The 231062-nt window shown below is 43.6% G+C and overlaps 8 protein-coding genes and 6 non-coding genes across 16 annotated transcripts; 9 read left to right on the forward strand and 5 right to left on the reverse strand.

Moving 5' to 3' along the window:
* The first annotated feature begins 7927 nt into the window (after positions 1-7927).
* Positions 7928-29601, forward strand: lrig3 (leucine-rich repeats and immunoglobulin-like domains 3). The gene is made up of 19 exons (XM_041963799.1): positions 7928-8376; positions 12664-12735; positions 12860-12934; positions 19749-19883; positions 20027-20170; positions 20671-20814; positions 20920-21063; positions 22270-22413; positions 24715-24795; positions 24879-24950; positions 25472-25543; positions 25981-26144; positions 26528-26863; positions 26971-27252; positions 27421-27897; positions 28040-28198; positions 28292-28429; positions 28610-28864; positions 28952-29601. Exons 1-19 carry the CDS (start codon positions 8195-8197, stop codon positions 29194-29196), a joined length of 3321 nt encoding a protein of 1106 aa, XP_041819733.1. The 5' UTR covers positions 7928-8194; the 3' UTR covers positions 29197-29601.
* Positions 29602-54428: 24827 nt separating this feature from the next.
* atp23 (ATP23 metallopeptidase and ATP synthase assembly factor homolog) lies at positions 54429-57064 on the reverse strand. Its single transcript, XM_041964232.1, has 6 exons — positions 56819-57064; positions 56526-56571; positions 56033-56114; positions 55790-55927; positions 55202-55285; positions 54429-55112 (listed from the first exon to the last, which is right to left on the reverse strand). The coding sequence occupies exons 1-6, from the start codon at positions 56964-56966 to the stop codon at positions 54909-54911; spliced, it is 702 nt and encodes a 233-aa protein (XP_041820166.1). The 5' UTR covers positions 56967-57064; the 3' UTR covers positions 54429-54908.
* Positions 57065-57696: 632 nt separating this feature from the next.
* On the forward strand, positions 57697-63582 carry rpap3 (RNA polymerase II associated protein 3). 2 transcript variants are annotated; one of them, XM_041964001.1, is made up of 17 exons: positions 57697-57828; positions 58040-58200; positions 58295-58453; positions 58537-58647; positions 58745-58872; positions 58988-59109; positions 59190-59260; positions 59348-59482; positions 59776-59903; positions 59993-60114; positions 60324-60394; positions 60733-60825; positions 61378-61577; positions 61686-61866; positions 62268-62365; positions 62448-62548; positions 62644-63582. In XM_041964001.1, the coding sequence occupies exons 2-17, from the start codon at positions 58048-58050 to the stop codon at positions 62727-62729; spliced, it is 1959 nt and encodes a 652-aa protein (XP_041819935.1). In that variant the 5' UTR covers positions 57697-57828; positions 58040-58047; the 3' UTR covers positions 62730-63582. The 2 variants fall into 2 exon arrangements, with proteins under 2 accessions (XP_041819935.1, XP_041819936.1); XM_041964002.1 differs by having other exon boundaries at positions 57717-58191.
* Positions 63583-85958: 22376 nt separating this feature from the next.
* On the reverse strand, positions 85959-90146 carry mapk12b (mitogen-activated protein kinase 12b). The gene is made up of 12 exons (XM_041963653.1): positions 89853-90146; positions 88884-89013; positions 88739-88797; positions 88550-88661; positions 88329-88358; positions 87727-87774; positions 87522-87636; positions 87357-87428; positions 87039-87118; positions 86835-86913; positions 86571-86744; positions 85959-86219 (listed from the first exon to the last, which is right to left on the reverse strand). Exons 1-12 carry the CDS (start codon positions 89969-89971, stop codon positions 86155-86157), a joined length of 1083 nt encoding a protein of 360 aa, XP_041819587.1. The 5' UTR covers positions 89972-90146; the 3' UTR covers positions 85959-86154.
* A 1382-nt stretch (positions 90147-91528) lies between these two features.
* Positions 91529-107711, reverse strand: mapk11 (mitogen-activated protein kinase 11). Its single transcript, XM_041963652.1, has 12 exons — positions 107478-107711; positions 101121-101250; positions 100962-101020; positions 100644-100755; positions 97753-97782; positions 96377-96424; positions 96174-96288; positions 95991-96062; positions 95485-95564; positions 95148-95226; positions 94776-94949; positions 91529-94071 (listed from the first exon to the last, which is right to left on the reverse strand). Exons 1-12 carry the CDS (start codon positions 107588-107590, stop codon positions 93998-94000), a joined length of 1086 nt encoding a protein of 361 aa, XP_041819586.1. The 5' UTR covers positions 107591-107711; the 3' UTR covers positions 91529-93997.
* Positions 107712-109817: 2106 nt separating this feature from the next.
* trnaq-uug lies at positions 109818-109889 on the forward strand. Its single transcript has one exon. It is a non-coding gene; the product is annotated as a tRNA-Gln (tRNA).
* A 6185-nt stretch (positions 109890-116074) lies between these two features.
* Positions 116075-116157, forward strand: trnal-cag. The gene has a single exon. It is a non-coding gene; the product is annotated as a tRNA-Leu (tRNA).
* Positions 116158-116611: 454 nt separating this feature from the next.
* trnaq-cug lies at positions 116612-116683 on the forward strand. The gene has a single exon. It is a non-coding gene; the product is annotated as a tRNA-Gln (tRNA).
* Positions 116684-117062: 379 nt separating this feature from the next.
* Positions 117063-117145, forward strand: trnal-cag. Its single transcript has one exon. It is a non-coding gene; the product is annotated as a tRNA-Leu (tRNA).
* A 976-nt stretch (positions 117146-118121) lies between these two features.
* trnaq-uug lies at positions 118122-118193 on the reverse strand. The gene has a single exon. It is a non-coding gene; the product is annotated as a tRNA-Gln (tRNA).
* A 13962-nt stretch (positions 118194-132155) lies between these two features.
* On the forward strand, positions 132156-132238 carry trnal-cag. The gene has a single exon. It is a non-coding gene; the product is annotated as a tRNA-Leu (tRNA).
* Positions 132239-140855: 8617 nt separating this feature from the next.
* Positions 140856-200654, forward strand: LOC121625907 (proton myo-inositol cotransporter-like). Its single transcript, XM_041964226.1, has 11 exons — positions 140856-140930; positions 140964-141435; positions 150734-150893; positions 152430-152632; positions 176926-177034; positions 193772-193935; positions 194013-194133; positions 198207-198332; positions 198500-198618; positions 199336-199488; positions 200428-200654. The coding sequence occupies exons 1-11, from the start codon at positions 140856-140858 to the stop codon at positions 200652-200654; spliced, it is 1929 nt and encodes a 642-aa protein (XP_041820160.1).
* A 2970-nt stretch (positions 200655-203624) lies between these two features.
* LOC121625939 lies at positions 203625-208611 on the reverse strand. Of its 2 annotated transcripts, XM_041964268.1 has the most exons (15): positions 208539-208611; positions 208373-208439; positions 208229-208268; positions 207975-208122; positions 207495-207627; positions 207149-207206; positions 206657-207020; positions 206272-206399; positions 206029-206192; positions 205884-205956; positions 205753-205786; positions 205464-205491; positions 205268-205362; positions 204139-204817; positions 203625-203985 (listed from the first exon to the last, which is right to left on the reverse strand). In XM_041964268.1, the coding sequence occupies exons 7-15, from the start codon at positions 206762-206764 to the stop codon at positions 203804-203806; spliced, it is 1491 nt and encodes a 496-aa protein (XP_041820202.1). In that variant the 5' UTR covers positions 206765-207020; positions 207149-207206; positions 207495-207627; positions 207975-208122; positions 208229-208268; positions 208373-208439; positions 208539-208611; the 3' UTR covers positions 203625-203803. The 2 variants fall into 2 exon arrangements, with proteins under 2 accessions (XP_041820202.1, XP_041820203.1); XM_041964269.1 differs by lacking the exons at positions 207495-207627; positions 207975-208122; positions 208229-208268; positions 208373-208439; positions 208539-208611 and adding an exon at positions 207317-207426.
* A 458-nt stretch (positions 208612-209069) lies between these two features.
* Positions 209070-222420, forward strand: LOC121625935 (ATP-binding cassette sub-family D member 2-like). Its single transcript, XM_041964262.1, has 10 exons — positions 209070-210161; positions 210600-210780; positions 211391-211512; positions 215969-216131; positions 216663-216757; positions 217348-217493; positions 219167-219312; positions 220580-220664; positions 221915-222040; positions 222216-222420. The coding sequence occupies exons 1-10, from the start codon at positions 209217-209219 to the stop codon at positions 222418-222420; spliced, it is 2214 nt and encodes a 737-aa protein (XP_041820196.1). The 5' UTR covers positions 209070-209216.
* Positions 222421-231062: the final 8642 nt, after the last annotated feature.

Here is a 231062-nt window from a genome sequence, read left to right on the forward strand (position 1 = left end):
GGTCTCTTTATGAATATCTGATACGATGGAGGCTCTTTCCCAATCACAGCTACACACAGCAGGCTAAAAAAAAACAACCCCGCTTCATGTTTGATTTATTCAACGTTTTGTTTGGTCGTGATGGATTTCTCCTTTCAAAGACAAAGTTTGAGTCCCAAGCAGAATTAGCTTCTGTCTTTTGCAACATCGATAAAAAAATAATAATTTTATCTCAGCCTCCCTTCAGTTCCTTCTTCAGTGCAGTTACGTTTCAATTAACTAGTGTAAATAAAGATCAGGTCAATATTCATGCAACCTAATGTGTGCTTTTTTAATGAAAGGTTTGGAAACTTATCTTGTCTTTGCAGTGCTGAGGTCGAACAGATTTCCACTGATTTTTAGAACATTTGGTGAATAAATAAATATGCTATCAGAGTTTGGCAGATCGCTCTATTAAAAAGTGTAATGAGGAATACATAAAGGCTCACGAGCAGCTTACACTCATAGAATTCAAATCAAAATTCACAGCAGAATTTCAGAGTTACTCTTTTAATTTCGACTGTCTTATCCCTGACATTTGGTTTGTGCTCTGCCTCTTTGGTGCTGTGTTGATGTGCATGGAGTTTGATTTCTAGAAAGTAAATATGTTGATGCATCCCTCCAACCAAACCCCACTGTGTTCCCTCCAACTGTTTGAACAGCTGGGCTTTCTTTATCACTGTTGTGAACCCACTGCTGATTCTTCCTGGTGGGAGGGGTAAGTGAGGTGAGTATGTGAAGGTGGGGGGTCCCGGGGTTGGCGGCTCTCAGCAGGGAGGACGTCTGGTGCGACTACCCCTTTGTTTGGCACAACACAGCCGGAGTGAGGAGAGAGGCACGCGCCATCGCCGGCAGACTTCCAGTCCTGCAAGAGCCTGATTAAAGAAGCGCGATGTGTCCGTCTCAAGAGATCGCGCCTGCAGGAGCTTGATAATCGTGATGCTACGACAGCAGAAATGCCTGACATATAATAGGTGAAAATAGACAAACCAAGTTTGCAGCATTTTGTTATCGACTGCACTGTGCCCGGCCCGTCCAGCACGTCTGCTCATGTGTATCAACATGTGGAACACGCATGCACGCTAATGAAGTTGAGCGCCAGAGTACGTTGCAAAGTAAATGCCAGTGAGGGAAAGCGCAAAAGGTTGATTGGGACGTTAAATTGGATATTGAACAGTCTACATTTCGGTCAGTGTGTCTGCGTGCAGCTGGGTTATTATTGGATAAAAAGCGTGGCAGTGTAATAAGCTAACAAATACATCAAAATTGGGTCACAAACGAGATGCAATTTCGCCTCGGGGTGAAAGATAATTACAATCAATTCTAACCTCAGGCGAAAGTCCTATATGCTCTAACCTTGAACCCAAGGTGAATGCGTCGATGCTGTGTTCGCTGGCGGTTTTTGCATTAAGTTAACTGATATCGACATCAGTAATGATTTCCATATTAGGAGAGACATTTCCCTTTATGCTGCTGTTGCGAGAAAAAAGTTAGGATAACGAGCCTGCTCCAAGGCAAAGCTGTTGAGATACACTATGAGTGTCTTCTGCTTAGTTTTCAGGCAGTGTGTGTGTGTCTGCGTGTGTTTTAAGGGGTGGGGGGTGGGGTGAAATTATGAGGTGAAAGGACGCATGTTGACAAATCAAACGGCCTGGGCCACCACACTCCATGCAAAAGTCGGCCATCCCATTAATTAGAAGAGGCAGGCCTCCTAGCCGAGCTCCACACACTGCCTCGTTTGTCCCCGCTGACCAGTTCACACAGCAGACATTTTGTTTCGGGCTCCGAGACTTAAAATTGGCGGCGGCCACACAACGCAGACCTTAACACAGGCCACTTGGGAGCCTCTCAGCCACCCGTCCACATCAACCCCACACAGGCTTAGCCTCGACAACACATACACTGTTCTGACGTTTAAATGCTCCTGTGTTGGGCAGCATGGCCCGACACCTGGAATGAGACTTGAATGCAGCACGGTCCAAACATCCTCTCCTCATCAGACATGCTGCACATGCACTTAAAGTAACAACCTAAAACATTTTCGTGCAAGCAAATAAACGGCTGTTGAAGTGTCACGCTGACATCCAACCTGGCAGCTTATCTTTCCTCCTGCGCATGAAGTGACGTCTTTTATGTCTCTGGTTTGCTTTAAATTAATGGCCAACTCTCTACACTCGTGGAGCATTGGAGAAATTCAAATTCAGTCAGGGGGGGAAAAAGCAGAGACAGCAGATTGTTGACAATAATGAAATGATGCAACAGAAGTTTTGCAACCAACCAAAAAACAACAACCAGTGGTGCTGGTCTCATACTTGCTGACAACAATATGGCCCCCTCAGGAGTCCCAGAGGCCTCATTGACCAAATTCCTCGACAGGATGTTCTCTCGGCCTCCTCCTCAGCTGATGCGGCGGCAGATTAGTGGAACAAATTGAAGGAGAGCTGGGCTGTTACCTGCATTCACTGATTTTTTCGCCACTTGAGTGCAGCAAAACAATCTAATATTGACAGATTATCATTTTAGAAAGGTGATGAGTTGGATGTGTTGGCACATTAGCATGGTTTTGGAGCAGCTGCAGCTGTGACATGAAGTTGATGTGGGAGCTGTGGGACTGAAGCGAAACAGTAAAGTTGAGGGCTGCAAAACCAAAACAATAAGCTAAGAGATGCTAAAACGCTCAAAGCTGAGGGGAACTGCAGAGACAGGTGAGACTTTTTTGTGGGATTATTATTATATTATTATCAATGGTTCAATTATAAATACTGATTAGAGCAGCTTTAACATGAGCAGTTATAGTTCAACCCATAAAGAAAAGAACGCCACCTGCAGAACGTTTTGCAGCGTCAAAATTGAAAAACAATATTTTTAATCTGATGCATAAAATGTGCTCTATTCTGTTCTATTCTGCCTTTTTATATAAGCTATATCCATTGCAAACACATGCACACACAGACATACCTTCCCTGCCATTCCATTCCACTGTATGTTGTTGCTGGCAGAGAGCGATACCTGGAGCTAGGCATGCTGGGTAGGCATTTTTCAGCACCGTTACTATTCTGAGTATAATGTCTGGCCGACAGCCACACGCAGCATTAGCAGCTCGACGAGCTCACTGCCAACATCTGTACGAGCTTCAGACAGACTGCAGAGGTTCTGGCACCGCTGCTCCACTGATGGACCGACCCACAGCTCCGCATACCTCCAAACTACACTCCAAACTGTCTGAGAGTTGGGGGGGTGTGCAGCGAGGGGCACGGGAGGTGCTTCACGGCCAGAAAAACATCTATCATGCAGGCGCCGCTGCGACCAAACAAATCAGCGGCGGCTAGAAAATATGATTTCACCAGGAGAGGAATGTGAGAGCTGACGCATGCTGCAAGGCTGCTGTGAGCCGTGCAGAAAGAGGGTCTAACAGGATCAGTGCTTTCGGGTGAGGGGGTGATTCTTGGGGCCCAAAGCCTGGAGGTGCTTGGGGGGGGGGGGCACATTTCAAGGAAGAAAAGTAATGAACACAATTGACACAGAAAAAAAGTGAAATAGTGAAATTATCTCAAACTACTACTGAAGAAGTGAGATTTTCTCATCGGGCTCTATACTCAACGACTTGTCAGACTGGAGGGAGGTGTCGTTGCTGTCTGGTGTTGGTTACTGGTGTGAGGCCTCAGCAGAGGAGACCATGAGGAAGCAATCAGCCCATCGATGAGGGGGCCTGTTGGGACAGTGCGATCCCGCCTCTGCTCTCCCCGAATCCTGCAGGAGTCTGCAGGGATCTAATCAATCACTTCAAGTGGGCAAAATACTCCGGCATGCCATTCCAGCCCTAGATTCCTGCTAAGTTTGTGTTTTTGTTTGATTTTTTCCCCGCTGAGAAGTCAGCACACTGAGGCGAGGAAAAAACACCAGATTCCTCGAGGAGAAGTCAGTTATTATCAGCAGCGCTGATCAACCGAGTGTGGTGGGACATTTTGTCTATGCTTAGTTATTCAGCGACAGACAAGGATTTGATTTCATTATGTTTCAGTCGGCTCAAATGAAATGAGCCAACTGTAATCACGCCACGTGGCTCTTTGTGTAAAATTGAGTCATTTGCTCAGATTGAATGAAACTGCTCCTCGCACGTGTACGTTTTTTAGTGGCGATGCAACAAACTGGAACAGCAGCAAGTGCAACTGAAGTTTTCATGAATTTTTGGGAGACTGGCCTTAAATCACCTTGCTGTGTCCAGTAAGTATAGAATCGATATCCTGCCCAGCGGTCTTTTTTTCTAGCACAATCCAATTTATTGACTATTTTTAATTAAAAATGAGTAAAGACGGGAGTAAATGGAGCAACGGGAAGAGTCGCAGTGGCTTTGGAATGGGCATAGACAACATCAAATAAAGTAAACACCTGATGAAACTATTATATCAAATATTGGAACATTTTCACCAAGAACAACTTCTCTCTGAATAAATGACCTGATGTTTGGGGGGGGTCTCCTTTTGTAGCTGACCCATTTGCCCTTTTTGAATACAAAGGGATCGGCGACCTGACCAAAGGATGAGTCTCACACCTTCGAGCAGCTGTTACAGGCGCAATAAACCATTCACGAGACAACCTTCACACAAACAATAGAGTTGCTTATCACCAATCATCAGCATTGTGAGAGCAAAACACAACCTCACGCCAAAACAATCCAGTCCACTGAAGTCTGTTTACTCAAAGTGATGCCTGGTACTGATGGATGGTGCATGACGTAGATGTTTATTTGTCAACACAACAACAAACCACGTGCACTGATTTAGTGTTGAATAAAATACTACACCCAGCTGCAAAGAAAATCTTAGATAAGTGTAGAAGTATTCATAGTAAACTGGGTGTGACAACCTATCAAACACAGTTTCTAATTAAAGTTATCATATGCAGTGGAGTAAAGGAAAAGTCATCATACTTTGAAAGCGTACGAAGAAATAACATGTGGGTCAGTATACTTTGTTGCACCATCTCAGTGACCTGCTGCAGGCTGTGCATGAATTCAGATTTAGTTTTTTGTGTTATTATGTTTTTGTCTCCTCGAGCTGTATGTCTTTTTTTCCTACGCAGGTACATTTAAACCACAGTCAAATCCCTTGCATGTGCACACATCCTTTGCCAATAAAGCCAATCCTGATTCTGATTCTGATTTGCTCAGTGGATATTTACACATGACTAAATCAAAAAGGGTTGCACAGAAAGTCATTTTTACACAGATTCGCTGTTGCTACATATTTACGCCCATTAACTGCATGGTGTAATTGTTGGGTTGCTAACAGTACAAGCTCCAACATTTGAACAAAACTCACTTTAAAAAAGTAAGTTAAGTTGAAGGTATACAGTGGACACATCTGACATGACACTAGATTAAAATGCTTTAAATCACTATGCAACCTGGCAAGTTTGGAAACAACACAATGTACCTTAAAGTACAAAACATGCTAATGTGTTAGCCTGAATGACCAAATAGCATCCAAATCACTGATTAATGTTTAACTGCTGCATCTTTTGAGGTGAATATTGAACATAGGCTAAAGCACTTTTTGTTTTTTAGCACACACTCTGTCTTATTACAGCACGCTTTGCATCTTTCAAACATGGCGTGCAGAGTGACTCACTGACGCTTATCTTTTATTCAGTAAACTTCAAGATCAGTCCGACTTTCATCTGTGTGTCAACAGACGAATGAGCTTGTGTCCTCTCTAAGCAGAAGAAGTGCCAGCGGACAGTGAAAGTATGACCTTGGTCAACAGGAAACTGTTGAACACTTTGCCTGAGGGGAACCTAACACATCTGCCTGGCCATGAATATCCCATGAAGGGCCTTTTAATGTGGAAATGAAAAAAAAAGAAAAAGACCACACACCTTTTTCAATTGCAAATGAGAAAATATCAGCCGGCTTTCAAGTGGAAAATGTTAATTACAGCCTTTGTTAGTGACTTTACCTAAGGTTGTTTTGTGTCCTACAACAAGGTGAAATTTGGCCCTCTGTCTAATTAGCACTTTCCATGAATTATGTGCACACTGATTCCTGGTGTGAGGAAAAGATCACTTAAACTATCATCCCATTAATCTATTCTGAAATGTTCACAAAAGCTGTGTTTCAGCCACTATCTGGACTTCCTCGGAAGTTTCAAACAAATATACATACAAGTGTTCCCTGTTAGGTTTTTCCTTCACACCAACAGCTGTCAGATTATTCAACTCCAGCATCACTTAACACGGGACTGTGTTGATGTTGTTTCCCATTACAACATCATCAACCTACTGTTTTACACTAATGTACTTATGCTATTCACCCTGAATCCATTACTTATTGTGCAATATTACATTTTTTTAAACTTTTTACTATATTGTTTCATCTAGTGCGCAACAGTTTGACTCTGTATGTATTACCTGTTTTTATCTGAAGGCAACATATGTTTATCTTTTTTGTGGCAGCAGTATTCTCATAATCCTGTATATTATGTACATATACAGGCTGTTTTGTTCTATTTTTTACTCTGCATACTTTTATATTGACTATTTTCATCCTCTGATGTCTATCTTTTAGTGCTTGCTGCATGTGACAATTTCCACAGTGTGAAATTAATAAAGTGTCTTATTTTATCTTTGATTAATCAGTGCACCAGGCAGTGCATTCTTTTGTCTGGAACAACAACTGAAACACTCACACAAAAACCAGACCAGATTATTTGCAATAAACTACCAAGACCAAGATGGAAAATCCAGTAAATATTGAAAGTTGAGCTGAAATGGTTACTTGAATAGTTGAGTCGATTGGACAGAAAATTAATCGGCAGCTGTTTCGGTAATTCGATAAGCCAAAATGTCGAATATGCATTAATTCTAGTTCTTAAATGTGTCTCAGCCTCTTTGATAATAGACTGAATATCTTTGGGTTTTACGGACAAACCATGTCATTAAAATATGTCAGTTTGAGCTCAGACAACCAAACGCTTATTCAAGAAACTATTGGCAGATTAATTAGTCACGAAAATAATAAAAATGCAATAATAATTAGTTGCAGTCCTAATCGCAAGTAACAGTCCTACATTCAAAATGTTCCTGAAGTATTTGCATTTAATATTAAAGGTGTTATAGATAATGTATGATGTATGAAAGCGATCCAAAATTATTATTAAACAAACAAATACTGAAAGACTGAACATATTCGTTATCAAAAAATGTTAATACTCAAGTGATGTTCTAGTTCCAAAACTGTAATTAGTCCACAGCAGGAACCTCCCACATCTGTAAAATAGCAAAAGTTGAAGAAATAAGTCACATTTGTTCTATTAATTGAATGTGCTCTGTTGGATTGCACAAATTCGAGTCGGAATCAGGATACTTGATCCCTGAGGGGAAATTGGGTCAGTTGCTCCCATTGTACAACAGTAATAAAACAGAAAAAGGAAATGAGAAATACATCAGAGAATGTAAAAACTTGGAAGAAACACATAAACATATGTACACTATACAACAGAAATATACAAACATAAATAAACAATATGTAAACTATGTGTATGATGCTACAGTAAATAGCAGCTGTCTATACAGAAATATATCTGTTGAATAACATTCTACATTAAGGAATAGGAATCATAGAGTACTACTACTGCTGATACTAATGATATAATAATACCATTATTATAATATGTTATAATATATAGTAATAATAATACATCAGTAATCATACTGTATTACATACACATACACACTTTGGAAAACACACACACAAAAAAACCCCGTCCTGACTCGTGCAAACGTGCAGGACTCGGGGTCAGCAGGGAGGACTACATGTCCCAGGCGCCCCTGTGGTCCCTCCCCCCGCATACCTCTACTGTGCGCTCACGCTGCGCTGTGGGGATCCCGCACAGCACAAGTTGCCCCAACAGCAGCAGCAGCAGCAGCGAAAAGTTTCTCCACAGGAATGGGCGAGTTTGAGAAGGACGCTTTTCTTTTCCACTCCACAGCCGCGGCCCGCAGGTCGACACGGGATCGGATGTAAGGATAGACCGCGCTGATCAACAGCACCAGTTTTGGGATTTTTTTTTGTTTTGGTTCCTTTTCTGTTGGCGATTTGTCGCTCTCTGGATCGGCTGCGCGTCTCCTGAAGATAGCTCCAGCTCCGGAGGGCAGATCTCCCGTGTGGCCAGAGAAAATGCGCTCCTCTCCGCAGCGGTTCGCCGTGTTTCTTCTCGTGTTTTTGCGGCTGCAGCGTGGATCCGCCGCCGGCGCTCGGACCTGTCCCCCTCCCTGCGCGTGTTCTGGGGAGCTCTTGGACTGCAGTCGGCTGAAAAGGGGCCAAATTCCAGACACGATCCCGGAATGGACGGTTCAACTGTGAGTCCGGTTAAAGAGCCTTTGTGTGCCTTATTACTGACATGGATGATCATTTGCTTTTCGCTCACTGGTTAATTATTTGAACATCTTTTCACACATTCGCTCTAAATAGGTTTGGGTTGGGTTTTTTTCCTCCAGCAGCTATGGGATGATCCACATTCCTGCTGGAGTGAAAACAGAAAGGGTTGTAAACCACATAAAGAATCTGGTGCTGCAGGAGAAAATCACTCGGATGACTTTGCTTTAATTGGCCTGAAACTGGATCTTATTTCACTCCACATCTGGTTCAGTCAGTAAACTTTGTGCAAACTTTTCTGTCTCCACTGAACTGCCAAGAAGTTTCACCTCAGACATGAAAACCCTGCCTGTTGTCCAACCATGTCATCGATCCATGTGAATAGGTTTTATTTAACGCACTGGTCCTCACAGCAGCACAGTGGGCTTCTGGGGGCCAGCAGGGCAGCACAAGCAGACTTTAGTGTGTTTTTACACATCAATGTGCCATTGTCAGTCTCTCCAATCCTCTTAATTGAAGTGTAAATAACTGAGAACAAGTCCTCTCAATGCCTGCAGGTGGTGTTTTAAAATCAGGCCTTCTGGTGTATCATTATAGGGTGAAAGTAGTCGTGCTATTAGTAGTTGTTAGACTCCAATCTCCCAGCAGGTCTCCCACAGCACATGCAGTCACAGTTTCAGGACGTCCACAATGCTTATCGTGGTTTGATAGCATCCACCTTTTATTCGTCGTGACTGGTGTGTGTTTTAGTGTTGTTCGGTCTCTGGGTTTTGGCTCCACGGACCTCGGGGGCCTTCAGAGCCGTAAAAGCATAAATCAGAAGCAGTGTGTGTGCAGCCTTGGACTTCTTCCTAAAGCAATACCTCCATTGCTCTCCTGTTTGTCAGCCGGCTCCAGGAGTTGGGACGAGGCTGGAGCCGAAGCACCAAAGGCAACTTCAAGTGCTACTTTACAGATAATTATTCTCACTGGATTTTTTACTGCCCCGCGTCAAGCTGCAGTGCTTGATTTTTTTACTGTCCCGTGCGAGGCCGGAGTGCCTGATTCGCTGCCTGGTCGAAGCCGTTGCCCTGCTGTTGCATTTAGTTTTTCTCTTTCTAAAATGTGCTGCTCTGGAAACTTGCCGTTGCCAGAGAAAACAGACCCAGCCTGAGCCTCATAACCAAGGCCGGCCTTCCAAAGAAAATGAAAAAAAAAAAAAAAAAGTTCCACATGGGGGGAAAAATTCTTTTCACTCTGGCATGCTAATTTACGAGTGGCTCTCCAGCACATCTTAAACCCCTTAAACCGACCGACCCTTTGTTTTCCAGCACCCCATTATTTCTGCTGAATTAGCAACTCCAGAGCCAGCGATGGTACTGATTAAGGAGGAGCGTGTAGGATTAGTTTGAAACAAGCTCGCGGAGAGAAGAGGGGGAAGGAGAAAGTAGGAGGGAGTCGAGGAGAAGAGCATGAAGAAGTGGGATTAAGCCACGAATATCTGCGAGGCTGTTGGGGGGAAACAGGCTCCAGATTTAATGCCTTAGTTTTCATCAACTTGAAACCAACATGTGCATTAAGGCCAAACTACCATTTAAAATTTGAACACACGTCTCAGAACACTCGTTTCTCTCTGGATGGGAGACTCCCGTGAGAGCGTCACAAACACTGATCAGAGGAATTTGATGGTTTTTGGAGCTAAGGAGCTTCATTTGTTTGGTCAGGTAACACGATGGCCTGGAAATACAAGAGAAGGTGGATGATAATAGGAATCCAGTTGTGGTTTATGTCATAGCTAATGCTAATTCACCGGCTGCCTACCTAACATTCCTGAATTTCAACTAGCTATTGATCCAAGAATTCCAAGTCCTATTATAAAATAAAGGCATGGAGGAGTATACGAATTCCTTCCTTCCTTCCAAACAATTATCCGATGAATTTGATGGGTTTTGGAGTCAAAGAAGCACATTTAGTTGGCCTGGTAACACTAATGGCCAGGGAAAAATGCAAGAAGCACAAGAGGTGGTGGAAAACCAGTACCATCACCAGTACCAGTGAATGCCAAGTTTTGTTAGCGACCTACCTGAACGATTTAACCAGCTATTCTAGCTAATTGCTCTAAGTTAGTTAGATGTGATACTGACCTAAATATCAGTTATACCATGATCATGAATGAAAAACCAGTAACTACCACTTACATTTAGATTTTTTAACCAAAGTTTGCACTGATCATAGGGTTGGTGGTTTGATCCCCACCTCCTCCTCCTGTCCATATGCTGAAGTGTCCCTGGGCAAGACACTGAACCCCAAATTGCTCCCCAGTCACTTAGGATGCACAGACCAGTGCCAGCCCCAAGTCCGGATAAACGGGGAGGGCCGCATCAGGAAGGGCGTCTGACACAAAAGCCAATGCCAAATCAAACACGCGGATCATAAAGATCAGAATTCCATACCGGATTGGTCGTGGACCGGTTCACCAACTAGACGGAAACAGATGATCCACAGCGGCGACCCCTAATGGGCAGCAGCAGAAAGACTTCATCCACGATGGTGTAACCCAACCAATGAGAGCTTTTCTGCCTCCTAGAAACAATTATGGAACTACGTTAGAAATCTGCTGCTATATCCAGTTCTTCTAATCTAAAACGTCACTGACAGCACTTGTAACCTAAACAGTGGCTCATTTATTCACTTCAGTCTTTGATAAGAAAGTCGTGCAGCACATTTTCAGCAGACCAGCAGATGCAGGCCGAAGCCTGTACACAGCACTGTGTGTTATCTTGCTCCGCTCAGAGGCTGCTTTGTGAGGGAAGTGGAAGTGTCAGTGCTACTTAAGGTTTATCTAGGGAGTATGATAGCACACCTTTCCCATATGGCCCCCAGCACTGGAACTACAACAACAACAACACACAACTGCATGCTTGGAAAGAAAAGGAGCATTTGGGGGGGTTAGCTTTAGCGAGGCGAGTAAAACTCCGGTTGAGTGGTTCATGAAACTTTCCACCAAAGAACAAAAACAGGCCCCAGAAAATTCAACAGGGGTGTTTCAGACATTTGAAAGGCGTCCCTCTCGCTTTTCCCGGCATTGTGAATACATTACCAGTTGATAGGTTCTTCCCCTCCTCCCCGAGCTCCTTGATGGATTCCAGATGAGGGAGGTAAGGAGGGGTGGAGGGTGAGGGGGTGTAAAAAAAAAAAAAAAGTGTCTGGCACCACGGCGTTGATCGTGCGCAGCAGCGTCAATAACTCCACCACTTTATGGCGCACGAGGCTCCGCTTGCCAGACTCCTTGAGCTGGTTTTCAGGCTCCTTTTCAAAACAGGCAGCAAAAACAAGAGTCTCACCCCCAGTGAGCTGCAGCCAAGGCTGCTTCAGTTCAGTCCAAGACCAGGCTCAGGCGGGTTTGTGTCAGGCCCGGATCCAACGGGGGTTCAGACAAACTCAAGACATAGACCAGAGCTAATCGAGCACAACCCAAGACTACAATAGGCGAGAAGCAACCAATGTACACATCCTTCTTCATGTGCAAACAACTATTAAGAACTTTCCAAAAACGTGCAGAATTCTAGTGGAGTTCTGATATAAACCCTGACTAATCAGTACACACATGGTCGAGGTTTGGGGTCCTGTCCACACTCTGGCTTCTCCAGGTGCATTTGCTCTAAAATGTGTGAGGCACAAGGCAGAAAATGAACCAAGTATCAACGAGAATAGTGTTAGATTTGGTTTGAAGGTTTCTAAACATTAAAGTCGAATAGGAATGTGGTTAATGCAAGTCCAGACACCAGAACAGAGGTCTGGATCAAGCCTCAGCCAGCACTGAAACCTAGACTCCAGCATTTTATCGACTTCTCTCGCTGGGTTTCGACCTCCTTTTCAGCACAAGCAGAATGTCTATCCTCAATAACTTATCAGCTTGTCTGTTTTGGCTCTGCCTCTCAGCAGAGGCCTGGATTTGAAGTGAGCTGTTTTGGCAGGGATGTTCTCCTCTGTTGTAAAGAAGGGATGAATAGCCAACACGAGGCCTCTAACTTGTAAGCCTTTTTTTGGAGAGCTTGAATAGGAAGCAGTACATCTTCTTCTTTTTTATTTTCCAGGCAGTCACATTTGCACCTTCTTACAGTTTAATTACAGCGACTTTTCTTTGATCCATTTCCTCTGTTCAGTGTTTAGGCACAATAACGCAGAGAATTTCTGCGTAATTATGTTTGCCATGCAGACTGCAAGCGGCTGAGAAATACAGCCCATGGTGTATACTTTTCCCTTAATTTTTTGCCTTTTTTCCTTCGCAGGGACCTGAGCCACAACAAATTGCAGGTGCTTGACAGCACTTTGTTTTCCAAGCTGCAACATCTAAGTGAAATGTAAGTACGCCTTGTGTTCTCAGCACTTTTTAAAGTAAGCACAGGATTTTCCAAACAGCCTCATCACTGTCCTGCATGTGGGAAAACTAGTGTTTTAGCTGTGTCTTTTTCTTAACATGCACAGAAAGCTGAACCACAACGAACTGGAGGCAATACCTGATTTGGGCCCTTATGCTTCAAACATCACAACACTCACTCTGTAAGTAAAACTTTTTCTGTGCTCTCACTTCACCCTGGCCTGGAGGGTAATCCTCCGCCAGAGTTGCCATTTCTGGTTAAAGAGTGAGCTGGGAAGTGGTTCCTCCCCTCTTCCTTCCCTCTAGAGAGCAGCCTTTTTGGCTGAGCCAGTTCCCAGACAGGGCAGTTGGAGACATGGCACGCAGCCCTAGACGGGTCACGTGGTGGAAGACAAATGCCATCAACAGAAATGGAAATGTTTTGTCTGGTGGCTGTTGCTCCTGTTGGTGTATTTTTAACCTGGAGGCAGTGACGTGAGGCTGGAAAGAAAGAAAATCTGTCATGTGAAAATGACAAATTTGGGGATTTTTACGCTTAAGCTTCAGTGGGCGTATTACATGTTTCTGTGTGGCCTGTTATGGCACTCAGAAATGAATGGTGGTTCATTTGGAAACAAGACAGTGTCTCTGAGTGCCTGAAAATAAGCCAATTAATCACCGTTTTGTGTATGCAGCATAAACCAACCGTGTTTTAAAGCGTTACCGTGAGACTGATACTGGGAGAGTAAGCTCACTCCTGCTGAGACATTCAATGAAAATGCTTTTGACTTGTCAGATTTAATCCCGTTCAGACTTTAACCAGAGGATCCTTTGGAATATTGTTGTGCAATACGCGCTTTCAAAAGAACACCAGATATTAGTGTGTGAAACCTCAACAATTTTATTTGCTTTCTGTGGCATGTCTCTCCAAAACCAACCGACGTGAAGTTATTGTGGAAGAATGTATCTGTCTCCAGGCCTGATGAGGCGTATTCCTCATCAAGCCCCGACATGATGCTCCCCGGCGGCCGCAGGGCGTTCAGCTGTCAGCCATCGACAATTTGTTTGCACGTTTAGTGCAGGAGCATCACCTCCAGCTATAAGTTTCAGCGTAGGAAGAGTGGCGGGGCGGGATCTTGTTTAAGGCGAGCTCTTTACATCTTGGATGTCACATTTCCCTGCATTATTTGAGGGGGATTTTTGCAAGTTTTCCTCCTGCACACTGTAACTCGGATGTAATTGGATTCGATTATAAATGTATTTGCTGTCCTGGATATTTGTTTGACATACAAACACCACCTGGTGTGACTGGCTGTACTGTTCCCTTAATGGTTAGAAAGAGGTCACAGGTTCATCAGCCACAACTGCAGTGTGTGCTGTCCAAGTACCCTTGAGCAACTCTGGATGAAAGTGCAGCGTTCCTGCACAGATTCACTTTAAAAATTCCAGACTTTCTCCAAACCATAATTTCTTTATTTGATTTGAGGATGTTGTTCAGTTTGGTTTACCCAAAGTCATGTCATCCATGTTAACCCTGCCTTAACTGATTCCAGATAATACTACAGCTTTTGATTTTTTTATTGTATTGTTTTTTTTTCTCTTAGAAAGCTAAATAGAATGAAAGAATAATATGAAACACAGACATTTGTCTTGAAATAAGACATCTTATTTTAACATAACTGAGCTGTGTTTTACAAGCATTTATCAGAGAAATGTGATGCTTTATGTAGCTAATGAACTACATTTGTATTTCCATATCTGGCCAAGTGACACTAATGCTAAGTGGAAAAGACCTGAAGTGAGCTATAAGAGGATGTAGGTCATAACCAGTGCTAATTTACACGAGTTACCTGATCATCATAATCATAATATATCATAATATCATCATAATGTGTGTCATTAGACAAGTAGTGAAGAAGAAGAAGTGACCAGAGTAGCTAAGTAATGTCACTTACACAGAAATATCTACCTTAACATTGCTAAACTTTGCTAACATTAACGACCTTTAGCTTCTTGTCATATCAGACAAAGTATGCTAGTAGCAGCAAAAACGAACTCTCTCAAGAACTTTAACATTTTACATTTTTCGGATCCATTTGATGGTTTTAGAGTCAAAACACATAGGTTTGACCAGGTAACAGATGCTTAAAGACAAAACAGGAAGTACATGAGGTAGATAATAGCAGGAATCCTGCTGGTTTGCTTAACAGCTAATGCTAATTTACATTAGCTACTTACCCGACCTTACAGAATTTTGAGTAGCTATTCCAGCTAATAGCTACAAGCTACTAAGCTACAGTATATTGTGTTAACCCAACACAATCGCTAATGCCATATATGCCATATACATTAAAAAGATCAAATGTAAATATAAGGACTACGGTTTTTAGCTGCTTTGGTTCTAATACAATGGCCTGAAAAACTCCCTAATTTGTCACCCCCCCAAAAAAGACCACATTGTGAATCCGTTCAACTGTTGCCGGCAGTCAGGACCATAAGTCATTTCACATTTGTCAAAAACAATAGAGAGAAAAGCAGCACATGCAGAAGAAGAACTTCACGCTCTCACACTCGCGCTGCCTGTGTTGGCTGTCGCCCTCCTCCTTCAGATTAGGTGGCGCAGTGTGATTTTCCACAATTTTTCTCCCTCCTTCGGTTTCTCCGAGCTGGGAGGGTAGTCAAGACCCCGGGGTATCGGATACCACTTATTCAAACAGCCAGTCAGACATAGCGGCAGCTCTCGCCGACTTCTTTGACCTCGCAGCTCCGAGTAAAAACAAACGGCAATAACCCTGCAGCTGGTAGTAATTGAGTCGTGATCATCTTAATTAATTGAACAATTTCCCAGGAATTTATGGAGGGGGTAAACCCCACCGCCGCTAAATCCCTCTGCGTGTTCAGGGGGGTTCAACAAATGACCTGGAGATTCCAGGTCTGATTAGGTGAACCTCCTGGTATGTCCATGGAAATGGGGACCTTGTTGAAGATGAGAGTTGCAAACCAAAACAGACGCGATTATAGTCATAATCCATGACATTTCCAAAATAGATATAAGTGGCCGCAACTAGTGAAAAGTTTTATAATCTGTTGGTAGTTTTTGATGAATCAATTTATCGTCAAAATGCATTTCTGAACTTATGTAACATGTTTAATTTGAGGTTTTGTAGTCTTGCAGGCAATGCAGAAAAACGTTCATACATCTAGACTTTTACAGCTCCCCTGTCATTTTATGTGAAAGTCCTTCAGTTCACATGTTAATACGATCCCTGCTTCCCTCCACTCCGACTGCGAGCCGACGTGTTAAGATGATCAGCCATCTGAGTGAGATATGTGCAAAGTTTAATGTGCCGTCTCAACAGCAAACGCAGCCCTGGTTTTCATTACAGGCGCCACTGCAGAGAGAGGGAGTCATCAGATGGCTTCTCAAAACTCTGTTCTTTTTCCAATAGGAAATACCACACACACACACACGCAAACGCACCCCCACACATATGCACACACACTACGAGAGCGAGATGGTTTTTAGAAAAAACGACTTTCCATTTAAAGAGCTCCCCCCCAATAAAAGAATTAGCTGCTGCTCAGCGGACAAAGCTTTGCTGAAGCACAAATCAACAACAACAGCAAAAAAAAAAAACCCTTCATCAAGGATCCTTAAATTTCACATAACAACATAACTTTTCAGTGTGTAAATGCGGTCGGCTTGCCGGTGGTGGAGGCCGAAAATACTGTGGGGTTTCGTCAAGCGTGCTGGCAGGTATACGCTTGTGTGAAACCCACATCATGTTGGTGTGACGAGCCTGTAATAAAACAGGCTTTGCCCACACGTATAACCCTCGCATGTCTTAGAAGGTTTGGAAAGTCTTGAAACATGTGCAGATGAAGATTTTGGGAATGTGCATATTTTTAAAGGGATCCAAAAAAAGTGTTGTACTGACTTTATATTCATAGTAAACACTTTCTGTGGCTGAAATCACGGCAGCGCTGCAGCGTTGATGTACTGTGCTTTAATCTGCTATGTGCCTCAGTTTAATAAAGGGTGCATGTTTGATCAATACTCAAGATTCCTCGGGCTCTTATCGACCCACGGTCGGCCTTCCATCGACTTCCACTAACAGCAGCAAAGCCCGACAACCGCAGTTGTAATGGCTCTATAATCATGTTATCTGATAGCAAAGTGGATGAACAAATTTGAAGGGCGTGTAATTAAAGCGTACAATGCTCGGCTTGTTTGTGTGCGGAGAAGACGGAGGAGTGCTCATTGAGTGGCGGCGCTGATGTCGAAATTGGAAAGGAAAACAGCATTGTTTGCCGTATGTTGGCACAGCCGTCTGGGTCGTGCAACCACGCAGGGTTTGTGATACAAAATAAAATGAATCTGAGAGGGCTGATGGGGTTGTGGAATAATTTCTGCTCCTTGAGGGCCAATCTCCTTGTCCTCGGGAAGTGTGCTCCAGCCCCTCGTCCAGAGAAACTGGAAAGACTGGTTCTTTCTCACCAGGCGGCCCTCCTTCTCTCAGCGACCAGTCAGGGGAACATGAAAACTGAGACACAGGTGGTGTGCGGCACTTTTGTTTGGGACCGGGGGGCTGTGGTGCGTGGAAAGCCCACTGCAAATCTCCAAACAAAAGAGCTGCCTGTGCCGCTCTTTATGGTAGACGATGATCTGTATTTCACTATAGCCTTGTATTTACTGCACATCAGAAGTCGTTTGAGTTTGTGATAGTTTATTAATTTTATTCATGTGGCCAAATATCACAAATATGTCTCAAGTGGCTTTTTCAGCAAGGAGGTTATTCCAGAGGAAGGGGGCGAGATTAGGAAGAGGCCCTGCAGCCAGCTGACTTCTTTTTAATTCTGGGGACAGACAGGAGTGAGTAGGTTCATGCACAAACCTGAGTGAAACCAAAAGAACCTTCGAGGCCAGTGATTTATTTTCAGACTGATGTGAAGAAAGTTTCACATTGGCCTTCCACTCTCCATTGTGCACAGGCATGCTTGCTGGCATGTGTTCATACACCAAACTGTATGTAAGAATATAACAATTTAAATCCAGCAATGATTTGATTTAACATCTTTCAGTAGTTTCTGTGCATCAAAAAATGTCTTTTTGTGTGTTGCTGCTTGTAGTAGCTTCTGTCCCCACCCCCAACCCGCCAGCCCCCTGCCTATAGTCTGCCCCTCCCCAGCACAGAGGCTGACTCAAGCATGAGGCTCTGTCAGGTTTTATTCCAGCAATGTCTAAAAGTTTGGGCTGCCATCCATCTTGAATCTTTGTTGACCGTTGAGTTCCTCCCCTCTGTGTATCTGAATCACAAGATATCCGAAAGGTGCTGCACTTTCCAGATGGAGAGCCCCGTCTCCATGGAAATATCAACATCAACACATATGGAAAATGGGTCAGAGCTCTCTCAGTGTTGCCACACAGTGTTTTGAATCGGTGCGATATCTCAGTTTCCCAGCGGTGTGGTGCCACGCTGTCTCTCTGTCTGAGGTGGACAAAATGAGAATAAAATCTGAGATCAAGATTAGACGAACCAGGAGAGTGGGTGCGAGCATGGTGAGAATAGACAGGTCATAATACCTGATTTGAGGCCCGAGTGTTACATGCAGCTTTTTTCTTGCACTTGTGACAACGTGCTGGAGGCATTTTCTTAATTAATCTGCCCTGCACACCTGCATGCTGGCATCACGCTGCTCATCTCTATTTTTACGCAGCTGGTCTATTTGTATCATTCTCTCTCTATGCGTGGCTCTGCACAAGCTGTTTTAAAAACTATTGAAATACATACCTAATTGTACCAGAGGCAATGTGACGCAGCAGAGCAACCTTGTGAGCTGGTTAATTCATGCAGCACCAGTTGATATTGCCTAATACTGCCTGTGCCTCCAAACTCTGCATAACCAACTGCATTATCACTTGGCAAAACTCAGCATGCACACAGTGAAGCCCTCTCGGCCACTTTAAATCTGCTCAGAAAACACAGCTGGCACGCAACCACGCGCTACAAAGACAGAGTCTGTGTAGCAGGTAAAAAACCCGCTCCTCCCCGCCTACGTAACGCATCGAGTCCGTGTCCCATGTGTTCTAGCCGTAAGGCGGCCACAGCTGAGACGCTGGAACTTGGGCATCTTTGGTCTTTTTGCTTAAGAACTCGATGAACTAGCTGACCAATCATCATCTAATCGAGTAATCAGTTCACCAACTAAACATTTCAGCTCTCTTCGCGACAGCAGCCAGTTTTGCCAAGCAGCCTGTGCTGTGGGTCAGCTAAATGACAGATTCAACAATTAAATATTAATGACACCACATCCCAAATTAAACCTGCCTTTTTTTAGGGCTGCTGGAAAAAAACAGACAAACTAACAGCTCTCTGGTCAGTAAGGTGTAGCAGGAGGGGGGACTGTAACCATCGCAATGAATACTGAAAACGAGGCCTGTAGTCTGGTACATTGGAGGGAATTCCTGCCCCCCCCCCACTCTCTCTCTAGTGCCGGGTCTCATACACAAAGAGGGCACTGTACAGGCTCTGTTTATAACTAAGCAGTCCCTGCACTGCAATTTAGGAGGCGTGCAGCTCAGGAAATTGCTGGCCTCTGCCGAGGCATGCTTTCACTGAGGGAATGGTATTCATCAGCCAAGTAATTGGCAGGTTACTTTTTTAAATACCTTGTTGGTAATTACCTTATAAACAAAATAACACATCAATAAACCCAAAGGTTGCTTCGACCTGTCATGAAGAGCAGCAACATTGATCATACAGAGCAATTTGTTGGCATGCTTCAAATACTGCAGGCATGCAACATCAGCAAAAAAAAAAAAACTATGACAGGGTTTCACGTTGGGTGGTAAGTTTTCGCTTTCCAGGCGCGTGAGAGTTCGTCATTTTTTAATACCACGGGCTAATTGAGGGACTTGACTGTTTGTATGTCAGGAAACATGAAACCGGTGTGCGCCACTAGTCAAATACACAGTATTTTTGTCATTTATTGGAGCGATGGTGTCTGTATTTTCAGAGCAAACAACAGGATCACCAGGATCTCTGTGGAGCAGCTCAGGCCCTTCCTCGCTCTGGAAACGCTCGACCTCAGCAACAACAACATTGTGGATATAAAGGCCAGCTCCTTCCCCGCTCTGCCCCTCAAGAACCTGTGAGTGTCACCACTTAATGCCTCATTGTATATTTCATGAGAGTGTGTTCAGCACCAAGCCTCTATTTCTGTTGGAATACAGTTTTTTTAATCTATGTCTTTGCATTTTAAGCAAACCTCGTTTTGAAATCTTTCTCTCTCAGGTACCTGAACAACAATCGGATCTCGTCGCTGGAGACGGGCTGCTTCACCAACCTGTCCAGCAGTCTGCAGGTTCTACGGCTGAACCGCAACCGTCTGTCCACCATCCCGGCCAAGATCTTCCAGCTGCCCAACCTCCAGCATCTGTAAGCTTTTTTCTTTTTTCTTGCTTTATCTCAGAAATATGACTATCAGGGATTTCCCGACCTTTTCCTGAACTACACACTAGTTTGGAGGCTTGTCACTTGCACAGCTGAGGATACGCAGGGTAAAAAAAAAAACTGCAGAACGCACGAAAAATGAAGGCTCATAAATTCATTTATACTGAACACTTAACAAATTTTGCAGAGTGTCCTTGCTCTGTCTCTCTCTGTCTCATGGCACAGCCTCAAACATCTCACCATTATATTTGTATGCCAGTATTTAATTTTGAGAATATAATTTGCTGATATATTGGCAAGTTATTGGCTGTTGACCAGTTAATGTCATCTGCCATCATTGTGGTGACCAGCGTGATTTTGAGATGGTCTAAATGCTTTTTTTGAGACACCCTGAACTTAGTGCAGTTCAGTGGAAAACACTGAAGAATTGAAAAAAACGATTAAACCATTTCAGGCTTGTGCTCACCACTCTGTGCGTGTTTCAGGGAGCTGAGCAGGAACCGGGTTCGCAGGGTGGAGGGCCTGACGTTCCACGGCCTGCATGCTCTTCGCTCCTTGAAGATGCAGAGAAATGGCCTCAGCCGCCTGATGGACGGAGCCTTCTGGGGCCTCAGCAACATGGAAGTCCTGTAAGCAAATCGCCAAGAGATCTGCATTAAGTTCTGCTCCTCCATCATTAGTTCAATGTAGTATGAAGTCTAATTGTGTGTGTGTGTGTGTGTGTGGGCCTGCAGGCAGCTGGACTACAACAACCTGACGGAGGTGAGCAAGGGCTGGCTGTACGGCCTGCTGACTCTGCAGCAGCTCCACCTTGGCCACAACGCCATCAGCAGGATCCGACCTGACGCCTGGGAGTTCTGCCAGAAACTCAGTGAGCTGTGAGTCCACCTTTTTTTTCTCTCTCTCTCTCTCTCTCTCTCCTTTCTTCCCTCCATTTTCCCCCCCTCCCTCTCGTTATTCCCTCCTCACTTTCCACTCACACTCTGAACTCCCAACACTTCTCTGTGTTGCCCTCTCCTCCTCTCTGGCCCTCCCGTCTGCCCTTCCTCACACTCCAGTTCCTCCCGTCGCCAAGCCCTGCATACACACACACACACACACACACACACACACACACACAGACAAAGCAGCGTCTCTTATGCTCTGCCAGCCAGTGCCAACATTAAAGCACTGCCAACATATTACACACCCCTTTGCCTCCTCTCCGTTCTGCCGTCGCCTGAGCCAAAAACACCACCCTCCGGAAGTCCCACTTACTCCTTCTTTCGAAATCCATTATTAGTCGCAGGTTCTTTGCTTGTGAAGTACTACATTACCCACAACCTTGAGCGATTTCCCACCCATCAGCACACATTCCTGGAAGCAGACTAAATGTCCTTTGTTGTGGCTGTTGTTTACAGCAGCGGTCAGTTCAGTGTTTGCCGTGTCTGGAGCCTTTTTCACAGATAGGTTGTTGTTCTTTACCCTCCCCGCTTCTCTCGCTCTTATCGTGTGAACCTGAGAGTAAACAAGCCGCCTGCTGGCTGGGAACGTGCCCAGCTATCTGATCTGTCCTCATCTCAGTTTACTTTAAAACTGGCTTCTCAGAATTATTTGTTTCAAGATTTCTGATTTGGTCTCCTGGTACTCGTGCAAAATGAAAGACGTCATGACATTGACTTGCAATATTTTTGAGTGCAGGTCACTCAAGTCTGTAAAATCTAGAAATATTAAAAAAATTTTAGTGACAGCCACACCTGCATAAATACGAATACAAATAAAGCTGTATGTTGAACATAGTTATGGATTTTACTTTTGATATTTGTTGCTGCAGTCTCCATTTGTCAAGGGACAAAGTAACAGACTATGTTGAATAGAATCTATAATATATAGAATGTGTAAATAAGCCTGGATACCAGCATTTTCTTTCTCTATAAAGCACAAAATGGCAAATCATGTGGGATGATTCTAGAAGAGGTTCAAGACAAATGAAGTGATGCGTGTCACAAACTAAAGTGATACTCTATCAAAAGATTATTGCTTATTTCTACCAGCCAGGTTTCTGGGGAACTGTTCTCATGTTGTTTTTGTTGTCTGTCCTACAGCAACCTCTCCTCCAACCATCTGTCCAGACTGGAGGAGTCCAGCTTTGTAGGCCTCAGCCTGCTGGACGAGCTCCACATCGGGAACAACCGTGTGAGCTTTATAGCGGACGGAGCTTTTCGTGGCCTCTCCAACCTGCAGATGCTGTGAGTTGAAAAAGTCTAGTACAAGACACAAAAGTTTCCTACAAAAGTGACTTCATGCAAGCTATATGATCAGAAAATCATTCCTGGGACGGGTGTCAAAATCTTGGTATCTTATCTGAGCAGCAACAGCAGACGCACTTAAAGGGTTTACTCTGGAAGAATTCATCAACAATTTATGGTAATTTGTGAGCTTTAGAGGTGCTGGTAGCCAGACTTTTTTAAATGTTTGGCAGATCTAGGCAAGCTGTTTCCAACTGCTTTCAGTTTTTGTGCTAAGCTAAGCTAATCCTCTCACTGGCAAAGGGAAGAAGTGCTATTTCCAAAGTGTCAAACCATTCCTTTAAGTAGATAGTACGTTTTGTGATTCAGTGTTTCAGCTAACGCTCATATTAAATATATGCACAGGTCCCAAAAAATACTTCATATGCTGCCCCTTCATATGCTGCCCCTCCACCCTCGTTAAAACCCACCTCCACCATCAATTCTCTGCCTGAGTGGAAACATCCTGCCTGATTTGTTTTGGGGATGTGAAATAGATTACTGTGCTGAGGTCTCTCCACACACATAAAAAAAAAAAAAAAAAAACCCTCCAAAAGGCTCAACCCGACCTCAACAACCCCCCCACCTCTTCCCTTCCTCCGCCCGGCCCCAACCCCCCTCCCACATCAACATCCACCCATCCCCCCTTTCCCACAGAGTGGGTCCGTAACATTTCCCCTGGTTGGGAGTTTTTAACTGGAACCAAATGTGAGCTGTGCTGCTGAGGTCACCATAGGGCAGGTGTGCAGCTAGGTGGACGTGGATTGCTTCAGGGCTTCAAATCTGCCACCCCCTCCCACACGCACACACACACACACCCTTCCTCAATCTCAATCAGCCATAACCAGACATGTCGAGGAGGAAAATAACTGTTTGAACGCATTAGAGGAGCCGAGGGATCAAAGGAGGCAATTTCTCTGGGAAATTCTTGGCTTTTAGCGATGTTCGTACTCTAATGCCGCGTATGTAGTTGTCTGGTGTATTTTCTTCTCTGCGGATATTTCTACAGCTGTCACAGTTCCAGTTTGATAGCAGAAAATGTTTCGGGGAACATTAACATTAATTGTCAGATTTTGGTGTCATTCCCTCAGAATCAAAGAGCATGGGCTTTTTTCTGTACAGCTTTGTATTTTGCCCTGAAGTTCAGAGATCATACAAGGAGAAATCCATTGAAGTGAAAGCAAAGAGACCAATTTCTGTACCCACAGTAGTGGGAACTAGACCAGAAGCTTGTTGCAGCAGTTATTCTTAACTTAAAACTTTGCCTCTTATCATGTAAGTATTTACAAAGTGGAGATTTACACAACTCTGGATTGAAGCAGTTTGAACCACACACACTAGTTCTCACATGGAGATTAATTTTTACTAAATATTTGCACACGCTGTCAGATGTAACCATTATGTAGCTAACTGAACTAGTTTGGCACAAATTGAGGAGTAAAAGAGTTGATGGCATTTGGTTGGCACATATGGTCTGACACTTGTACAAAACATAAAATGCTGTTTAATAATTATGTAAATTCGCAAAAAATGATGAATTAATGTTGGTTAGGCTAGAAAAATCAAATATGCATGTGTGGAGTTTGGTGTATGGTGTTTTAGAGTTTGTGTTAATGAGTGGGAAACACGTATACAGAACTTTTAATTTAGGTATATTATGTCACTGTAAATGGGTAATACATGAGCGAGCGTATGTGGTTTTATCATAGTGATCTGTAAATCTTCATGACTCATCTTATGACCAGCTGGTGCAGCAGCTCCTGAATGCAGCTAACAGACAGGTCGGCTTCTGATCGAGGAGAAATGCTCTTTACCAAACAAGAATAAAGGTCTTGGTCAGAGATGAACCCACAGAAGGTGTTAAATATCACTGTCTCATGATGTATTTAATGGTGGATGGAGATGTGGCGCCATTTCCTTTGAGGGTGATTCACATACATTTTTGCATCGCATGCAGAGTATATTTATCCCCTCGAATGAAGTTTCAAATGCAGCACACATTATATTGCAGTGCTTCCTTGTAAAACTTCTTTTTCTATACAACACGGAAAAGCCATTGCAGACTTTTAAAAGTGCCGCAAAGGCCAGGAAGGAACTTCCTGTAAGGCATGGAGCCACTTTGAATATAATTTAAAGTCTCAAACATTTTCCCCCTTCACACAAAATGTAAAGCCGCAAAAAGTTTTATTAACATCGCAACTGCAGTTGTTTTCTGGGTGTGGATTTTTTACAATGCGGTCTGTCTTTGTTTCCTCGAAAAAGGGATCTCCAAAAGAATGAAATCTCCTGGACCATTGAAGACATGAACGGGCCTTTCTCTGCACTGGACAAGCTGAAGAAACTGTGAGTTCATGATGGAACACAGGCACATCAAGGCCGACGAGTAAAAGCGAGCTGCGAAACTGATCGGTTTGTCGTTTTCCCAGATTTCTGCAGGGGAACCAGATCCGCTCGGTGACCAAGAAGTCTTTCTCGGGCCTGGACGCGCTGCAGCACCTGTGAGTCGGCCTCGCGTTTCACTGATTGTTTCCAAAAGTCCGAGCTGTAAACTAAGCAGGGTGAATCACACTGAGACACAGAGGCTGTTTGTTAGATCTGTACACCCATACTGTCCTCTCCCATTCCTCCACTTTGATGTGGAATCGAGAAAAAAACTCCGCCATTAGTATCTTTACATGTGTGCCAGACTATATCGATCACCGAGGCAAGTGGAGGGAAAGGGAACTCTGTGTGTGTGAGTGTGTGTGTATGAGTGTACAACAGCTGCATTTGATTCTAATTAGAGTTTTTTCCCAGCCGTTGCCAGAGCTCAAAGCAGCCCGGAGTTGGGCCTCTCTTGATTAACACAGCAAACTGCTGCCCAGAGTTTTATTGTTCTGGAGCCCAGACTTTTTTCTCCCCTCGATTGAAGTTTTTGTAGCTTTCACTCTGTGCGGCTGATGTTGGCAGAAAATGCTGCCGTCTTTCTGCGAGGATCTTACCAGTCTTAATTTCTTTTCTCTCTCTCCTTTCTCCGCAGAGATTTGAGTAATAACGCAATCATGTCTGTCCAAGCGAACGCCTTCTCTCAGATGAAGAACCTGCAGGAGCTGTGAGTTTGATCACGGACAGCTTTTGTTAGTGTTTCAGTGTTGATGTGGGACAGAACACCAGGTGAAACTCATTATGGTGTGCTGGGAAAGTCAGCAGCAAACAGTGCTTACTTCAATGTTAATACCAGGCCCACATTTTCCTTTGTCGCCTTCCACTGTAAGTTCCAGTAAAAAGATATGCAAGGGAATTTTTTATTTTTCTTATTGCGACTTAATGAATGTCAGACAAATTTCTCACACAGTTTTTGAAAAAGTAGTGCATTTAGTATTCTTACCAGTAAATGTTCTATTACATAGTCATGTGTGTTGTATACTTTACTTGTGTGTTGTTTCAAGCATTATTCACGAACTATGCAAGCGCAAAATCCCAGAAAACTAACCATTTACAGTCATGTTATTGCAATCTGAATGTTTCTGGTATCTTCTCCCCCGGCAGACGTCTGAACACCTCCAGCCTGCTGTGCGACTGCCAGCTGAAGTGGCTTCCCGTCTGGGTGGCAGAACAAACCTTCCTGCCCTGCGTCAACGCCAGCTGCGCCCACCCGCAGATGCTGAAGGGCAGGAGCGTGTTCGCCGTCAGCCAGGAGGAGTTTGTGTGCGGTGAGTGATGCATTCACTCGGTGTAACACCTTTACACACACACGCGCACACACTGTAATGCTTTAAAAACAGCCATTTATCCGTGGCAGGTTTTCCATTTGCGAACTGACCCAGATTGTTCAATATTTTCCTCCCTGACTCGTGGACAAGCTAATGAGTGTCATGAAAGAACCAGTATGGAAATTTACTAGGTTGTCAGCTTTCCTGGTTACCATCAGATTAAACTACTGAGGAAATATTTCAGTTCAGTTTTTCCCCTTTCAGACCCTCATCTGCCAACAAGATGCCAAAGAATCTGCCAAACATGGCTAAATATTCCAAACCTGAACACATAGAAATGTTTTAATTGCAATTTTAAACTGTCCCTTTTGTTCTCTTCCCAGATGACTTCCCAAAGCCTCAAATCACAGTGCAGCCGGAGACCCAGTCAGCCCTCAAGGGCACCAACGTGACGTTCGTCTGCTCTGCGGCCAGCTCCAGCGACTCGCCTATGACCTTCGCCTGGAAGAAAGACAACGAGGTCCTGAACGACGCGGAGATCCACAACCAGGCCCACCTGCGTGTGCAGGGCGGCGCAGGAGGCGAGACGGAGGTGACGGAGTATACGACCACCCTGCAGCTGCGTAATGTGGAGTTTTCCAGTGAGGGAAAGTACCAGTGCGTCATCTCCAACCACTTTGGATCATCCTATTCCACCAAGGCCAGGCTCACTGTCAACAGTAAGTTTGAGATGGGATTAACCAATTGTTTGGGATGTGTCTCGATCCATAAGCTGCCTGTCAAAGTCTTCAGTGACACAAATTTAAGGTCTTTTTGTCATTTCCAGTGCTGCCCTCCTTCACCAAGATGCCGATGGACCTAAGTATTCGTGCTGGAGCAACAGCCAGGCTGGAATGTGCTGCCGTGGGTCACCCTTCTCCTCAGATAGCCTGGCAGAAAGACGGAGGCACCGACTTCCCTGCTGCCCGTGAGCGGCGCATGCACGTAATGCCGGAGGATGACGTGTTTTTCATAGTGGACGTCAAGACCGAGGACATAGGAGTTTATAGTTGCACTGCTCAGAACACAGCTGGAGCTATTTCTGCAAATGCAACACTGACCGTTCTAGGTGAGAAACAGCACTGTTGGAGCAGAAAGTCACATTCTACGTTTAAAGCCCCCATTTTCAGTTCAGAGGCTTGTATGAAGGATAGATAAACTACTCACTGATGAATCTCTCTTACATTATTGCTTCCCTGTCATACTAACCTATTCTAATGCTGTAAACCTTCTACAGAAACACCCTCCTTCTTGCGGCCCCTCATGGATCGCACTGTTGCAAAGGGTGAAACCGCTGTCCTCCAGTGCATAGCGGGCGGCAGCCCTCCCCCAAGGTTAAACTGGACCAAAGATGACAGCCCACTGCTAGTGACCGAGCGCCACTTCTTCGCAGCTGCCAACCAGCTTCTCATCATCGTTGATGCCGCAGAGGCTGACGCGGGGAAGTACACTTGCGAGATGTCAAACGCGCTGGGCACCGAAAGGGGTAACGTTAGGCTGGCGGTCATACCAAACCCTAACTGCGACTCTGGAGTGCAAGGCGGTGTGGGAGTTGGCATGGTTGGTGGGGCAGGATCGGACGATGATGGATGGACCACAGTGGGAATCGTCATTATAGCTGTGGTGTGCTGCGTGGTGGGCACATCACTGGTTTGGGTGGTCATCATCTACCACACTCGGCGACGCAACGAGGACTGCAGCGTCACCAACACAGGTTGGTTAATGATGACTCCTTGCAGTTGGAATTTTTATTTATCAGGGTTCCCTGAACCAGACAAGTATTGCTGATCCTCAAAGTAGTCTGCTAGCTATAACACTGGAAGTGTACTGTATAACATGATGCCCTTGTGCTTCAGATGAGACCAACCTGCCTGCCGACATTCCCAGCTACCTGTCCTCCCAGGGCACACTTGCTGACCGACAGGACGGCTACATCCCCTCAGAGAGCGGCAGCAGCCATCAGTACATGGCTTCATCAATTAGCGGCTTCTATTTGCAGCCTAAAGACATGAACGGTAGCACACCAGCCTTTTCTTCTTTGTCCTAAAATTGAATCCTTCTGCAGCATCACGTTTTTCTGACATGATGCTGTTGCTTCACCTATACAGGTCTTTGTCAGCTGGATACAGGAAGTGAGGCAGACATGGAGGCAGCCATCGACCCTCTACTCTGCCATTATCAAGGTCCAATCAGCTCATTGCTTCGCCGGGACTTGTACGCCACTGACCCATCAGAGGTCTTCACAGGTCTGTACAACTCGTCTGTCAAATGGAAAAGATTCTTTTGCTCATTATCCTGTAAACACTGTTGTTGGTCCACAACATTACGTCCAAGTATTCCTGAAGTACATTCATTATCTCTGGAATTTGTCTTTCTGACTTTTTTTCTTATGTGGAATTAATAATTCCCATTTTTTTTACCTACAGGCTGTTCCATCGACCAAAGGCCGGTATGCATTGACTCCTATGGCGGCAGCCTGACAAACGCGAAAAGGAGGGACTACTTCCTGTCCGAGCATTACGACCTCTGCTCCTCCACTGTTCTGATGCAGCTTCCCAACGCCAGTCTCCATCATGGCCCCTCCCACCAGCAGAGTGACCGCCGACCATCCATGGAGGAGGGAGAAGCCAACGAGTACGGGCGAGCTCATGAGTGTCTTTCCCCCTGCAATACCTTCATGGGTAGGTCTTAAGTTACCCAGTTTTCTCAACTTTTCCAGATTTTCTCTGTATGTTGGTCTGACTTCTTCTTGCACCTTTCTCACTCAGGAACATTTGGGAAAGCTCCCTGGAGGCCCCATAAGGACCTGTACACAGACTTCAGCTTACCGCCAGTGACACAAAACGGAATAACTCTGCACGAGAATCCATACGCCGCTCCTGACACCGAGTCAGACCAGGAGGAGAACGGCCTCGCCAAGGACTCAGAGTCAGAGCTGAGCAACAGCGTTTATGAACAGCCATTTGACAGCAGCAGGACTGATCCTATCACACAGCGCAGAACAAGCACTTAGTGGAGTGACTCTTGTTTTTCGTGAAGAGGAAGACCAAAAAATGAACATTTCTACCTCACTGAATGGACACTTTTGCAATAAAAGACTCCTCAAATGTGCAACAAGTGAATGTAAAGGACAATTTAATGTTCCAAGAGAAAAGTAAAAAGGAGCATATTAGCAGCTGTTCTTTAAGGACGCGGCTTCAGTTAAATAATATAGATGATTATATACATTTTTATATAAAGTTTATTATATTTTGTAAATTGTATATAAACAGATTCCATTATTTTTGCTTACCTTTTGTGTATGAGAATTTTGCAGCCCTGCCAATTCAGTTATTCCAGCTTTGAATGAAGCAGTGTTTTGCACATATGTATACAATAAAAACACCTTAATGTGTGCTGCTACATTCACTAAAGTGCTGCAGGTCTTCAGTGTTGTTACTGTCTTTATCGTGCCCAACATGTATTAGAGATTTAGAGGACGTGGCTGGCCTTTTAGAGCAGAACCGCAGACCGCCAAGGACGCCTCAGGTCTGTCATCAGTCAGCCCCACCACCGAGTGAGAGACAGAGAGGTTGCTTAGCTGTTTGGTATCACAACCTGGTTCCATGCAAGGCTGGGAAATCATTACAAATAAGAGTTTATCGACTCAGTGGAAATGCCGTAATGATATGATTATTGTTCTACAAATTTACTGTTACTGTCTAAATGAATGATTTGGCAAGAGGAAGACTTCAGGTCATTTTGCATGCATTTTCCACATTGTGGTACTTGAAATTCTAAAAATATAAATACATATGTAATAACATCGTAATAATAATACCCTATCAACTATATAGCCTAGCCCTACTGTAGCTCAATGTATTTTGGTCTTGTGTGTCATGATGAGCCTCAGCTCAGGTCCAGGAATGAACCGATCTACTGCTACTATTGCTTCTACTGTGGCAACTAATATTGGTACTGTTCATTTAATATTACTATTATTGAATGAGTTTTAGAGCGAGTTAATTTAGATTTTTTTTCAAGTCTGTCTCAACACCATGTTCACATGCCCAGATGAACGTCGAAAGAGTTACTGGTCACACTTGCTTCCTAGCACAGTGTATGGACGAGATGGGCAACTTTTGACTGCATTTTTGTTCAGAACAAGGATTTTGCCCACTTTCTATTCCATTGTCACAAAGTTAAAGCCAGTATAGCAGCCATTAACACTTGCCACGACACTTAGTATTACTTTTAATTGCAACCAACAATCCTACTTGTAGAACAAGTATTACTCCTGCAGCCAACACTGCCAATATTAGTGGTGCAACCACTTTCATTAATAAAAATATATTTATGCTCATAATTAAACACTGCTTAAAATAATGATGTCATTTATGTTAAATAGGATAGTATGGCACAATGTAGCTTCACCTAAACTAGACTCTCTGTTTGCTGAATGACTCATCCCATCTGCCTCCCTCCCACCCTCATCCCCCCATCCCTTCTCGCCTGGCGGTTTGTTGTTTCAGGCCTCTCCTCTTCAACATGAGGGAAAAAGGTGTGCTTGTGCACCGGGCTAGCTGTTGAAACTTGCACTTGGAAAGCGTCTTGCGGCTCCCTGCCTGCCACAGTGGAGTTGTGTTTACGAAATGGCAGATTCACAATGGCGGTGCCAGCATTTTGGAGGGGGATTTAGTCAGTTCCCCTATTCAAGGGCAGTTGTTTCAGTCTTCCATTTAATCTGGCAGCCTGAAAAGAACTGGAGTGAAAAGCAGTAAAAAGGACTTCTTTTTGTTGAAATCATATGCACCCAAAACGCCTGTGTTTGGATTCTCGCTCCCACATGGTTTGTGTATGGAAATGCTGATGATGAGATTTGCTTTCATAGGATGTGTTATTTCGCTCCCATCCTTCTGGCCGACTAATGTTAAAGTACACCTGGCTGTTGGCTATGCTGCGCTGGTTTCTGTGCTTTACCCCACTGTAAAGGAATGAGGGAGTTTGTTGGAAGTCTTGCCAGTTCTTTAAGGAGGCTGCGATTAAGACAAGATGGTGGAGCCACACACATCCAAACACCTGGGAAGCAGCTGCTGCTGCTGAGGCAACATTCAAGGACCAGTCCACTTCTGGCTAATAACCTTATCTCAGTGCGAAGTCGTGTCAGGTTAGAGCAGAAACTGTGTCTACACCAAACCTGATCCTTCAGGACGGATAAGTGAGGCCGAGCAGTGATTAATGATAAACTCAGCGGACTCTGATTGTACTTCTAGCTGAACACAATGTGACGATGTTTATAGGACTGACATATTGTATTGTTTGGATGTAAAATTTCCAACCTTCGTGTGGGCAACATGATGTATGATGAGCCCATGATGTTTTAAGATGTGTATAAACAGATGTCAGATGAGAACAGAAAGGGCAACTTTTTTTTTTCTTGGCCTCTACTGGAGCAGTGGGGGGCATTTAAAGAAAAAGCCAACCTAAAATAGTTTAAACTCTTTGGCCATGAACTTTGCATTTAGTTTTGTGTATGTTTCTTGTTCCTGCTGATGACTGGGTAAACATATGACGTTTAAATTAATACAACGCAAGGGGCTTTGTTGGTGGGGGTGTACTGCTTCAGGTACCAGTGCAACATGAAATAGGATCCAGGAAGTCCAGTTTGAGTAATAGATGGCCAGCCGATGAATGTAGGCTCAATATACACTCCCCTTTTTGCTCTCTCTTTTCTTTTTATTGAAAAACAGCTGCCTGCTGCGGCTGAAAATGACACTGATGAGAATAAGGAGTGTGAAACATAAAGTAAAGTTGCAGACCTTTACCAGAGTCTGGTGATAATTCTCTTTTGGTTCACTATGAGCGGCATGACTCAAATTACATAGTCATGTGGCCCATTTTTAATAAAAAAATATTCAGAATAGCAGCTTTACAGGGCCACTGTGTAGTATTTAGTGGCATCTAGCAGTGAGGATGAATCACCCTCTGCTCACTCCTCCCTTTCCAAGCATGTAAGGGGAGTCGACGTGACCATGAAAGTCACAAAAATCACCAAAGGTGCTCTCTGGAGGTAATGTTTGGTTTGACCCCTCTGGGCTACTGTAAAAAACATGTCAGTGCAACATGGCAGACTCCATCGAAGAGGACCTTCTTCCTCTGTAGATATAAAGAGCTCATTCTAAAGTAATGAAAACATCAGTCATATTTTCAGGTGATTATAGACTAATGAAAATGAATTTATTTCTGCCATATTCTGCCAGTAGATCCCCCAAAATCAGACACACTGGTGCATTAAGCATTCAAAAAGTACATTAGGTTGGGATATTAGTATGGCAGAATCAAAGACCAAACTTCTTTTATTTTTTTCTACACCCACAGTAGAAAATAGATTAATTATGCTGTGTTTGAGTGTAGGCTGCAGCTCTTTATCAACCAAACATTCATTGTTACACAGTATTGCTCTTTCTACAGCCGAATACAACAATTTTACAGCAGTTGTCAATAGACATGAAGGAAATCTCTGGCTTACGAAGACGGCTAGGCAGTGAAAACAGATAAAGTGCTGTGCTCTATGACAAGATTCCTCCTGGATTGTGTTGAAAAGCTCGGATTGGTGATTGTGAACCATGTAAGTGGATCTAATGGGAAGTTTGTCTTGAACTGCCTTGCTCAAGGTCACTTAATAGCAACTCTGGGAAGAGAGTTTCCTCCCCTTTAGCAGCTGGTCTGGTTCAAACCCTGTTCGAGACAAAACGTGATCCCCTCCTTGTACGCAAGGTTTTACACTTAACTAAACTATGCATGTTGCAATTAAGCGGGTGGATGTAATTCCCCTCAGAATGGTTTATTTACTCCTAAAGGAAAGTCTCTGAAATTGCTGCAACCAAAAAACAATTTGTGGCCTAACAAGTGAGTGAGGCCTTGAAGGTTTCCCCTTTTAAAAGACGCCGTGGATCTCCCGCAGAGTCTGCAGCCAGCGACGACCTTCACATTTCCAGCCGGGGGGGAAAAGAAAACACCGGCCAGATTGCAGAATAATTTCCTCTCTTTGATTCTGCATCCAGAGAAATGAGACAGGAAGTTGACTATTCCTCCAGACCACCAATGACTGGCAGACGACTGATGGAGCCCGCTACCCCCTGGTCTCAGATCAGATCCGATCTCCGTTCTCTGGAGTGTTCGCGTTACACACTGACAACACTGATCCAGGGTCAGCTCCTCAGGCTATCTCTGCTCTCCACACCCCTGAGACTGAGCCAAGAAAATGAATTTAGCATGCCACGGCCTTATCTCATTGCCAGACACTCAGAATTTTGTAGCTAATTTGCTTTCATTACTGCCAGATGTGGTGACATGCAGACAGATGTTTATTATATTAAATAGCTAAAGGCGGCTTGCAGAAATTATTATTCCTCTGTTATGAAGCTCATGAAAACTGTTGGAGGATTTCTGTCTGACTTTTGTAACCACTGAGCTAGTTTTAACATTAGATATGCTTTGTCAGTACGAACATATAGATTTAAAAAATGAGGAGACCCCAGCTTTTGGAATGTGAGGTCACACTCTTTGGATCCGACTTTCCAACTGTTGACAGACAAATCCAGCAAGATTTGTGTTGTGCTGCTTTCACGGATGGTTTTTCGCTCTCCCTGGCTGACGGTTTGGGTTTCCCTCCTATGTGACGAAACATTTCGATCACTCGCAGATTATCTTCAAGCTTGGTGAGAATCTCTTGACCATATCGAATCACAGGAACAGCATTCGCTTGGTGCAAACACCAGCCAAAGCCAACTTCAGCTTGGAAACACTGAGCTGCAGAAATCCCACGGTCATATAATATGTTCACACAAGTTGCCATCAGTGTGAATCCCAGCACGGACGCCATAAAACCCCATCAGACCCCATCAGACCATCTCTTTTCAATCTCCAGTCCAGCCAGGGCTCTTTGTATGATTAAAAGCATATACAAGGGCTTTGCATCTTGCAGATGTTGCCATAAATCACCGGTTGGCCCTGCCTCTGCAACTGGTTGCTTGACAAATGTTCCACAATAACTGCGGCCCCCACCCCACCCTTCCAGTAAAAGAGAAAAAAAAAAGAAAAGGGGTAAAAGAGAAAGAGAAAAAAGCCTGGAATTTCTACACGGCTGCTTGTAACTCTTTCAGGACTATTGTAAAGTCTCGGCCATGTCAGCACAGGTGGAAACCTGAGGGGTCGTAAAACCAGAAAGAAAAAAAGACCGCCCACTCCAGGCTTTCTCTTTCCCAACAATGTCTTAAACTCCCCGCTGTCCCAGCCAGCCCTCCACTGTGACTAATTCCACACAAATCTAAAGAGCTAAATCAGTCAGGCTGTCTATGTGGCTGTGGACGGCAGTAACCGACACCCCCACGCCCGTAAAAGACACAACCATAATGGCTGAGAGGGAGAACTAGCTGTGAATCACAGTCTCTGAGGCATTGGAGAAAGACGCCGTCTGTAGGCGCTTTCAGAGCTCAAATATTCACCCCATCCTGCTATTTTTAAGTTTTACACTGATAGTGAGAACAGCGAAAGCCAATTAGAATTGGACGGTAGCCAGCCTGGATCGTCCGAAGTTTAAAAACAAACTTTAAATAGAAACCAGTACCTCTTAAGCTCAGTAATTAACACAAGTTGCCATTTTAAAAGGCTGTGGCTCAGGAGATAGCGATCACAGGGTTGGTGGTTTGATCTCCACATCCACCTGTTCCCATGTCAAAGTATCCTAAACCCCAAGATGCTCCTGGTGGTCAGGCCATCAGTGTTCAGTTTCCTCCTGCAGAACAAACTATCTGTGAACATAACACTGGCATCACCATTCAGGTTGATATGGCTAACAGGAATAGCTGCCTATTTACATATTCAGCAACATTAGCTTTAATGTAGAGTTGTGTTCAATATACCCCTCTCCTATTCAGCAGCTCTGTGTTTGTCTCCACCAAACCCGTGAGGGAAAAACGAGAAAATAAAGCAGGAAGACACTAATTACGGCAGCGAGAGTGAACCGGAACAGTAAAGTTGAGGGCAGTGAGACCAAAACAGTGACCCGAAAGATGCTAAAATGCTCCACAGCGCTGTTAAGACGTGCACAGTTGGGTGATAACTTCCTGAGGGTTCATCACTATGAGCAACACGTTTTACATTTGTCATCTGACCCATTGCTGGAATAGAAAAGTGCAGCGTGAATAATGTTATTGCCTAATCAAGTGGACTTTGCGCTGAGTGTACATACATATTGAGTTCATACTGATGCATCTACATTGTCTTTGTGTGTGTGTGTGTGTGTGTGTGTGTGTGTGTGTGTGGATGTTAAAGGGAATGAGTTAGGTGTGAGGGCTTGTAGTGATGACAGTAGAGATTTATGAGCACAGACAACAAACTGCCAGAGGCTAAGCTGTTTCCCTGCACCTGGGACACTTAGCCGTTCTTTGTTTTATGTTTACAGCTGCACTTATTATCCTTATTCTTATATTCAAGAATGCACGCTAATGAGACCTGGGAGCAGCACAATGTATGCAAAATACCAAACCATTAATAATACTTTTCTTAACGTGTTTTTCCCAAATGCAAACTGACTAAAATAAAGTATTTTAATTACAGATCCGGGTATATTATAGAGGAAAGAAAACACTGGCAAGGTGGTCCAGAACTGCCTAAAAATGAAAATTTTGATGAAGCAACCAATACCTGTTTTTTACAGCACAGCAGCAACATTAAGGTTAAATCTTGGAAACCTGCCTGCCGTTCCAAATACTTCAGAAATAATCCCAAACAAATTGGCAATAAGGAGGTAATTGTCGTCAAGTCAAGTCAAACACAACCTGGATGAGTCCAGGCTGGTGGAGCGCCGACCCCTGAGGATTTTTTACGAGCCACAGGGGGAGAAAAATGAGGAAAGGTGACCTTGCGAGTTTGGTTTACACTCCAGGTGGTTTCCGCTCATCCTGTCAACACTACCTGATGCTCCGGCCTCGTCGCATTCCTCCGTTGCATCCACAGGGAGCTGTGACACGGTGGCTGGTGGCTGTTGCTGCTGGCAGCCTGCAATTATCTCTTCAGTTTGTTTGAGCCTGTTGGCAGTGTCTGGAAAGCCCTGTCAGAGTGGAGATGGATAAAGACATGCACAGATCAGGGAATTATGAAAACGTAAGTGACATGCAAACCGACAGGTACGCAGAAGTATGAATGACTAAGAATTTCATTTTATTTTCACTAATACAAAGTGTTCTGTCTAAACATGTCCAAAAACCTCTACTGTGACTGAAATCTACATCTTCTCCCTGTGCTGTTTACTGATTGGTTGTCCTGGTCTCTCTTTTCTCTTATTGGCTGCAGGAAGCTTCTTTTTGATTGGTGGGTTCACCTGATCGCCGCTTTCTGCTCTAAAAAAAGTGGGTCAACCCCTGATGATTTCCTCACCCAGAAAACGTCTTGTGTAATATCACAGCAACTTCACCACTGTGTTGTTTGTTGATAGAGACCAGATCACTGATGCACCTTCAAGCATCTCAGAAATGTAGATTCTTGTTTTATATGCAATAACTTTCCAGCCACAGGTGAATTTGTGAATGGTTTGCAATAGCTTAGTGTTATCAACAAGAGAAGACACTGATGTGCTGTGTTAAGTGTGTTACGAACTGATAGTCGTGGGATAAAGGTAAAGTAAACACAGTGTAACAAAAGCATAAACGACGACTGTAAAAGTGGCACTTTAAGGTCAGTTTTACAGAAATATCAATCTAACTTACTGTTTTTTTTTTATTTTTTTTGTTTGATCCTAAGTAGATTTTACTTAATGTCTCACAGCCAGTATCAACAGATATTCCACACTCCTTGCAGCAGCTGGTGAAAGCTGAATTCAAAAATTTGCACAAAACTGCATTGATCCTTAAGTGAGCACACAGCAGCTACATGTGTGCACAGAATTTTTAAAACCAGTCCAATTAATGCTATTAGTCTCAGTCATCAGTCTCCATCTGACCTTTGACCTCTTGGAGAATCAACACTTCAGGCACTCCTGGGTCAAACACACCGGCTCTGAGTGTGTGCTTGACCCGTGACTATGGGCCAAGAGACACACACCCACAAATACACATAAACCTGTCTTTAATTGCAGCAGGGTGCAACCAAAAGCTATTTTTTTGAATAATATTGATATGATAAAAAAGAAAAGAGTGATTTATCTCTCAGATTTGACCCTTTTCATGTCACAAAACCTTTCAAAGCTTTTAGAACACAACAGGGCGCTCAGATGAAACCGGACTATCAAAAGACCTGATGCGTTATTTTGCGACTCAAAGTGAAAATGTAGCATCTGTCTGAGGATTAAAAAGGATTTTGATGCATTTTTTTGAACTTCTGGAGCACCCCCACCCCCGCCAAACCCCACCCAAATGCAGTTTCAAAAAGGTTTGAGCGATGCTGTCCCTGAGAAGGATGGGAAAAGCCTCGCGCTGACAACGAGCAAACAAACACGAAAAGGTTTTTAATTTCAGGCCAAGCCTGCTGTCGACAGCTCGAACAAATGAAAGCAAATAAAAGGAATGAGAACGGGAGGGCGGCGGCGGGGGGGACGGAGGAGAGAAAGACTAACGTGACACAGCGCTAATCGAGCCTCTTTCTTCAAAAAGACGGAATATCTTCCTCCTTTGTTGATGCTGAGAGCTCTTTGTAGAGACCTAATCTGATAACAGGGTGTGAGTGTTTTCATAAGTTAACCTCTCCACTGTTTACTGAGACGCAGAGCCGCCAAATGGTGTTTGTGAAACCTGCTGAGCTACATTTAGTCTCGCTGAGGATAGTAGCACTTCCACACAACAGTTTCATCTTAGACTGGATTTTCAATGGCTTTTTTTTTTTTTTGGGGGGGGGGGGGGCGTTTGGACTGCCGCAGTTTATATGTTGGGTGGAATGTCATAGCAATTAACTCATACTTCCATACTTTCTTCATGTGTGCCAGTCATTAATGAGTACAATATGGCCAGTCCCTCCACATGCAGTGAATTCAGTCTTGGCTTGATGGCTTGTGCTTTTTCCTCATGAGGATCCAGGATTTTTTAAACTCCAACCAAGCTAGAGACAGAAATGTACAAAAGTAAAGGCATTTTGTGTGTTTATTAGCCACGAGAAAGCCACATTTTGCATTGCTGTGAGTGAAAAGCAGGCTATAGGCTTCTGCGTTTCCAGCCTGGTGTCTGACTATCAAAACCCAACACCGTCGCACACTGTGAGCCCTGCGAGCATGTCCCGGCAGGCAGTGTTGTGCCAACAGCAGTGCTTTTCAGAACAACTGAGCTGCTGAATATTTATTGTTTGGTTAAGGTTTCAGTGAGAAATTACGACATCAGTCGGTGGTATAGGAACAGCTCAGCGAGGAGGTGGGGGGGTTTCCCACTTTCCCCTCAGACCAGCGCCGTCTGAGCCTGATCACCGCACAGATCTGTCCAGAGCGACTGCTGGAGCGTTGAAGGATACTTCATCTTTGGCTTACTCTCTTTGAAACTCAACAACCATACAGAAAATGGTTTGTATGAAACAGGCTTTTGAAAGCTAGCCACACATTTTTGACTTGTGAACAGCTCATATTTTGTGTATTTCAAGTGTCAGAGTTGTATTCTTGTCAGGCTGGTAAAGCCTCTGAAATGCCACTTAGATTATCACTGGACAGTAATGTCTCGACTGGGATCAGACTGATGAAATAATATTTGCTCATTCATGGGCTCAACTTATTCACTCTTTTTGTCTATCATTGTTCATGCATGATAGAAGACATTCAGAAATGTGGAATATTGTTCAATCCAACTTGAAATTATTTTCCAGTCATTTTCAGATGAGAGGCAACACAGCAGCAGATTTCCATCAAAGGCCCCATCACATTAGTATTTCACATGATGAAATCTAATGGCCAAATACTTTTCAGTGAAAACACAATGATCAGTGGATTTGCTTATGGGGCTGAAGTAAATCGGTGCAAGTCTTCCAACTTTGATAAACCCTGACACAAAGTCATGCTCCAAAACAGCAATTTTGACAGTGCTGACCTTTCAGGGAACAGAGAGCTGGAGAGTCCAACAGAACAAGCTATTGTCATTTATTAGCTACACCATCCGCTTTTATTTAACCTTCCAGTGCAAGATTAACCCCAAGATAAACTGTGTGCACGCATTGTCGCCGCTAGCAACCAAGCTTAGCCAGCTGCTTCAGAGAACTACTGTGCCTGACAAACACTTGCATCTTCCCAGCTGGCTAGGCTGTTAGCGGTTAGCTCATCAACACGTTCGCCAGTCCTGCGTGTAGTCACCAATTTCTGAGCACCACCTGTTGGGCAAGAGTGCACAGATGGACAAACTGCCCAGCAGTCATATTTCTGTGACCGATGCAATTCAGTTTCTGTCAGAGCACACCTCAGTCTTCACGTTCATCCAATGCAATCCATTTCTTTGTAAAATCACATTTATGTATCTACAAAACGCCATAAAGGGTTTTATTCTACGCCGAAAAATACGTGTTCCAAAAGTAATATACACAAATACAATGAATATACACTTTTCGAGCAGTTGGGATTCATCACAAGTTCACATGATTGAAAAAGGTTTAAATAATTGCACAAATAAAAGCAAACCTCATATCAAAGCAGAACATCACAGCTGATATTTATTGGCCCAATATATCAGTCTAACTCGACTGCAAAAAACTGCTGAGAAATACAAAAATAATCCCTCACAGGCTTAATATGTCATGTGCTCACGGGCCCACCCAGAAGAGCGACTGCAGCCATTTGTCTTTTTTTCATAAACTGTTTTATCATCTGCCGTGTTGTGCTGAAAACGTGCACGCGTCCTCCCACGCTGACTCAGCGAGCCCCAGTAGGAAAACGGAGCGATCTCTCCGCCAGCACGAGGACGGGCATCTTTGCGCTCTTTTCAAAACAAAGATTTTCAAATGTTTTCCAGACTGGATGGCAGCGGCCGCAGTGTGGATAACGTCTTGGCACGGTCAGTTCAGGCTGAAACATAAATAAGGCCGTTATAAGTCCTGGCTGGCAGGCGGGGGCTCCGGCAGGCCTCCTCCTCTGTCGTCTACGGTGCCCCCTCCCTTGGTCAGAACACGTTCACAAACTTGTTTGCTGAAAATAGGCAGATGCTTTGAAGGTGTGGCTTCATGTGAAGTTTTAAAGCTGAGCCTTACAGCCCGATAATATTCCCATGATATTTCTGTGCAGACTCCAGGGAGCTGTGTGTGATTTATGCCGCTATAAACTCCAATCACAGCAGCGCATTAATGGAAAGGGTCACCCAATGTGTATATGATTGCAGAGCATAAAAGAAACACTCAAAGTGAAATGAATATTGATCTGAAATGTTAATTTTACAGGAGGGCAAAAGGAGAAATTTATGTGAAAAGAAAAATGGAAAGTCAAAGTATAGGTGGGAAAGAGGGACAGAAAGAGAAGGAGGAGAGGAGGCCTGTAAAGGCTACGTCTCTCCTGGCCTGAATTACTATCATTATTGTAATGGCTCTGTAATGTTTTCTTTCCTGGACCAGTAATTGTTACCAAGCCCGCTGTTCAGAGGTGCAGGTGGACAAATTGCTGCCGAGCATTACTTTCCACAATAGCGAGGGAAACATAATCATGTCCACCATCCAGGCTTCAAACAGGATGTTTCCCTCTCGCAGTCCAACTGTTGGCATTTGTGGCCATTGTACTCACCAAACTATGATCAACAAAGCCACATTTTTCAGCACAAAAAAGGTCTGTTAAATGTTGCGGTCCTGTGAAGCTGGTTATAGGTACCCCATCACACTGTTAAACTTTGCCTTCTACAGTAACAGTCGAGTATTTTTCTAGAATCTATGACAGAATCCTTTAAGATATTTTATTTCAAGGAATATGGAAGGAATGCAGGCTTTTCCTGAAAATCTGCCATTTTCCCCTTTCCACTGCTCTCCGCATGAGCCAGAGCTGGGTTGTATCCACATGTATTGACCCTTTTAAACTTCCACGGTCCATATAACCCATATGAACCCCCGCCCACCACCACCTGCGGCAAACTGTCCATGACTCTTAAAACCGGCCAGATGTTGCTTTAAGTCTGGGATTCCATGGCAGCTTCATGACAACGGCTCGCAGGGTTGATTCAAATTAGACTGACGATGTGAGAGGATTTTCATTGTTCGATGAGAAGCAGGACTATTTAATCTACGAGCAAAAGATATTTGAGTCAGCTAATCAACTTCATGAAAAATTGGGGAATAAACAGCTAATTTTCTTAACAGAAACGGCTAATGAGCCTACTTCTCATGATTCTAATAAAGTGTTGTGTTTTTGTCCTCAACATGCCTTGTGTGCTTTGGTTCGAGTGTTCCTACATTTCCCAGAATGCCTTGAAACGATCCCCCAGAGAACATGTCCAGACTTGAAGCTTTCAGCAGTTTTAGGAGTGGGAGGAGAAAACGATGACAGCTGCACTACACACATCAGCAGAGCAAGATTTTTAAGTTAAAAAAAAAAAAAAACAGTCACGCCTCCTCTCTCAGAATTGCACCTTCACTGCATTTTGGTCTATTTTATGTAACTGTGGTGATACAAACTGGCCTCTGTGCTTCTTCTGCAATGCATTTGTCAGTGTACGATAATATCTTGAGTTTGGTGGGTTTAGAGAGAAGCCAGTTTTTCATTCCAAGGTAGTGACATTAAATTTTATGTTGAGGACTTGCTGAATCATTTTCTACAATCAACCTCAAGCTGCTGGAAATATCTGAGCATTACTTTGTTTGGCCAGTTATTATGGAAATAAGAAAGTTTTCACTGATCTGCATGAAAAAGAACTTCTGTTATTAGTGTGATATGCATGAAAGTTGCACACTGTGAGGATTCAACCAGCGTGGTTTATACAGCATACAGTTAAAAGCCCTGTGTGTTGGATTTAGGGGATCTATTGCCAGAAATGGAATATAATATTAATAATTGTGTTTTATACGTGTGTTCGCTGAGAATGAGCTCTTTACACCTACAGAGGGAGTCCGCCATCTTTCTCCAGTATGCCAGAACAGACAAACCAAACCAACACATTCTTACATACAAGACCCCTTGGCATCACTTTTTCAGGCAGTGGGTACCCCTCGGCCCCCTTTATTGTCATTTATGCAAGGCTTCAGGGTCAAGTTAGCAATAATAAATACACAATGTTCAGGTAGCAATCCCCAGTTACACTTTCACAATAAGCCTAACATTGTGAAATGCTCAGACTTTAGTTCTGTTCAGGCAACAAAACCTCTTGGTTGGGTTTAGGCAATAAAACTACTTGGTTTGGCCTAAAAAACGTATGTTAGTTAAACACATTAAGTTACATACATTACTTCACTAACAAGGATCAACTTTTAATTTCCATTGCACGTGCAAGGCAAACCCCGGTTTCTTGGATAAAAGGACTGTGCTTAACACATCCAACCACCCAACCTTCCTCAAAACGTGAACTTTTCTTGCTCTTTACACAAAGTCATTTGATGCATTGGGATTGATAACGGACTCTCCATTGAAGCCTATTGGATGGATGGATGGGTTGACCGAACACTGGCTCCAGAGAAGGCTTTTCAGTTAGTTGCAATGTGCAACCTCACTGCTAGATGCCACTAAATACACACTGGTCCAAAACCATAACAAAAAAATAACTCTAACGCACTCTAAATGCACTTTAGATGTTTACTCATAACTAAAAAAAAAAAAAAAAAAACCAATTCAGAGTGGATCAATATTAAAGCTGCCCTTAACAAAAAGATGACAGCGATTAGAGAGAATCCAAAAAAAATTGCTGAAAGATGCTAAAATGCACCGCAAAGCTGTGAGGAACTGCTGAGTCAGTTTGAGAGGCGAGCACACGTAGTCATTTGAGCCATTCTTAAGGTAAAAAACATTGATAAGTGCAGCTTCAATCAAGTTTTTACTTTCAGCAGACCAAAAAGTTAATGGCGGAATGGTTATGATGGCAATTTTGTCAACCACTGACGAATGCATTGTAGCCTAATATTGAGAAAAATCGGGCATCCACTCCTCATGGGATGTTATGAAAATGTTTGCCTTGAAAAGGTTTTCATACAAACTGCTGTGAGACTTCATTCATGAAAAGGCCATAGAAATGTTCAAGGCACATCAGAGTGGGTACTTCCTCACAGTTAGCATACAGGACTACACAGTGGACACAGAGCACAGCATCTTCCAAGGTCTTTACCCAGAAACACTTGGGCTCTTCAAGAAACTGGCTGCATGCTGCATTCCATCCTCAGACATTAGTTCCTCCTCTTTTCCCACCAGCGACTTTCTTCTCAGTCCCAGATGGTCCTTCATTGAGTTCTTTAAAGTCCTCACAGGCGAACATACATCAAAAGGCGAATTCCACGTCTTTTGAAAGTGTTGTAATTACCAGTGTGTGAGCAGCACATATGTGGCGCATACTGCATCAATCATACAGTAACACCTGATTTTAATCACCTCGCCATGGCTGCAGCGATGGCTTTGACACCCACAAAATAGCTCAGAGCTAAATGCCTGGAAGGGGAAAAGTGGGGTATTAAAGAGTAGAGTCTTCAAAGAAAAGGCCCAGTGACAGCCACCAGTTCTTCTCGTGTTATGAAATGAGGAAAGACCCTTTGCATTCTCAGACATAAATGGTTTTCAACCTCTGTTAAGCTGTAAACAGTCTGATGGTGTTTCTACGCAACACGTCTCAGAAATCACCCGTCAATCAAACAGTGGGGGAGTGGGGGGTGGGACTGTGATGTTTTCTTGAATGCTTATTGATGAGTTTTGAATTTCTGTAGATGACATTTTATTTTGTATGTTTGTTAGGCCATGGTGGCTAGAACTGCTCATGCCAACCAGACACATAAACTAGAAATGTTTTTCAGGCTTCTGCATGATGAAGCATGAACATTTTCAACAACACATTTTCTTGCTTCGCCAACTGACCTCCTTCTGGTTTCCTGCACACATTTAAAAATGATCTGCTGACACAGCTCTTCAAAACTTTTTGAAGCCTTCATTACTTGATTTTTGGACATTTGGGGGTATCACAACAACCTGTAGGCACAACATTAATACTACCTTAAGTTAACATAGCTATCATGTTTCTAAACAGTTAGTTAGTAACATTAGCATTCATATGGAGTCTTGTTTCTGGCCACCTGATGAATTGAAGTCCAATATTCACTGTACTTTTAGCTCTGTTTTGGTCTTCACCAACTCCCGAGGAAAATATCTGGCACATTGGCCACTAAATGCTCCACTAATTTTCTCTGCCATCTGGTGCTGGGCAGGTAGTGCACAGTGGGTTTTTAAGAGTCTTGAAAATGATGCTGAGACCAGTCAGAATGAATCAAACAGTAAGGTAGTGGGTCATAAAACAGAAAGTTAAAAGTCACTAAAACGCATCATACAGCCCAGGGGAACTGCAGAACCAGGTGTTCCACATGGGTTAGTCACTACAAGTGACACCTTTTACATCACACATAGTAAATTCATACATTGCTAAAATAAAAATATTGAGTAGAGCGGCTTCAAGTTATTTATTTTTTGTAACGAATGGCTCAAATTGTGATAATACACAGTCATCTTTTCTTTTGAAAAGATTGTAAAATACCTTTTTAATCCAGGTGGGCATCACGTGACCTGCAACTCCAACTGCTACGCCAAAATCTCCTTCTAATCAGTACTGTTTTTGGAAACAGAACAGAAAATGTGAAAGTAATCACTTCCCATGCAGGAAATATTTAGTGCAGTCGAGGACTGTCACGTTAACATTCACATTTTTATCCTTTTTTTAACTTCTAAAAGTTTTCCTGGTATTCACATGGATCTGACATGCATTTTTTGCTGGGCATAATTCACATATGTTATTATTCAGCCCCTGGCTTATTGTCTTTGGCCTTCACCCACCACAGTGTAAGTCACCCAGCCTCACCATGCTGTATGGGAGAGACATGTTTCTGGTCAGTGACTCATGCAGCATGTTGAACCATGTGAAACCACAGCTCTGTGCCCCTTGTGTTAGTCTGCCAGGAGGCCTACAGTACTGCCGGAGCGTGCCTTACAAGCCGTTTCCATGCTCTCTCAGCGAGCAAACTTGCAAACAGCTGCGTTTTCCATCAGAAGTGGTTTCTGGAGATGTGTTTTTTTTTCCTGCCTTCCAGAGGGGGAGAGGGGAGAGACAGAATCAGGGGGATTAGGAGGCAGGGCCGCAGATAAATGCGAGATGTGCCTCGTACTCGGCGGTACAGCGCACGCGCAAGTTTATTGGCGACAAAGTCTTGAATCACGTAGACTAAGATTTACTGCTGGTGGAGACAACTTGAAGAAGGTCACCGTGGACTGTGAGGCAAAACCCAATCAGAGTGTTTTCTTAACTAATGAGCTGTGAGATGAGTCACTTAAACTCGCATTAAAGGAATGACGTTTTTGTGAGAAATGTGTCTTGTTCTGACTTCAGGTTCAGTCTTAAACTTGTTCACTTAATGCAGGGATTTAAAAAGAAAACACATCATACATCATTAAGTCTGCTGTACTGCCACACCTCCACCATACTGTATTCACTCTATAATACACACACACGTATGTAAATGCAGGATTGAATGTATATTTACACTGTGATACTGTTGTCACTCCTCAAGGTTAATTTACAGGTTAATAAACTGAATTAAGGCCAGTGTAAAATTAAGCTTTATCCAGAGCAGCTTCTTGTGTGGAACAGGAAGCAGCACCAGAGCGACATCTAGTGGTTCCATATATACATCCAATTTGGAATTCGAGACAGGAAGTTTCTCCAATGTAAAGCACCACAGCAGGGCATTTTAAACCAAGCCAATTCACACAGGAAAAATCTGCCGTGACAGACACTGCGCTAACATGCCAAAGTTCAGTTTTGTTGGCATGCCATGAAGCATGTTGCTCAGTGAAAAAATGCAATATATTTTCCAAGCTCGTCAAATATAATCTAATTAAACTTTGACTAAGTAAATAGATCCAATGAAAAACTTTGATTCATCACTGTGACTGATTGAGCAAATATCTTTCTCATTAGATTTTGCTGAGTTGCCCTTGAGCACACACTTAACTCCAGTCACTCTCATGGACAGGCCCGCAGCTAGAAAACACACACACACACACACACACACCATACACCTACAACTTTATTTAAAGGTTTCTGTTTACTTGCTTGCTTAATTAAGACCTTTAGTCACATTTTTTTTATGAAATGTTTCTGGAAATGATAAAATTGTATAATTGTAAGTCCACTGGCTGGTCAGGCAAATAAAAATTTGCAATGAAAGATGAGTGATTATTGTCATTACTTATCCAATAAAAGACCAATATTTCTGATATATCAGGCATAAATCTCTTGATTCAAGTCAAATAATATTTACTAAACTTTGAGGCACAGCTGCAATGACCTGCAGTGACAAAATACACAACAACAGAAGTGTGTTTCATTGGTGTGCACCAAACTGATTACCATGCATGCTTGTGCATATTTATAGTGTGAGTTTGATGATTTAAAAGAAAGTCTGGCTGAGCTGGATGCTTTTGTCATCCATGCAAATGACTCACTTCACTTTGATTCCTCTCTTTAGTCAAGTTTAAGTTCACTTGAAGCTTGATGTGTTTCTCCTTCTTGTCTATGTGAGATAAGTGTGTTCAGGTTATATTCTGTGTGTGTTTACTGTTTAATTGCCTGCTGGCTCAGGCAGTGAAAAGTAGCTGTCGCTGATTAATAGTGCCGGGCACAATGTTAAAAGCTGGATAGCGGGCTGATCCTGCCTCACCCGGCGGTGACTAATGACAGTGATGTGCGGCAGGGATACGTGGGTCAGAGCCATCTTCACCCCTCTGAATAATGAACCCCATGTTGAGGTGCAGCCGGCGCAGGTTAACTCAGGCAAATGATAATTAGACAGAATGTTGCAAGAGTCCAAGATGTGTTCTCATTTAGATTTTAAGTTGCTGTGATGATCAATGGCGACACTGTGGCATTAGTTTGTTAATGTTCTTGCTTGCTTCTTGCTCTCCTCTGGACCAAAACGCTTGTTTGGTTCTAGGAATTAAATATGACTTGATCAAAATCTCTCACTAACGTGCCTTTGAGTCACGTGACTTTTGTTTATAACCCCTGGTCTGCTTGTGAGTGGACAACCTAAAAGAACTAAAAATACAGCGAAGTAAATGTTGATTGATTTTGACTGAAGAAAATCAAATGTAGGTGGGGAGTTCAAGGGGTCAAACGCTTGACCTTCCAGTTACAGGACAGCAGGTTTCCACAGAGAGTATCTCTGATCTCTAGCACACTGCGCTGCCCCAATTCTTACCTGCTATTTCAGAGACAGGCAAATGTTAACAAAAAAGGCGTCAATCCTCACTCAGGTCCACGCTGGAGACAAGGTAATCCCTCCGGTTGTGGATGTTCGGGTTCAGCTGCTCCGCCGCTGCCAGAGCTCAACCGTGACAAAGCCCCCAGATTGGGGGACAGTTATCTGGACTCTCGACACAGGAGACGATACGAGAGGTCAAACTAAATTGGCTCACCAGAGAGGGGAGTCGACCCTTCAGGCAATCTCCTGCTCCTCCCTTCAATGAATTGGAAGTCCCAGCGGCCGCCCGCGTGGCTCTGAGAGGGCCGACCACATCTCACAAATGGGGCGAACAGGAAAACGAGGTGATCTGTCAATGTCCTTGGTGTTTCGAATGACAAAGAACTCAAGGGCAGGAAGAGATTCCAGCCTTAGCTGACTTGATGTGGATGCAGAACTCTTCTCGGACTATCAAGAACAGGTTCATTCTTGTGACATTTTTTCCCAACCTCAGTCACAGTCAAAATTTGGCGCTTGTTGCTGGGTTTAGCACAGAAATGACTTGCAGACAAAACAACATCTTCATTAAACCTCAGGCTTCATCTTGAATCGAAGTTAATTAGCTTCTGGCGTTGCTTGGACTCACGCTACGACGTCTTCAAACTCAGCGCTTGACTGATTCTTATGACGAAGGTTGCGGATTGAGATCAGATCTGTGCTGATCTGTGTTAAAACCTTGGATTTAAACCTGCACTGATCAATGTTTCGGCAAAATTCACCCCAAACGCTGCACTTTCCCCTCAGCTCTACAGAGCGTTTTAGCATAATTTCTTTCAGCTTTCTTCAAGTTGTTAAAATGCTCTTTTCGCCTGTTGTGTCCTCACTTTCTTGGTCATTCCTCAACTTTCAATTCAGTCGACAGAGTTTGCTAAATTACTTTCAACACGACTCACAATACTTGTCAAGGTTAGCAGAGCTGGCTGTTAGGATTCATTAACGAGCCTGCGGCTTTGGGGAGAATTAATAAAAGGAAAAACAGCCTTGCTCTTACCCCAGGACATTGTCCAGCGGTTGTTATGTTAATCACTTAGGCCTAATTAATACCATGCATATCATTAGCAAAATGAAGATCCAAATGCCAGCATGCGTTAATTACTGTTGTAGAAGTCATCTACATTTCTGCAGTGAATGTTAACCGTCTGACAGCGCTAATGTATTTGAACCCCTCGCATCTACGCTGGAAAATAAGAAAATAACACGTTGTAGAAGTTTTCAGAAATGATGGAGAGAAGCATAAGAAAACACACATATTACAACCAAATAGAGTAGTATATTCACATGTGTATTACCTGATGGTTCTCTGTGTGTTTCAGAGATTTTATGCACATTTCTGTTTTTTTTTCTGCTTGGCTGTGCAGCAGAACCTGTACTTTTCTCTTATACAGGATGTTTAGCAGTGTCAAGATGATCTACTGTGTGTGTGTGTGTGCATGTGTGTGTATGCGTGTGGTTCAGGGGGATTTCCTGATATAATCTCCAGTCCTTTCATTCCTAATAAACCTCATTCAGTGTGCCTCAAATCCCTCGACTTATTGTTGTTTTTGAGATAACGTGGGAAAAGGCCACTTAACAAACACGCCACCTCCTTCCTTTTATATTTGACTTTAAAGACAGAAAATGTGGCAGCCACACAGGACTCTCAGACTGGCAACAAGAGCCTTGAAATCTCATAACTTCTATACTTTTTAAAGAATAATGATTTTATGAAAACACTTATCTGAACATAGCCAGACTTTATCGGTAACTCATGCATACAGTAGATTTTTCCTGTCCTGCCTATCATATTGCAGACAGTTTGTCCCTTTATACCAGGGGGGACCTTTTTCTATTCTAAAGGGCTATTCATAATATCCTTTGAGGTCCATATTGAATTACTGAACACATATATCACACTTACCTCCAATTCAATGGCTGGAGCTGCTTCTTTCTGTGGAGGCGTCTGATGACAGATGGTAGTGACGATGACGAAGATGATGATGATGATGCTACTCACAGCTGGTTTTCCAGGTTTGGGTCAGTCCATCTTGCTGCTCACAGCTGTAGATCATCTCAAACTGAGATGTAACTTCAGTGCATGTCTCCTCAGAATGGGAAAATCCTCAGGAGGTACATACAATTCACAGAGCTGGAGCAGAAGGGCTTGTCGTTGCTTGGCAGTTTAAAATTTCATGTTGTCGGCTGTCAGGCACATCAGCTGGTTCCACATTAAACTGCACAGATAATATGCTCAGTTCCATTTTTTTACTTTTCATGTCCTGAAACCTGCCACCAAAAGCCTGAAGGAGTCTGTACCATTTTACTGTTAGCAGGTAGCAGCTAGTAGCTAGCTGCTCCACAGCAGCAACAGCTCATTCACAAATTCTCCTTCTGAATGAGGTTTCAGCTTCTTAGCTATTAGCTCGCTCACCACAGAACTTGCCTGCAGAAAACCGTCTCTGTCAGAATGTGGTCTTGTGAGAGCTACTTGTTGGGCAGCGAAACTCCCCCGAAGAGAGTTAACTTTATCAAAGCGCATCCGTCCTCCTAGCTCATCCAGGTTAGCATGTTTGGAGCTGTAATGACGCTCCATATTGGCCTTTTCATCACTGCCAGCGCCTCCTCACAAACTAACTTAGACACACGAGTTTGCCTTTTACCACAATAACAAAAAAAAGTTAGCATTTGTCCATTTCTATTGGAAAATGCAACAGTCTGCACCTGCTTTTCTTCACAGTCTCCTGACATATGCACGTGGTGCGTTTAGGGACCATCCGGACATTCCTACCACTATCTATGATATTTTCTTGATCACAGTAAAAAAGTAGTTGAAGCTCAGATATACCTGCTAGTCATCACATGACATTTGTTTTTATTGCTAAATAATATTACATAGTACATGTTACCTATATTTTCATGCTTAGCATGGTAATTTTTTGGGAGTTGTCAGGACACAACTCTGGACTTCATTTTCAAGAAATTAGGCTTATGTATAACGTGCAAAAATGCTTGTAAGAAAAACTTTTAAGTTTAAGTATTTCTTTGGTAAAGAGTAGTTTCAAGGAAAAGAACTTAGATTTGTGGATGATCCAGAATGGGGTCAACCAGCCATTAATTCAGAAGATGGCCTCGCTTTGAGTTGTGTTCAAATTACATAAAACTGTAGTAATACAAAGATGATCTCTGCCAACTTTAAACATCTCCTTAATTAATCCTCAACTTGCACACATAATTAATTGATATACATGCCTGCCCCCCCACCATCACCACCACCACCACCACTGCAGGCTCAAACAGTGCTTCCCTGCTGGGGAAGTTAATTGTCAGGTTAGACGGTTCACCTCCAGAGAATTTGTGCTGTGAATTATAATGATTTCCTCTTTTTCCTCCACTGTCTGTGTTGCCTGCTAACTACCTAATGAATTATATTACATTCCAAGGTACCATATATACTGTATCAAGGCTGTTGCCAGTAATGGATAGCCACAGCCACCTTTGGTCTAAAGTATAACTTGGAAAATGCTTTCATCATGTAAATGGGGATGTAGTTTCAGATTTCAGATTTCTACACTAATAGTTGTGACTGCTACAAATGAACAATGCAGACACAACCTTGGCCACTACTGCAGTACTGCTGCAACTGTCAGCGTTATTGCTATTATGAACGCGGCTACAAGTACACCGTATATCATGTATGTAAGGACAGCCCAGTTTTGACATTTTGGAATCTACTGAATGCTTATTTGCTCTCTGGCCTTGTTAAATAAGTCACTTTACACTACTCTCATGTCTTTACAGTAAAATCTTAAGTTACCACCAGGAAAAGCAGCAAGCCTGGCTGTGGCACCTCAAGAGCTCATTCTTGATACGTCTCGTTTGCTTATACAAAAACTGAAGTGTAAAAATGACATGTTGTTTCATGAGGGGTTGTGTGCTGGACCAGGCTACCTGTTTCCCTGTGATTCCAGTCTTTGTGCTAAGCTAAGCTAACTGGCTGCTCTCTGTAGCTTCGTATTTACACGACAGACATGAAAGTGGTGTTTCCCAAAATGTCTAACTGTTCCTTTCATTAAAATTGAGATGATACTTTGTCTACTAGTACAACCTCAATTCCAAAAACGGTGTTTTATAAAAGTGTAAAACATAAATAAAACAGAATTTGCAAATCATTTTTATTGCTTTTTACCTCATCAACATCATTGATTTTTGCAAATAAATGCTTATTCTAAATTTGATACCAGCAGCATTTATCATACACGCGGACTCAGATGTGATGTCAGCGGATAACTCGAGGTTCAGGGCAGCCATCTTTAGATATGCACTCTTGTCCTCAATCAGCTGAATATGATTGTTCTCCTCAGGCTAAAGAACAGGCGACCGGACTCAATATATTTTCTTTGTTCAAGTGTTTCCCCAGAGTGCTGGAGATGGGACAGACATGTGGCCATCTTGGCCAAAGGATGCCAGGTCAACCAACAATTCTCCTCTGCTTCGTTTTTTTTTTCATTTCAAAGTCAAGAGCTACAAAGGTGTGTGCGCGTCAAACGTTATTTCCCCAAAGCTCATCACACATTTTCAAAAGATGTCATGTGCAGAAACACCTAAATAAGGCCAGAAATGCCAATATCGCAGTGCTTTTAAGATTCACAGCTAAATAATTCAGCAGTCTCTCATTATCAACTCCACCCCTATGGAGAGCAGACACCTTTGCTTCACAAAGGCACGCCGGTGTCCTCTCACTTCATCGCCTCTCCCCGCTTCAACCAAATCTGGCATTATTCTAATTAATGAGACAAGTTCATTAGTGCTCTCGGGGTTAATGTGTTGTCCTACAGCAGATCAGCGAAGGGATTCCAGTGTTGCTGGAGCATCCTAATTAGATCACAGTGGGGGCTGCCTGCTTAAATAGATGGAATAATGAAAGTCGTCACTCTTCGCAGCGGCAACTTGATTGCTGCGCCGTATCTCTGCTCAGAAAAGGCTCAGCATTCACCTGGAGCAGCACTTGGTGAAATGGTTTCAATGGATCTGTTGCCCTTTTCAAATGTGGATTTGACTTGCTCTGATGATGAGGATTACTGGGCAAAACTGCCATCTAAAGGACTGACATGGTACTGCAGTCATGACTGAGGGTTTGAGACCAGATAATTCCTGCACCTCGACACAAATTGCCACAACCACACTGTGGCTACAATTCTTTGCTTTCTCCTTAAAGTACAAGCTGTTTCATTCACAACAATGTCTGTACAAAGCATAAATAAATTTTTATTTGACTTCAAATCTTCCCTAATCAATAGATTTGTATTAAAAACTGATCAGCTGATTATATATAATGTGAAACCTGCAGAGAATTACCACCTGGCTGCTGTTCCCCTCAGCTCCATGGAGGCATTTCACACCTTTCAGCTTGTTGGTTTGGTTTTTACACCTTGATGCTCTTGGTTCATTTCTTCACGCTCTCATCAAATGTGTTTCTCAAGACAGCAAGCAGCTGTTTTCTGCAAAAATTAAACTGCTCCCCGCTCAGCACCAAACGACAGACAAAGTTTGCTACTCGCTGGTGGACAACGTGGAACATTTCGCTGCTTAAGAGCCAGATGTTTTTCTCAGGAGTTGGTGCAGACCAAAACGAAGCTAAAAGGAGAGGGAATATAAGACTGTATGCATGCAATGGCCTGAAACGCGACTCCAGTGCTAATGTTTGTACATGACTGCTGGGTGTTAAAATAACTGTTTTCTAACAAGCTTGCAGTTAAAACTTGATAAGTTGATAATGTATCTACAGTTTGTGGTGCTTAAATGTGACAAATATTTTTTTTTAAACTGTCAGGCGTGGAAATCATTAAGGACACTGAGGCTAAGTCCTAATTTAAGCAATTTCATACATTTTCTTATTAAAAACATTAACATGATAGTTATTTTATCAGCTCTGATTTGAGTATTTTTTGTGCTGCATGTCAGACTTAAATGTGGTCTGCGCTGACTCATGACCTCAGTATTTCTTAAATCCTGGCTACGATCCTGAACTCAATACTAGAGCATGAAATAAGTCAGTTTACAAATTCCCAACCTTGCTCTGCATGTCTAATTGTATCAAATGTTTTTAGTAGCTGGCATTTGATATGTGCACAATTCCAGCAGTAATTCTATTGTTTCGCATGATTTCTTTATTTAGCCTATTTGAGTGTATGACATTGCACAAATCCAAATATCATTCCCTTCTTTTGTTGCCTGCGTTTTGTCTCACATTAATCCCACTGCCTTGAAGCGGTTTTCATCATTTTCTCTGTTAAGCTTCCAAAATTAACCTAATCTTCTTTGCTCGTCCCATCCCACCCACTCGCCCTGTTGTTCCAGCCCACTCGCTCATCTCGTGTTTTTGGAGGGTTTTTTTTTTTTCTGAGAGGAGAATGTTGAGATAAGCGGCATATTACACTCCAGCGGCAGACACACCAGTGACTTTGTGATTATGATGCAGAGGGTGTTGTCTTTGAGATAGGCAGCAGTGGAGGAGGAGAAGGGGAGGGGGATTATGGGGCTAATTCCCTTATAACTTTCTCCTCATTAATCTCTGTGGAGGGATACGAGATTCTTTAAATGCTAATGTCCAATAAAGATGTCAGCAGTGACATTTTACAGTGGCGGCACAGATGTGAACAAAGTTGACCGCGTTGTTGTGGGAGAACTTTTCTCACTTTACCCACATTGCTCGTCTCACATGTTAATTTGAAGAATCCTCTCTCGGGATTTAGACATGAACGTGTTATAATCAGCAACACACTTACTTTACACTTTTCATCCAACCATTTTGTGCCAAGGTCGAGCGCGTCACCCACTCTTGTCCTCAGAAATAACTAACAGCTCTTACTTTTTCAGAGGAATCCAACTTTAATTCAAACACAAGTTGATTCTGTTTAATTTAAGCACAATCAGCTCTATTTACAAGAAATTAGTGGAGGTCAATGTGGCAACAAGATGAAGAGCAGAAAGTCAAAAGGAAATCCTGTATTTCCTCAAAAGCACCCATAATATCATCTAAAAACAACTGACAAAGAAATCACTGAGGCCTCATCTAATGTGTACTCCCACAGCAAAATCACTCCTTACAATCCCTTTATACAGAATTAGTGTCCAAAAGGAAGAGAATAAAATATACTATTGCTCCTTCCTTTGCTTCCCTGTTCCAAGGACAAATAATTCTCTCAAAATCACTTCTGAAGGGGTATGATGGTTTTCGACACACTGGCATTCTGTTGAGGCTTTTTGCGCTGACTGCGACCCTGACGCTGCCAAGCTCCTGTCAGCGTCACCGCCAGTCCCGGCACCCTTGAGTTAAATGGGAATGTGATGACACTAAAGGTTTGCATAATATCGATCTCTGTTCTCATAATCTCTGTTGGCAAACCGAGCGTCCGTCTTGCTGTGCGGGATTCGTCCGAACGGTGCGTGGTCGTTAAAACACGTGTCGAAGACCTCATCCACTATTTTCTCCGCCTCGTTGCGGCTAATGTTCCTCACAGCCAGGATGGAGCGAAGGGCGCGGCCTCTGACGCACTCCTGTCCGAGGAAAAAAAACATGATCGAAGTGTTGGTGACACAAACCTGAAACCTGCCAGTGAGAGTCAGATTTATCCCCGCGGGCATACCTGATGATGCTGCTTCAAGCCGAAGTTGAATCTGGCGGCTTCATTGCTAAAGGAGCAGTCTCCGCTGAGGTTAGCTGCCCGGATCTGAAATGAGACAGAAAAAAAGTCTGGATATTCAGCGAACAACACTTCATTTATCAGAACCAAGTCAGCCTCCCTTATCTCATATCTCAATCAAATCTTAACATCCTGTTTATGAGGAAACGTCAAACAGTGAAAGAAAACTTGGATCTCCAAGTGATTTTTAAAGGAGCTTAAAATTTAAAACATGAGTAAAACATGATAAGTATGAATGTATCAAAAAATATTGGAAATCACAACTATCAATGCTGTCTGACTGTGGGACTCAAAGGACGACCTCACTGCAATATTAGGTTGCTTACTGCAGCATGGAAATGTGACTGCTGTGAGCTTTTCCCTGCACTTTGGGTACATTTTAATGTCGAAGAATGGCTGCAAGATGCTTCTCATGCATTAGCTGCAACTTACTATTTGTTCAAAGAGAAAATTCTGGAACTTGACTCATACAATGCAAAAGCTTCAGAGAGAAGACGTAACTGAATCACACCATAACACCCCCGGACTCACCTCGGAACAAGCCAGATGTCTGTAGTTGCTGAACCAGTCCACATGGGCCCGACAGTGGTCGAAGGCATGAATGAGCTCATGTGTGACCACTCGGGTCATATGGGACTGCTGGTGGATGTTGTTCTGACACAGAACGATCTGCAAACACACGAAAAATCTCATCAACGCTGAACAGCCAAATTCTTTTAAGCCACCAGAACCTGCTGTATTGTATCTGAGTTACTGCCAAGGTCTCTTTCTTACTTGAGAAGAAGCTGCGTCAAAGCCACCGCTAACCGTCCCGTCACAGTCTTCACAGGAGAAATGTCGATCTTTAAACACTTGGCTGGATTGAGAGGAAAAAGTAAAGTGATGCTAAAGTTCGCAACTGCCTATTATTTTCATTATCGATTACTTTCTCAATTAAACAATTAGGTAACACAAAAAATAAAAGGACACATTACATTTCATGTGAGATCAAGCGATTTGCACTATTCAAAAAGCAAAATCAAGGCTGTGTTTCTAAAAACTATTTTGATTTATTGATTTCATCCCTTCTGTTACTTTTAAAAGCTGTTTATGCAGGTTTATCGACACGTATTAATAAGTAGAACTTGCAGTAGTATCATTTGAAGAATTGTCATCTGTTCATTACAAACAAATAAACAGTCCCATGTTGTTTGCAGCAATGTGAGAGTGACAGTGGAAGGTCAACAATGACAAACACATCAGTGTTTTATCTTTGAATGATACGTACCATCCTGAACTTTTCATGGCACTGAGGAGGAGTTTGGCATACGGACCTGGGAGAAGCACAGAAACCAGCTCGAGCTGAATATTCAGTCGTTAGCATTCACTGACAGGAACCGCTGCTAGCTAAGTTAGCATGCTGCTCCTGTGACAGCGAGGTTAACGCGTTGACACTGCACGGGTATTTAAATAACAAACACATCTGAGAAAAATCTTAATCAGACAAGTTATCCAATCTGCACTGTTGAGATGACATTTCCCTTAATAAGGCATCGACCGTTTGCTAGCTAGAATACTCACTAGTTTCCATTGCGAACTGTAACATGACCCGACACTTGTGGTTGAAAGTGAACAGGCTCTCCCCGATTGAGTTTTTCTTGTATTTTCCCCTGTTCCTCTCCGGGAATAAATTGTATCCATATTCATCCTCTTCTTTAGTCTGGTCCATTGTGTAAAATGTTCTCCACAATTTGGAAATGTTAGCATAAGTTCTAATGGTAAGATACCGCTAGCTAGCAAGAGAGGTCATACTGTGTTGTACGTCACGTGGTAGCCATAGGTCAAAGGTAATGAACGGAGATATTTATTTGTAATTGGATTTACATCACTCTTCTACAAAAATAGTCAACAAGCACAATTATCTTTAATATTACGTTAATGTAAAAAGGAAATGAAATACGTTTTGTCAGAGACTAGTTTATTGTATAGATCGTCTATTCAGACCATGCGGGTAAGTCGTCAACTCGGAGCGCGATGTGTGGACCGAAATCAAACCGAGAGAGACAGAGACAGTTACCAGGACAATTACACTAACAGCTAGATGTCTGCATAACACTTTAATACAATGCAAGTGAGCCCAGTGGACACCTCTTTTGTAGACATTTTTGTTTATATTTTGTATGTTTTGTTTTGTTTGCCTATTTGTTTTGTAGGAGAGAGACAGCCCATTTCATTCTAGACGCACAGGCTGTACCAGGTAGTGACATTACAGAACCCTGTGGGTCGTCTAAGAATAAAATCGACAGGTCTTGTCTAGCTTCTTTCTCGGTCTGTCGTTTGCGGACTTCTACAAAATTGCAAGTCAGTAAAAGTTTGGGTTTTTTTTGGAGGACAACATCTATTGTAGCATAGACGATCTTTGGTTACGCCAAACGCAGGCTCCGCAGCGCAAAGGCTGCTGGTACTCGGCTGTCATGGCTCCGAACATAAACAGAAAGCTGTGAATAGCGACACATTTTGTTGAAGTATTTAGCCATATTAAGTGGAGCTACATTTTAACTGTAATTATCAGCCGGAAAAAGAAGTGCCAGGTACTTTACAAGGTTCAAATAGCTACAATAGTCACTTACATTTACTTTATTTTCCTTTAATGTTTGGTATTTCTGCTAGGTAGCTAGTTAGCAGCTAGCAGCAAAAGCATGACAGCGTGATTCTCGTGTTTTCCTCTTGGCTGCAGCACCAACTTCAAGACAACAACTACCGCTGTTGAGAAATTGTCCAAAACAAATGTCTGTTTCACAGGGAATAGCATGTCCGGGGGAAACAAAGCCATTGAGTTACAGCTTCAAATGCGGCAAAATGCCGAGGATATGCATAGCTTCATGAAGGAGCTGGAGAGCTGGGAGAGGGACATAAAGAAGAAGGACGAGGAGCTGAGGACGGGAGGAGTTCAGGTGATCCAGGTTTGTCCCTGCTGTTGACATGCGTCCGTCTCAGGATCAGGTAATGTACTGTCGCATCTTCGGGCGTTAGCAGCTTGTTGCCTCTGTGTTGTAGAACACGCTCCCACCTGTGCGCAACAAAGACTACAAAACAAAGATGAGGGAAAAGAAGAAGAAGGAGACAACAGGCAATGGAGACGCAAAGAGAGCTGAGTCCTCGCAACCCTCAAGGATAAAAGCATATGACTATCGAGCGTGGGACACGTTTGACGTGGTAGCTATTGTTTTCTTATAAATTCTACTAAACATTAGTGGCATCAGTGAGTTGATTGAAGATATATGCTTCCTTGCTTGCAGGACAAAGCTCTGTCAGAGATGGATAAGGAGGAAAGTCCTGCAGAGTCAAATGAGTCAGACTCTGAGGAAGCTGCAGTTGATCAGGACAAAGCGTTAACTGAGAAGACAAAGGTAAATACTATAGGGCAAGTAATGCAAGAAAAAAAAAAACAAGAAAAGGAAAGAGGAATTTACCTTTTGCTAACAGAGATTGTACTTTTACTTTTAGGGTAACGCATTTTTCAAAGATGGGAAGTACAATGAGGCCATCGAGTGTTACACAAGAGGGATGGGTGCAGATCCTTACAACCCTGTGCTCCCCACAAACCGAGCCACCTCCTTCTTCAGACTCAAAAAGTAAAGAGCATAGATTACATCGCTGCTGTTTTAAGAATTTTTCAATAAATGTACCATCATTAAGCTGGATGTGTACGTCATCTTGCTGTGTTATTTGGTTGCTTGTTCTCTGCAGGTATGCTGTGGCAGAGTCCGACTGCAACTTGGCGATTGCTCTGGACAGCAACTACTTCAAAGCGTATGCACGAAGAGGAGCAGCACGGTTTGCATTGAAGAAATATGAATCTGCATTAGAAGGTGACAAACTCTAAAATGGCTGAGATCACCTGTTTAACTTGAGGGCACTGATCTAACAATATGAATCTGTTTCTGAATAGATTATGAGATGGTTCTCAAGCTTGACCCCGGGAATGTGGAAGCACAGAATGAAGTGAAAAAAATCAAAGAGGTACGAGTGAAATGATTATACTGGGGTTAGCCTAATTTTTCAAGTCATCTTCACTCTTACTTCCTCTCTTAACCCGGCTGGTTTCAGAGCCTTGAACATCAGGCCCCAGCCGCCCCAACTGAAGCCACGCAGCCACAGGAGGCTCCCACAGTGGACCCCGAGCGGCAGAGACTGATGGAGGAGCAGCAGAGACGACAGGAGGCGGTGATTCAGAAAGACAGAGTAAGCTTTGCTGCAGCATCCCAGTTGGAGTTTGATATTTATCAAATAGCTGCTGATTGTGTGTAATTTGAGTTGACATCAGGCCAGTTTATGTAGAGACACTTCTGAGGTGGTTTTTGCTTCAAAAAGTGAGAAGCAGCCAAATACATTTCCAAAAGGCAAGTTGCAGCACTGTTTGGCACACAGGGACATCAGATCCTGATGTTCCTTGAACAGTTTTGGGAACAAATCAAGCTGTGTTTATTTGAAAGTGGTTTTCTTCAGTGGTGACGTTTTCTGGATGTGCCTTTCAGGGGAACGCTTATTTCAAAGAGGGGAAGTATGAAGCGGCTGTTGAGTGCTACAGCAGGGGCATGGAGGCAGACAGCACGAACGTCCTGCTGCCTGCCAACAGAGCCATGGCCTTCCTTAAGCTGGAGAAGTAATCAATCACAACATTTATTTCTCCAGCACTTTTCTTTATGAGAGTGAAAAGGCTTGTGTTAAAATGTGACACAATGTTCACTGCAGGTATAAGGAGGCAGTGGAGGACTGCACCAAAGCCATTTCACTGGACAATACTTACTCCAAGGCTTTCGCTCGTCGTGCCACAGCCAGAGTGGCTTTAGGGGAACTGCAGGAGGCCAAACAAGGTGATGATTAGAGCAACACTGTAACAGACAGCAGCAACTACATTTTGTCTGTTTTGTAACACCTGGAAGACCAAATAACTGTCACATCATGAGCAGCATTCTTTTAGATAATCTCTGTTTCTATAGTTGTTATTCATGGGGTGTGTGTGTGTGTGTGTGTGTGTGTGTGTGTGTGTGTGTGTGTGTGTGTGTGTGTGTGTGTGTTACAGATTTCCAGGAGGTGCTGAAACTGGAACCGGGGAACAAGCAGGCCCTGAATGAGCTCCAGAAGCTCCAGATTGTATGTTTCAAGATTTAGTTATTAGTTCAGATAATGGATAAATAGATGGAACAATGCTAAACACATAAAGATAATTCCTCATCAGGCTTTTAAACTGTTTTCACTCTAAACTTAGCAGTCTTTGCTGCGAGTTGTTAAGAGGAATGAACCTCATTCTCACAGTCACCATGACAACATTACTGTGTTTTAAGTCCCTCTAGCAATGAGAACTGGCATAAACATTACTAATTAAATTCTATCCTAATGCACAGATGACTAATGGACATGTCAGACTTCATTAGCTTTGACCCTCCACAGATGTCACTTGTCTCTCTTAAATGTCAATGTGTTTGTGTCAGGCTGCGGGTTCCAGCGGCCTCCTTCAAACACCAGACAGCACACAGAGAAGAACCGTTCAGCCAATCGACAAACCAGCACATCTGCGCTCAACTGTAAGTTCCTCATGTTCTTTTTTGTCTTTTTGTTGAAAACACTGTCTCTGAACTTTGCTACACTGAAGACAGTCTGCTCAGTATTTTTCTCACAGTTTTAATGAAGTAGAAATACATTGCTAAACACATCATGGACTATTGCTCACATGTAATATACAGTTTGAAGACTTTGCATTACGGGAAGTTGTGATCTAACCTTTTCCAGGCTAAAAGATTAAATAAGTAATAACATAAACATATGTAACAATAAAAGTAACGTCACAGTGATTTTTGTTCTCTTTATACAATTTGTACTTGTGAAGAGCAGATAAATGAAATAACTTATAAATCATGCTTCTTCTTCATGCTTTAACATTATTTGTCCAGCAGGTGGCAGGATAGACATGATTGTAGATTAAACATCTGGATTCTGTAACTTTCATTTTGTAATATCTTTATTAGAGTTCAATTCAGTCAACATAAAAAGACTGAAGAACAAATTAATTTTGTTTTGAAAGACTTTTTTAACTGGGTCATCACATTGACTGATGCTGAACATGTAATGCTCTTCAGAAACCTCTGAGGAGGATTGAAATAGAAGAGGTGAGTGGGAAGGTGTCGGTGTCTGAGGTGGAATCAGGTGGGTCCAAGTCCTTCGTCCAGGAAGTGGTGAAGGAGGCTGAGGACGAGTCCTCTCCGCTGTCGACATCACCCAGTGCCAAAATGATTAAGATCGAAGAGATAGCAGAAGCCCCTTCACACTCATCTGACCAGTAAGTGGTGCTGCATCTTCTATTCATGCACTAAATGTTGCACTAATTTATGGAATGTGGCATGTATTATTTTGACACTGTAACGCATGTTCTGCTTCTGTTTCCCAGAGTTCCTTCTAACAGACAGAGCAAACAACCAGTGAAGGAAATCAGTCATCCTCCTGAGCCGTCAGCTCACCCCTCCTCGACAGTAACAGACCTGCCTCCTCCACCCACCAACAGCTTCCAGCTGGAGGCCGACCTCCGCAAGATCGGAAACCAGCCTGAAGTGATTTACAGATATCTGAGGGTGAGCTGACTGTCTACGCTGCAATTTACTGCCGACAAGATCATATTTGTGTGTTCAGACAGTCTAATTATATGCTGTCATCGCAGCAGTGGTATTGACAGCGCAGGCGAACGACATTTCGTGTTAATCTTTTTATGATTTTTTTAATGTGTTTTCTCATGGCCATGTCAACATCGACTGATTTCCAAAGATGTAATTTGAATCTCATTTTAAATCAGCAGCAGAGGCTTAAATCTGGAATCTGACGGAAAAGCTCAGTTGAATTACTTGATTTCTGAGAGACTTTTACAAAATGAGATATCTACAATGAATTGGAGAACCTAATCAGACTTGATGCTGGACACCTAAATATCAAGATTACGCCTTTTTTAACTGAAACCGTTTTTCTTCCCATCTTACAGAAAATCAAGCCTGAGGCGTATTCAAACATTTTCCAAAACTCCCTTGAACCTGACATCCTCAACCAGATCTTGAAGACTCTCCATGGTTTCTACATCAAGTGAGTTTTTAATGATAAAAAAAAAAATCAGCACGGCCACATGTGTAGTGTTGTACTGTACATTAACATCCACCTTGTGCAGGAACGAAGCACCGGCCGTCACACTGGAGGTCCTCGAGAGTCTCGCGAGCGTGAGGCGCTTCAACATGGCCGTCATGTTCATGTCGTCCCCGGAGAAGAAAGGTTGAGTCTTTTTTTATATGCTGAAGCGGGTGACTCCTACTTTTCAAACATGCTTTACATCATATTGATAACTGCACGACTTTTCTGTCCCCCAGTGCTGGAAGAAGTGTTTGACTTCCTGCACCAGGCCGAGCTGGAAGAATCGTCTGTCGCAGCCTTACAGAAGAAGTACGGACTGTGACGCTCGGATTGAAAGAAAAATCTGCAAGTTTTACAGACTTTAAATCTCAACACGCAGTGCTGCATTGTTGTCAAAGCCAACAAAACAATGTCGTTATATTCTAATACTGAATAAACTCTCATTCAATTGACTTTCAGTAAATTGGACTGCTGTGTTACAGCCCTTCACCTGTGGAAATACAGTGGTAGCATCTTTCTCTTTTCATCACAATGTGTTTACTGGAAGGTGGAAGTTGGAAAATCACAAATTGTAGATTGTAATTCTGACCTTGGTGCATTTTTAATGTTCGAGATGATAAAAACGGAGCCTTCCAGTGTAAAATCCTGTGTGCAACAGCTAATGCCATCGATACTTCCTGTGTAAACGTACATGTTTAACCATTCACTGCACAACTGTTTCCATAAATTTATGAACATGCAATGCTGAATTTTCATAGATATACATATATATTGAGGTTTATTCGTGGTAGAGGTAAGAGTATCCACATCTAACATGTTTGGACTTAGATGTTGCATCAAGGCGAACCACACAAAGCGGGAAAGCACCTGCTGAAGTTTGAGCATCATAAACATGTTGGTGTGTTGAAATGGAGTCAGATAATTACATTTGAGGGAGAACCTTAACCAGACGCAATGTTTTATGGGAGGGAAGTGTGAATTACCAACTTTCCAGTTGATCTTGAATGCAGCGTTAAGGTATGGATTGGTCTCTGTGAGTACTTTCCCCTGTTTGAATGTTCCTCCCATTCTTAAACCTACCAAATAAATCCTGACGCTGCGTTGGCGAAACCAGATTAGACAATAGAAAACCGTGAGCGATGTTTGGTCTTTTTTCAGATGCTGAAATACAAATAAAGGTGTATTTTGTAATTTGCATGTGTGCTGTTGCTGAGTCAGTAACAACAGAAGAATAGAGTTTCTTACTCTCAAATATGTCACATGGGTGATGAATTAACACTGTAATCAGTAAACATACAGCAGCTCATTGTTCATCAGGTATGATAGTGTATATTGTTTAGCAAAACAAATGGGAATACGTCATGGAAGGAATTCATTAGCTTTGTCTAGTTAAAGCCCAAAAGCTTATTACTCCAGCACAAAATCCACAAATCCTTCCTCTACACCTGTTTCATCTTGTTCAGGGTCACAAAGAGGTAGGGCCCTGTCCCAGAATGCACTGCACTAAAGGCAGTGAAGCACTCTATTCAGGTCGCCAGTCCATCACAGTCAGCGTACACAATGCTTTAGCAATAACAACCGTACACTTATAGTTAAGTGCCATTAAGTAAAAGGTTACCAGAGTATTTGCAGGTCAGGAGAATGTAGTTTGTGTCTCAACATCCACACCAGTGAGGATCTGCAGCACGTAAATCAGAGTTAAATCAGATAACAGCTGTGAGTTGTCTCTAAACACACTGTGACAGCAACATACCTGAGACACTCAGCGTCTCGTTGACCACCGCCGTCTTTCCGGTGAATGCGTTGTCAGCTTGGCAGCTGATGGACTCTTTGGAGACGTAGCGGCTCACAGTGATGTCAATCACGCTGCCCGTCATCGTTTTCCCATACAAGGTCCACGTGAAGCTGCAGGAAGGAGTGCAATCAGCTGAGCACGTGAAGCTTGCTGTGACCCCTATTTCAAGGGCATCTGGTCCTGAAATGATCACATTCTTTGGCCCGTCTGCAAGAAAAGCGGCACAAATACAACTAAAACTCAAACAGGTGATGACATGCAGAGAAGTTTTAAGTCCCTGACACTTGCTTACCAGGCACCACCACTGTGGTCTCAGCCGTCCTGTTTGTCTTTGTCACAGAGTTAAACGCCACGCAGGTGAGGGCGGCCTCGTATGGAGGTGCTACAGGTGTGAAGAGTATGGAGGCATTGGTAGCCAGGAGCATGCTATGGTAAAACCAGGTGATGGAGCAGACAGGGAAGCAGTCAGCCAGACATTGCAGCTCTGTTGTAGATCCAGGTAGAGCAAACGTCTGCTTGCCCACGGGCCCTTCGTTGGGTTTCACAATAAGCACCTCATCTGGACCGTCTGCAAAATGTCAGAGAACTTTTTTGAACATTCCGCTCTGATTGGTCGTCAACACTTATATCTCTACATTAGATGATTGATAGACCTCTGTTGCAAAAGAATCTGTCACTCTCCTTCCCTGATTAAATGTCTTCAAGCCATTAGTGAGCTTTGCTAAATAGCTTAGCAAATTTCTCATTCCCCAGTTCACTTCTTGAATATGTTGGACACCACTGCCCCACTGCGTAATGATATGATTTTCATGCCCCTGGCATACTCACAGTTTACTTGCATCAGGTAGCCAAGAGACATGACGGGACCACCACCTTCAACTATGAATGAGTTGTAGTAGAGTGAGCGGTTTCCACCCTGTAGTACCAAACACTGGTACAGCCCTCCATCCGTTTGCGAGAGAGGACTGAAGGTCACTGACGTGTTGTCAAGGGAGAAACGCACTCTTTCAGATGCCGGCATTTGCTGTTTGTTCCTGAGCCACGTGATGGAGGCTGGGTCCCGAGGGCCAACACACTGCAGAGAGAAAGGCTCACCTGCAACTGGCAGGGCACGAGAGGTGGGACGCACTGAGAATGGATCTGTGAGGAAAAAAATCAAGTGACTGATGACCATACAAGGCTCCTACACCACGACATATAAAAAATCTGTTTAACGTCATTTGAGAGCAACATTGCAGACTCACCAAACACCGTGAGGTTCTTAGTGGCAGTAATAGTGGCGTTAGATGCTGTGTTAGTGACCTCACAGGTCAGGGGCTCAGTTTGAGAGTAGTCAGTAAAAGTGATCTGCAGGCGGCTGGCATAGTCTGGCTCACCCCCCTGATGGATGATGGGCATCTGGGTTTGATCACTCTGGAAAGTCTTGCCCATGTACTTCCAAGTGAATGCACAGGATGGACTGCATGTGGCAGAGCATGTGTATGTGTACTGTTTTCCCATTACAACTGTACTGTTACCAGTGATGATAATGTTGGATAAACCTAAAGAGGGAGATATAAAAAGACAGTTCAGTTGTCTCAGTGCTGTCCTCTTTGCATTGATGGTGCACATAACAGAATTTTAAGTTTGGCGATTGGATGTTTCTTTCCAAAATGCAATATGCAAGCTCATTTCATTCACCCACCTGACACCTGCACGACCAGAGACTTCGAGATGTGGAGGTGTGAGACGGTGTCCTGAGCCTCACAGATCAGAGTTTCAGGACGAGCTGGTGGAAAAACTGAAATGGTGTTGCCTTGTGTGGTACTGAGCGTCTCCGCGTCCGAGACGACAGTCCAGGTGTAGTTGCAAGAGGGGTAGCAGTCAGCCGAACAGGTGAAGTTGGATGCAACTCCCGCAGTCAGAAAGGCGGGACCGCTGATTTTTATATTTGACGGTCCAGCTGCAACATTGGAAACAGATTTGGTTGAAGTTGTTTCTGTTAAAAAAATGTGCATGCTTGAATTCATTGTTTTCATTCTTACCTGTCATTTGCAGCGTCTTTCGGACGGTGACTGATGCTCCTGTGGCAGGATTGACTGCCGTGCAGATCAGGTTTTGTGTTGGCTGCAGTTCCCCAAACTGCAATCTCAGCTCCGGGCCCTGAGAGGTGACATTACCCCTGGTCCAGGTGAACTGGCATGTCGGGTAGCAACTGGCCGAGCACTGGAAGCCATACAGTATACCCACAGTCACCATGTCGACCCCACTGATCACCACTGAGGATGGCCCGTCTGCGGTTAGAGGAAGAGTCGATACATTTACAATTTATTCAACAAGGAGAAATCTTTTGATAATAAGTAGCTGAAGTTTGAATTAGCCATTACTCATGAGTCGATTGCACATAAGCCTACGTTAAGATTCAAATGAAATGCGTTGTCTACTGCCAGGCAAAGGCAGACCTGCATGGAAGAAACAGAGCCCGAGGGCTCAGGGAATCACTTGCTGATCTCTTTGTTGGAGTCAGTGAGGCAGATAAAAACTCTCCAGTGGAAAAGCACCAGATGTGGATGAGATCTGCAGCGAGGTTCAGGACATTGTTGAGCATTCCTGGTTAACCAGCCTTGCATTAAGGTCCTGGGCAGATGCCTGTGGACTGGCAGACCAGGATTGTGGTTCCCATTTTCCAAAAGAGGAGCGGACAGTGTGTCCTTGTATTGACTGGAGGTTCCAGGACTGCATTATCTTTTGCCAGTGATGTAGTTCTGCTGGCTTCATCAGGCTATGACCTCCAGGTACCTTCATGAATGAGGTCATGTGCAAGTTCATTGATGACTCAGTGTTGCTCACAGCAGGAGACCTTCCAACCTTCACCTTTGGTCATGAGCTCTGGGTAGTGACATAGAAAGTAAAACTACATATGTAAATGGCCAAAATGAATGTCCTGTATCAGGTGTCTTGGGAGCCTCAGGGAAAGGCTGAGGAGTTAAAGTCCAGATGAAACCGCATTTCAAGAGAATCTAGCTTAGACTGTCATATTTCCAAGTGCAACAGGATGAGCAGTCCAGAGATAACATCAGGACGAATTTGATTGGAACATTCAAGCTATAAGCTATAGCTAATGAATCTCAGCTCTGTGGCGCTATATAAAGCTTGATTGCTGGGTTGATGTCGTGGTACTATTGGTTGAAGCCAGTTGGTTCAAACACACGTCACTTTTTGTTTTACAGGTTTGTTTTTCTATTTTTCTGGCATTTATTGTTAAGAAGTCTTTTCATTTAATCTCGACTTGAAAAAATCTAGTAGCTGAGGTTGTTCTGGCGTCTAGTGATGATACCTCCTGAACAGTACTGCAGGTACGACCAACTCAGAAGAGGCCCTGGACAGACCAAGAAATTGCCTGAGGGACTGCATATCTTGCTGCACAATCATCCACTGTCTTGCTTCTGTTGACGACTGAGCAACCTCAGGCCTTGCTTACGGGCACTTCCAGGTTAATTTATAGGAAAGCACTTAACCATAACGACGTGACTGTGACGACCCTTCTATACTCACAGTTTACTTTCATATCGTAGCCAACAGACTGGATAGGGGCTCCCCCCTCTGCCACCACACACTGGTATAAACCGTTTTCGACCTGCAGGAGAGGACTGAAGGTCATGGTGATGTTGCCAGGGGAGAAATGCACTCTTTCGGACCCTGGCACTGGGAGATTGTTCTTCAGCCACGTGACGGACGCCGGGTTCTGAGAGCCGACACACTGCAGAGAGAAGGGCTTGCCTGACACCGGCAGGGCCTGGGAGGTGGGACGCACTGAGATGGGGTCTGAACGGGAATGGGAAAGACATAATGTGATTAGTTTCTTGATACCATTTTTCATTCAAAAGGTGGAGCAACGTCACAGACTCACCGATGACAGTGAGGTTCTTAGTGGTGGTGACAGAGGCGTGAGACAAAGTGTTTGTTGCCTCACAGGTCAGAGGCTCAATTTGAGAGTAGTTGCTGAAGGTGATCTCCAGGTGACTGGCACACTGTGGCTCGTCCCCCTGATACAAGATGGGTATCTGGACTTGGTCCCCCTGGAAAGTCTTGCCCATGTACTTCCAAGTGAACGCGCAGGATGGAATGCACGTGGCAGCGCATATGAACACGTACTGTTTCCCCATCACCACTGTGCTGTCACCACTGATGATAATGTTGGATAAACCTAAAGAGGGACATATAAAAAAGACATTTGAATGTATAATGCTCATTTTACATGACACAGAACATGAATGCAATCGAAGTACCATCTATAAATAATTTAGGAGCAAGTATGGAGGCTTATTTTTGACCTTGGGATCGGTATGTATGTCGAATGCTGAATGAACCAATGCATTTCTCACTAACTTCCATCATGTATAACCAAACTGCTTTAACAGCACACATATCTCTCATCCAGTATACCCAGTATACCCGGCTTTCTGTTAAACTCACTGATTGTTTGTTCTCGTAAGAGGTTAAGTTTGTTCACGTACTTGTCACCCACAGAAACAGAGTGGTGGAGGTGTAGAGGTGTGAGACGGTGTCCTGAGCCTCACAGAGCAGCGTTTCAGAGGCAACAGTGCTCGCAGGTGGGGTGACAGAGATCGTGTTGCCTTCTGCTGTGCTGAACGTCTCCTCATCCAGGATTACCTTCCACGAGTACGTGCAGGAGGGGTAGCAGTCCGCCGAGCAGGTGAAGACGGCCGCAGCACCGACAGTGAGCATGGGCGGACCGCTGATCTGTATGTTCGATGGCCCGGCTGAAAAGGTTGGAAATAGATTTGGTTGAAGGAAGTGCTGCTGATGGAATGATTCTGAATTCACTCTGGTCTTTCATACCCGTCACTTGCAGAGTCTTGTGGACAGCGACTGACTTCCCTGTTGCAGGGTTGACCACTGTGCAGGTCAGGGTCTGTGTTGGCATGATGTGCTGGAGCTGCAGTCTCAGCTCAGGGCCCTCAGAGGTCACATTCCCCCTGGTCCAGCTGTACTGACAGCCAGGGTAACAACTGGCTGAGCACTGAAAGCCATACGGGATTCCCACCGTCACCACGTCGACCCCACTGATCACCACAGAGGACGGCCCGTCTGCAGGAAGAGGTAGAAGAGGTTTTTTCCAATCATTCAAATCGCAGGACAGGACGTGGAGCCTATGATTGCCAGGATCAGAAACAAGCAGAGAAACTTTTGAAGGTAATCAGAATCAGAAGGATCTTACAGGTGGTTTCTCTCATGGTTCCACGCTGCTCCATTTCACCGGCAGAAAAACCTGAAAAATCAGTGGATAAAAATCATCTGATTAAAATTATGCGTCAGTATACGAAAGAATGTCTAAAATGATGCAAATAATTTGCATCCAGCAGCGCAGCCTCTTACCTGCCAGACAGGTGAGCAGCAGCAGGCAGGCTAAGTGATGAACCATGGTGCCGCAGACACTCTGAAACAACTACACACACTCGTATAACGATCCATGCTCTTATAATGAATGGGGAAGAAAGGCCTTGCCCACTGTTATCACCCACTTCTACAGAACACAGACAATAAAAGACCCAGTGTTCCCGGTAAAGGAGTGCAACATGGTTATCAGCTGGGTTCGCTCTCCGCAGAGGGCGTGCATGCAAGCAGCCGACGTGGTGCGTGGTTTTGTATTCTGTGGGTTGTGGTTGTTTCTTTTGTGCCTTGCGGTGTTAATCCAGGGCAGATAATGACGCTCTCTCTCTTTATCATGCCTGCCGGTGGTTACAGATGTAAGACTTCAAGCTCAATTTATCACAGCGTCTTGATAGAATACAACTCCAGCTGTCTGCAGGCCCTGATATGTTTTAGCGTGACCTTTGGGGTTCTGTTGATGTATTTGCCTTTCATTAACGCCACTGCTGTACGCCGTTGTTGCGGGACGTCAAAGCTACGCTAATCGTCATTTGAATGTAAATATTTATGTGTTCTCGGCTGAAACAAAAGAGCATAACAAGCACTTTTCTTTCTTCGTCTCAATGAATACATTCAGTTTGATGATGAAATGACGGATGATGAAAGTTTTCAGACCGTCACCTTGGTTTTCTTATTTAAGAATTTGAGATTTTTCATGAAACTACAGGCTGGGTGAACTTTGTCTCTATTGTTCTGTATGTTCTGTTGAAAAATGATATTTAGATGTGCTATATGGAGAAATTATGCAAAAATAATTTATTTTTTTAGAATTGGACCAAACTTATTATGGTGACATGAGTTGATCCAGATTGTCCACTGAATGCACACCTGCCCTCTATAAGTTAAAATAACAGTGATAGTTGCAGTAGCTATGACTTTATTTTCCATTAGAGACTTAAAACTTTGGCCATTTACTCCCAAACTGTGCTCCATGATCTCTCACAATTACTGTCACAGTATGAGTACACAGTCTTGAGAGTCCATTCATCTCGACTCTCATGTGCCCATCAGAAGTAGTGCCAGTGATGCAGTATAAGTTAAACCTTATACATCTCTGGTGGCCATCTTTTTTTTTATCAGAGCAGAAAGGGGCACACGCCACAGTGAAGTACCTCTCAGAAAAGATTTGTCAATACACTGATATGAGCCCTGGGTGTGTCCTTTATTTGTCAGTGCTATTTGCCGATATAAGATTACAGCAAACATGCATCTGAAGTGTGTGGAATATTGAGCTGACCTTCCTTTTAAATGGCATATGAGTAAGATATTTAAATATGCAGGATCAACATCGTGCTTTTGAAAAGAGTGTCCCTTGACAGCGTTAAGTGAGCTATATTGCGAGTCAACACAATGCATAATCATTGACATCACAGCACTTCAGTACAGATGTCGGTGGTGTACCATCACCATCCAACCTGCAGGAGGCGCCAAGGCTGAATCAAGACCAATTTCATATCCTCACAAGACTTCTGGAGTCTTTAAAGCCCCTACACACACCCATCTGATCACTCTGTGTTTACAGTGACAAACAGACAGATAGATCCAGCTCTGCTTGTCTCCTCTGTGCATCCTGTATCCTCCCCATGCTGCATTATTCTAAGCTATGATGAACCAGTCACAGGACACGTCTCCAGCCCGCTACAGGTGCTGTCTCTCCCTCTTCACCTCCCTGTAGTTCTCATGCTTAACCTCCATGTTGTTGACTGTGCAGCTGCTTTGACACACAGAGAGTTCCAGCTTACTGTCTGCTGAACTAAAAGTTTATCAAATTAGTATGACTGGATGAAAATAATTGCTGAATTTAAGAGGCCTGCAGATCGACTTATGAGCTGTAGATTTAAAGATCATCTGGCTAAAACGTCTCATATGCTATACTAGACGCACGGCTTCTGTGTTATGGCTGATATGCTGATTATTATCTGATTAATAGCCTAAGAACCACAGCTCAGCAAACACCTTGAAATGTTGACTTGATTGTGCTTTGAAATTGTTATGGCTGATAGAGGCCATGGAGGTGCAATGGGACATGTTGATGGTTTGTTTTCGTGAACGGCCGGACAGCGCGTCACTGTAAATGTTGCTGCCTCGATGAATTGTGGGGCACTAATATCGGCATTCGTTTCGTATCCTATGCTGGAGGAGATATGGAATGAAGCAGTGAAGCACCTTCCCTGAGCATTTAGACTATTCGAACAGCTGCCACTTAGATACTTCTGGGTCATTTCACTCGGTGAGGAACCTTCCTAATCCAAAAAAAAACGATTCATCCAGAGCTCTGGAGTCATTTGTTCATAATCAGCTCAAATAATTCCTCTCAAAAAATTATGTGTCAAGTCCACACCAACTTGTTTTCAGAGCTAAATAAAGTTCTGTCACTGCTACACTGCTATTACTTTTGATATTATATCTGCTACCGACAAAGGGGAATTGTGCCGCCCTATTTGGAGATTAAACAAAGGTATTTGATGGTGTTGATCATGCTGTGCTCCTGCAGAGGCTTTGCCACACTGCTTCTGACTCCAAGTCCTGTAAGCAAACTGTCTCAAAGACAGCATTGTGCCATTTTGGCTGGGAGACCATCTCGATCAGGAAGACAGGACAGGCGTTGGTTGCCACAACGAAGGTCATTACTTGACCCATTCAAATGATTGGCTAATGCTTGAAGCCCTATGTGCACACACAATTTTGGGAAACTACCTGTTGGTTTTTGTGCTGCACACACTTTTACATACACATTTTACAACACACATTCTTCACTTCACATTATTGTTTTTCTCATTTTTTTGTAATTCTTTTTACTATTAGTTTTTAACTGTTTTCTCTGAGTTTGTTTATTCCTTGGTTATTTCCCAAGGACTCCCAACATGCCCTCAGCGATTCTTTGAGATTTAAATAAAGGTTGATTGAATGAACAAATGAAAAGTATGGAAAGTGCTGCACTGACACACTGGATTTATTGAAGATTTGATTGCAACAGTGAAAAGGTGTATTTTGTACATATTTGGCAACTTAAGAAAAAGTGAGTCACGTGGTAAAGAGGCAGCAGACCACTTTATTTATGTGTAGGCATCAAAATTTTGATTATATGAACAATCTGTGACATTACATGTGAACAGTCCCTCCTGCACAGGTTGATGTATAATTGCTCCTCCACGCCTACTAAAAAGTGCAAACAGGGTTCAGCCCACTGTCAACATGTGAAACAAACACACCATGAGATCACTGGTACATGAGTCATTACTTCTCCACAACTCAGCTCCTATGTTCTTCATCATAAATTCATGTGGAAAGATCTGACAGAGACAGAGAGACAAAGGGAGAAATTATTTTTCTGATGTTAAGAACGATAAATCTGTACCTGCTATCAAAGCAAATATAATAGTACCAAATGATGAGAAGTAAGTGTTCCATGAAATGAAAAATACAATAAAAAAAGCACCCAAAAGAAGCATGTTGATGGGGTCATAACTGTGCCATGCTACAGGAAGTGAGCTCTACAGCAGGAAGCAGCAGAGATGATGAAGGCCAGCAGCAGCACAGATGAAGTCTCTTCAGGACGTGTTGACAGGTTAGGCTCTGATGCTGAACACAAGAAAGAGGAAACAAATGCAGGTCAAACAACAGCAGACAGCATTAATATGATAATAATGATAATAAACTTTATTTGTACAGCACCATCCATGCAGGAATTGCAGCTCAAAGTGCTTTACAACAAAGAAATTAGTTAGAAAAAAGAAAGTGCCATTGCCTCATGCAGAAAAGACAGAATGTACATAAATCAGGGACATAAAATGAATGTTAAATAAGATAGAGAACGAAACCCACTTATAGGTAAAAATAGAGCACATAGGATGCATAAAATCAAGCAAAATACAGCAATTTAAAAGAAGTGCAGCAGTGTGTAAGTGTGAGGCAAAGCACAAAAGTTTCAGACCTGAAAAAAAAAAAACAGAGACACCTGGGTTGCTCCCAGCCAAGAAATAGTCCAGCACAAAAAACAACAACGTTTCCTTTTTTCCTTTTCTTCACTTACATGTCACAGCTATGTCTCGAGTAGCAGAGACAAACAGGTGGGACAAAGCATTGATGGCTGTGCAGGTGAGCATGTTGGAGCCGTCCATCTCCCAAGGAGCGATGGAAACATTCGCTCCAATACTAATCAGTGAGCCTTGATTAGAGAACCACAAGTAGAAACAAAATGGCCGACAGTAGGCATGGCAACTGTAGTTGTAGATCACTCCTGCATTCATCAAGTCGGGGCCCATGATGGAAACATTGGTTGGTCCAGCTGAGGTGAGAAACACAAATATATGAGTCTTTAGAAGGGAAAGACATTCACAGAGCACAGAAATTGTGAATTATTCTACCATGAAGGCCACTGTAGTTTTTTTCATACACCCCTCAACAGCAGCGACATCTATCCCTTACCTAACACTTGCAGTTGCTTTGTTGTTGTGACATTGGCACCATCCTCTGTAGCTGTACACGTCACTGTTAAGGCCTCCACCCATTTGTTAACAGTGAAGGCCAGCTCATTGCCCTGACCCATGGCGCTCTGTCCATCCAGGGACATAGAATAGCTACATGCAGAGCAGCTGCAGTTGCACTCGATGCTGCTCGGCACGCCCACAGTCACATAGTCCGGGCCGGCAATTGTACAGCTGATGTTCAGTCCTTCTGAAACCAATGCATCTTTACAATTACACCAATAGCACCTTTAATATTGGTTTCATTTGTAATTTGAATGCAAAATCACTTACCCAGATCACTGTAATCTAGTCCAGAGGTCTGTCCAGCTGTAGACAGTACAGGCTGAAGGCCTACACAGTCAGTGAAAACAATATTTCATTGTTCTCTTAAACACAATCTGGTATTCAAATCAAGGTTCGTTCTTTGCCTGGGAAACACTGTTATAAATAATTACTTAAGCTAGGCTTTGTCGCTTTTTAAAGAAGAAAGAGCAAAAAATATATTTAAAAACAGAAGGAATCAAACACATCCTTGTTAAGTTTAATACACTCAGTCATTTTGCTGCAATACATCCTTGGTCCAGCATGACCAGTAGCATATTTTGGCTCATGCTACCTAACATTAGCAAACATTAATAAGTCAGTTGCTAACTTAAATACTCTTCTGTATTTGTGCTACCACTGAACAATGTTTTAGCATGTATCATCATCCTGTAATTGTCACTTGGTGGCTATAGTGGCTGCTGTTAAGCAAATGCTACACAGGCTTGCAATATGTTAATATTAAATACCACATTACATGTAAAAATTCAGCATTCAAAATGTTAATTGGTCAAAGTATACAGTAGTATTACCTGCACAATAAAGCATACTTTATGCATCAAAACTAATAGAACTCATTTTGCAGAAAATTATCCGCTGTGTGTAGTATTTTTTAAAGACTGAGTTATTTTTACCAGTGTGTTAATGCGGAAGTAGCATTTAAGTGTTGTAGCTGGTCGAGGTGAAGCTAACTAACTGCTTTATTTAGTGCTGCGTAGTTTAATGTATAGCAATGCTTCATATTCTAAAAGCTGATATTTGTGCCGCATAAAATCATCATCTGCAAAGAAACTAATAACTGCAGCTTTCAAATATACTTTGTGGAGTATAAAGTACTTCAGTACCTCTGAGGTGTAAAGGACCCAGCAGCCACTACAATCAGTATGGCAGCGCTTACACACTGTTCCAAAGCACCACATTACCACAACTAAACTTAAACTCTGCACTGTTTTTTTTGTTTTTCAGAGGAAAATCCATCTTTTACCTGCTAGAAACAGCAGAAAACAAAGTCTGCTGAGATTTGAGTGCAGTCCGTTCTGTTTCGATATGTAGGTATTATCCATTGTCCCGAAAGACTCCGAAGTGTACAGCCACCAGGAAATAGACAGCTGCCAGTGCACAGTCAGTCAGTCAACAGCAGCAGGGAGAGAGCTCTTATCAGAGAGCTGGAACAGAAACTTATCTGCCTTCTTAGTCACTCAAATGGAAAATCCATCACTTTTAGTTGATGGCAGATCAAACTCTATAGAATGTGACTCACATTGGACTTAGAAAGGTTTCACCCTGACTTTTTGCAGTTTGTCTTCAGCATCTAATAGATTTCAATCTATCTTTATTTGCTAGTGAATCCTGGTTTTCCAGATGGGAGTCTATGAAAAAGCTCGCTTGTACAGTTAGAGTGGAGGACTACAGTGCAGCAGTGCTCCCTACTTTGGGTGTCTGGCTTAGAGGGTGTTTTGGAGATTGTTGGATGGTGTAATGGTTTGGAGACTGGCCCAAATAAGGGAATGGCACAGGTCTGCGCACTGTAAAAGCAAATGTGTCCCAAAGAAATTAGGATTCCATATTGGAAAACAGACATATACAACAAAATGTAACGTAACATGGCATCACCATAACCCAGCAACAAAACCACGGTGGTTAATGTAATGCGTGTGACCACACTATATATATATGAGCCTCAGCCTGGAGAGAGTTCCTGCCCTTTGGAAAACTTCCTGTGTGCTTCCAGTGCCAAAGACTGTGCATCCCAGAGAGCCCAACCACTTCAGGCCTGTAGCCTTAACTTCCGCCTGATGAAGACCTTGGAGAGGATTATACTTAACCATCTTCATCACCTGGTGAGCAGTGAGCTGGACCCCTACAGTTCGCTTACCGAAGAGGCATTGGTGTGGAAGACGCGATCATCTACCTGCTCCATCGCTCTCTTTCCCACCTGGAGAGCACTAGTAACACAGTGAGGGTCATGTTTTTTTTTACTTTTCCAGTGCTTTCAACACGATCCAGCCATCACTGCTGAGGGGGAAGCTGGAAGGAGCTGGAGTAGACTGTCACCGAGCCGCATGGACCATTGACTACCTCACCAACAGACCACAGTATGTGAGGCTTCGCGACTGTGTGTCAGATGTGGCATTTTCCAGCACCGGAGCTCCGCAGGGTACTGTGCTCTCTCCTTTCCTCTTCACCCTCGACACATCGGACTTCAGACACAACACAACCAGTTGTCACATCCAGAAGTTCTCCGACGATACAGCCATCGTTGGATGTGTATCGCAGGGGAACGATTTGGAAGACAGGGAAGTCATCACTAACTTTGTCGACTGGTATGGACTAAACCACCTGCACATCAACGCCAGCAAGACCAAGGAGATGGTGACTGACTTCCGCAGGAAAGCACCACAAACTACACCAGTGTGCATCCAGGGATTTGACATTGAAATTGTGGAGGAGTACAAACACCTGGTTGTCCACCTCAACAATAAACTGGACTAGTCCACAAACACTGATGCCCTGTACAGGAAGGGCCAAAGTCCTCTCCATCTCCTGAGAAGACTGAGGTCCTTTGGAGTATGTAGGACATTACTGAGGACTTTCTATCTGTGGTTGCATCTGCAGTCTTTTACGCAGTGGTCTGCTGGGGCTATGGAAGCTCTGAGAAGGACAGAAAGAGACTCAATAAACTGGTCAGGAGAGCTGGCTCTGTCCTCGACTGCCATCTGGACACCAGGTGAGAGGAGGATGTTAGCCAAGCTGACATCGATCATGGACAACCCCTCCCACCCCGTGCATGACACTGTGGGGGCCCTTAGCAGCTCCTTTAGAAACAGACTGCTGCATCCAGCGTGTAAGAAGGAACGCTACCGCTGGTCCTTCATTCCATCAGCTGTCAGATTATTCAGCTCCAGCATCACTTAACATAAGACTGTGTTGATGTTGTTTGACAAATAATCTGTTGTTTTTTTTATCATTTATGCGAACATACGCTCACATCCTTGACATTTTGTGCAATATTACATATTTCCTTCACATTTTGTGCAATTTTACATATTTTTTAGTGTTTTGTATATTTCATTCTTCTGTGCAATAGTATTAACAATATTTATCATTATTATCAATCTGAAGGTGACAAGCCCGGAGGCACGAGGTTTCAGGACTCAAATGCAAGACTCAGACACAATCAGCGAAGTTTCAAAATAAAGAAGTAGTTTATTAACAAAAGGCGCTCAGGATAAATGATAACAGCACATACAACGTATGGCTTCAAAGTACAAACAAAGGACGCTAAGGATAATTTAGAATACAAAAATTAAAAATTAAAAAAGAGGCTCAAATTTCTATGAAACAAAGTAACAAATGAATCAAGACTAGACTAGAAAAATACACAATCAATGATGACTTACTTACAAACAAAATACAAGGCACGAACAGGAAGACAAGTATCACGAGAGCTAGATAAATCAAGGCTTGGTACGAGGACATGGCACGAGACAATCTGGCACAGGACAAAGGGAGACGCGGACTATATATACACGAGGTAACAATGAACAGGTGGAGACAATTAGGGCGGGGAAGACAATCAGACAGGCGGGAAACACACCGGGAAGTCAAGGGCCTGAAACGAGAGGAGAGTTAGGTTTCACAATAAAACAGGAAGTGTAAGACAAGACATGACGCTCTTGAACAAAAACACTTAACAGATCTGACGAGACATGACAGAAGGCAGCATCCCTTTTTTTCTCCACAGTTTTTGGGGTAGTACATATTTTTTTATGTATTTTTCTAGGTATTGTTTTCTTTTAGATTGTCAAAAATTTCCTTTTGCTTGCATAATATGTACATATATATTTATATTTTTCTAACAACTGCTATTTCATGCTGCTGTAATGCCCAAATTTCCCCAGATGGCGATAAAGAAAGCTTTTTCTTATCTTTTCTTATCTAATCTTATCATTATTTACTTTTGCATTCCCAGCATCCACCTTGGTACTGTGCAATAGGTGACATCATCCTTAGTTCATTATCAGAATAAATAATAAATGCAAACAGACAATAAAACTGCGACACAACGGATACCCCAACTTTAAGGAAGCTGGAGCAGTTAGCCTGAATTTATACATGTAGTCTGTGGATGATGGACAAAATAATGTGACACACCAACAAAATGATAAGTGAGCCTCTGAACAACTGAGCCAATCATCATTTATTGAAAGCAAACCTTTTCACAATCTAATAATATCCACTACTCCTACACAAACAAAACAAAGTCGACAAGAACAGAACGTTTTGGGTGCAGATGTGTATGCGAAAGTGTGCTGAGGTATGTGTGTACAATGTGTGTGTGTTTGTGTGTGTGCGCGCGCTCTTAAAGTGACGTCTCTCTGGAGTCCCTGGGCGGCCTGAAGGTCAGTATTTCTGTGAAAGTGTGACCTGCACAAACACAGAAGGGAGGATTATCCATCAGCCATTCCAAATCATGTCTGTGTCCTACTTTCAGATGCAGCTACAACCCCTCCACCTTTTCTCTTTTAAAACTGTTGCACCTATAGAAAATGGCACCGCCTGCGTTCAAAGTAGCATCAAGTAAGATCTTCAGTGACCTCCTCTGGCAAACAGCTGGTATAGTAACACTGAAAGAAAGACTCCGGTGCTCACTCTCTGCAGGCTTGTCACTATGAGGCACACCTTTCACATGACACATAGCCTCTTGACCTATCGTGGATCTAAAAATATGGATGAAAGCAGCTTTAAATCTCAACCGGCCTCTCTGCTCTCTGTTGTCCATGGTCTGATCGTAAGGCAGCGCTTCAGTCTCCTCCTCGGCATCTCTGAACTCACTGAAGAAGGGCAGGTCGAGCGCCTCGGATGCGCTCACCCTCTGCTCGGGGTCCAGAAGCAGCATCTTTTCCAAGACACACACTGCTGTGTTACAGACATACATATCAAGGTCAGCATGACAGGGTTCAGTGCACCAACACCTGGCTCAAGTGGATTGTACCATTTGAGCTGGCTTTGGAGAAAATCGAGTGTAAATCTTTTTTGGGCACTTTTGGTAGACTTCTGATGTAGTTTTTGGCCTGTTAAGAGAGGAAGTGGAGAGAGGGATGACGAAGGTTTGTGCAAGCAAACTGCAAACTTCACAACCAACTTTCAACTTCATATCCAGTGAGGGTTTCACACATTGAGTGTATCTTTGATACGTGGCTCGAACCCCAGGGTACAACTTACATCTTGGCAACAAAGCCAGCAGTTGGGGTTCCTGTAATCTTCATGATTTCTCTGAGCTGGTCCAGGTCTTGCAGCAGCTATGGTCAAGTATCATCATGCATGGATGCATTTAACAAAAGCATTGGATGGTGTTGATCATGCTGTGCTCCTGCAGAGGCTCTGCCACACTGCTTTTGACTCTAAGTCCTGGAAACAAACTGTCTCAAAGGCAGCAATGTGTCATTTTGGCTGGGTGACCATCTTGAACAGTAAGACAGGACAGGCTTCCTATTCATTTATAAAGCCCTTAATGGCAAAGTCTGATGTGCACACACAGAATTTGGGAAAACTACACTTTCATTTTTGTGCTGCACACACTTCTATTCTTTTTACTATTAATTTTTAACTGTTTTCTCTGAGTTTGTTTATTCCTTGATTATTTTTGTGTGTATTTATTCTGCTTGAACTGCACTCCCAACATGCCCTCAGTGATTCTTTGAGATTTAAATAAAGGTTGATTGAATGAACAAATGAAAAGTATGGAAAGTGCCACACTGACACACTGGATTTATTGAAGATTTGATTGCAACAGTGAAAGGGTGTATTTTGTACATATTTGGCAACTTAAGAGAAAAATTGAGTCACGTGGTAAAGAGTCAGCAGTGCATTTTATTTATGTGTGGCTATCAAAACTTCACCATTTCAAATGTATGATTGTGGAACAATCTGTGACATTACATGTGAACAGTCCCTCCTGCACAGGTTGATGTATAATTGCTCCTCCACGCCTACTAAAAAGTGCAAACAGGGTTCAGCCCACTGTCAACATGTGAAACAAACACACCATGAGATCACTGGTACATGAGTCATTACTTCTCCACAACTCAGCTCCTATGTTCTTCATCATAAATTCATGTGGAAAGATCTGACAGAGACAGAGAGACAAAGGGAGAAATTATTTTTCTGATGTTAAGAACGATAAATCTGTACCTGCTATCAAAGCAAATATAATAGTACCAAATGATAAGAAGTAAGTGTTCCATGAAATGAAAAATACAATTACAAAGGCACCCAAAAGAAGCATGTTGATGGGGTCATAACTGTGCCATGCTACAGGAAGTGAGCTCTACAGCAGGAAGCAGCAGAGATGATGAAGGCCAGCAGCAGCACAGATGAAGTCTCTTCAGGACGTGTTGACAGGTTAGGCTCTGATGCTGAACACAAGAAAGAGGAAACAAATGCAGGTCAAACAACAGCAGACAGCATTAATATGATAATAAACTTTATTTGTACAGCACCATCCATGCGGGAATTGCAGCTCAAAGTGCTTTACAACAAAGAAATTAGTTAGAAAAAAAGAAAGTGTCATTGCCTCACGCAGAAAAGACAGAATGTACATAAATCAGGGACATAAAATGAATTTTAAATAAGATAGAGAACGAAACCCACTTATAGGTAAAAATAGAGCACATAGGATGCATAAAATCAAGCAAAATACAGCAATTTAAAAGAAGTGCAGCAGTGTGTAAGTGTGAGGCAAAGCACAAAAGTTTCAGATCTGTATCAGGAAGTCAGAGCTGGTTAAAGGCTAAAGTGAAGAGACACGTTTTTAGCTTTCTTTTGAAAATATTCTGCTTCCCTGATATCTATATCTATATCTATATCTATCTATCTATATATCTATACATACATATAGACAGATATATAGGTAGTGTGTTCCTGAGATTTGGGGTATAATGGACAAAGGCTGCATCCACAATTTTCTTTTGACTGTTGCTGGAAACCTCCAATAGACCAGCAGCAGGTGATCACGGATGGAGAATTAGTGGTCTGTTATTTTCTTCATGGAATCTAAACCCCTTTTTAAGATTTTTACATTTTTAATGAAGATTCATTAAACCATTTCATGGCTGATCTACCTGTTATTTGGACAGTTTTTACGGCTGCCGCTGTCTTCCTTGAAGCAGTGTTTTGTGCCTCGCACTTGATAGTGACAGATTTAAGCGGATGATCCACTCTCATCTCAATCACATGGCCCATCACAGCCTGACTGTCCACAGACGACACGTAGCGACAAGAGGGCAGACATTCAGACGTGCACACAAACGTATACTTTTGGGCAATATCTATGACATCAGGGCCTTTGATCTGAATCTCTGAAGGACCGGCTGAAAGAAAGAAAGTTAGGACAGATCATTACTGAGAAAAAGCTCATCAAGTGTACTTGATTTAAAAATGAAAATATACAATGGACTGCTTTAAATTGTGTGTAGTCTGTAAATATAACGTTTGACATTAGGGTTAGGATTCAGTCACTTGGTGAGTCATCTGATTGTCTGGTGAGTGGTTGTTAGCTTATTTGCTAACTTGTAGCTGGTTGTCTAATTACTTCACCCAGTAAAGGAATAGTTAGGCATTTTGGAAAAAATGCTTATTTGCTTTCTCGCAGAGAGTTAGATGAAGACAGTGAAACCACTTTCATGTTTAGACGGGAAATATGAAGCTACAGCTAGCAGTTGGTTAGCTCTGAGGTTGGACTCTGACTGTCCAAGTGCAACAAAATCCATAGTTTGTCTAATATGTCTCATTTCAACGTGCCAGGCAACCAGCAGAGACTCCACTAATGAAGGACACAGATACTTTTTGTAATGTATGAACCAAACTGAATTTTTCTCAATAAAGTTCAGACAAAGGTTGTTTTTTTTTTAAAAAAAAAAACAAAAAAAAAAACAGAGACTCCAGGAAGTAACTGCTACCAGCCAAGAAATAGTCCAGCACATAAAAACTACAACTTTGGGTACATCCCATTTCTCTTAATTGCATCCACATTTCCCTCACTTGCGTCTTTTCCTTGCGTCTCTGTCCGTCCCACCGGGGACGCATGGAAGGACGCAAGGAAACCACGCAAGGAGAGAAGAAATTAGGAAACATGTTTTAGGAGAATTGAGACATCCTTTCCTCTGAAGCGTCACGTGAAGCGACGTCTGTTTCTGATGACGCGACACAGCTCGATCTGCTGCATTTACCATTAAATTCACACCCCCACCCCCCCACCCCGCCCTTAATACTCCATTTAGATACATTCACTTATGTTTACATTATTAGAAAAAAAGTCTCCAGCACTAGCTAATAAGTATATAACACTTTTATTAACGCACATGAGAATTAATGAGTTCATTCTTGGCCGGACGCCTCTTCCTGGTGAACAGGTGGTCATTTTCTGACCTGAACTTTATCAGCCTCGCTGTGTCTTCTTTCCCTGTGATTGAGACAGATTTCAGAGCCGTCAGTGAAGAGAAACCTACAAGCCATGAAACACATTATTTCACACATTATTTCTTGTACTATTGTTCTTTGGACAACGTAACGTTAAGTTAGGCTCGTCTGAATTACAGCCATTCATTGCAGGATACTTACACTTAAACGGTTTCTCCACCTTGTTCAAATGTGCCAGCCGTGGGGGCGGAGTCTTTATACTGTTCAGTTGAAAGACTTCTGGGAAGGATGCACTCATGTATCCTTGCTCCTCAAAGCCACAATATGCCCTTAGGGACGGACGGCAAGATGGCAGACCAGAAGTACTTCGGGCAAGGAGCAAGGACACAACAATTAAGAGAAATGAGATGCACCCTCTGTCTTTTCTCACCTTTGGACAGATGCAGGAAAGCTGTTTGTAAGCTATGCTAACTATGTCCTGGCTGCAGCTTCATAGGCATCACACAGACATGTGGGTGGCATCAATCTTCTCATCTAACTCTCAGCAAAAAAGTCAAATGCTTTTTTTTCCCCACAAAAACTCAGACTTATCTTTAATGCTTAAAACTGGAAGCTAACATCAACATGTAGTGCAGTGCAGCTCTTCACTTACATGTCACAGCTATGTCTCGAGTAGCAGAGACAAACAGGCCAGACACACTATTGGTGGCTTTGCAGGTGAGCATTTTAGAGCCATCCATCTCCTGAGGAGTGATAGAAATAACATTCCCTTGACCACTTATCCATGGGCCTTTATTAGTCCTCCAGGTGTAGACACAAGACGGCCGACAGTGGGCATGGCAACTGTAGGTGTGGCTCACTGCTGCATTCATCAAGTCAGGGCCTCCAATGGAAACATTGGCTGGTCCAGCTGAGGTGAGAAACACAAATATATGAGTCTTTAGAAGGGAAAGACATTCACAGAGCACAGAAATTGTGAATTATTCTACCATGAAGGCCACTGTAGTTTTTTTCATACACCCCTCAACAGCAGCGACATCTATCCCTTACCTAACACTTGCAGTTGCTTTGTTGTTGTGGCAGTCTGCTGTGCACCATCCTCTGTAGCTGTACACGTCACTGTTAAGGCCTCCACCCATTTGTTAACAGTGAAGGCCAGCTCATTGCCCTGACCCATGGCGCTCTGTCCATCCAGGGACATAGAATAGGTACATGCAGGACAGCTGCAGTCACACTCGATGCTGCTCGGCACGCCCACAGTCACATAGTCCGGGCCGGCAATTGTACAGCCGATCTTCGGTCCTTCTGAAACCAATGCATCTTTACGATTCCACTAATAGCACCTTCAACATGGGTTTTATTTGTAATTTGAATGCAAAATCACTTACCCAGATCACTGTAATCTAGTCCAGAGGTCTGTCCAGCTGCAGACAGTACAGGCTGAAGGCCTACACAGTCAGTGAAAACAATAGAATCAAGCTTTGTTCTTTGCCTGGGAAACACTGTTTTGATAAATTACTTAAGCTAGGCTTCGTCACTTTTTAAAGAGGAAACAGCAAAAAATATATATTAGACAAGAAAAGTTAAATACAGAAGGAATCAAACACATCCTTGTTAAGTCATTTTGCTGAAATACATCCTTGGTCCAGCATGACCAGTACCATATTTTGGGTAATGTTGGCTAATATTAGCAAACAATAATGAGTAAATTGCTAACTTCAAGACTTTTCTGTATTTGTGTATGTTTTAGCATTTATCATCATCCTGTAATTGTCACTTGGTGGCTATAGTGGCTGCTGTTAAGCAAATGCTACACAGGCTTGCAATATGTTAATATTAAATAACACATTACATGTAAAATTTCAGCAAAATGTTAATTGGTCAAAGTATACAGTAGTATTACCTGCACAATAAAGCATACTTTTACATCAAAACTAATAGAATTTTGCAGCAAATTATCCGATGTGTGTAGTATATTTTAAAGAATGGGTTATTTTTCCGAGTGTGTTAATGCGGAAGTAGCATGTAACTGTTGTAGCTGGTCAAGGTGAAGCTAACTAACTGCTTTATTTAGTGCTGCGTAGTTTAATGTATAGCAATGCATCATATTCCAAAAGCTGATATTTGTGCCGTATAAAATCGTCATCTGCAAAGAAACTAATAACTACAGCTTTCAAATATATTTTGTGGATTATTAAGTACTTTAGTACCTCTGAGGTGTAAAGGACCCAGCAGCCATTACAATCAGTATGGCAGCGCTTACACACTGTTCCAAAGCACCACATTACCACAACTAAACTTAAACTCTGTACTATTTTGTTTGTTCAGAGGAGAATTCTTGCATTACCTGTCAGAAACAGCAGAAAACAAAGTCTGCTGAGATTTGAGTGCTGTCCGTTCTGTTTCGATATGTAGGTATTATCCATTGTCCCGAAAGACTCCGAAGTGTACAGCCACCAGGAAATAGACAGCTGCCAGTGCACAGTCAGTCAGTCAACAGCAGCAGGGAGAGAGCTCTTATCAGAGAGCTGGAACAGAAACTTATCTGCCTTCTTAGTCACTCAAATGGAAAATCCATCACTTTTAGTTGATGGCAGATCAAACTCTATAGAATGTGACTCACATTGGACTTAGAAAGGTTTCACCCTGACTTTTTGCAGTTTGTCTTCAGCATCTAATAGATTTCATTCCATCTTTATTTGCTAGTGAATCCTGGTTTTCCAGATGGGAGTCTATTAAAAAGCTTGCTTGTACAGTTAGAGTGGAGGACTACAGTGCAGCAGTGCTCCCTACTTTGGGTGAGTGGATTCCATATTGGAAAACAGACATATACAACAAAATGTAACGTAACATGTCATCACCATAACTCAGCAACAAAACCACAGTGGTTAATATAACGGTGTGACCACCTTGGTACTGTACTATAGGTGTCATGGCCCTTAGTTAATTATAAGAATAAATAATAAATGCAAACAGACAATAAAACTGCGACACAATGGATACCCCAACTTTAAGGAAGCTGGAGCAGTTAGCCTGAATTTATACATGTAGTCTGTGGATGATGGACAAAATAATGTGACATACCAACAAAATGACAAGTGAGCCTCTGAACAACTGAGCCAATCATCATTTATTGAAAGCAAACCTTTTCACAATCTAATAATATCCACTACTCCTACACAAACAAAACAAAGTCGACAAGAAAAGAGTATTTTTTTGGTGCAGGTGTGTATGTTTGTGCAATTCTGTGTGTGAGAAAGTGTGCTGAGATATGTGTGCACAGTGTGTGTGTGTGTGTGTGTGCGCTCTTAAAGTGACGTCTCTCTGGAGTCCCTGGGCGGCCTGAAGGTCAGTATTTCTGTGAAAGTGTGACCTGCACAAACACAGAAGGGAGGATTATCCATCAGCCATTCCAAATCATGTCTGTGTCCTACTTTCAGATGCAGCTACAACCCCTCCACCTTGTCTCTTTCAAAACTGTTGCACCTATAGAAAATGGCACCGCCTGCGTTCAAAGTAGCATCAAGTAAGATCTTCAGTGACCTCCTCTGGCAAACAGCCGGTATGGTAACACTGAAAGAAAGACTCCGGTGCTCACTCTCTGCAGGCTTGTCACTATGAGGCACACCTTTCACATGACACAGAGCCTCTTCACCTATCGTTGATCTAAAAATATGGATGAAAGCAGCTTTAAATCTCAATCGGCCTCTCTGCTCTCTCTTACGTTTCCACTGGTCCAGCGGCAGGTCTGTGTTGTCCATGGTCTGATCGTAAGGCAGCGCTTCAGTCTCCTCCTCGGCATCTCTGAACTCACTGAAGAAGGGCAGGTCGAGCGCCTCGGAGGCGCTCACCCTCTGCTCGGGGTCCAGAAGCAGCATCTTTTCCAGGACACACACTGCTGTGTTACAGACATACATATCAAGGTCAGCATGACAGGGTTCAGTGCACCAACACCTGGCTCAAGTGGACAACAGAGATCTGTACGTACCATTTGAGCTGGCTTTGGAGAAAATCGAGTGTAAATCTTTTTTGGGCACTTTTGGTAGACTTCTGATGTAGTTTTTGGCCTGTTAAGAGAGGAAGTGGAGAGAGGGATGACAAGGTTTGTGCAAGCAAACTGCAAACTTTTCACAGCGGATTTTGCATTGAGGGTATCTTTGATATGTGGGTTGAACCCCAGGGTACAACTTACATCTTGGCTCTGTAGCTTCACAACAAAGTCAGCAGTTGGGGTTCCTGTAATCTTCATGATTTCTCTGAGCTGGTCCAGGTCTGGCAGCAGCTATGGTCAAGTATCATCATGCTCGGATTTTTATCAAATACACGCTTTCTCTTCAGGTTATAATGCCGCCAGTGGGAATAGGAAAATTCAATTATAGCTACTTGTGGAAGGATTTCATGGGTTACTTTGAAAGGACAGCTGGTCAGGACCCTGACAGTTACATCTTGCAGGGTTGGCGCAGTCTGTGCAAGATAAAACCAATCTGGTGTTCATGACAGTTAAGGATACGATCATTTCCTTTGAACAGCGGCTTTCCCAGCAGCATCTCTGCCATAATACAACCTGCCGACCAGATGTCCACTGCAACAGAGAGCAAATGTGAGCTTTCTCATTTCATCTGGATTATGGAATAGGTCTCTTTGCCTTTCTCTGCCCTCATGAATGAGAGCTTACCTGTTTGTGTGTAGTGCATCCAGTTGAGGATGACCTCGGGCGCTCGGTACCAGCGTGTCACAACGTAGCCGGTCATTTCTGCGTCGGCCTGCCTCGCCAGGCCAAAATCAAGAATCTGAAGCAGAGAAAAGCAGAAATGTACCATGAAAATGCACAGATGTACGGGATGTTTGTATTTAAATGGCTTTATGTAAAGTTTGAGTACCTTCAGCTCACAGTCCTGGTTAATGGCTAAATTCCCTGGTTTCAGGTCCTGAGGGATTCAGAAATGTGAGGCAAAGAAGATAATAGTTATACAGTGATCGGATTCAGCAGAAGACAGATGTTTTAAAGAATCGCTTACATTTTAATGCCAGGTGTCAAAGTATGCCAGTATATGGGAACAAACTACTGCAATTTAATCATGTTAATTAAGATTTTTGCTTCCTGAGACACACTTTAAAGGTATTTGGGAACTTTGGATCCCCCAGCTTCGACTGGAAGGCTGCTGCCTCTTCCAGGGCTGCCAACAATGAGTGAAATCCAGCCAGTTAGTGTAAATATTGCAAATTTATTTCATGCAATTTCCATAGTATTTGAAATACTAGAACATTTTCCTTGCATTAAGCCATTAACTGGGTGGGTAAAGTCAACGAGACATGTAAACAGATGTGGGACATTTCAATAACAAACTTTCACAGACAGCGTATCATTCGGTCTTGAGTTTAGAAGGCTCCCATTGTGGGAATCTGGATGAATGGGACTGAGTGTGAAAACCAGCAGGGGCCCCACCCCCAAAGCTAGTCTGAAAGGTCAAAGTTCACGCACCCTGTGGATGATCCCTGCAGAGTGGATATACTGAGGAGAGAGGAGACACAGACAACATCAGTAACTTCAACTCAACTCAGCTTCACTTTTCGCCCATAATTATTGACAACGGTGGGGGCACATGGTTCAGACTGTAATCACATTACTTTTGACACCGCTCTAACACGTAATGTGTGGATTCTGGTAATGAGTAACATGCATATATGCGTGTTGGTTGTCACCTTGAGTCCTTTCAGCATCTGATAGACGAGGAACTGCACTCTGTCCTCTGTTAATCTCTCCAGCTTCATCAGCTTGCCGAGGTCGGTGCCCATGAACGGCATCACCAGGTAACTGTGGACGAGAGGAGTCACTCCAGTGGAACAACAACCGGTTTTATAGTCAGCGTTCGGGAAGCGGCGGCAACTTACAAGTCCCGTAGACGGTCCAGTGAGATTTCAGCAGTGAAGACATCCATTAGCCCAATCACCTGAGCAGGAGACACAAGCAGAAATAAAATGATTTCAGTGATAATTCACAGACTGAAGATGCATTTTCTTTCTGTTTCCTTCTTACATTCTCGTGCTTCATGTGTTTGAGGAGCCGCAGCTCTCTGTAAGCCCTTTTGGCAAAAAGTTTGGACTGGAAGGGCCGATGGAGTTTCTTGATGGCCACCTGCGTCCCCGCCCGGCGATCCCATGCTGAACTGAAACAGGCAGATAGATTGGACGGTTAATTAAGCATAATTCAAAAGCCTGAACGTGCAAACGTGAGAAGGCTCTTTCTGGAGCAAAACTTCAATCCCTGCAGGCGTCTGTCACAGCAGGCATTTTAACGTGTCTATCAGGAAACCCACAGGTGTAATTAAAAGCATCTGGGACATCTAACTGGAACAGTGCCTCATTAATGATATTAATTACACCTGAGCCCGTCCTGCTATGAGGAGTCACTGTGTCTGCTGTGAAAAGAGGTCCGCTTGTGAGCGAAGACAAAGTGGTGGCGCATTCTATGCACTTAACTCGGGGTCTTTGACTTCTTCCAACAATGAGACCGGGGGGTGGGTTTCTTTGTTGACCCTCATCCACACAACACAATGCAATGAGAGGCCCTGCAGAGCCAGCTGTGCAGGGACCAGACCAAAATACCCCACACAAGCAGTACAGCTGCTGCAGGGATATTATAGCAGATACATTCGCAGAGGAAACTTTTACTTTAGTAGTATGTGGTCAAACTATTCTTATTATTGTTTTTGTCAAAAAATAGCTAGACAGGTGTTTTTTTTTTCTTTAGGTTGAGTGGATGCAAATACACAAAGAAGAGCGGCTTATTTGTTGTTTTCCAAATGCAACAGCAGCCCAGAGAATATCTAAATCCAGGCTGTGTTGTGAACTGTTTACCTGTCACAGACATGCAAAGGTGAGGTAAGATGAGTGTGCATTTCATCGAATGTGACCATTTGAACGTGTGGCTCCCGATCAGCTGATAACAAAAATAAACCAACTCTTCCCCGAGCTGTAGACCTCATGTTTTCCCCTTTTAACTCACCACACAGTCCCGTACGCTCCTGTTCCGACCTGCTTCAGGTCTCGGTACCTCTCCGGAACCTCCCACGCGGTTCTGTTGACCTCCTGCCGGTAGAATCCCGTCCTGGACCGCACAGCCATACCCTTCGGACTAGTCGGGGCTGAGGTCAGGGTGCGGGTCCGCTCCCTCCTCTCATGTAACCGGACTGAGTTGTTATTTCCCGACGCGCAGTCCGAGCCGCGCAGTTTTCTGTCGCGTAAATTCCTCCAGATGAGCCAGCGCGACTCGAGCGCTTTGGCAGGGTCGACGAGCCCACCCCCCAACACACACACACTCACACACACACATTGTTAGGCATGGCTCGTGGTCGCCCAGGGCAGTCTATGGGTGTGTCTACAATGTGGGGGGAAAAGCCGCAAAACATCTGCCCGTCCTGCGGTTGCGCCCCTTGAATACTCCCATGATATTCCTGTAGTATTCCTGTAGCCTCTAACTTTCAGTGAATGGTCACTGAAGTTTCTTCTGATGATAAAAGCCTTAAATACTTTACAATTACAATTTGAGAATATTCCCTCACTGTAATTTTTATTATTAGTTAGAGCGAGTAAATTGCAAAAGTTTTCCTTTAATGTGGTGTATTTCTGTAGTGTTCATGTTGGTTAATACACTGATCTTAATTATCATGTTTGTTTTACTGTCCTTTGGTATCATTACAATGTTGCTATACTTTATTCTGTATTATACAATTCTATTCTGTACTATAGGTTATTTGGCTATACTATGCTATATTATACTATACTATTTTGTATCATAGTATGGCATGCTGTATTATAGTACACTGTTCTATCTTTTCATACTATACTATACTATACTACAATATACTCTTATTGACCATACTATTCTATTTACTATAGTGTGTAAAACTATACTATACTCTGTACAATGCTACTTTCTGTACTGTACTATACTATACTACACTATACTGTATTATTCTACATCACAGTGTAATATGCTGTATGAAGGTACACTGTTCTATTTTTCCATACTATACTATACTATCGAATTCTATACTGTACTATACTATACAACAATATCCTATTATAGACCATACTATTCTATTGTTTACTATACTATGTAATACTATACTATACTACTGTACTTGTACTTTCCATATTATACTATTCTTTTCAACACTGTGCTGTACTATTCTACTAACTAAACCAGATTCTGTACTAATAATCTATCCTTTTCAATGTGTGGACAACCAAAACTTATGTGCCTATACTGTATGTAGCTGTTGAACATCTCATCCCACAACCATGGGTATTAATATGCTGCTACAACAACCTCCAGTGTTTTAGAAAGGCTTTTCTACAAGACCATGGAGCCCACTGCAGGGATTTGCTCCTATTCAGCCGCAATATTAATGAGTTCAGCCACCGATGTAGGGTTTTATGGCCTGACTCCGATTCATCCGAGAGTTGTTGGATGGGGTTGAGATCAGGGCTCTACGAAGGCCAGTTCCTCCACAGCCAACTTGGAGTACACCTTTATGAGGGCAACAGGAAAGGGCCTTTCCGAAACTGTTGCCACAGAGGTGGAGTACGTAGCGTAGACAGGCGTGTCCAAGGTATATATAAAACTGGCTTAATGTTGCAGAGACTACATGAGACAAGAAACATAGTGACAAACAGAAATGAGGATCTTTATTCTGCTGAAGTCGAGACTTGCCAAGTCATGTAACCCGCTGATGAATGAGAAAATCATCTGAATCATCTGAAAACTGAGAGTTGACATTCTGTTAGTGATTTGAAACTCATGGCTACTGTTGAATCACATGCCACCATGTATTCAAAAGACACTTCTAACTTGTTACATACATACATACAGTATACGTATACATTCGATTTGCAGTTTGCTATTCAAATCCACCACATATACAACATCCACATAAGCACATGACACTTTAGCATTCTGAGCTCTAACACACTTCGACTGAGACAGACAGTTTTGATTCATTTGGACTGTAAATTCAACATTTTGCATCCAGTGTTAATGGACGACTTGCACAAAGGGCTACATGTAGCACTCCAGCGTGCGCCATTACAGGAAAAACAAAAACAACAGAAGAGTCGGTTTCCTTTCTTGTGTTCCTCAAAAATGATTTGTGTTTGAGCAGGAATAATCTCACTGGTTGAGTTAAACTTGAGTGGACTGAGCAAAGGAACCACAGTTTTAACCTGCGTGACTATGAAAGAACACTATACATAAAAACACAACTGATTTAAACCCTAAAATCAGAGCTAGCTTGACGTTCTTTAGCTAACCGAAAGAGCTACTTGTGCTGCTACTTGGTAAAAGGTCATAAAGACAAACATGTATCTGCTTTCCACCTGCCATTAGTATCCAACTTGTGTCCTGAACTGACTGATCGAGTTTGATTTACAGATTTATATCCCCTTAAAATCAGATTTTATCCCATCACACAAGACGAGGTGCTAGACTCTGTTTCTTGAGTTAATATCAGAGAACGGGACTCCACAATATCAGTGTCGTCCTCTTTTCCCTCTTGACATTTTCCCTGACCTTCACTGTGAAGTTGGAAAACCTGTGGTTTGCCCACTACAGTTTAACGCAACCAGATGATTTCTACCTCAGCGAGAAGTCTGTCGAACTAAAACTCCAGTCTGCTGCAAGAAGAATGACGCAATGTCAGTGACGGATTCAGCCCTTCCATGTAATAATCTGTATATGCACTGAGCTCATGCTGCTTATACAGATTCCACCTGTGAAGGCCATTTAAGATGATTATGGGTATAATAATGTCGCAATATGCAATAAAGTTCAGCATTATTGCAATTTCAATCGAGCTGAAGAACATCCTAAGTACTTTTATATTGTGGCCGCTAATGAATGTTCTCAATCTGGTTTGTTTTCTTTACTGAAAAACTGTAAAAAGAAGCTGAGGAAACATGAAAGATCACTAATGAGCTCCCTGGTTGCCGCAAGCAGCCAAATACGGCAGCTTTACGGGAATCATCAGAGTGGAGTGTTTGACCAGTGATTGTTTGGATGGAGCTGCTCGTTGATGTATTATTATCCAGCGCACTGTCTGGTAACTGTTTCTAACAGTTTACAAAATGCCCGTAATCTTAATTAACGTAAATACAAACCGGGGCTGTAAAAGACACAGCGGAGAACTATGGAAACCTGACGATCAGAAAACAGCCATCAGCGGAAACTGTATATGAGAAGCGAGGTCACACTGTAAACACAGACCTGCAATACAGTCACTCTGTTCCAGCTTTGGCATATATCAATTACCTTGCTAATTAATAGCACAGTTGGTGTTTACTATTCTGTAAGCAGGAGAGGATGACTTCCATACGAGAAAGAGCAGTAGCTCTTGTTTGCTTTTGTGTGATTTTCTTTTACTGTGCGGAAATCATAAAGATAAAACAGGTTGAAAGTCGGTCACATTTCCTGGTAACGCTGCTCTCTGACCCTCAGGCTGGTTTTACAGCAGCGTGGCAGATGCAATAAGCAGTCTTAATGGTTATAGTACAGCACCAGTAATATTCTGCAATAATAAAATGCACATAAAATCATGCAGTAGTGTGCAGGCGAAGCTGTTCTGTGGCATGACGCGGCATTGCTGCGAGTCTTTAAATATGAACTCCATATATGAAAGCAGTGACTGCTTATGGCATTTGTCATGATGAGGGACCAGACGGCACTCTGTCGTCGCTTTGGAAATCCTAGTGTGCATTTATTTTCTTCCTTTGACAGCCCTCCATCGGTCTGTAAGCACAGTGAAGTTGCTCCCTCGTATGAATCCTGACGACCTCTGCGAGTCCTGACGTAGCCAAGTTGGTTCCTCATTTTAGCCCCACTGAGCGGAAACATAAGAGGAAGCAACTTTACGGACAGGAAAGCTCCCTCCATCAGATTCTAAAACGCTCCCTGTAATTGCAATGTGTGCATCTGATCCCGTGGAGACCGTCCTGCCCTGCTGCTCAAATAAACTCATGACAGGCAACCAAACACAGTCACACTGAGCAGAGGGAATGCAGAGTTCTCTTCAGTTGGCTTGCCACAGTCCTTCTCCCACTCACTGAGTACGTGGTCCTTCTTCAGGTAAAGGTTGAGGCGGAGCAGAAGGAGGATTACTGCTCCACCTGAAGGCTATCAGTCTTGCTACCGGACGCTTTGGCGCTGTTCACCTCTTCGAATACCAACTCTGTGCGCACACGTGAGAGAGGAATAAGTGAAAAGGAAACGCGTTAGGAGGGGTGATGAGGATATGAGCCATGTGAAGAGAACAAACGTACCGAAATGGTACACAACCCTTCCTTTATGTGTCACTGTCACAACATCATTTCATATAAAAACCAAGAGTCCTCTGGCACAAGCTTTTATTCAGTCAGTGCTATTATAGCTGTGCATGTTCAGCGTACACTCTGGTCTATCAAAGAAACCTAAATTTCAAATGCAAACCATGCACAAGATTATCCACCATGACTCACATCAGCTTTGGGGCATTTTACAAACCAAAAAGTCCCTTCTGAAATGAAACGTAATCATATCTATGATGTTAAAAATGGCATCTCTAAATATTTCAAAACCAACAGTGCTTTGGTGGCGCAGTCAGCACTCCTATGTGAAACATGCAGGCTTAAACGCACCATTGCATAATCCTCAAAGTTAAAAGCTCTGCAGCTTGAGGCTCACTTCGGATCTGGAGCATCAATTTGTGCAACTTCCTCCTCTGCAAATCAGATCTGCCCTTCTGAAAGTGTGCATAAAGGGAGGTGGGCGCATTCATTTGAGAGAAACTGGGAAGTGGACAATTCCTGGACTATAGAAGCTGCAATCATGTCATGTTTTTGCTGTTATTTTCAATCAAGGACAATTCTGCAATCCGTTTTTAGTTCAAAGCTTTACCTTTCCATTCTTCTAGAGTTCGATCTTTACTCTCCAGCGTTTGATCGTAAGGCGGGGCCTCCGGCTCGTCGTCTGGATCGTGGTACTGTGAGAAGTAGGGGTGGGACAGAGCCTCGCTGGCCGAGATCCTCCCATCGCAGTCCAGAACCAGCATACGCTTCAATAGATCGACAGCTAACGTGGGTGGAGACAGACAGAGGGGTGAGGTAGGGTTGGGATATAGTCAGAGGCTGGAAACAAGTTTAAACCAAACCTGTGGAACCGGATTTCTAATTTGCAACATGGAGGGAGCAACTTGAGCTTCAGCAGCCACTCAAAGCCTTGCAATTGAATTTAAGAAGCTGATAATCCAATCTGCGGCGCATCACCCACCGAGTGGATTTGCGCCTCTGAAGATCTTTTCTAGGTCCTGCTGGGGCATGAAGGGCAGAGACTGGATGTACTTCTGCGCCTGCAAATAGAGATCAGTGTTCAGCTCATGGCGTGTGACAATGTGGATCATTTGGTGTCTAACAGTTAGTGATCAATCACCCCAACGCTCAAACGTATTGACTGTTCAATCAACTGCCATGTCAACAGAATCAGTGAATCAATTAGAACAGGCTGCCTGTGTGAATGGCAGCAACATAATAGTGAGAGCATAACGTCTTTTCACATTCTTGTTAGACAAAAAATGGTTCGCCCCAGTCGTCCCCGTTCCCTCGCTCACATGTTCAGAGCAGATCTTCTTTAACAGATCGGATGTCGGAGTCCCGACCACCTCCATGATTCTCTTCAGCTGGTCAATGTCTTAGGAGGAGTTAAGGGCTGTTAAGATTTGTGAAAAGTCATCATCCTGCAAGATTCGACTTGTCCTAGCGTCTTGTCACTTAAGAAATCAACAAAGATAGAAACTCGACTTGCTGAGCACTGCTGAAAGGCAGCAGTTCTTTTCTAGGTAGCAAGTCCCACAACACACAAAGATCAGCAAATCAGATTCGTTTTGGCTCTGCTCTTAGATACCGAATACAACAACCTAGATAATTCAGCCTTTTGTCATCAGCCCTTTTCATTCCCCACTTCTCCCTGTTGATGCACCTCCCCGTCAGAAAGGCCTGGGATTGTAATGCAAATCCACGTCCACAGGGCACTTTAGAGAGGTAATGGAAGGCTGGTGCTAAGAGGGGAGAAAAGCTGCAAATTGCAGTGGACGCTAACCATGCTGATAAAGGATACAGTCAGTGCCAGGAAAAAGGACTTTTCCCTTCAGCAGCTCTCCCATAATGCATCCCACTGACCAAATATCAACTGGAACAGAAACACCAGAGGTTTAATCGTTCAACTGACATTTAACATGTTTGCTTCTGAAAAAAAGATATAAGAAAAGCTTATTAATGGAATAGCTTGATGGCATTTTACCGTTCTGATTGTAGTGCATCCAGTTCAGCATGATCTCCGGCGCTCGATACCACCGTGTTGCCACATACCCTGTCATCTCATCATCTGTCTGTCTGGCCAATCCAAAGTCAAGGATCTGTCGGACAGGAAGACGGTGCTTTAATTGATGGAGTCCATAGGTTGGAGTGAAGGATTTGTAGGTTTAAACTGAAGATGAGTCTTACCCTCAGTTCACAGTCCTCGTTCACTGCCACATTACTTGGCTTGAGGTCCTGGGAAAGATAGTAAAGCAGACAAAGACAGAGAGAAACATGATCAGAATGAAGATGCATCTGCAGATAGAGGGATGGATGTGAATATAAAGCAGTGTAAACCACCCATCTTGCGTTTGCAACCTTGTTTTTGTCCTTGGCCATTTTTACTGTATTCATACAGATCGTGCTCACAGAGAGTGTTCTCTAGAGCAGCGATCAAAAAATGCAGCTATTAAATGGTGATTTCAAAATAGCCATTGCATAACCTAATTCGTGTCTTGACTTTTATATTTGTAGCCAAACATTTAATATTCACTCCTTCTCGCCAGGCAACTGGATTTCACCCAATCTTCAATAACCATAAAAATGCACTTTTAAAGCTTCAACTTACACCCACTGTACATGGACCAAATCTACCCAACTTTAGCTAGTGATTTCAGGGTTTCCCTCCCAGGTCTGAAAGTAATTACTTTAGTGCAACTAAAGTGTGCCTAATTTAAAGTATGTTTGACTTTTGCTTCTAGAAAATATGCTTCTACCTAGATGTCATTTTGTCATTTCTTATATAAAGTACTTAAAAAGCGACTTTATCCTAAATGTATACGAATGCATGTAAACAAAGACTCAAAAAAAGTGTACTTATGAAAAGTATACTATTTTAAAGTCCTTGTATTCACTATTAGCATGCTTGATTAAAGTGTACTTTGATTTCACTTGATTTTAGCAATATTTATATTTCCAACACACTGGTTATACAGTACAATTATACTGATGTACTGTGTGTTCTGAATATTCGTGAATCCTGATATTCACTGGTGTACTTCAGTTCCCTTAAAATTTGTAAAAAAGTTGTACCAATTTAGCAACTACTTACACTTCAGGTATACTCAAATTTTACTCAGGTGGTACTCAGGGATTACTTGAGTACACTTAAGAATACTTGAAGGTGACAAATATAGCATAAAGTGTACTTGGTACATTCTTCAAAAAGTATAATTTAAGTAAAACATTTTTACCTGAGCTAAAAAAAAAAAAATAGCAAAATGTCTGGTTGAACTGTGTATGAAACTATATCTAATCTAATCTAATCAGACCTGTGGAATATTGCCATTTGAAGGAATGGTGCAGCCTAGTATTTAGCTCAGTTTCAACATTCAATGATACTGTCAGACAGTGCAAAATGAGATGGTTTTTCCAACCTTAAAGCTATTTTAAGGGATGTATAAGGGGAAAGTATGTTAAGAGGTTAAAAGAGGTTTGTTTTTATTTTAAACCAGGCAGGCGAGTTTGCATTTTCTCAGAGTTGATGGTCAAAATGACAAGAAGGGCAAAGAGAAGGCACTCACTCTGTGGATCAATCCTGCTGAATGGATGTACTGTTCGACAGGCGGTGGGGTGGGGCAGGAGGATGGGGGAGGAACGAGGACAGAGAGGACATAAAGGGAGACAGGGGTCAGCAGTGCGTTCACAATATCAGCCCGTGCCGAAAGGGAGACTGCTTTTGTCTGCCCCATGGTAACCGCGAAGGCCAAACAGCCGGACCTGCCGGCTGCTGGACTGATTCAACGTTAGCTTAGCTTTAGCATGCAAGCTATGGACAGAATTCACAAAGAATGGAAAACTCCATGTAAATGTAGCAAGTGTTTTTGCAACACAGACTGTGGTTGCTAACTTATGACATAATTGCTGACAGGTTGCATTCACTTCAAGCAAACTATTGGCTTCATATATTCCCAACCAGGGGTACTTGTAGTCCTACTCCTGGGGTAGACCTACAATTTTAGCTTATTTAATTTTATTTTTTACAGAAGTAAACTGTTACCTAAAAGTAAGAAAATAAATAGTTCAAATAGTCAGTAAAATTAATGGATAAACTGGTGAAGTAGTTACCATAAAGTCATACAGGGTTGATATACTTCGCTAAGAGTAATGAATGAAATAGCTGAAAGTTTGGCTAACTTTTAGCTAATACTGGCTAACTTTTTGCTAATACTAGCTAAGAGAGCTGAAAGCTTAAAGAATAGAAAGAGTTGAAGTAGTTGGCCAAAAGTAATGGATTTTTGGTTGAAATAGCTCAGTTAGCTAAAAGTAACAGATAAATGGTTGAATTGGTCAGCTGGAAGTAGCAGACAAACAGTTGCAGTAGCTTAGCTAGCTAAAAGTAATTATTACAAGGCTGGTATACTTAAGAGTAATGGATACATGTTTGAAATGCTAAGAGTAGGCCTATTGGATAAACGCTATAGACAGCTGAAATTAAAAACAGTTGAAGCAGTTAGCTAAAAATAATGAATTTATGGTTGAAATAGCCCAGTTAGCTAAGAGCAACAGATACACGGTTGAATAAGCCAGAAAGTAATGGGCAAACAGCTGAAGTTAGCTAAAAGCATTGGATAAATGGCTGAATTACATTGCTAATAGCACCAAATAGTAGCCAAACAATGGATAAATGGTCAGTTAGTAGGCTAGTAAGAAAACAGACTTAAACACTTGAGTTCATCTGACAGGGCTGTGGGGGTAAAAAATTATTGGGAACCACTGGTCTGCATGATGATGTGTACAGTGGTATGAAAAAGTATCTGAACCTTTTGGAATTTCTCACATTTCCGCATAAAATCACCATCAAATGTGATCTGATCTTTGTCAAAATCACACAGATGAAAAAACAGTGTCTGCTTTAACTAAAACCACCCAAACATTTATAGGTTTTCATATTATAATGAGGATAGCATGCAAACAATGACAGAAGGGGGAGGAATAAGTAACTGAACCATCACATATAATATTTTGTGCCCCCCCTTTGGCAGCAATAACTTCAACCAGACGCTTCCTGGAGCTGCAGATCAGTCTGGCACATCGATCAGGACTAATCTTGGCCCATTCTTCTTTACAAAACTGCTGTAGTTCAGTCAGATTCCTGGGATGTCTGGCATGAATCGCTGTCTTGAGGTCATGCCACAGCATCACAATGGGGTTCAAGTCTGGACTTCGACTTGGCCACTCCAGAACGTGTATTTTGTTCTTTTGAAACCATTCTGAAGTTGATTTACTTCTGTGTTTTCGATCATTGTCTTGTTGCAGCATCCATCCTCTTTTTAGCTTCAACTGTCTGACAGACGGCCTCAGGTTTTCCTGCAAAACATCCTGATAAACTTTTGAATTCATTTTTCCATTAATGATTGCAAGTTGTCCAGGCCCTGAGGCAGCAAAACAGCCCCAAACCATGATGCACCCTCCACCATGCTTCCAGGTGGGGATGAGGTGTTGATGTTGGTGAACTGCTCCATTTTTCCTCCATACATGACATTGTGTGTTCCTCCCAAACAATTCAACTTTGGTTTCATCAGTCCACAAATTATTTGGCCAAAACTTCTGTGGAGTGTCCAAGTGCCTTTTTGCAAACATTAAACAAGCAACAATGTTTTTGTTAGACAGCAGTGGCTTCCTCCATGGAGTCCTCCCATGAACACCGTTCTTGGCCATTGTTTTACATATAGTTGATGTGTGCACAGAGATATTGGACTGTCCCAGTGATTTCTGTAAGTCTTTAGCAGACACTCTAGGGTTATTTTTTACCTCTCTGAGTATTCTGCGCTGAACTCTGCGGCGTCATCTTTGGTGGACGGCCACTCCTAGGGAGAGAAGCAACAGTGCCAAACTCTCTCCATTTGTATACAACTTCTCTGACTGTCGATTGGTGAACATCCAGGCTATTAGAGATGGTTTTGTATCCTTTCCCAGCTTTATATAAATCAACAATTCTTGATCGCAAGTCTTCAGACAGCTCTTTTGAGTGAGCCATGGTGCACATCAGACAATGCTTCTCATCAAGACAATTCTTACCAGGTGTGTGTTTTATAGTGGGCAGGGCAGCTTTAAGCCACTCATCAGTGATTGGGCACATACCTGACTTAAATTGATTGGTAAAAATTGGTTTCTATTGCTCTTTAAGTCTCCTTAGGCAGAGGGTTCAGTTCCTCCCCCTTCTGTCATTGTTTGCATGCTATCCTCATTAAAATACAAAAACCTATAAATGTTTGGGTGGTTTTAGTTAAAGCAGACACTGTTTTTTCATCTGTGTGATTTTGACAAAGATCAGATCACATTTGATGGTGATTTTATGCGGAAATGTGAGAAATTCCAAAAGGTTCAGACACTTTTTCATACCACTGTATATTAAGTGCTACGCTGCACTCAGTATGGCATACAGCAAGTGTATCATTATGCAGATAATTACCTTGAGGCCGCGGAGGAGCTGGTAAATTAAGAACTGCACATGCTCGTCAGACAACCTCTGAAATTTAACGATGTTATTGAGGTCAGCACCCATCAGGTTAGTCACCAGGTAGCTGCAAAAGGGCAAAGTTTATGAGTGAATGGGGGGTTGGGGGAGTTTGAGCGAAGAGGAGAACATAGTGATGCTGCCATGGCAACCATCAGACATCTCTACAAGGCTCCACCTCGGAGCTCCTCCACCAACACCACCCTGCCCTCCAATAACACAATCTTTCCAGCTGTATATCTTGCAGAAAACATGGCAGGATAACATATTTACAGTTCATTGAAGTCCTCTAGTGCTGCAGCAGGTGTGAAGACATCCAGCAGCCCTATTACCTGCAGAGACAGAGACAAGCAGAGCTGATCAATAACAGAGCGGAAACATGCGGAGAGCTGCGTCTGTCTGTCTCTGGGTATTTTCATAAGCAGCACTAACATTCTCATGTTTCATGTGCTTGAGCAGCCTGAGTTCCCGGTACGAGCGGCGGCTGTGGATCAGAGACTGAAAAGGCCTGGACAGTTTCTTCACCGCAACCTTCTGCCGTAAGACAACATCATACGCCGAACTGGAAGAACAAAACAGAGAGGTGATATTAAAAACATGTGTGAATCTACTTCAGCATACCCGATTCACTGTTCACTGCAGCCAGTGTCATAAGGAAGAAGTCGTCTAATATTATGGGAAAAACCTGTATTTGATTTCTTGCCAAGACTTATAATAACATTCATACCACTGTCATGTCTGTCTTTTAAATATGAAGCTACAGCCAGGAGACCGTTAGCTTAGCATTAGCACTGTACACATACCACTGACCAGCACCCTTAATACTTCCTTACCCACATTTTATATCTTTTTTGTTGAATCTGCACAAAAACCGATGTGCCAAACAGGATTTGTGGTTATATGGGAGGTTACGTGTAGGACAGTTTCTTCTAGTCCTTGCACAATTACTTCCTCTGATTTTGTTACTTTAGGACAGAGCTAGGCTTGCTGTCCCCCCGTCTCCTGTCATTATGCAAAACTGCATGCAGTAAGTCCAGCACATTATCTCCCAGTGAAAAAAAGGGCGAAATGTAATTTTCGCCTTTTGTTTTTTAAGAAACTAAATAAACAAGATATAACACGTTAATTAGCAAGCTTTACTCGTGGTGCAAAGCAGATTTTGTCACTTTGGACAAATTAAAGCCAGTCGTTTGATACGTGTCTGCTATTTATTCCCTATAAATCCCAAAATGTCAAATCCAGCATCAGCCAGTGATACTGATATGTCTATATACTCGTGATAAATGACTAAGAGTGGAGAAAGAAAGAGGTCGACTGACAAAGACTAATGCAGAAAGAGAAGGAGAGGGTGAAAGAGGATATGGTGGAACAAGACAAGCGAGGATGTCAGATAGCGTAAAAGTGCAGAGGTTTATTTCATCGGCCTCTTTTGAAATGTAAATGTCAGTCTGCATATTGAACGCCGAGCCCCGCTTGCTGCTCATGCCGCTGCCTTTGTGGTGCCGACGTCTTCTCGGTCCCGCCAGCGTTTCAACACTCACAGCAACAATAATAATACAGCCATCAGAGAGCGGAACAGACAAACAGGAAGGAAACGTGAGAATTGAGAAATGCTGCACAGCGCTGCAGAAATAGAGCAAGAAGCAAGAAGTGAAACGCTGGAAAAAGTGGACATTTAAAGACGAGCAACAGAGGACATTTGAAGGAAGATTTACACTTTACATTGACACAGAACTGACTCATGTATATGGTAAAAAATTCAGTACAAGTACTAAAACCACACTATGAAAATACTCCAATACAAGTAAAAGTCCTGTATTTACACCTAGGGTAAAAAAAAAAAAGTATCACCAGCAAAATGTGCTTAAAGTATCAAAAGTAAAAGTACTCATTGTGCTGGAAGTGCTTTACGATGATATCTGCTGTTAATGGATTAATATCACTGCTGCATTCATGTGTATGGTGCATTTCACTGCTGTAAATGTTTAAGTTTGAGCTCATTTTAACCACTGCCACTCTACCCAACCAAACTGTTGGGTCGCGTCATATAATATAAGATCACCATATGTTTGTCGTGTAATGTGTTGTAATTTATTTATCTTAAGAAGGAGGAGAAGCTTCTCAGCCTGTAAAGGAAAACATCATCTCTCAGTTCGTCGCAAACATTCGAAATCAGCACATTCCATCAATTCTTATCTTTGGACGGCCAGGCTAGCCGTCTTTAAGCTAACCATCTCTTGATGGCATCTATTTATATTTGGCACACATGTATGAGAGCGGTATCTTCTCATCTCACACATCAGCTCACAGCAAGAGAGCGAATGAGCATATGCTGAAATATTACTTTCATTTCCAACGTCTTCAGAAATTATTGTATTTTACGGGACCCTTTTCATAGACTCAGTCTGCTCTAAAATGCACTAAAACGCTCCATGGAGGGGGCAGGGCCTGTGTAACCTTCGATTTCTCATCTTTTTCCGACAAACCTGCAAAAATTCAGCTCACAGCAGACACAGTATATCCTATATAGCCACCTTGACACCAAATGAGGCCTTCTCCTGTTTTATCCACAGCATGAAGCTCACTGTAAATATTAGTGGATCATTTCATGGTGGCCTGCAATGCCTACGTGCATGAGTAAACCGCACTCTTGCACGACTGAGCGGGTCCATGTGGCTCTCCGTCTTACGATCACCCGCTGCCGGTCCGGATGTTCCCGCCGGGCTTCAGCCAGGACAGCAGCCAGTCTCCTCCGTCTCTGACATGAACCAGGCCTCACGCATACCTCCCTTCCTGCCATCTTCCATACATGGGGCTGACCGCAGTGCTGCCAGCACACTCGGCCCGGCCGAGGCATCGATTTCTCTCCTCTTCTTCTGTCTCCGTTTTTTTTTCTTATATCCCAGCTCTTAATGTGCCTCTGGTTTCAAAAAGAAAGAGGGCCAATCCCCAATCTGAGATGAGTCAAGAACACTGTTTATCCACAAGGAAGATTGTTTTTATGTACATTTTCTGGTCTTATCGGCTGATTAAATTGGATGAAATGAGGCGGAAGTGGGGGGAGGGTATTGACTCTTGCAAATACAGAGAGGAAACTACAATATGCTCATCATGCTATAGATGATTGTTCACAGAGTTTGTTCCTTGCATCCAACACTGCATCCAATTTATGCATTGAAAGGATTAATTTGACATTTTGTGAACATTCAGCAGTTGTTTATCTTAGCTTAGCGCAAAGACTGGAAGACGGGGAACAGCTAACATAGCTCAAAGCTAGCAAAGTCCACCTATCAGCACCTCTGAAGCTCACTCATGCGATCTCATTTGTTTAATTTATATATAAAATAGAAGTGTAAAATGACACATATGTGGTTTGTGGTTTGCAAAGTTACATGGTGGACTATATCTTAGCCAGACTTCCTCAGAGTCCTCAGACCTGCCATTATGCTAAGCTATGCTAATGAGAGGTTGGCTGTAATTTCATTGTGAATGGACAAACATGAGAGTGGTATCGATTTCTGGTCTGTTTCTTGTTGCACTATAGACGCACACACCCACACTAAATCGCACTGCGGTCATGAGATATACATGTACCCAAACAAGACCTGCAACAAATCAAGACCCCAATCTGGATTTTTTTGCTCAGTTCATCCTGTTCCCAGCCAACAATCCGACAAGCGGAGACAGAACAACTCTCACAGGTGAAAATGAAGCAGTCATGTTTTATTCATAGTCATCCAAATGAGAGGCTTCATGCCAGAGTTCCGGTTTGCAGAACAGATGTTCCATATGCTGACGTGAGATGAAAGCAGCCTTGATCAGCTCAGCGCATATTCTCTCTTGATGATCCGTCCCGTCTGGTCCAAAACTGGGACGGTTTTCGTCTCAAGAAACAGAAGCAGGAAAGAGAATATTCGGTGGGATCAGAGAGATGAGAAGACAATGAGTGTGGATTAGACAGCGTTCAGTCGCCCAAACTTTTTGTCTCAGGGCTTCAAAATTCAAGAAGCGCTGCGTGTTAAATTATTCAATCAGCTTTGTATTCATGATGCTTCACTTTCTTTTGTTTGTGCTCTGCAGCTCTAAAACCTCGCCAGTCATTCCTTACAAGCTAATATACTCCCTTGCACCTACTGTACTGTTCTCTTTCTAAGCTCTGTGTCTGTGTCACTCGGTTCCCCCTCTCCCACTGGTGACGGGGGTATAAGTTCTCGGGCTATAATGGATTATATGATCTTGTCGGATCCTTGACCTCAGATCTGCAGCCTCAAGAGGGTTTACAGACAGAACGAGCTGCTATTTGAGATAAATGATGAGAGCTGTTTCACTGTGCCTCTCGAGAGCCGTGGGACTATCCGAACCCCCCATCCCGCCACACACATAGACATATCGTGCTTCCCCATCCCCCAGCTGATTGCTAGTCAAGTTCTGCCATGAGAAAGTCGCTGACAATGGCTGGATATCAACATTAACAATGCAGGGCAATGCTGGGCGGCGTGTGAAGGAATGTCCATTGTGTGTGTGTGTGTGTGTGTGTGTGTGTGTGTGTGTGTGTGTGTGTTTGTGTGTGCATGTGTATAATTTAAGAGAGAGTTGAAGCAAAGTCAAGCATTTCACCAGTGCCGTTGATATGATGCCTTGAGAAAACAGGAGGAGGAGGAACACCTGCTTAACCCTCATCTTTCCAAACAAACCACACACATCACTTCCTGTGCGGCAGGAAACAGCTTTCAGATGGCAAAGATTTAGTGCAGTGACTCCCAACCAGGGGTACTCACACCTGCATGGAAAGATTGCAGAGTGGATCAATTAAAAGTGCACGAAGCGACTCTGGGGAAAGATGGCTGATTGTGGAGTCTCACTCCCAAGTCATCAAATACCACCACAATGGGCTGGTGCCTCTGCGAATCAAATTAAGCTAAATTTAGGAACTACAAATGGATTTTAGAAAAAATCCACACACTGAGTCAGCTGTAGCACCTGAACACCATGTGTTGACATTGAGCGTGTGTGATATGTTCAGTAAGCCTTGTGCACCACTGGATAGATGCTTTGACAGCACTGCACATGCAGCATGGGTCATGGTAGTATCATGCTCCAAAAACGCATCCTGAGGGCGGATGAAAAGGCTGAAAGCAAAGTCATGATGGAGCTACATTTTGATTCTTGTGCTATTCCGCGCACAGCTCTAACGCTGCTATACCGCCAGGATGTTTATGCACAAAACGCTCCGGAGGGAGCCGGAATCATAAAGAGGAGCGCCAACAGAGAAGCACATTCACATACAGTGTCTTAATTAACATCTGACTTGACAGGAAGGCAGCTGTTGAGATGAAACGCAGGCGATGGCAGTGATGGGTGGGGCGAAACAAGCCAATACATGAGACACAATCCAGCGCACAAGTCCCAAATCCATGATGACAACCCAGGAGTGTGGGACCACAACAAAAGCCACTCTCCTCCACTTCTGAGACAAAAAAAGGTCTGACAAAGGGAGAAAAGGATGCAGTAAATTCAGCCGGGAAGCCCAAATGATCAGTGTGGGTTGCTCCTTCGCCAACACAGTGAAGACAGAACTTAACAGCCAGTCCCTCCCTGTCTCCTCAACAGCACTGAATGAGTGCTCCATCTGGACTAATGTGGATTTACCAACACTGAATCTTAGGCCACTCTCATCCTTTTTGGTCCAAAGCATCACAGGATTTGGACAGGATTTGGACTGAATGAGCCGTGCAGGTGATTGGATGAGCTTTGAACCGCTTTTCACAAAGTTGACGTTTCAACTGCAGGATTATTCCCATCACACCTACAAAGCTTCTTTTGAATAGCTTATGAGTGTCTCTCCATAGTTTAGTGCTCGGCCCACCTGCCAGGATGAATCAATTCTCTGTGGAAGATTTTCAGACAACTTCAGGCTCAACGTTCACTTCTTGCTGCCAGCATCTCATTCGAACCTTGAAAATGTGATGACCCCACTGCACAAACCATTCCATCCACACTTCCTTAGGTAAGCGCCATCCTGCTATTACAGCTTAATTAATATTGACTGTAGGAGGTGGTTATCACCAGAACACGTCGCCATGGCAACGGGATCCCACCGGCTGAGCAATCGCTGTGTTGCAAGGCTGTGAACGTCTGCATCCAGACGGAGGGGCGAGCAGAGAGGAGGGCGGCTGTGCAGGTGCACGCTCGGTGCATGCACCTGCCGTGGCCTTCAAGGTGTCAGACTGATTCGTGGGAGAGCAGCAGGACCCAGATGTGGCGTGCATTGTTCAGGATCCGCGACACCAGCCTCTGCAGAGTAGCTCCTCACATGAGAGTATAGGGACTGTGTGCGTGGGGTGGGGGGTAGAGGGGGCATTTGGGAAATTCCTGTGCTGATGCTGTCTCATTCTTTCATCCCATTCCACACACAGGGACAGCAGTGACAGTGAAAACAAGTCTTGCAGACCCGCTTTGTCTTTCCTTACGGCTGATAACAGAGCACACATAAATACACCTTCAACTCTGCCCACTGAAACAGGAAAAATACTTTCATTTGATGGTTTTTTCCCCCCTCCCTCAAAGGCTGATCCCGAAGAATAACAACAATGACGATAATACCAGCCCCAAACAATCAGCTCCCACAAGCTGCTTCCTCCTGACGGCCGACATGAACGCATCGCTGTGCTGATGCATCATGACCAATATACGGTAAATGTGGCAGCCTCGCCCCTCCATCCGCCGTGCGTCCACACACACACACACACACACACACACACACACACGCACACGCGCACAAGCACTCACCACACGGAGCCGTAGGCTCCGGAGCCCACCGGCGTCAGGTTCTGGTACCGCTCCGGCACCTCCCACACAGTCTTGTTCAACTCCTGCCGGTAAAATCCTGGTCTGGCGGACATTTCGCCGAGCCGGCGACGGAAGGCAAAGGAGTGAGCAAAAGAGGAGAGGAAGGAGGATGGAGGTGGACGGGGGGGAACGGTGGATGGGGCCGCCGTCTGCTGCCTGAGCCGAGCTGCTGCTGCTGCTGCACACACTGCACCGGCCAGTGACAGCCGAGCTCTCTCTCTCTCTCTCTCTCTCTCTCTCTCTCTCTCTCTCTCTCTCTGCTGCACCCCCACCCTCCTGCTGTAGCTTCAAAGTTGACTATTATTAATAACAACAATAACAGCAGAAATTATAGAGAGCGCATTATGGAGAGAGGCTGAGAAAGTGCACAAAGCTGCAGAGTTGGGTCATGTGACCCCTTCCTTACAGACATGACATATTTCATGAATTGTTGTACAGACGAACGGAATTTTAAAGTATTTATGACATATCACAAAAGTATAGTTTATTGAAATTGTGGCTTAATATTGCAGCCGAAATCGGCTGACGGTGTGTATCGCACAAGCAATACGATTTAGGAAATACACATCTTAAAAAAATTAAGAACATCTAAAACGACACTCAGCTCTGTCAACAGAAAGACATTCTTATGTTGGGAACTGATGAACAAACGATGAATGCAAAAATAAAGCGAAACTGTAGGTGTGATAATAATGTAAATGCATTACTTCCATCTAGTGGTTAATATCTGCTAGTGCAGGAGCTGTCAGCGGCAGCACCAGTGTAATGGAACACACTTTCCAATGAGAAATCTAGAAATTCTCATACTTTGGCTTCAGATATAGTTTTGTCCATCTGAACAAGAATTTTGGTGAATACTGTAGAGACTGACTGATCAAGGGAGATGAATTATGAGGGACAGGACTGTTAAAGTTCTTTTTGTGCATTTCAGGAGGAGGAAGAGAAGTCCATAAAAACAATGGATTGAATCCCATTTCTGGCAGGACGGAGGTTTATAATTATGCAAAGTAAACGTTTTTTGTCCATGTGAGTTTGAGTTAATTCCAGTCTGAGGCTGTTTCAGGTTTCCCAAAACACAGTTCAGTTTAGTATGTTAATTATTGTATTATTATTAATATTGCACAGGAGTGTATTTCTCAGTTTCAGTTTGTGTGGTTTCATAATCGATAATGCCACTGTAATCTACGGTGTGATCATTTAGGTAATTTAGTATATGATGATGTTTTTCATGATATTGTAAATTTTCTGAAAACACAATCTAGACATGAGTAATTGTTGTCGTGATCAAATGACCATGTCTGTTTTTTTGCAAAAAAATAAATAAATAAAATACACACAGGTAAAGGTACTACTCAAAAAAAATATACTAAATAAATAAAGTGTTTAGTTTCATGCAGAAAGATAAATGGTAAACTGACTGATTCCTGCCTCCCAGAGTGCAGAAGAACCCCAGAACAAACAGGTTGTCACACAGTTGGACTGCTTGAAGCGTGTTAAGATACAGACAGGCTGTAGGCACCAGCGCGTTATTGATCTGCTCCTTTCAAATCAGGTTCCACCGAGACTTGAATCAATGGATTCAGAGTCCAGAGTGCTCACCATTACACCATGGAACCACGATGCAGCACCTAGCCACTGGATGTACAAGTATGTTGATGCAGAGAAAAAGCAACCTTGACTGGGTCACCCACTTCGGGAAGTTAGCTAATCGTCCACAGAAAAGAGGGGATGTGGGAAATCGCAACTTGAGCCATCGTTCTGAAAGACTTCCCACAAAAAATTAGTCCAGAAACAGAAAATAAAAATAAGAAAATAATCAAGAAACAAATAATCAAGAAACAAATGAGCCCACTGTAAAGTTAAATAGGAAGCAGTGCACAAACACGTCATCATATATTCCATTTTAATATGTAAGAGCTCGGAGTGTGCAGGCAGCTGCTCAGGACTTTTTGTGACTCTGTGGCAGCCTCTGCTATCCTCTACGCTGTCGTCTGCTGGGCCCCGGGCAGCACAGAGCGGGACAGGAAGAGACTGAACGAGCTGGTCAGGAGGGCCAGCTCTGTCCTGGGCTGCCCACTGGACTCTGTGGAGGAGGTGGGTGAGAGGAGGCTGTTGTTATCGAGACAATTCGTCATGATATCGGACTTATCGGAATGACCTCATAATTTTCCTGTTCTCCCCTAATTTGTGTGCCTGTTTATACATAAGTCAGTTTAGTAAAATTGTACCAGTGATATGTAAGAAATTGTTCTCCAGCTGTCTGTATAGTCTTCTTGTGGTGGTTCCATGGTGTAATGGTGAGCACTCTGGACTTTGAATCCAGTGATCCAAGTTCAAGTCTCGGTGGAACCTGATTTGAAAGGAGCAGACAAATACAGTGCTGGTGCCTTCTGCCTGTCTGTATGTTACCATGCTTCAAGCAGAGGCTGTGTTGTTTCATAGTCTAACTGTGTGTGTGTTGACCAGTTTGTTTTGGGGTTCTTCTGCACTCAATGAGTTTATCTAGCGGTCTGCACACTCCGAGCTCTTACATATTAAAATGTAATATATGATGAGTAAATGTTGTCATGATCAAATGACCACGTCTGTTTTTTGCTCATCCAAAAAATACAACACACGACAGGTAAAGGTACATGGATGCCACAAACACAGAAAAATGTACTGGTACTCATTCATATTTTTATCAGCATGGCAGTGCTTTGAGACCCGAATGGCCTGCAGTCAATGCTGCATTCAAGTGACGTCAGGCATAATCAGAAAGACTCCTGCTCACTGGGGAAAATCCAAAATACCCCCTCATGTCAGAAAACAACTCGTTAACTCGATCAAAATTAGTTAGTTGCTGACTTGAAGTAATCTTCGCATTGTTTTTCCACACGTTACACGCAAAATATAGAAACATTAACTGAAACAGGCCGAAAGAACGACTACCAAACAGGGGAACTGGGGAATTTACGTTACACCCTGAATGCAGCATGCGGCACAGCGTGCTTCTGAAAACAGAAAACAGTGAGACTTCTTCAGAGTTTCTGAAGGAGACAGTTCGCTGGTTATTCGTCACAAATGTTCCAAGCGAGTTCCACGAGGAGGGAGAAATAGCACGAGCTGTCATACTTCAAACCTGATCATCCACCTGACTCATAACCATCGCTTTGACGGAGTTTGGAAAGCGTATGAGGACGCCCGAGCTGCTAAAGACGCTAACGTTAGCAAGCCAGCCGCAAAGAAGCCACCGGGACTAATTGATGTGTATTGATGTCATGATATTAGTCACGTGTGTGTTATTGGTTGTTTTATCGGCCTTTAGGAGCTAAAAGTTATCAGTTATCGGTATTGGTTTATAAAAAACAATTATCGTGCATCCCTAATTATCACTAATGGAAGCTTCTGGATACACCAGACTGCAAGGTGTAACAATTAATATGAATACAGAATCACCCTAATGCATGTGATTAAGAAACGTTTTTTTATATGCATATATCACTCTCACTTTCTCCCCACAAGCCGTCACCCTGATGAACAGTTAGCAGTCATACAGTGTCACTAACCGTCTGACACCAAAACATCCACTGATTGGCCATTTCTCATCCATTAATGAGCAGTTTAACATGTACATTTATCACTCACTGTCACTGTCAACAGTCAATTTCATTGTAAATATTGCGATTTGCCTCATCATTCTTTGTATATATCGTTAATTTTTATGCTTATGCACTATTAAACTTGTTGATCAGCCATTTGTATTTTTTCAAATATGAATTTTTGAAGGCGGAGTCAACTTCCATATATGGGCATGCATCGTCATAGATCAAAGCCCTTTCTGTCCTTTGATGTTCACTTTCTCTATAGATAGGTGACCCAGAGCCAAGAAGCCAGTGTTGACTAGTTGAATTAAGAGACAGTTTAGATTTTTTTGAGAACATTTGTATTCAGTCATTTCATCGTAGATCCTGTTTGACAACATTAACCGCAATGGAAAGAAGAGAGTATAGAGACAGAGAGGTAAATACCTCCAACCAGAGACAGCAGCATTATTTTGCTCATTCTGCACAGGAGTCGCATATGGAAGAGAGAAGGACCTTGCTGGAGAAACTCTCCAGCGCAGAGGAGGAGAACAAGAAGTTAAAGACCGACCTCCAGAACGCCAACGAGGAGATGGGTAACAAGGAAGAATGGGTCGGCTATTTCCAACAAGTTTTCTCTGTTATGCAGCTCAGACACGGGGAAACCGTCGATGCCTGGAACCACGAGCGCACGATGGTAAAGGAGGAGCTGGAAAAGAGAGATGAGGAGATGGTCTCTCTTAATCAGAGCCTCCTCGCTCAGAAAGAGGAATCTGAGAGGATGAGAGCCTCTTTAGATGAACTTGGAGCCTCCGATGGATTGGGCGCCCTGAAAGAGAGGCTGCAGGCAGAAGTGAGCCAGCTGAAAGAGGTCCTCGCAGAGAAAGTATCAGAGGTCAGCTCGGCCCACAAAAATAGACGAGCTGAGACCGATGCTCACGTGGACACCATGGCCCTGCTGAATGACACAGAGTCGGCTCTAAGACGGAGCAAAGCCACCTGTGAAGCTCTTAAGGAGAAACTCCGAGAGCAGCTGGCAGCGAGAGACCAAAGCCACCAGAAGGAGGTCTCTGAGAGAGAGGAGAGCTTCCAGAAGAGGCTCTCTGACAGAGAGGAGAGCTTCAAGCAGGAGCTCTCTGAGACCAAGGAGAGCTTCGAGAAGGAGCTCTCTGACAGAGAGGAGAGCTTTAGAAAGGAGCTCTCAGCTGGAAGAGACAGGTCCAAAGAGGTGCTGACCAGACTCTCAGAGAGTTGGGCCAGAAGAGCAGAGCGGTGGGAAAGAGAAAAGAAAGAGCTGGAAAAGATGCTGCTGCTCAAAGAGAAAACATGGGCGCTGAAAGAGGCAGCAATGAAAGATGACATCCAACGCCTCACGCAGGAAAACGTCCAGCTCACAACCAAGAAGAAGAAGAAGAAGAGCTTCTGGAGGTCACTTTTTAAAATTTGAAGACCCTAAATTACTTTTTGATTTCAGTTCAATTTGATTTCCAAAAACATTGATACATCTACCTGCAGACACAATTTAAAATGGGATAAACTTTTGTGTCACAGCAGCAGAGCTACAAGATTAGGTGCATAAATAAATAATTTGAAAGACTTTGAAAAAATTAGGCTAATCAGGAATATTTCTAGAAAAGTGGAGTATGAAAAACACTGAAATCAAAATGAAAAGTAACTCAAAGACTCGGTCACACAACGTGACGAGTCAAAGAACGAATAATTCCGAAAAATAAACAAACTAAACTTAAAACCAACAAACTTATACAAAACATGAGCTTAAAGTGGCCGAAAGAACGACGAGCAAACGAGGGAACAGGGGGGAATTTACGTTACACCCTGAATGCAGCATGCGGCACAGCGTGCTTCTGAAAACAGAAAACAGTGAGACTTCTTCAGAGTTTCTGAAGGAGACAGTTCGCTGGTTATTCGTCACAAATGTTCCAAGCGAGTTCCACGAGGAGGGAGAAATAGCACGAGCTGTAATACTTCAAACCTGATCAGCCACCTGACTCATAACCATCGCTTTGACGGAGTTTGGAAAGCGTATGAGGACGCCCGAGCTGCTAAAGACGCTAACGTTAGCAAGCCAGCCGCAAAGAAGCCACCGGGACTGACCCACATCAGCGAGGCTTTCAAGAACCCAAGAAATTTGCCAAATATGACCCACGGGCTAAGGTCATTGAAGATTAAATCATGGACATGATGGCGCTGGACTTACCATGGACTGCACTTTTTCACTTTGTTTACATAGAAATGTTTGAATCTAACTTGTGTCAGTGCATGAATTTTCTATGGATATTTAATTTTTTGCAAACGTGTCCAAGACTCGGTCACACAACATGACGAGTCAAAGAATGAATAATTCTGAAAAATAAACAAATTAAACTTAAACCCAACAACTGTATTTGACTTGATGGAAATAGGTGGTGGCTAAAGTGTCTTGTGTGTTTAGATAGCATTGTTTACAGCCTGAAATAAACTTTTTGGATTTGTAGCAGAAAAACAAAGTGTGTCTTATAAGACAAGAAAAAGGTTACAGATGTGACCACTTTATATTCCAGTGGTTGTTTTGGTGTGTTGAGAACAGTGGTGATTGACAGCTCGGCTGACCAAATCAGCACGAGTGCAGGTTCATGACAGCATCTGTGTGATTGGCTGTGTGGACATTTTATAGGAGAGATCACAGTCTTGAACAACCAAATCTACGTGAATGAGTTGCTCTCATTGCAACCAGATGGAGGTCAACATATACGAAGGGAAGTATATCAGGTACAGAGTCAGTAAAATCAATTTCAGCGTGCACATCATCCACACTGCGTCTGAAATGTTTTGCCTCTTGTTGTGTACATACAGCAAGAATCCAGCAGGTGACGCTGTTTGATCATTTTGTGCAACATATCCAGCTTCATCTGACAGGATAACAAAACTGAATCCAGTCATTGGGCAATGTATATGAAATGTGGCTAAAATACACAGAAAAGCTTTATGCTCTTACAGGATATGTATGTTGTGGTAGAATATGTACACAGAAGCCAGTGCCAGCGTGTCTGGCTTGTAATGCATCAGTGTTGACAGAGAATGGTGCTTTTGTCTTAAGTAATAAATACCGTCAACCAAACATGGTTGTTCACAAGCAAACGAACAACCCAAAAAAGACACACATACAGAGGTGGAAGAAGTTTTCAGATCCTTTATTGAAGTACATGTAGTAACATTGCGATATTACTACATGTACTTCAATAAAGGATCTGAAACAATGTAAAAATACTCTATTTCAAGTAAAATTACTGCATTGTGGTCAGAATGTTACGTACACCACCTCACCCAGTGGTGTTCAGCCAACAACCTGGTGCTGAACACAGGGAAGACCAAGGAGGTCATTGCATATTTTAGGAGGCCCAGAAAGACAGATCACGCCCCCCTCCTCATGGACGGAGAAGTGGTGGAGCGTGTGGACAACATCATGATCCTGGGCCTCCACATCACATCTGATCTCTCCTGGTCCATGAACACCTCTCGCCTGGTGAAGAAGGCACAACAAAGGCTCTTCTTCACACAGTACACACACACTGAACACAATCATATGCATTTTAGTGTACGGGTACATTTCATTGGTATATTTCATTGTTTACTGTTTGTATACATTTTAGTATATTTCAGCTGCTGTCAGTACATTTCACTGGTATATTTTGTTGTTTGTTGTTTAGTATATTTTTTATTGTCTTAGTATATTTTCCATTCCTGGTATATTTTTAATTGCATTTATGAATATTTTAATTGCATGTTGGTTTATTTTATTCTAGTATCTTAATTTTATTTTACAATCTTTCTTATCTTTCTTATTATCTTGCTTCTAACATGGGGGTTGCAATGCAAATTTCATTGACATGTCATGCTCAATGACAATAAAGAAATCTTGAATCTTGAATCTTATAGATGTATGAAAATGTACCTAAAGTGTCAAACCCCTATGATCAGTAATATATCGTTGATATTGGACTGGATAGGGTGAGCAAACATTGACATTATATACTGCTGGGTAGTTAAACCTATAATTTGCATCATATTTTATACAGAAATCTCATCTCTGTGTTTTTATGCTTAACTGTAGTCGAGTGGCAAGTACAAGAGTCCCTTGAAATGTAGTGGAGTTCAAATATAAAGCAACAATAAATAGAAATAATAAAAAACTATTGGTTTCATGGTGTAACGGTTAGCACTCTGGACTCTATCCAGCGATCCGAGTTCAAATCTCGGTGGGACCTGTTTTTTTACAAATGAGAGTTGTAAAAGCAATGTGATCGGACCTGCGTGACCACATCTGGAGGTAGTCTGGCTTTCATTGTGGTCTGATCTTGAGCGGGTGTGAACGCAATCCACACAGAAGATTGACAAAAATTTTTCAATTCTGGAACGTTATGACGGCAGCAACTGTTGTTGTGTTGCTGTGTTTTTCATCACGGCAGTCACCAGGTGCACAGTTGAGATGCAGCGTTGTTCAGATAAGATGAACTTTATTTAACAGCAATAGCAAAGGCAATAGAAAATAAAAAAATACAAAATTAGCGATCCAAGTTCAAACCTCAGTGGGACCTGATTTTAAAAACAAGAGTTGTCAAAGCAATGTGATCACACCTGTGTGACTGGTTTGCGTTGTACCTGATCTCGAGTAGCTGTCAATGCAATCCGTACATGACTTTGTTCTTCAGCTCAAGCTCCAGATTTCCCGCCATGTCTTCCAGGATTGTCTGTTTCATCACAGCAGTCACCAGGTCCACAGTCGAGATGCAGCGCTAATGTTCCAGAGTCACCAGTCAGGACTGTGCGCTTGCATGTTTGGCAAACACAGCTCCTCATTGAAGAAGGATGAGCTGTGATATGTAATTGCTTTTGTATTTTTTAGTCATATATGTTGACATGTTCAGTACACTGTATCCTGGTATTGGAAATGTCCACTACATATGGACTTCTATAGTCCGGATGGCTGAGCGGTCTAAGGCGCTGCGTTCAGGTCGCAGTCTCCCCTGGAGGCGTGGGTTCAAATCCCACTTCTGACAGCTGCTGTTTCTCACTGCAGCTGCTGCCTATGACATGACCCTGCGGACTGTTAGCAGTTATTTGTGTGTTGCTGTCAATGACAGAATGCACTTCTGTGCAAAGTAAGAACAATAGGGAAAAAAAAAACAAGGTGCACGGAAGCAACAACGGAGCAAAAAAAAAAAAACTATAAGAGTTTAAGTGACCTTTTCCTTGCAGTTGTGGATCTGGATGTTTATAATCAGATAAGAACAAATCAGAACAAACTGTGCAAAAAAAGTTTCAACTGTAAAATTTTAAAGTGACTTTTGCCCTGCAGTAGTGGATTTGGCAGACAGGATTGCCTTTTCTCTGTATCAACATACTTGGACATACATGGTATCACCATGTATGTACAAGTATGTTGATGTTGATCAGGTACGGGTATGTTGATGTTGATCAGGTACGGGTGTTTGAGTGTTGTGGTCTTATATTGGTTCCATGGTGTAATGGTTAGCACTCTGGACTCTGAATCCAGCGATCCGAGTTCAAATCTCGGTGGGACCTGATTTTAAAAACAAGGGTTGTCAAAGCAATGTGATCACACCTGTGTGACTGGTTTGCGTTGTATCCTGATCTCGAGTAGCTGTCAACGCAATCCGTACATGACTTTGTTCTTCAGCTCAAGCTCCAGATTTCCCGCCATGTCTTCCAGGATTGTCTGTTTCATCACAGCAGTCACCAGGTCCACAGTCGAGATGCAGCGCGAATGTTCCAAAGTCACCAGTCAGGACTGTGCGCTTGCATGTTTGGCAAACACAGCTCCTCATTGAAGAAGGATGAGCTGTGATATATATGGCATATTGTATTTTAAGTCATATATGATGACATGTTCAGTTCACTGTATCCTGGTATTGGAAATGTCCGCTATGTATGGACTTCTATAGTCAGGATGGCCGAGCGGTCTAAGGCGCTGCGTTCAGGTCGCAGTCTCCCCTGGAGGCGTGGGTTGGAATCCCACTTCTGACAGCTGCTGTTTTTCACTGCAGCTGCTGCCTATGACATGACCCTGAGGACTGTTAGCAATTACTTGTGTTTGGTGTCAATAACAAAATGCACTTCTGCTGCATCCTCATCCCGAATGGGTAGGCAGTCTCTGGCATCTCGTCAACCTGTGTCTCTGTGCATGTGTCGCCACATAATTTACATACTCTGTTCTCACTGTGGTTTTCTAATAAAAGCTCTTTGTTGTGTTTTCATCACGGCAGTCGGGAGGTACACAGTAGAGGTCCAGTGTTAATGTTGGAGGAGTGTCAGTGACAGTTTTAAAAGCAAAGTGATAAGACCTGTGTGACCTTACATGTTGTTGCGTTGTGGCAAAACATGAGTCGCCGTCTCCCCTGGAGGTGTGGCTTTGAATCCCACTTCTTACAGCTGGTGTTTTTAAGTGGAACTGCTGCCAATGACTTGACGCCAAGGAAGACGTGTCAGCAAATATATGCATGTTCAGGGACAATGAGAAATGAGAAAACACAGTTTTCTTGCAGCTACGGCTGCTTTCTGACATCCTCAGGTAGTCTTTGGTCTCAAGGCAACCTGGTGCTCTGTGCACATATTGTACAGGAGTGAGTTTCTCAGTTTCAGTGTGTGTGGTCTCATCATCGATCATGCTACTGGGCTGTACGGCGAGATCACAGAATAATTTAGTATATCATGATGTTTTTCATGATATTGTACATTTTCTGAAAATACAATCAAGACATGAGTAAATGTTGTCATGATCAAATGACCACGTTTGTTTCTTGCCTATCCAAAAAATACAACACACGACAGGTCAAGGTACATGGATGCCACAAACACAGAAAAATGGACGAACAAATTAAAGTATTTAGTTCAGTTTGTCTCAGAAAGATGAACTAGTTGAGTTCAGAAGAACCCCAAAAAAATGGTAAGATACAGACAGGCAGAAGGCACCAGCACTGTATTTGTCTGCTCCTTTCAAATCAGGTTCCACCGAGACTTGAACTCGGATCACTGGATTCAAAGTCCAGAGTGCTCACCATTACACCATCGAACCACCACAAGAAGACTATACAGACAGCTGGAGAACAATTTCTTACATATCACTGGTACAAATTTACTAAACTGACTTACGTATAAACAGTTTTTAAAGCACACAAATTAGGGGACAACAGGAAAATTATGAGGTCATTCCGATATCATGACGAATTGTCTCGATAACATGGCCAACAGCCTCCTCTCACCCACCTCCTCCACAGAGTCCAGTGGGCAGCCCAGGACAGAGCTGGCCCTCCTGACCAGCTCGTTCAGTCTCTTCCTGTCCCGCTCTGTGCTGCCCGGGGCCCAGCAGACGACAGCGTAGAGGATAGCAGAGGCTGCCACAGAGTCACAAAAAGTCCTGAGCAGCTGCCTGCACACTCCGAGCTCTTACATATGAAAATGTAATATATGATGAGTAAATGTTGTCGTGATCAAATGACCATGTCTGTTTTTTCACTCATCCAAAAAACACAACACACGACAGGCAAAGGTACATGGATGCCACAAACACAGAAAAATGTACTGTACTCATTCATATTTTTATCAGCATGGCAGTGCTTTGAGACCCGAATGGCCTGCAGTCAAAGCTGCATTCAAGTGACGTCAGGCATAATCAGAAAAACTCTTGCTCACTGGGGAAAATCCAAAATACCCCCTCATGTCAGAAAACAACTCGTTAACTCGATCAAAATTATTTAGTGTCTGACTTGAAGTAATCTTCGCAGTATTTTTCCACACGTTACACGCAAAATATAGAAACATTAACTGAAACAGGCCGAAAGAACGACTGCCAAACGAGCGAACTGAGGGAATTTACGTTACACCCTGAATGCAGCATGCGGCACAGCGTGCTTCTGAAAACAGAAAACAGTGAGACTTCTTCAGAGTTTCTGAAGGAGACAGTTCGCTGGTTATTCCTCACAAATGTTCCAAGCGAGTTCCACGAGGAGGGAGAAATAGCACGAGCTGTAATACTTCAAACCTGATCAGCCACCTGACTCATAACCATCGCTTTGACGGAGTTTGGAAAGCGTATGAGGACGCCCGAGCTGCTAAAGACGCTAACGTAAGCAAGCCAGCCGCAAAGAAGCCACCTGGACTAATTGATGTGTATTGATGTCATGATATTAGTCACATGTGTGTGTTATCGGTTGTTTTATCTGTCTTTAGGAGCTGAAAGTTATCAGTTATCGGTATTGGTTTTTAAAAAACAGTTATCATGCATCCCTAATTATCACTAATGGAAGCTTCTGGATACACCAGACTGCAAGGTGTAATAATTAATATGAATACAGAATCACCCTAATGCATGTGATCAAGAAACGTTTTTTTATATGCATATATTACTGTCACTTTCTCCCCACAAGCCGTCACCCTGATGAACAGTTAGCAGTCATACAGTGTCACTAACCGTCTGACACCAAAACATCCACTGATTGGCCATTTCTCATCCATTAATGAGCAGTTTAACATGTACATTTATCACTCACTGTCACTGTCAACAGTAAATTTCATTGTAAATATTGCGATTTGCCTCATCATTCTTTGTATATGTCGTTAATTTTTATGCTTATGCACTATTTAACTTGTTGATCAGCCATTTGTATTTTTTCAAATATGAATTTTTGAAGGCGGAGTCAACTTCCATATATGGGCATGCATCGTCATAGATCAAAGCCCTTTCTGTCCTTTGATGTTCACTTTCTCTATAGATAGGTGACCCAGAGCCAAGAAGCCAGTGTTGACTAGTTGAATTAAGAGACAGTTTAGATTTTTTTGAGAACATTTGTATTCAGTCATTTCATCGTAGATCCTGTTTGACAACATTAACCGCAATGGAAAGAAGAGAGTATAGAGGCAGAGAGGTAAATACCTCCAACCAGAGACAGCAGCATTATTTTGCTCATTCTGCACAGGAGTCGCATATGGAAGAGAGAAGGACCTTGCTGGAGAAACTCTCCAGCGCAGAGGAGGAGAACAAGAAGTTAAAGACCGACCTCCAGAACGCCAACGAGGAGATGGGTAACAAGGAAGAATGGGTCGGCTATTTCCAACAAGTTTTCTCTGTTATGCAGCTCAGACACGGGGAAACCGTCGATGCCTGGTACCACGAGCGCACGATGGTAAAGGAGGAGCTGGAAAAGAGAGATGAGGAGATGGCCTCTCTTAATCAGAGCCTCCTCGCTCAGAAAGAGGAATCTGAGAGGATGAGAGCCTCTTTAGATGAACTTGGAGCCTCCGATGGATTGGGCGCCCTGAAAGAGAGGCTGCAGGCAGAAGTGAGCCAGCTGAAAGAGGTCCTCGCAGAGAAAGTATCAGAGGTCAGCTCGGCCCACAAAAATAGACGAGCTGAGACCGATGCTCACGTGGACACCATGGCCCTGCTGAATGACACAGAGTCGGCTCTAAGACGGAGCAAAGCCACATGTGAAGCTCTTAAGGAGAAACTCCGAGAGCAGCTGGCAGCGAGAGACCAAAGCCACCAGAAGGAGGTCTCTGAGAGAGAGGAGAGCTTCCAGAAGAGGCTCTCTGACAGAGAGGAGAGCTTCAAGCAGGAGCTCTCTGAGACCAAGGAGAGCTTCAAGAAGGAGCTCTCTGACAGAGAGGAGAGCTTCAGAAAGGAGCTCTCAGCTGGAAGAGACAGGTCCAAAGAGGTGCTGTCCAGACTCTCAGAGAGTTGGGCCAGAAGAGCAGAGCGGTGGGAAAGAGAAAAGAAAGAGCTGGAAAAGACGCTGCTGCTCAAAGAGAAAACATGGGCGCTGAAAGAGGCAGCAATGAAAGATGACATCCAACGCCTCACGCAGGAAAACGTCCAGCTCACAACCAAGAAGAAGAAGAAGAAGAGCTTCTGGAGGTCACTTTTTAAAATTTGATGACCCTAAATTACTTTTTGATTTCAGTTCAATTTGATTTCCAAAAACATTGATACATCTACCTGCAGACACAATTTAAAATGAGATAAACTTTTGTGTCACAGCAGCAGAGCTACAAGATTAGGTGCATAAATAAATAATTTGAAAGACTTTTTGAAAAAATTAGGCTAATCAGGAATATTTCTAGAAAAGTGGAGTATGAAAAACACTGAAATCAAAATGAAAAGTAACTCAAAGACTCGGTCACACAACGTGACGAGTCAAAGAACGAAAAATTCTGAAAAATAAACAAATTAAACTTAAAACCAACAAAAATATACAAAACATGAGCTTAAAGTGGCCGAAAGAACGACGAGCAAACGAGGGAACAGGGGGGAATTTACGTTACACCCTGAATGCAGCATGCGGCACAGCGTGCTTCTGAAAACAGAAAACAGTGAGACTTCTTCAGAGTTTCTGAAGGAGACAGTTCGCTGGTTATTCGTCACAAATGTTCCAGGCGAGTTCCACGAGGAGGGAGAAATAGCACGAGCTGTAATACTTCAAACCTGATCAGCCACCTGACTCATAACCATCGCTTTGACGGAGTTTGGAAAGTGTATGAGGACGCCGAGCTGCTAAAGACGCTAACGTTAGCAAGCCAGCCGCAAAGAAGCCACCGGGACTGACACACATCAGCGAGGCTTTCAAGAACCCAAGAAAGTTGCCAAATATGACCCACGGGCTAAGGTCATTGAAGATTAAGTCATGGACATGATGGCGCTGGACTTACCATGGACTGCACTTTTTCACTTTGTTTACATCGAAATGTTTGAATCTAACTTGTGTCAGTGCATGAATTTTCTATGGATATTTAATTTTTTGCAAACTTGTCCAAGACTCGGTCACACAACACGACGAGTCAAAGAATGAATAATTCTGAAAAATAAACAAATTAAACTTAAACCCAACAACTGTATTTGACTTTCTGGAATTAGGTGGTGGCTAAAGTGTCTTGTGTGTTTAGATAGCATTGTTTACAGCCTGAAATAAAGTTTTTGGATTTGTAGCAGAAAAACCAAAGTGTGTCTTATAAGACAAGAAACAGGTTACAGATGTGACCACTTTATATTCCAGTGGTTGTTTTGGTGTGTTGAGAACAGTGGTGATTGACAGCTCGGCTGACCAAATCAGCACGAGTGCAGGTTAATGACAGCATCTATGTGATTGGCTGTGTGGACATTTTAGAGGAGAGATCACAGTCTTGAACAACCAAATCTCCGTGAATGAGTTGCTCTCATTGCAACCAGATGGAGGTCAACATATACGAAGGGAAGTATATCAGGTACAGAGTCAGTAAAATCAATTTCAGCGTGCACATCATCCACACTGTGTCTGAAATGTTTTGCCTCTTGTTGTGTACATACAGCAAGAATCCAGCAGGTGACGCTGTTTGATCATTTTGTGCATCATACCAGCTTCATCTGACAGGATTACAAAACTGAATCCAGTCATTGGCCAATGTATATGAAATGTGGCTAAAATACACAGAAAAGCTTTATGCTCTTACAGGATATGTATGTTGTGGTAGAATATGTACACAGAAGCCAGTGCCAGCATGTCTGGCTTGTAATGCATCAGTGTTGACAGAGGATGGTGCTTTTGTCTTAAGTAATAACGAACACCGTCAACCAAACAGTGGTTGTTCACAAGCAAACGAACAACCCAAATAAGACACACATACAGAGGTGGAAGAAGTTTTCAGATCCTTCAGTGAAGTACATGTAGTAATAGCAGTACTACTAGTCGTAGTAGTAATTACAACACTGGTTCTTGAAACTTTGGCAAAAACATGTCCCACTAAGAAAAGTGCGAATTCTGTTGGAAACAATCAACATTTTCATGGAAAGAAGAATCAAGGTTATAATCAGGGGGTCCTTTGCACATATGTAAGGTTCTTTTATAGGTTTATTTTTATTTTTTTATTAATTTAATGATTATATGCTGGCCTACTGCCTACAAAATCAGTTGTCCTCAGGTAGGAGATAATAATTTCAACTTGATTCAAAAAACATAAAGTAATTATTGACTTGAATAATATCTTTACCACATGAAAGAGTCATTACAATATGTATTAAAAACTACAAACAGGGAGCTTTGAACTGTGACGGCGGGTGCAGAGAGAGACCCAGGAGCGGAAACGGAGAAGGTTAACAAAAGTTTATTTTGCAACAACAGGCAATAACTGAAACAATCGTTGGCAGCGTGAGGTCCAAACAAAACACGAACTCAGAGAGGTCCAGAGAGTGCTGGGCTGTGTGGGCAAGGGAGGCACTGGAACAAAAAGAGAAGAGACAAACAATTAATCAAAAAGGTTCAGCAAGCTATCAAAACGTACAATACCACAGGAGACTGAGACCAACTGATACCACGGTACGTGGAAGTATACTCTGGCGTCGAGGAGTCACTCCGCAGAGGTAAAATAGGCGTCCTAATCTCCTGAAGTGAACTCAGGTGTGCCCAAACACTCCTCGACGCATCGGGGGGGAGGGGAGCCTCAGGAAAACAAAACGTAAAGTTACAGCCCACAAAACAGAACACAGGAAATGGACCTTCAAAATAACAGCACAGACAATACCAACCGCCACAGTACCCCCCCCTCAACGAACGCCTCCAGGCGTTCTACCCGGCTTGTCCGGGTGAGCGGCATAAAAGTCCCGAAGGAGAGAGTCATCCAGAATGAGTCCCCTGGAGACCCAGGAACGCTCCTCTGGACCGTAACCCTCCCAATCCACCAAGAACTGGAAACCACGGCCGCGTGGACGGACATCCAAGATCCGTGACACCGTGTAGGCGGGATGACCATCAATGAGGCGGGGGGGAGGTGGGGCGGCGGCCGGCGGGCTGAGCTCGCTGGAATGCACCGGCTTCAACAGGGAAACATGGAAGGTGGGGTGGACCTTCATAGAGTCTGGTAGCTTGAGCCTGACGGCAGACGGATTAATGATCTTCAACACCTCGAAAGGACCGACAAAACGGGGAGAGAGCTTACGTGACTCGACATCCAACGGAAGATCCCGTGACGACAACCACACCTGCTGACCCGGTCGGTACTCGGGGGCGGAGACGCGGCGAGCGTCGGCCAGCCGTCGGTTCCTCTCCGTGGAGCGGGTGAGAGCAGCTCTGGCAGACTGCCATACCTCCTTAATCCTCCGGAGGTGCTCCTTCACAGAAGGGACGGATACCGCAGTCTCCTGCTCGGGAAACAAGGGAGGTTGATAACCCAAACAGCACTGAAACGGTGACATACCTGTGGCCGAACAGGAGAGGGAGTTGTGGGCATATTCTATCCAAGGCAGGTGTGTACTCCAAGAGACGGGATGATGAGCAGCCACGCAGCGAAGAGCGGACTCCAGATGTTGATTAGCTCGCTCTGTCTGGCCGTTACTCTGGGGATGGTAACCAGAGGACAGACTTGCCGTGGCCCCCACCGCCTTACAGAACTCCTGCCACACCTGGGAAGCGAACTGTGGACCCCGGTCCGAGACCACGTCGAGGGGAATTCCGTGAAGCTTGAACACATGAGTCACGAGTAGACTAGCAGTCTCGAGGGCAGAAGGCAGTTTAGGCAGGGGAACATAATGCACAGACTTGGAAAAGCGGTCAATAATAGTTAAGATGACAGTGTTACCTTCAGATGGAGGAAGACCAGTAACAAAGTCCACGGCGATGTGAGACCATGGGCGGCTTGGGACGGGCAAGGGGTGCAGTAACCCCGCAGGGGGATGATGAGAAGCTTTTCCCCTGGCACAGACAGAGCAAGCGGCAATAAATGCACGGGTGTCGCGGTACATCCTCGGCCACCAGAAGCTCTGACGGAGGAACTGGAGGGTGCGGTGGAAACCAGGGTGACAGGTAAGTCTAGAGGAGTGAGCCCACTGGAGAACTTGCGACCGGACCGAATCCGGGACAAACTTGCGATCGGGGGGACCGGAACCAGGGTCCGGTTGTTGCTTCTGCGCCTGGAGCACGAGGGATTCGATCTCCCATGTAGCCATACCCACGATGCAAGCCGGCGGGAGGATGACATCCTGATGTTCCGAGTCCAGGGGAGGGGCATAGAGACGGGACAGGGCGTCGGGCTTAGTGTTACGGGAGCCGGGGCGATAGGAGAGGGTGAAATTGAACCGGCTCAAAAACAGAGCCCATCTGGCTTGGCGGGGATTAAGCCTCTTCGCGGTGCGTAAGTAGGCGAGGTTTTTATGATCAGTCCAGATCAAAAAGGGAACCGTAGCGCCCTCCAGCCAGTGCCTCCATTCTTGAAGCGCCCAAACCACAGCCAGCAACTCTCTATTCCCGACGTCGTAATTCCGCTCGGCCTGGGATAAGCGGCGGGAAAAGAAAGCACAGGGATGCAGTTTATGAGTCTGAGGGTCTCTCTGGGAGAGGATGGCACCAGCACCGGAGTCGGAAGCGTCCACCTCGACCACGAACTGACGAGTGGGATCGGGGTGTTTGAGCACCGGGGCAGAGGTAAACAGTGCTTTAAGCTGGGCGAAAGCCTGTTGGGAATCGGGAGACCACTGGAAGGGGATTTTCACAGAAGTAAGTCTAGTGAGGGGAAGAGCTACCTTACTGTAGTCACGGATAAATCTGCGGTAGAAGTTAGCGAAGCCGAGAAACCTCTGCAACTCCTTCCGGGTGGTGGGAACGGGCCAATCCGTGACAGCTTGGATCTTGGCAGGATCGGGTCTTAGCTGACCCTTGGCGATGATATAGCCGAGGAAACCCACTGAGTCAGAGTGAAACTCGCACTTCTCCGCTTTAACAAACAATTTATTCTCAAGAAGTCTCTGAAGCACTAGTCTTACATGCTGTCTATGTTCCTCTAGATCTCGAGAGAAAATCAATATGTCATCTAAATAAACGAAAACAAACCGGTTTAACATGTCTCTGAGGACATCGTTAATGAGAGCCTGGAAGACAGCGGGGGCGTTGGTGAGACCAAAAGGCATGACTAAATATTCGAAATGACCTAACGGTGTGTTGAAAGCTGTCTTCCACTCATCACCCTCCTTTATCCGGACGAGGTGATAAGCGTTACGCAGATCAAGCTTGGAGAAGATGGTGGCGGAGCAGAGTGGTTCGAAGGAGGGGTCGATGAGAGGGAGAGCGTACCTGTTCTTAACGGTGATGTCGTTAAGTCCACGGAAGTCGATGCAGGGGCGAAGGGAGGCGTCCTTCTTCTTAACAAAAAAGAAGCCAGCCCCTAACGGAGAGGATGAGGGGCGGATGAGTCCAGAGGCTAGAGAATCCTGGATGTATGTCTCCATGGCTTCCCTCTCGGGGCGTGACAGGTTATACAGCCGACTAGAAGGGAGAGGAGCACCAGGGAGGAGGTCTATGGAGCAATCGTAGGGGCGATGAGGAGGCAGGGACAGGGCTAACTCTTTACTGAACACAGGGGCTAGGTCATGGTACTCGGGAGGCACGGAGGTAAGGACAGGGGGCGTGGGAGGTGGTGGAGAAACACGGGAAGAAAAGGGGTTGGCCGAACGAAGACAGTGGGCATGACAGAATGGGCTCCAGGTGGAGATACTAGCTGTAGTCCAGTCTATCTGGGGGTTATGTTTTAGCAACCAGGGGAGGCCCAACACCAGGGGAATCTGAGGGGAAGGAATGACGAAGAATTGGATGTCTTCTCTATGATTCCCAGAGATTATGAGCGTGACCGGGACCGTACGTTGAGTGACCTGAGCTATACGTCGGCCGTCTAAGGCGGTTACATTTCTGGGCACCGGGAGGGATTCAAGGGGGAGCTTAAGCTGGGTGGCTAGTTCGGTGTGGATGAAGCTCTCGTCTGCCCCTGAGTCAATCAGAACCCTCATGGGAAGCGACTCACGACCCCAAAGCAGACAGGAGGGCACGGTAATACGGGAGGGAGAGCTGGGATTAGGGGATGTCTGACTCACCAGTGCGCTCTCCGTCACGGGTGAGCCTGCCCTTTTGGCGTCTGAGGGCAGTTAGCGAGAAAATGACCTCCCTGGCCACAGTAGATACAGAGCCGCTGGCTGAAACGTCGCTGCCGCTCGCTGGGGTGGAGACGGGTCCGACCCAACTGCATGGGCTCCGAAGGTTGAGAGGAGGACGTGGAGGGAGCAGCGGAGTGGCCGGAGGATCCGCCACTGGCTGAAGGGGGAGCGAGGGAAGCTGGCTCGTGAACATGAGAGAGGCGAGTCTGGGCTTTCTCTCTCTGTCTTTCTCTCAAGCGGTTATCTATGCGTATGGCGAGGGAGATTAATGACTCTAAGGAATCGGGTTCATCTCTGGAAGCTAATTCGTCCTTTAACTCACTAGAAAGACTCCGTAAGAAAACACCTCGTAGCTCTAACTCCCCCCACCCGCTCTCTGAAGCTGCGATACGGAAGTCAATAGAGTAATCTGCCACTGATCTCGCTCCCTGCGCCAAGGAGAATAGGCGTTTAGCAGTTTCCTGCCCCTGTCGTGAATGGTCAAAAATACGACTAAGTTCCCTCGAGAAACTGTCGAAAGACGAGAGAATGGGGGAGTGCTGTTCCCATAACGCTGTAGCCCACTGCGCTGCCCTGCCCCGTAACAAATTAACTGTATAAGCTATCTTAGCTCTATCAGAAGGATAACTAAGGGGTTGTTGATCAAATACTAGTGAACAGCGCAAGATAAACCCCCCAGCATTACCAACTTCACCTGAAAAGGGTTCGGGGGCCGGCACATACGGCTCACGCTGAGAGACAGACAGAGAGGTAGATTGGGCTGCAGCGGTTGCCGGTGGGGGTGGCGCTGGTGTGGGACTTGGGGAGGAAGGAGAGCCACGGGTGTCCGTGCGGCTGAGGTAAGCGGTGAGGTCACGGACTTGGACGCTGAGACCTTGTACTGCCTCCATTACTCCCCGCAGCATGTCCTCGTGCTGGCCGAGACGTAGTCCTTGATGGGCGAGCGCCGCTCGAAAGGGGTCCGAATCCGCTGGGTCCATGTTGGCCAGAGTATTCTGTGACGGCGGGTGCAGAGAGAGACCCAGGAGCGGAAACGGAGAAGGTTAACAAAAGTTTATTTTGCAACAACAGGCAATAACTGAAACAATCGTTGGCAGCGTGAGGTCCAAACAAAACACGAACTCAGAGAGGTCCAGAGAGTGCTGGGCTGTGTGGGCAAGGGAGGCACTGGAACAAAAAGAGAAGAGACAAACAATTAATCAAAAAGGTTCAGCAAGCTATCAAAACGTACAATACCACAGGAGACTGAGACCAACTGATACCACGGTACGTGGAAGTATACTCTGGCGTCGAGGAGTCACTCCGCAGAGGTAAAATAGGCGTCCTAATCTCCTGAAGTGAACTCAGGTGTGCCCAAACACTCCTCGACGCATCGGGGGGGAGGGGAGCCTCAGGAAAACAAAACGTAAAGTTACAGCCCACAAAACAGAACACAGGAAATGGACCTTCAAAATAACAGCACAGACAATACCAACCGCCACATGAACAATATTTACTATTTTTTTGTGGTTGCTCAAAATGTGTCCCACATATTCGTCACCACCGTCAGATATTTATAAAAAGCAATAAAATCAGGCACCTACAAGGTCAGCTACATTCCTGAGGACCCCATTTTCAAACCTTCAGCTTCACTGCACGCTTCAAGATCGCTCAAACTCCTGTAAGTTAGCCCTTTTCTCTTAAACTTGTTCATATTTTTGGAAACTGCTACTGTCGCAACCATGACATGTGAACACCATCTCTTTTGTACAAAAATATTACATTAGATTTTGACATAAATGTATACTTTTTAAGAAGAGGTATGAAGTAGCTAGCAACAGAGGGGGAGCAAGATGGCTAATGACAACAACTCATGCATATCATGTGAAAGAGTAGGTTTTTGTCACCACCGTCAGGTTTTCTGTCGGACGGTGGTGACATACAGTCTGACGGTGCTGACAAAAACCTCCAAAAGGTCCTTAATGGAGGTTAGAATAAAATTGTTGTTCACAATAAATACCAATATGACCTGTAATGTTTCATTAATCTCTTTTTTTTTTGTAATTCCCCCTATATTTCTTCCATATCGTCCAACCCTAGGGGATGAGATGTGTCTTCCCCTCTCTCAAGTCACTATTATGCCATGTTCACGTGGCTTATGTCATTACATCTCCAATGACTAAAGCCAAATAAAAATGGCATGACAACATTTAACCAAATCTAACATTTCCTGTGGAGGAAAGAAGGAGAAGAAACAGGGAATATGAAAAGAAACGGAAAGAGAAAATTCAGAGTGATGCAGAGTTAAAGGAGGAATACCTCAGAATGGAAAGGCAAAGATGGAAGAAGAGGGTAAAGAAAGGGAAGATAAAAAATATCAATGACTTGAATGAAAGGGAAAAGAGAACGTAAGAGAAAGGGCTCAGATCACCCAGAAACGCAGGAGGAAATGGAATGGGAGGAAGGTGAGCAAGAGCCAATGGAGCAAGAACCACTGACCAAGAGTGGTCCTGATGGGACTGTGACAGAGCTATCTGCTGATTTAGTTCATTGTGGAGATTGGCTTGCGGTCATTTATGACCAGAACTGGTGGTTAGCAAAGGCTGTCACTGTGGACGCTCATCATCAAGATGTGGAAGAGGAGTTTTTCCACCCCCATGGGCCCAACACACGATTCTATCCAAAAGCATCTGGAAAGGATATGTGCTTCATACCATTTGACCATATTCTGGTCAAACTTGTGGAACCGTCATCACCAGGTCGTGTGAGCAGGACGAGGGAGATATACAACCTGTCTGCTGAAGTCATGGACTCATAGAGGGGAAACATAGACACCGTATACTTCCCGATAAAGCTAAATGAGTGGTGGAGTGATGTAAAAAAAAGTCAGGGAATACTCACAGGAGTTCAAATATGAATGTGTGTGTTTTGTGGTATTTACACAGAATGCGTTCTGTATTTTGAAACATTTCAGTGAATGGAAAAAGACTGTAAGACGTAGTTATTCATTGACCTTTTCCTCATGTCCAATACACAGTTTATAGTCTAGTTTATAGAAATATGATCTATTTTAGTTGGGGGGACACTACTGATAGTTAAATATGAGGTCAGAGATGAATTTAATAAGATGAATTTTATTGCTGTTGGTACTGATTTCTTTTTACTTATGGGGTGCTTGTATTAATAATAGCCAATTCTTATCTGTTCTTCACGCCCAATATACAGTTCACAGTCCAATTTACAGAATAATGTAATGTATTTTTTTGTGAGTAGGGGGCACTAGATGATGTCAGTGATGCATTGTACATTATTCCTACTGGTGATGACTATTTTTTACGATGATTTGATATTTGATTATATGGGGATGGGGTACTTTTATTGATATTGCTTAGTTGTACCTTATATTGCTTGAAAATGTTTATCACAGTGTTCAGGATTGTTATTTTTTGGACCAAATAGTTAAATAAAGTTGTTAAGCAAGAAGCCATTGGCTTGAGTGGTCTAAATTTTGGAATTGTATGTTGTAATGAGGCCACTGTCACCACCGTCAGATTAGTGTCACTACCGTCAGGTCTAAAGTCACCACCGTCAGAGGGAGTTTTATTTGTTTTAAATGAATATGCTTACAATATGTTTCTTCAGTGCTGTTGAGTTCTTAAAGTAATAGTCTCTTTTAATACTAAAATATGTATACAGTATAAAAAATGAACAAAAGTGAGTATTCAACATTTAACAGTATATATGTATACTAAGAATGCCAGATAATGATTTTAAAACTAAATACATATTAGACCAAATAAATAGAAAATAATTTGCTTTTTATTGTGTCTGACGGTGTTGACAATAACAAAGCAATAACTTGAAAACGCCTATTTCATTAAAAAAAATACAAAATGAGGAGGTTGCAGTACATTGCTGAACAGCCAAGACCTTGGTCTATAATGATATACCTTAAGCTTTTGTAATTTAACTTTTTATTTTCAAAATTAAAACATGTTTTATCCAAATTCCCAAGAATCAGTGACAAGTAAAATTACTGCTCTGTGGTCAGAATGTTACTTGAGAGCAGTTATAGATGTATGAAAATGTACCTAAAGTGTCAAACCCCTATGATCAGTAATATATCGTTGATATTGGACTGGATAGGGTGAGCAAACATTGACATTATATACTGCTGGGTAGTTAAACCTATAAATTTCACCATATTTTATACAGAAATCTCATCGCTGTGTTTTTATGCTTAACTTTAGTCGAGTGGCAAGTACAAGAGTTCCTTGAAATGTAGTGGAGTTCAAATATAAAGCAACAATAAATAGAAATAATAAAAAACTATTGGTTCCATGGTGTAACGGTTAGCACTCTGGACTCTATCCAGCGATCCGAGTTCAAATCTCGGTGGGACCTGTTTTTTACAAATGAGAGTTGTAAAAGCAATGTGATCGGACCTGCGTGACCACATCTGGAGGTAGTCTGGCTTTCATTGTGGTCTGATCTTGAGCAGGTGTGAACGCAATCCACACAGAAGATTGACAAAGATTTTTCAATTCTCGAACGTTATGACGGCAGCAACTGTTGTTGTGTTGCTGTGTTTTTCATCACGGCAGTCACCAGGTACACAGTTGAGATGCAGCGTTGTTCAGATAAGATGAACTTTATTTAACAGCAATAGCAAAGGCAAAAGAAAATAAAAAAATACAAAATTAACTATCCAAGTTCAAACCTCAGTGGGACCAGTTTTTTAAACTAGTTGTGAAAGCAATGTGATCAGACCCACTTGACCGCATCTCTGGCTTGCATTGTGTTCTGATCTCAAATAGCTGTCAATGATATCCGTAGTCCGTGGTCTTCAGCTCAGGCTCCAGATTTCCCGCCATGTCTTCCAGGATTGTCTGTTTCATCACAGCAGTCACCAGGTACACAGTCGAGATGCAGCGCTAATGTTCCAAAGTCACCAGTCAGGACTGTGCGCTTGCATGTTTGGCAAACACAGCTCCTCATTGAAGAAGGATGAGCTGTGATATGTAATTGCTTTTGTATTTTTTAGTCATATATGATGACATGTTCAGTTCACTGTATCCTGGTATTGGAAATGTCCACTAAATTTTTGCTTCTCTAGTCAGGATGGCCGAGCGGTCTAAGGCGCTGCGTTCAGGTCGCAGTCTCCCCTGGAGGCGTGGGTTTGAATCCCACTTCTGACAGCTGCTGTTTTTCACTGCAGCTGCTGCCTATGACATGACTCTGAGTACTGTTAGCAATTACTTGTGTTTGGTGTCAATAACAAAATGCACTTCTACTGCATCCTCATCCCCGTGCGTTAGGGTTAGGGTTCAGGTCGCAGTCTCCCCTGGAGGTGTGGCTTTGAATCCCACTTCTTACAGCTGGTGCTTTTAAGTGGAACTGCTGCCAATGACTTGACGCCAAGGAAGACATGTCAGCAATTATTTGCATGTTCAGGGACAATGAGAAAACACAGTTTTCTTGCAGCTACGGCTGCTTTCTGACATCCTCAGGTAGTCTTTGGTCTCAAGGCAACCTGGTGCTCTGTGCACATATTGTACAGGAGTGAGTTTCTCAGTTTGTGTGTGTGTGGTCTCATCATTGATCATGCTACTGGGCTGTACGGCGAGATCACAGAATAATTTAGTATATCATGATGTTTTTCATGATATTGTACATTTTCTGAAAATACAATCAAGACATGAGTAAATGTTGTCGTGATCAAATGACCACGTTTGTTTCTTGCTCATCCAAAAAATACAACACACGACAGGTCAAGGTACATGGATGCCACAAACACAGAAAAATGTCCGGATACTCATTCATATTTTTATCAGCATGGCAGTGCTTTGAGACCCGAATGGCCTGCAGTCAATGCTGCATTCAAGTGACGTCAGGCATAATCAGAAAAACTCTTGCTCACTGGGGAATATCCAAAATACCCCCTCATGTCAGAAAACAACTCGTTAACTCGATCAAAATTAGTTAGTTGCTGACTTGAAGTAATCTTCGCAGTATTTTTCCACACGTTACACGCAAAATATAGAAACATTAGCTGAAACAGGCCGAAAGAACGACTACCAAACGAGGGAAATGGGGGAATTTACGTTACACCCTGAATGCAGCATGCGGCACAGCGTGCTTCTGAAAACAGAAAACAGTGAGACTTCTTCAGAGTTTCTGAAGGAGACAGTTCGCTGGTTATTCATCACAAATGTTCCAGAGGTCCGTTTCACAAAGCAGGTTTACTGAAAACTCTGAGTATGTTAACCCTGAAATGAGGGAAACTCTGAGTTTTCCGTTTCACATAGGAAGGTAAGTCAAACCAGAGAAAGAGGGGTAACTCAAGCCTGTTTCACAGACAGAGGTAAGTTAAACTCTGAGTCAGTTACCGCAGTAACTGACTCTATGAACCTAACCTGGTCGAGACCAGGTTTTACTCAAGGAACCTCGAGTTTCTCTGTGTCTCCGCCCTCTTTCAACCACACATCGTATTTCACTTCCTCATTCATTCATTCAGTCGGCAGATGAGTTTTGGCATAGTTCTGCCGTCTGTTATTAAAAAAAAATCATTAAAAATATCAGTCAGTGGAAGTCCATTAGGCACAGTAGGTGGTGACTTTTTTCGTTAACATGGCATGTTAACATCTTTTGATCATGATCACGTGGATGAAGGTGCAGCGATACTGCGCAGAGAATTAAATATTCGTCGGGAGATAATTATCAGACCACGATGTTCTTGCTTTTCCAGACAGTTATGGGCAATAAGCCACCACCCGTTCTTCGTGCATTTGCCTTCTTTCTGTTAGCTGAGTAAAAGTCTGTGTTAGTTTAAATATAGGCTTAATTATTTAACATAACATGATATAGATGAGAACACTTTTTTCATTTTTAAATTTTATTTAATTCATTAACAAAAAACAAAACATTATATGAACACAATATAACCAATTTTACAATGAAAGGGAGCCACTTAATATTTACTTTACAATGTAAAACATGATCAAAATGAGGTAGCTACCTCCATGAGATCATGCAGAGGTCTTACCTGTTTGAACAATGTTTTTATATTTCATTTTAAGCTGCTGCCAAGTGCGCTTCTCCCCCGCGGGATTGCACCTAAATGAAATAAATTAATAGGCAACCATTCAAGCAGTTTTGCCCTGTAATATTATTGTGATTTCAAAGGACTACATTTATACTCACGCATTGACCCGAGCAGCAATGTTCTCCCACGCCGTCTCCCTCTCCTTCGCAGCTGCAGCGGTGTTGGACTTCCGTCTAAAAACGTGTTCATATTCGCAGTATGAGCGCATTAAAATGTCTAATTTCCAGTGGCGTGAAGTGCGCAGCCTTCCGCTTCCCCGTTGCCATGGTGACTCCTCAAATCGGGGTTCCATTGATGCTGTCTTTTTAAAGTTGCGGTGCACGCGCTTAACTCGAGGTGAACCTACTCTGAGTTAATCAAACTAACTCAAATCTGCTGTTGTGGAATCGAAAACTCAGAGTTTCCTATCTCAGAGTAGATCAACTCAGAGTTCAGGGTTACACTCAGAGTTTGTTGAACCTGCTTTGTGAAACGGACCCCAGGCGAGTTCCACGAGGAGGGAGAAATAGCACGAGCTGTAATACTTCAAACCTGATCAGCCACCTGACTCATAACCATCGCTTTGACGGAGTTTGGAAAGCGTATGAGGACGCCCGAGCTGCTAAAGACGCTAACGTTAGCAAGCCAGCCGCAAAGAAGCCACCGGGACTAATTGATGTGTATTGATGTCATGATATTAGTCACATGTGTGTGTTATCGGTTGTTTTATCTGTCTTTAGGAGCTGAAAGTTATCAGTTATCGGTATTGGTTTTTAAAAAACAGTTATCATGCATCCCTAATTATCACTAATGGAAGCTTCTGGATACACCAGACTGCAAGGTGTAATAATTAATATGAATACAGAATCACCCTAATGCATGTGATCAAGAAACGTTTTTTTATATGCATATATCACTGTCACTTTCTCCCCACAAGCCGTCACCCTGATGAACAGTTAGCAGTCATACAGTGTCACTAACCGTCTGACACCAAAACATCCACTGATTGGCCATTTCTCATCCATTAATGAGCAGTTTAACATGTACATTTATCACTCACTGTCACTGTCAACAGTAAATTTCATTGTAAATATTGCGATTTGCCTCATCATTCTTTGTATATGTCGTTAATTTTTATGCTTATGCACTATTTAACTTGTTGATCAGCCATTTGTATTTTTTCAAATATGAATTTTTGAAGGCGGAGTCAACTTCCATATATGGGCATACATCGTCATAGATCAAAGCCCTTTCTGTCCTTTGATGTTCACTTTCTCTATAGATAGGTGACCCAGAGCCAAGAAGCCAGTGTTGACTAGTTGAATTAAGAGACAGTTTAGCTTTTTTTGAGAACATTTGTATTCAGTCATTTCATCGTAGATCCTGTTTGACAACATTAACCGCAATGGAAAGAAGAGAGTATAGAGACAGAGAGGTAAATACCTCCAACCAGAGACAGCAGCATTATTTTGCTCATTCTGCACAGGAGTCGCATATGGAAGAGAGAAGGACCTTGCTGGAGAAACTCTCCAGCGCAGAGGAGGAGAACAAGAAGTTAAAGACCGACCTCCAGAACGCCAACGAGGAGATGGGTAACAAGGAAGAATGGGTCGGCTATTTCCAACAAGTTTTCTCTGTTATGCAGCTCAGACACGGGGAAACCGTCGATGCCTGGAACCACGAGCGCACGATGGTAAAGGAGGAGCTGGAAAAGAGAGATGAGGAGATGGCCTCTCTTAATCAGAGCCTCCTCGCTCAGAAAGAGGAATCTGAGAGGATGAGAGCCTCTTTAGATGAACTTGGAGCCTCCGATGGATTGGGCGCCCTGAAAGAGAGGCTGCAGGCAGAAGTGAGCCAGCTGAAAGAGGTCCTCGCAGAGAAAGTATCAGAGGTCAGCTCGGCCCACAAAAATAAACGAGCTGAGACCGATGCTCACGTGGACACCATGGCCCTGCTGAATGACACAGAGTCGGCTCTAAGACGGAGCAAAGCCACCTGTGAAGCTCTTAAGGAGAAACTCCGAGAGCAGCTGGCAGCGAGAGACCAAAGCCACCAGAAGGAGGTCTCTGAGAGAGAGGAGAGCTTCCAGAAGAGGCTCTCTGACAGAGAGGAGAGCTTCAAGCAGGAGCTCTCTGAGACCAAGGAGAGCTTCAAGAAGGAGCTCTCTGACAGAGAGGAGAGCTTCAGAAAGGAGCTCTCAGCTGGAAGAGACAGGTCCAAAGAGGTGCTGTCCAGACTCTCAGAGAGTTGGGCCAGAAGAGCAGAGCGGTGGGAAAGAGAAAAGAAAGAGCTGGAAAAGACGCTGCTGCTCAAAGAGAAAACATGGGAGCTCAAAGAGGCAGCAATGAAAGATGACATCCAACGCCTCACGCAAGAAAACGTCCAGCTCACAACCAAGAAGAAGAAGAAGAAGAGCTTCTGGAGGTCACTTTTTAAAATTTGAAGACCCTAAATTACTTTTTGATTTCAGTTCAATTTGATTTCCAAAAACATTGATACATCTACCTGCAGACACAATTTAAAATGAGATAAACTTTTGTGTCACAGCAGCAGAGCTACAAGATTAGGTGCATAAATAAATAATTTGAAAGACTTTTTGAAAAAATTAGGCTAATCAGGAATATTTCTAGAAAAGTGGAGTATGAAAAACACTGAAATCACAATGAAAAGTAACTCAAAGACTCGGTCACACAACGTGACGAGTCAAAGAACGAATAATTCCGAAAAATAAACAAATTAAACTTAAAACCAACAAAAATATACAAAACATGAGCTTAAAGTGGCCGAAAGAACGACGAGCAAACGAGGGAACTGGGGGAATTTACGTTACACCCTGAATGCAGCATGCGGCACAGCGTGCTTCTGAAAACAGAAAACCGTGAGACTTCTTCAGAGTTTCTGAAGGAGACAGTTCGCTGGTTATTCCTCACAAATGTTCCAGGCGAGTTCCACGAGGAGGGAGAAATAGCACGAGCTGTAATACTTCAAACCTGATCATCCACCTGACTCATAACCATCGCTTTGACGGAGTTTGGAAAGCGTATGAGGACGCCCGAGCTGCTAAAGACGCTAACGTTAGCAAGCCAGCCGCAAAGAAGCCACCGGGACTGACACACATCAGCGAGGCTTTCAAGAACCCAAGAAATTTGCCAAATATGACCCACGGGCTAAGGTCATTGAAGATTTAATCATGGACATGATGGCGCTGGACTTACCATGGACTGCACTTTTTCACTTTGTTTACATAGAAATGTTTGAATCTAACTTGTGTCAATCCATGAATTTTCTATGGATATTTAATTTTTTGCAAACTTGTCCAAGACTCGTTCACACAACATGACGAGTCAAAGAATGAATAATTCTGAAAAATAAACAAATTAAACTTAAACCCAACAACTGTATTTGACTTTATGGAAATAGGTGGTGGCTAAAGTGTCTTGTGTGTTTAGATAGCATTGTTTACAGCCTGAAATAAAGTTTTTGGATTTGTAGCAGACAACCAAAGTGTGTCTTATAATTGAAAACAAGAAGAAAAAGGTTACAGATGTGAGTTCCTTGTATGTAATGTAGTGGAGTTCAAATATAAAGCAACATTAAATAGAAATAATAAAAAACTATTGGTTCCAACGGTTAGCACTCTGGACTCTATCCAGCGATCCGAGTTCAAATCTCGGTGGGACCTGTTTTTCAAAAATGAGAATTGTAAAAGCAATGTGATCGGACCTGCGTGACCACATCTGGAGGTAGTCTGGCTTTCATTGTGGTCTGATCTTGAGCGGGTGTGAGATCTGCTCATTTCAAGAGTTCAGCCTGGTGTGCTCCTCCTTGGTTGGAATGAGCCACAAGGCCCTTTATGAGGAAGGTTTCTCCGCAATTATTTTCATTTTGGTGTCAATGAGAAAATGCAGTTGTAATGCATCAAATCGTATACTCTGTTCTTACTGGACAGTCGTTTTCAAACATAGGCTCTTCAGTACACATGACGGAACACATTTCCTGTTAGCATGCTAGAATGAGTTTTTTTCCAGTTGTCACCTGTTGTCCTGTGTGTCACTGGTGTTGTTGTATGTCATGTTCTCTGCATCAACATACATACATGGCGATATCATGTACAGGTGTTCCACAGGAGTGTCAAGCAGGTGTACATTGGTGCCATGGTGTAATGGTTAGCACTCTGGACTCTGAATCCAGCGATCCAGGGGAGACTGCGACCTGAACGCAGCGCCATCCTGACCCAAACAATGATCACATGGTGGATATTTTTGATGAATACTTGGATACAGTACATTCAATGTGCCATCACATGGCACATAATGTCGTGTTGAGGTGAGGTGTAGTAACGGACAAGAAACTCAAGCAGTCTTTAATGAAGTGACTTTTGTTTTGCTCGGTTTGACTGTTAAAACAATCCCTTCCGAAGAAAATCAACCAGAGGGCAGGAAAAACCATTATGCAAGGTCCATTTTCCTGTGAGAGACACTTAGATAATAGTGTGCTGAACTTAACCTAAATAATACAACATATTGTCTTTTCTTTTATTGTTAAATTATGCTCTAAATTAAAGATTTGTGTATCTTTTCAGACATTTTCTCTGTGTGTGTGTAGCATGGAGGAAGCTCCAACTGCATTTCGTTGTGCATTCCTATTGTACAACACCTTTGATAAAGAATAATAAGAATAACTACATGTTTGAATGCTTTCTCTAAAAACAGAATGGTGTGGTATGTTTAAAGATGAAGTTAATTGAGGTAATTAAATAATTAGTCATTCAAATAAAGATATGGTTTGAAGAAAAAAACAACAACAAACAAACAGTCGATTTATAAATTGAAGAAACCTTTCTGGATGACTGAAAATGAGAAATCTTGAGTGGGCTTTGGAGGATTTGCAGTGTGTGACCTGTTTGTCAGTTGCCGCTTAACTCCACCAGAGGGAGCTCTGGAGCCAAAGGTGTTTGAAGAGAAACAGTGTCAAAAATGGAAAGTCTTCAGGTTTTAAAATGTGAAGAGTTCAAGTCAGTAATGCTCCATGCTGCAGTGTTTAGAAGCGGCAACTCCACCAGGCACACCTTTAGATTGATTATAATCAGTAATATCAGTTTGTGCACACTTGCTGATGTTTCAACCATCTTTTCAAAGTAAAATCTTGGCATCTTATCAGCTGCAGTCACAGGCTTAAATTCCCTGGAGGAGACATCTCAGGTTTTGACTATGAAACCATCCACATCATGATGCGTACAGGAAACACATCCCATGCCCTCCCTCTCTAATGGGCTCAATCCCGAGCCATTGTCAGGCTCTACTTATTCTCCATTTTCCGTGACACCACTGGCCACATATTGATCCCCCTCCACACATGAATGCATTTACAAGCATGTCATCTCCCAAGGCAGCGTGGTTTTCCTGGGTTTTAAGCCAGATCAATAATAAAGACGGCATGTCATCGTAATGGTGAGGAGGAGAGCGTTCTGAGCGTGAGAGACGAAGGCTTTCATGGAGTCATGGGGACATTTTGTTTCAAATATTGCATTAGTATTGGGCTTAGATGAGTGCAGATATTTTAACAACTAATTTTGACGGTTGCATGTCACTAACATTATTTAATTCACATGTTCCTTTCGAAAAATGTGCGTCTGTGAATGCCTACCCCTTTTGTATTTAGTTTTTTCAAAACATTATGGTCAGTGCCATGGCTCTCATATCCAGAAGTGGCAAAGAGGCACAGTGTGGACTAACTTTTGAGTTAATGTAGTGGTGTGTGTTTGTGTGGTGTTCTAATGCCCTACTGGGCACGAGGTTTTGCAGGGCAACCCACTCCTGCTGCTGCCGTCCGACCCTGCGGCTCATCACGTGGTGGGAGGGGCTCAGCAGAGTGATGGGAGGCCGCAAAGATTATGCGTTGTGCATATTCAGATTGCTCACTGCACCTTTAAGCGTGATTACAGCTGCACAGTAAACTGAGCGGTGTTGATCCTCATCATCACTCCAAAACACTACGGTGGACTGAAAAGTGTGGACGCATGAGCCACTCTGAGCCGAACAGTTTGAGTGTCAGTGTTGACATGTGAAGCAGCTCAGCCACTGCTGCTGATCAGTAGTGTGTGTGTTGGAGTTCGTGAACTAGTTCAACGTGGACCTGTAATACCGGGGCCAGTCCTGCAGGGGGCAGCAGTTTTCTTATTGCGCCTGAGGCAACTTGTTTTACATGAACAGGTGAAAACACGAGATTTTAAATGTGCTCCATCGGTAAGAATCTATATAAATCGATACACTGTGATTTATTTATAGGTTATAAGTCATTAGTGGTTATGTTGATCTTGTTGATCTGTGATGCTTCTCTTCTCAACATGCAGTTGTAGCAGCATCACGCTTCCAAAACAACATTTCTTTGCGTCACGCCGACGCTAGTGGTGACGGAGCTCCGCTCCACTCCTCCCGTCTTACCTTTCCCTCCCCACTTCTCCTCAACTCTCGCATCAGCACCACAGGGATGTGACACGCTGATGCACACGAGGCTGGACAACAACTTTCTCCAGCAGCCGGTGCAGCCTGTCGAGTCGAATATCAGAGGCTATTTGGGAGCGGTTTTCGGATACGCGGCGCGGCGCTAACTCCAAACTGAGGGAGGGGAGGGGGTAAAATAGTTGAGCGTGTTTTTCTTTTCTTTTCTTTTCTTTTTTTTGGAAGCATCGCGCACGACTCAGCAGCCCCGTCCTGTGCTGCGTTTCCCATATGTCGCGGAAGCAGGTCGACCATGACTACAATCTCCGGAGTATGAGCAACCTGATGGGCGAGCGGTGGAAGCGAGTGAACGACGGAGGAGAGAGGAGTCTCATCAAGGCTCCGTCCAGCGCCAGCATCAGCAGCCAGGGCGCCTCCTCCTCCTCCGCCGCCGCTGCCGCCGCCGCTGCCCCAGCGGCGCCCTCCTCCTCCACCACCGGCGACCTGGAGAGGGCTGCGCGCAAGCAGTTCCAGCAGGATGGCACGCCCGGCTTCGTCTACGTCCTGGCCGCCTTCTCCGCCCTGGGGGGCTTCCTGTTCGGCTACGACACCGGGGTGATCTCCGGGGCGATGCTCCTGCTGAAGAGGGAGCTGGAGCTGAGCGCCCTGTGGCAGGAGTTGCTCATATCAAGTACTGTGGCCGCGGCTGCCCTGTCCGCGCTGCTGGGCGGCTTCCTCAACGGGCTGTTCGGGCGCAGGGTGTGCATACTGCTGGCCAGCTTCTTCTTCACCGTCGGGGGGATCGTGCTCAGCACCGCCCCAGGGAAGGAGGCTCTCCTGGCGGGGAGGCTGATCGTCGGAGTGGGGCTTGGTAAGACTTGTGTTCAGCTTGCTCTCTGCCAGTCCCTGTACTAGATGCATGTTTATTCATGCTAAATTCAACCCTAAAGATCAGGGTTACATCTATCTTAAATAACTTGCATTAGTTTACTTTTTAAATACTTTAAATCCCAAAGATAAAGACAAAGTTGCTCCAGTGATATGATCTCACTCCATCACTCATGAAAATGTGGTACTTTAATGATTTCACCTGCACTTCCTCTCCATCACAAAGTTCAGAGGTCAGAAGGGTCATAGGCTTTGAAGCACACTCGCATGTTGATTGGCTCTGGCTGCCGTCTCTCCTCTCCCTGCCTCAGGCCTCATCTTTGCAATTAATCACGGCTTCTGATTACACAGTGTGACCCTCTGCTTACTCAGGCTGCGCGCCACTGGCCGTTAGACAACTCGCTGCCTTTATTATTAGCATCGTTAAGGTTATTATTAGATTTAGCTGGGCACCATTAAGTGGTGAGTGGAAATGAATTCTGAATAAGAGGCGGATATCGATCACAGCGCGCCTGAACGCAAGCCAAGATGAACCTACAAAGCGCACAGAAGACTTTTAGTATCACTGAGGTCGCCTTCATTCGATGCCAGAGTTGAATTCATCTGATTGGCTGGCCCCATGCCTGCATCCTCCCCGACAAGCACACCTTTGCACATCCCCTTTCTTCTACTTCCTTCCCTCTGTGAATATTTCTCCCTCCCTGCTTTCTCCTCTCTCGAATCCGCTCTCTGCATGCTTTTCCATGCGATGTGCCTTTTGATCAGAATTCAATGCACCCCAAATTATTTATAGTGGCTGCTGTTACTCATGAGTCACATCCTCTGCAGAAAGGGCCGTTAAAACTGCCTTTCCAGGCTGAGCGCCACGCTGATGGCGCTCGTCCGCCACCTCCTTTGAGAGAAGCAAGCGCTCTCCTCGGTGAGACGTGGAGGAATTGCAGACCATTAGCCCTCCTTAGTGAGCCGCTGGGACAGCAGAGGAAGCTTAATTCTTTAATAAACATCCCTGGCCAAATTCAAGAGCTCCGTGTTGACTTCCTCCACAAGCTAAATCCCTTTGTTCGCTTTGTTTGCCTTCAGACCCCTTTTACCACCAGTTCTACTACATCTTGTGATAAATGGCTGTAATTTGAATTGTTGCTGTGTGATATATAAGTCAACAATACTACATTAAGCATATAGGCACTTATCTGGCATCAGGAATGTGCATGATGAATGTTTCTTGGTTGATTTTCCACCAGGTGGGAAGCCGTGAGGGCATCGCTGGTGGATGAATGGCTTGGAAAAGCAGGAGATAATGATTTCAAGGGAAATGCCTCTAATTTCCCACAATTACGCTTCAGTGCCTGTTGGATGCAGAGGGATCTTTTCTGTTTGTTATAGAGGAGATTAAAAGTAAAGCCTGGACGTTGCTGCATGCTTCTTGGCTGATGGCTAATAGAGCAGTCTGTGGGAAATGCTGTTCTTATTGGGCAAGAACGGAGCGAATAGGAGCTTGACAAGGCTTGTGAAGAATGGCCTAATATCTTCAGATGCCCTGTGAAAACTTACACCAGTCTCTCCTTTTGCTGAAGCAGTTTTTAAGCAAAGGCTGGTTGTGGAATGGTGGCAGTTATTTTCCTGTTCTGTAATTTTCCAAACATGTTTCCTCTACGCTGCCAGTTCGAGCAATTACAGGGATTTTACAAAACCAAGCTTGACTGAAAAAAAAAGAGTTCAGTTCATGACAAGAAGCGGCTGCCACCTTTTCTGATTCACATTAACGGTAAAAGTGTAATTTTGAGCACCCCTCGAACCCCGCCCGTCATTGCCTCTTGCACCTTTCAGCCACATTTTGAATGTGTGCATTAAGCCCCTAAATGAAACCTGTTCAGGATCTGTTTACTCGTCATGGGGAGTATTGGGGAACTCGAGTCCGAAAGATACGGCCATTTATAGAGCAGAGAACATCTCACGAAGATGTGCCATTAAGACACATTAAGGGAACTGCTGGATCCACCTGTTGCATGCCTGAATAGCATAAGAACCAAAAATGGCGAGGGACAAAAACAAGACACAAGACAGAGGAAAATGTAATTCATCATAGCAGTGCTGAGATAGTTGACTTGATTAGCTGATTAAATTTAAGAATTCCTTGCACCCTTTTGATAATGTAGTTTGGTTGTTTCCTCTTTAGACTATTTGCCATTGCGGGTGGAAATAAACAGTCATTATTAGGACAATCAATTAATTAATTAATTAATTAATTAATGGACAGTCATCAACCCTCGTGTTTGTGGAGATGGGCGCCCAGCAACAACCAGTTTTTAATTTTTTAATATAAAAAGAAAAAAATAGTAGGTCAGGAAATGATTTTGCCTTTTCCCAAATGAACATGCGGAATGAGGATTGAAGATGCTGCAGCTTCACACTATCGTTTACACGCACAAGCCCTGATTGCTAATATGAGGAAGAAACTAATCACCCGGGTCATTTCAGCTGTTACATTATAAGTGGCTGTGTCGTTCTCAGTGTCCCCTTTCCTTCTGCCACCGCAATCGTTTGCCATGCTCGAGCTGGCCCTGATAGATAATGAAAAACATTCTGGCGCCACAATTAGCTGCCGGAGACGCTAACAAGGCAGCGTTTTTCATTGCAAGCAATTACGCTGGCTGTGCCTGTCACCTGCACGCTCGCGTTAACATGGCCGTCGGTCCTCAGGAAAGTCAGTTACTTTACATTTCTGAGCTGAACTCGCTGGAAAGGTCATCGGCGCCGTTTGTCAAACCAGGAAAGGCCATATGCCGCCTATCCCCGCCTCCCTCTACTTCTACCCAGAAGCTTCTGGCTTGTCTGCTCCCAGCCGGTTATTGTTGATCTGACCTTTGCCTGTGCACATGGATTGTTGTGTGACACGAGCCGTTGCTAGTCTGAGCAAACAGACGATATTGAACCAGACTGTCAGCACAGACAAGGATTCATTGCATAACTTGGCAATTTAAATCAAATTAAGAGGTCTTGGTGCACAGAATATAGGTCGGATGCAGGAAGATGTTTCAGTCTGGGTAATTTACTCCAACCAGGGTTCTCGACACACATTGCTTAGTGATTTCCTACGTAACCAAAGCGAGGAGGACTCTTGAGTGGCAGCCGTGACAGCCGTGCTCGCACTATCATTAGCAAGCCAATCTGCTAGCATGTTTAGCCTGCTGCTGGCTCTGTGAGCTGCAGGAAATGTGTTGGACACAACATTTTACAATTGAAAAATAAACTTTATACGATACTCGCTGCTGGACAAAGTTTTGAATGGCGACCAGGGGGGAGATTAGCACCAGCCACCAGCCGAATGCAGGTAAAATGATGGTGTCTGGTAGATTAAAGATACAAAATGATTTACTATTGAGTAGCTGGTGAAGTTCATGGCAGCCTGATTAATGTAGGTCCAGCATTCACTCTCCTTTTAGCTTTGTTTTGGTCTCCACCTCCTGAGGGAAACGCCTGTCTCTCTAGCTGCTAAATGCTTTGTTTGTTAGTGCTCAGCACGTTGCATGCAGTTTTTTTCACTAAAGGCTGTGGCTTGAAACAACATTGTGTGAGAGAGAGGGAGACCAGACCAAAACAATAAAGCTGAGGCTTGTCAAACCAAAACAATAAGATAAAAGATGCTAAAAAGCCCCAAATCGCTGAGGGGAACTGAAGAGTGGGGTGATAAGTCTCTGATTTCATCATTTCAGCCATTGTTAATATGAACATATTGATTATAGCCCCTTAAAACCCCTCAAAAGTTGTGCCCTCTTTGAAAAAAATATTTCTCCAGCAAAACATTCTGAATGGAGTTAGTGGGAGCCTTTAGCTGAGTGACAGACTAACACAGCAAATACATTCGCCGTATCGAAAATCAGCCGACTGACGACTTCTTTGAATTCTTTGTGCGCTCTCCGTGTGTGGCGGTTGGATTTAAACGGTCAGAAAGGACCATTTAATGTTTTTTTGAAAAGAAATCCGCTGTGATGCCTTCACCCTCAATTAGGCATAATCCACTGGCTCATGCGTGGACACACCGGCACACAAACAAACAGTCACCCTCACAGTGTGTGCATAATCATGTTTTCCGGCTACACTGTCCAGCCGTTTGAAATGTTGAATCGTCTTGTCCTGGGAAACAGTAGATGAAGGGGCTGCTTCAAAATAGTGCTGTTAATTATATTGCGATAACATTTAATTATTACACGGAGGCTTGATAATTAATTGGTTGGTCTGTATAATGGAGTCACAATTCTCCTCCTAACTTGGTGGAAGCTAAGCGTAACATTTTAGTGATGTAAAGTCACATCACTAAAATGTCAAGCGTTCAGAAAATGAGTTGTTTCTGGCTTAACATTTGTGCATTTTGAGAATTTGTGAGAACGAGAGGTCACCGAATGTGGAGTCACTCGGTGCTTCATGCTTTAATTTGCCTTTAAACAAACATCTGTATAGGAGAATTCCAGCGTGAAGTTAGGAAGTTACGCTCGCTTTACTGAATTTAATTAAGAACGATGTCCTCTCCTGCTTTTTACCACTGAATGTAATCACCACTCACACCACTTTCTCATTGTAATGTAAAACACAGCTTTATCTGGGGAAGCTTTGTGTTTTCCAAACTCCGCGTTATCAAGGATCCCCCATTAGCCCTCCTAATTAGCTTCCTCCATCACAACCAGCTACTTGGTACCAGAAAATGTCTTGCCTGTCTCTTTTCTACACCACAGTGATGGAGGGCGTAGTGAAGTATCTCCCTTGTACTCTGATCAAGTGAGTCAGTGCCGAGTTTTGTACTACGTGCCTAGAGGCTGACTTCACAAGACCAGACAGAAGTGTGCTGTGCTGCTTTGAGGCTGAGCCTGACCAGACGATGACTTTAGAGTGTGTGTGTGTGTGTGTGTGTGTGTGTGTGTGTGGGAAGAAGGGGAGTGCTGGGAGCTGTCCCTGGTGCTGAAAGGAGAGCTCATTAACAAGAGAGGGAACACACTGCGACTGTTTGTAAGGGATTCACATTTGAGCCGGAGCAGAAGTCTGGCCTCTGGCTGCAGTCATTTTTGCTTGTTTTCAGCACAGTTCCAGCGGAGATCTTCAGAATATGAAGACTTAAGATGGATTCATGTGTATCAAAATAATGCATTTCTGATGCAACGTCAGTCTGTATGCAGAGCATGACTGAACTGTACCTTTTAGATTTGTCACAGTCATCAGCAGTCGACACCATGACAAAAAACAGACACAAAAAGACTCAAAGGAATATCGTGATATTTTTGAACCTAGGTCCCTTTCTGATAGTTGTGGTCACTCTGACTGTGGGTCATGCCAATGTTGCATTTATCACTTCTATTGCAGAGGGACAAGCAGCACCAGCCCCTATAAGATTTCAAAATAAATGTCGTGATAATCAGTTGAGTCCCACTGAGAGTAATTACAGACAGCCGCATTAGCTGAATTAGCTATCGTAGGAAATGGATCATGCTAGTTTTGCACAAAAAAACAACATAAAGTAGCAGCAGACAAAGGTTTAGGCATCCCAAGAGATTAGAGCTCTCAGATAACTTTTACCAAGATCTCTGACCTTCATTAGGTTGATGTGCTGTGGCTTGATCACAATCACTGTTAGGAAAGGCCAGGGGATGCAAATTTCAAAGCTTTATAAATATTCCTCAGTAAATTAAAATAACTGATGCCAATTAAGCAGGAGGAGTCTATAAGAAGTGCTTTGAGGTCGCCAGTTCCACAGTTCGTGATGTAGTTTAGAAATGGCAGTTAACAAGAAAGGTGGAGGTCAGGTTGAGGTCTGAAAGACATTCACAGAGAAGCGCTCGTATGGCTGGAAAGGCAAATCAAAACTCCCGCTTTACTGCAAAAGAACTTCATGAAGGTTTAGCAGAGCGTGGTGTGATGGTGCGCTGTTCTTCTGTACGCTGCGCAAGTGGAAGAGTCATCAGAAGACAAGCTTCTGCAGTGGTCCTCACACTCCACCGACTTAAACACCACCCAAAATCTGTGGGTAGAACAAAAATCCTCCAAACGAGAACTGAAAGACTCTGAGGTGGCAACAAAAAGCCTTTACAAGCTGTGATACTTGACAAAGAGGGTGTTACTAAGTACTGATCTTGCAGGGGCCCTTTTCCTTTTTTGTTATTTTAACTGAACTGTGAAAGATGGAATTAAAAAAAGTCATTTTGCTTCAAACATTAGAGAAATGTATCATCTTTAACTTTATGACATTTGTAAATCAGGTAGTCTTTTGTTCACCTAAGTATTCTCAGTAACAGAGAGACCACAGGCTGTATGTCTGTTATCATGTTGCTATTTCCACAGGAAAAAAAAAGCCTTTATGGAACATAAAAGAAAGTCAAACCGAATAAATCCTGTATTTTAAAAGCCAATGCAAGATAAAATGACTGTGAAGCTGGACTCTAGAGACTCCTGGCCAAAGCATTTAATTCCACACAGTCAATAAACTGAAGCAAAACTACAGCTTTTGACCTTTTTAAGGGCCTTTAATGGTATTGTCTCTAATGGGCCCTGGCATATTTTCCCAGCACCACCTGTAGCAGGATGTGAAATGGAAATGATCCATTACTCAGTAAATGCATCAGTATCAGCTGTAGTGTCACACTCGTAGGCATATGGTCTATCTGTGTGCAGCAGGCGTGGCTCGGACGGAGACGGGCTGGTGATGCATGTGGCTACGATAGACAGGATGGGAACATGGAGGGAAACTGACATGAAGGGAGAAGAGGGAGGAGGAAGAGGTCTGGCTGTATGAGGTGAATACAGATCGAGGCATTACAGCAGATAAGTTGTTTGCGTTAAGTGTGTTCAAATCCGTGCATATGTCCATCCGTGTGCATCTGCAAAACGTCACGTACCTCAGCATACAAACACACACACACTTCTCACACTTGTGCAAACACGGGAATCTAAGGGATGGACCCAGCTGCAGTTCAGATGATTTATTATACAACCAAAGCAATAAGCAAAAGGCTTACAGGATGCCGAGGCAGGCAAAGGTCAAATCCAAAGAAATAAGTTGAAACAGGCAAACACATGGAAACAGCAGAGAGCAGAGTGCAAAGATCCAAAAACATTGGAAGACACTGGGAAGCGCTGGAAATCTTGACACACAAGGTAAAAGAGCGCACCCGGCACAGACTGGGAGAAAACACAGGATTAAATACACTGGAGAGGGAAGACTGATGAGGGACAGGTGAAACAAATCAACAATTACAAAGGCGGGAAAACACAGGAAGTAAAGCAAAGGCAACTTTGAACATAAGACAGGAAATAACAAAACCATGACACTTGCGTCATCTTTCTCAGGCCATCCACTGACAAACAGTCAATGGCCACCTATTAACATGTGACTGATATTCAATGATTAGGTCACATGATAACAAATGTACCGACTCCATGAGAATTAAGCGCACTCCATCTACGGAAGGCCACTGAAAATGTGCCTGAAAGCTCTGAAAGAGTGTCGGTAAGTGGACTCATACTTACATCCACAGACACTGTCCTGCTGCTATAAATCCAAGCGAATGTAACAAATGTGTATTTATCCACCAGTGAAAATAGTCCGTAACGAACCAGAGCAACATTTGCTAAAAAGTACAGTGCCAAGGAGTTTTAGGAAGTGACTGAGGCTTTTTTTGAAATGACAGTTAATGTTTGTGAGCTGTAGGAGGAAAAGGAACCAACAGGCTTGTGGCTGAGAGCCTGAGAGACTACCACAAAAAAATATAAAATATTCCTAGCCCTCATTTCAAGCAATCATCTATTCCACCCCTTTTTTCAGTCAAAAACTGAATGCATGTGATGCTTTGCCTGTAAAATTGGAACAGGTCTTTAAAGTGACGTGTGTGACAGATATTTATAGACGTGCACAACTGCGGGTCTACAGTAGCCCTCCTCAGGACAGCTGCAGGGTGGAAACAGGAGTAAAAGGATGCAGGCCTTTGCTAAGCTGCAGCAGAGTGTGCTGATGACGTTTCCCGAAGCAGCTCTTCTGCACGCTGGCCAAAAGATGTTTCCAAAAAAAAAACCTGCTTGTATTTAAACTCACGGGTGGTGTCACAGACGCTACTCTCACAGAGTTTAGGTTCAGCAGCATCTCTCGGAAGCTTATGAATGCATTTCCATTAAATTGCCCGAGCAGGCAGGCTTCATGCCAAAGAGATGTTGATTAGATTTCGCCGCTGTTCTGGATCTCGGATTTCCGCCATCAGACGATAATCCTTTTTTTGTGCCATAACTAAGATAAAGACTTGCCTCCGAATCCTCAGGGTATGCTTGCACAGTCAAGAAATCAATTTGAATCAAAACGTCAGAGACAAGACGGATATCTCCGGGTGTAGAACTGAGTAGCACTGGATGAACCTCTGTTCTGATCCCTCAACACTCAACAGCAGACCAGGCTGAGACTTGAACACAGGGCTTTGAACCCGGACTGCTAACATTTCCTATAGCACAGAAGTGTCTTGTGATGTTGCGTACCCCTTCAAGAAATGTAATGATGGTGATTTTTTTTCCCCCAAAGCGCTCCACTCTCCTCTGTGGAGGTCTTGTAAAAAAAAAAAAAAAAAAAAAACAAGAAGAAGAAGAAGTTCTCCTTGCTCTCGTTTATCGATTTCCTTTCCCCAGAGCTGCCACAGTGTGGTCCCGGCTGGTTTCCCAGCAAGTGGTTGCCATAGCGACATGTAGCCACGTAGTCATGGCGGCCGTCGAGGGCAGGGTGGTGGCAGTGGGGAGGGGAGGGGTGCACAGAAAGCAGTGGCAGACTATTAATAGAGCTTATCAGGAGCCAGCTGCAGAAAGCTGCGCTCTCATGGCACCTCGTCAGATACATCCTGGACAAACACGCGCTGTTTGTTCTGTGTGTACGTGAGTACAGAGGCGTGCTTGTGACTGTGTGTGTGACCATGAACGTGCGTACAGTATTTGTGTGTGTGTGTGAGCGCGAATGGATGTTTTCCAGATCAGAGTAGCGCAGAGCCCATTACTGAGATGGACTACGGCGTTTGTTTGTGTCTCTCGGGTTCACCTCACGATCCACATGATGTCACTGCTGCTGGTGGTGATGTCAGGGGTCAAAGGTCAGAGCCATTCAAACTCAGCCAGCACGAAAGTTACAGTTCAGAAAGCGTTCCTGTATTAATATGATGGTTTTTTGCTGAAAATAGTTGCCTGTTGGGGCGAGGTAAAGAGGTAAAGAGTAAAACCAAAAACAGCTAGAACCTCCCGCTGACCATCTCCTCTCTCTCCATGTGTAGGTATTGCCTCCATGACAGTGCCAGTGTACGTCGCCGAGGCCTCTCCGCCCCACCTCAGGGGGCAGCTGGTGACGGTTAACACCCTCTTCATCACCGGTGGACAGTTCACTGCCAGCCTCATCGACGGCGCCTTCAGCTACCTGAAGCACGATGGGTGGAGGTCAGACACAGAGACACGCGCCTCTCTCATACAGAACACGTGTTGAGTTACAATTCAGACGAATAAATGTGTGTCTGCATAAATACACTTTAGGCCCTTTTCAAAGGCTGGAAGGATTCCCATCTGCCTTTGTGATGGACATATATTGGAGTCTTTTCTTTGCGTTCTTATCATATCAAATGCCAGAAAAAGTCGGGCTGGCTCAGACCCTCACTCCAAATGTCAGCCCATGCACAGGTCACCCCCTAACATTTACTGAGAGTAGCCGTACTGTACGTTTGAAACGTACAGTATGTTTCTTCCTCGTCCCTTTCCTCTGTTACCGTCTTTTCCGCTTCTCTCTACAGCCTCCAGAGTGTTCGAATGTCGAGCTGCGAGACACCGTAGATTAGAATCGTCCTTTCTGCAAGGATTTGCTTCAGCCACAGTTCTGGTGGAGATGGCAGAGATTGTTCAGAAGCCTGCAGATTGGAGTGATTCATACGCGATAATGGCTTTTCAGAGACGTTTATTGAGTTTACGGCGTGAATGTTGTCTGACTGACGTCTTTGCCTGCGCAGCAGAAGCAGCGCCTGATATTTCTGGCTGCTCACATCAGTAAAACTATGGATTTTTTTGGAGCTGCATAAAACGGGGAGCTCCGCTTCCTCTACCTCTAGAGATAACGCTCTCTAACATTTCAGTCCAAGCTCTTGTACCCTCTTATGCTTTGTCTTCCTACCACATCAACCCTCGCACAGAACGTTGTGAACCCCGATCGTGTGCATGAGTTGATAAAGGGAGGGAATTTTACTCTCAGCGTAATAGTGAAGTGTGTAAGTTATTCTGTCCGGATGTCAGAAATCAACGCTTTTTGTTTCTATGTGCAGTTTTTTTGCAGATTAAGAGAATATCTGATGTGGTCTTTTAGTACCTGGGGAATCACTGTGCATGCAAACCCAATTATTACGGCACCTCATCCGTTATGTTCAGGGTTAAAGTCAAATGCTAAATGTAAATGCGAAGGTTATTTTGAGCCAAAGAATCTGAATAAAGACTTGACATTTTCATTTCCCTGTGTTTAATTTAATGAACTAAACCACCTGATTAGGGGGAGACAGGGCAGCTGATGGCTGATTTAATGCAACAATTTGATAATAACAGCAGCGTCTCCTTTTTTCTAAGAGAGAATGTACATTTTCAGACTTACTGAAATGATTAGAAAGTAAATAAGTAGTTAAAAATAAAAATGTGCATTGTTTCTGACGTGTCTTCAAACATTTTTTGTTTAATCGGCCTTGTGAGCACAAATTCCAGATGTCGGCCCGACTGATTAATTGGTGTACCACTCCACCTGATGCTTGCTGGCAGGTAGCTCAACATAAACTGAACGCAGGGGGAGCCTTTTTTTCAACATTTGTCTACAACAAATATTGAAGGAACTGAAATTTGCGTGCAAAGCTTTCCAAAGCCGACCAAAATCAAACAGCTGGTGAAGTCATTTCTGTGATCCTACTTTGATTCCTCACTCCCCTCCCTCCCTGCCTCCCTCCTCAGGTACATGTTGGGGCTGTCGGTGCTTCCCGCTGTGCTCCAGTTCATCGGATTCCTCTTCCTGCCGGAGAGCCCTCGCTGGTTGATCCAGCGCGGCCTGACCCAGAAGGCCCGCCGCGTGCTCAGCCAGATCCGAGGAAACCAGAACATCGACGAGGAGTACGACAGCATCAAGAACAGCATCGACGAGGAGGACAGCGGAGGAGGTAACGGGAGGTGGCGGAGGGAGGATTGGGGCGAGCGTCTTTGTGTTATGCTGTAACTTTAGCTATTTGCGTTGAATGCCTATGGGGAAACTGAATGAATGAATGAATGGTGGATCTGCTGCACCGCATCATGCTGTTGGGATGTGGAGGTGCTGTTGGACCAGGCCAGCAGGAGAGCAAAATGAAATGGAATGGTTTGTTTTGCTTGCTGATTTTCTTGATTGGGGCTCAGGCGGAGGCTCACACAATTCTTCTCCTGTAGCCCAACCAAGCCGCACCCTAACACCACCCATGCAAGCAGTTGTAGCTTAACTTCATCGCCATCAATTAGGCTGATAAACCCTCGGAGGCACAATCTTTTCAAAGCATTTCACTGATGAAGTGCTGCCGTTCAGAGGTCATTCATCATCTCTGCACAGGCCTCCTGAGGGACCGGGACAACAGCTGATCTCCTCCACAGCAAAGGTGTGTGGGAGTCAAGGGATGATTGGAAACGTGTTTGAAAAGGAGCGTCTAATCCCTGGACTCACATTATCGAAACCTCACCGCTGACTGCGTCACGACCCAGAGCTTTGAAGGCGGCAGCCTGCTTTTCAGTCACTTTGATGTCCTCCTCATTGAGTCTGATTAGACAGTTCTGGGTCCCTCCTGCTGCGCGATGAGGTCTTTCCTATTGAAACAACAGTAAATCATTCAGTTGCTCTGCTGCATTCACCTGACTCCCGGGGCGACAGTGGTGGCCTGCCAGTCAAACGGGCTTTTCTGTTGACATAGTTTCCACATGGAGCTCTTTGGTCTGTCTCAAGATGACTCAGCAGTTGTTGGGAAAAAGACCTGCTGCTGCCAGAAATGTAAAGCACATCGTTTCCTGTGCGACAGCGGATGTTTGCTCATGCGGGAACAGGAAAGAGCTCGGTTGAAGCTTTAATGAATTAAGTGTTGGTTGGATCCCTCGGTGGAAGTGAAAATGTCACAATTTCTTCTTATGAGATGAAATATTTTTTCAGTTTTGACACCCACTGCTTTACAAGCTGAAGTTGCTGTGATCAACAGCACATCATTTCAGCTTTCAACAAGATGAATCAGCACTGCGGGTAGAAAGGCAACCAAACGCGAGGTTAATGTGAAGATAGAAAATACTTTCTTCTTCATGGTCAGCTAATTGAGCGGGCTGACCTTTCCTCGACCAGCACGCTGTTTGTTATGAGGCTTCGCCCGCACGAGCGGAGTATTGAGCGGGGCTGTCAGGATGATGGCTGACCGAGCTTTATTAGCTAATATCGCCGTTTCATAATACCGCTCGTAACAATCATGAACCCCCTCCCCGGCCCGAGAAGGCGTCCTCTCAAAGAAAACGCACGCTCACAGACGCACGCTTGTATTTACCCACATTTTATCATGCACTTTATCCGCCATCTGTTTATGCCGGCGTGTGTGAGGGAGGACGTACATTTAAATCCACAAAAGAGAGACATTATGCACATTCACACACAGCGAGCATATGGTGTCATAATCGCTGCAGTGAATTTGAATCCAATCCCACAAACTGTCTGTGTGTTACTTTCACTCCTGGCAACCTCCCTGTTTCTTTCAGGAAACATTTTGTTTGTATTTTCTTTATTTACAGGAAAAATGGACAGTGATAAGCATATCATTGCAAACGTTCCAGCATTAGCCAAACTGCTCATTTTCAGCTGTTAAGAAGATGAATTAGCCATTTAGGTAACAATAAAGCAGATAGCATAATCAGAACAGGAGAACGCAAACAGGTTAAAAAGCCAAAAGGAGTGAGGCAACAGACATGCGTAGTAAGAAATGTGGCATGAGGAATGGAAATAAAAATGCTAAACTGATTGTGTATCATCTTTAGCATAAGATAAAAATGTTAGCATGTACAGCTAACCCCTAGCCCTAGCCTAACTGTGCATTTTTTCAAAAACTGTTCCCTTATCATATGTGTGACTGTCCAGCTCTACAATGTTGTTTCTTCATTCCCACGTCTTCCTCATGGATTTTTGACTTTTGCCCAGGACCTGTTAGCTTTAGCCTCAGTTTTATTTAGCACAATATGATGTAGCCATTAAAAGCATATTTAACAGCCCCTTTTACAAGAAACAACAGCCATGAAGAAGTCAGTCGGACACCAACTGATTAACATTAGCCTAATTAGCTAGCTAGCGGACAGAATGCTAGTATACAGTTGTTGTTTTAGTCTGCAAACTCGTTGCCATGTCAGACTGTGTTTAAACCGGGAAGCTGTGTGGCCAAAAGCTGCTTTCCTCTCTAGGACAACAATATCCCATCTTACTCTTGATCTGGTTCTTGTATTCTCAACATTTTTCTGAATTTTGAATGTGTTGAGCGGGGCAGGTGCTAAGCCTTGATATTAAACAAAAAAAAAAGAAAACGATTTTTTTCAGCAAAGGACACCGTATCTATGAAGTACAATGATGGCTTTCAGTTTTTTTTTAAAAGGACCTTGAGAGTTTACGGATTGCAAAGATTTATTATATCAGTGTTTTATTATGTCAGTAAGAGACTAAGCGGTTAAACACTGTGTCATATGTAAGAGAATCATAGTGAGCCTTGATTTTAGCGGCCTCAGACGTCAGGTTTGTCTGAATTAATGTTAATGTTTTGTTGGTGCTGTTGAGGAGCATCATTTGTCCGTCATCTAGAATTATATTGCAAGAGCTACAAGCCACAGATGCATAACATGGTTACCTGATTCCATTTATGTAAATATTTGGATGCAATATTCCAGTTTCTCAATAATGTATTCGTTGTGAGAGTTTTAATTGGTGATGTCTTCCATGCTGACAGTGCGTGAACAACAAAGTGATACTTGTATCTTGTTCTCTGGTGGGGTTTTTTGTGTGTTTGTTTGTGTAACTTCCTTCGACAGAACTTATTGTTAGTCTGAGCCTGTCTGCAATCAGCAGAGCCCGGAGAGTAATGGAGGGAAAGGGAGTGCAGATAGGAGAGTCGATTAACAGGCGGGAAGGGGACAAGTGGGCAAAAGACTGAAAGAACTGGAAAAGAAGGGGAGGGCGGGATGAGGGAGGAAGAGCGGTAGAAGAAATTAGATTCATCCTGCCACTAATCAACCTTGACAAGAGAGAACACCGTGTCTCTGGAAGGAGTGGCGTCCATAGATCCCCCGGGTCCATGCGGCCTGCATCACACACACACACACACACACACATTATCACACACTGATGTAGAAAAACACCAACACAGACAGTGGACTGTCCCTCTTGTGGGACTCAGTGTGCGTTCAGCAGTTTCCTTTTCATGTCAAAGTCTCTCCTCACTGCAATCATCATCAGTTACTGAGTACGAGCAGACTCTCAGCAGGAAGGCTGCCTCCTTGTTATCTGGTAGCCAGTGGTTAACGCTTCGACTCGATGTGAAACGTGAGTGATGGGCCCAACGTTGAGACTTTCAGGAATGTTGTTGCTTCACTCGAGTTTGTTTCAGATGTCGGCCTCTCTGCTGTTGCAGTTCGTCTGGCAGAAAATCGAACCATGCCTCTGTTTTTCCTGCAGAGACGTTGCCATTATACCGTACAGTGTACCTTTCATTTGATGTTGGTTGGAGCAATGATGGAGCTGGAAGATTGAATCGGCAGCACGCCCATGCCACATTCATTGAAAACTTATCAGTAATGACGCTGTCCCTTTCGACTGAACTCCCTATAAGTCACTTTGCACTAAAGCTTCACTCTGGCTGTTTCTTCTTGCATGCCCATGAACTATCTGGTTCACTCTGCAGCCATATCGCTGCATGTTTATGCTGCTCAATTGCCTAGAACAACATCATATGGGTGCCTGGTTGTGATCTGGCTGTGAAATTCAGAATTCACTGCTCAAGGATCCAGGCGAGGTCTGAAGCATTTCTTAAGATCAGAAGATTTTAATATTCTGGCAGTTCTCTGTACAAGCTTTTCGTTTGATAAACATGAGCCTTACTTAAAATTGTCAAGCATGTGCAACAAGTTTGAACAACAGAACAGACGTCTCGTTTTCAAGAAGGTCTTGTCATTCCATTTTAGCAGCGACATGCAGATAAACGTGAACAGAAACGAAGCACATCAGCATAATAACCAGAATGAGGAACAACAATTGGCTGACAAGTTTTTTTCCTGACAGTAGAAGAAAAACAATATCTGGGCCTATGAAGAAAGCCCAGACCATGATTTGCTTTTAATCACAGCGTACGTGGAGATGGGAAGAAAGCTCAGAATCAATAATAATACCAAGGTATTCTATTGAATCAAGTTGTGATATTAAAGACCCATCAGTGCGTGTAATTGAAAAGGTATTTGAGGATACGCAGTTTGGTGCCAATACACATACAAAAAAGATTTATTTTTTTTTCTCTAAAGAAGCAGCTTGCTGAGATGATAGTAGCTCTGCGTACAATAAAAATCTAACTGAGGCGAGCACTGAATTTTATTCATATGAGACTTGAAGGCAGCAGGTCAAAGAGTTTCATCTCTCTTCAGCTTTTATTTAGCCTCTGGAGCCATTGATCAGAGTCACGTGACACGTTCGCTGCTACAAGTTGCTTGCAGTGTGAACGCACAGAAACCATTGTTAACCAATGGGGTTACGTGTTAGTCATTACTTTCATCATGAGAGCAGACATACACAGACTCTTAGACTGGAACATAATGATATCCAGCAGAGGTGAGAAGAACTCCAAAGCCAGCACAAAACACGAAAGGTAACATCTGCATTTTGGAACGTAAAACAGAAAAGTTACCAACCGCTCAATGCATGCATGATGGGAAATATATCATCATTTGGACAATGTAATGATGATAAGAAATAGGCCGTTCCATGCATGTTTCATGCATGTTTACAATATACATGCTCCTTTTAGGTCCGACGTACGACCTGGAGACCAGCTGTCGCCTAGCAACCAGACAGACAGATAGGCAGATGGAGAGGATAGAGAGAGTGGTAGACAGATAGATGAAGAGTGAATTAACAGGGGTGAAAAAAATGCTCTCAGGGGTTCAAAACCATTTATTTGGTTTCTCAGCCTTCTGATTGGCTCAGTCATGGTAAGGTGACACGGAGCATTCACCTGACTGATCCAGGAGCAGGAAGTTGTTGTGGATAGCAGGTTCTAGGTCAGAGCAGCTAATTAGATGCTGCCTTGAGGCTGGCTCTGAATTCTGGAGAAACATCCTTTTCCTTGATTTCCTCGGCGGAAAATGAGGTCAAGGTAAGATGTTGTAAAATTCAGAAACCGTAACAAGACAATTATGATGCAGAAGGTGACGCTGGTTGTAACTCACGCTCAGATTTCTTTTAGGCCTGTCTTTGGTGAAGAACGGTCCTGATAACAATTGATCTCAGAGACAAGAGTGTTTCTACAAGCATTTATAATTTGCAGTGAAATCTTTGCTTTGACTAGAGGATTTTTGTGTGAGTTGCCAGTAGAAAGCCACATTTACAGTGCTGCCTTGTATTGTAGCCTATTAGCTATGTAGCATTATCCAGTTTTTTAACCCCATTTGTCATAGAATGAACTGTATTAAATTATTTTACAATTAGCAAAAGAGCTAGCAAGTCAAATGGCACCAGGCACAGTAACAGGGAGAAGTAAACTACCGAGTAAAGAGATGATAGGGAGAAGCTCTGGGAAATTCTGTGACTGACAAGCACTGTGTCCCACCTGGCTACTGTGTTAGTGGTTAGCTTTCCAGCTACAGTAATTCAATAAGATTCAATAAGATATGCCCAGAGTTTGAGTTTAAAAAAGTAAAAAAAAAAAAAATTAATGAGCATTATCAACTGAATGTGAAGAAGTAACAGTTCTGGCAGTATGTCAACAATGTCTTTGTATTGTGTTGCAGAGATATCTAATGAAATTAGCATGCTAACCAGCTAGCCCCGGCCCATCCTCTCTTGTTATACCACTTTGTTACTTAAGAGGCCACACTGTAGTTTCAGCTGGGAGATGTATGCGAGTTTGCTGTGTTTGACAAGCACTCTTAGCTTTTTTAGCCTAATAAGTAAACAAAATATACTCACAAAATATCAAGAAAGGAAATATTCTTGTACCTATTTTCCTTATTAAACAGAAAAATACAACCCTATTGTTAACTCAAGTTTCTCTCTTTTACTGAACTAAGACGAGCTTAACTGTGTGTTAACTCATTGTGAAACACTTCATTCAAACGCAGCAGAAACAAAATAAAACTCACCAAAACCATCTCGTTTAACCAACCTTACTACAATGACTACATTAATTGATTCTCTGTGTTAGACGTGAAAATACTCCGGCTGCAGATGCTGCTTTTCCACGCTGGTGATGACCGACCTTCCTCTGGCTGCAAAGAAACCCAAGTAATTATGTCTCCAACACGATGCAGTTAAATAGAAAAAGTTCATTGTGAGCAGTGTACAACATTACTATGATTAACATTAAAGGTTGGAAGGCAATGTGAAGGCCATATGAGCAGGTGTCCCATCAATTTGTCTTTGTTGCCCTTTAGAGTGTCATAAGTCTGCTGCCACACTGCAGCTGAGAATGGTAGAAAGTGAAACAGGGTTCAGTCCTCAAACCCCATAATTAACATTTTTCACTGAAGGATCTGGTCCACTGGTTTGAAATACTCAACTGTGATTGGCCCTTGGCCCTTCTAACTCAGGGTCAGTGCTGCAAAGATATAGATGTTTACCTGTAGCCACTTGTGTGTGTGTGTGAGTGAGTGTGTGCTCATGTGTGCGTATGCGTGTGTGCATACGTGTGTTTTTTCTCACCTGGAAAAACAAAGACGCACCATGCCTCTTAGCTGACATGGCGGTTACCATGGAAACAACACTTTGCACTTACTTCTTCCCCCCTTGATTTCCCCTCTCTCTCTCTCTCACACACTAACACATCATGAATTTCCAGAGGTGTAAAAGGCCCAGTGGTCAAAAAGCCGACAGTGACAGAAGGATTATTATAGAGTGAACAGCATCACACGTAGCTATTAGCACATGGCAATCATCACCTCCCTGTCCTCCTACCACTTTCCTATTTAAGGATATGCAATACAATTTTCAAAAGTGTGTACACTGAAATTCACTCGAGACAGAAATCCGTTCACAGTAGTATAACATCTAGATATAAATTCAAAAGTCCTCTGATATTGCAAATAAAAGCAAACTTTTCCTATTCTTCTACAAAGCATTTAATAATACCAGATATTAAAGTTATTGAGTCAATGCTTACTGTAAATACAGCTATGTAGCTATGTAAGTGTTCCTTCAGTGTTTCTTCCTGTTTTATTGATGCAGGTTTCTTTTGACTCAAAGCTGCTTGTTTCCAGCAGGTAATATTGTATTTATGATTTACTTGTTGTATTTTTGGTACTTAACCATCAGACTAATGTGCAATGGAGGCTATAGAAACTGTGAGCGCCTACTTCGTCTATTGAAATCTGCTGAAAGGTGCAGTGATGATGTGTTGTCAGCCCCAAATCAATGAGCTCTGATTACTGTCTTTTCGGGCCGAGAGATGGATAAGGGGGGTGGAGGAGGAGAGAGGAGGAGTGGTCGATGACAAAGAGAAAGTGAAGTGGAAAATGGAGGTGTTGGGGCAGCAATTATGATGGAGAAGCAATACTGTGGCAATATTGCAGGCCACTTCTGTCAGCTGTTATATTGCCATTCTTCATGAGAAACTGCATGGTGCGCTGTATTGAACACATTGATTTCTCTGGAAGGCTTGTTCATAGCAATTCTTGTTCCAAGCAACGGCAAGCAGACTCAGATGTAACCTTACAGAAGCAAAGGTCGCGAGTGGACAGTTGGAGATTACTTCATCTATCGCTACATGACATTTCTGCAGCACACAGCCGTGGGACTTTTTTTAAATTCTACAGCAATCAAGATTAAAAGCCAATAAGACACCTGTATGCTGTTTCATTTTGGAGAGAGGCTTATTGGTAGCTATAATCTGTTGTCTGCGTCAAACAATATGGCTCCTCTTAAAGTGATTGTCCACCCAATATTTGTCCCAACGCGTTGAATACAGCGCCTTGGTCAGTGGCCCTACACTTCTTCACAAACCAAACTGTGACTGTTCACAAGGTTAACAACTTTATTGTGGTCAGCAAGCTTTATTTTGAAAGTCTGACCAGACATTGCGAACCAGACGTTTACTTGACCACAGAGCCCTGCACAGGCAAAACTGACACCGGAGGGGTACGTCGAGCGTCAGAGCTGCCATATTTGATGTGTTGGGAGAGAGAACGTGTTGAGCCTGCTTTGATTCTTGGCGTTTCAATGGCAGCTGTGTCAGGCAAACCGGCATAGCCAGCAATCAAGATGAATGAGTTTATTGTTTAAAAATAAGTACGGCTTCATTTGAAAGCTACAAAAGCAGAGAATGTTCAGAGTGATTTAAAGTCGAGGCTCTGTCCCATTTATACGCACAATCACATCAGCCAAAGCGTCGGGAAATAAATGAGTGTTATATGGAGCTGGTTTTCCATTTATTTATTCATATCAGCTTGAAGACAATTGTTTTTCCCTTTATTTATTTGTGGAAAAAAGCAGTCTCCTCTTTAACCTACTGTTCTGTTTGGCTCATGCTTGTTTTTAACCATCTGTTTCCAGGTAATTGAATGGCACACTGTGTGAGCTATCAACAAAAGCGTGCTGCATTTATGTTCCTGCAGCATGTCCCTAAATTATTAATTTTACGCCATTATAATCGCTACTTATTCGTATGAACACACGGGCGCAAACGGGCTGCAGAGCCACACCTGATAGATGTCTGAGGGAGTTTTAGTGTCTGCCACCATCGCAGTCCTAATTCTCCCACTGATCATTAATAATTCAGGATATTTGAACATTTTATGAAACTCCTCTGCTGCTCTGGGTCTGTTTAAATCCACATGGAAATCATTAGGAAGCCAGGGATTCATACTGAGGGAAAAGTGTTCGGAGTCGCCAAACAACAGCCTCCTCGGCATCTTAAATTTAAACATGAAAACCGCGTTTATCGGCTTCATTGCAGGTCAGAATGAATTATCGTGACTGTCCCTAAATTCAGCTTGTTTTAAAGTAGCCCAAAGTGGTCTGCTCATGTTCAAGCGTCACTGCTTGCTCATTTAAGCTGAGTTCACTGCTCCGCTCTCAAATAAGACTTAATTGAATCTAAACATGCTGCAGGCATTGTCTTCTCTGCTAATGTACTTTTCAATAAATATGCTTTCTGCTCTGCTGCTTTTCATTACGACGTCTTGGTCGCTTGTGCGTTGACAAACCCAAATGGGCCGCCTGACGAATATGCCCTGAAGTTCAATACGAGCAAGTATTTTGAGAGGAGACCACTGGAAATGACACATTTCTGCCTTTGTTGCCATCAGTTTGAACAATGAGCTGGTGGTTGGGGTTGCAGGGTGGAGTGCAGGGAAATGAAACCAAAGTCCCAACTGGGAGATTATTATGGAGGCTGCATTAGCGGAGGATGCAAAGCAAGGCAAGCTGCTTCTGATGAAAGCAAAGAGGGGAGATTAGGGAATCATCTTTCTCTTTACTGCAGTAATTGGCTTCAATCCAGGCCTACTTAGTTCTCGTAAGTCAAAATATATGAATGCAAATCCTGATTCACGTCATCCAGAATTTTATTAGTAAGTGAGTGTTCATCAGCCGCAGAGCTTCATTGATGTTCTACTAATTAGCAGGCTTTTGTAGGTGTGGACAGCGTTCATTTCTTTTTGCTGAAAAATCAATACACGCAATGTGCATTGAGGAGCCTGGGGATTGCTTTTTTTTATTTTCAGCGGAGGTAGAGAAATACAAATAAACACAGATTTGAAAGTCGACTTGACCCTGTTGCATTGCAAGGAAGTAACCACAATGTCAGGAGGGAAATAAAAGCTAAAAGGAATGGTCCAGCATTTTGGGAACTTGCTTATTTGCGTTCTTGCAGAGAGTTCGATGAAAACATCAATACCGCTTTTATATTTGACCACTAAATATGAAGCTGGAGCTACGTCACCGTTAGCTTAGCTTAGCATGAGGACTGGAAAGACGACGGTGACTTGAACACATTTCACTGAAAAAAAAAGAAAAGGAGGAGTTTGAGTCGTCTGCATCTGAGACTTTGCAGAGGTGTAATTTTCAGTGTACTGCAATATTTCAGCCTTGAATAATCGTTAATCTTGTCAGCTCACAATGGAGGAACAACAAAAGGAGATCCTTAATAGCACAGCGAAAGCTTTTCACTTATTTGAATTGCAGGGCACAGTGTTATTCAAATAAAGGCTACTCTAACATGCGGCAGTGTTCTTCTGAAGATGCTATTCCAGGGTCCCAGTTTCCACGTATAATGACGGAAATGAACCTGTGACTCATCCAGCGATGCCGTATTCAATTAAAATGCGCTTGTTGAATTGGTATGTTTCGGGCACAGAGTCCCCAATGTGCCCTGAGTGAAATTAACAAGCACAGTAATGGTTATGGCTCAAATGTTCGATCCATAATTGTGGGTTTTATTCGGTCTGTAAATTATCTTTGTCAAAATGATTATCCAAGTGGGCTTTGAACAGAGAAATGAGAAATTCTGATGATATAGGTAACAGTGCTTATGTTTGCTGTTTGTCCCAAGCCTCTCTGACTCACTCTGTCTTATGTGCCTCTCTCTGTGTGTGTGTGTGTGTGTGTGTGTGTGTGTGCCCCCCTAAGGAAGACCCTTGTCATTTGCATTAGGGCAGGTGTGCAGCTGGGAAGTCATGAATCTCAATAACTCTGCAGATTGATTACCAGCACACTTCAAAATGGCTCTAGAGATTTTCTTACTGGCCAATGGGAACGGATAGATGGATGAGGTTGTGTCTGCGTGTGTGTGTGTGTGTGTGTGTGAGTGTGAGCGTGCCTCAAAGTTTCATGGAGTTTCACATTAAAAGCACAAATGTTGGACACGGTTTCTTCAAACCTTGAAGCATTTGCTCAGTTGGAACGGTTCATTTCACCTGCTGAAAACAAACCTGATCAAACGTCAGCAACAGAAGCGATTCCCTTCTTAGTTTTCATTCAAGCAACAAGCATTTTCTTTTGCTTTAAGCATAAATGCAGGATGGGAAAGACTCCATGTGGACCAATGCTGCTACAACAAGCAGACAAGGTCCACATCCACAAAAAATAGAACTGGCCAATGTAACAGGATCTGAAATTGGATTTATTTGAATATCCCTGATTCTGAAATCTCTAACCTCGCAGGATCTTCCAATAAGATGTCCAATAAGAACTCCTAACATTAATGAGGAGCTCGTACGGCCTGACGCCATCACAGCAAGCACAGATATCGTATTAAAAAGGTGACCTACGGTACCTTCTAACTCACTTAATGTTGCAGCAGCTTGTCGTCACTAACCATCACTAAAATAGCTGATTTTTACTCTGTTGGTCTGGAAGCTGCTTTAAATCACAACTTTTATTAACTACTATATGATATACAAGATGATATATTATCTACTATATGATATATGATACATAAGTATATGATATGTATAACTCAATAATAATAACAATCATAAACTTTATTTGTACAGAACCTTCCATACAGGAATTGCAGCTCAAAGTGCTTCAACTCACATGCACCAAGTGAGCACTTCACATAGAAAAGACAGAATGGACATAAAAACAGAAAAAAAAATGCAAATAAAAATAAAGACAACGCATAAAACCAGAGAGTAAAATAATAAAATACAGGTAAAGATAGAGCAAAATAAGGCTGAAAATAAAAATAAGGCTAAAGCATCGAATCACAGCATAAAATAGCAAAATGTGTGCGAATATAGATGACATTGGATGCATAAAATCAAGTAGAATGCAACATTTTGCAGCAGCACATAAGCGCGAGGCAAAGCACCAAAGTTTCATCAAGTCAGAGCTGGTTCGTTAAAGGCGAAGAGATCAGTTTTCAGCTTTCTTTGAACAATACTCAGCGAGCTGCTTCCCTGAAATCTGCAGGGAGTGTGTTCCTGAGCTTTGGGCCGTAATCAACAAAGGCTGCATCCCCCATTTTCTTTCAAATGTTGCCGGAAACCTCCAGCAGACCACAACTATAAGATATATAACTATCATATATATAAACTATATATGATATATTTAATATATGTTGTCTTGATTTTATTATGCAGAATAAGCAGCCTGTTGCACAATAATAGTGTTGTGTTGACAGATTTGAGAGTGTGAAACGGAGCCTTCCCTCAGACCGGACCTGTTTAGATAAAAATAATATTGTGCTTCCAATAAAATTAAAAAGTCAAAATGAAAATCCAGCAGTTGTATGTAGTATTAAAACCAAATTAGTCCAAGTAATTCTCTCTCATTGTCTTCCATTTTTCACTGTCATTGTAACGCTCTGTTTGCCTCTGTCTAATCGTTGTTCACTGTTTCCATTGCAGCAGCACAGTTTGCCGATCGCCTCCAGGAGACAAATCACCGTCTCTTCCACACACATTTGTTTCTTTCTTCCTCATTTGGATGCGTTGTGCTCGCTCAAATCACAGAGCCGGCACTTTGGAGGTATGATAAGAAGTTTAAAAAGGAGTATTTTCCTCGCCCTCTATCTCGCTCTGACTGGCTTATCTCTCCCCCGAAACTTTTCTTTTTCTGGTGTTTCCTCCTGAATCTTAACGCGCTGCTTTTCCTCCTCGCCTGCATCCATTGTCTTTTTCCTCAGATTGCTGAATGGATCAATCAGACGCGGATTTGTTTACTTCATCTTCTTTTAGAGGCTTTGTTTTGAGCGACGCCGTCTCGGCACATCGTGAACCGCTGCCTCTTCGCTGTGTAGTACAAGTGTTCGGTACAAGTGTTATCTAAACCCACTCAGTTTGTCTCAAGGCTGCCGAGACAATCGGCGCGAGTGAGTCATGCAGAGAGGAGACAGCGCTGAAAACGGTTTTGACAGGGACAGATGTGAGGAGTTCTTTGCCGCTGAACTCCCGTCGCCTCCCGGCGAACATTCGGAGACGCCGCTGAGTTTGTGGAAGCAGCCGCGGCGCTGAAGTCGCAAATCCTCGCCTCAAAGTTTGTCTCAGTTTTTCGTGAACTCTTTGAGAGGGTGCCGTTGTTTTTCATGACCCGTCGTTGCCGTGGATGCCGGCTCGGAGGTTCCCTGATGCTGTGCTGTTCACACGTCAGCTACAGTCGCAGACAGAACGGCTGCATCTCAACGCTCTTTTAATTAAAACAGCATATGAAGACGGCAGCAGGTTAAAAATGGATGACAGCCAGTCGATTGCTGTTTCCAATGACAACAGATGCTTTTCCCCCCGTGGGTCTCCACTCACCTCCTCTTAACTCCCAGCTTTCTGACAGCAGTTCATTTCCTTTCCTCCTCTTTTCTCTCCTCTCCTCCCCTCTCCCCTCCTCTCCTCTCTCAGCCTTTCCTTTCCACTTGTGCCGTTTTATTTTCCTTTTCTCTCTTTTTCTTTCCTTCCCTGTCATTTCTTTCTATTTCCTTCCTTCTGTACTCTTTATTTGCTTCCTTTCCCTCTTCTCTCAACTCTCCATTCCTTTCCTCTCCTTTTTGCCTGTTCATTTCCCTTCCCTTCCCGCCTCCTTTTCTCTGCTTTAATTTACGTTCCTTCACTTTCTTTCTCTTCTCTTTGAATTTCATTCCTTTGCTTTCCTTTCCTTTACCCCTCTTCCCTTCCATTCCTTGTCTTCTGTCTTTAACTGTTCTCTCCTTGCTTTTCACTTTCTTTCTTTTTCTCTCATGTCCTCCCCTCTACTTCCTCTCTCTGCCTTTCCTTTCCTCTCTTTTCTCTTCCTCACTTGTCCTTTCTTTTCTCTGCATTTCTTCTTTTTTCTTTCCTTCCCTCTCATTTCCTTTCATTTCCTTCTCTTTGATACCCAGTCCCCTCCAATCCTTTCCCTCCATTTCTTTCCCTTCCTTTCCTTTCTTCTCCTTTCCTTCTCGCTGCTCTGATACCCTCTGATTTCCTTTCTTTCCGTTTCCATTCCTTTCCTTTCCTTTCCTCTCCTCTCCTCTCCTCTCATATAAAAACATATTTGCCCAATTAAACTGTCTCTGTAGGAAAAGCAGATAAGATTCAGATCACAAGTCACGGCACCCGGCAGACATGAAGGTCATCTCTGCACCTTTTGAAATGCAGATCACACTGTGCTCCCCTGCAGCTTTACAAACTCTTTTACCAGCGAGTCTCTCAGGAACGCCGATGTCGCCAATCACTCTGCTGATGTGAATCATGTTTGGTATTAGTATCTACACAGATTGGTGCGCAGCTCTCCACCCTCTGTCTGCGTTCAAAATATGTGCCATCTGTTTCGTGATTGACTCTTGACCCGAGCAATCACACCCCCCTTCGGAGAGCTGACAGGAAGAAAGCATTCAGTGTTACTAGTATTTCACTTATGTCCCATTCAATTCTTGTCACTTGTATTCATCTTTATTTACACAGAAGTGCAGTATGTTAATAACTTGTTGGTATTAAGTGCTCTGCGTGACAGCAAGGGAATTGAACAAGCATAACATTTAGAAGTCTAGAAAGCGGGCGGTGATAAGATTGACACCCTACAGTAAAAGTAAAAAAACTGAGACTGCGAGTGCTACCACATGAAGGGCAGTGGCTTTAACAAGGATTCTGGCCAGCTAGGACCTTGTTCTAATTGAGGACCTGCTGTGAAGAGTCCAAAAGTTTTATTTCTAGCGAGAGTTTTGACTGGATTGCTGGTTTGGGAACACAATTGAGCTCTGAAGTCGAGCTTGTGTTAGCTGATGGCTGTCAGCTGTTTTATTCAGGCATAGCCGTGTGGCTTGTAGCATCCAATCGCACTCAAGTAGGTGGCCTTTATGTTTGCTGTCGTTGGTTAATTCACTATAGTTCTGCCAGCAGGTACTCATGCACTCATGTTTTTTGAGTTTCCCGGTGACAATATGTGTCTGCACATTACACTGATTTCAAACACCTACTATAAAAACACTCCGACACCGATTTTGAGAAATCACACTCCCTGAAGTACTCAAGCAAAAACTGGTATACTGTGACGTGTTCACACCTCGTCCACATTTCTGATCACTGTCTTCCTCTGCCATTCGTGCAGGTATGTCATCAACCCAAGTTACATCCACGTCAGTCAGCAAAACAAAAAGTATGATGTCTCTGTAGATTTAAACTGGCCAGCCACGACCAGTGCCTTTGTTAGGAAATTGTGCAATGAAAAAGATGATGAATAAGGGCTTCTTAGGCTTGAGTTGCTGCCGGCTGTGTTGAGTTTGCGTGGGTCACCGCGTTGCAGGAGAAAAGGCGAGGAAAAGCAACAGTGACAAATAGAGAAGAAAAGAGCTTCTTTCTCCACGTCTCTGCTCCCCTGTAGGTTTTAAGCAGCTTATTAATAATTGAGCGAGGTGAGTTGTGCGATGGCAGATCCATCACGATTCCCCCTCTGCGCCTGTCACAAACCCTGCATGGATGGATGGAGAGCGAGCCAGCCTCTCTCCCACCCCCGAACACGGTGTGTTGTGTGGGCCAGCTGCGTTATTTCACAGTTTACAAATGCGATAATGGATTTCTGACGCCGCAGAAGTTGGCTCGGACTGCAGGAGAAAATCCCTGCGTGCCAGATAAGACAGAATGTGTGAAAAAAAGAGAAGTATTTACAGTGTTTGAATGTGTAATTTGAGTGTATATTTAGTTCAAAGGCAGCTTTTTTCTCACAATGGCATATCGTCCGTGTGTCATAGAGCTATTAAAAAATGCATATGTGTATGTGCGTGCATCCAAATCTGCTGCAGAATAATGAGATATGAAACTCACAGTGTGTGTGTTTCTGCCTGTTTCCCTTTGGCCGTGAAGATTCCCTGTTTCTCTCACACATTTCTTTCCTCTCCACTCCCTCAGGACTTCACTACCCACCAGTTTTGGGTCAAACTAGCAATAGCAGCTGATTCTTGCATAACATTTGTTGAAACTTGCACACAGACTGTCAGATAGGTGGAGTTTACCCACTGAGCAGCCATCCAGAGCTGGAAAATAACTTCTTGCTCATAAAATGAAAGGTAGCTATCCTTGAACTTTGTCATGCGCTACTTCGCATTCAGTATGTCTGCGGCGAAGGCTGCGTGATAGAAACCTCAGCTGGAAAATCAGATGGAGTTTTAAAAATGAATGCGCCTCTGCGTCGTGTCCTCCCCTCAACTTCAGGTAGCACCGCGCGCCCGCTGGTATGATCCGAGTGTGGGTTACATAAGCAGGCGGTGACTTTTCAACACTTCTCAAACCAAGATGGAGAAACTTCACCGCTGCTATCTTTCTGCCTTTGTGCAGCCGTCTTTCTTTAGCCACCAGGCTGCAGAGATGGACAGAAACAACACAACAGACTGACAGGAAAACCTGAAAGGCAACCTCCTGCGCTCTATTGATTGATTCCTTTGATGTGATTAGTTTCAAACTGGAGAGACGGTGGTTTTGTTGACACTCGCGCCGAGACTCCGCAGCTATCAGAAACACTGTTTGCTTCAGACGAGACGGCAGCTCCCCGTGGTTTATAGTTTCTGTCTTTGCTATTCCACTGGGGCCTCGCTTCCTTTGTTTTCCACAACACCAGGTGCCATCTTTTAGCTGTATTAAAGAAATACATTAAAGGGGCCAACTCATCACAATAAGTTTTCTAAAGATTTTTCAGAAAGTCTTTCAGGAACACTTTGCGTTGCTGTGATACAGCTGGTCGCTTCATCATCTGGACTTTCTTTGGTTTTGACACACATGTGGGAGTAAAAATCAGCTGTGGAATGAAAGCTAACGCTTCAGCTTGTGTGCATGCAAGCGGCTCGCTCCGTCAACGCGTTTTAAAGAGGGCCTTTCAGTTTAGTTTAGTTAGTTTTAGTAAGAGATGCTCGTCTTCAGCAGCAGCTGCAAGGTCAAACCGAATCTGCAACTCCACCGACAATTGCGCATGAGTCAGAAGTGAGCTCAGCAGACCTCTGAAGCCCGCTCCTCAGCTCTGCTCGAGCTACGTTAGCGGCTACTCGCATAACACTGCGAAATCTGATCAAAACTGGTGGTGGAGTTAACAGTGCCATATCTTTGGTTCTGCTTTTGTTTTTTTCTTAACTGACTCTATAAGAAGTGATATTCCCTCAGGTTGCAGCCTTAAACTGTCTATAGCTGTTCACATCTGCTTTTGTGCGGAAGAGTTTTCAACATCAGGTGCTGATTTCAGTTTCACAGCCTGCACTGACAACATTTCCAAACCTGCTGCATCTGAGGATATTCTGCTATGCTAGCGTATGCATACCATATGATAATATCTAATAATGTTCAATTAGTGTAGGCTCCAGTGCCACTGTTGTGCATTTATCCCTGTCAGTCACTGTGTGTGTGAGAATCTATCCATCCATCTGTCAGTCTGGTGCTCAGCTCCTGGCAGCCGCTGGCCCCTCGGTGCCCTCAGATAAACACAACTGCTCCCCTGCACCTGCAGACAAGACTCGTTGCTACCGACATGATTTGATCAGCCCTGCTTTAGATGCCGCTTCTCCCCGGCGCTACAGGTCCAGAGTGACCCTCAATTACCCAGGAAACAACCAACAGATGCCCGCTCCCCAAAGAACATGCAGCAGATTTTGAATTGCAAGGATTGCCTCTCTTACAAGTGCTTGACAGCGTCTTCTTTGGCTGATTTTGATTTTCATCTTCCTGTCCACACGCCAGCTGATGTCAGCAGATATTATGGGCTGCTAAATCAAATGGCACAGAAATACCCTCAAACTCAACGTGTACGTTATATTGACCTAATGTAATTTTTCCAAAGTCAAATATGCTTTATTATGTTAAGTTTAATGTTTTTATAATACAGAGACCCAGGAGGAGAAAACAGCAGAAAGGCTCCTTATCTCTGAAAATCAAAGGGTATTAATGAGAAGCTTGAGGACAGCGGTTCACGGTGCTGTACACTCACTTTAGTTCATTAAAAAATGTTGCAAAGAAACTTCGATCTACAGAGTTTACAGTCTGAAAGCGATGACTTAAGGGCCCAGCGTGAACGTGGAAATGCTCAGTTTAATTACCTCAGTGTGTGCAATCATATTCCCTCGCAGCTGTCCAAACGGGGATATTTTCACGTTAACAACCTTATGAGGAATTAACTGAGTCACTGATTCTACCCGCTTGTCCAAAATTATCTTACTGAGAGTGTCTTCAGTAACCGCTGTTTAACTTTCAGAGTGATTTAGCCAGATTAAAGGAATACTTTGGGAAATGCCCTCATTCACTTTTTAACCAAGTGGCAGGTGAAAAGGTTTATACCACGCTCATATGCGATCAATCAAATGTGAAACTACGTGCTGCATTCATGCAATGTTGCAAGAATGGGAAAAAGTATGCATCATATCAAGATGTTGCAGTCACTAGTCTTTTGGTTTTCAGAACTTTTTTGAGCTTTTCATTGGCAAGTGAAGCCACATACAAACAAACTGTGCACACCTCCAGTTCAAAACCCTTCTGACGTTTCACCAAGTGGGAGGTGTTGCTGCTGTTTGGTTGCTCATAACTACAATCTTTATAATACAACATAGCTTAGCTGCACTTAGCATAAAGGCTTAATCTCCAAAAGTAACAAAATCTGCCGACCCGCAAATTTACAGATGAACCTGTTAATATCTCGTTTGAAAGGTGAACCGGGAATTTGACACTTTGTGCTTTTAATGTGCCGTTTGTTGCCTAGCAACCTCATGGTGATGACAAGACGGCAGGATGTCCCTGCTTCCAGCCAAGACAAAGCCGTGAAGAACACATAACCCCCCTGTAAGACCACAAGTTGTCGTTTTTAAATTCTGTTCAGAGGCAAACTTTGAGCTAATCTGTGCTAACTATCTCCTGGCTGTAGCTTCATATTTATCTTACAGACTTCTCATCTAATTCTCAGCAAGAAGGCGGACAAGTGCATTTCCCAAAATGACAAACTTGTCCTTTTACATGATGGCATTTTAGCATAAAAGCTTTTCCTGGTGTCGCTTTAAGGAGAGCTTGATTACATGGTGGCGATTGAGTTGTAACATTAACATGCACCAGCAGTTTCTTTTAATTTCGTGAAATGGGCTGCACAGTGGTTCCACAAACAGCCACTGCAGTGATAGACCTAATTCCTATTCTCCATTTGTCCTGACCTTCTGTTCTGATCTTCCCCGCGTAGAGCGCCAAGTGCCGTGATCCTACTCTGATGAGCACGCGGAGGAGAGGTGAGAAAGGAGAGGCGAGGGGAAGTATGTAGAGGGAATAATTAGAGGGTGGGGGTTGAGGGAGGAGGGCTGCAGATTGCCTGTTCAGGCTTCAGTCCTTGATTGCAGCCCCTTTGGTTATGCGAGTGAAACCCGCTTCCAGCCACTTACTTCCTGAGGACACGTGATTGGGTGGATGGAAATAGCTCTTCTTTTATAGACTGACTATCTTTACAAGTCTTCTTTATCCATCAAACGCCTCATTGGTCCTCTTTGTTTGTCTGATTGGCCATTGTTCAACACCAGCTTTTCCCTTGATACTGTTGACCGCGCATTAACCCGTGGATAGAAATACATTTCACTGATTTACAAAGGATTTACAAATCACCACAGGAATCATGGCGAGTCCTGCGGATGGATCCCTGCCTGCCGGTGTTTCTGCCCTCCCTCCTCCCTCCTTGCCCCGCTGTATGCCTCATTAGGATGACTGTGGCACGTGTTTGAAGCATGAATAAAAAGACACATCTGACAGGACCAGCGGTGCTAAACGGGCGCTCTAATTGGCCGCGCGGGTTGTTGCGTGGAGATGTTGAGGTGTTTCCCGAAAGCAGGTAGCCGAGGAGAAGAGCTAATTGGAGATTCCTTCGGTGAATATCAAAGCCGGGGAGGGAAAGAAGAAGAGGGTGAAAAGCACATCTCAGGCCTGTGCTGCTCACTGTAAAAACAAACCACGTGATGGTCTTAGAGTGAGGTTATTAGTATTTGCTGGTTTGAATGCTGATAAGATGGGAAATCAAAGGGGATCTGTGCAGGTAGCGATAGTGGAGGATGATCACAGAGCTCGTGTGGATAGATTGACACAAGAGAAGAGAGTCATGCCTTTGTAGTGAGCTTCCTGTGTGTGTGTGTGTGTGTGTGTGTTGTGCTGTCCGCATCTGGGTTTTGTGTGTTTTACAGTCGCATTCAGTAAGCTCTCGTAAGAACTGGTATATCATCAACTTGCATTATTCGTGCGTCTGGCTGCTCTCTACACCTGAATGCATCATACTGTAGGTTGTGTTGCCGTGTGGACTGAGTAAGATGCAGAAATAAAAGGAAAGCAGTTGGAAAGGTTCAAAGTGGAAGACTGACTGAGACTTAATGACTGTGCTTGTGGCCTGCTGGTGGCTCGTGACTTGTTTTTCACTGCCATCCGTCTTTTTCAATATCTCGTCTGATTAAATTACAGCTGGGTGGTGTTCAATTGAGGAAATGAAGCTGTGTGTTTTGTGAGCTTGTGTGTGTGTGTGTGTGTGTGTGTGTGTGTGTGTGTGTGTGTGTGCGTGTATGTGAGACTATATGAGTGAGAATGAAATTTGCACTTTAAATTGCATTTTTGCAGAAAAACTTTCATACGGTATGTGTGTGCTGTATTGCTGATGCCAAAGAGAGCACGAGGGGAAAAGATATTGTGTCTGTACGATTGATCGCATCTGAATGTGTGTTTGTGTGTGTGCGTTTCCCTGCTTGTGCGTGCGTTTGGCCGAGTAAATTTAGCTCGTCGGGCGGCCATCGGGTCTCCACAGTCTTGATAGTTGACTTGGGCCCATGAATCCTGATTTCCCTGTCGGCTAATCAGATAACAGTCTTCTGCTCTGGTCTCTTGGGATCGACCAATCACACTCCGCCAGGTTGATGCCATGGAAATGGCTCAGCCCATAAAAGCATCACTTCCTCTTCACTGTCTGAGGTTCAGAGCTCTGCTTCACATTAAACCTTGACTATGAAGACTGAAACATACAGGAGCGTATTTATTCAACTCCAAAGCACTTTAAAAAAAAAAGATGCTATCAACTGAATTTTTTAACAATTTTTAAAAAAAATATTTGTAAACCAAGCAGGCTAAAGGATAGATTTTGCCTAACAGATAATAACATTGAAAAAGAATAGAGATATCCTAATTTTAAATCTCTAGTATAGAAATTAAATCCTACATTTCCCAGGATGCACATGGATCGTGTCTTTAAATAAGATGCCCCCTGCCTAATGAATGCCTTCTCTTTCAAACTCTCGTCCCAAGTTCGTAACACAATTCAGAGCCTCAAATCAGTCTGAGATAACCCTGATGACATCACTACGACATCATCCGGGTCATATGTAAAATCAAAGAGTGGCCCTTTAATGCCCCCGTTTCGATATTGTGGCACATTTATACCACTGAGAAAGTGGATATGTTATAAATATTCTGTTGATGGTGTTGAACTGTGACTTTGGCATCACCACTGGCAAGCTACTGACAGACACAGTCAACATGATCGTATACTGACAACCTGAGAGAAAAAGATCAGTTCTTCAAAAATCTGAATTAAGCTAGCTTAGTTATCCGCATATGAAGAACGGGGCTCAAGTAACGATATTAAGTTCTGATGAGGAGTCTCAATATTAAATCTCATATATATCGATCCTGTGTTATATATGTACATCTTTATTTGAATCACTCTGTGACGCAACACTAATTGCATTGTTGTTGTAGGAAATAAATAAGAATTTAATTGTAAATGCTGATATGATGGAGTCATGGAATGGTTTTATAAAAAGGAGGAAACCTGCAGGACAAAGTGCTGCAGTGTTGTGTAGTTTTAGATGCTTGGAACCACAAAGATACTACCTCACATATTTGTTGTGATGCTGAATCATATGATAAGCCCAGAGAAAGCCTACTTTATTAATCCCTCTTGGCGCATGGTCGAGGGCCGTGCCCAGGAGGTGGACTGGCAGTTACCGATCCGCACTCTGTACTGACCGGTACATCAGGATTTGAACTGGCCACTCCTGAAAAAGTCATCAGCCATGTTTCCATCATTGTATTTTACGCTCATTTGAAGCACTACATTCGAAAAGGCTGATGGAGATGACACCATTCTGGAAAAACATCACATTTCTATCCTGTTTTCTGCATTTTTTTTCACAGTTTGCCAATTCTCTCAAAATTCAGTGTAAATTTGCAATACATTAGGATGGAGACCCAGCGGTTGGTAGCAGCTGTTGGCACTGTATGAGTAAACAGACAAGAGCTGATGGCCTTTGATATGGGTTTCTAGTTAAGAAACATAAATTGAGGCTAACTGGAAGACTTACAAGTCCTAAAGTTGTGTATTTAACTGCTGAGTGTGTTGTGAAAATTGCCTCTCATCTCTTTAACAGGGCTCCTGCGGTGAATGTATGGACAAATAGGTGAAAGTAAAAAAGCCTCTTTCAGCGTCTGAGGAATGAAGGATGATAATGTCCCTGCAAGAAGTCGGACAGGCGGCCGTCAAAGGAAGGCTTAAGTGTGTTGTTGTGTCAGCAGGGGCCTTCTTTACAGAGTCTGGTCTGCTTGTCAAATATCTAAAGGAGATGCTCGCTGGTCCAGAGTCCTCCCACACACAGCTGCTCCCAAATAATCAGCCTGTGAGTGTGTGTGATTTCATATGTGCAGGCTTGTGCATCCTTGTGTATTATGCTCGAGTATACTTGCACTTGCAGAGTTACTGTGGCACACATCACCTGTGTGTTTCATTGTGTGTGTGTTGGGGCTTGTTTGTCTGATCACGGTGTGTGTCCCTCTATACCTGTCCATCCACTCTCTCGTACTATTGAGACTCCCCCTCCCACAGGATCTGCTCATCTGTGTTTGTGTGTTGTGTGCGTTGCTGCTGCTGAGCCAAGTGGGACTCCACCAAGGCCGAAGCCAGTCGTCAAATACTTGTTTCATTCCAAATTGAGACATTTATCTGAAAAAGAACAACCATAATGTATGATGCTGATCCTCTGGGGAGACCTTTATTTTTCCACTTTTCCAGCAGCGCAGGGAGGTCTAAGGTCAAAGTGACAGGGTTGCATCCCTGGAGCAAATAAAGCTCCATGTCTTGTGCGAAGAAATGTCAGTAGTGCAGGTGGTCGCTGTCACAGAGCCTTGAACCAAGGCATTCCAGCGTGAGCACATAATGACTCATTATGCCAGCTTCACGCCAGAATCATGATTATATGATGAATATGGGACTTTATCAGCTGACAGAAGTGACTAAATGAGTGATTTCTCGGTGTGTGCTTGTGTCAGTTCTTGATGACCCTGTTAAGTTACATAGAAATTAAACATTTTTGCCAATAGATTTATAAGAAGATTGATGCCACTCTCATGTCTGCACACTTAATATTAAGGTACTGAAAGCAGATGGTTAGCTTGGCTTAGCACAAAGACTGGAAACAGGTGAAGCAGCTACAGTAGACTGGCTATAAATCTGCCTGCCAGCACCTCTAAAACTTACTAATTAACTCATCGTATCTTATTTGTTTAACCAGTACGAAACCAAAGCATAAAAAACAACAAATTGTGGTTTTATGAAGGTTTATGTGCTGGAATATTTCCTGGCCAGGGGCAGTGAATTACTGGATTCTTGTGCTAAGTTAAGCTAAGCAGCCGCCGGCAGTTGCATTACACTTTTTATGGAAAGTGAATGAGTCTACTTTCCAAAGAGTCAAAATATCCCTTCAGAGGTCAAATAATATTAATCAAATAATGCATTATGTCATTTTTGAACAAAAATGTCTTCCTCCTCGTTCTGTAAAGGACCACTTTCATCTTGCACTCCCTGACTTTTATGAAAATTCCAGTGAAATGTGAAATTGACCCAAGACTCAACCACATTTGAGAGGCATGCAGTCAATGAAACAATCATTCAATATTCCTGTACATCATCCAATAAAACACGGATGGGCGGCCATCTGTAACCAACCCCTCCTCAATCATACCTCTCATCAAGTCTGACATCCATTCCATGCAGAAGCAGGTTAAACCATAAAAGTCATCGGTGGCAAATGTGCTCCTCAGTGCTGCAAAGACATCAAGCCAAGAGTAATCTCGCCCCACTGTCGGGCTCCATTATGGAAGCTATGTCGCAACACCAGTTCTCGTTAGCAGTTTACGCCAGCCGTACTTTTATAGCATCAGGGGTCTTGGTCGTACGGTGCGTAGCTTATCTTGGAATGGAAGTCTGTTAATGCCCGTGTCATTTCCGTCATGCTGAGCTTGAAATTAATTTCTGCTGTGCCTTTGCTTGTGTCTCCAGATGGCCTGGTGATCTGGCGGATGCTGACCTACCCCCCGACTCGGCGAGCCCTCCTGGTGGGCTGTGGTCTTCAGATGTTCCAGCAGCTTTCGGGGATCAACACGGTCATGTGAGTGGAACCACCCGCCGTGATTTTACCGCCGTCGTCCAGTACAGGTCCAAAGGAGAACAAACACGACGTACAGCAGGAGCGTTTACCATGTTTAAGTTTTAGAAAATCAACTAGGATTTTCACCCACTGGCGTCCTGCCTGTATGTTAGAGCGGCTGGATCGCTGCGCAGGTGCTGTGCATCTCCACCAATTAACAACAATTAAACAAATAATCAGTGTCAAAAGTTAGTGCGGTTGGAGAGACAGTTATCGACGGAGGCCAAATTCACACTAAGCTTGTTAGATCTTTACTGCATTAGTTCAGTTCACTTTGCAGTGTTATATGAGATCAAACTGTATTGAGTTAAGCCTACCTATAGCATATGAATGTAAACAGAGGATGAAGCTGTAGTCTAAACTGAAGATCATATTCAGTGATGCGGTCCAATTGTTGAAATCCAGAGAATGGAAATTGCTGGAGGGTCAGGCTAGCAAATCCCTGACGAGCTACTGGTGAATCCTTCTGCTTTCAAACCTTCTAAATGCTGTGAAACCAGCCTCGCTGTAAATTAAAATGCAACATAGCAGCATGTGCAACGCAACTCCTTGGTGATTGAGACCAAAGAAACATGTCATGTTCAGAGATAGTCAGAAAGTACTCAAGGCTTGCGTTTCATCGTTTCACTCGCTCCTGAAGCAGCCCATGTGTTGATAACGGCGCTCTGGCGGACTTAATCAAACTGGAGAGTCCGTCCTGTCACTCGACCGTATCGCCACTGAAAAGGAAAGTTCAAGTGCGTTCTTACCTCTTCCGCCCTGAGAGTTAATCAAAACAATGAGGATGCATGACACTGAACCTGTGCGTCAGCGGCCGTCCTTTTCAAACACAAGAGAGATCTAGACAGATGTATTTGGTTTAGCAGCATGGTATGAAATCACAAAGCATTTCTTTCATCTTTCATAACACATCATACACCGGGGGCCAGTAGCCTCATCGCATTACTGCCCACTGCCTGCGAAGGGACGGACCATCCCTCCTCTTTTATTCTTTTTATCTCTCCATCCGAGGAGATTGTGTCATCCGTCTCTGTCTCGCCTCCCCTTTGAGATGAACTATATTACAAGCGCTGTAAACAATCTGTGGATGTGTGCTGTTGCTTAGCGACCGTCGGAGGCGAGTGTGCGTCCGTGCGCCAGCGCATGCATGGGAAATGTGACACTATGGACTTTGGGGTATGGGTTAGGGTCAGGTGTGTGCAACGCGCTCACGCGGGCGTGTGCGTTTGCAGCGAAGCGCGGGCCTCGGCACGCGTGTGCTCGTACGATGTGGTCAGACTGCAGGCAAAGATTAGGAGAGCGCGTGAAAACGAACAGAGATTCGGCTGCGGTTAGCAGAGGCGACGCGCTGGATCTGTCACAAACGCTCGTTCCTGTGCCTCTTGCTGAGTGTCCACCTATTGACTGCCTGCCTCTCCGGCTGTATATTCATCTTCATCTCCTGCTAACAGCCCGAACAGCAGAGGGGACAAACTAAATCTGTCACAGCTCGGTCCCTATCCGCCCCTCTGTCTCTCTGACTTTTGTATCTGCCAGTCTCGTCTCTCAGAAAAGGTCTGCCTGCTAGTTTATCTGTGTCAGCAGTGGCCCATTTACACCGAGCACTGTGCCGTGTTTACACCTGCCATTAAAATGTGTCTCCGGTCTACAAATTGAAATCTGATTGCCCTTTCGTTTGCAAAAAGATCCACTGTGGCTTCCTTTGGTGATAATTACATCCTTCAGAATTGACATTAAAGACCTCATCCTGCCGACAATCAATTTTTCACAATAATGTCTCAGTTTGAGTTGTTTGCTCTTTGTCTGCTTTGCAGCATTTCCTGCTTGGAAAAGTTGGACACAGCTCACACAAGAGTCTATCAGAGCACAGGTGTTTGCAGTTGTTTTGGATAATTGGATCATGAATGCGAGCAGAGATTTGCAGGTAATTTACATGAGGTCACCAAAGTTCACGAGCCATATACAGGAAGTACTATGCAAACAAAGCTACTAAACATAATGATACATTTAGAAGTTGTCCTGTCACAACAGATGCAGCACAATTAGCAGGATAGTGAGGAAAATGTGAAACAAGTGCAGTCCTTACATGCCCACACAGTGCTGAAGCCACGTTCATGTCAATCAGAATTATTGTAATTATGAGTTTCCGACTTGAAATAGCTTTCACATCAACCTCCAGGTCCAAATTATGTCCCGGAAAGATTTTCCATTCAGTGTAGTCAAACCCAAATTTAGTGCGTCGTGTTATATTGTTAATGAATGCTATTTTTAACTCGCCGTGGTGATCTTTGTCATGTTTGCCATGACATGAACGAAGCGGGAGGAGGGGTCCAATCAGGGGACGTAAGTGAAAACACCTGTGCAGAGTGAACACGACTGTGGGCTTTAATAAGGACAATGCAGCTGGTTTGTGCAGTGACATTCAAACTCCATCTGCGATCCAGTCATCCAGGATGTGTCAATTCCAGAAGAAGTTACTTGTTTTTTTGCTTTTGAGTTCATTTTTTTTCCGTGAGATATAAAGAACTGTAAATTTACCAGTAAGACATGCTGTGCCTGTGTACAGGCCGTCATTTAAATATTATTTTACAAAAACACCTCTCAGACGAAACATCGTCACGTCACAGTTGTCGTGTGGCGTGCCAGAATGTGGCCCAGATCTCAGACGGCAGAGACTGGGCAGGTGCAATTGAAGGAGACTTTACGTCGAGATAATCTTGTAATCAATACAGGCTTGACGCTGCAGACAGACTGTCCTCAGAAGCGACAGATGAGACGAGAACAGAGAGACAAGGGACCGTCAGCTGCGCAGGACGGGGACGTTTTATGCGACACACTAATTATAAGCAGTTTGCCGATATTATTAAATATATTCATTCACACTGTAAAAAGTACAAAACCAAGCATAATTTTTTTCAGTGTGTGTGTGTTCCCTCGCTCAGCAAGTCAGCATGCATACAAAAAACATTTGATCTTTGAGTGTTCGGTCAATGCACTCTATTGTCCCAATACAGTGCTAAAAGAAACACACACAGCAAAAACAGTAAATACATTTTTGGGTGGTGATGAGACAGCAGTATACTGTAAAAAACAAAATAAGTACAAAATCTTTGGAAAAACATGTTTAATCAGCATTCCAATGTCACAGTTTAATAGATGTCAGGTGGCACACATATTACATCATTTCCTTTAAGTATAGAAATAGAAAAGTGCATTGATTTTTTGCATAATAACTGAAAAATATAGCAACAGTATTTAGTACATACAGTTTAAAATGAGTATTTATGGTGCTGGGACACAGCATCTGTCTATTGTAAAGCTGTTCACTCTTTACTATAGTCCACTATAGAGTGTATTCACCTTTATTTATATCTCATTACTACATCCTGTATTGTGGACTTTTATTATTCCTCCATGCAACGCAAAAAGGAGTCTGTGGTCATTAATCAAGAGCTGCTTACCATTAATCAATGTTAAGCTAGTCTTAAAATTGATAGCAAGATTGTCTTTTTTGTCTTTAGTCTAGTCTGCATGGTGACTTCTACCATCCATGTCTGTGCCATATGTCAGTCTGGACAACGTTTTCTTTTTTTTTTTTTTTTTCCCAATATTGTCACTCATCCTGTGTGCTTCTTACCTCTGTGTACTTTGCCAGCCTGTCTGTTTACCACTTGCCTTTTTGTTCCCATGCGAAGCTGGCAGGCTTGCCCTGTTAGCCAGGGAGATATAAAGGCGGTCTGGGGAGCCAGTAAATCAGCCGGGCTTAGAGACAAGCTCCACTCTCCCCGTCCCCAGCTGCTTTCCCTGATTAAACCGCCGGGCTGGCACAGAGAAAGAAGGAAAAGGGCAGTGAGAGGAGCTGGCAGACTGGGAAGAAAAAAAAAAAAAGCAAACCAAACTAGAAAAGCACATATTGTCTGCCGCTCTGCTCTAACAGCCCGTCCTCTCAAGCTGGAAACTCGACAGGAGCGGATTGATGGAGTTCACAGATTTATTTTTTTCATCAAATATGCTCACACCAATTGTACATTTTAGTTCGTATTGGCACATCGCCCCCCTTGAAGTCCTCCCCTCAGTGAGCCTCGTACTAAAAGCTGAGCCTGACCGGTGGTCAGTGAGGGAGTAAGAGCAAAAGGATTAACTCAAGTTGCAATCGAACAAACAATCAACCGCTGATGTAGTTAGTAACACATGTCCCACAGATCTGCCCTTTCTGATCTGACTCACACGCTGCCTCTGAGAAATGTTTGCACGTCTACATCCCAATCTGTCAAATATCACAGACGATTGAGAGGCCTCCTGATATTTCGAAAGCGATTTGCTCAGTCCAGCGTGATTCAGTCGAGACAGCAGTGAATGCGGACGGCCAGTCTCAGCTCTGCACAGAGCCATGGACGTACGGTGTCTTTTCAGCCGGATACACCATTCAAGATGGTGCCGCGTCCCCCACAGTGATTGCTGTACGACCAACACATGCACCGAAACACTTAACACTCTTTTGATTCTTTTCAGTCATTTTATATTCAGATAAGTGTTGCAGTTATTTCTGCTCAATTGTTGCAGAAGCATCATAAAACGTGCACTCAAATTATATCCTAATTGATTTAAACTGTATTTTTCTTTGCAACAAAACCATCAAAAGATGGGTGCACAGAATGGGAGAAGGGCCACAGAGAGGCTGGCCGACTGTCAGAATCTGTGACAGAGGGGCTGTGAGGCAGAGCAGGGGTGCCATGGAGCCAGCCCACTTCGACCGGAGTGGTGTGCATCCAGCTCACGAGAACCACAGTGTCCTGCCAAACACAAAAATGTTCCAGAGCAGTGATCAACAGCAAGCTCACTCGGAGGTGCTAGCCGGGTGATCCGTGCTTGTTCAGCTGCATACTTGCTTGCATATTACATTTGGTGCAGGTCCACATACTTGTGTGCTACTTTAGTTTCCTCAGTGGTGGCAGCGCGCTGTCTAATCACACGCATTTATGCGGAAAGGTACAGATGAACGTGTCCCTGCAAAACACGGGCCACTGAATCCACCAACATTCAACATTATTATTTCACCCAAACTAATGTTTTTATAATTGGAAGTCGTGGGTAAATGAGTCTCTTTATATTAGTCATGTACGTCATTCAGGTCATCTGAGCATCATCATTTTGAGAGATTTCTAAAACATTATTAAGAGTACATGCAGCCACTTAGCGAGCTGACAAACTATGAGCATGTCTGGATTGTGTTGCTTTTCATGGCCTCCACTCAATATGGTTATGCAAGCAGCCCCTGCAGCCAATCAGAACAGTCTCGACAGAACAACGTGGTGCTATCATTAGACTGCAATATCTGAAAAAAAAAGAACACTCCTGTCCAAATTGAATTTAAGGTCATCAGAGAAGCAGCAGAAACGAGCACTTAGATGATGCAGTTTGCATGACTGGATGATGATTGTGGTCTCGTGGTAGGTTTTTCGGTGATGATTTTTGCTGTTTGATCAGAAGCAGCTGATGAGTTGGGGGTTTGTTTGGGGGTTTGTTTGTTTTTTTTTACCATGAAGACCATTAAAGACCAGTTTAGACCATCAAATAACCATCAGTCATGGTTTCAGATGGATTTTGCAGGCTAGCAAAGCTAATTTACAGTCATGCTAGTGGCTCTGAGGCTGCACTGAGGAGTGGTGGTGGTTTGAGCTAAATGCTAATGTCAACAAGCTAAAATGCTCAGGATGACGATGAGAAACATGCTAATGAACAAGTATGATTCCTGCCATGTATGTATAAGTTAGCATGCTAACGTTTGCTAATTAGTTCAGCTGAGGCTGATGGGAATGTTTTGCAGGTCAAGTATGTCTGCAGCACATCAAAGGATTTTTGTGTGACCACACACACAATATGTGGCCGACTGAAAACTGCTGGATAACTGCTCGCATGCCAGGCGTGCGAGCACGAGCGCATGGCCGCACGACGTAGCACTATTTTTTCCGGCAGGTTGATTTGAACTCGTGTCAGGCGCAGTCTCTCTGGACTCTGGCTGTTATGTGAATACGCTCCTAACCCCTCACACACACATACACTATGGCCCTGTCCGAGATGCCTGTGCGATGAGAGATGTGTTTGTCAATAATACATCTCTCAGGAACCAAAGAAGTGTCAGGTGGCGTGTCTGGTCTGCTTGTATTTCTGCCCGCATGAGTTTGTGTCCCTGAATGCCTCCCCGCCTGACTGTCTGCCAAAGGATGAAGGGACGGATAGGTGTACTGATTACAGAGATAGATACGTAGATGGGTGCAGGCACTGCTGCGTTTCTTTCTCTCCTCTTTTTCTTCTTCTCTATCCACCTTCCCCTCCCAGTTGTTCAGCCATAAATGCGGAAAAACGTGGTACAGCAGTGGGTCAAATTAGGTACATTAGCCACTGGATCGTTTTGATTCAATTAGCCACATAATCTAGCATGTAAAGGTCACTGTGAGCTGGTGGGGACTGCTGTGTGTTTGTGTGTGTGTGTGTGTGTGTGTGTCAGGGCGGGTCAGCGGGCTGTGTTGACGAAGCGTTGGGGGAAAGAAGACGGAGAGAGATGAATCGAGCAGGAGAGGGGAGGAAAAAGAGACAGATAGGGTAGGAGAGGAGAAGAGGATGGAGGGGGAGATGACATTGATGGTGATGAGGTGGAGGAAGGTGTGGAGGGGGATTAAGGGAGATGACAGGCAGAGGCAGGGTAGGATAGATTTATAAAGGAAGACAGGGAAAGGGACAAGAAATATTGAGCACAGGAGGTGCGGAAGAGAAAGCCTGTGTTCTTTCGCTTTGTGTTCACTGTTCCTTTGGTACATTTCGAAGCATGCTGCCTGAAAAGGTTTGTGCTCGGGAGTCTCGGCTCCTCAAGAAGCAGCATCAGGCGCTTGCAGCCAACGGAACGAGTCCCATGACCGAGCAAAAAAAATGCTTTTTATCATAAGGTTTTTCATTTTCTGCAGTCAACATCTTGTCTGGTTTGTTCTTGTGAGGTCAGGCTGCTGTTCATGGTGTGAAATTACGTCAGTGGAGAGGGGAACAAGGAAGGAACTGAGTCCAGGTGGGACAAAAATATCTGTGGATTGTCGACGCAGCCACGTTTCCCTCGCTCAGCCGTACAGGAGTGTAGTCAAGATGAAGCGGCTGTTGATCAGAAAGTAACCCGAAGTAGAATAAAACACAGACTGTTCTGTCAAAAAATGGTTAAAAATTCTAGATGTTTATAAAAAGGAAAACCAAAAAAAGGAAAATGCCTTTAGAAACCAAACATTGTGGTGTTGTATGCATCCATCTATTATATGAAGGGTGCTGTTGTCAGTGCAGTTAAATGTTTTGTCGTTGACACAGGCCAGTTGGCCCTCACAGATGGTCCCACAGACAAATGTCATGTTGGAAATGTCACGCCAGTCTTTACATGGTCGCTCTGCTGGCGTGGCGCGTGGAGCTGGCAGAGCCCACTTTTGCAGCACAGTGTGTGTGTGCGCACACGGTGAGAGAAATGCCCAAATCAATGTTTTTTTTTTTTTAATGCGCTCCCGTGTGTGCTTGTACAGTATGTTTTCGAGCGTCGCGCGGCCGAATCACGCCAACCTCCCCCACTGTCTCCGGTGGAGTCGCATCAAGATCCTCTTTAATGAGAAATATTCTAATTTTCCCTCTAATCAAATGTACACAGAAAGACATTATGCTCGTGCACCCCTCGCTTCAGCACAAACATCTCATTTGCTTCGTGCACAGCAAGATGTCATTTGAGAGGCATGCTTATTATTTAGATGGAGTGGCATTGCAATGTTTATAATACACATTAAAATGAATGCGGATAGAAAGCCATGCAAAACACAGAGATTTGAGAGCAAAATGACCAGACTGAAACGCTCAATTTGAGTTTATATTCACCCACACAAGTGTTGTCACTTATGTTGCCTGAGTAGGCCTCTCCTCAGGACTGTGGGTGTGTGCGGACTGTGTTCGACTCCCTCAGCCTTTTGTTGGTTTGCGCTTTTCAGAGCAGGTCAACTCACACCTTTGCCGTTTGTGTAAGCACCTGCAGTTTAGTGTCCTCACATAATCGCCAGCATCGCTCTTCCTGACTTCAGCCTGAGCAGAGGTGCAGCCAGTGAGGGGATTGAAAACCCCTGTGTTCATGTACAGGGCCTTTAATTTGTCTGAACAGTAGAGATTTTTTAAATACAGTCCAGGTCTAAGATAGTCTAAGATAAGATAATACTGTACCTAAATAAGTTGTTAAATCATGAAATATTTGTTGTTGTTTTTTTTTGGTGACTTAGTTACTGCCCACAGTGCTCGGACAATAAACTACTCTAGCTAGCAAGCTAACAGTTAACACGCCAGCCAGTCAGGAACATGCTAGCATGCGAGTCAGTCACAGTAACTACCTTCTCTTCTTTGTTTTCTTTATGTTGAGCCTTTGGTCTCCTTTTCTCGGGATTACAGTGATCCCTCGCTATAACGCGGTTTACTTTTCACGGTTTCGCTACTTCACGGATTTGCATCGTGCATTGTGTTCTGCATTCTGATTGGCTAAAAAGTCACTCCGCTTCTTCTCTACCTGTGCTTCAATAACGTTGCAGTTTAATATGTACATGTACGTAAAACAGCTCGCCAAATTTACATTACGTACGTGCAAATTCTCTTGTAATTTCGGAGTTCTGCCTATCACTATGTTCTTCTCCCGAACAAACACACCTGCACCGCGGGCTTCAAAAGAAGAAAACACTGCAGAGCGGAGTCAGGATGCAGCGACTCAGTCTGAAGAGCAGTGAAATACACCTGAGTCACTATTTGTCCGACTGTACTTTGTATTTTTTTCATAATCATTTTTAATTTTCTCCCGTTTAATCCAATTACTCGGTTCGCGGTGGGCGGTGCTAATCTCCGTAATTTGAAGCCTTCTGTTCACATCGATGATTAAAATTATTATTTGACAGTACAGTACAGAAGTTATTTGTTAAAAAAACGTTTCTAAAGTACTTGTATTTGTGAAACAAATGCTTGAGCCTGTAAAATGGTTTGTTCTTTCTTTCAATGTATAATAGAGTATTTAATTGTACAATAATTGTAAAAAAAATAATAAAAGTTTCTACTTCACGGATTTTGCCTATCACGGGTTCTTTTTGGAACGTAACCCCCGCGAAAAACAAGGGTATACTGTACACATAATTCGATTCAATGAAGAGTAATCGAGGAGGGGAAATAAAAGCTCTGTGAGCAGCTTGCCAGCTCCCAATAGGGTGTTTAAAATATTAGCTGCAGGCAACACGACTAACACTTATTAAATCAGTGTTAACAGTACGTCTTTCGTGGGGTTTCACTGGACCTTTGCGAGTCGTTGACCTAGCAAGCAACCATAACTTAAATATCAACATTGAACGTTTGTTGCTAGGTTAATCCGCAGGACAATAAAAGCTACTCAACCAAGCAAAAACCAAATGACAGTCATCCCAGAGCACGTTGGTACTGAGGTCGTGGACCCAACCGCTAACAAAAGTGTGTGCCTCCATATGCTTTCATTTGGTTTTTAGAGTAGAACGACGTCTGAAGGACCAGGTAGTTGGTTATATCTGCTGTCTAAGTAGCTGAACTCAAAGTCACATGACTGACAGTTTGTACCGGAGGGTTAAAGTAAAATGGATGATGCAACACAGCTCAGATACAAAAGCGTCTTTCGCCTCAGACTGTCTAGCTCTCCATTTCCCCAAAGGTCACCACTGTCAACACGCTGCTTTTGGACAACAGCGTGGATTTGTGTGTCAGAGTTCGCCTAAATTGAATTTGACTCACCCTGACAGGTGCCACGGAGCTCAGAGAGAGAGAGGTCAATCAAACAGTCTGTCGGCGCCCACGCAGCCCTGAGAAGAGGGCTGTACTACGAACCGAGATGAATGTGTTAGCGAGGTGTGTCGAGCCTGAAGCCAGAGCTTTCAACGTCACGACGGTGGATCGCCATGGTTACGAATGCTGCACGCCTAGCCTTCTCCGGAGGAGGTTTTGTTTAGAGTTTCGGCTTTAAATCAGCTATAAAAAGTGAAACCCTTTCACTAAATCTTTTTCTAACGATATTCTCTATGAGCAATGCACTGATCGCATCGTGTTGTGGTTTTATGCTACAGCACCATACACACGTTCAGTTGGTTGATGTAGTAAATCATGTTTTTCCCGTTTGCTTCAGGTTATTTCAACACTTTCAGTTTGACACAGCAGATCATCCATAAAAGAAAAAGAATGACGAAGGTGCAGCAACTACAGACCATCTTGGATTATATTTTTGGTCCACTTTGATTTGGCTTAAAACTAAAGTGATTTCCACGTATCCGTCATTATTGGACAGTGTCAGAACTAAATGCAATTCATGAGTATAATGTTTAAATATGCTGTATGAAATTTAATTAAGATCACTCTACAATGGGACGAAACAAATACATCAACTTAGCTGTTTCCTGCCAGCTTTACCCTCACAGCTTATTTGCAGCAACAGTGTTTTTGCTCTAAAATGTCCTTATATTCTTCATAACTATCCATTATAACAACCTGCTCCTCTTGACTGAAGTAGGCGGCATGCAATCGGTCCATTTTGTGCAGAAGGAGAGTCAAATGATGCACCAAACGCCCCCTTTTATGAGAACACACACAGAGCCTGATGAAGAAAACCTGAGTTAACGAGGAAAGCTAATAACCGCTGAACGTTGTGGCACCTGTTATCTCTGATATGGGTTTTAGGCTTTGTTGAGCCAGTTTATGCAAAGAAAGCCTGGCTGTGTCGACCTTGCGTGGTAGCATACCCCCCAAGAGGTTTAATAAGACAAAATGAACAAAAACACCTGTGTGGATGGACCATGAATGTGCAGGTCCTTCCCCTTTTGCAACCATGAAAATTAACTGTGCAAGATTTCCTGACTTAAGTCTCTGTAGAGCTTCATGTAGCTCATGTTAGCAGGGAGCACCGCAAACCAAGTTAACACAAAAGTAATTAAACAGGCCGAGTTATGCAGAGCAGTCATTGCACTGTTTGGTTGCTGCTGCACAATCGTTGCCTTGTGTTTGTTGGTTATGGACATGTGTTCATTTTGACACTCTTTGGGGGTCAGCCAGGCAAAGCAAACTGTGTTTTCATTCCGTGATGATGATAGACATCTGCGGATGCTACACTTTGTGCTTTGTGTGTGTGTGTGTGTGTGTAGTTCTGAATCAGAACATCCAATCTGCAGTCTACCTGTTTGGGCTAAGCGTTTTTGTTCCACAGCAGAAATGTGACGCAGCTCTGTGTTCGTATGCATTCATCTGAAAAATAGGCCAGTTCCCATGAGAAGCTCCATCTCTCTCCATCTCTGCATGTGTGCTTCTCTCTCTCCTTATGCCTCTCCAGCCACATCTTTTCCTGTCCGTCCATTTGTTCCCGTTTTCACACCCACATCCCTCCTTCTCTGTTTTCTCCAGCCATTCACTCTTCTTCTCACCTTTCGATCCTTTTCTCACTTCCTGCTCTCTCTCTTACTCAGTGAGTTGTTCACACACACGCTCGCTCGTTCATTTGCACCCACTCACGCACACACTCTTAACACTTGTTTGCTCCCTCACTCTTCCTCTCCCTCCCTGTTGCATTACAGTGGATCCTTCCCTCTGTCTCCAACTCCCTCTAAATCCATACTATTAAGTTACATAATTAGATCAGTGCTCTGTCAATAAGTAGCACTCTGTAGGAGCGTTTCTGTCTTATGGACTAGAGAAACCTTCCCTCTAGTCCCCCTTCACACCCTCACACACAGGTTTGTCATCACTCATCATTATCTGCTCCAGCAGCACCATGACCTTCTCTGTCAGTCAGGCAGCTCCCTTTGTTTGCTCTGTAATACAAAGAGAGCTTTTGGTACAGCACCATACCCGTGTTTTTGCATGTTTTAGCCCATGAATTACAAATAATGTAATAGCAATAAGCCTTCATACCTTCGACTTGGTTAAGGTTAAGGATAGATCATGGTCAGTTCAACTTAGCTCAGTCACATCAACATTTATGACAACAAACATTTTGAACCTTAGTCAGAGTTCAGCTACAGCAAGCTAGCAAATTTGCAGCTTTGAGGAAATGTAAGCAGTCTTGACAGTGATGACCTTTGAAGGAATAGAGAGAGCCAAACAGGCAAAATGGAAGAAGTGATTATATTAGTGCATTGACAGTCATTTCATCAGGTAGCAAGGCCCCATTTCTTTGCTGTGCATTGTAGCTATACTATTTGAACACAATGACTGGAAAGATTAGTTCAGTCTATCAACACATACACTATATTACAGGTTTACAGTAATTCAACTTGTCATGTGCCACCTAAACTTAGCATAAAGTTTGACCAAATTCCCCCAAAATTGGCAAAGGAAATCAAAGCAAAATACTGTGCATTTCCAGCTACTACTGTTATGTGAATAGGAGCTGTGTGCTTTGAGATAAACAAAATAGAAAATAGCAGTTACTGGATGTAACTCCAGTTCTATGAGTATGTTTGCAACCCTCTACCTGTTATCGCAGCCACAGTAAGTCATATTATTTGTAATATCCTGTGACTTTTATCACAGTACTGAAGTGCTTAAACAAACAACCTGTGCTGTCATTTTCCAGTTAGAAGAGTCACTGGAATCAGCTCATGATGCAAGTAACTGAAAACAGTGTCTGTCAGCAACCTCAAAACTTATGGAAGACTTTGGAAAGTGGTTTGCAGAAAAGTGAAGTGTGAATAATTTGTGGCTAATGGTCTAAAAAATATGAAGCCACCAGCGCGGTCCTTTAAGACCTCATGCTGCGTACTCCCAAGAGTCAACAGCCTCCAAGACGATCCAGCAATGTGTCAGTAAATGTCAGCCATGAGTCAGAGCCGTCCTCTCACCAGCAGCCATGTGAAACGGGCTAAGAACAGTACGGAGTGAGGCAGATAGTGTCGAGCCAAACATTTCTATTATCTATGTAAATCAGCCAATGATTAACGGCAATCAGGCCTGTATTCAGTGTTTCACTCGTCTGCTGTGTCTCCAGCTTCAGTGGAACTGTGAAGGAGACGCTGACAGAAAGACATTGACAGAGCGACCACCTCTATAAAAACACGACAATATTTGGCTGGAGTCTGGTTGCAGGGATTTGATTTGTTCCACTTATGCTGGTGATAGGTGTAAATGACTACCTGACAAGTTAGTGACATGCGATAGAAGAACTAAAATGGATACATAAAAAAACCTGTGAAACACGTTAGTGCGATTAGATTTTCTCTGTCACTCTCTTCACCTATTTCTTCCCGACAGCTATCTCAGTCCCTCCTCCTGCTCCCCTCCTCTTCTCGTGGTCTCTCCTTTCCCTCCTTCTTTCTCCCTGGCCGACGTCGGCGTTGTCACTCTCCTTTAATGCGCTGAATGAGAGGTTTGGAAGGGAAGCGTGACAGGAGCGTGGATCCATGTTTCCATTTTTAGACCGGGGTCAGGGGCAGATCACACCTTCCCGTGTTTGTTTCGCACCGACGCTCCACAGGGTCTCTTATGTAAAACACAGTGGGTGTGTTTGTGCGCGTCGGTGTGTCTGTGTGTGTGTTTGTGGGACATAGAAAGATGACATATCTGTTTCTCTGTGTGTGTGTGTGTCAAACTCAACCTCAGCCTCTTTAATGTATGTTTTTATCCGCACAGGAAAAAATTATCACTCATACGGGTCAAACTAAAATGACTTGATGAATACAGGCTAATCATCATGGGTTATTACCAAAGCACTGGGGTTCTGACCTTTAAACATATTATTGGCTGTGTGTAAACTGGCACTGATAACTCATTCTTCTCATGTGGATGAGTCTTCTATGTGTTTTTTCTAATGTGGAAGGTTGGTCCTAATAGAGTATGTGCAGTTGTAACTGAGGGATATGCGTTACGCTTGGTGATGCATTGACTACTTGAAGGGCTAGTTAGCAGCCAGCAAGCTAACTGTTAGTCAGTTATCTCTTCTCGATTGTTCTGCTTACTGGCATTTTGTTCACCATTGCAGGCCATTTTGTTGAATAAAGTTATTGAAGAGGGAAAATAAAGCTTTCAGAGTAAGTCAGCCTGGATTTTGATGGATGCGGTGCGAGACCACTCTGTAAAAAAGCGTTAACCTTTCAGGTAATCCTCAGTATCGAGAGCCACAGAATGGCTGCGTAATGGCATCATTTTTCACTGTTTATCCTCTCAGCGCAGTTTTAGGAAAATGACTGCTGGACAGCTCACTGCGGTCCAGGTAATTGGAGCAAATCCAGACCTGACTGACCTCTGGCTCCCTCAGACGGCCTCTTATTAAAGCCAATTCCCAGTCTGAGCAAGTGTGACTGTTTAATGAAAGATCTTACCTTTGCCTCCCACTCTCAGCTCTGATGGATGAGGGGGTTTTAAGGTTTATTGTCAGACTGCTCTGTGTCTTAGAGGATCAAAGCGAAAATATATATTTTTGGACATTTTATCAGACATCTGGAACTACCTCGGAGGTCGGTTTCATTCAGGTCCTGCTCGAGTGCCTCGGATCATTTCATATCACTTTGCGATGTGTGTTGATAGCTGACATGTAGTGGGTGTTTCAGACTGAGGGGTGTCACCTTCTATCAGTGGTGATGGCTTAAACCCGTCCCATTCAGGCCTGCAGGACTGCAAAAAAAAAAAACCCTGAAAGATCATGAATATTATCAATATCATGGAGAAAAAAAAACAAAAATTCAAGTTTAACTTCTTTTTCACTTTTTACCAGTTTATGTCTCCACAATTGAAATGTAACTTGTGCATTTCCAGCATAAACCACGCATCATTGTCATTCAGGCTGATTCCGCTCACAAAGAAAGAAGTTGGCTCATTAAAGTGCGCATTTTTTTAGCAGGAATATACAAAGAAATGCTGAACAACTTTCTGGGCCGCAGTGTTCTATGTGTACCCATTTTAATGATGTATCCCTGTCTTTGGAAATATGTGCATGAGACTGCTGAGCCGCAGCACTTTTTAACACATTGATCTCTCGTACCAAAATCTCAGTTTGTCTCCAACCGTTTTTTCATTGACGCCGTGAGATGACGAGCAAAAAATAAGCCCACACTCATGATGCTGATGCTCTTCGCGGATCAAGCGGAAACGCAACTGTGTGCTAAAATGTGCCCTAGATGTTGCCTCCTTTTCTCCCGCGAACTGCAATCCACTCACCTGTTACTAAAATACTGCTTTTTACAGGAGAACTCTGAGTGTACAAGGGTGCAGAGGATGAGTAATGACAGTTATCAGGAACTAGACAGGCTCGAGATCACCCCTTGGGTGTCTGTTGGGGGCGTTTTAAGTCTGAGCTCCCATTTCTGAGATGCTTTTAAGACAAGATACCCCTCTTGTTGCACTGGTCAAACAAATGATCACTTTGTTTCTGCAGGCTGTTATTCACAGTAGTTTTTTTTTAAATCAGAACATTGTGTTTTTTCTGTGTGTGTGTGTGTACATGTGTGTGTGCTGCTGCAATCAGTAAAATGCAGGGCTGGAGATGGAACACAGCAGGCTGCACTGCTGAGAACAGAAATCCAGTTTTTACTCCCGCTGCTGCTGCTGCTGCTGCTGCTGCTGTTGCGTGGTTTTGGGTGTGCATGCATGCATTGATGTGGACGCGTGTGTCCGCTCAGCGCATGCATTTGCTAGTATGTATCTTGAGTTTGCAGACGGCTAATAAGGCTGCCTGCGACTTTCATTACCCGCCAAGACTTGTGCGAGTGTAGGTCAAGCTTTTAAAAACCAGAATTTCACAGCATCTCATTTCTTTTCCTGTTCTCGTTCTGTCTGACTGGATACCGTGGCAGAAAAGTAAAGAGTTATTATGCAAATCCCTCAATTGAATGTCTTTGTTTTGGGGAAGAGAGAGAGAGAGAGAGATAACAATTCTTTTGAAGAGATGAAAAGCAGAATGCTAATTCTGAGTTGCCTGTAGAGACACAGAGAGTCAGACAATGCTGGAGACTTTTTCTTTAATGAGTATTATCTTCTCTGTATTTGTGTTCTCTGAGGTATTCCACGTGCGTTTCTGTGCATGTGTACGTACCTCTGTGGGTGAGAATATGTTTTTTTCCGCCCTCGTTCAAAGACATAATTTCCATAATCACACCTTAAATAGAGTCTTTGCAGGTGCATGTGTTTGTGAGGCCATCGTATGTGTACTTGTCCGTGTTTCTTTCCCTCTATCATAGCTATATCACATCATAGCTGAAGTGGGAAATGGACCCCATGCAGGTGTCTGTGTTGTTGATCGCAGCCTGTTTAGAGCCTTGTTGATGATGATTGGAGGTAATCTGCCTACATGGAGCAACATGGTGCCAGAGTTGCAAGTATAATTATACTGAATGAGAACAGACAGAGAGAGAGAGGTGGTAGAGAGAGAGAGAGAGAGAAGGGAAGAGCCATTGAAACTTACTGGTGAGAGACTAATAATAGCTGATGCTAACCCTTCTCCAGAGGAGTGGCTGGTATGCATGTAGAGAGGCTGTGATTGGTGCATGAGTGGTTGGCTCTTAGAAAGAGAGGCTGTGGTTGGTTTGCTGACTTGATATGGAATAACTTTTTTTATACTTGAGGTCGTTATCAGCTATAAAAAAAGGACCTTTTCCATTCTTAGACTGGACAAGCAACAGTTGCTTATTAATTTCCTTGTGTCTTCATGTCCCACAGGTATTACAGCGCCACCATCCTGCAGATGTCAGGAGTGCGGGATGACAGGCTGGCGATCTGGCTGGCTGGACTCACTACGCTCACCAACTTCCTGTTTACTCTCCTGGGAGTGTGGCTGGTGGAGAGAGTGGGGCGCAGGAAGCTCACCCTGGGCAGTATCGTAGGTAAGTCGCTCAGATTGTCCACATCAGGTGCTGATGTCTACAGATTATAGTTTTTTTTTTCTTTTTTTTCTCGACAGGTACATGTTTGAGTTTGAGTCTGTTGGCCATCGGTTTTCTGATGTCTGCACAGCACAGTCCTCCTGTCACCTTCCACCCATTAGACCCATCTATGGCCAACTCTACCTGCTCCAGATACCAGTAAGTGCAAACATCAAGAGTTCAGTGTGGAGCTGAGCTACATCAGACCCCGTGCTGCTGGAAAACTTGCTCCTCTGTTATGGCACCATCATCGTTTATCATTACCAACCATTAGCAGAAAATACTGGGTAGATACAGCACAGTTCTCCCACAGATCCTGACATTATGATCCAAATAGGAGCTGTTAAAAACTGCTCAGGACCTACAATTGATTGGTTTGAGCCCTGGAGGTCCCACTGCTGATTACCATCCCAAAGATATAAAGAAAAAAACAGCTTTACAATATTTAGATATTGAACAATCCAACATCCACGTGTCTTCTGAGGATTGAGATTGGACATACTTTTTAAAAATACTAGCGGAAGTGCGAAGGGGATTTAAAGAGTACTCCACCAGCTCTTCACTAGGGTTGATATTAAGTGTCATTTTTCACATTTGGTCACATTCTGCACAGGTATAGATGAAAACAGAGAGTTATGGCAAGACCACTATTCACCTTAGAGCACTTCTCTTCTTTGTGAAAGCACTCAATTTTTTAAAATGTCAGAATATCAATCCAGAGTGCAGGAGAGCACTCTGAGTGGTGGAGAGCTTCAGAGGATAAAACCCCTCAAAAAGGATATATGCGTCGAAGTTATTGCAGGTTTTCACACATGCATTAATAGAGACTTCTGTGTTTTTCAGCACTTTTCGGCACTCAAAACCAATGTAAAGTGTCTTAGTAAGGTGTTGGGCCACCACATGCTGCCAGAACAGCTGTGCCGGCATTCATTCAACAAGTCTCTGGTCATTTGGTGTTTTGATGATGGTGGTGGAGAGTGCCGTCGAACACGACAGTCCAAAATCTCCTAAAGGTGTTCAAGTGGGTTGAGTAACTGCAACGGCCCTAGCACATGATTCACATAATTTTCCTACTCATCAAACCATACAGTGACCCTATGGAAGGGGGCACTGTCATCCTGTCCCATTAGGACAGAAATCTTTGCCCATTCAGGGGAACTTTGGATTAATTTGTAGTGACCTTTCCCTCTAAGGGGACAAGTGGGTCCAAACCATGCCAGCAAAAGCCCCCCTCAACACTGAACTGTCAAATCTGCATTCATCTTTGTAATGAAGGGTTGATGCACAGCAAGCCTACGACCGTGTCTCTGGTCTTGCTACCACAGTCTGATCACATCTGGTGTTGAGGTACTCTCATGCATCAGATTGAAAAACACCTGTTTGGAGCATTCCACAGGTAAACAGGTTCATTGGTAACAGGTGATAGTACCATGATATTACTACATGAGCTCTGGAACACTTAGCGTTAATTTGCTTTAGTCACTGTTCCTACTGAAAATACGAACCAGCTGAGAGTCTTTGTGACTGAAGTTCCTGCCATCCTTTTGCCATCTTGATGGAAATCAAGCGGGCCTGCTCAGCATTTTTTACGCATCCCGCAGAGTAGGGTTGGATGTTAATTGCTTAATTGTACCATGCAGTGCACCTGTGTGGAAGCATCTGCATTCGTTACGTTTCTCCACTCATTTATTCAGGCTTTTTTCTTAAATCTTGTCACCCGTCTGTACGGAGTCTGGCTACAGGTCAGATCTAAACCCTTTACCCATCAGGAAGATCAGTTCATAACAGAGAGTCTAATACACATCTGTATATTAATTACATTATTCAGGGCACAATCTTTATTGTGTTTCCTCTGACTGATTATTAATAACTGGCTAAAACCAGGGGTTGTCATGGAAACCCTCCTCTAAAGATGCTTTGTAAATATTGTTCATGTCTATATGACTTGTGTCCCAAAACCATAGGACTAAACTACAGTTTACTTCATTGTCTCCATTGGCAACAAAAGGCAAACACAGAAACAGAAGAGTGTGTTTTGATGTAACCCAGAGATCAGATGCCTCCATGTCCCAGTTTACTCTCGCTCACACAGACACAAGTTGAAGCTCACATGCAAAGACGGTCTTTCATCATAACAGCAAACGGCGCCTAATGGACTCGCTGCCCAGTACCCACACGCTGTAACACACACCACTGTGCACACACACACACACACACACAGAAACACAGAGGTAATTGGAAGAGGTGAGTGCTTTTACCACACTGTAGTGGCTTCATTGAGTTCACTTTGCTCCGTATGAGCCGACACATCCCCTCGCTGACCACGGCAGCGTCGGAGACCCACCACAGGCCTCTCGCATTCGCTGTGGAAGGGACGTCCCGTTTGAGGATGTGCTCTTGGGGCATCTCCAGTGGACTGTCGGTTTCTTGCCTAGAAAATGTTGCAATCTCTGGGATGTGTTACTTTTAAATTAAAGATCAACCCCTTAGTAACTGTTGCTGTTCCCGTTGATATCATTTCCACTCCTGCACAGCACGTGTGTAGTTACAGTCATATCGTTAGCAGATTGACCAATCAAAATTCTTAATCGCTTTTTGAACAAAGGGTCCTGGACTTCAGTCAGAGTTTAACATCAGCAGGGTCCCAATTTCTAGCCAGTGACTGTCAATTTTGCCAGCTGAAAATGTCTACTGCCAGTTGCAGATTTTATTAGCTGGTTAAGCTAACGTTAGCTCCATGAGTTGGTTGAAAATATGTGTTTGACTGACTGTTTAATGCTTCCAACTGATATGTTAAAAACAATAAGCTTGTAAAAGGGGACTTAAATATTCAGATAAAGGTAAACAGAGGCAGGGTCCTAATTTCTAGCCAGCAACCATTGATTTTGCCATCTGAAAATGCAGCTGTCAGATTTTATTAGTTGTGGTTAGCCTGCTAGTTAAGCTAACATGATTTGGTTTAAAACACATTTTTGACTGTTTAATGCTTCCAGCTGACTTGTTTAAAACAATAAGTTTGTAAAAGGAGTCCCAGATATTCAGACAGAGGTAAACAGAAGCAGGGTCCTAATTTCTAGCCAGCAACCATCGTTTTGCCAGCTTAAAATGTCATCCTCCGCTAGCAGATTTTATTGGTTTTAGCTAGCTAACTAGTTAAGCTAACTTTACCGCCATGAGTTGGTTGAAAACGTGTCTTTGGCTGTTTAATGCCTCCAACTGACATGCTTAAAACAATATGTTTGTAAAAGGAGTCCCAAATATTCAGACAGATTTTGAACGACCGAGGATCAAGCCAGGCAAAAGTCATCACCAGTTGATGATTCATGTAGAAGAGCTACATTAGCGCTGATAAACACACATTACATTCTTTTCATCTTTACTGCCATGTATCAGATGTACACAACTGAATAATAGATTTTATTAAATGTTTTGCACACTATTTATGCAGTTGTGATCATGGAGAAAACTCTTCAGCTTTGCAAATACATAATTAAAGTTTTTATATTTATTAAAATAATAATATTATACTTGCATATTTTTAAATATCTGAATCGTAGCTGCAGCTATGCTGTTGCACGTCACCTTCACACAGTATTTAGTTTTGCCTCCCTCCGGTACTAATACGTTTTATTTTAGCCCGGTTGACCTCAGTGTGTAATTAGAGCAAGGTGCCCTGCACACAGGGAGTCTGCACGCTGCAAAAAATAGACCTCTGAAACAAAACACACATTTCATGCACTTCCATCAGGTACTATAACAACAAACCAAATGACACTGGATGGACTACATGGTGTGCCCTTGTAAAAATATGTGGACAGCTAACCACAGAACTGTCTCTGGCACATGACAAGATGTAGGCTACTTTTAATAAATACAGACATAACAGAGGGATACGACAGGAAAAGATGTAACAATGATGAATAATTTTGATTAATCACTTCCTGTATGTGAGGAACAGTCCATATATTAATGTCATTTGGCAATAATGAGGAATGTCTCAATTAGACTTAATTAGAGGGGGTGGACTGCTATTCTCTATTGTAGCCCCACCTTGTGAAGCAGTATAGGCAGATAAGCATGCAGCACCAACTCAACACTACACTTTTAACTTATGTCTCTATTCCAACGCAAAGCAAATGCAAACTAAAGGAATGTGACTTGAAGAGCTACCGTACAGCGTGATTGATTGTGTTGAGTGAAGTTATAGCTAATCTATGTTGCTTCTTTCGCAGGCTGTGTGAGCCATGCATGCTGGATCCTGGATGTGGTTTCTGTTACCGTGAGAATGGCTCGGCGCTCCTCGCCTCCTCCTGTGTGCCAGTTAATAAGGCTTCCACCGAGCAAGCAGCATGGGGCAGGTGAGTCACAGGATGCTGGGTGAGTGTGTGCGTGTTTAGGATGCAGCGCGGTGGGAGTACACTGTGGACTTAGAATATATACAGTTTTGGTCAAATCCAATCGCTCAATTGAGGCCCAATGTCAAGAGTGATTAACAAAAGCCAAAGAATGTGCGCCCCCCTTCCAGATGCTCCAACTCCAGCGTGATGAAAGATCAGACCTACTGGGCCTACAACTACTGTCCCACCTCCTTCTCCTGGCTGGTTTTACTGGGTCTGGTGCTCTACCTGGCTGCTTTCGCTCCAGGTAAGAGATCGAACCTGGGTTGTTTTTCAGTCTGAGAGTCGCTACACCTTACACTGGCCTTTAAGTTTATCCTGCAGCCGTGCCAAGATGCTTTTAACACTGTGTGATCATCTAAAATCAGGTTCACATTGCCATGTTGAATTCAACATCCGATATTGTGTTGTGTTAATGGAATTTACTTAAAAGCAACAATATGCAAGCTGACAGTGGAGACATCAGTCTCACCACAAGGCGAGACTCCATTAAGAAGCTGCTCTGGAGCTGTCAATCATCTCACAATCTTCCTCAGTAGGTGGAGTTTGCTCAGTTATCATGGAATTGTGGATGCTTTCATTTTTATTAGCAACTCAAGGACTTCTGGTCCATGAAAGATGATTCCTGACCTTCGCATCACTTCATGGATTTCTCTGAGAAAATGGCAGGTTGACTAACAATTTGATCTACAACCGGACGAACTCATCTGCTGTGTGGTACAGTTGAAAGTTCCAAACAGCCACCGAATGGTGATGAAATCGTTGCTGACGTTAGCAATTTAGCTCAGCGCACCCCTGTGCCGAAGCCTCACGGTGCTCCAAGCATGGCTGCAGACTCCTCTTTAAGGTTGTTTTATGATGCATCTCAATCAATGTGAGGGCGCACCATACGTACCTGTCCACTGAGTCTGTTCAAACTTGTCTCCATATCCTCATGAAGTAATCCTTCATCTCTCTCTCGCAGGCATGGGTCCCATGCCATGGACCATCAACTCAGAGATTTACCCTCTGTGGGCAAGGAGCACAGGTAACGCCTGCGCTGCCGGAGTCAACTGGACCTTCAACATCCTGGTGTCTCTCACCTTTCTCCACCTGGCTCAGTACTTCACCTACTACGGTTAGTTTCTAGGCTGCAGAAGTTTGCGTAAGCCAACTGCTTTTTGGAGCTGTCAAACTGAACTTGTATAGTTTTAACCAGGCTGAACACTCCTGCCAGGAGCAATTACAACCAGCAATCAGTGCTGTCGATCCTTACGCAAGCCCCTCAGCATTCATCCTTACTTTACATCTATACCAACAAGGAGGTAACAGCAACCCCCCCCCCCCCCCCCCCCCCCCGACCCTCTTCCATACATCCTCAGTCAATGTGGCTCAAACAGCAGGTTTCTTGTCAGACAGGAAGGAGCTGACCTTTCGAGGGAACTGGCGATCGATCCATAAAGGGGTGATTACGGAGGCATCCTGAGATGCAGCGGGTTAATGATTGATTTGGGTATTTGGGTCGTTCATCCATTCATCCGGTTTAAATGAGTCATCGGCCAAGAATGAAAACCTAATGATGCTGTCATACGAACGCTATTTAGCATAACGCACATGTGGCTGTAGCTTCAAAATGTCATTCTGCTTTGATGAGGGAGGAAATAGAGATGACAGTGGCCAGGAAATCTCATTAATCCTCTGTCATTGTGTTTTTATGTGAATGCTTGTTTCTTGGTGCGTCAGTATCGCCTTCTTCCGTTAACCCTGCTGTTTTGACAAGGTCATGTGACTTCTACCTTTTAGTTATCGTGCCGTGACCAGAAGCCTGAAGGCAATATTTCAATTTGGTGAAACATTTCAGTTTGTTAGCACACAGACATCGGTGTAGAGGTTCATGGGCAGTCAACATTCAGTATTAGCTGCCCTCAGGATCTGCTGTCACCACCAGTGTTTCTTTTTGTCGGTGAAGGAGAACAAGCCAACTTATTTACAAAAAGTGACACGGCGCCGGTGTGTTCCTTGGGTTTGCGGGTTGCCGTCGTCGGTGACAGTGTCCTCTTTTGCTTTGTCCCTCCAGGAGTGTTCTTCCTGTACTCCAGCCTGGCTTTGCTGGGTTTCTTCTTCATCTATGGCTGCCTGCCGGAGACCAAAGCCCGCCGTCTGGAGGAGATCGAAGCGCTGTTCGAAAACCAGCTCTGTTCCTGTGGCGCCTCCGATTCGGACGAGGGACGGCAGGTCGAATATATCCGAGTCAAAGGTTCAAACTACCATCTATCGGACAACGACGCATCTGACGTGGACTAGGGAAGGTTTGACTGTGGTCACCGTTCACCCTCACGATGAGGTTCAGAATCACAGTTTAAAAGGCCTTGTGAAATGCGTGAGCGAGTGAGTTCACTTTCAATTCAGTCAATTCAGGAATCCAAAATCAGTGACAGTGCTTTAGCAGTTAGCAGCAGATGGATGTTTAGTATTCTCCGAATTCAGGGTGAACTAAATCTGGACTTAAACCCACAAATATCTCAATTATGGAATGCTAAAACATTGCTTTTTCCCCACTAAACGGAGACGTTCAGTGTCTCTTTCGTGGACACCTGGACAGGAAACATGACTGTTGAAAACACAGCACATGTACAAAATATAAGGGCCACTTCCTCTCTGATGAAGTCCACTGATGATGATGCCCTTTGCGAAAGTGGCTGCAGCTCAGTATCAGTAAGACATCCCTGATATTTTGTACATTTGCTGACTAAACATTATTTATGATTTATGTATGATGTACAAAGCAAAAACATGACAGTCACCCTACAGCATCATGTGGATATGTTTCCATTGAGAAGTCCCATTTAAAAAAGGTCAAGTAAATGTGGTCTCAGGTTCCTTTGTTGACATGACAGCAGTCGTAACTTATTGTTGATCTATAGTACCATTATGCCTTTCTATATGAAACACGTCTCAGTTCAATGTTGTTTAAGCTTGTAGCATAGCACACTCATGTCAGTTCCTCATCCGATGAGTCTTAGGTTGTGGTTGTTCTGACATTTTTTATGAAAAGCAAACACCAGAGATGTACAGTATATTGTTCAAGATTAGAATATTTGTATTGTCAGTTGGTGCCTAAAGAAAAACACTCACCAGTCTAGTAGCACTGAAAGGAGTATACGTTCTGTTGCTATGGTTTCTTTTTATTAATCTGTTTATTTAAATGTTTTTTTGTCAGCTTTGCAACAAATCACTAATTGCTTCAGGGTAGTTTTTCAATTCTGTTGCTTACCTGCCTCTAAAAAAAAGCAGTTTTTAACATAACACTATGGAGAGTAAAATTTCATGTCATTCTGTCACTCAGCTGCCAAAACCTACATGATGGACCCATGTGATAAACCTACGTACATTATGCTCTGAACCACTGCTGGTTATTGATGGATATTAAACATGTAACGTCCAGCAGAGAGTGTGGTGACCTGGAAACATGGCTTTATGATTGAGACTTGGTTGGATTTCATTCTATCTTGAACATAATATTAGTGCCTGTGTATTGTGAAGGTGCCTAATGGCCGTTTTTCAGTCCTAATCCCTGAAGTGGATGTATTATATCATGTTATGATGATTAGGTCTACATAGCTTTTTTATTTGACATGTACATATTCATATTTCACCTGTGATGAAATTTAACTTTTTTTTACTATTATGCCATGTATTTTGATTTCTGTCTTCCTCCATAGCCTTATGTACAAATAGCAAAGCATATCATTTATGTGGTTCTCGTGTCAAAAGTCGAGGAGTAGGCTTTAGCGTAATTTGCCAATGTTGTTTTGTAAAATTGTAAAACTGTGTGAGGTTACACCTTGTTAGTCAAATACACATAGGTTTCTGTGTAGCAAAAACTTGTTTGAAAGTAGACTATGGAGTAACTTTGTGTAACAGAGCAAAACAGGTGGCTGTTTTTACTGCGTCCAATGAACAGGTTCCTCACAGCAGACCATGTCAAGTGAAGGACAGTCTATACTCTTTGGCACATGGATTAACCCATCATGAATTAATAAGATATTAATACCTCTTTTTAAGAAACTTTTCAAGTAAGAAGCTGTTCATAAAATGCCACGGCACGATGTAGTGACATTTCAGTGACCCATCAAGGTTGAATAAAGTATTTGCATCAAGTATTGTGATATTTTAAGTATTGTCAAGGTGTCACGTTCACATGTTGTTGCCCATGAAAATCAGCTTTAGTAGACCCATATTACTCTGAGAAATGGCAAGACAGTGATAAACTCTACAGCTGTCCTTTAAACAAACTTTCAAAACAGAAATCTGTATCATAGAGGACCATTTTCAGCACATTATTTAAAATTCACATAATTGCTGATCATTTTCCCAAGCATGTTGCACATTTTTGGACATATTTATTTGTACCTTGCAGTCATTGGTTTCCATTCATATCAATAATCAATGAACATCAACCTGCACAGACTCCAACCTTGCTTGACACAGGTAGAAAATGATGGTGAAAAATTGAAATAATTTACCACAGCCAATTAAAAATCTCACGGTATGCTTTGGAAAATGATCAGCGATGTAAAGCATTTGTGATTCGTAGTTATGGGACTAAAACCTGTGTATGGTCCTTGAAGCCAATAAGGCAAATGAATCCCCAGCATACACAGTAATCTTTGGAAACCAGTTTTCTGCATTGTGAATTGTAGTCCTTCGTTTTCCTAAAATGAGCTTGTTCACCTTGTCATCCATAGGGAGTTTAAAAAGGTGGAGAAAAACAGCTTGACTGCAGTTCAGAATGTGAAGGTCTTGTTTTGTCTGTTTGATTTTGGTTCCGGGCTGAGCCGTCGTAAAACCACACAAACTAGTTTTGTACTGAAAGTACTGTTGCAGGTAAAGCACACACAGATGGCGCTCCATAGCACAGACTGTGTAATGAAACTTGTGTTGACCAAATATTTACCGTGATTGTTTCGGGCTGCACCTTGTCAAAGATCATGTGGTGTTCGGCCGTTAACGTCCACTCGTGTTGACGCTGTCCCCCGCCACAGTGGGGACATTAAATGTGTACTTATGGTGAAAAGGTTGCATTTTTTTTCAATGTGAACCAACTACGTGTTTCTACAGTTTACGAGGAATTTAAAAAATGCTAATAAAAAAACAGTGCTGCATATAGTATATTTGATTAATGTTCAAGCTGTAAATGTTTTGCTAGAGTTTATATTCTATAAATATCTTAACACTTGAATATGTATATGATGAAAGAAATAAACTTATGGATCAGAGTAATGCTTTGGGGCTTTATTTCACTCTTTATCATAACACTTCAACACACACTGCATATTTTATGTTGTTTATAAGCTTAAAACAAACGACTGAATAATGCTTTGAATTAAAACGTGCACAGAACAAGCATGTTGTGTCATTTCCCGCTGCCTTCGTCCACATGCCTGAATTCCTTACCAGCCCTCCTCCTTCCTCTGCTTGAGCAGGAGCAAAATGTCGGCGATCTCCAGAAGTGTTTCAGCCTCTTCTGAGCAGCTGTTAACTCTGGTGGCAGATGTGACCTCCTCCTTGACCTCACTGGAGAGGTTTTTCATCAGCCGGCCATTTTCTCGTCGCCCTCTTTCATCTCGACCCTCTCTCATTAAAAACAAGAGCAGAAAACATGGTTAACTCAACAAAATGTAATTTCTGTCTTTTTCTGGAATCTGCAGATTTAAAATATGCAAACATAAATCTTAAATTTCCCAAGTTAAACATGAATTGGCACACTCAGTGTTTCATGTTATACCTCTGCCATCAGTCATGCTCAGAGCGTCTAGGCAGGGGTTCATGGGTCTCTGTAGGTTCACTTTGCCATCACTGTTACCAGCAGTGAATTTGTTTACAGCGCTGCTGCCTGATAAGGAAGCAGCCCTGGATTTCCTCTGGCTCCAGGGCGTATGCCTGCTGCCTGGTGGAGGTGTGTGTGTGTTTGGCTCTGCAGCAGTATCTGTCTGCCTCCCTGTGGCTGGCTGCTGTACTGACACATCAACAGGTGGTGGGCGCAAGTTAAACCAAGTGTTTACGCCGTCTGCAACAGAGCTGCACTGAGTCGACGCGTCGCACGTCTCAGCTGTGGGGCTGCCGGAAGTTTGAGTTTCCGCATCTCGACTTTCACTGGATGTTTTCTTGCATCTGCACGGCTCTGAGCTCCGAGTTTGAGCCAGAGCCTGAGGAGAATCAAACTGAGCTGTGTGGCTTCCTGTCTGCTGGCTGTTACTTTCTACAGCGTTATCAGGGCGAGCCAGGTTCTCCATAACTGTCTGATCATCTCTGAAGCTCTTTCTGGGTTTTAGGAGCGGGGTGAGAAGCCTGTGCCGTTGTTTTTGATTCCCCTGGTAGCCCATATTTGAGTTTAGGCTATCACAACAGGCTTGGTCTATATATGAAGAGGCAGCCTGGAGACTTGGCTGGCAGCATTGTTCTTCCTAAAATAGTTAGAAAAGGGAAACACAGCAGTCTTGTGTTAGATATTGCTAAAGAGAACAGTGGTTACTGGTGTGTGGTTTTGTAAAAATAGCAGAAATGAAACAAGTGATGTACTCTTCAAATTTTAGGCCAATGCAGTGTATCATGGGAAAAGTCATTTATCACTGATAACTACTGCTGACAGATGCTGACTGGAGGATCGTTTGTCTTCTAGTATTGTACTTGTGTGTATTCTATAATGATCAATAATGCTCATGTGTGATTCACACTGAGTTGAATTAAAATGAGTGCAGTGTGTGTTACAAAATTAAAACTAAACTCTACTGTGGCTTTAACATCTCTCTGGCATCACTTTTAAGACTGACTATTTATTTCTTCTCTGTGAGGTGATTCTGCAGTCACAGCACGGCAGCGAGATGGACAAACCTTGTGGCTGTAGCTTAACTTACATCATCTGAGTCTGAACTGAGGTAACCTCTGCTACAGGAGTAACTTGGCGAACTGTCACAGCCATTCATGGGGCTGCTGTTGTGTTCAAGACATGCTGTTGGATTGAAAAAAAAACATCTATTCAGTTTATTCTCTTTTCTCCAGCATCTACACAATACATGGGGAGCTTAATTGGAGATGCCTTCAGACACTTACAAAGGTTCATGTCGGTGCAGCTGGAGAACTGTGAATAAAACAGGATTAACATGTGAAACTGCAACTGCTTACATCAAAAGTGCACCATAACCTCATATACACCATCTATCATCTATCAGGAGATACGAAGACATACTGTAACAAGCTCTGAGCAACAGCTCACGGTGACTGGAGAACCAGGTTACATTCTTAATCAACTTTTCACTGTTCACTCAATGGCAATCACAAACTCTACCACTTGGTGGCAATAAAAGGTTAATTTAACACACTCAAACGTGTGGCAGCTTACCTCCACTCTCATGCACTGTGAGTCAGGGACAGTTCTGACAGTAAAGAAAGAGGATCCAACATTAAAAGAAAGCATGTTACATATTAATGATAGCAAAGTTTGTGGTTTACGTTTAATGTGTGAACACCTACTGTGGTGTAGAAGGTTTGGCTGGTGTTTCATCTTTGAGATATATCTTTGATTTTCCTTTCCCAAAATACGAAGCTGAAAGCAAATTTAACATGAGCCTGAGGAAAAAAGCTACTGTGGTTGTGTAAAAGTTGAAGCAGTATTCACCTTCTCTGTCGTATTCTTCAGTACTGAAGCCCCGAAAGACGTCTTCCTCAACCTGCTGCTCAGTTTCTGTCTGGTTGAGAGTGAAGTCCAACATGGGCTCCCTGTCCTCTGGTTGGTTGAGAGAGGTGACCTCATGTCTTGCATGGTCCCTGGTCTCTGTGTTACTGTGATGACACGCATTTACTTTGAGCCTGTACAAATGACAATTCAAGGATAGAAAAATCAGCCTAGTGCTGTCCTCACTCTGGCTCTGGACTTCCAAACAGGACTCGGGCTTCTGTGGGTCTCTCCAGTTGGTAGAGGGGTGGGTTTGATCCACAGGACCAGGGGATGCAGCCCACCATACCTCCAGGCTGGGAGAAAAGCTGAAACTAGCAAAATTAAATCAGACTGGACATTTTCTATGAATCTGTGTGTGTCACATGCTTTAATAAATATTTTTACACAGATGAAAATTCCAGTTTCCTTTCTTAGTTTGTGTAGATTTACACACTGTACACACAGTAGGAACCTGTCAGGCCTATGAAGCAAGCAGAGTCAAAAGCTCCCACGCCTGTGTAATAACCGCAACTGTAACCATGGTATACTCTGCTTGTATTAATTAAAATGATGTATCTCTTTGCACTACCTTGGTCTGCTCCAGCCCTGAGGTGTCCCAGGGTGGAGGGAAGCAGTGAGGAGGTAGCTGAGCCTGCATCTGGCTTCTCTGCTGGAGACTCAGCTGCTGGGGGAACATTCCTGAGGAGACCACTTTGATTTGGCCTAAATTCACTTGATTGTGTACAAAATATGCTCATGCAGAGTAAGAAAAATCACAGTTACCAGTGTGTACATTAATTCATGAGAGTTTGTTCTATAAATTTCTTTGCTACACCACCTTGGCCTGAGGAAGCTGATGAGGTGGAGGAGATGGGACTGAGGGGGTTGGTTATGGGTGGCAGGTAGTCAGATGCGCTGTTGTCTGAGAAAGCCGACTCCAGCACTGGTGACAGCTAGGGGACAGAAAAGTAAGTGACTTTTTAGACCGAGGGTCCTAACATTTGTTCATGTTCAGCAAATTTCCCAAACATAAAATACGCTTTAAAAAAAGTGTTATAAGAATAGCTGGAAAGTGACTAACCTGCTGACACCTGAACCCTTGTGGGATAACGTGCTTTTTCTTTCTTGTTCCTTGAACACTAGACATTTACACAAAACAAACACAAAGGATGCTGGAAGATGGTGCTTTGTGAAAAAGGTATTACTGACTATACACTGACTTTATTTAGCTGAAAAGCATTAATTGTACCTTTAATTCATCCAGACAGTGGACTCAAAAACCATGATCAGGAGTCAGTGTTAAGTGTCTCCCTCTCGGATAAAAACTTGCTGCCTCATGCAGTTTGGAAAATGTATTTGATTCTATAGAAACAGACCTGGGTGATGCTGCAATGTGATCAACATTCTGTTTGTGACTCCAGCTCTACCTGTACTCTGATTGGCTCTCAGTGAGGCTCAGCTGTGATGGAGAACCAGGGCTCATTGGGAGTACCAGGGGCTCATTTCTCTTATGCTTCGATCCTCCTCTGCAGCTGCCAAGAACGGCTACTTTAGGAGGACCTAAAAGACACACGTGTTGTTTACTTGCATCATGTGCCTAATGGAGGGATTGATAAACACAGGCACTGATGGATGCACAGATCAGTGACCATGCACAGTATATAAGCAATAGAGCATTCATGTAATCTGATGTTTTAGTATTTAGAGAATACTTTATTTTTATGTATTTTACCTTCTCTGTCTGATGCATTTCACCATAAAACACACCATGAGCGTAGTTACTATATTATGAAGGGTTAGGGTTAGGGTGACTCACCTCCCTTCAATCATCTTGAGATGCTTTTGTTAAGTTTTTGATAACTTGTTCAGTTGTAATGTGCCTGCCTGTACCAGATGTTGCTGCTAACCTTTATTTTCTTTCTTAGCAGCAATTTGGTTGACGATGAACAAAGTCATCAGGTCCAAACTACCAGAGCTAGTGCCTCGAGGGGATGCTGGCAGAGCGATTCCCAGGCTTTTCAATCTCTGCTGCATTTTCCTCTTCTCAAAGAACTCCTGGGGGAAAACACCGACATCAAAACGTTTCGCTAGACGCTAGCAAAGACCCCTGTAGCTATTACTTGTCTTGTAAAGTCGTGGACATTATATTTGGATGTCCCACCCTCTGCCTTTTTGCATCGTTCTTCATCACGAACCGGTTCCTGCAACGACAGTCGTTACAACGTTAGCGTCATCTCGCTCAGCTAACGTTAAAGTGCTAACGGTTATATTAGCACGTCAGGTGCTAGTAGTGCCCCCCTCTCACCTTGAACCCCCGACCCAGTTCATTTTCACCGGCTGGAGCTACCAATGAACGAATGGAAACTCCAGTGCTGTGAGTGTTGAAACAAGAAAGCTGTAGTTAATGTATGAAAGCTAGCCAGATACACTGGCAGCTTGATGCTTTTGCTAGGTAGCTACCGTTAACTTACTAAAGCTGTTGCTTTAACTATGTGGAGGCTCGCGAGCCACATTTATCCTTAACACGCGCAACTTAGAAATGTCTATAAACGTCCATAAATGTATTTTAACCGTTCGTATAAAAGCTGCCTGTGGTTAATGTTGCCCCCCATAAAACAATTTCCTGGATACAGAATTACTGTCTGATATATTTCCGCCAAATGTGTAATTGCAAGGATGCCATAACATACAGCGGGACTAACTTCTTACGTCCATCACGCAACCAATCGTCTTTTGACGGGGGCGCGACCAATGAAAAAAGCCACTGCAGAAGCGTAGGACGGAAATAAGGAGCGTCAAGTTAGCGGAAAGCGGAAACAAACGCAATAAGTCAGGTAGTTAGGCGAATCAGCTTTACAAAATAAAACCACAAAACTTGACGGCGCCGTTCATATTTATCTCTGTCCTGAAGGGGAAGTTGGAACTTCCTTTTTTATTTTGGTAATTGTAACCGGAAATACAATGGATGCGGTTTGTCTTGCTTGACACTGGTACAAGAAAGATAAGGATGTAGCGGTACATGTATCGGGCTCGCTTCACATCAATCCAACCGTCGGAAGCCCTTCTCTCTTTTTATACCGACGTGGTGAGTCGTGTTTGGGGGATGGGTGTTGTAAGGATTGTCAGCAGAGACGACTAACGTTTGAAAAATGTCCAACATCCTCGATGCGGCGTCCAAAGTGAGATGGGACCGCACGGCTGCGGCGAAGCGAGCCGTGTTTCTTGCGGCGGCTGCTTACGGTGTCAAAACACTGTACCCCATCATCTGCAAGCAGCTCAGCAAAAGCAAAGATCCCAGGAATAATCGCCGGGCATCAAAGGCGGAAAACGGATCCACTCGTTTGGTAAAAACACAGATAGAAGCTGCGGATCACAAGAAGGCATCCCCGGGGGTAAATGCAGAATTTTTCAAGCAGATCCTCGAACTTGGTAAAATCCTCTTCCCCAGGCTCGTGTCCAAAGAGCTCGGTTTGCTCTCCTTGCACTCGGTGGCGCTGATATCCAGGACGTTTCTGTCTATTTACGTGGCCAGCTTGGACGGCAAGATCGTCAAAACGATCGTGGAGAAGAAACCCAAGAGCTTCATTATCCAACTGATCAAATGGCTCCTCATTGCCATCCCGGCCACGTTCGTCAACAGCGCCATCCGGTACCTGGAGTGCAAACTGGCTCTGGCCTTCCGCACCCGGCTGGTGAACCATGCCTACCGGACCTACTTCACCGATCAGACCTACTACAAAGTCAGCAACATGGACGGGAGGCTCGCCAACCCGGACCAGTCTCTCACTGAGGATGTTATGATGTTTTCCCAGTCGGTGGCCCACCTCTATTCTAACCTCACCAAGCCTATCCTGGACGTGATGCTGACCTCCTACACACTGATACAGACCGCGAGGTCCAGGGGGGCCAACGCCTCCGGGCCGACCCTGCTGGCCGGCCTGGTGGTCTTTGCCACGGCTAAGGTCCTGCGTGCCTGCTCGCCCAAATTTGGCAAGCTGGTAGCCGAGGAGGCTCATAGGAAAGGCTACCTGCGCTATGTGCACTCCAGGATCATTGCAAACGCTGAGGAAATCGCTTTCTACAGGGGGCACAAGGTATGCAGGCCTGGATGAGGGCACATGTAGAGCAGAGGATGCATTATTGTGGCAGTCATCCAGCAATATTACAGGGAATATTGTGGTGGTTGCTCAATTTTGATCAGTGTAAAATACAACCATAAAAGTTAATCAATATTTTCATTAATAGATCATGAATAGATGTTGCATAAGTGAAATATGGACATTCAGTTCATTTTCTTTTCCCTTCACTCCCATGTTGGCATTTCTACAGGTAAAAAACACAAGACATGTTAGATTATCTTGGTTAACCATATCCAGTAATACAATAATAATGTGTTATAACATGCATATGTCAGTGTAATCAGATTGGTAACTGCACACAAACAGGCCAGCTGCCTTCAGTCAATGCTCCACAACACAGAGACGCAGGAAGCGGTGATGGTGTAATGCATTTTGATATACTGTCCGTCGCAGGTGGAGATGCGTCAGCTGCAGAAGTGCTACCGGGCTCTGGCGGACCAGATGAACCTGATCCTGTCCAAGCGTCTCTGGTACATCATGATCGAGCAGTTCCTCATGAAGTACGTGTGGAGCAGCAGCGGGCTGGTCATGGTGGCCGTGCCGATCATCACGGCTACGGGCTTCGCTGACAATGGTAAGGAGGCCTCAAAGTGCAAACCCTACTCAAATACTCCCAATTAAATGTCTTAGGCTATGGACGCTCTTCCTCAGCGTTGCGCCAGGGAGCTTCAGTTTGCCTGGTTGCATCTGATCTGGTGTGGAGTGCCACTATGATAGCTGTGTGTTTCCTTCTGTGGTGTAAGGAGCACATTTTCACAGCGCACGCGAGGATCATTAGCATCTCCAGACCTACAGCTGCTGCTTCCTCCCCAAGCAGGGGCTGATTAGCACGTGTGAAAACAGGAGCTTCCTCCCACACATCCCTGGTGACATTTCAGTAGCATTCAAAATAATCCTGCAACTGAGTCCCTTTGTTGCTGGCTGCACTACCCCCATGCTAATGTTCTAGTACCACTGCTGTTATTTAAATAACTCATTTCCATGGTATTCTAATGCTCGCAGGGTGCAAGTGTGACAATGTGTTGTGAGTAGGTGCACAGGAGAGAGAGGCAGACTTTTAGTCATATAACAGAAGCCAAATGGAAAGTTTTGTTGCTTACATAAACATGTCGGCAGCATCGCAGTTTCTTAAATCAGCTGCCTCGCTCTCTCCCCCCTGTCTTGTCTCACCTTCCGCCCTCTAGAAACAGCAGATGGGCAGACGCAGGTGATGGTGAGCGAGAGGACGGAGGCTTTCACCACCGCCCGGAACCTCCTGGCCTCAGGAGCCGACGCCATCGAGAGGATCATGTCCTCCTACAAGGAGGTGAGGACACGCTGAAGTGAACGTAGCTTTGCACCATGTCTCTCTTTAGTCGATACAGTGTGAGCTTCAGGGGCTTTCCTTGCCCCAGTTCATATCTCCAGTTTTCATCTCAAAGTTCAAAATTAATCTCTTGCATTCTTACAGAAAATACTGACACAAAATTCATTAAAAGATTAAGTTTAATCTCTGCAGCTGCACTTGATTTACAGATATAGGCTACAAAATAAACTATGTATCGCCCATAATATTCACAAAAACCATGAACAGATTTGAATCCTTATGCCTGGCCCAGTTGGGAAACCCTGCCTGATCATCACCTACCTTATCTAATTCAGATTCATTTTATTACGATGTACAGGTTTTCACCCCATTTTTGAATGTAGCTGTTGCAAAAATCGATAAAGGACCTGTTAAAGCCATTTTTTGAGCAGAAATTTCAGACATTCACTGCTTCCTGATTCTTTAATGTGAGCATTTACTGTCTTCTATTGTTGTAAACGGAGCATCATTCAGTTGTGGACTGTTCAGTCAAAACAAGTCATTTGAAGGCCTCACCTTGAGCTCTGGGGAATAAACAGGCCAAACGATTCACAGATTAATCTAGAAATTATTCGTTAGATTAAACAAAGGTGGACATAATCATTAGTTGGAGTGCAGCCCTTTATTCAGCAATTGCACATTACGTTCACGGATCTGGTTACCGCTGTTGTAATCTGTGAGGGTGACATGTTTCATGCAACCTTACATGCAAGGAGTGGTGAGTTTGAGAGAGAAGAGAAGAGGTCTTTGGCCACAATTAAGCATATCAGTAGCTCATCTCTTAGAGTGCCTGTGCCTTTGTGCTGTCACAATATATACCATATATATAACAGTAACATGATGCAATTTTTGATATTTCATTTTAAAGAATATGATTGGTCAGGTTTCAGTTCTAGATATTCACATGATGGACAGGTGTAAGGGTGGCTGGGGCATTTCTGGCCTAGGTTTGAACAGACTGGTGGTCCAGATGGGTGGGTGGACGGACGAATGCCCAGACTGACTGAATGATTGACAGATTCATGCTGTACAGTACGTCCATCTCACTCTCTACGTTGCCCAACGCGAAGCCCACCGTGCATGCACAGGAGTTTATTCGAGTCCTGAAGGAAGAAATCACTGAATGAAAGGCCTTGTTCATTAAGGGCCAAATCCCTGATCTCTCGTTGCATTTTAATCAAAAAAAAAAAAAAAGAAAAAAAATAGAGAGACCCATTCATGCATTCTCTCTCTCAGGCTGCATTTTGAAGTCCATAAGAGGATTTGCCTGCAGCACATTTGTGGTGAAGCTGTATTGCAGTACAGCTGGTTTATTCTTGTCTACTTTGGATCATAGGCACACTCATGCCATGTTTTTGGATGTCGTTTTTCAAGCTTTTCAGTGCTTCCCTTAGTAGCACATGCAGCACTCGAGCCAGGGTCAGCTGAATGTGCGTGCCATGCTTGTGGTGAAGGGAAGGAATTGCAGCTCGTTTGAAAGTGCAAGCAGGTTGTTGTTTCAGTCTCAAAAACTTCCTGTTGTTCCACTTTACTGAACACTGAGGGGCAGACAGACACCAGCTCGATTCTGCAAATACTCTGAAACCTCAAACTGCTGCGCGATTATAGAAAACACGAGCCAGCTCCGAGTGAATTGTTTTATTTCAGTTTTATTGCACGTCCCTGGCTCAAAACACTTCCCTGGAGGGTACGAGTTGCAGCCTGCGTTGTGCACACTGTTCTTAGATGTGTTGCAGCAAGCCCGTGCATGCAAGGCCAAGAGATGTGCGAGTGTGTGTGCAATTTACCGGGCACATTCCTCAGGCAGCATCTCCCGCTCACGCCTCCAAACACTCTGTGGATTTAATATGGCACTGTACAGTGGAGTGGTCAGATGGCCTCTATGACAGGTCCCGGCTTGTGTTAGTTTGTTACTCATCTTACTGTTATTTTCCTTTTGTTTTTTCAGGGCCTTTTTCAATCCCCGTCAGGAACTGAGCTCTCCCTGTTAGCCTCCTCTGGTTATTTTTGATGTTTTCTTTATTGTTGTTTAAGTTGTCAATCAAAATCCAGTCTTCATGTAGAAATCTTATTCATCTTTGTTGCTGTTTGGCTCCCAAAAGCTGTGCTCGTCGCATGCGTAGCAAATTTTAAGAACATCTTGTGTTTGTCTGAAGTTCTGAAGAGATCAGTTGGGATAGAAGCATCGGGAAATATTTTGCACAAACCTCACACAGAGGATAATAGTTGAAAACTGAATTGTCAAAATGGCACAATGCTCAGTGGTTACGTCAGAGCTGGCTGCAGGTTTTATGATTTGACAAGACGACTGACTGAAGCTGCTCCTCTGATGTGTCTCAGACTGCAGCAGATCTAATCGAGGAAAGAAAAATTGAACAGAGAAACCTTTTATAGGCATTAATTCCTCAAGATTGAATCTACTGCCGCTCTCATGTCACTGTAGGTCAGCCAGCAATCCTGGTGCGTGTGTGCGTGTGCGTGTGTGTGTGTGTGCGTGTGCATGTGTGTCCAGAGCTCCTTCCCTCAGGGTTTAGCCTAGCTGTGAATAATCCTCCATCTGTTGATCTTTGAGCCTGCACTTCTGCATCTCTTTCTCACTTTACCTCACTCTCTCTCAGCATGTGCTCAAACACACAAATGGAGGAGGACCATTATCATACGTTTGACCTGATTTATCTTATCAAGGATGAATCCCAGTCATTTCATGGGTGGATCACTCTTTTCTATTGCTTTACTCTGTTTTTGGACAGTGCCCCTGGTGAAGTAAAGCAGAGCAGTAGACAGAGCAGTGAAGGTGATGCCAGCGGTTGACCACTGAGGATATTTTTGGCTGGTTACACATGTCAGCCTATGGATTAATTTGCATACACACGGACACACTCCGCTACTGGATTTGCTTAGCCTGGAGCTAACGGCTCTCTCAGCCTGGGGCTAAGTGCAGTGTGAAAAGAAAAGGAGATAGAAATTGAAGCTTGTTGTGGGAACATTTCCTCCAGAAAGACAACAAAGTTTAATGTGAATTGTGTGATGCAGCTGTGTAGTTTAGTAGCAGCCGTAGCCATGTGCTGTGCCACGGTTAGATCAAGCACCCAGCTTCCATGTTTGAGAACAGCTCCCAGCCAAAGATCTGGTCCCTGCTAGTGTGATGCACGCTGGTCCCGGGCCGCCCCCCCGGTCGGTGTGCTGAAACGCTGCCAGTCAGGTCAGTGTGGTGGAGGGCGAGGGACTCAAAGAGCTCGTTCAGCGCGTCAAGCCTGAGGATGTTGTGCCATCACGGCCCGCTGTGACAAAACGCATTGAAAAATGAGCCAGGATGAGCTAAAAGTGGAGTTGGCTCTGACCACCGACTGCTGCACAGCTCTCACAGATGAAACTTACATCGCAACTACCTGTCACTTCATTATTGCTGAGAAAAAATACAGAAAAATACTCCATGTCTCTACACGTGTGCCCAATTTATTACAAATGGAACCTTTTTGTAATCAAAGAGGTCTTTGTCACATTTAAAACTATAGCGTTGATGGTGAAAGTATCGCGTTCAGGGCTGCGTTTTACAATAAATTGACCCTAATGTAGATTACAGAGGCTATTCAGTGATTTCTATCCCCCAGTGATGAGGGACCATTATCACTGATCCTTCCAGGATGCTGCAATAAGCTGCTGAAGCTCTTTAAATGGTTAATATTTCCCTAATCATTTCACACGAGGAACACAAGCAGTCGGTCACTCTTCACATCTCTACCTCCCTCTTTCGGGACATTTCATTTGTGTTTTGGTTTCTTTCTTCTTTGAGCTCGTCACCTCTGAAGCCCCGCGCGATGTCCATGAATTCCCAGAACTGGTGTTTGTTGTTTGATATAATCAAGCTGTGTCAGCAGCCGGCGCTGCCTCGCTGCAGGGTGCATCACTAACCACAGCAACAGGGTGATTCTTCTCTTGGTTTTATCCTCATTTGTCCTTGAGTGTCATTTCATTTGAATGCAGAACACCCTAACACATTCATTACCGTAGATTTGCAAATGCACATGCTACGACGCAACTTTTTAGATTTACTTTATCCATTATTTTTTAGCTATTTTAACTACTTATTCCACTATTATCAACTATTTCAATTTTTAAATCTGCAGTTATCTATTTATTAGGTATTAGGTATTTTAAGGGCAAACCATTTGTCAATGTCTTTTTCTTTCTGTCCCCATAAAGAAGGTGAGTTCCCACAATTTGACTGTACAAACAGATTTATGTCCCCACAACATTCTGATGCATGTCCACTCGCATACACACACACACAGAGTTTTATCAGCACACAGCCCTGATAGTGACCTGTGTCAGAACCTGAACTTCTCTCAGGTCACGCTAACATTTCTCTGACTTTACCGGACAATGACCTTTGACCCCCGTGTGTTTGTCGGGACAGGTCACGGAGCTCGCAGGCTACACTGCCCGGGTCCACAACATGTTCGTGGTGTTTGAGGACGTCCAGAGGGGGATTTACAAGCGCTCCTCTCTGTCAGCCACAGCGGGAGCAGAGCAGAAGAGCAAGCCTGAGATGCATATAGATGGACCGCTGGAGATAAAGGGTGGGCTTGTTCTCCTGTGCACGCACACCCACACCTCAGTATGCATTAACATTAACCGAAATGAGAAACAGGTGCTCACCAGCCTAATGGGCCAGATGCAAACTCCACACCCGCTTAGGTGCTGCTGCCATGTTTGTTTGGTCCTTATTTTTTGCACTTTTAAGATACACTTTCTGTCCAAATGTCATGCATTTATCCAAACCTGTATGTGGAGCAGCTTACATAAGCAGAATAAATTCCTAGATCACCAGCATGACATTACGAGCAATCAGCGGCCTCGAGGTCAAAGGCCAGATTCATTGAATAAATATCCTTGTGTAAACATCCATTTAACCCCCGAGTGAATGAATGAGAGCACTGTTAAGCTGTGAGATAAGTAAAGTAGTAAAGAGAGATTTTTTATTCTCAACCCCATAATTCCTGCGATGAAGGTATTATCCCATCTATACCCACACTCGAGTCTAATCCTCTGCTCCGATGCTCTGACATTTTTTTTTCTCTCCCTGTCTTTCTGTCTTCTTTCCTCCTCAGGTGTCGTGATAGATGTGGACAATGGCATCGTGTGCGAGAACGTCCCGATCATTACGCCGAACGGGGACGTCGTTGTGTCTTGCCTGAACTTCAAGGTGAGACTCTGTTCTCTTTGTTCTCCCAATTCACTTCCATCGTACGGCCCTTCTTTGAATAGACAAACATGTAAAAAAGCACCAGAATGGTCATTTAATCTGCATTCCAGCACCAAACTCCACTTAATATTACTCATTAATTTAGGGCTGTACCGAGTAGTTTGCAGTTGACACATGACTGTTGTACCAGCAGCAGAACCTCACTGGCCTCAATTTAACAGACCGAGTTGTGAAGGCTGATTTGAGGTCAGTATACTCTGACGCTGACCTTGTGCTGGTAAATAGCAGGAAAAACTGTTGACACCTGGCTTATCTGAACGTGATAAGGAATTATAGGTGTATTATAGCTGAGGTGATATATAGCATGTTATATTAAAAGAATTGGGGCATTGAATAATTTATTGGACAGTTCCCATGACTAATGTTGCTCCAAATTTTTTCCCAACTGTGGATGTATGCTGCCTATCAAAAGCTACACACCCACTGACGCCTCCCGTCTCTCCAGGGCTTTATATCTTAATGACGTTCAGTAATTATACTGAGGACCGACGCGGCTTAAGGGGGATTAATAAATTCTCTTTCCATTTCAGGTAGAAGAGAGCATGCACCTATTGATCACTGGGCCTAACGGCTGTGGAAAAAGCTCTCTGTTCAGGATCCTCAGCGGCTTGTGGCCTGTGTACGGCGGCCGGCTGCACAAGCCCTCTCCTCAGCACATGTTCTACATCCCTCAGAGGTATACACACAAACACACACTTTCACACATGACTCATTCCGACAGCAGCGAGTAGCACTGAAACAACTTTAGGGTTTGATCATTGTACCGGTGAACCCAACCAGTAATCTAATCCATTGTAACAGGACCTGTGTGTGTGTGGGTGTGTGTGTGTGAGGCTGACAAAGAGAAACCAGAGCTCTGGCCACAGTGAAATATTTACCACCCAGGCAAGGCTTGAAACACTTTCAATTACAATCATTTCTTTATGTAACTTCCGTCGGTACTGCAGTCATTTGCTGGTAAGGTGAGTATCATCAGTGTGACTGAGCACACCACCTGTCCCCACACATCCTGGAAAACCTGGGAAACAGTTTCCAGTCGTGGAAAACACAAGGGAAATGAGAGAAACAGCACAATGTCCTGGAAAATTAACATTTTCCTATTTTCCTTTAGCTGAGAATGAAGTCCTGGGCTCTGTCATAGCTCTCCAACAGGGACAACATTGCCATCTGAAGGGCTAAGTTACGTTCAGGATCATGATATCGTTCCAATGGTCGTTTATTGACGAGTGTATGTTAAACAGGCTGATCTCGGTTACGTCACAGAAACGCTGCGAGCCCACCCCCGAGCCACGTCACACGGTAGCACATGCAGGTCGGATGACATCACAGCTTAAGTGGCTGAAACTCCAGATAATTTAAGTTATATTATCCTTCGGTTCCTCTGGTTGAATAATGCTAAATTGGTTAGCATGTGTGGTTCAGTTGCAAAAGTTGACGTGCTTGCTAGTTTGTTTTGCCCGCAAAGGTGCTATATATGAGAATTTAAACATTAATATAATAGCAAAAAAGTAGCTGAGCAGAGAATGTAGAATAATCGAAAAACAATAAAACAGAGCAGACAGAGACAAGCAATAAAAAAAAGAATGGTAAGAGGAGATCATAGTTAAAGTGGTGCCATTTGAAAACATGTAAAGGCTATGCCCGTACACCGAGCCCTGTTTCAGGTAATTAGAGTGATCCAAAGTGTCACTACTTCCTCTTTAACAAATAAAAGCACCTGAGAGCTTATGGGCCCATAGACTGGTAAATAATCAGAAATAAAGAAGTGTTGTTTCTTTTTCATCTTTTGAGTCACTTCCAAAGAATAAAATGCCAAACATTTGCTGCTTTTTGCCGTTCAAGCGGGAGGATTTTCTGCTTTGCCTCTTGGATTGTTAGCTGGACAAAATGAGCTGTTCTAAAGACGGATGATTGTGGTGTCAGTGCTCTCAACTCATTCGTTAAGATGATCAGTTGATTCTCCGAAAAGGACAGCAAGCAGCAGGACTGCAGTCCTTAAACTGAACTGAGACCAGCGGAGACAAACCATCAGATGTAATCTCACCCAGAGCTGCTTCCAGCTGCAGACTCAGCTGACTCCCCCCTGCAGAGCGGTGAATATTTCATACACAGGATGAGACAGCCACCTGGCAGCTGTAACAGAATCCAACACTCTGCGGACAATAGAAACAACAGAAGCACAATGGGTGTCCTTCACGTTCAGCATTTGTTCTTTAAGTGTGTGAAAGATGGGCCTCTTTGTGCACACACACCCTCTTTATCAGCACGGTCTTTTCCTCCAGCATCTGGAGCACGACTGAGGAGTTAACAAAGAAACACTCTAAGATGTGTGTGTGTGTGTTTCTCCAGGCCATACATGTCCATGGGTTCACTGCGGGACCAGGTGATCTACCCGGACTCGGTGGAGGACATGGCTGCCAGAGGACTCAGTGACAAGGACCTGGACGCCATCTTGGAAATAGTCAACCTCAACCACATTGTCACCAGAGAAGGAGGTAGGACAGACACGAAAACACACAAAATAGCTGAGGCGACACATTCTGACAAGTTCAACCCACTTCCAAAGCAGATAAGTAAGCCATCAAAGAAACTAGACAAAATAAATGTAAACGTTTGGACAAAATAACCAGAAACTCGACAAAATAACTAGCAGACAGATAAAATGCCCAACAAATAGACAAAATACCATCGCCTGGACAAAATAACCATGAGACAGATGAATGATAATTAAACAAAACTAGAAAAACTAACCATCATGTAGACAATACACAAAGTAATCATCAGCCAAAATCACCGCCCGCTGTACAAAATAACTAAAAAACACTAAACAAAATAACCACAAGCCACTACAGCAAATGAGAGCTAACCTGAGTACTTGGCAACGACATTATTAGCAGTGGGTGAGGTTTTGTTCGTCCACAAAACCAACTAAAAGTCATTTTTTACTGTTAAAGGTTTGAAATTTTGACTTTCAAATCACTGAAACATTTGCAGAATTTGCACCGCAAATTGTAAACGCGGTGTCGTTTTGCTGGTGTTTTGAGGTCACACAGATCATGCACGTCTCGCGGCCTGGAGCTTGGTCTTACGCGCTATGCAATGCTTCCTTGTGTTGCCTAAACTTGAGTGTGTGGCTAATTGGCAGCCGCTCTCCCCTCGCTGCCAAATAAACAGGCCTATTGTTGTGAGCCAAGCACTGTACACAGCTTAGAGCTGCAAGAGGGTTTAATTTATGAATGGCTGCACTGTGAAAACGTTGGGAAAGGTCCTGATCGCGCGTGCAAATGAAGTCACGCACACGCGTTCACGGATCGTCGCTCGTGGATGTGGACACATGTGAAATATGCCGGCAAAGTGTTTTCTTTGATGATAGTGTCACACAGAAAGCTGTCTGACTGTCACACGGTGCACCCAGACTGGTTAAACCTTGTAGCAAACATCATCTAGCTGTCTGTCAGGCCTTTGCAGCAGATGTTGGTAATGACAGCTGCATAAAAACAGTCTATGTTTGCATTTTAATTATTCATTACATTGCTGCATGCTGCAGTGTGTATTTTTGATTAACTCTTTATGTAAAGGCATAATGGATTCCAGAGTTTCCACCTCCATCGAATCGCTCTGTGCACTTTCTCATGCTCTAAGTGCGTTTCCAGACATCCCCCTCCCTGATATGGATAAAACTGGATAACGTTTGCTACCTCGATATTTAAAGAACACCTCATCAGCGAGCGTGACGTCATCTTCTTCTTCTTCTGTGTCCAGGCTGGGACGCTGAGCTGGACTGGAAGGACGTGCTGTCAGGAGGCGAGAAGCAGAGGATGGGCATGGCTCGCATGTTCTACCACAAGTAAGGAGGAGCAGCGTCATTGGTGGCTGCCGTCACACTGAGACATATGAAATTATCAGTAGTATAGTTAGTAGATTTCCATGTTTTAATCAGGTCCGGCAGCAGGATTTCAGTTGTAAATGAGCCTTTTGCGGTTTGGCTGCACCTTTTATTTACAGCAGTTAATAAGTTAATAAGTTTTCCATTCCTTTAATGGTTTCCTACAGCTGGTCTCACTAAAGCAGGAACTGATGTGAAGAAGCAGACTAGTGCGTCTGGTTGATTATGACACTTTTTAGATGTTTTCCTTATATACCAGTGACAGCTTGTATTTATGACAAGTGGTCTTCGCTCAAATGATGTGAACATTAAACGCAGTATCCGTCTGTCATGTCATTCCAAAAAGCTGGGCCTCTGTGTAAAACAACAGAATGTGATGATTTGCAAAACACTGAAACCCCATATTTAATTGACACGAGACAACATATCAAACGTTGAAACTGAAAAATTAAAAAAAATGATATCTTCATTTCGAATTTGATGCCAGCAACACGTTTCAAAAAGTTTCGACGGCGGCAACAAAAGAGTGGAAAAGCTGTGAAAAGCTAAAAGAAAGCAGCTGGTGGAACGTCTCGCAGTTAATGAGGGTAACTGGCAACAGGTGAGTAACATGGCAGGGTATAAAAAGAGCCTCCAGAGAGGCTCAGTCTTTGTGAAGTGAAGATGGGGAGGGGTCCGCCACTCTGGGACAGATTTAAGAAGCATGTTTCTCGATGTAGAGCTGCAGAGAATTGTCTAGAGAACATAATGTCATTAAAAGATTGAGAGAATCTGACGAAATCTCTGTCCACAAACACTTTCAGTTTCAGCAGCTGATCTGTTGTCTTTGTGCTGTTTTCAGTAAAATGTGGGGTTTCAGTGTTTTACACTCTGTTTCTATTTTCATTCCACACAGTGATGCAACTTTTTTGGAAACATTGTTAGAGTATACAATAACTGTGATACATCCATTCATGTAGAACGCTGCATTATCATTTAAGTTGAGTGCAGGGAGAGAGAGATTGACCAATGGGTGAGCCAGATTGACTTTTAACAAGGGAGAGAGAGACGCACTTCATTAGCTTGTCTCAATAGAAACAGTCTGTGCTTTCAAGACAATGCAGAAGCAATCTGCCTGGATTGTTCTCACCAGACTTGATAGTAACCTATTAAAACTTTGCACATGCAGATGATCTCCCAACATAATTTCACATTTCCCCTGTGTGTGTCAGGCCTAAGTATGCTCTGCTGGATGAGTGCACCAGCGCCGTGAGCATCGACGTGGAGGGAAAGATTTTCCAGGCTGCGAAGGACGCCGGCATCTCTCTGCTCTCCATCACGCACAGACCCTCCCTGTGGTAAGACACGTCCGACAGAAAATTGTCTTGGAATGCGTGAACTCGATATATCGCAGCCTCCAGAGACGAGGTGGCAGCTTTTTGTGAAATCGAGCTTACAGTCTGTTTGAAATTCACCGTAGACGCCAAGTTTTTTTTCACTCTCCCGCTTTAAACGTTTCCTCTCCGCCTCCAGGAAGTACCACACCCACCTGCTGCAGTTCGACGGGGAGGGGGGCTGGCGCTTCGAGCAGCTGGACACGGCGACGCGCCTCTCCCTCACCGAGGAGAAGCAGCGGCTGGAGGCCCAGCTGGCCGGCATTCCCGAGATGCAGCATCGCCTCAACGAGCTCTGCAAGATCCTGGGAGACGACTCTGTCCTCAGAACAGCCGAGGAGTGAGGGGGAGAGGAGATGAGGGGTGGAGGGGAGGAGGAGGGAGACGACCAGGCAATGAAAGAGAAGTCCGCAGGGGGTTTGTTAGTATTTCTTTCAGGCTTAGATTTTTTTTTTTTACTCGTTTAGATTTAAAGCAGGAGAGCTCTGAATGCCAGCTTTCATCTCTCCTCCTCTTTTCATCCCTCCTTTGCTCTGCTCCAACCAGTCAGGCGGAGGGGCAGAGTGAAGAGGATCCACAAGTAATACCCCCCCCCCCCTTCTTACGCACAACGACCACATAGATTTCACAATGTCTGCTTTCAGCGCACATCGCTGTCACGATCGGTTTCTCCAAATTCCCCCGAGATGATTTGTTTGTTTCGTAGCACTTTACTCTGCTTTCAGAGGGCCGCTGCTGTTTGTCGTGGTCACTCACAGTGAAAAAGCTGCATCTTAGCTGGAAAACGTTTACTATAGAACCACTAAATGATGTCCGAAGCAGTATTCCAGGCCCAGCGTGCACTGGGCGGCGCAGGATTTTGTCATGATTTGGCAGTAGATTTTAGTTTTTACTGAGCTTCGTGTGGCTTCTTAGTCCCGAGAGGTGAAAAGAGACTATTTTTCAAACTGCCACAACATGCCTTTGTTTGATTTTGACTTTCATCTCAGTACAATCCCTCTCCTTGTACCTCGTCTTAGCCCTCGTCAGGTTGTTGCAGACCCGCCGATGTCGGCTCAGTTGCGGCCTCTCGCATTGCGATCAAAAGAAAACCAGCCAGTCTATTATTAGAGCGATTAGTGATGCAGGTCTGACTCCAAAACCGCAGCTGTCTGGTGTATTGAACAAACACAATGAGCGAACCGGGCCAGCTGCGAAGGAGGAGGAAGCTGACCTGACAGCCTGGTGTCGGGTCAGCAGGTAGCCACTCGGACTACGTAACTGAGATATACGTGCACGCTCGGGCGTCTGCAGTGGGCCAGACGCCTGCTGGGGCTGATCGTGCTTCGATGCACGTCACCTCGTGGCTACATGACAACGAGCTAATCCGCGATGCTAATGATGATGTCAGAAACACTCCACCTTGATTTCTCACCTTTCTCGAGTAGAAGCTGATTATCTTTTAATATCATGAAGTGCTTTGACATGCACTTATATATTTTAAATCATGTTCCACATATTATTATTATAATATAAGAGGCCTTGGGCTAATATTACAATGGTTAGAGGTCAGGCTCAGTCAGAGACTGCAGATGTTGGAGCTTCTCTGGATTTCATGTTTGGCTCTTGGTTGCCTCTTGACTAGTGGCTCGTACAGGAACAAAAAGAGTCGGATTGTTTTTCCTCGTTTAGCCTCCGTGTTTGTTTCCAGTCATCTGAAATTGTGATACCGTGAGTTGGTTACATTGACACCTTTTTGTTCTTCTGAAAAAAGGCCGTAAGCGCTGTGTTCTCCTGTGGTGGCTCTAAGCTTCGGTCGTGGCTGCTTTTACAGTGGATTCCTTTAGTGGTTCGCACCTGTGTGTGTGTGTGTGTGTGTGTGTGTGTGTGTGTGTGCGCTCACTGCGCCCTGCAGAAAGAGGGCACAAAGGGCACTTGTCCTGAGTGACAGGAGAGGGGATCATGGGTGGAGAAGTTGTGGATGTTTGTGCTGTTCGTCTTTCAGACTTCACCGTGGGCACATACAGATATATTTTTGCAGTTTCATGCATTCGACTGGGCCTGAAGCCCACCAAGCAATACAAATTCTCACTGCATTTGAAAAGCAAAAAGCACCCAGAAACATTTGCATTTCTTCTGAGTGCTGTGTGACACAAAAGTCTCCTTAGTTCACGTTGAATTCAGTGTTTCCTCTGGAACGTTCATCCACAGCCCCTCAGTCAGGAATATGGTGAAATCTGTCTGAGTGATCCATACTCCTCCACAAACAGGGGAATCGCTGGTCTCCTGTATGTTATTCTCACACTGGCGTAGCGTGATATCAAGTCATCTCACTGGTCAGAATACCACTATTTTGTTATGACGCCTCTGCTTGGCTAACACGCCGCCATGTCCGTGTAGCAGAGGATGGACAATCAGTCACAGTCGGTCTATAACTACACCTGCATCGTCTCATCTGTTATGGAAATTGTAATGTAAATTGTCGAGTGTGCTTGTCACAACTCCCTCAGGCCTTTTGTCGGACCGAGCTGGGCCTGCATCCAGGATCTGCAACATCTTTGCTCCATTGAGACGTTTAATCCTTCGCAACCTCCCCTTTTGGCTGTCAGTGGACAGTTGAAGCAAAGAACTTGAGACCATTTGGATGCACCCCTGCTTTGCTCAGGATGATGGCTGCTAGGTTACAGGATGACCCCCCGCCCCCACAAAAAAAAAAATGTCACTGGTGAAGAAAAATAATTCAAAATTGAAATGTCAGTGCATTCCTGTAATATCTAAAGGAACAATAACTGGAATGCTCTGTGTGGTCTGGTCCTGTACGAACCTGGACTGCACAAAAACAAGCACGCTTTCACTCGGTACGCGATCAAATCAAAGGCGCCACTGCCGGGCTCGAGAATGGCATGGCGAGCCCCTTCTACAGCCGTCTGGCCTGGAATAAGTCGGGTGTCTGTGCCGTCAGACAGACTCTGTTGACAGGAGGCCAGACGAGCCGCTGAATGACACAGAGTCTGCCAAGTGACGCCGGGACACGAGGTCGGCTCGAGAGCAGACAGCGCCTGGACTTTATAGGCATGACCGTAGCTTTAATAGTTAAAGAGTCAGAAGTAGTGTTATTTCATCTTGAGAGGGGGGGATGATAAATGATGAGTTGCCGTTTTCCTAGTTGTCCAGGGCTAACTGAGGCTAAACTCTATCATTGGTAACATTTGCTGTCCAGTGAGTCTGGAGCTTTTGCATGTTTCTGTGTTCTTGCATTTACATGGTGCATAATGGGAACATGAGAAAGGGTCCTGTGGCAGCACGGTGGCTCAGTGGTTGAAGCTCCTTCAGCTTCCACTGATCACAGAGGGACTGCCACATTATTCTTATTTATTGATATCTTTAAAGTGGCGTCCATATGTGAATGATAATGACAGCTCACTCCATCCTGCACTTCCTCTCAGCTCTATGAAGCTTTGCAGCTACGCTTAAATCATTGTTTTGGTTTTCTGCCCTGCAATTTTCCTATTTTGGTTCACTCTCCAGCAGAGCGGCCGAAAGGAGAGTAACTATCAGACTTACACGAGTCTAAATGAATGGTACCAGGCCTCTGCTCGCTCACTCACACCAGACCTTTTCTGCCACTCTCTGTTTTCTTTCACTGAAGTTGGTCCTGAGCTAATTACAAGATTTAACTGTCATAAAAAATACTCTCCATTGTCTTATCATTGAGCATGGCACCTCATCATTTCTTATCCCTCCAATGAACCTGTTTAGGTAGCTGACTTACCAGTGAGGTCAGGCCTGGAGCCGCCTTCCTCACTGTATGACCCTGCTATATACTGTAATGACGTCCTTACTAACAAAACTTTGATACTGAGAGTTTCACATTCTATCAGCCCTTTTGTAAGTAAGAGATTGAATGTATCCATGATGTGTGATGAAGCATCTCTGAAGGTTGACAATGAATACATGTGGTCAGGTCATAAAAGTTTCCCTTTTGTTCAAGAACTGATCATTTTTCTCATTGTGTTGATAGTGCATGTTACATAGTTTTATTAGAGCCACGTTGAGGTGTTTCAATTTGGATTTACTGTACACGCACGACAGTCAAATCAATATTTATGACAGCGTCGTCAATGGCAGAGTGACATCAGAAACATATGACAATGAGTAGCACTGTAGTTCTCTGGTTTCTGACCTGTTGAGGGTGTTATTCAAGTTTCTGGGGTGTCCTGGACCTCAGAAACATACACTGATCCACCACAAAGCCAGTGATTGCTACACTTAGTAGTTAACTACATGAGTACGTTAAAGAGTTTGCAATCTAAACACCCATACATGTAACTATTTTATATTTTCAGTTCCTGGACGAGTAGCCCAGACTTCCCTTATTTGGATCTCATTGTGCATGTGTAGGAATCTGTATTCTTTAACCTTAGAACCAAGACAAGTACATCAGCATAAGGGTCATCTGTTCAACAATCATGTGCTAAGGTCACTTTACGTTTAAAAATGAAGATGTATTTTCTTGTAAATAAAAAAAACACAGTGCAACCTTGAGAAATGGGCCGTGTTGCGTTTGTTGTTCGCCGTCTCTTTCTGGTGTGCTCAGTGTTTCACTATGCTGCAGGTTTTTTGTCACGTCTGTAGCTCTGAACATTGAGAAATGAATGTCATGTTATTTATAGCCCGAGGAAGTGGTTGTCACGGCAAGGGAAAGGTCGTGCCACCTCTTCACTCTGTGGGATGTTTAGACTTACAGTGTCAGGCCCAGTGCTAAAAAACGCCATAATTCAAATTCCAGATGGTTTTAATGTCTGATTCACAGCTCTGGCCTGCAGGCTGCTACACTCCTGATTTTATTGTACAGGCCTGAGCAGACACTGTGTTCCAGTTCCATACCACACACTAATTCTCAGCAGGCTTTCAGTGTGGAGCATGTTGTGACTCAAAACAGTCAGGATGCACAGAGGAAATACATCCAGCAACTGCTAAAAACTATTAAATCAAGATTGACTTTTGTAATTTCCTGTTTGTAAAAACTTGGGTTGATTTTTTTTGTAAACTAACTGCAAATAACAGGACAATATGACAGTTAGTACAGTACATACTGTCCACAAGTAGAATGGAACTGGGACAAGAAAGGAGCTGTCTCCAAGCTGATTGGTCTCCACACGAGGACTCATAGTGACCTCATGTGGACAAGTCAGGTACTGCAGTTTTGAGCCAAAAATCTGTCTGACTGAAAGTCGAACCTTCCATAAACAAGAGCAGAATACCTTAAACTCATTTACTTAAAAATGTGTACATCACACTATCCTTTACAATAGACGTCTTTTAAACACTGAGTGGTTTTTGTTTTCTTCACTGCACATTTCAATCGTTTGTGTACAAATTACTCTTGGACAAATAAGTCACTAAACTAGGTAACGAGAAGGACTTTCAGTATGAGTATGAACTGCTGGCTGCAGTGTTGACAGATAAGAACTACCATCATGTCTGCCCACAGTGCCCCTCCTCAAGCACTGAATCGGCCAATAGCAGGCCTCCACAGGAGACGTGTCATCACAGTTTCATGCACCTTGTCATGATGAAGAGCAGCCAGCATGCATAGTGTCTAATATTATACATGCTTGAAAACATGACATGAGAAAAACTTTGTTTTATGCTTCATTATTCATTACTGTAATCAATTATAGATTAATTATTATAAAAGTTAAGATATGTGACTCATATTTATGCTTTGCTTTTTGGGATGTTTTTCATACAGATCTTAAATGAGTTGAAGAAAGCTATCGTAGCCGCTTTAACTGATATCTGTGGAGCTTCGATAAAATGTTTCTGTTCTTATTGTCTGGTTCATAGTTTCTGTTTTTCCACAACTGAGAAGACAAAAACATCTTAAAACACCAAACCAGTCAAACAATGACAGCGTAGGCAAAAAACAGATAGAAAATAGTGCCATTAATAGGAATAACTCCTTAAAATGTGTGTATCATTGATATAATACTGATTGGACATTGACCAAAAATCACACAGTTCAAAGCCACACTTGTAACAGTGACTCTTTGAGAGACAAATGACAATCAAAAGTCACTAAATCATAAATTGCACATCATTTATTTGATTTAAGATGTTGAACACTGAAACCATTGAACATAACAAACTAAACTCTCGGTCAGCCTGAGCTGTCGTCCGTCTCTGTCAACCACTTCCTGAACGCGTGTGAGGAGCGTCGCAAACCCACCAGCGCAGAAGAAGCTGACGCTAACAACGTTCCTCTGTGGTGGTCGGGCCGCGGCGCTCCTCATCGTCGTGGCTGGGGGGTGAAGGGTGGTGTCGGGGGTCCGGGTGGAGGGGCGGCGGCAGAGTCGTCCCGCCCTCTGAAACAGAAAAACAAGAATCAGTTTGGACACAAATATTCAACCTTTGCCTTGTTGGCAATCAAACTGTTAAACAGGAATAATGTTGAAGAAGGTTCCCACAATAAATGTAAGTAATAATGTATCCTCTCCGTCGTCATGGAGATCCAGGATGTAGATGCTTGTCCTCCAGGTCGTCTCTTCTTGCGTGTCATTAATGTTGTCATCAATTGTTCACAGATTGAGCTGAGTCCTGAAGTTAAGGGAGCTGACTCCTCGTGAAGCTCCTCGTAGTCCCACTTCTTCCTCTTCATACTTACCTGCTCCTCTTTGAGGAGGAGCTGAGGGGTGAGGTTGAGGTTGAGGTTGTTGACTCCTTGTGATGCTCCTCGTAGTCCTACTTCTTCCTCTTCATACTTACCTGCTCCTCTTTGAGGAGGAGCTGAGGGCTGAAGTTGGGAGCTGACTCCTCGTGAAGCTCCTCGTAGTCCTACTTCTTCCTCTTCATACTTACCTGCTCCTCTTTGAGGAGGAGCTGAGGGCTGAGGTTGAGGTTGAGGGAGATGACTCCTTGTGATGCTCCTCATTGTCCCACTTCAGCCTCTTCATACTTACCTGCTCCTCTTTGAGGAGGAGCTGAGGACTGAGGTTGAGGTAAAGGGAGCGCACTCTTCCCGCCTTTGGGAAGATGAGGTTCTTCAGCAGCTGACTGTCAGCCACCCTCAGCGTGAGGACGAGGAGGAACAGGAGGAGCAGCAAGAAGCATCTGTAGCCATTCCTGCCAAAAGTCTTCTTGGCCGACTTCCTCGTCCAGAGGGGATGGGGGCCTGATGTGGTCTTCATCCTCAGACATGGAGCCATATCCAGAATCTTCACTGGAGTCCACCCAGTCCTCGCTATCGTCAGTAACTTCATCCTCCTCATCCTCGGCGTCTTCTTCCAGCTCCACCTCGATCTCCATCTGCTCATCCTCGTCGTCAGAGGAGAGTGGCGGAATGTCTTCACCTTCATCCACGACAGCAGCCTCAACCTCATCCTCCTCTTCCTCGTCCGAAGAGATGTAGATCGGGACATCTTCCTCGTCGTCGCTGTCGACAATCCAGATGACTTCGGGGAGGCCGTCGGCTGCAGGACACTCGATGACGTAGTCCACATCACCTGAGGGGAAACAAGTGAAAGCAAAGTTTTAATATTTGAGACTGATAAGCAACAATCCAAGTACAAGTTAGAAAAACTACAATCTGTCATTTCCTGACTACAACTGTACAAAATACTGTACATGTGTCAGTCAGCCACCGGCACAGAGGCTCTTCTAACAGTCTCATCCAGCACTGCGCAGCTCTGCCTCTGTTAAAAACCTTGGTGAGGCTCAGTTCACATGTGCAAAAAAATAATACCACAAATAATGTCCCTTTACGCGCAGCTCTTTCCAAATCACAACAACAGGAAAACTGGACAACAGAGGAAAGCGGAAACGTCGACGGGACAAGGTAAGCTCCGGACACACAGCCGAGCTGAGAGCCCCACGCAGAGCAACGTGCCCTGGTGTGGTTACACCTGTGCGTCATGACGCCCTGACGTCCGCAGCTGAGACTTCCATCGTCTCCATGGCGCTCAAGAAAAGCATTTTTTAGCATTTTTTGTTTTTGGCCCAGTCACCATTTTGTTTTTCTAATTTCGATGCAAATTTTCCAACTTTTTCATCCTCTCAAACCAAAATAACTGTTTTGAAAGCGCAACACTAATTGTTCTCACATTCCACACGTGTCCCGGAATATTTCAGACTTTCTGTCCATTAAAAAAAATTTTTCACCTTTAAATTCAAAGTCACTCTGATTTCTGTACTGATGAAGCCTTTAATGCTTTTAAAGAGACGAATCAATGACTCAGTGAGAAGGCAACTGATTTAAAAAACAGAATGGAAAAGGTGTCTTACCGGCACGGTTGTCCAAGTCGGGGTCGTCTCCCCCCTCGATGGTCCTCGGTCTCTTCGGGGCCATTTCCAAGATCCTCGGTTTTCCTCAATAATCCGACGCTTTTGTTCTTCAGCAGGTTTTGTTCAGCAGCAGCTGTTTTTCTAGCTTCAGTTGTCCAGCAGAGATCTCTTTCCACAGTTTGGGTTAACAGCAAGTCTCCTTGTGTCAAAGGCCAAGTGAGAAAGGGGGGGTCAGAACTGATCCGCGGCCTTTTTATACCGCAGCGGTCAGCGTTCTGTTTCCATGGCGTTCAAATGATGCGCGTGAGAGCAACACCTTCACATGACTCCCAGTGATCAGTTTGCTGTCAGTGCTGCTTTCTTGACAGTAGAGCTGCTCTGAGTTTTCTAATGAACTCAGTCCTCAGGGCTTCTCTGCACCTACAGACGCACAGTTCTCTCGTTCACCTGTTTTTCAAGACTCTACCTGCACAGAAAAACCAGCGCGTGTCACATGTCACCTTCCAGTCAGGGCTCACACACCTTTCCACAGCTTGAATTGTATCTGGACTTAATTTATCCTGTGGCACAAAGAAAACCTGTCAGCCACCTGACATTAGAGCGGATGCTGCGCTGTTTAGGCCTCAATGTGCCGGATGTAGAACTTTGTAAAAACTTTCATGTGTCCACATCGAGAGCTGAAGTGCATCCTGACAGCTGCATTTGTTATTTTAGAGGTGTGACA

This window comes from Chelmon rostratus, chromosome 22 (genome assembly GCF_017976325.1).
Source record: "Chelmon rostratus isolate fCheRos1 chromosome 22, fCheRos1.pri, whole genome shotgun sequence".
Taxonomy (NCBI): Eukaryota; Metazoa; Chordata; class Actinopteri; order Chaetodontiformes; family Chaetodontidae; genus Chelmon; species Chelmon rostratus.

Bases quoted from the DNA above. Each gene is read 5' to 3' on its own strand.
- LOC121625939 (XM_041964268.1), bottom strand. From the start codon at position 206,764: ATGTTCCCCCAGCAGCTGAGTCTCCAGCAGAGAAGCCAGATGCAGGCT. The intron at 205,957-206,028 runs GTGAATACTGCT...ATTTGCTTTCAG, and splicing joins TGAAGAATACGACAGAGAAG to CTTCGTATTTTGGGAAAGGA. The intron at 205,492-205,752 runs GTAAGCTGCCAC...TTTTATTCACAG, and splicing joins CACAGTGCATGAGAGTGGAG to TTCTCCAGCTGCACCGACAT.
- atp23 (XM_041964232.1), bottom strand. From the start codon at position 56,966: ATGGACCAGACTAAAGAAGAGGATGAATATGGATACAATTTATTCCCG. The intron at 56,115-56,525 runs GTACGTATCATT...CTCTCAATCCAG, and splicing joins GCCATGAAAAGTTCAGGATG to CCAAGTGTTTAAAGATCGAC. The intron at 55,928-56,032 runs GTAAGAAAGAGA...GTGTGTTTGCAG, and splicing joins TTGACGCAGCTTCTTCTCAA to ATCGTTCTGTGTCAGAACAA.
- LOC121625907 (XM_041964226.1), top strand. From the start codon at position 140,856: ATGTCGCGGAAGCAGGTCGACCATGACTACAATCTCCGGAGTATGAGC. The intron at 152,633-176,925 runs GTAACGGGAGGT...TTGTGTCTCCAG, and splicing joins CGAGGAGGACAGCGGAGGAG to ATGGCCTGGTGATCTGGCGG. The intron at 177,035-193,771 runs GTGAGTGGAACC...CATGTCCCACAG, and splicing joins TCGGGGATCAACACGGTCAT to GTATTACAGCGCCACCATCC.
- mapk12b (XM_041963653.1), bottom strand. From the start codon at position 89,971: ATGGCTGTGCGGTCCAGGACGGGATTCTACCGGCAGGAGGTCAACAGA. The intron at 89,014-89,852 runs GTGAGTTAAAAG...TGCCTGTTTCAG, and splicing joins GGAGCGTACGGGACTGTGTG to TTCAGCATGGGATCGCCGGG. The intron at 87,637-87,726 runs GTACTCAAACTT...TCTCTGCTTCAG, and splicing joins ACCAGGACTGTGAGCTGAAG to ATTCTTGATTTTGGCCTGGC.
- LOC121625935 (XM_041964262.1), top strand. From the start codon at position 209,217: ATGTCCAACATCCTCGATGCGGCGTCCAAAGTGAGATGGGACCGCACG. The intron at 211,513-215,968 runs GTGAGGACACGC...TTGTCGGGACAG, and splicing joins TCATGTCCTCCTACAAGGAG to GTCACGGAGCTCGCAGGCTA. The intron at 219,313-220,579 runs GTAGGACAGACA...TTCTGTGTCCAG, and splicing joins CATTGTCACCAGAGAAGGAG to GCTGGGACGCTGAGCTGGAC.
- lrig3 (XM_041963799.1), top strand. From the start codon at position 8,195: ATGCGCTCCTCTCCGCAGCGGTTCGCCGTGTTTCTTCTCGTGTTTTTG. The intron at 27,253-27,420 runs GTGAGAAACAGC...AACCTTCTACAG, and splicing joins TGCAACACTGACCGTTCTAG to AAACACCCTCCTTCTTGCGG. The intron at 28,199-28,291 runs GTAGCACACCAG...TCACCTATACAG, and splicing joins GCAGCCTAAAGACATGAACG to GTCTTTGTCAGCTGGATACA.
- mapk11 (XM_041963652.1), bottom strand. From the start codon at position 107,590: ATGTCCGCCAGACCAGGATTTTACCGGCAGGAGTTGAACAAGACTGTG. The intron at 101,251-107,477 runs GTGAGTGCTTGT...TTGTTCTTCCAG, and splicing joins GGAGCCTACGGCTCCGTGTG to TTCGGCGTATGATGTTGTCT. The intron at 96,063-96,173 runs GTAAAATGCCAT...TTTCTGTTCCAG, and splicing joins GATGCACTACAATCAGAACG to TTGATATTTGGTCAGTGGGA.
- rpap3 (XM_041964001.1), top strand. From the start codon at position 58,048: ATGTCCGGGGGAAACAAAGCCATTGAGTTACAGCTTCAAATGCGGCAA. The intron at 59,110-59,189 runs GTGACAAACTCT...GTTTCTGAATAG, and splicing joins ATATGAATCTGCATTAGAAG to ATTATGAGATGGTTCTCAAG. The intron at 61,578-61,685 runs GTAAGTGGTGCT...TCTGTTTCCCAG, and splicing joins CCTTCACACTCATCTGACCA to AGTTCCTTCTAACAGACAGA.